This window comes from Salminus brasiliensis, chromosome 20, assembly GCF_030463535.1.
Source record: "Salminus brasiliensis chromosome 20, fSalBra1.hap2, whole genome shotgun sequence".
Lineage (NCBI taxonomy): Eukaryota > Metazoa > Chordata > Actinopteri > Characiformes > Bryconidae > Salminus > Salminus brasiliensis.
The window spans coordinates 31,250,109-31,538,466 of NC_132897.1; the positions used below are offsets into that span (position 1 = coordinate 31,250,109).

Here is a 288,358-nt window from a genome sequence, read left to right on the forward strand (position 1 = left end):
TCACGCTGTTTAAAAACCGTGGCCCCCGAGCGCCATCCAAGTAACTTAGGGTGAGTTTCCAGAAAGCCATCAGTCTTGGTAAACAACGAGCCGACTGGTGAAGGACGTGAGAAGAGCTTCGCAAACCGAAACGTAATGGATGTCTTTGTTGAAATCAGTCGGACACATACATATGTACATACATACATACACATGACAAACCAACGAAAGCCTATATTTGTAAGGGTTCAGTTCACATCGCCGGTCACCAGCAGGAGCCTGGAGTCTGTAGGAAGAAAGCAGGTGGGAGCAGCTCTGAAAACTCCATTTCCCAGAAGCCCCAGTGCTAATTACTGCTGATCACTGCTGATCAGACACACCTGCTGGGCTCTGCATAAAATCTCTCCCAAACAGTGGCTCAGTGCTGCACCTTTGTAGAGGAGCAGACGGTAAACAGGTAAAACAGAAAGGAAAAGAAAGGAACAGAAAAAAAAAAAGTCAACTGGGGTCAGAATTTCCGAATCTGACTCAGAAATACTTTATTGATCCCAGGTGGGCAATTGCAGTTAGGAGGAAAGCGCAAGAGCTCAGCTCCCTGCCTTCAAGTTAAGCATTTTAGTTGCAGCTTTGTTCTCAGATCCAAGACTGAGGTTGTTGTTTATTGTCTCTCTTTGTTTAAGTGTCTCCTTTATTTTCCGTTTCTGCCTGTACCACCTGGTTCAACTTACCTGCCAACTGCCAGGTTTAGCAGGTCTGTTAGAGCAGGGAAATCCGCAAATCGTTCAGGATGCCCGACCTCTTCACCCACCCCTGTCTTAAAGGCACAGCAAAAACACAATGTTGGTAAATGGGCATGCGCTTTAACCCACACAAATAAAACAAATAATCCACATGGGAAAGAAATGACCCAAGATAAAGGGAGTCCCACTTTCACTCTCATGCATGCAAGTAAATATGGCCTAATTACTAAAATAATATTCAAATAAAGTGCTGACTTGGGCACAATGGATCTGTGCAAACGCAGCCAGAAAAAGCATTTCCTTGAGTTGGGTAATGTACTCTGGGGGAAAAAAATCATTTGAAAATATGTCTATATAGCTTCAGGGGGATAAAGGGGGTGGAACCTTAAGTGCACTTCCCCTCGACCTCCCTTTGGCATATCAGTGACTGCACTGTAGACTCTTTAACAGTTCAGCTCCTTTAAGGGACACGACAGGCTGTTTTCCCATTTTTTGCTGCCTGAGGTAAGACTAACTCTGAGCTTGGGTTGGCTATATGCACTGGGGACAAAGTGTGCTGTGTGTGTGTGGTCTTTGTTTTTTTTTCCTGGGCAGGGTTCGCAGGGCAGAAGGCAACATGACTATAAAATAGCAATTACTTTATTCTTTTTTTTAATGACCCTTGATATAAACCTACGTAAATCCACGGTGTTTGTTGAAGCAGCCAATGACAACAGGCTCCTGCTGAAATAATAAGCTTATGGAGGTTTATGTCAGCTGCCATGAAAGGCTTCTGCAGGTGTCATGCAGCCTATGGAACCCTGCCCTTCGATGTGATGTTTGATATGTACTTGCAGTACAGGTAGACGGTCTCTGCCCTCTGTGTGGGCCGCTTCATAGCTGATGAGGCTTTAGTAAATGCTTGTCTGTAAAATAATATGTAGAACTAGAATAAAGACAAATGAACATAAATGCAGTGGTAAAAAAATTAACCAATGGGGTTGAACGACTTATAACCAAAAAAAGAAGCTGCCTTCAGTGCCTTTCAGTGAGCAATCATAAGCTGAACACGCTTTGAGGAGGCTGCTTTACTGACATTTCTGTCAGCCAAAGGACCTCTGCATTGGCCGGTTTTGTCCCAGTAATTGGGGGGGCAGATTTATCCCAAACAGACTTCAGAAAGTAGGCAATTTGTAGCTGTAAATTACTGTCCCAGCGATGAGAGACTCTTTTTAGTGTTTAATGTTTTTGGGACATCTTATCTCCCTCTGAATCAAGCAAGTACAAAAAAAACAACCAAAAAACTGTATAAATTTAATCTTTTTTTTTTTTTTTTTTTTTTTTTTTTTTTACAAATAAGCACTTTTTGCCCAGATGGGCAGCTCTGTCATTTGCTTAGACATTTGCACTGTAGTGTATATTCATATATGTTGCTCCCACAACAACTTAGTTTTGTACAAGGGTTTGGGTCCCCATTATTTAACAAACACCACCCAGATAGCAAACTACTCCGATTCACTCATCTGGGATTTCTTATAGCAGCAACTGCGGCAGCGGAAGACCAACGCACCCCCCACCCAACATTATCTTGATGTAGAAGCCATTCTCTTTTTAGATTAAGCCTTTTCATAGATGATTGGATATTTGCGTATCAATGCAAATTGTTGCTTCTCTACATCTTCTGAAGCACACCCCAAGCATTTTACTTTGTGATGCGGTCACTGACACCATGAAAAACCCAACAAGCAGAACTGCAGAGTGGAATGGTGCAACACCCTCTTGACTCAGCTAAACTTTCAGTGGGGGGTGTTCTTTCCGAAAGTGTTCTTGACCTCCCACAATTCCCATGAACTGCCATTTTAGAGGCTATTCTATTTATTTATTTATTTATTTATCTATTGTTTAACAAATACTGCCCAGATAGTCACCCAGCCAACAGGCTCACATGGGTGAAACGTTGACTAGATGGGCTGCAGGTGGGCATGGGCTCTTAGTTTGTAAAGTGGGTTTTTGTTTTTAACTGGGTCCCAGTTGGGCTTCCCAAATGATCCACATCATCACAGCCCAGCCTAATCGTCCCATCTAGGCCCCCTGTGAAGTACAACCCAGATAGGGCCCATATTTAATCCCTCAAAGTCAAGACAGCTGTTCTGACGCAGGTAGAGGGGACCTCAGCGGGCAATCTTCCAGCAGGTCTGGCTGAATGACCATTTACTCTGAGAAGGTAAAGAGACAGAGTTAGTTCTGAGAGGATTTTATAGAGAATGTTGAGCAGTATCAGAGTGTTGGCAGGTCTGACCAGAACAGCCTAATTAAAAGGAGAGCCAGAAGGTAACAGACACGGGAGCATCCTGAAACGCTAGCATCCATCTGCTCCACCGTACACATACCTGAATGATCATGGGCAAGCAGCGAGATGACAGCTCCAGCATCTTAGTGTACTACAATTCCCTGTGTCCATGAACCCCTGGACCTGCAACCTTTATCTAAGGGGAAATATTAATTACCAAAAGCTAAACTAAACAGATGAGTGTTCAGCCTAGATTTATAGATTGCGACTGTGAACATTATCTGGAAGGTTATTCCAGAGTTTGGGGGCTTTATAAGAAAAGGCACTTCCCCCTGCTGAGGTTTTCTGAATTTTGGGATTGAGTAAGAAGTCAGCACCCTGAGATCCAAGTAATCTTGATGGTTCATAATATAAATTAAGATCCCGCAGACCATGTAGGGCTTTATATGTCAATAGAAGAATTTTGTATTCAATACAGAATTTAACTGGTAGCCAGTGCAGTGCTGATAGAACTGGACTGATATGGTCAAATTTTCTAGTTTTAGTAAGGACCCTGGCTGCAGCATTTTGAAGTTTGAAGTTTATTGAGGTTCCTGCTGGAACAACCTGACAAAAGTGCATTACAGTAATCTAGCCTTGAGGTAATAAAAGCGTTTCTTAGTTTGGCAATGTTCCTAAGCTGCATAAAGGCTGTCCTACTAATATTGGCTATATGTTGCTCAAATGATCAATCTGAATCAATTATTTTTCAATTTTTAGCTGCTAGACCAGCAATAATGGAGGCATCAGCCAAGTCTAACATTAAGTCTAAGTTTATTTCTAGTGTTTTTTGGACCTAAAAGGAAAACCTCGGTTTTGTCACTGTTAAGAAAAAGGAAGTTCTTTTACATCCAGAGTTTTATGTCCTTTACAGTCCTCCATTTTCTTTCATCTAAATTTATCGTCAGGTTTGGCTGATATATAGAGCTGTGTGTCATCTGCATAACAGTGGAAATTAACGTCATGTCTGCTTATAACTGAGCCCAGTGGTAACAACATTGAAGCTGGTGGGCAACCATATTTCTGGCCAACATGGAACCCATGGATAAAACTTTCTGGTTCCTAGTTGGGCTACCCATGCAGGCCCCACATGGACAGGTTAGCTGGGTCATGTTTTATAAGTTAGTACAAGGTTTTAAAGAACCAGAGATTTTCTTCTTGGAAAATCTTGGAAATTTGATTGAGCTGACCAATCTGAATTACAACAGGAAACCTGCATCATGCATCATTAGTTTCTAATCAGTCTAATCAGTAGTTTGCACAGTCTGCAGCTACTGTACTGAGGCATAACGCATAATGCCTGTACAATGGCCGCATAATGATACACGTTTGCCAAACAAGAGGCATTTCTTAGACACATGCTAATTAGCAGCCACAATTGAGTTAAGGAACAGAGAACACTGATGGCGTGACAAGGGGAAAGGGAGGAGAGCCTGTTTGACAGCTTGTTAAAAAAATAAATGAACTTTATCACATTTCCTCACACTGCTGTTTCTTTTCTCCAACATGTAAAGAGATTAGGTTTCACTACTGCAACCACGTCTTCAAAGAAGAGGCCAGACAGTTTTTTGACATTATTATATAACTAAATGGTAAATAAATAAACTGGCCAGTCATGAAATGCTTAAACAGACAGAACTGTTCACAGGGGTTGTTGAATGGAGCCGGATATCTGAAGAGTGTTATGCTTCTACAAGCTCCCACATAGAAAATTATTACATAAGATGTTTATGAACATCTTACGAGCATCATCATATGAGCCTGAAATCCTTTCAAAGGCAAAATGGTCTCCAAAGAAAGCTTGTTTTTCAGATTTGCTTCTATTTGACCATCTTCAACAGCACATATACAACCCTGTAGGTTTCTCTAACAATAAACCATCTCAAGCCAAACTAAATGACCTTTTATTAAAAATGAGTGGAATTCATCTTTGAAGGTCATGCTACTTTTGGACTCTGCTTACTTTCAGTTTCAGAACAGCTCACCATCAACACGCCGCCCCCCTTGCAACATTACACCGTTATATAATGCACACCATTGCCACTCAGTGGCCGAATGAACGTCCTCTTGAACTACACACTGCACAGCCAGGTCTTTCTGCTGTTCGTCTAAAGACCTACGTCTGCAGGACAAACATATACAATCTCCACTCATTTGCATTCATTTCTGAATATCCAGGGTACTGAAAGCAAAGGTCCACATGCTTTTGCCACTTCCACACATGGAATTTTGGATAATTTTCCTCAATAAATAAATAAATGTCCAATATTTTTGTCCCATTTGTTTGATTTGGTTTAATCTATCTTTATAACTTCTGGAAATCTGAGGTCAAATTTATGCAGAAAAATTCTGAAAGGTTCACAGACTCTCAAGCATCACTGTAGTTGTACATCTGGGCCTAAAGCCCAAGTCATCGGTATGACTGTATTCTGCTGTCAATGATTGATTTGATTTATTCATCTCACTCTCCTTTTTTCAGAATTTCCAAGATGTTCACCACGACCGAGCCCAATTATGATGATTACTCTGTGCCTTTTCTGGAGACCATAAAAAAGAATGAGCACCTAACCCACATCAGGAACCTGTACATAGTCATGTACTTCTTCATCTGTGTCATTAGCCCAGTCCTTAACACTTACGTGATCATCGCGAGTTACCGTGCATACCGCAGGTCTTTAAGCAACGCAGAAGGCACTGTCTGGCTGCAGCACACCGGTGCATGGGTCCTGTCGCTAGCCGTGACCCATCTAGTCTTCTCCGGCTTCCTGGTGCTGCAGCTCCTCTACGCCTGGTGGCACTTCAACTGGCACTACAGCGCAATTCTATGTAAGCTTTCATCCTACGTTTTCTACTTCAGCATGTTCTCTACAGCTGCCTTGCTCAGCCTGTGGAGTGTCAACAGCTGTGTCCTTAACAGCAAGTGCTTCAATGCCCTTCAATGCCCTAAACTGGGCATGTCCATGGTTACCGCTATGGTTCTGAGCTCCTGGACATTTGGGGCAGTCTTCGGCAGCCCCTCTCTGCTCTCCCGGGAGCTTCGATACACAGAGCTAGGGATGGAGTGCATTGATGACTACGATTTGGACACCCAGAAAACGACAGAATACGGTTCGAGCAAACTAAATGCTGTCGTTCTCTGTAGGTTCCTGCTGGGGATTTTGGTTCCCATGCTTGTGATGCTCACCAGTGCATGTATTGCACGGCGGCAGGGAGGCAATGAGAAGGTGATCTGTAAGAGGATCGCATGCATAACAAAGGTAGCTTATTTCATCTGCTGGACACCGCTTCTTTTGATGGGGCTCGTTCAGGTCAAAGCAGGATATTTTGACTCTTTCAAATATGGGCTACCGTCGGCCACCGTGCTGGCCGCAGCTCACTGTTTCATCAACCCAGTTGTCTATCTGTTGGTGGGACGCAAAATTAACATGGAGTGGATGCTGCAGGTCCCAGGTCAAAAAAGGCCCCAGAGAGATGACACAGAACTGTGAACACAAAAGGATGCGGTAATATTGAGAGCAACTCCACTGGACCAATGGATCTCTGCCAATCACAGTAACCACAGCTGGGACGAAGCTCTGGATCTCTGCCCAAGGGAAATGGGGAAATCACGGATGGTCGTACTATCTGAGGAAGTTTGTAGAGGTTTCTAGGGATTACATTCCTTACTCAAAATCACAAGTTCAAGAACCAAAGACTATCAGAACTGAACATAAACAAAACTAAGTAAGCTAAAACATTCATTTATTTCTATACACAGTCGGAGAGGTGCCTTTCTAATAGTTGGCTAGTACAGATTCTCTTTAAATGACCGAAGAATGTCCTGCTGGTGGGCCAAAAGTGTTATTACATATATAATTCTATTACCGAAGAATAGCCCCACCAGTCCCTGTGGTTACTGAGTAATACACATTGGTGTGTAATAAGCCATTCTTCGTTAAGGTGTTATTCACAACTGTCATTAACTAAATAATAATAATAATATTACCAAAAAGTTACCAAAAAACATACTAGCCAAACTATTTGGAAACAAACATTTATTAAACTATTATTATATCATTTCTCTAACATTGCTGTGCAATTATACATAAAATGGTCTTAAAATGACAATAAAATGTGTTTACTGCAATTTGACAATATACTGTTTAAAAATGTATAGTTACTGTGACGGGCCTAGCTGGACTTACCAATAGAAATGATGGGAACATTTGCATAATCATAAACAAGGACTACCCTGCTTTTCCCTGAAGACTGACCTGCAAAAAAATACCACTGCAATGAACCCGACTGTATATTTCCCACTATATTGGTGCTGTTTTTAAACATGTTTGGTCACACAGGCAGGTCAACTGATCAACATCAACAGCCCACTCAGTTGATTAACTGACAGTATTTTCCAAAGGTAATTGTTTTCTGTTTGCACTGTCATTTGAAGCGTGGAAATCTCTGAAATGAATATACTGCTTGTGCTGTTTATTCAAGGATTGCAGAAACATATAACACTGTATATATATATATATATATATATATATATATATATATATATATATATATATATATATATATATATATATATATATATCTGTCAATTCTTATAACAAAATAATGAGCAAATCAATAAATGAATTACATAAAATGATCAAATTAATACTATCAAATTAATAATATAATGATCAAATTAATAATGAATTCTTTTTCCCTCCATGTTTTCCTGAACAACTGTAATGTTTATGCAACTTATTTAGTTTATTTGTTTCTTGGGAGGTTTTTTTTTTGTCATTTTTGAACTGTCATTTTAAGAACTGACTCTCTGAAATTAATATACTTGAATTTTTATAAAATTCAGTGTTGAGTATTTCAGAATGACTCTGAATGAGCCAATGACATTTCAAAAAACAGATACAGAATTAGGAGGGTTGCTAAGGTATGCTATATATAGTGTATTCATGCTTCTGCAGGCGCAGTACAACATGCAATGTATCAACACGTATTCTCAGCTGGCTGCACATGGTTTTTATGCCTTACACTGTGAACCTTATATTAATGTACCGCTTCAATTTATCTCAAATTAAAGGACAAGGATATACAACACATATCCCTAAAGCTCTTATTAGTATCTCCTCAGTTACCCCCAAGGTATTACAGGCTGTAAAACCCATTGCTACGCTTCACAGTTGTGTATTAATGAAGGTTAAAAAGCTACTTACATTTGCCTGGCTGTCTCTGAATGATTCAGAGTCAGCAATCAGAGTCCTTGGGTTCAACATCTGCATCAACAATGTAAAGTTATGTAAAGACTGTATGTAAAAAGAAGCTTTTGCAGGTATGAATAAAGTATATTTCTATAACCATGCATATTCTTTCACCAGATTTGCTAAACAACAAATGCCTCAGAGATGGTCCACAAAAATCCATTTTTTTCTTTTTTTGCAAAGCGTAAGAAGTCATTTCAAGCTCTAGGAACCACTTTCTACAGCAAAACCTTGGAGTATGATGGAATACTATCTAAAAAAATGCAGTAAAGAACTGCCGTTATCCTGCTGTCGTAATGTAATTTTGTGATTACACAACTACAGTATTCCCTCCATACCATCTGAAAACACTAGCTTCCCTTTTATATTGTGTGAATGCTTCATGAACAAACAAACAGACTAATAGAAATGATCCAAAATTATGTTCATAAAAAAATGAAAACACCATAAGCAGCACAGAACACCAAGCAGAATTCTGCTTTATCCTCTAAACCTGTGTGATTTGAGCCTTGGTTAGTTGGAACACGGACTGTGCTGTAGTGTTTTAGCTTGCTAGCTATTCACCTTTCTGTCCTTTCAACAGCAGTAGCTCGATCTGAGTGGTGTGAGGTTTAGAAGTCAGGGCACAAGGCAGGTGTATCCACGGGTTCCTCTGTGATCCACACAATATCTAGAAGGAAAAAAACATTAAACCGTAATTTCAGTATTAAACTATGTTTTTGTTAACATACACCTGCTAAGTTTTGTTCACTGAAGGGTTCTCAACTCCCACGTGTCTTCACTTTGGGCAACGACACTAATGAGTGCAGTTCTAATGGTGGCTGATTTGGGACACCGCCTCGCTAAACTAAAGCATCAGACAGGAAAAGGTCTGCACGGCCTTGGCCTGCTTGTTTGGTGTGCTTGTTTGGTGTGGCCTGCTTGCTTGGCCTGCTTGTTTGGTGTGCACCCGAGTGCTTTGGCTTTGGCCAGTGCTCACACTTACTGTAACGAACCGCACTCAGGGCGTTTTAACACTTGTCCCAGGCTCGAAAAACTAGCTATCATACTTGATCAGGCGGTACCAGATCTGAGGGGAAAAAAAAAGCAAAAATATGCTGGTGTGAAAACACCCAAATAGATCAATCGCACCAGAGTTTGTTTTCATTTTAACTAAAAACAACAAGCAGAACCCCCCTTAATTAATGTACACAACAGTTCCGAAAATGGGTTCCTTCTATTATAAATTAGAGGTGATGTGTTATAAATAACATATATATATGCAGATAATGACTGCCTGTGCTCCAGCAGTGCTCTTCACTTGGTTGCGTTTGAACATATCAACACACACGAACATATCAAAGCCTAGATAGCCAGCTACGAGTCCAACTTGCTTGTCTGTTACTCCTAACACCAGTCGCTCAACTTCGCGCTCTCAGACACGAGTTTTTAGCGGCAACATGTGTGTCTGTAGTTGTGTCTGATAATCGGTGGAGCTGTAGTTGAGCTAGCTAAGCAAAGGCAGTCTCTCGATCTTTGGCCTCACCTCTTTTTATCGGATTTCCAGACTTTACTCCAATCTAAAGAATCAGAGTATGCTGTTTACATGACCACTGATGTCCAATGACGATCGATTGATTGATTGGATTATTAACTACATGAAAATGCACTCCAGAACCAGACTTTACTATTTGCTTGACTAGGTCCTGGGTGAAAATGTTGAAGTAAGTAAAAGAAGTAAAAGCATGGCCTGTACTTACCGCTTCTGACAACTCTTCATGAGAACTCTTATTTGTGCAGGTGTCACTGCACAGTAGAAAAGTGCACCACCACTCCACAGTCTTCATTGTCATCATTGTGTCAGTGAGCACCAGCAGCGGGTGTGCTTTCTTTTTTTTTTTTTTTTTGCAGCTGTGGTTTCGGGGGGCCCACTGAAGGAAGGGGGACTGAGTTTCAAGCAGCTTCTTTTAGTGAACAACTGCCAAATGAATCAATTGTTTAGCCAAAATAAATTGGAAATCAATTGTTTAGCCAAAAGAAACAAACTTAATATTACAACATTAAACTAAACCATATGTAGCGGACAGAGAGCAAAACTAACAAGGTTTTTGTATTCCAGCGACGATATCTAAGATACAGTGGGGAGAACAAGTATTTGATACACTGCTGATTTTTCAGGTTTTCCCACTTGCAAAGCATGTAGAAGACTGTAATTTTCATCATAGGTACTCTTCAACTGTGAGTGATGGAATCTAAAACAAAAATCCAGAAAAATACATTGTATGATTTTTAAATAATTAATTTCCATTTTATTGTGGGAAATAAGTATTTGATCATCTATCAACCAGTAAGAATTTTGGCTCTCACAGACATGTTACTTCTTCTTTAAGAAGCCCTCCTGTTCTCCACTCATTACCTGTATTAACTGCACCTGTTTGAACTCGTTACCTGTATAAAAGACACCTGTCCACACACTCAATCAGTCAGACTCCAGCATCTCCACAATGCCCAAGACCAGAGAGCTTTGTAAGGACATCAGGGATAAAATTGTAGACCTGCACAAGGCTGGGATGGGCTACAGGACAATAGGCAAGCAGCTTGGTGAGAAGGCAACAACTGTTGGTGCAATTATTAGAAAATGGAAGAAATGCAAAATAACGGATAATCTCCCTCGGTCTGGGGCGCCATGCAAGATCTCACCTCGTGGAGCATCAATGATCTTGAGGAAGGTGAGGAATGAGCCCAGAATTACACGGCAGGACCTGGTCAATGACCTGAATAGAGCTGGGACCACAGTCTCAAAGAAAACAATCAGTTACACTCTACGCCGTCAAGGATTAAAATCCTGCAGTGCACTCAAGGTGCCCTTCCTCAAGCCAACGCATGTCAAAGCCCGTCTGAAGTTTGCAAATGACCATCTGAATGATCCAGAGGAGGAATGGGAGAAGGTCATGTGGTCTGATGAGACAAAAATAGAACTTTTTGGTTTAAACTCCACTCGTCATGTTTGGAGGAAGAAGAATGATGAGTACAACCCCAAGAACACCATCCCAACCGTGAAGCATGGCGGTGGAAACATCATTCTTTGGGGATGCTTTTCTGCAAAGGGGACAGGACGACTGCACCGCATTGTGGGAAGGATGGATGGGGCCATGTATCGTGAGATTTTGGCCAACAACCTCCTTCCCTCAGTAAGAGCACTGAAGATGGGTCGTGGCTGGGTCTTCCAGCATGATAACGACCCAAAACACACAGCCAGGGCAACTAAAGAGTGCCTCCGTAGGAAACATCTTAAGGTCCTGGAGTGGCCTAGCCAGTCTCCAGACCTGAATCCAATAGAAAATCTTTGGAGGGAGCTTAAAGTCCATGTGGCCCAGCGACAGCCACGAAACCTGAAGGCTCTGGAGGAGATCTGTATGGAGGAGTGGGCCAAAATCCCTGCTGCAGTGTGTGCAAACCTTGTCAAGAACTACAGGAAACGTCTCATCTCTGTAATTGCAAACAAAGGTTTCTGTACCAAATATTAAGTTTCTTTTTCTGGTGTATCAAATACTTATTTCCCACAATAAAATGGAAATTAATTATTTAAAAATCATACAATGTATTTTTCTGGATTTTTGTTTTAGATTCCATCACTCACAGTTGAAGAGTACCTATGATAAAAATTACAGTCTTCTACATGCTTTGCAAGTGGGAAAACCTGAAAAATCAGCAGTGTATCAAATACTTGTTCTCCCCACTGTAAGATAAGGAAGACAAAGAAAACGCTGTCTAATCTACAGCACAGTATATGATTCATATAGTGTAGCACTGACAAGCTGATGGAAAAAGGTGTTGGGACTTTTTCAGTGTGTTTCAAATTGAATATGACACCCGGAGAGGTATAGTGCAGATGTATGTAATGTTGGCCAGGCTAAAATTGTCAAAGACGGACAAAGAAAGGTAAACCCACTGTAGGAAACTGAGGATCTGAGTAGTGGTGTTCTGAAATAACCTTGACTACATGTCTATGACAAGCCTTTGCAATGCTCCACCACCCCGTCACCTCACTTTTAACTCGTCCGTCTCTCTCTTTTCTGGCTCCACTCATCAGAGAGCGGGGCTGGCTCCCTATTTCTAGGGAGCAGAAGCCTCCCGACCTCCAGCCCAATGTCTCCTCCAAAGTCATCATATGCAAAATTACACAAGTCTTTTGCTTAGTATCAGATGGACTGGTGGCATCTGCTACAAACACTAAACCTAGCAGCTAATGTTGCAGGCCACCTCCTGCATCTTCATACACACTCAGTTAGAAAGGTGAAGGCCAACTTTATATGAATTTTAGGAATCATGTTAAGATAACAGGGATGTCCACTGCTGCTTGTTGGTCACTAAGGCCAGAAAAGGAAAGTAAAACTGGAGGCATGCTGTTAACGGAAAAAACAAAAACACTGGACGTGCTATTTTGTGGGCGTGAGAGGTTCTGTGGTCAGACATGCGCTGTGTTATACAAAAGCGGGCGTCTGACTCCCTTTATAAATGCTTTGGGTAGAACAGCTGTTAAGGGCCTCTGGTTACTGGCATACCAAAGACGTTAATTCCAGGTTAAGGTGAGTGCATGGTATGTTTTGCTGCATTTTTTTTATTTTTTATTTTTAGGAATTTAGTAGGAATATGCGATTTGTTCTTAGTATTGGTTTTATTTATTTGTGTTAAGGAATTTGGCAGAAATGTTTTTTTTTTTTATTTTATTTCTGCAGACCATAAAAAGTATTTCTTGGCCACTGAAATCATCAATTTCGTCAACATGCTTAATGTTTCTTATTTGTAAGACTATTGTTAGAATACTACAAGATCATTTCATTAAGTCTAGACAATGTTTACTTGTTTAAATAAACAGACTTCCTTAAAACATTTTAACATTTTTTAATAGGTGCAACTTTATAGTATACTTACAACAGTCTAGCAGAGCTAAACCTAACCTCATATGTAATGTGACCATAAAGATAAAGAGCATTCTGGTCTTCACAGGAAACGCAGATCAACTTGGCCATTTCACAATGGAGTCGGATTTCAGTTTTGATTATGATGCATCAGACTACAGCAATTACACAGCAGACAACCAAAGCTTCCTTGAGGAGGTACACGCAACCACAACGCACCCCATATGTTCTGGAGAGGTGCCGTGCATGCTGCTGCTGGCCGCTAATGTGCTCATCTTCGTGCTGGGTGTCGCGGGAAATGGCGTGGTCATTTGGATCGCTGGCTTTAAGATGAAAAAGTCGGTCAACATGACCTGGTACCTGAGCCTGGCCCTGTCCGACTTGATCTTCTGTGCCATATTACCGTTCAACACCGTTTACATGGCCACCTCCGACTGGACCTTCGGACTCTTCATGTGCAAGTTCACGTCCTTCGTCATGTTGCTCAACATGCTCAGCAGCATCTTCCTACTTGTGGTCATCAGTGTGGACCGCTGTGTGTCGGTCATGTTTCCTGTGTGGTCCCAAAACCAGCGCACCATCAGCAAGGCCTCTGTGACAGTCATCCTGGTGTGGATCGTTGCCGCCGCCCTGAGCGTTCCGTCTGTCATCTTTCGCGACGTCCAGAAGCACTTCGGCATGAACCGGTGCCTCAACAACTACACCACGAGCGAGTACAGCCACAGAACCATAGCCATGACTCGGTTTGTGCTGGGCTTCGTCATCCCATTCCTGATCATCATCCTCTGCTACTCCATCATCATCTTCAAGCTGAGAAGCAACCAGATGGCCAAGTCCACCAAGCCGTTCAAGGTCATGACGGCGCTCATCGTGACCTTCTTTCTGTGCTGGTTGCCGTACCACACCTTCGTGCTGGTCGAGTTGAACCAAAGCCTTCCTAATGAAGTCATCCAGCTCGGACTGCGAATCGGCACCCTCACCGCCTCGGCCAACAGCTTCCTCAACCCCATTCTCTATGTCTTCATGGGCAACGACTTCAGGAGTAAATTCAAGAGCTCCATCTTGTCAAAGATCGAGAACGCGATGGGAGAGGAAGGACGCACGCTGAGCCGCTATCTGTCCCGCTCCAGCTCCGTGGACGCCAGAGCTTCCACTCACATCTGACACTTCAGCTTGATGCTACTGTATGCTACTCGTTTATGATCTGTTGACTTTTTTTGTACATACTGTCGCTGCTCTGCCATCAATAAATCCTCCTATGTTGTAGCTATGTCGTCAGTGGCCAACGCTCCAGACTGTAGATTTATATAAGCAAAGCCTCTACACATGCGGGAGTGTGTTTAAGGAGGGGAGCACGATCTGATAAAGTGGTGTGAGTGTGTCAAAGTGTGGTTTGTGACTTGCTGTTTAATTCGGGGGAACTAAATTCAGGGAGTAACTGACTGTCAGCTTTTTTTTCTAACCATAGCAAATGTTTCCCCCGATCACAAGCAAAACAAGAAAACCACAGACTCTGCAGTACTGTACTGAAGCAACCGCTGGCTGATGAGTCCCTTTTCATTCGAATGGAGGCTAGAGATTTGGGTAATTTGGTGCAGAGACCTTGCAGCAGCAATGCTATAGATTGCCTTAGTTCTATGAGGGAGATAGACAAGCAGACTATATACTTTATGTTGATGAAGCACCTACAAACTCAACCAACTGACAGATATACATCAGATATACACAGACTTCTGCACCATTTGAGAAACAAAATGGGACCCCTGCTCATTTAATGTTTCCTCTGAAACCAAGGCTTTTGTTGGAGTAACTGTCTCTACTATCCAGGGTAGAAGATTTTCTAATAGATTTTGAAGGAGCACTGCTGTGAGGATTTGATTACATTCAGCAACAAGAGCGTTGCTTGAGGTGAGGATGTTGGATAATCATAATCCCACCTCACTAATCTCTGAAGTATTGGATGGAACACCATGGGGCTTGTCCACAAGGGACACCCCGATAGTCTATTTTCACGCCTCTCGCCTGCGTCGTTTAAACAGCAACGATGCTTGCAAATATATCTATGCCGATGGGCGTGGTGGTCTTTGAAATGAAGTGTGTTCAGGTCAATTTCTGGCGTATTGCTGTCTTGGCAATGGAAAACACACTGACTGAACTGACTGAAAACAGCCTAGGCAGACGTCAACAGTCAGGCGTTTGTTGCTATCTTGGCAGTGAATTGTCAACACAGGCTTGTGCCCAACTATAGTTAGCTGTTACAGGCTGCAAACTAGCTCTTTAACTGGGCTGAGCTGTTTTCCCGTTCAACAAATGACTTTCAGCTCGATACTTTGTTTACCTTTGAGTACAGCTTCTTAGGGTTAGGTTGTAAGGGTTCAGTCCACACCGCTGGTCACCAGCAGGGGGCTGAGGCGGTGTAGTAGGAAAGCAGCTGGGAGAAGCTCTGAAAACTCCATTTCCCAGAAGCCCCAGCACTGATAACAACTTTTGAGACTCACCTGCTGGGCTCTACATAAAAGCTTTCCTAAACAGTGGCTCAGTGCTGCACCTTTGTAGAGGGGCAGACGGTAAACAAGTAGAAAGAGAAAAAGAAAGGAAGAAAGAAAGAGAAAACAAATATTTTGTCACTTTTTTCTTTATGCTTTTTATTTTTCCCCCTTTGCGTTTATCTTTTTTGTTTTTCGAGTCAGTTTTTACCATTGTGGGCGCGTGGGAAGATAAGAGAACTGTGGCCAATATGGAGAGGTGACTCAAGGATGGTGCTTGTCTTCACCTGGTGCCACCGCCACAGAGCCCACTGTGTTCTTAGTCAGGGGGAGAGGCTGAGTCACATGTGTGAGACCCATTCAGCGATTGCAAGTCTCTGGTATGCGTCTAAAAAAACATCCATGATCCATGACACTGAATACAGTGTAGCATTCATTGTGCATCAGTTCAGTTCAGTGACCTGCAGCAGAATGTGGCAGAATGTTCAACCAGACAAAGGATCGAAATAATGACACTTGCTGCTCTGTTGACAACAGTGTCTTTTCTATTGCCCACAGGGGTTACAATGACTGTAAAAGACAGGCTGAGGGGAGTTAACAGCTGTCATTCTTTTATTAGCATAGCTAATGGTATATAGCTCGCTGCTTCACTGATGTCTTTTCACAATGAGTGTGATGAGCTTTCTGTCAATTTGATTAAACTTATGACAGAAAAAGCAACCTACCTGAAATAAGTCACCGGGTGGTATGTCTGATAGCACTGTAGAGCTGCAGAAGGCCCACTGAAAAGGTCTGCCCTGTTTCCTGTAAGTTCAGAAGAGTGTAAATAACAATAAGCATCTGATTACCATCACCGAAAGTGTGAAAAACAAACTTCTATTACCAGAGAATAGCCCCACCAGTTTCTACAGAAGTTCCTGTAGTTACGCCTAAATACGCCTAAAAAGTAAAAGTAAAAAGAAGTTAACCCTTTCACAACTGTTTAAAACACTCCTGAGGAAATTTGAGTTTATGAAGCTCTAAAAGAGTTAAATTACATAACTTAAATGCATATAATTTTGACCAAGGGCGTTGGTGGGATTTTGACATAAAAGCAGTCCACAAGGCCCCCTCTAGAAGCATTTATACTAGACTTCTGACGGGGGTTTTTATGTCACCTAGAGCCTTCATTAATAGATATGGTTGCCATCACACTCATAAAGGACGTTTTTTTTTATGACTTGTGGCCCTGCCTCTCCACCTACCTCCACCTGTTACCGTGACCTATTGCGGCTTATTTTTACCCCTGTCAATACAATCAACCTACAGAAAATGACATCTGGCAGTGGTGGCTCAGCGGTTAGAGCGTCGGGCTATCGATAACAGGCCGCTGTTGGGCGCTTGAGCAAGGCCCTTTACCCTCTCTGCTCCCCGGGTGCTGGAGTTGGCTGCCCACCGCTCTGGGTGTGTGTACTCACTGCCACTAGTGTGTGTGTGTTCGCTACCACAGTGACAAATACCTTTACCTTTTGTTCCTGTGTCTGATAAATACTTCATTTTTTAGGTGAATAAGGGCACATCAAACTATAAAGAAATCTTGCAACATTGGCCTAGGCCTCTAAAAGCTAAGGTAAAATGATTTTCTTGCCAGAGGGCAGAAAAAGGTCAGCACTCTCCTCATCATCAAGGAAGTGACTGTTGTTTTCAACTGGTCATTTATGTTAATAACTGAATGTCCAGAATATTGTTTGCCTCATAGCCTTGCATAACCTTACATTTCTAAACGATGACTACTCCTGTCCAACAGTGGGACTGCCTCAGTGACCGGGACACGCCAAGAACTAAGCTCAAGAACGACTTAATTCCCATTTACATTTCGTTTTTTTAACACAGCCTGCCGAACAGCCCCTAGTTAATTTTTGTACTTAACACATTTGTGCAATTGAGCTAAATGGTTGACAATAACAGACTTTGCACCTGCGAACCTTAATGTGAGGTAAATGTGAGTTTTAAGAGAATTGTTCATTTACAAAATCAATTTTTTAGACCAATTTAAAAAGTGCAGCTAGTTTGGGAGGGCTTCAGGCTTATCTGTGCAGCAGTGTTCTTTGTGAGAGTAGTGTCTTTCTCCTTGCTATCCTGCCATGCACACTGCTCTTGTTAAGGCTTTGCCTGATGGTGAACTCATGCGGAACACTGACAGCACAATGGGGCTCCTCGTAAGATTCCCATACTACTATTTTCCAGCCTGCTAAACTCACACCTTATTGCCATCCTCTTGGCTTCAGTTGCCCTCACTCACAATTAAGTTCACATACTTGTTTAGATATTTAATGTTGTCATTTTAATGATATAAGTAATAAAAGTAAAAAAAAACAACTAAGTTTGAAGTACAGACTTGTGTTTACTACCTCTTATGACTGTGTAGTTTGGCCAAGGGTGCCAAATCCTCTGTATAAGACTCAATATGTCATTGTGTGAGCAACATAAATGAATAAATATACAGTACAATGCAAATGTCTAAGCAAATGACAATGCTGACTATCTGGGCATTAAATAATCTAATAATCAATTCATCAATTGTTATCAATTGTTAATAGTTCTTATCTAAGCTTGTGATGTTTATCTGTCTAAAATCTGCTACTGAGAATAGGCTGAAGAATTGGCCACCTAACTAACTTTTCTGAATGTCTGACCTCTCGACCTATTGCAACAGCCCAGGAGATCGCTCAGGAGAGCGACAACAAGCCTCAACAAAGACTCTGAAAGCTTTAACCCAAAACCTTTTTATAAAAAAACGTTTGTGACCAGTCATGGCCGATTACTGAGAAACAGCTCTCTGCCTCCATCTGGTGGTGGGAGATGGTGTTTTGCCTGTGTCAGACCATGGCTGACCCTTTACTAGTTACTGTGCATAGATTTCTTTGACGTATTTATCAGGTTTCTCCATCTGCATGTACAGCTTTCATTTTGAGAAGTGTAATTTTAGACAAGTTCTCTGATCTCACCAAGTGTGTAATATCTCACCTCCTCCTTTCATCTTCTCTCTTACGGTCCTCCATGCAGGCGTCCAGTGTAGAGTTTTTGATGGATTTCAGACTCTTCCTGGAGTGGAGATGACAGCGAAGCTCATCAAGAACACAGTTCACAGAAATTGATATTTAACATACTGATCAAATACAAAACAAAAGAATGACACTTTACATGTAGTGAATAAAATTACAGCTTACCCTTTTGAATGAATATATTAAATATTCGAATTCCTAATTGCAAAAATGTGAAATATGCAGCTGTGATATAAATTAGATTCAGCAGAAATGATTTATTGGTTAATGTTTATTCAGGTCTGTTTTTAGTTCATTCTTGTCATCGATAGCCTTGTGCTCTAACCACTGAGCCACCACCGCCCCTTAAGGTGCTACAAGGGGCTTTTTGCTCCTATTTTTCTACTGTCTCAAAAATTGTAGGGTCAGCATGGGCTACTTGTGGCTCATTGACAAAAATCTGCTTTTAGACCTGGCTTGCTTTAAATCCTGTCTAAACAATAATTACTGATGTAGGATCTGCTTTCCTGCAGCTAGGTCTTCTGTTCACAGCTGAAACTAAGACTTGGTCCAGTGTTAAGCTGAGCTACACAATGTTGCCACGTGAGCCACCTATCACGCAAGCTGCTGTTGACTCTCACCTTCAACTTCTCTCAAAACTCGACTTCTGAAGCTGCTGTGGATTTGTGTGTTTCAGAGCTCCGCTGCTAAGAGTTTGCGTCTGTGTTTCTGTGTCTTTTTCTGGTCATTATTAGGGCAGTATGAACGTGCAGTGCTGTGTAAATTATTTCTCAGTTGTAGACCAGCTGTACGTTATGATATAGGTTAAGATGACTGACTCTTAAATCAATAGACAAGGATTTACAACACAGACCTGAAGCTGTTGTTATTATTAGTATTAGTACCTCCTCCATAGTCTTCTTCAGTTACTTCCATGGTATTACAGGCTGTAATATTAACCCATTGCTAAGCTTCACAGTAGTGTATTTATGAAGGGTAAAAAGCTACTTACATTAGCCTGGCTGTCTCTGAATGATTTTTCTGATCCACCACTAGAGGCCAGCGATCAGAGTCCTTAGGTTGCATGTTCTGTGACGCACACAGTCCATCCATTGTCTGTATCAATAGTGTAAAGTCAAGTAAAGACAGATTTTGCTTTTGCATGTCTGAATAAAGTTGTTCTAAAGAATAAAGAATGTTCTTTCACCTCAGAGATGATCCACCAGAGGTAGTCCAGTGAAGCCACTATTCCTCCCCTGTTCCTGCTCCTCCATCACACGTTTCCTCACAGCGCTCATCTGTTTCTTCATCTGTCTGGCTTTCTGCCACTTTCTCCCCACGTCATTGGAGCTCAAAAAAACTTCACAACAATAAGAAAAAGATCAGTACTAGATCAGCTCTGGTTGTTATGTGCATGTTAGATCAGGTCAACTGGCTGCATTTTAGAGTTATATGTGGTAAACAGTCTCTAAAATAAAAAAGCCAAAGAGGCAGGACTGATGCAGCTGAATTTCACCCCTGCAGTGGCTCAGCAAGACTGAAGTTCCAGCAGAACAGTTAAGTTAAGGGCTGTTCCCTTTTAAAGTTTTTGGCATGGATGATCGAGCCACAATATGAACATGCATCATCTAGAAGGATATTTAAATCGTTCAGTTTCAGCATTGTTCCAAAAGTGTTTTGTCGCCATCTTGCGGCTGCTGTGTTAAATGCTGCTTACTGATTTCTGGTACCATGGTCTGTTTTCATGCATGTGCAAACTGAGAAGAGCATACATGCACTGAAAAATCTGATTACTAAGCTAAAATCTAGCTTTCTTTATTGGATTTCTTAATCAGATCTAAAACTGCAGAAGGCCGACCATGATTCGACTATTACATGTATGTAAACACACTCTGTGTGACTACTATTTCGTAGACTTTTAGGTTGGTGAATCTGGCCTATATTTACAGTGATGTCTGGTCACTTCTGGGTTAAAATGTCTGTTACTGTGAGTAGTTAAGTAAAAGAAGTAAAAGCATGGCCATTGATTATTTTTTTTCTCTAACGAGTCTTCATGAAGGTCATATTTGTGCAGGTGTCGCTGCACAGTAGAACAGTGCACCAGTGGGTTTTGATTTGCAAACATCTTGGCAAACATACAAGCAGTTCTCTCGGAAAGGTTTCTTGGTCTTTTAAGTGTGTTACAGAATAAAAGCTAACATTTGGCTTCACAGTGAGTTCATGATCTTTGTTGATGGCTTATTGCATCAGCATTCTAGCCCAGGTAGCGCGTGCTTGCATGTTTTGTGGCTGTGGTTTCGAGGAAGGGGGGGGGGGTGGGGCACTGTAAGAGGGGGGCTGTATTTTTATTTTTTTTTGACTGCTGAGTTTCAAAGCAGCTTTGTTTAGTGAATAACTGCCAAAACGACCCTAACTCTGCAGATGTTCTCCATGTCGCACAAACAGTCCAGTCGAACAGCAGCATTGTTTTGCTTCCCCAAATAGAACTGCAAGCCAAAGCAAAGCCCCAGCAAAACCTATGCCCCTCTTTTCCTGTCCATGTGGTCAGAGTCTTCAGCAATGGTTTTTCACACATTTGCTCATGCACTGCACAGTTGCAGCCTTTGTGGTAAGCTTTACCTTTAGCCTATTCCATTAAAGGCCTTAATAACTTTCCATAGTATAACATTAACTTAACCAAATTTCACAAAACTAAACCGAACTTCACACAATGAGACTAAATCGAAAAAAAAGTCTAAACTGAACTTTACAGACTAAACCAAACTCTGCAAAAAGAAACTAAACTGAACTTTACAAAACAGACTAAACCAAACTCTGCAAAAAGAAACTAAACTGAACTTTACAAAACAGACTAAACCAAACTACGCAAAAAGAAACTAAACCGAACTTCACAAAACAGACTAAACTAAACTCCACAAAAAAGAAACTAAACTGAACTTTACAAAACAGACTAAACCAAACTACGCAAAAAGAAACTAAACCGAACTTCACAAAACAGACTAAATCAAACTACGCAAAAAGAAACTAAACCGAACTTCACAAAACAGACTAAACTAAACTCCGCAAAAAAGAAACTAAACCGAACTTTACAAAACAGACTAAACCAATCTCCGCAAAAAGAAACTAAACGGAACTTTACAAAACAGACTAAATCAAACTCTGCAAAAAGAAACTAAACTGAACTTCACAAAACAGATTACACAAAATTTCACAAAACAGACTAAACCAATTTTTTTATAAATAAACTAAATTAAACAACATAAAAAGTAACTAAACCTTACTTCAAAAATATACAAACCAGAGATTCACAAAAACAATCTGAGCATCACAAAAATAGACTAAACCAAGCTTTTTCAAACGAGACTAAACTGATCGTCACAAAATGAGAAACAAAACTACATTACAACAACAGACTAAACCAAATGTAGCAGAAAGAAACCAGACCAAAGTTTTTGAGTAGCAGTGATGAAATGTAAGATAAGGAAGACAAAGAAACTTCTGTGTCATCTGCTGTATGACATTCATAATGCATCATAGTGACAAGCTACACTGACAAGCTCCTAGATCTAAAACGGGTGTTGTGACTTTTTCAGTGTGTTTCAAATTGAATAGGACACTTGGAGAGATGTAGTGGTGATGCATATAGTGTTAGCCAGGCATACATTGTCAAAGACAGGCAAACTGTTAAAAACAGAAAAGGAAAAGGACAGGATTAACAAGAAGAGAGGAAACACTAGCTGAGAGCATGCCGATTTAGATCTGAGTAGTGTTGTTTTGAAATAACAAAATTTTGGGAAGGAGGAACATGCCTGAAGCTCCTCCTCCCAATCTGATGTCCAACATATTCCATCTCTACCTGTCCATGTCCCACAAGTCTATGCAACCCTCCACCAACCCATCCCCTTGATTTTAACTCAGTTAAACTCAGTTAACCTCATCTCTCATTCCCGGCTCCACTCATCAGAGAGTGGGAACTGTCTCCCTACTTCTAGCAGAAGCCGCCTGAACTCCAGCCTTTGGTGAACTTTAGTGACTGGTAAGTCCCTTGATTACACTAGTCGTTTGCTTGGAAGACTGGGTCTGTCTTAATATCAGATGTGCTGGTGGTGTCTGCTATAATCAGTAAAACCAGCAGCTAATGTTCCAGGCCACTTCATGACCCTTCCTAAACACTCCGTTAGAAAAGTGAAGGCTACCTTAATAGTTCTCAGGAACACCCACCCCCTCAGTACGCAACACTGTCATGTTGGTCACCAAGACAAGAAAAGGGAAGTGAAACCGAGGGATGCTGTTAACTGGAAAAACAAAACACTGTGGAAGTGCTTTTTTGTGGGCGTGACAGGTTCTGTAAGTAGATATAGGTGACGCCTGACTCCCTTTATAAATGCTTGGGGCAGAACAGCTGTTAAAGGCCTCTGGTTTCTGGCATGCCACAGACTGGTTAAGGTGAGGACTATATATTGCTTTATATGTATACATATACATATATTGCGTTTATATTGAATTAAATAAAAAAAAAGCCATACACATTTTAAAAGACATTCATAGGATTGCTTAGTCAGCATTTTAAACAGTTTTTAGTTTTGTTACTGTTCGTTGTATGAAATGGATAATACTCTTTCTAAACATAGTTGTACTGGAAACTGAACTGAATACTAGAACTTTACTATCCAACATTCCTCATTTGGGCACATTAACAATGTTAATGTGACTTAATAATTAATTAATAACTTCATTAATAACTAATTAATATTAATTGATGAATTCAGGGAAATTTAAGAAAAGATAAAATATTGTCATATCAAATTGTGTACTTTTTTCTACTTTTTTCTACTTCTTTACTTGTGTTAAGGATTTTTTTTATTCTTTTTCTGGTGAAAGTCAGTTTCTGTCAGTGAATTTATTAACATTTTTATTTCTGCAGAATTCCTTTAGACTATAAAAAATCTAAAAAGCCAAAGAAATCAAAATCTCAAATTTAGTCAAAATGAAGGTCCAGATTACCAGATTGTTATGATTATCATTAGAATGTCTAGGCAATGTTTACATGTTTTAAATAAATGTGTCTTGAAAAAAAGTGTCTTCTTTAATTGGTAGATAATCAACGCAATTAATAACAATTTTATAAGGTAACATTCCCTAAAACAAGTGAAACCTCAATTAGAAAGTGCCACTGAAAGAACAGGTCTGTGTTGTGGCCAGCCTATTGCTGAGAGATCTGGTTTGACCTTTAGTGGACAAAAGTTTACTTTAGTGGGCATCGGTTTATACAGTCTAGCAGAGCTAAACCTAACCTCATATGTAATGTGACCATAAAGATAAAGAGCATTCTTGTCTTCACAGGAAATTTCACAATGGAGTCGGATTTCAGTTTTGATTATGATGCATCAGACTACAGCAATTACACAGCAGACAACAACAGTTACCTCGAGGAGGTACACGCAACCAGAGTGCACCCCATATGTTCTGGAGAGGTGCCGTGCATGCTGCTGCTGGCTGCTAATGTGCTCATCTTCGTGCTGGGTGTCGCAGGAAATGGCGTGGTCATTTGGATTGCTGGCTTTAAGATGAAAAAGTCGGTCAACACGACCTGGTACCTGAGCCTGGCCCTGTCTGACTTCATCTTCTGTGCCAGTTTACCGTTCAACACCGTTTACATGGCCACCTCCGACTGGACCTTCGGACTCTTCATGTGCAAGTTCACGTCCTTCGTCATGTTCCTCAACATGCTCAGCAGCATCTTCCTCCTTGTGGTCATCAGTGTGGACCGCTGTGTGTCGGTCATGTTTCCTGTGTGGTCTCAAAACCAGCGCACCATCAGCAAGGCCTCTGTGACGGTCATCCTGGCGTGGATCGTTGCCGCCGCCCTAAGCATTCCGTCTGTCATCTTTCGCGACGTCCAGCAGCACCTCGGCATGAACCGGTGCCTCAACAACTACACCACGAGCGAATACAGCCACAGAACCATAGCCATGACTCGGTTTGTGCTGGGCTTCGTCATCCCATTCCTGATCATCATCCTCTGCTACTCCATCATCATCTTCAAGCTGAGAAGCAACCAGATGGCCAAGTCCACCAAGCCGTTCAAGGTCATGACAGCGCTCATCGTGACCTTCTTTCTGTGCTGGTTGCCGTACCACACCTTCGTGCTGGTCGAGTTGAACCAAAGCCTTCCTAATGAAGTCATCCAGCTCGGACTGCGAATCGGCACCCTCACCGCCTCGGCCAACAGCTTCCTCAACCCCATTCTCTATGTCTTCATGGGCAACGACTTCAGGAGGAAATTCAAGAGCTCCATCTTGTCAAAGATCGAGAACGCGATGGGAGAGGAAGGACGCACGCTGAGCCGCTATCTGTCCCGCTCCAGCTCCGTGGACGCCAGAGCTTCCACTCACATCTGACACTTCAGCTTGATGCTACTGTATGATAGAACAACATCCGACAGTCAAAATAAAATTCCTCAGATGTACTGAGATGTTCAGCAACTGCTTTGGACATGGAGAATCATGTCCATGGATTTTTGACCACATGGAGTGGTCATGGTGACACACTCACCACATCTATTGAGAACTTGAGGGACTGTGTTGGGACATGTGCAGAGAAAAAAAACCCCACTACTGTAGAAGGTGTGTGTGTGTGTGTGTGATGTTCAGTGAGACTCTCATCAAGGCCATATGGTCTTACGAAAGGCTGACAGACTCTCCATGTTGCTTGATTGCGATTGCTTTTGTATATATCAGTGACCAACAACCTTTGTGCAATTATTCTGGACTGTGCTGTAGATGTGATTATAAAATTCACTGAAATGATCAATCTATGTTAGATTTGCTTTCTGCACGTTTGAACTGATTCCTAGAGCTAAGGGTGTGTTGATACTGGTCAGCTTTGGTTCTATTAAAGCGAGTCCTGGTGTAATTGTTCTGTTAGTGTGGTTTGTTGACGCTGCTCTGGTGCCGTGTCATGAACAAGACTGAAGGTTGTGTTATTGGTGTTCTTGCAGCTAGAGTTGAGCATGGGTGAGTCTCAGGGCAGACCTGCCCACATTTCCGTCTGACACTTTTTTAGCGGGCCCGTGTCCCAAACCACACACTACTCCACATGGACACAGGCACGGTAACGTCGAATTTTAAAGCTTTTACGTACGTCATTTCAAGAACAACTTTGCATCATGGTTTAATACTGAGTTCAAGACGACGTCATTTAATAAGCCCGGTTTAAGGATCCAGAGGTTAGATTGTGGGTTATTATGTGGATCATGTGGGACTGTCATCTGCATCATACATCACCTCAATTTTAATTTGATTGCAAACATGCCAGTGTGAACTGGAGCAACAAGTATAAACACACCCTAAGACCTCAGTTATGTTCTTCAGATCTGGATTTGAGTTGGTTTGAAGAATGCAGATGATGTCCAGCCTGGACTGAAAATGGATGCATTGAATTTCGATCAAGAATGTGTCCTCTAAGTAGTCCTGACATGCTAACTTTTTTGGGGACATATACACAGATGAAATGCTAATATAGTAGCATAATAATACAAATGCACACTTTTAAAGAGCTACTGTAAATAAATGAACCCACTGTTTTTAAACAAACTCAACATTCTGGCTCATTCATGTTCACAAACACAATGGGCAATATCAAGGTCAGCAGAGTGTGTTCGGAACCGCCATCAGTAAAATCCTCCTATGTTGTAACTATGTCGTCAGTGGCCAACGCTCCAGTGCAGTGTACTGTAGATATACATCAGCAACCCTCTACACGTGTAGGCGCATGGGTGTGTGTTTTTAAGAGGGAGATTAGAGCTGATGGCGCAGATAAACTTTGCATGAGTACCATTCCTCGCCTGCGACCCTGCTGGCAACCCGTCAGGGCCTGTTGCCGAACAGGGTGGCAGAGGAGCTACAGCGTAGAGGGGTGTGAGTGTGTCAAAGTGTGGTTTGTGACTTGCTCTTTAATTCGGAGAACTAAATTCAGGGAGGAACTGAATGTTGGGGTTTTTTTCTAACCATAGCAAATGTTTGCACTCATCACAAGCAAGAAAACCACAGACGCTGCAGTGCTGTACTGAAGCGACCACTGGCAGGTGAGTCAATTTTCATTCCAATGGAAGCTGGAGACTTGTGTAGTTTGGTGCAGAGACAACAGAAATCTTGCAGGACATACAGAGCACAGTCTCACCACATTTTGTGAGATGCACCATCACTCCTAACTGGATGATAGCAGGTCTCTGCAATTGATTTTGAGCTGCTTTCATTGTAGCTGGGTGCTAAAACCTGCAGCAGCAATGCTATGAACTGCACACCAGCCTCATGAGCTCTATGAGGTTATTCCACAGTAAAGTGGCCTTGTTTCTTAAATGACACGTGCAGATAACCAGTGGAACGCCACAACCACCACCACAAACAACAGGAATATGCTTACTTAGCCATCATGAGAAACCAACTTTATGTTGACTAGCCTCAGAAAGGCTTCATTACTGACAAGTCCAGAACTCCTCACAGCAGAAAAGAGAAGGCAATGACCAGCACCTGCAAACTCTAACAACTGACCAAAATACAGACTCCTGCACAGTTTGAGAAAATGCACTTAAGTGAAAGTCTTGGCAGCGTGTCCAAAAATCATTTTCAGTTAAAAGAGGAAGTATGGAGCCAAAAATATACACTATATGGACAAAAGTATTGGGACAGCTTCTCATTCATTTGCTTCGTTTGAAGCCAATGGTATTAGAGACAAGCTACTGTACATGGAAGAGGGCTTTCTACTACATTTTGGACGAGCATTGCTGTGAGGACTTTGCATTTTAAGGTATTTAAAGGAACACCACCAGCTCAATGCTGAGGGGCTTTATACCCCTCTAGCCCATGTTCATCTGCTCCAGTGAGTGCTACTATTCTACTGGCAGTGCTTCTCAACAGGGAATAGACAAGCTGTGTGCATTTGCATGTCTGTGTTAGCAATGGGTGCAACTTAAAGTAGCTGAATGCATGTGTTAGAAGAGATGTCTACAAACATTTGGACATGAAATGTGAAATGCTTGTGTGAAAGTCAGAATAAACCAGCACATCCTGAAGGACAGCTGCGCACAGTATTATTTATGTTCAGCACTTTTTCAATGCAGCAATTTGGCCTAACAGTTTACCTCAGTTTAACTGTCCACACTTTCAGCACTTTTAAATAGTTTTGCTAAGCTAGCCACTGTTTGGCCCTGCATTTTCCACACTTGCCACAGACTTGCGAGCCGCTTTATTTGTACTGTATATCATGAACTGCATTTACTTTCACGAAATATCTACCAAAATGGCAATTCGCATAGATTTAATATAACCTGGGGTTATTTTTAATGAGTCACTTAATCTTTTGCTTGGTCCTCGATGATTGCCACATGCAGGTTTGGGCAGTGAAAGAGTACATGTAATGGTGTTTCGTAATCAGGAAATGGAAAAAAAACCCTGTGTAACTATGTGTAACTATGTGTTACAGTAAAAAAAGTATATGTGGATATATTTGTACATACATTTATTTATATATATGAGAGCGTTTTATATATATATATATATATATATATATATATATATATATATATATATATATATATATTGCTTTTTATATTTTTGTTTACTTTTGTTTTTATCTAATATATATATAGATTATATATAGATATATTAGATTAAAGCAAGAGTATGCAAAATAAATATAAAAATAATATTATATATATATATATATAATAAATTGTGCAAGAGGCAAAGGAAATGCAGTTTACTATCCAGTGTAAATTTTAAATTAGGCCTTCTAGCTACAAATATTCTCTCAGCTTTAAAAGACTCAACTCCAATTTAGAGAAACATTCAAAGTGTAAGAAGATCACCATTAAATCCATGTAGACAATCTAGCACTAGTGAGATAAAAACAATCTGTGCAATTAGCTGACTGCTGGACGCAGTGTTGAGTGTGCAGGTACATTTCCACAAAGACAAATAATTATAACTGTAGTTCTATTGCACACTGATATAAATTTGTCCTTAAGATAAATTGAAAGGTGTAGTTTTCCTAAGTGAAGGGGGGACAAATAATTATAATAAATGTTGTGTTCTGCATAAACATCCCTGCAACATCGAATATATTCATTCTAAAACTACCAGAGTGGTCTGGTAGGTTTTCATGGGAGTTTTTCTGGCCATTTGGTCTCGTCTTTTACGTACTTGCTTTACATATGCAGCCTCTGTAAGAGGCTCCAGCACTGTTAGCTGGTTACCACAGAGATACTATATTAATACTCAGTCTTCCTCTGCTCAAACAAAAAAAGAATTAGGAACTTAAGACAGTTGGCAAGCCAAAAAGAGAGTGGCAGAGTCCTCTCTAACACCAGGATAAACAACACCGGACAGGCTTGTGAAAGGAGGCGAGAGCTCTTTGAGCTGAAAGCATTAAAAGTGATGCTGAGTTGGCTTTTTTTCCTGCTGAGCAGGTAGAAAAAAATAAGAAAAAACAGCTAGACACTATTCTCTAACAATTTCAAGTGCTATCCCCGCCATCCTGTTGTAAACACAACCTACACAACCACCTAAGAGGACACCTGGCTAACAGTGGATCCTCTATATAGCTACTGGACTCCCACTGTTTTCTACTGTTTTCTGTGTTGGTTGGACATAATTGCTCTCTACATTGTGACAGTATTTCGTCATAAATAAGCAAAACAACCAGCTCAAAAATAATATGCTGATAAGAATATGAACCGAATATAATGATCTTACATCCTCTGAAAATATTTCCTTCACTACGTTTTGACGGAGCTCACTTTGAATACTCCACTCTGAACTGCTCCACTGACTGAATGAATGTAAACCTGCTACCATCAGATTAATCTGCTCTGCATCTGCTCTCCACATGCTCTCACCAGAGAGGGCGCTAAATCCCCCAAAATTATGGACTGCTGCTTTAAGCATAGCATACCTGAAGTACAAGTGTTTTGCAACCCTATTCGCATCAAAGTATCAAATGTCCAGCTGCTGAAGAAGTTTTATAGGATTGTAGTACACTGACATGCCAAAAGTCATGGGACAGCAGTATGTAAATTGAAGTAAAACGTAAAATGACATGGCGATCCCTCTGGAGAGGGCTTGGGCAAGGCATAATATAATAGTGGGTGTCAGATGGATGGCACATTGCATAAGTCTGTACCGGGAATACATCAAGGAAGGCATTACCACTCACAGTGGACAACGTCTGGCAGAAATCAGATTCACATTCAATGCAGGAGGCCCAACACGCATATCCCCCCGGGTCGGTGCAGTGCTCTTTAGCTTCTATCGGACATGGTAGCTGGCATCTCTTGTCCCGTGACATATGGCATGTCAATGGCATTATCGAGTTTGAAGGCTTAATGTCAGCAAACTCTCAACTAATTCATCGTCCATTTTAGAGCTACATTCTTGTTGCTAACCAAGCCTAACCAAGTTAACCAAGTCTGCATGCTCATAACTTGGTAACATCTAATATTTGTTGGAAGTCAGCACAGCTACACTCTGTATGTTCCTGTTTGCTTGACAGAATCCAGAGGCATCATGTCCACAGAGGAATATCCTGACTATGACAGCAACCCCACAGTGCAGACTGTGGCTCCACCACTTTGCAGAGATGCAGCTTGCATATTCTTGGCAATGGTCAATGTGATGATCTTCATCCTGGGTTGTGCTGGAAACGCCCTGGTGATCTGGATCGCTGGGTTAAAGCTGAAGAAGTCGGTCAACACCACCTGGTACCTGAGTCTGGCCGTGTCCGACTTCCTCTTCTGCTTCTTCCTTCCCTTCAATGTTGTCTACAGTGTCAGAGGTGACTGGATCTTTGGGCTCTTCATGTGCAAGTTCATTTCCTTCATCTTGTTCCTCAACATGTTCAGCAGCATCTTCCTCCTCGTCATCATCAGCGTGGACCGCTGTGTTGTCGTCATGATTCCTGTGTGGGCGCAGAACCAACGCACCATAAGGAAGGCCTCTGTGATCGTCACGCTGGTGTGGGTCATCTCAGCAGTGCTCAGCACGCCGTCAGTCATCTTCCGAAATGTCCAGCCTCATTATGAGCAGCCGACGCAGATCTGTTACAACAATTATAACATGCATGAAGAGAATATTGCCGTAGTGGCATGCCGATTCATGCTTGGATTTCTGATCCCTTTCCTGGTCATTATCATCTGTTACATCATCATTATACGAAAGCTAAAGATCAATCAGATGGCGAAGTCCAAAAAGCCTTTCAAGATCATGACAGCGTTGATTGTCACTTTCTTCTTCTGCTGGCTGCCTTTTCACATTATTGCTTTGATGGAACTGAACTATACAACATATAAGAGCATCCTTCCTGTCGGACAAGTGTTTGGTGTCACTCTTGCCAGCGCCAACAGCTGTCTGAACCCGTTTCTTTATGCATTCATGGGGAAGGACTTTAAGAGGAAATGTTCTGCGCTACTGTCGAAGATGGAGAATGCCATCAAGGAGGAGGGCCAGAGCACAATCCCAGGGACGGCAATAACCACTTCTGAGGAAGGCAAACATTCGACTACTGTTTGAAATAAATGGGATAATGCCCTTTCATAAAGATCCAGGCTTTTCATTTTGCTTTAATTTTAGATGCTAAAAAACAAACAAAGGGATTATTTGCAAAAGGACTGTATCTGCAGATTTCCTCCTTAAGTAACATGTAAAGATAACCAGTGGAACACCACAAATACCACAGACAACCGGTGACTATGCCTACTGAGCCATCGTGAGATAAACACATATGTTGACAAGGTATAAGATTTGTTTGCGCACAGCATTCAGCATGCATTCCAGTACAAGAAGAAGAGAGAGGCAGAACAGAATAGCGTTTCGAGATCACTGGTTAAGCTGAAAGTCGGACAAGTCCAGAACACATCAGAAAAAAGAGGAACACAATGACCACCATCCACAAACTTATTCAACAGACACAAATATACAGACTTCTGGTCAGCCTGGGGTTTTGTTAACAGGGGTGGGAAATTATAGAGAAAATGTCCTTAAGTGAAAGTATGGAAAAAGTGAAAGTATGGAGGCAAATATAAACTTACACTAATAGCGCAGCGATATGTGCAGAACATCATGCGGCCACGTGTGCCTCCAATGGCAGAGCTTCCAAATAGCATTTTTCAGCAGGATAATGCTCGCCCACACACAGCGAGGGTTTCTTGGGAATGTCTCCGCCCAGGGGAGTCTCAGTCAAAACTTCATTGGTCTGTCTGGTTGCCAGATTTATCGCCAATCGAGCGTATATGGACTCATGTTGGAAACTAAGCCTGAATTCTCATAACCGCACGACATCTGACATTTGCTTTAATATCTGCTTCCTTGGCCTGCCTGGTTGCCAGATTTATCGCCAACTGAGCACTTATGGGACCAGCTGGGATTCAAGCAACCTGCAAGTGTACAGGATCTACAGGCCCATCTGTGGGCAAATGTGCTCTATAAAGCCATATATACTTCCCAGTATACTCCCTTTCCAGCCTTATCTCATATTGCATCAAATGCTAGCTCTTTTAAATGTACAGTTTTCCCCAATAAACATCACCTTTTGCTCTAATATTGTAATCACTTACATAAAGCATTGCATTCATTCAATACCATCAACTACTTCCTGATGCATTATTGTTTTTGTCAATAAGTGTACACTGAGGTACTGAAAAGGTTCCACAGTTTGGAAAACGATTCAGCTTAACTTTGCATGCTTTCAAATCTTTGTAAACGTTTAATAAGTTAGCAACAGGTTGAGACGGCAAATTGTCTTGCATTTGTTTTTCAATAGAGACTGAATTAAAGAAATATCTGTAAAAATGGTTTATAATGTCTTGTGTTTGTAACTGTTGGGTAACTAGTGTATTATCTGTTCTGGAGCTCATGCTCTGTTCATGTTGGGAACTAAGCCTGAATTCTCCTAACCACATGACATCTAATATTTGCTTTAAGTCATCACAGCAAAACGTTTTCTGTTCCTGTTTTGTTTTACAGAACCAACAGCATTATGACTTCAAGTCCAGAGACAGAAACGGAATATCCTGAATATGATTATGAGAGCCCAGTACCAACTGTGGCTCCACCAGCTTGCAGAGATGCAGCTTGCATATTCTTGGCAATGGTCAATGTGATGATCTTCATCCTGGGTTGTGCTGGAAACGCCCTGGTGATCTGGATCGCTGGGTTAAAGCTGAAGAAGTCGGTCAACACCACCTGGTACCTGAGTCTGGCCGTGTCCGACTTCCTCTTCTGCTTCTTCCTTCCCTTCAATGTTGTCTACAGGGTCAGAGACGACTGGGTCTTTGGGCTCTTCATGTGCAAGTTCATTTCCTTCATCTTGTTCCTCAACATGTTCAGCAGCATCTTCCTCCTCGTCATCATCAGCGTGGACCGCTGTATGGCCGTCGTGTTTCCCGTGTGGGCACAGAACCAACGCACCATAAGGAAGGCCTCTGTGATTGTAACGCTGGTGTGGGTCATCTCAGCGGTGCTCAGCACGCCGTCACTCGTTTTCCGAGATGTCCGGCCTAATCATAAGAAGCCAACGCAGATCTGTTACAACAATTATAACATGCATGATCAGAGGCAAACTGCCATAGTATCATACCGATTCATGCTTGGATTTCTGATCCCATTCCTGATCATTGTTCTCTGCTATGTGATCATCATAAAAAAGCTAAAGATCAACCAGTCCGCAAGGTCCAAAAAGCCCTTTAAGATCATGACGGCGCTGATCATCACTTTCTTCATCTGCTGGCTGCCTTTTCACATTTTTGCTTTGATGGAACTGAACTATACAACATATAAGAGCATCCTTCCTGTCGGACAAGTGTTTGGTGCCACTCTTGCCAGCGCCAACAGCTGTCTGAACCCGTTTCTTTATGCATTCATGGGGAAGGACTTCAAGAGGAAATGTTCTGCGCTTCTGTCGAAGATGGAGAATGCCATCGAGGAGGAGGGCCGGAGCACAATCCGAGGGACATCCATCACCACCTCTGGGGATAGAAAATTTTCAACTGCTGTTTGAAGTTCTTGGGGACTATAACAAGGGGAAACAGCACTATAACAGTGTTCAAAAAGCACCGCCGTACAGTTTTTATGTAGCGTGGATTCTTGCAAATAACCAAACCAACCTTTAGTCCAAAAAAATAAGTATTTCTGCTACACAAGTTGTTAAACCCTTCCGCAGTCAAAACAATGCTTTATTTTGACTGGTACCAACACATGCTTGGGCAAGTTATGCATGAACATGTACACACATATAGTCCCTAGTTACCTTGTCTCTTTCATTAGTATTTTTAAATAAATTCAATTTTGTTTTTACAGTGGCGGCAGTACAGTTGGTCACACATAGAGCCCAGAAATTGCATGATATTCTAAGAGAAAGTATAAACTTTTAAACTTTGCATTCTGCCTTCCAGCATGCCCCAAAGGAGGGGGGGGGGTATTCACTCACCATGTGGGCCCTTTAGATTGGCTGTTTAGATCATTGCTTGTGTAAGAGATGACTGTCTGATCAATGATAAAAGGTCAGGCTCTCTGAATAAGAACTGAGAGAGATAATAATACAGGGAGAGAGGTCGGACAGGGCTTGTTCGGAACACCAAAGCTTGCTCTCTCTCTCTCACTCTCTCATTCGCTACACTCACTCACTCTTACATATTGCCCAGGTAAAATTATGCAAAGGTGTTAATCATACAGTATTTGCTTTTTTAAACTGTGTGATAGCCTCATTACTGTATTCATAGGGGGTAACCCAATTTGAATTTAGTTAGAAATACGTACCGTCCTACAGACTTGAACACTGAACACTCATAGGGGGATGAGTCTGGCTAAAGTGCTGTAGAACAAAGCCCACTGTAAAATGTTATCATGAGGCTGGTTGAAAACAGCCCACGCTGTGCTCTGTTTCCCGTAAGGGCATTTTGTTCAGATCAGTGTAAATCATGATAAGCATCCGATTACCATCTCCCGCTCTCTCACTGTACACTCACTTCCCTTTCAAAACTGTCTCAAGCACTTCTTAAGAATAAAGCTCTAAAAAGAGTTAAAATCACACAATTTAAATGACTTCATAGAAGATGTAACAATTTAATTACTTAATTATGCTAAGGATTTACTTTATTTCAAATAGGAAACTGGGTAAAGCTTGCAGTGTTTATAAGGCTACATGGCACCTACATAAGCTTTTATTGACAACGGACATGATTCTATACAGACCTTTTTATAGAAGTTTGTTTTTTTTAAACTTGCTGAGGTAATATGACAACACAAACGACACAAAGGTGGCTTTTATGATAATTAATGCTTCATAAACGTTTATGTAGGTTTATATGACTTGTTATAAAAGGCTTATGTATTGTATTAGGTATGGCAATGTTGCTTTACACATGCTGCCAACCAGAAATTGTATGCAAGTGGGGTGCATTTCAGACCAAAATTAAATATTACCTGGTTGTAAACGTTGATAATATATATAAGTTAAGTCTACAAATACAATTTGAATAAGGTTTATGCAATGATCATAATATGTGTAAATATGTGTTATAATCTATCAATTCACCTTTACTTTCATACAGCTTGACTTTGACTTTCTGCGTTTTTTAAATGTATTATTATTATTTTATCACTGTTATGATTAATTAGATTTTTGTTATTATTATTACTATATATAGTGAAAATGTAGATAAATTAATGTAACAATGTCTGATGAATGTGAATTTTGTTCATTTGCACACTGTCAGTACATGCTTCACTGCCTATGTATGTTTGTACAGTGCAGAAACATAAGCTTGTTTTTGTTTGTTTTTGTTTTAAAAATTGTCTTCTGAAAAATTGAGAAACTATTCAATAAAGGTTTGTCTTGTATTAGTCATTCTACTTTTATCAATACTAAATAGACCATTAATTCTCTGCTTATATCATTACAAATCCTATATGGCCATGTTTCTTTGAGCAGTAGCATTTTGAATGTTGTTGGAAAACATGCGGGTTTCATATCGTTCATATAGTGTAAAACCTCTCACGCATCACTTGTTACTGTTGTTATTTAAAGCCTCTCTGCACTTTGCACACTCACCCCTAAGCTAAAATGTGTTGGTATTGATGTTCTAACAAAACCTGATTGAGAAAGTAACACTTCAAATTCAATTTGTCCTTAGTTGTTTTTGAGATGTTACATAAAATACATGATAAATAAAATACATAAAAGAGATTAACCCCTTAATGCAGAATGGCTTTGTTACTCAGTAACTACAGGGACAACTGCTGAGGCTATTCTTTGGTAATAGAAGTTTTTAATAGTGCTGCAGATATATGGTGCCCTGTAAATAGCTAACTGAGTAAAAGACAACCTGATTTTTTTTTTTCATGGTCAATACTACAATACAGTCCCTTTGGCAATTGTGTACCCCCACTAGGCCTGTAGACATTGCAAGAACTGTAAAAAACTAAACCTATAATCAGTCTTTATGTATTTAGCTTGCTTGTGGAAGGTAATGGTTTTAAAAGCAGGAAAAATGGGCAAGCATATCAGGCAGGTCTTGTGGGGTGTTCCCGGTATGTAGTGGTCAGTACCTACCAAAAACGTTCCAGGTAAGAACAACCAGTGAACTGGCGACAGGACCATGGACACCTAAGGCTCACGCTACATTCCATGAAGGCCCCACCTCATAGCTTACAGGACTTAAAGGATCTGCTGCTAACGTCTTGGTACCACACACCACAGGATACCTTCAGAGCTCAGATCTGTTGTGGCAGGCAAAAGGGGGACATATTAGGCTGGTGGCTATGGCTGATGGCTGGTGTATGTTTTCATTTGATTGAGCTGGTCTATCAGCAAAATCAGCTTGACTAAGCTGGCTGACCAGTTTGGTCAAGGTGGTCATGCTGATGGACCGGTGTGGTGAACAACTGCTACTCTGACTGAACTTGCTAATACCACTCGACCATCGCATTGGCGAAGTGTGCTGGTTTTCTCATTTTTTTTAGGAGGCTGCCTGTCTAATGATCAATTCAGTGTGCCGTAGCATTAGCTTACATGTAGCAGCATTTTCAGATTTTGACCTGGATTTGGGGATGCATTTAGAAGATCCAGTGGCAGGTCTGACAACCTGAGACATGTCAAGGAGAGCCCCAGCACATTGCTTGTCTTACTAATAGTGCCTCCAATGCCCACCACTGGATGCCTTGTTGTTTCTGATGGCATCCGTGCTGTCTGGTGGTCCGCAATTGCATCTCTGCCCACTCCAAGAGCCTGGTGTCACAGAGGACATCTTCCTGCTGCCATGTTTATTGATAATGCATCCCAGCCGTCTAGAAGAAAGGGCAATCCAGAGGACATCAGATCTTCTCATACCACAGCCATACTGATGATTCTCAGTTCAGCTTTCTCAAGCAAAGTTTCATCCTGGCATGTCTGTTCTGACATCATGGCTGGTGTCCTACCACTTGAAGCTGTAATTAGCCCAAGCTGTAATTAGACCAAGCTGATATTAAATTTTGTAATTCTTCCTCACGCAACCATGCAGGTTTCTACTGTATAACATCTGGAGAAGTCAAGCCTTTCTCCCCATGGAGGCCTTGTAGGTGCTTGTTTACTCTCTCGTCATCCCAAGGATCTCTGGGTTACTCCTCCTGTGTGAGCAATCAGATCTTCACGACTGATCTGAAACTGGCTTTACAGTGAATAACAGCTGGGGATGCTTCCAAGGTAAAACGCTCTCCGATTTTATTGGGCCAGAAAAAGATCAGGGAAGTGACTGTTGTGTCCAATCGGTCATCCTAATGAATTGATGTCCTAAATATCGTTTGCCTCATAGCCTTAAATGGTCTTACGTTTACAAAGGATGACTCATTCTGTCCAACAGTGAGACTGCATTAGTGACCAAACACTTTCAGAGACAGTCTTTGACTCATAGAAACGAGAACTATGAACCTAACTTTCACAATGTTTCCAAAGGTCAAGAACGACATGGTTTTTAAGCAATACATCTTCGTTTGTGTACACTGAACTTTAAATGTACAATTTCAACATTTTTTGGATCTGGTCACCGATATTTATTTATTTATTTTTTCAAGTGACCTTTAAACCCATCTGGGTCCATCCCTGAATTCCCATTCACCACTCTGATACTGAGATAATAGTAATAATAGTAATAGTAATAGTAATAAATCGTTTTCTTTATGCAACAGATTTGCTTAAATTGGCCTACCAAACAAACAAACAAATTTCTTACAATTTATTTACAAAAAAATGCTAATTTTCAAAATTATATATTTTTGGTACTTTTGTGCTGACATTTGGAAAACGTAATGTAGTCAATTTTTGTTTTGAAAACAATTTCATGAATATATTCTATATCTTGTATATATATTACAAGATTAGGGACTACTAAGCCAATGTGGAGAACATTTTTATCAGGCAGTGGAGTCATGGCAGACAGAAAGTACATTTTCATACAACATATAATACATGAATAACAAAAACAAATGTTTAAAACAACGCACTGCTGGGTCAAAGTAACTATATTTCAGGGTAACTCCTATGACCAAGCAGGTTCTGATAGTCCTATTACTCAGTGATAACACTGGTTTGTTTTTGTTTTTTACTCAAAATCTACTAAAAAAAAAAGGTTACGTAGTGGCTGAGGTGAGACTTCATTATCTTAATTTAATTAGAAGAGCTAAGTAAATTCATTTAGAATTCCTTAAATATTACTTTAATATATTTCATGTACTAAATCATTTTTATACAATTTTATATGTATATATTTTGAAACAAAATCAAATAAATATTTTTCCACAACTGCAGATATGTTTCTGTTTGATTTTGCCACACCAAAAGACAAGAATGTATGTTTGGAACTGTTTATTAACAGGGACATCCTGAGCTCAATTCGGGCAAGTATAAAAACATATGTTTCTCCATTTTTGGGGAAAAAAAACTGAAAGCTCTGTCATCATGTCCATGTTAACATGCTGTACAGTGAAACGACAAACAACCATCTCACAGCTTATAGCACTGCCCCCACCATCCTGCAGTTTTTCTTCATTGTTTTAATAGAAATACATTCATTCATTCATTCCATACAAAATACATTCAGACTGACCCCCCACTTATTGTTTCAGTTCTGCATCTAAAATCACTAAACTGCTCAGGTTTGGAGCATTTGTCAAAAAATAGAAGCAAAACTTATCTTTCTCTCTCACTTACAAATACAGTATTAAACTAGATAAAAAAATATATGTGTGCACATATATATATATATATATATGAAGATGTTTAATTCCAAAAAGCATTATGGCATTACAAACTAATTGCAATTAAAGCCAATTAAACACAATACAAATAGATTTTTCTCAACAACTGTTAAATTAATCTTTGGGCAGCTTTCACATTTTTGTACACTCCTAAAATCCACTCACAAAGCCTTATTTTACTGTAAAACAAAAAAATCACATACTGATATTTGATTATGTATTAAATGCATTGTGGAACCAAATGCTTCATATATATCCATATTTTTTGTCACTGTTTAAACAAAAAAACCTTGCATCTCCAAAATGGTAATTTTACAGGAGATGGTAAAACAGTCAACATTTAATGCTGTTCACCAGATCGAAACTATTCTAGATGTTTTTCAAATTTGGTGCAAAACATAAAATTGACAAAAATGGAGATACAAGGTTTTATACCGACAGCAACACACTGAACATATTTCACATAATTACTGGCTTGACGCTTAGCAGAACTTCCTAATGTTGACAAGAAAAACTGCTTTTTAATTGGCTTAGTGGCGTACCTTGTAGCCAGGGGTGGGATTCTCTGGTCCTGCCAGGTCCAGAGATCTTTCTGCTTAAACACACCTGGTTTAACACTGTAAAAATCAAGTCATGTCAACTTGACGTAATTACACAGTATTTATCCTGTTAGCTCAACTTAGCTTAATCAGAAGTTCTCCAAACTCATATTTTAGTACTGTCTCTGCGTTAGGCCTCAGTTTTCACTGATACGCTGACAGAACAGTGAATGTGCAGCAGCTAAAATGACTTTAACTTCAAATGACGTTTGGTCTGATTTCGTGGCCTCATCCTCAATTTATTCATGGCTAAATCCCTCCTGCAGGTTGGAGCTCCCACTATCACATGATGTCCCCAGACTGGAGAACTCCTGATGATTAAAAAATGTTGTGTCTTCAAAAAATGCATTTACATTCTTTCTTGAACACAGAAACCTACATGTTTTTTCCAAGCTCTTGAGTGGCGCAACTGTCTAACTGCCCAATCATCAGGAAATCCTGGACATGCCTCAGCCCTCATTTGATGAGGGAGGGGAATCCTAACCTGCAGACAGAAATGAGTAAATCCAAAAGTTAGAAATCAAACTAAATAGTTAAGAAATAAGCTTTAGCTGCAGCCCATTCAGTTCGACTTAAACTATGTTGCTGACACACACAAAAAAGAGGTAAACTAAACTATGTTGAATTAAAAATGCCTTTAAATTTAAAGTACTTTCATTCTGTTTTTACAGTGATTTATTTTGCTGTTTATTTTGCTATTTAACTGTGCAGCAAACCCCTGACATCAGTTCCCCACCCTGTAGGCTTTAGGATTTCCAACAAACCTCAAACTCGTGCCGTCAAACCAGTTCAACATTCCCTTTCTTTTCAGGTGCTCTTGAATTATTGCGAGGGAGAAAAAGGGGCCAAGCTAATGCTAACTTAAGCATTGGTGACAAAATTATATATGAGGAACAATGTGTGCATACAAGAGACGAGAACTAAAGAAAACTAATCACCTCTGGTAACAACAGCATATAAACAACTGGTGAAAGTCAACTGGTGAGAACAGTTTCTCTTATCTTTGACTGGTAAATCAAATAAAAAACAAGTACTGTTAAATATTCAAGTTTTAAGTATACATGGTATTACAAAACCAAACAAGACACACGTACATAAGGTGAACAAGTGTAAGCTGTCTCTCGCTCACACACCCACACAGTGTGGCCTTCTTGATGAGCATTGAGTCTGAATTATGGAGGGGGGAAAATGAAATTCACTGAGGATGAAGATAGACAAGACACCCACACATTAAGAAGTCTGCACAAAAGCCTGAAGCAAATGGTGGCATTTGAGACCCAACCAGATCAGACCCAACCGGTACATTTACAGTGTGACATCGAGACCCCATGGGAAAGACAGACAGGGAGCCCAACAGAAGCCCATTTTTGTACCCAATTTGGAAGGGCAATTACCCAAACCCTGTTCATGTGAAATTCCCTTATCACTAGCAATGCTCCAACACTAAGAGGGCGGAGCCTAGCACATGCCCCCTCTTTTCGAACTGGCGGTGATGCAGCAGCGCTACGTAGCCAGTGAAGTCGGAGGAAAGCGCGGCTTCTCAGCTCCGATACAACAGCCAACAGACGCCTGTTCTGACCAGCATCACGTTAGAAGTGATGTGGGGGGAAAGCGCCATCAACCCATCCCTGACCGAACAAGGCCAGTTGTGCTCACTCTGGCTACGGCTGCTGATGGCAAGCTCCTAGGGCGTTCTTTGAGATAACTCAATTTAGTTTAGTCAACTAAACTTTGTGGGATGTTCTAGAGCTGCTGTAGTTAAGGCATAGCCAAGTACTCGTACTAGGACGTCTCACACACTCAGTGCCTCCCAACGGCATAACAGTAGTGGCAAACGGGCCACTGATGCCAGAGGGGATGGGCGACTATGACAACTGGTACAGAGGAATCGACAGGCCACTGTGGAGCAGATAACTTCTATAATGAACACCTTCCATGACCTAATACAGTCCGTGCCACAACGTCTTGTTAGCTAGTGTCATCCAATCCAAGGGTGGTTATTTCCACTATTAGGTAGGGGGTCATAATTTCTGCGTATGACTGTGTACAGGTTTCTGAATGGACTCAAACATGGTCAAGTCTCGGCTTTCTCAAGCACAACTAAAGATCGGGCGAAACGCCCGAAAGGCTTTGCGCTTGGCCTCGGACAGGAAAGTTCAGGCGAGGGTCACAATTCCGTCAACAATGCTTACAAACTACATTACTTACAGTTTCATGGTCAAATTAAAGATGACAATATGGTACACGCACAACACGCTCCCATTCCATGAAGTCAGAACGTTACCAAGGGATAACAGTGATGAGGGAAAACTCTGTCTGTCAGTCTGTCAGGAGGGGAAAGCAACTTGGATACAGCATATAGAAGATCATATAGAATATAATATAGACGTCAGTAACATTGGGAAATTCTGTCCACCGTTGTTCTTCAAAAAAACCTAAAACAATAATTGGCTTATGCTGGCCTACGTTAGTTCACAGTGTCTTGTCCACATTTCCAGGTGCGTGGGCAGTCTTTTGCAATCTGTGGGGGAAAACGAGGCCTTCGTGCTGATCTTTGGGCTTGAGTTTCCACTGTCAATGAGTCACTCAGTCGGACTGGAAGGAGATAAAGGTTTGAGTCCAGATTCTGCAAAGGTTTCGCAATGTCCTTGAAGCTCGAGAACAGCACATCCTCATATCTCCAAAAAAATGTGCCAGTAAATCGATATTCATTTGAGAAAACAAGGAGAAGGAGAAAGTGAAAACACAACAAGTTCTATGGCATCAGCAGCATTGGTATTATAATAAAGCTTCTTATATTTTCTTCTATAGAATATAAACTCTCATTTATCAATACTTCTCTTTCTTTGCTTTCACGGTATAAAAAGTCTCTGCACTGTAACACAAGAAAGTCAGTTTCGACGGCTTTCTACAGAACAGACTGGGCAGAAACAGCTGTTGAGACGTAGTCGAGCTCCAATTCAGGTCTGCCCGTGCGCGATTGCATGAATTTAGTCAAATGGTGCGACCGCTTTTGAGATTAGATCAGTCTTTGCGGCAAGTCTAGGTTCAAGATTACATGCATCTGAGTGCAAAAGGAAAGACAGATGGTTTGCATTACGAGTTGTGCTGATCTTGTTCTGGACTATTCCACGAACGGGCTGCGGAGCTAAGTGATGTCGACGCTGTCATGTTTGGTAAACCCTAAAACAAATCCTGATTGGTATCCCGTAATTTGTTTTTTAACCTTAGGAATAAAGCTGGACCCATTTTTCCTGGGTTGCTCCTGCAATGTCAATTATTATCAGTGACATTTAAAAGTTTAATCTGGTATGAATCTGCTGTGTGTGCAGTTTTAACTTGGACGACCAAGCCTGCCAAAACAAAAAATGTATTAAACAATAAAAGTAAATAAATACATTGATAAAAGCTGAAACAAAGAAAAAACACAAATAAATAAAAAAATGAATTAATAGAAAAACCATAAACAAATGGTTTTATGATTAAATAATGAAATTAAAAATGGAATATAAAATCATTGTTTATTTTTTTCTTTTTTGATGTTTTATATTCTTTATTCTTTTCATTTCTGCATTTATATATTCCTCAATTTATTTATTCTTATATTTATTATCCTAAAGTCAATTAATATTTTATTCTGTATATTAGAAAAATATTTGTTTGATTCATATATTTATTCACTCTTCTCTTCATAAATTAATTAATTTATTGCTCTTTTTTCTTCTTTAATTTGGTAATACAGGGGCAATATGCACATTCCAATGGGCCTAATGTCTTAAGTGACCTTTTAATTCCACTGTGTGAAGACAAGGGATTCATTTTACATATGAAAACGGCAGAAACTCAGGTATTGTCCACTTCACAGAAATGATACACATATCGTGTATCATTTCTGTGAAGTGGACAATACCTGAGTTTCTGCCGTTTTCATATGTAAAATGAACGATCTAGATCTCTAAAATGATTGATCTAGACACCAGTACACATGATTTACTAGTAGTATGACTAAGTTATTACATTAGACCGTGATATATGATGAATTGCGATGCACAATCTGTGCTATTTAGGCTGTCGTAGCTCATACTTCACACATATTCCAACACAAATAAGCAGGCAAGACAGCTGTAGTGCTTTCTGAGGTCAGGACTTCTCACACAAGTCAGCCAGTACCACTAAATATGTGTGATGTGTGCAAATTAGCAATCAGTGTAAAAACATCTGATATTTTGCAGCAGATCATTAACACAGCTTCTTTAAATAACTGTGTTAATGTGTTAAAGTGATGTCAATTATTCGTGCATGAAGAATATAAACAAGTAATCCTGCTTAGAATATTACAGAAATGCGTTGTCTGTAACTTTATGGTAAGCTTTTACTGAATCAGGTCGTCTTTTAATCGCCTAACTATTCACAGTGACAGATATTTTCATCTGCCACATTGTCTCCACTGGCTTTGCAGCACCTAAACATCCCATATCATGCCCCATAATTCAACAAACATCACTTGTGAAGACACAAGTGGTTCAAATGGCTCTTAATTGCATTTTGCAGGGACCAAAAGTGTTAGTGTTCATTTCTGTGGAATGGCAAAAAGCTTATATTAGCTAGGCCGTTAACATAAATAAATGAATACAAACATTAAAAATGTACATATGGAAAAAATATAAAACACGAATATAGGTATTAATAAAAAAAACGGATTGGGGAATATATAAATGCATAAATGAAAGGATAAAATGTACAAATCAAACTATTATATGTATTTATTTTTTCTACCCTGGATTAAATTATTTGCTGATGGTTTTATGTCCCATATTAATTAATTAATTAGTGTATACTCCTGAGAGTAATGACTCGACACTTTCAATCCAATAGGAATCTGTGTAGATGTGTTTAGGCTTTCAGTGTGAGAGTAAAAACTAAGGTTTCATATTAATCCTGTATGAATCTGCAGTCTGTGTAGTTAGAAAATATACTTTCGAATTTGGGGAAAGTGGGGGACGTACTACATCCCATATCGTACCAGTCAAATCCCAACATATCACACCACAGAACCTCCACTGGAACATGGAATCCAGCTCAGATAGCGCTTGTGTGTTTAAAAGGGGCTGTTTTTCTGCCCAGCATACAGTGAAAAAGATGGGTGCATGTCCTCATCTTGCTCTTATGGTTAACACCCAAATGCTTACACACACACTCACTCACACAGTAAGTCAACACATTAAGAGTGCTTCAACTTCTAACAACAGGTTGACCACAGACTCATCCAACTCGCACACGATTGTCTTCCTTTAATCAGCACATGATGTTTGTGTTGCGAGCCGTCCAATGTTGTGTCTCTGTGTATGGAAAAGAACTGACTAGTGAAAAAAAACAGCTGGAAAGGAGAAAGCAAAGGAAGTTTAAAAAGGAGAAGTGCTGGTTTTGTTTTTTCCTTTAAGATTGTGTAGGTTCTCTTTTTCTTGGCCAAAAGAAAAAAAGAAGCGAACTGAGTCTGAGGGTGTTTTATCAAGTCATCAGAGCGAGAGCGAGAACAAACAAGCAAAAGTAAAACGACAGAGACGTGCAAAGTCAGAAATGAGCGAAAGATGGTATCATCTAGGCCCTGTACTCTGAGGCGCTGGTAAATCTGAACACGCTGCCTTTGTAAAATCTGATTCTAAAAGTCGGATAGCCAGATAACACGGTGTCCAACAGGAACACAGCTACTGCGCATCTCTGTTGGACAGTCCTCACCTTGAGCTTAATATAGCTGGCTTCTGGAGAAATAAACACTCTTCTTTGTGGGTCTGAAAGGAGAAAGCTAGAGCGAGAGGGAGGAGCTAAACAGGACAAAAGCAAGAGATGGTATCATCTGGGCCTGTACTCTTCCGGAACCCCAGACAGGTTCCTGCGTTTCAGCGTGACGTCCACGGTCCGTATGAGGCCGTCAATGGTGGCCCGCATTTCGGGGGTGTACGGGTCATACTCCAGCTTCCGGAGGCCCGAGCGCTTGAAGTTGCCATCCTTCTGGCCCACAACACACAGCAGCCGGTCCTCAGACACCTCCAGGCCCAGGAACAGCACCATGCTCTTCAGCTGTGAGAATAGGTCCTGCTTCAGGTTCTCGAAGTGCACCACGTGCACCTTCTTACCGTACTTCAGCCAGTCCAGCGTGTGAGAGGCCCACCAAGGCGCGTAGTTCTTCACAAACTCTGGCCACTCTGGAGGGAGAGAGAGAAAGAGAAGTGTTATTAAGAGAAGTGTTATTAAGAGAGGTGTTATTAAGTGAAGTGTTAAGTGTTATAGTGTTAAGTGTTTTAAATCCTTTAAACTCTTTAAACCTTAAAAGCTTTTGCTTGCAAAAACTGAACAGCTCACATTGGATATTAAATTATTCATAATATAATAATTCACACTGAATAATTATTAGTAGATACTGAATAATTCATCATAATTATTAAATAATTAATAGTAGATACTAAATAAGTCATAATAATTATGGAATAATTATTAGTAGATACTGAATAATTCATCATAATTATTAAATAATTAATAGTAGATACTAAATAAGTCATAATAATTATGGAATAATTATTAGTAGATACTGAATAATTCACAGAAGATACTGAACAATTCATATGACGACTGTATATTTCATAGCAGATACTGAAACTTTTATAGTAGATACTGAATAATTCATCACAATTATTGAATACTTAATAGTAGATACGGAATGTATATTTCATAGCAGGCACTGAAACGTTTATAGTAGAATCTGAATAATAGTAGATACGGGATAAGTCCTAGCATATTTAGATATAATATATAAACTGGCTAATTCAAAGCGTATACTGAATAATTCACAGTAGGCTATGAATAATTCTTCATTAGTTGCCACGTTTCTGTATAGAACCATTCCTGTTAATGAAAGAGGTTTTAGAACATGCTTGTCCGAAACTTTGTGTTTTTGAGCTATACACCCACTAAAACCCTTCCCTCAGGTTTTCATTTCCATTCATGCAAAAGCCCACCTTCAAACACTCGATCAGTTCTTTGGATTGCTCTCCTACTTGGCTGGAATAAAAATCAGAGTTGGTGACCTTTGGTCTAACGCACTCTAAAAATGTCTCACTAGCATCCTGAGTGGCAGCCATTTCTGCTGTGCAACTTCCTTCTTGCTAAAAACCCAGAGAACTCTTTACCAGTTATTAAGCATGGTGGCTATAGCATTATGCAGAGAGCTGACTGAAAGTGAGTCTCTTGACAGAATGGGAGCTTGATGGACAATCTAAACACTCTCATAGGTTCATCCATGTATTGCTTTCATCCATTTATTGCTTCCATTTATTTTTCCTTGGATACAAACACTCCAAGTACAGCACTTTCTGGAGTGATGGCATTTTGCCATGCAGAAACACATGCAAACTGGGAGTCCTTGTAACGGAAGGTTTTTAGCCATGCAGGTGATATGTCGTGGCAGTCATGTGACATGTGACAAAATTAACCAATCACACAACCCCATGGCCATCGCCGGGAGCAGATAGCTTCCACACCTGCAGTGGACTGTGCCTCTGAAGCCCTCCGGAGTCCTGAAGCGGACCAGAGCTTGGTTCTCTAGACTCAAAAAACAGCTTTCACAATTGACCAGGCGTACCAAACTCTCAGAGCAAGTGGACCCGGGTGCGGGAAAAAGCTCTACTCCAAAAGCACCCTCAGTTGTTAGTGTTACACATATGTTTCTAGCAGTTTTTCCAAAGCCTAAAAAAAAAAGAGCTTGTACGTAATGTCACTGAGCACAAAGGCCTTCCAGAGATCTGTGCACAGGTCCATGTGCTTACAAGTGGCTGCTTGGACACAGTGCTGTGACTTCTTTTTCTCGGGCTATGACATCTTTCACACATCAAGCTGCAATGCTTGCTGTGGCATGTCAGTCCTTCCTATTCTCATCACAGAAGCATGCTTGTTTTTCTCTATTAGCAAAGCAGCAAGCAGCTCAACAAGCTCTTGTTGACAACAGAGAACACAACGGCCAGATTCACGCACCGCACAGATCCATAAACTGAGCCCACTGGCCTAGCAACTCTGGGAGGAGAACCCTGCAACATTCTTAGAAGAAGAAATTTCAAATTCTAAGAAGGAGGAAGAGAGAAACAGGGAAGCTTTTTAAGCAGCATTAAAGAAGGCAAACTGACTGATTTCAGAACAGCTGGATCTTTTAACTCAAAGTTGAAACCGAACGAGCAGGTTGCTTAAACTAGTACTCTTACAAAGATAGCCATTTTATGCAACTCAGGAGTGGGAACTACCAACAGCACCCTGGTTTCATTATTAGAAATACAGATATTAGGTAATGGTGGAAGTTATTCTCCCATACTCTATTTCAATAGAAGAATCAAGTAGAGGAATCAAAAAACTTTTTTATTTCTACATTTACATTTACCCCCTTAAAAAGCCTATTACAAACTTCCATTAGCAGAGAATAGCTCCACCAGCCCCTGTCCTCACTGAGCAATACGCCTCAGTGGACGCTCTTATCCAGAGCGATGTACAAACATGCGCCAGTGTTTACACAGAAGATATCCTTAGCTAGTTTGTATAGAGTCAAAATGGAGACCATAACACTCAGCACTACAGTACACTTTGCCTCTTGGAAGTACTCTTGGAAGAGGTGGGTTTTCAGTCTGCGTTTGAAGATGGCAAGTGACTCTGCCGTTCGGACACCCAGGGAAAGTTTGTTCCACCACTTCTGTGCCAGAAATAAAGTCTGGATGCTTGTCTTCCATGGAACTTAAAGGATTACATGCAATGCTCCAGAGGCTGAGAGGTTGAAAACACATGCCTCCCCCTCCGCTGATGCTAACTCACAGTACTAAAGAATGGGTTGGGTAATCGTCTAAATTCTAAAATCTAGAACTGAGGAAGGAAATTGTTTTGTTCCAAATACAGGGGTAGCAAGGCAGCCAGCTTCAGTCTGCTGAAGAAAACAAAGCTTGCTTATATAAAAAGGCTTGTCAAAAATATAAATCTAGTGACTTCTTAAATACTTTTGTATACTAATGTGTTAATACTAATACTAATGTGTTAAACTGTAAATACTTGAACACATTAAAATCCTCTCAGAGAGTTGCTAAGTCATGTGTGGGTTTGTATCATGGCCTTTGGAAACAAGACGTTTCACAAAAGCTCAGCATGTATGGTTTTCATTAGGAATGGGTGCTGTTTCAATTCTGTACTTTTTCTGTGGTGTTCAGCAACTATCCTGTTCGCTGTTGGTAAGCTCTGACATGCAACCGCAGTTCCTTTTCGCTAAAGCAGTTCATCCAGCCTTGGCATGTCTTGTAATTCCACCTGAACCTAACAATTATGCTTTTTTCTATTTGGATTTATCTACCTGCAATAAGGTCATTTTGGGCAGCCCTGTTTACTGTGAAGTCTGAAACCAAGAGACCTGAAACCAGAGACCTGCTGGTAGGATTGCTTGAAAGGCAAATAACAACACCACCTAACCCCAGAGTTAGCAGGTTCTGAAGAGGTGATGCACAGTTCATCAGAAGAAAATCTTTCCTTCACCTTGACCAAAAATCTAAATCGCACAATCGATTTTTAAGATACCTAAGGCGTTTCTCCATACTGCTGGAGCTTTAAAACACAGGTAGCAGCTTCTTGAATGGCTCTCTCCCAACATATATAGTGCAAAAAAGTCAGTTTTGTTGTACATGAGGTGTGTAGGCTACGTGTCGTGTGTCTCTAAGTCCAGTCAGAGCATAGTCTTTTAGTATTTTTAACCATTTATATATCATGTGTGTTTAAGGTTCACTTTAATACATTAAGTCTAATATGACCAAGCGTTTTCCTCGTGCTTCCAAGCCCCCCACAGCACAGGGTCATCATTTTCACAGTCTGCTAAGCCATAAGTAATTAAAGTCTGCTCTGATGTACCAGGGCAGCATAGGGAAATGTGCAAAATGTATAACCCAGCAGTTATCATCAGCATATCTAAATGATGTGGCTATTTATATCTATAAAAATGGATAAAAATACAGACAAAACTAGCATTCTGTATCCATGTCTATTTATATAGATATATACTGCGTCATACAACATCAAAAACCACATACCCAAGTCTGTTTGATATACATAACCCAGTGTGGTTTGAGGGAAGATGATTCAGGCCTGCTATTTACGTAATGCTAAGTTGGGCATACGTAAGTCTCCATTCCTCACCCACATTAGCCTCACAGCTCCAGTGCAAACATAAAGAAGCTACAGTTTAGAGACTGAGCTCGCCTTTGGAGGGGGAAACTGTGGATATTGTTTTATCAAAATATCACTTCACATAACCTCACGTGATTTTGCAACCACTGTTTCTGTTTTTCTTTTTTTCACATGAGAACCAGGAAAGACTGAAAAAACAAACTGCGGTCAACTTCTCATTTTCTTCTTTTTTTTTTTTTTGACTGAAATGAAGACTGAAACCAATTGGCTTTCTGGATTCAGTCTCTAAAAAGCAGTTATTCACTGATCTCAGATGCTTTAAACTCTTACCTTTCCCCTGCCAGTGTGCCTGGGAGGCAAAGCCAATATGGCCGCCGTATTTGCGGTTAAATTCAGCCATGAGGGCCTTGTAGGGGTTGCGAATCATGAGGATGCTGGAGTCGAAGGCTTCGATCTCCTTCCTGCCACTCTCGTGAGTCTTTATGCAGATGGACCGTCCACTGCGCCAGTGGTCGCGCTCCCCTTTAAAACCTTCACAAACACACAGAAAAACAGCCAAATCTACCAGGTTAGGATTAGGCTTAAGTGTTTTAAAAGCGGCTGCGCAATGATATGCTTATTTCACAAGCAGAACACATGGTTGTTCCACACTGTGCTCTATGGTCTTTTCACCACTATACAAAGCCGCACCCCTAATAGCAGGGCTCATTCATTTACAAAATCAACACCCACAATAATAATATGTTCATCATATTAACATCAAATTAAAGTGTTTTACGCTCTTTCAAAGAGCCACAATAATCTGGAAAAAAGTTTTTAAGTATTAATAACAATCTTATTTCCTTACTAAATTATTATATATGTAGTATACCTTTATTTTTGCATCATACTTGGTAGGGAATCTAGTTAACCTAGTCAAACACTAGTCTGAGCCTTTTGGCTCAATATGTTGGGTTATTTTCACATATTGTCACAGTGAACCCAGCCAATGGGACGACTGTCAAGGTTACATTACTTTGGAAAAGGCTATTTCTTAGAGGTTGGAACTAACATGTCAGAATATGTGTGTGCGTTGGGCCGAGGGTCCTCACACATTAAGTTATTCTTATGACTTGGCATGTTAGGTTATTCCTACCCCAGTATATATAGAACACAAATACTGTGAAATGCTGTGCACGCCTACCCTTGTTGTATAGGGATCCATCAAAGTAGTAGCTCCCAGTGTAGTATCCAGTGGCCAGCTCTATGAGGTGCCGAGCCCAAGTGTTTCCGGCACCGGGGAAACTAGCTAGAGCAGTCAGCTGCTTAGAACGGGTGGGCAGGAAGCGTCGATCCATACACCGGTTGTCTAGGGACAGAGAGAGAGATGCTAATTAAGGCTTGCAAGATGTAATTGTTCAGAGGAGGACAATAGCATGGGCAATAGGCATGAGAGCATTTGTAAGGTCAAGTACTGATGAAAGCTGATTAATTCTACCACAACCTTGATGACACCAAGCCTTTTTTGAATATTTAATATGTTCTGCTATATGTTAAACATTCTGTGGACGGATGTGTGGAACAACACAGTGACCAGCAGTCAAACATGGTGAAGGCTTGCTGCTTCAGGGCCTGGATTGTGTCCCATAATTGACAAAACTAGAATCCTGGTTTTCCTGATTTAAGTTTAAGCGTTATTGGGTTATGCAGCATTACAATGATCTGAAGCCCAAGAGACATTAAAAAAATTACGGATTAATTAAGGTCCTGACCTGAAACCGCTTAAAATGGCAGTTGAAATATTGGTGTTTTTTTTGGTCACCAAATATTATAGACTGGAGGTTTCTTGGATAAGAATTCGCTAAGAACCAAGATCAGATGGGCGAGGCTACTGGCAAAGAATGGTATGCAGCCTTATTCCCCTTTGTGGTTAGCTGTCGTGCCTTCCCTGAAACATCAGTGAGCCCCCCCGTTTATTGTGTCTTCTATTACGTTAAATAGAGAACACTTCCATTCTTAGAATACAGGAAAACGGCATGACGTCTACATTCTTCTAAAAAGCAATTACTATGAATAAACAGATTTCTCCTGAAGAACAGATTCAGTATATGTCTCATCCATGACAGCAATACCACAGAGTCAACAATGTGCCTTGTTGTATGGGTTACACTGTTAATTCAGGAATTTAAAGACATTTTCTATTTAATTCAAGTTTTCACTTAAAAATAAAATAATAAAAATAAAAAAGTTTGTTGTTGTGAGTGTGAGGAACCTTTAAAAGCCAAAATACTTTAAACCTAATGATGCTGAGGTATTTCTGACCTTGATCTTCATGTACTTTGTGTACATGATGTACCAGACACGCCATCCTTAATATGGACGAGGAATGTTATAACATCCAGCACATGGCAAATCTATGCAGTTAGCTGCTAAATGCTAAGTGCACTGTACGTTCTGTGTTCTGTGGCTCGAAAACGCAGCGCTATTCGCTTTCTTTTTCCTTCACACATGCTGGTTTGCCTGTACACTGCCAACCAAGTACTGCTGACTGCATATGCATTATGTAGCAAAAAACAAAACAAATGAGGAAACTGTGGAATTGATGACACAGGCTGCGGCAAGACCAGACAAGGGAACACTAAGACTAGGCTATGTTCAGACTGCAGGCCCAAATCTGATTTGTGGCACATCCAGATTAAATCCACTGATTGATTTGTGATAGTCTGGACAGTCTAAAACCACATGAGAAAACCACATTTGTACAGATGCAACTCAGACTGGAAGCTCAGATTTCAAAGAGTGTCTTTTGCGTCACCCGCAAATTATGTCAAATCCAGAGCGACCTCCATCTATCCTGCTTCCACGACACAGACAGACTTCTGATTTCTGAGGGAATTGCAGTTTAGATCAGATTTTATCCATCCATTTAAGCTCAGCATTTAAGCCATCCATGGCAGTGAAAACACAGATGCACACACTCACTTGTGAGTATAGGCAGTGAGCACACACACCCGGAGCAGTGGGCAGCCACCTCTGGGCACCCAGAGAACAATTGCTGTGCTGATCGTGCAGCTCGAACTGTTGACCTTCTGGTCCCGAACCCACTTTTCTTCTCTAACCATTAGATCACAGCTTTAGCACTAATGGGCTAAAGTTACAGACTTGCACAGATAAGGACAGGGTAAACAATAAGACATCTTCCAGTACTGGAGCACTGCTGGATCAAATGTGAGGCTCTCCGAAGATCAGACTAGATTAAGGTAGTCTCTTAAAACTAAGCATCACAGCATGAAAGGAAGCTCATGACGAAAGCCACCAATACTTTGAAGGAGCTGAAGGTGCACCAGAGTCCTAAGAGTCCTGCCCAAGGACTCTTTTTGGTGTAGTTTGGTGTCCATGTCCGGATTGTTCCTGTATGGAAGAGTGACTATTAAAAAAAATCAAAGCATGTCTGGATGGAGTTTGCCAGAAGGTTTTGTAGTAACAATAAGACAAAAAACAAGCCCAGTTCCAAAAGTGAAGCATGGTGGTTGCGGCGTCATTTTGAGGGGATGCTTTTCCACAACGAAGACAAACTGAGGGATGAACACTTGATGGCAAATCAGTCTCCTAAAAAATAAAGCTCAGGAGAATCTTCACATTTTAGCAGGACAGTCTAATCTAACTCAGTCTAATGAAGGATCTGTGACAGTACTTGAAAATTTACTAACCTGAACATTTTGGATCTACGTGAAGAGCAGGGGACAATCACTCCGAAGCAAATAATACCTGATGCTTGCAAATCGATTTTTTGACATAGTCTCAATCACCTCAGGGCTTTAAAAGCAGCCTAGGGAAAAAATGTTGCTGTGGAGAAACACATGTTGCATATGTGGTAAGGTTAAAAGGGGGTCAGTGTATCTGGGGTATTAAGAGGGAAGTTTGAAAAAGGTGGGGGGCATCATGTGTTGGGTGTTACGTTGCTGGATAGGGAAGTGAAAAAGAAGCAGACCTCAAAAATCCTGGTTATTTAGGCTTAACTACACAAAAACATGTGCAGGAATGGATTATGGTGTTGTGAGGCCCCCGCTTGAAAATAATTTGCACATGAATATCTAAATAATTATATAAATATATCAAAATAAAAACAAGGACACCAACAGTGCTTTTGCTATGAAATCACTCATTAGTTTTCATGGCATTTATGTTTATGTTTGGCACAGGTTTCCTGTGGTTACCTGGTATCCCAGGTGGTTGCTATATTGTTCCAAATAGTTGTTATGCTATCCCAGGTGCGATTTGCTGTTCAAAGTGGTTGTTGGCATGTTGCTATGCTGCTGCTGTGGCATCCTAGGTGATTACCATGGGGTTGCTACATTGCAATAGCATTGACAAAGCTGGGCTAAAATGTGGACATGTTCTCAGTTTAAACCAGCCGGTTGCTATGCTGTTTCAAGTGGTTGTTATGACATTGCTAAGTGGTTGCTATGGTATCCTATTCAGGAGCATGAATAAAGTTGGGCACAGTGTAGACATGCTCTCCAAAACCAAAAAGTTTTGATGATGGCTAGGATGTTGCTAGGTTGTGCCTATACTATTTAAGGTGGATGTTGTGGCATTTCAGGTGGTAGATAGGATGTTACTTGTGTTCTAGCATCATGAAGACATTAGTTTACTGATAAGTGCCGTGCAACTCTGGGCGACCCAGATGAATGGAGTAGTGGACGGTAGGTGGATAGCCACGGCGTCAGCAAAGAGGTTGCGGAGTCATGGTTTGGGCTGGAATCAAGAGGAGAAAGCTGGTAGGCCCACCATCTCATCTCATGCTGCAAATGGGGATAAATGGAGAGAGACTCATGGTGTGGCCACCATCCTCCCCTGATCTCAACCCTATTGAGAACCTTTGGAGTAACAGTTGATGACTTGATGAAAATTATACTGACTGTCATTTGCATCGACCATTTAGGAAAATCTTTTATAAAAAGATAAAAAATAAATATAATTTGGAACGAGGTTATTTTAATGTTTGTACTACACTTAATATACTGAATCACTATACCCACAGATGCGTAGCAGTGTTTTGGTAACCATGCTGTGAACGCCTGTTAGCTAAGACGCAAGAGCAGAAACAGAGCCCTTAGGGTGTTTTCACACTTAGCCTGTTTTGGGTTTCTAGGGCATTTTGGCATACGAGAAAGTCAACTGTATTGAAATTGCTATCGCTTTCCACCCAAAGGTGGTCTCCGTACAGTCCGTATGTGCTTGGTTTTGTGGTCTGACTGACTGAGGCACTGTCACAACAGACTGCATAACAACATAACAAATTACGCTCAACAAACATTTACGACATTTATGATACTTGCTTATCCATTACAACTTCTTACAATACGCTCAGACCAATAGCTTGGCTGTTTTGGACTGAATGGAAATGGTTGACATCATTAAATTTAATTCAATTCAATGTATTAATTGTAAACGTGACTCTGGCAAGATTTGACAAGCCTATTTACAACCGTGTTATTTTACCTCTGAATTAAAACCACAATGTCTTTCCCTTTAATGGAGGGCCATAAGCCAAAAAAGTAAAAAAAAAAAACAGAAAAGGAAAAGATAAGCTCAGCTTTTATTGGCTGGTTTTCAGCATCATTGGCGATCCACAGCAGCATAGACAGGCCAAGCATGGTCTAGTGTAGCTAGCTTTAGCAGCACAGCATGCAGTTAGCAAGCTGAAGAGATGGGCATAATTGGCTTCTTGTTCACTCACTGTCCACGGCTTCCCCGCGACCCATCTTTACCGGGTTGGCTAGCTTTAGCTTTTAGCCTTTATAGATCTGTTTTACTTATGGGGGTTTCACTATAGCGTTTGAGGCTCATGGTTCCTCACACAATGTCCTAAACTCTAATTATGTAAATATGCCAAGATCTTCTTTTCTAGGGCACCTGATATATATAGTATATATTAGTAGTAGTGTGTGGCTATCGCTGCATGAATGCATTAAGCTGCATTAAGCTGGGCTAAATGCACACATGCTTTTCATGCTAAATCAAGATAGCACTAAGTAGGTTTGTGCGTCTCCTTCTGCTCTAAATTAAACACTTATACCACTGACACACAGAAAGAAACTCTCAGTGCTATGTATTAAAACTGTGGTTTTGTCGTGATGTACAGTGATATGTATAGCTGGCCCTTTATTTACAATTCACAAATATCACAGTAAATCAGAGTAAACATGTTACTCATGCTAATATGCTGCAATGCTATAAACGCTGCACAGGCATGAATACTGTGAGGCTTGAATCTGACCCAATGAGTCCGGGAAGGGGTTTTAAAAGTTTATAAACCAGTGGTTCCACTGTCCATTAAATCATTTACAAGTGCAAACAACTGCCAACATGGCCGGGTCAGGCCGCTCTAGCAAGTTCAGCACAAGAGCAGAACCACACAATGCCTAAAGCAGTCTCCAACAATCCTAAAATGTCATCACGGGATCAACAGGTAGCTTTTTTCACATGGCTGTATATTCGGATCTCTTTTAAAAAGATGCAATCCCTCTGACAACTCATTGGTTTCAGAATTGTCCGATACAGAACAGGCAGAACAGACTAGTGCCTTAATATGTGTACATTAGTCAGCAAACTGAGTGCAAATGGCTTGCAGCTAGACCTCAGAAAGCTGACACTAACGGGACAGCTTGCCAATATGTCCTACTCATAACTATATTATGTGTATAAACACTGTGAACATGGTGGAGGTGTAGAGGCTCTTATACTTTTATACTCCTTTTATGTATGAAAATTAAGACGATGTAACCGTGACTGTGAACATACTTCCATGCATCCTTTATTGTAGCATGGATGCTGAGCAATACATCCACTAGAGAGCAGTCACAACAGAAGGAAAACATGCACGACCGCAGACAAAATGAACGCTGAGTACAGAATGATGGCTCCGTCCATGCCCAAATTTAACAACGAGCATTAACAAGCCTTATCTGTCCACATGACAGTGGAGCGTATTTCACTGCAATAAACAGAGCATCGGTGGCTAAATTCTGCAATCCCAGTGGCTCCAGAGCTGAACCTTTCCAGGGCCTCTCATTTTTTCTACATTTTTACGTTTACCAGATTTACATGGACAGGTTTATGAGTGAAGGAGGTAAGAGAACTCTTGCTGAATAAGAATGCTTGCTGATTGCCTTGCTCTAACATACCTACTAAGGCTGCCAATTAACAATTGAGTTGATTTAGGTGTGCTTGAACAGGAACAGCCCAAAACTGTGCAGGAATCCAGCCCTCCAAGACCGGAGTTGTCCACCACTGACTTAAAAGTACAGATGATAATTTGGAAAGAGGAACTTCAGACATTTAGTTCAAGCATCTGCCTGTGGTGTTGCATGGTCTCACAAAGAGGTCAGAGCACTGGACATCTGCATGTCATGAAACATTATCTGCTCTATGAAAACTTTGAGGTAATGAGGCAAAATCACTAACTGCTATGCCATGTCTGGTGGTTGCTAGTAGGGTGTTGCTAGGTTGTTGCTTTGGTATCCCACATAGCTGCAAGGGTGTTGCTTGTGTAGTAGAATGACAAAAAGCTGCAGAAATGTAGAAATTCTGCCATTTATAACTATGGAAAAATGAAACTGCTGGAAATGGAAATGTGTGGAATCTGGGAGGAACATCATGCAAATGGGAGAATATTCAATTAAGTGACCTTAGTTTATCCCACTGAAAGACTAAAATGGCAGCACTAACACATAACCAATTACCTTGCACTTGCGTCTGGTAGACCACAAAGTACTCGTCATTTCCACAGCTCTCAAAGTCCTCTCCAGCACAGCGGTGAAGGCACAGCTCCTCTTCCTCTGGCTCGTGCAGGGTGAAAAGAGTGGTGGGGAAGCCGCAGTGGCACTTATCGCCAGCCAACACTGCCAAAGAGAACTCCTGCAGAACAAAGACCAAGTGTATAGCGGTGAGGAACCCATGGGTGGGCGTTAAGACTGTAACCACCCATAGAACTATGATGTGGTCCCATAAATTGAAATTTACTGTATTGTTGGGGCAAAACCATACAAATCGATTGGCCTTGCTCCCAAGACAAATTACCTGTAGCACAAACCTGTGACACACTCGAGAAAACTAACAGTAATCCACCCGAAACGCACTTTAAAAAGAGCCACACTAGAACCACACTCCTATAATCCGGGTCCTCATATCATGGCCATCATTACAGTCCAAACGGTGGTGAAGATTGTGATATACACTAAATGTTTGAATGTTTGGAGTTTGGGTTGTTTTTATGTAAAGTTATATGAAGTTAAATATATATATATATATATATATATATATATATAGGTAACTAGTGCAAGTTATTAATATGGGGGTTCTTGAGTGGCTGTGCGTGCATGTTGTCAATGTGCTGTGCTGTCAACATTGACGTAAGAACACATACAATTAATCAGCAAAGGCGTTAACCTTTTAATTAATCATCTTACTAAGTTTGACCCCAACTTCCTCCTGTAGGTCACTCTCTTTACAGAGCCTAGTGATGTATTAGAGGTTTTATTTAGCATCTGCTACTGCTACTGTAGTGAGCTACTGTTGAGCTCAGAGGGGAAAAGATATATTAGTATATTTCAGCATAAATAATGTCTTCTTCCCTTAGCTACCAAGAAGTCCTGAAAATATTTGGCCATATTAAGATAAGATAAGATAAGATAAGATTCACAGTGTGACAGCAGAAAGGGATAGCAGGACACTCAGTTACAAAAATTTAGATAAATAATTTACACTATGTACACAATATAAATAAGAATTAAAAAACAATAAACAAATATTATTTACAGCATAAGACTCTTAATTGCACATGGGGGGGGGGGGGGGGGGGGGATATTGCACATAGTATTCCCTGAACATGAACATGTGTGTGTAGTTAAGTGTGTGTGTATGTGGTCCTCTGGGAGCAGTGTTGGTTGTGTAGTCTGACGGCAGCAGGAAGAAAGGACCTGCGATACCGCTCCTTCGCACACTTGGGGTGAAGCAGCCTGTCGCTAAAGGAGCTGCCCAGTGCTGCCAGAGTCTCATGCATGGGATGGGAGCTGTTCTCCAGCATGGATGCCAGCTTGGTTGTCATCCTCCTGTCTCCCACCACCTGCACTGGGTCTAAGAAGCACCCCAGGACAGAGCCGGCCCTCATTGTGGGGCTTTATACATAGCTGCCATAGCTCAAGGGCCTCTAGCTAACTAATATGGCTAGAGTGGGTAGTAAACGGCAGAAAATAAAAGAAACTGTTCAAACTTTAGAATAGTTTTACAGTACTAATCTACTAGTACCATTGTCCACACTTACGATTAAAAGCTGCTTGCAGAACTGCTAGACAGACATATCAAACCCTTTGACCTTCAGGAAGATTGTACAGACTGTGGGGTGGTGGGGCACTAGTCTACTGTGTCTAAAGTCATCAGAAAAGAATACCTTTCCCGCAAACCATGCCACAGAATTCAGGGTCAATAGTTTTACAGTTTAACTTTACAGACACAAGCACACACACCTTCTCTGTGCACATGTCCACGCACTTGTCCACAGACATATTCTGAATGACAGAGCCGACAGGAAGAGCTAGAGTGACGTTGTCCGGCCTCCTGAAACAGCCTTTAAAGATTGCGCTTCCATCTGAAAGGCAAAAACAAGCAAAACACAACAAACACTGGTGAAATCTGGAAAAACAGCAGAAAACTAGTACTTACCAAACTTTTTTGCACCCCTGGTCAAAGGACATGCAACAGGACGAGATTTTCACGATGATAACCATTTAAGAAAATATAATGGTTAGTAGGATTTCACAGTGTACGATACTTCTAATATTATGTTAAACTTCTAATATGTTGTTGTTGTTCTTCTTCTTCTTCTTCCTATTATTATAATACACTGACCCTTAATGAAATGACAATAGGGTTATTCTGGGGGGTTAATCAAAATATTTAGTATTGTTAATTTAGTTTATTAATAGAAGTACACGTAAAAATGTCTATATAATAATAAATAATAAATAATTATTTTCATTATAGATTATTCTGCTGATTTTTTTTTCTTCTTCATTAACTGATTGTTTGTTATCAGTTTTGGTTTTAGCCTTTAGCTTAGGTTGTTCCTTAATTTAGGTCTAGTTCCTTCTTATGCTCACATTAACTTTGGCAATTATTGTCTTGACGTGTTGTCAACAAACCCTGGCCATGTCTGAAAGGGCCCTTGTCAGTCTCTTTCCTAGCAGAAGACTGTTTGAGGGTCCATTGTGGTCCATTGTGGATTTTGAGGTGTTTAGGATCATTATCCTGCTGTAGCTTTTTTACAGGTGGCTAGTGATTGCTTCCAGACTTTGCTGGTATTAAATTCAATCTGGTATTCCCTCTACCAGGGAAATGTTCCCAGTGCCACTGGCTGCAGCACAACCCCAAAGCATAATCGATCCATCTTCATGCTTCTTTTAGTGAAATTCTGCACCCTGTTTCCTCCAAACATGCTTTTGCTTACAGTTGTCAAAGAGTTGAATTTAACTTCAGCAAACCACAGAACTTGTTTACCAACTGCAGCAGGCTTGTTTAGGGGTAGAATAGCGCACCACACTCCAGAATCTGCTTAATCTTCCTGGTGGTATTTTAAACAGGGGTCTTGATGTACCTTTCTAGAAACAACATGAATTTACATTAACTGCTGTTAATTGATGAAAAGCCTGTGGCGGCTGATTGTTGGGACAAGGTTTGAAATGTGCATCACCTGGTTAAAACATTCCTACTCGCTTAGAGAAATTCTGACCTGACTAATAAGCTAGGTGGAGCTCACAGTGACTTGTATGTGAATGTAAAAGGCTACACAGTAAGCTCAAGAACATCAGATCATGTAGATGATGTAGAAAGTTCAGAGGAAGCAGTTACTGCCAGTCCTGCTGATGCACGCACAGTCTATCACATGAACTGGGTTTTAACTGGGTCATTAGGCACACAGTGAGTCATGTGAGACAGCTCTTTCACACGGAAGAAACAGGAAGGGGCCTTGAAGACGAAAAGATGCAGGCCTTTTGCTTTCTGTGCTGCGCTCGACTTATTGTTTAGGACAAGCACAGGTACACGCTGTGCTTTTGTTGGTCTCGGGTGCAGTTAATGATGCTGCAACGACACTGGAAGGCAAACAGAGCAAATGAGAGACAAATCTAGAAGGAGCCAGGATATTCACAGCCACTATAACTCAATGGTCCTCTAATGAGTTTGTTCAGACCTGTTAGAGCTGGACAAACAGTGTACACAAGCACCAAACAGGGTCCACTAATCAGCTGAATCAGGACACACAACCATGCATATTGCAGGTACAATCCAGCATGCTGCTTAAAGGAGCTGTCTACTAATTCTGCTGGTCATTTTGACTGAGGGAGTTCCTCAGCTGAATTTAAGTTAGGTAACCCTAACTACACTGGAAGAAGCTGCCTGTTACTACTGCGGTAGTACTACCACCACCATGCTTAACAGATGGTAGGGCAAGCCAGGCATTTTTAATGGATCAGATATCATCTATTCAGGTTTTGATCCACTTCCGATCCTTCGCTTTGCTGTAGCAGAGTGCCATCTGGCATCCTTTAGGCTACGTTAATAGACAGCTGATCATCAGTGTTCATCAGTGATATTATTTTAGTTGATAGGTGTGGTGACACTAGCAGTTATCAGCAATTGGCTTCTAATGCTAACTCTCCATTCTACCTTAAATAGCGCTGCACAGTGGTGTGTACATTTCAACAGCAGAATGTCACTCATGCATTATTTAAGGTGCAATGAAAAGTTCGGTAAAGAGGAGAACATTAGCTTAGAGTTAGCTCAAAGCTTTGCTGTAAACGTGACGCAGCAACAGCAGACGGCTGTTGGTCTATTTTCTGCCGTTTTTGTATGCGCTGCCAAAACCACCCAGTTTGGTTCCCGCAGGTAATAATGGCATGAACATTCATATTCATGACGAGCAGAAAATGATGCCTACATAATTCTCTGTATGTGTTTGTGTATGTACTTACATCGGCGGGCTGATTCCTGGCTCAGCTCCAGTCTGTAGATGGATAGGCGGTTGGCTCCTCCACACAGGTTACTCTTTTCCCCCTTGCACTCCATGTTGCACTCGCTGTCTGACACGTTGGCCGCCTGGATCTTGTGGCCACAGTAGCACTCTGCTCCAAACTCCAGGCCAGCATACATATAGCCCCTTAAAAGAGTGAGCACAAGATCTGAGGATGTTGTGCTTTTATATACTGTAAAAAACACACAGAAATAACTGTGGTTAAACCTGTTAATCAGAGAAGGGCGCCCAGGAGGGCTGGGATTTTCCATTTACCTTTTATTGGACATGGGTGAACCACCATTGCATGTGCCATCACCATGCTGCTGAGTTCTCCTTACAGAGATACTACCACTATTACCACCACTACTGCCATATTTTTAGCATTATCATTTTTATTTTTACTTATACACGCTCCCTTGCCATGAGAGCAAACTCAGCAGTAGTATGTCTAGCTGCAGTCAAAAAAAGAGAAAAACGTAGCTTAGCATGTTTACACAGGAAACATGTTTTTACGAGAGCCGGAGCGGTTTTGCTCGATGTGTGAAAGCCTGTGCTCTGTCGTTAAGATGTGCTAATAGATAAGAGAGAAACTGTGGGTAGTCTTCCTTCTTCATTACTCCATCCCCTCCATCCAGCTCCAGAGCCAGGTCCTACCACCAACAAGCTTAACAGTGGGTAGAGTTCTTCGTAGAGTTTCTGGGGCCCTGACTGCCTCACCTTTACACCTCCAAACGTGGGAAGCCTGATGCTCAGTTTAGAGCATGTGCTAACAGATAATAGACATACAGCACATAGTTTTCACAGTCTGTCACATGAGACTTTGACATGGCTTAGACTCTTAAGCTCCTCGTTTGGGCAATGTAGTAGACTACAAAATGACACACAGTCTCAATGAGGTTTAAACAAATACTTCTCTATCTGATTTGTTTCCCAGAATTGAACCAACATTTTGCATGAACTATATTTGTTATCCCCACACAGAAACGTCCATATAAGGCGAGAGTTTCAGTCCAAAAAGGCAACCTATTTTTAGAATTAGGGTTTAGATTGGATTTAGGTGTAGATTAAGGTGCAGGTTAGGGTTAGGTTAAAATTAGGTGTAGGTTAATGCAAGGGTTCAGTCCACACTGCCGGTCAGTAAGAAAGCAGCTGGGAGCAGCTTTGAAAACTCCATTTCCCAGAAGCCCCAGTGCTGATCACTGCTGATCAGACACACCTGCTGGGTTCTACGTAAAAGCTCGCCCAAACGGTGGCTCAGTGCTGCACCTTTGTAGAGGGGTAGATGGTACACAGGTAGAAAGAGAAAACTCGTGCAAACCATGTGTAGATCACTTTTTTTTAAGATTAGGATTAGGATCAGATTATGTGTAGATTAAAGTGTAGGTTAATGTTAGGTTCAGATTATTTGTAGATGAATGTGTAGGTTAAGATTAGGATCACATTATGTGTAGATTAAGCTGTAGGTTAATGTTAGGTTCAGATTATTTGTAGATGAATGTGTAGGTTAAGGTTAGGTTCATATTATGTGTAGATTAAAGTGTAGGTTAATGTTAGGTTCAGATTATTTGTAGATGAATGTGTAGGTTAAGATTAGGATCAGATTATGTGTAGATTAAAGTGTAGGTTAATGTTAGGTTCAGATTATTTGTAGATAAATGTGTAGGTTAAGATTAGGATCAGATTATGTGTAGATTAAAGTGTAGGTTAATGTTAGGTTCAGATTATTTGTAGATAAATGTGTAGGTTAAGATTAGGATCAGATTATGTGTAGATTAAAGTGTAGGTTAATGTTAGGTTCAGATTATTTGTAGATGAATGTGTAGGTTAAGATTAGGATCACATTATGTGTAGATTAAGCTGTAGGTTAATGTTAGGTTCAGATTATTTGTAGATGAATGTGTAGGTTAAGGTTAGGTTCATATTATGTGAAGATTAAAGTGTAGGTTAATGTTAGGTTCAGATTATTTGTAGATGAATGTGTAGGTTAAGATTAGGATCAGATTATGTGTAGATTAAAGTGTAGGTTAATGTTAGGTTCAGATTATTTGTAGATAAATGTGTAGGTTAAGATTAGGATCAGATTATGTGTAGATTAAAGTGTAGGTTAATGTTAGGTTCAGATTATTTGTAGATGAATGTGTAGGTTAAGATTAGGATCAGATTATGTGTAGGTTAATGTTAGGTTCAGATTATTTGTAGATAAATGTGTAGGTTAAGATTAGGATCAGATTATGTGTAGATTAAAGTGTAGGTTAATGTTAAGTTCATATTATGTGTAGGTTAAGGTGTAGGTTAAGGTTAGGATCAGATTATGTGTAGGTTAATGTTAGGTTCAGATTATTTGTAGATAAATGTGTAGGTTAAGATTAGGATCAGATTATGTGTAGATTAAAGTGTAGGTTAATGTTAAGTTCATATTATGTGTAGGTTAAGGTGTAGGTTAAGGTTAGGATCAGATGCAACATGCTGAAGTTCAGCTCTGCTCAGTTTTACATGGAAGAGCGGTGCTGCAGAGAGGCGAGGTCCTCGCGTGGATAAAGAAATTAAATGGAAGCGTAGCTACTGTGGACCGGTCAATGCAGAAATAATGAACAACTGATCAACCGTCTAGTTGACTGGGTATTTTCACCCAACTTGAGGACCACAGGAATATATAATCACGGCTGTATGTATATGTAAGTTGGCCCCAGGATTGCCCAGAGGGACCTAGCAGATGCCCAGGGGGTTGGGCCCTGCCGCTGCCTTTCACGTACAACAGGGTCTGCTAGGTCCAGGTGTATCAAGACCTGGGCCGAGAACAGCGTCTACGCCAAAGACTTTAACTTGCACTAAAGACTCAAATCTTGCAAACATTGTTCTCTCATAAATTGGATTTGACGATTAAAATTCCTTACACTCCAGAGCAGCTAATTCAATATAGCATTCTCTTATTAATTTCAAACTTTGTCTACTCAATCTGGTCTCGTCTCGTCTCTTTGTTGCTGTTGGTTAGGTGGTGGATTCACCACCCAGGTAATATTTACTACCCTCTTGACCCAGCTGAACTTTCATTCAGGTTCTTGGCAGCATGCAATGTCTTACAATCTCATTTGAGCATCCACAGTTCCTATGAACTGCTACTAACATTTCACACTGTAGAAACCACAACCTTTCTTATATCCTTCCTTAGCTATGTGGCAACTGGTCTGATCTGTAGATCTTTAGACCCTTGCTTAGATGGAGCTCAGAACTGATATAAGTGCTTTATACGTTCTCTGATGTTTGCGTGACCATGATATCAACAACTCGCTGCCAGCCCTTCTTGAGCTTTGGAAGGACTTGTCCCTTGCATGACCTGAACCAATCGGTTCGCGTGAAGTTAGATAAGATGCTAACACTGTAGCCCCCATTTGGAACCACTTTCATACGTTATCTTCTTGAAAACCTTATGTAACTGTATGCTTGATGCATGAGAGTGAGGCGTTTGGCGAGAAGATCCAGCATGTGTAATGCTGTTTGTGAGCCAATCAAGAGGGTGAATTAGTTTGGTACATTTTTCTCAGCATGCCAAGCAGGCCAAAACAATGGTTCGATTTGAACCCTGGAACTCTCTCAGCGAGTTACAGTCAATTAATACATCTAAGCACTTCCTGTTCCTCACCGCAGGCCACCACGACCACTTTGCTGAAGCGGAAACTTACAAAACCGCTCTGTAACATGCCGCCATGCCACCTTTTGCAAGGTCCGACATCCACCAATTACTGTGGCAGAATAGCATATCCCTGCACATGGGCTTGGAACCTTTCCAAAAAAACCTTCAACCCCCCAGCTTTCAAAATGAGGTGTTCCTGTCTGTAACTGATCCGCAATTAAACTGTTGCGCAGCCACCCACTGAAATGCTTGATGTTATTCAATGAAATTAGTGTTTTTTCTGCCGTCAGTGTCTGCTAATGAGAAGATGCTACCATCATGTACTATTACGGTCATAAAATTCTCTGACCTGTCTGGCCAGAGAGGACGGGCTGTGCTCTCAGTGTAATTGGACTGGGATTACAGGGAAGCAGGCACGCATCGCCAGACAAGAGTGGCAGGAATATGACACGACTGGGATTAGGTTCTGAATTACTACTGGCAGCGGTAAAAGAAGTACTGAACCCATCGGATGCAAGATCTTAGCCTTGTTTTGCTGTGAGAAAAATATAGAACTATTGGTGAAAATATATACACCAATAAACCAAAATAGCCTTTTATGCTGTGGGTCCTCCCTGTGTTCTGGTCCACCAACACGACTCACTCCACAAGACCTCTGAATGAGGTATCTAGCACCCAGATGTTAAAGTAAATCCTTCAAGTCCTGCATTTCGGCAGGTGGAGTAGACCCTTTTTATCACTTTAGGGTCCAGTCCCAACACTACATGTTCAATGTTGGCGCTTTTGAAGGTGGACGGGGGTTAGCATGGGTAGTCTGACTGGTCTACAGCTAACGGAATTGTTTTTGTGTTTTCCTGATGCTAGCACACTCCTAACACCCTCATCACAATGTGTGATACCTAAGCAAGGTCTCAGCAACAACCTGTGACACCACAACGCCCACATTGTAACCACTTTGAATAGCACAGCGACCACCCAGCAAACATCAAAGATGGCACAGCAGCAAGTCATTAGTACCACATGTAGCATCTAAAAAAAAACAAAAACAGGTAGCAGCGTCCTGGACAAAGCACAGAAACCACCTGAGATACCACAGCAACTGCACTGAAACTGCTTGGAACTGTAACTTCAATTATTATTAAGGAATTCTTTCATTTAATTCTGAAGAACTTTGAGCTGCTATCTTTTAAAAGTGGTCTATAATAAATAAATGCATATTTTATGATTATTATTATTATTATTATTATTGTTACCCAGGCAAAACATGGCAAACCTGGAAGGAGTCATCTTGGATCCTTTTTCATTTTTTTATCTTTTAACAAAAGCTGAGCTGAACTCACGGGACAGCACAGGCAGAAGGAAGAGTGGGAAAGAGGATGGAAGTGAGAGCGCGAGTGAGCATGGGAGGGAGAGAAAGAATGAGAGAGAGAGAACCTACATTCAACCTAGTCAGCTTACTTTGCATGTGATCTATATTTCAAGTATTTTAGAACATTCTGGACCATAAGCCCACTTAAGTTGCTTATTGGACAGTTATGGCAAAGGGAAGTTAACCGTGGGCCAGAAACAAGGTGGACCAATTAGGTAGGAGTGGACACAGTGTTTAAAGACTCTCCACTCTCACCAGCAGTGCAACACTCACTACTAACACACTTGCCACCACCATGTCAGTCAGTGTCACTGCATTGCTGAGAATGACCCACCACCCAAATACTACAGTCTGTTCTGTGGTGGTCCTGGCCATAGTGGGGTCCTGAGAACAGGGTGAAAGGAGGCTAACAAAGTATGCAGAGAAACAGATGGACCACAATCTGGATCTCCACAGTGCTCCTGTATGGTAAAGCTGGTCGAATGGATGGAGTTAAGTCCAAACCAGGGGTGGTTCATAATATGGAAAAAAACAAAAAACAAAAAAAGAAACGTTAAAGCAGAAAAATGATCCTATTGGTCAACAAGAACGAGAGAGAGAACATACATGGAACCTAGTCAACTTACTTTGCATGTGATCTATATTTCAAGTATTTTAATACCTACATAGTAGAACATTCTGGACCTTAAGCCCACTTAGGTTGCTTATTGGTCAGTTATGGCAAAGGGAAGATAACTGTGGGCCAGAACTGGCCTACAGGTGGCAATCACATATAAGGCTTTATAGCATTTAAACTCACAGGCAACATAGCTGGTGAACATTTGCTATCTGGAAAATATTTCTGTCTGGTCAGGATTCAATAGCCAAGCATTAAATGTAAAAAGCATTCAATCTCCTGAAAATCTACTGATCGTACTATTGTGTTGAGTAAATCAAGCATATCGTCACTGTCACACACAAACCTTGCTTCTCAGAAATGGCAGCAAAAAAGGCTTTGGTCCATTCATCACGGAACGCTGAAACAATGTACAGATTAAATATTTGTTTAATATTCAAATAAATATTGTGTCAAAAAGTAACCAAAAACAAGAAAAATGGAGAAGCAAGGGTTTTTGGGCAAAGATGACGATATGAGGTTTTTGTGGTGGTTGCATTCATAACCGTGTGACACTGCATATGTCCGTGTGGCGCAAGTTGTGGTTTGCAAGTTGCCAAACCTCTCAGCGCAGTTGTCCTGGCAACGGAAGACTGTCATTTTCTTGTAGTCAAAGAAGGACACTCCCCGAAGCGCCCTCTTGTGCGTGTCGTCAACGTAGCAGCCAATGTACTTTGCTGCAGGGAGAGAATGGCGGGGGGGGGGGGGGGGGAGGTCAGAGAGACAGAGAAGGGGAAGTGTGAAATATGACATAATATATCTGGTGTAGACGTTAAGCAAAACCTTACAAAGACAGAAATTAGTGACACAATGTCCTTTCAAAACACAGGATCAAGTTCTTCCTGCTGTTAGTCATGTTGCTGAATATAGCACAGCAGCAACATCTGCTAATTGTGTTTTCCATAAATGTAATTGTTTGATTACTGAGGTGTGTGTATAAGTCATAGCTTTGACTCCTGTGTTTTTTGAACCTCCCTTTTGGTGGCGGTAATAAAGCAGCATTTTCAAAGGCAACTCACAGTAAGTATGTACAGCTTAAACATGGTGGAGGTAGTTTCACACATCGTTGCCAGACAAAAAATAAGGGACGTCTATACCCCCCCCCAAATTCATATTGTATGCACAGATGCTAAAATGATGGGTCATTCTCAGCACTGCAGTGACACTGACTGACATGGTGGTGGCGTGTTAGTAGGATCGGACATGGATCGGACACAGCAGTGCTGCTGGGGTGTTTAAACACCTCGAATGTCAATATAGCAGTATCCTTTGGGCACTGATGAAAGACAAGACCAATACAAAGTGTGCACCAACAGATCAGAGCTTCTGACTCTCACTTTACATCTACAAGGTGGACTCTCACCAGCAGTGCAACACTCACTACTAACACACTTGCCACCACCATGTCAGTCAGTGTATTGCTGAGAATGACCCACCACCCAAATACTACAGTCTGCTCTGTGGTGGTCCTGGCCATAGTGGGGTCCTGACCTTGAAAGAACAGGGTGAAAGAAGGCTAACAAAGTATGCAGAGAAACAGATTGACCACAGTCTAGAATTAATCATCTCCACAGTGCTCCTGTATGGTAAAGCTGATAGAATGGGTGGAGTTAAATCCAAACCAGGGGTGGTTCATAATATGAAAAAAACAACAACTTTAAAACAGAAAAATGGTCCCATTGGTCAACTAAATTCCATGATTACTTATGGACATGGCTTGAGGCTGTAAAAGCAGTCAGTCCTTGCCTCAAATCATTTGGGTCATGGTGCACTCTAGTGGCTTACTGGTGCAACTGCACCTCAAATCCATAGTCTTTGGAAGGAAAACCAGAGCTTTAAGTACAGTCAATCATTATCAAAGCCGGGTTGTGCAATGAGTAGCACCCATTATCTTGTTGCACCTTGTAGCACCTATCAAGGGGTGGGATATAAATCGGGCAAGCTTAAGAATCCAAGCCACTCGGATAGCTAGACCACTGGCTCAGAGCACATTCAAAACAGCAGGTGTTCCCTATGGTCCCACAAGTACTCCAAGGAAGGTCAATCGGTGTACCGGAAACAGTCATGGGCACAAGGCTCAGTGAGGCCCAACCTCACAACTTAAAGGACTTCAAGGGTCTTAAAGTTTCTGCTGCTAACATCTTTGTGCCAGATACCACAAGACACCTTCAGAGGTCTTGTGAAATCCCCAGAAGACCCACACAAGTGGTATTAAGTGGCTGACTTTATACAGTAATGTTTAGCTCTTCATATTATAATAAGAAGCGATTTGATAGGCTGTCAACACACAATACAGCAAAACACCTACAGCAAAAACTACCAAACCATGCCAAGACCTACCCAACCATCAGCAAGACAATGGTCAGTAGAAACATCTCAAAAATCTCTAAAGTAAGAGGCTATAGGTTCAAACCACTGGAACCAGTCTATTAAAAACCCTCTTCAGAATAGCCTTCTCATGGTTGCCATTATCAGCCTCTTCTGAGCCTTTTAGAGCACCAGCAGTCCACTAGTTATATAATGATGCACCATTATCCCTTACATCAATCTCATTCACTGAAACAATACAGACATACACATGCTTTTATATATGGCATCCATCTGTGCCATGTCATATCAGGTCTCTCCATTAGTCTTTAATGCCTTTTCTAATAGCTGGCTAAAAGGAGAGCTGGGTTCTATTATACCAATGCTAACCCACAGCATTAAGATAATTGCAATCGTCTAAAAGGCTGAGAAGTGGTCCAGTATCCGGTGCTGTACGGTAATCGTATTGTCAAGTAATCTGCTTTATATACAGGCGAAGCGCAGATTGCTGCTCTTGCGTATTGGTGTCTACTGCGAAAGAACAATAGGGCAAGAGGGAGATATAGAGGCATACCGTGGTGTAGGTGGTGCCCCTGTTGCCAGAAGACTTAGCTATGGCCAAAGACACAAGTTCATGAGACGTGGCGGTGTCCCAGCGGCCAGAAGCACACAAGAGGGCTTGGGTCCAATGTCAGTTCAGTACTAAAGGGGTGTTGTTACTCTCCAAGTGGCTAAAAAGGAATTGATCACAAGAAGTCTTGGGTTAATTATTATGGTTCCAGTTAATTATTATGAGGGCTCTTGTGGTGTAGCTGCTATCTTGGTAGTATGAGGACTCGGGTTTGATCCTGGTTCTAACCTAGTGATCAGAGGACTTGACAAATATGAGGTCTTGGGTTTAATCCCAGCTCATTAAAAAGTGGGTTGTTGTGGTGTAATCATGCTCGGCCAAAAGAGGTCATGGTTTTAATGCCAGTTCATAGTAACAGGGTTGCTGGTGCTATCTTACTGACCAGGGGACATGGTCACAACCGGTCTTGGGTTTGATCCCAGTTCATTTTTAATAGGGGTCATGTGGTGTAGCTACTATTTTAGAAATAAGTGTCTACAAGAGGTTGTGGGTTTGATCTTTGTTCTATCCTTGTGGCCAGTGGACTTGGCCATAAGAGGTGATAGGTTTGATCCCAGTCCATCAATATGAGGGGTGTTTTGGTGTATCTGCAATCTCAGTGGTGAGTGGAATTGGCCACAGGAGGTCAGGATGGGTCTGATCCCGGTGCCGTCCTAGTAGCCAGAAGACTCAGCCACAAAAGGTCATTGGTTTGATCCCAGGTGTTGTGATACATGGTGAACAATGTCCTGTTGGATAGAGGATGTGACTATAGCCCTAGACACAAGATGTTAAGTACTAGTGTCTCAAAAAATTGGGTGATGACCCAATGGCCGGTGGACCTGGAGGCGAGAGGTTTGATTCTGGGTGCTGTTGAACCCTTAAACAAGGCACTAATCCTTAAATGGACCACATGCAGCTTTGGCTCCAGTTCACAAAGATGCTGTGCTGTTGGTAGTGTTCCAATGGCCAGATGACTGCAGTCCTGTTTAGCTGTTATTGATCTCAGCTATGCACTTCAGTCCATGCTCATAGATAACAGTGTGTCATACAGTGCCAGAAAACACATAAGCAAATCTATTGATGTTTACTTGCTAAATTGATGGTGTTGGACATGATGCTAATGCGTGGTTATAAGTTTCCATTACTTCTGCGCTACATTAGCCACGTAGCTCCACTGCAAGACTACGGAAGCAAATTTCAGACACCAAACATGTCTTTGTTGATCGATTACATTTGAAGTAAGGGGCAATCGAAGTCTAGGGCTGGGTGATATGGTAAAAATACTATATTATGATATGTAAAGACTTCGCAATATGCGATATTTATCACGATACATGTAATCACAGACTAAATACATCAGTAGCAACAGATTATCTCGTACTGAATAGAGTGATTTTCATTCAACATCTGCTTTTAAATTAAACCAGTCTAAATACACTGCAGCTAATCGGTTTATTAAGCAGAACAGTATGCTTAGAAAAGCATATTGTTATCACAGTAACAAAATGCATCACAATACAATAAAATATCGTCATATTGCCCAGCTCTATTTAAGTCATTTCATTTGAGGCTCTGTCTGGTCTAAGCTTCATCGACTGGACACCTACTCCAAGAAATGGAAATCTTGCACAACAGCAGCACATTTCTACACCATTCATCTTGCACTCCGTACGGACATTCCGACACGCATAATGCATTAGAATGACAGCGTCCAACTATACATTATGAATACGTTTTCTAGCACAATATTAATTTTACATTGTGAATAGGCCCCCAAATGGACCATCTCCGCCGACCTCGGCTCGGTTTCGTGGTCAGATAGATGGAATATGACAACTTGTCTTGGGCATGATTCATACAGATCTCTTTACAGCACTGTGGAGCACAGAAATGCTCCAGTGACCCACTTTAACCACGTTAAGAGTTGGATCCTATATGTATCTTGGCAGAGAGAAGTAGAGCTGTGGATTACGCTCAAAGCCTCAGGGTAACTGAACATTTCTTACTATTAATAGATAATGGAAGTGTGAATTAAAACGGCCGGCTTACATGTTATTCCGTGGAGAATCCCGGGGAATGTTAATGGAGAATGATGTCATTCACACATTACCGTGAAAAGATCGGAATGCAGAATCTGGGTAGAGCATGACCTAGACGTTGAAATCTATCCTGGGAGAAAGTGACAGTGGGCAACAGACCTCCAGAGCGTGAAAAAAAAAAAGTGCTTCACTGTTTACTTTTTAGCCCTTTTAGCTAGTTTGTATTATCAAGGATCCAAAAGACACCTTTAAGCTTAGATGCTACTAAATACAAAAGTCAGTACGGAGACCCCAATACTCAACACATTGCGCTTTGCCTAAATGCTCTTGGAAGAGGAGGGTCTTCAGTCTGCGTTTGAAGTCAGTCTGAAGACAGCAAGCGACTGTCGGACAACGGGGGAAGTTCGTTCCACCACTTTGGTGCCAGGACAGAAAAAAGCCTGGACGCTGGTCTTCCGTCGATCTTAAGGGATGGCGGGTCAAGCCAAGTCATACTTGAAGCTGGAAGGGCTCTTGCTACTAATCAGCTTTTGACCACTGCCATCAAGTACGGTGGGGCTGGTCCATTCTTGGCTTTGTAGGCCAGTGTCATGGTTACAAGGGGTCCATGGCTGAACGTAGAAAACGTTGAAAACAGCCCGTACTGCTGCATTCTGGATCAATTGCTGGGGTCTGATGGTGCGCATAAGAAGACCAGCCAGAAGGGAGTTGCAGTGGTTATATTCTGAAATGAGTCAAGAACATGAGTCAAGAACGATAACTAGCCATCCATGACTACACCAAGGTTTTGTGCTTCTGCAGATCGAGTCACCAGTGAGTTCTCGAAGGCAAAAAAAAATCATAGAAAAGATACTGTGGGGATATCTGACCAGCCTCTCCAAAGCAAAACTGGTAGACAAAATACATTAGAAAACACTAAAGAGGTCAAGGCTTGGTTACAGCACAGAAGCATTCACATCTGTCAGTTTGTGTTAAGTAAATGTAATCCCACAATAGTGAACCTACATGTCTGACTCCTAATGTAGCTAAGAGACAATGAAAAATGACCTGTTAGCATTATGAGTTACAAAATAAGTGCAGTCATACTGCAGTAACGGAGTAAGATTATTGTCCATCACTTTCAAATACTCTCTGTTTGAGCCTACTCTATCTTTCCAGCTCATTTAAGACCACTTGAGTGCTGTATTTACAAGAACGCTACACTGGCCCTCTGATGGATCTGAGATTTCTGTGGGCGCAGGCCAATTTCAGACATTCTTTGGTGTTATGCACTTGTGTAATTCCCCTTACAATTCCAAGTATAAGGATTTTTACAGGAAACATTACAAGAGCCTGGTTGATAAAACTTAACACACCATGCATTATGCAATATGTTTGCCAATATGTTTGGTAATAAAGTCCTGAGGTGGTGATCAGCACGTCATTTCTCTTTTTACCCTTGTGGTATTTTTGCATGTGCTCTTTAATAGCCAAAATCAGCCAAAATCTGTTAATATTAATAAGGAAGCACATATTAACACAATTACAATTAAATCCCAAACATAAGCAACACATTCAAGAGGGGTGGGGTTTAAAAACAAAGCCTAGTTATTATTTATATGTGTGACCTAACATGTTTTATAGCATTATAGAAAACCTAACTCAAACAAAGCATTGGCTTTATGCCAGGGAAAGTTACCACTGGTTTAGGTGTTCCAATTTTTGCTGGACGGTGTTCTGTTATTAATCATGGGGAGAAACCCCCAAACTGAGGGCCAAGACTTCAAAGAAAAAGCTCCCAAAGAGCATACTGAAGAACCATTGAGAGGAACCGAGAATCCAAAGGACAAACTTCCAAAGAGCATACAGAAGAACCACTGAGAGGAACCAAGACTCCAAAAGAGACGCCTCCAAAGAGCATACGGAAGAACCACTGAGAGGAACCGAGACTCCAAAGGACAAACTTCCAAAGAGCATAGGGAAAAACCACTGAGAGGAACCGAGACTCCAAAGGAGAAGCTTCCAAAGAGCTCAAGGAAGAACCACTGAGAGGAACCGAGACTCCAAAGGAGAAGCTTCCAAAGAGCTCAAGGAAGAACCACTGAGAGGAACCGAGACTCCAAAGGAGAAGCTTCCAAAGAGCTCAAGGAAGAACCACTGAGAGGAACCGAGACTCCAAAGGAGAAGCTTCCAAAGAGCATATGGAAGAACCACTGAGAGGAACCACAACTCACTCTTTAAGGGAATAGGGATAGCCCAATGAGAGGACCCAAGACTATACTGGAGAAACTCTCAAAGAACATGAGGAAGAACCACTGAGAGGAACCACAACTCACTCTTTAAGGGAATAGGGATAGCCCAATGAGAGGACCCAAGACTATACTGGAGAAACTCTCAAAGAACATGAGGAAGAACCACTGAGAGGAACCTAGACTCAAATAGAGACTCTCTAAATCTTATCGGAGTTAAGGCAGGAAATGGAAGCTTAAACAGACTCACTGGGATGTAAAAGAAGAGATAGACCAGAGACAAATGATAAGGTCTAGCGGATTAACCGATTGTAAAAGACACATACAGGATGATAGACATCCTCAACATGAACACCGGAGCCTAGCTTCTACATATCCGTTCATGCAGCTGGTTTCTGGATTATACCCACGTTCCATTTACATATGTCTGACAGACAGAACTTCAATTTGCATTCTAATGCAAATCTAAGAATTTCCCTTTTAGGAATCTCCTGGGATGCTGCATGGCGCCGCAGAAATCCTGCTCTATGCTGCTATGCATTTCATAAGGGAAACAAGCTCCAGATTGTAAAGTTGCCTTTACAAGATTTCACTCAGTCCTATTTGGGACACGTTTACACTTGGCTTAGCTGCATCTCCAACGCGCCTCAGACCACCCTCCTAAAGTGTCTGAGCGACTGTTTAGCAATCTGTCTCCTAAGTGTCTTGCTTACATTTACACCTGGCCTTTTACATGGTAAGACAGCTATTCAATCAGCTGAAGACGCATGAAGGGGCTAAGTGTAAACAGGCTCTACAGTAGGATTACACGTTCCAGAAACAGGTTAGGAGTTCATGCAGGGGTCAGCGCTCATTGCCTCTAACACATTATGGTAGATGAGGTGAGAGGGGGGTGTTCACTTCACTGCAAGTCATACTGCTGCCGTGTTATGCACAATCGAATTTACTGTCCTTCACTAATTACTTACCACCCTAAGTTGAATTTAAAAGAAAGCATGACTGGCTCTACAAAAGGGTGCCATCAGCACTGTTACCACAAAGTGATGAACTTATGGCAGACCTTAAGAACAACACAACACACTGTACTGTAGTTGTATTGTTTGTATTGTGGTGTTGTGCTCCCAACGTGCATCAATGAGCCTTGGGCACCCCTGACCCTGTCGCTAGCTCACCAGCTGTACTTCTTTGGAGCGCTTATGGTAGACCAAAATATCGGTAGTGATGGTAAGCCGCAATAGTGATGTTTCCACCGTGGTAACGATGCTGCTGGCGATGATAACTACACCAACAGAGAGGAAGCAAAGGTGACCGAGTCCAGCTATCGCTGCGGTACTGATACTGCGTGAAAGCAGGCGAAAGCAAGCAGAACATATTCTAAAAGCTAACCTGACTACAACCTTTCAGCTATCTAACATTGGACAAAAAGAATTCCCCTGTCCCTGCAAAGCTGCTTTGAGGTATGTTCATGTTTGGAAGTGACCCCATGCCTCTCATTAGCCTACCTCATATGAAAGTTACTCACACAGTCACTTTAACGCTGTAATGAGAACAAAACTTGCTACCCTGATAAAGAGTTTCCCAGAACTGGTACCAGCTGTTAGCATCGAGGCGAGCCTTTCTCTCCGAGGATTACCATTCCCACTGAGGTGCATGGCTTCCTCTTCATCATCAGATGCTAATTGTGGAAGAGGCATTGCATATGGCTGGGGAGAGTGAGGGGCATGTGGTTTTATCCGAGACTGGAGCTTTATGCTCCAGAAGCACCTGCTCACGGTGCTTCAACATTGCAGCGGATTAGCTTAATGAGAAGAGACGGATACACTCCTCGTATTGGACTTTTCCAGCTTTCCTAGCATCTCCCTGTGGTTCAAAGAACAGTTGGACCGCTGGATGGTGATAGCCAGACTGGCTTAACATCTGCAACAACTGGCTACCATCGAGCTAGACCTTTTCTAAAGTAACATACTGTACTGGCTTATTATTACAATTAAAATTTGGGGGGCTAAAGAGGGGTTGTGATTCATATATAGTTCCCAGCAACAGAACATCTTCATGTTCAGTTGGCACCCCCTGAACAAGCTAATCTAATTTCATCCATCATAATGTCATTGTTTGTTTTTCCCCCCTGCTAGAGAAATACTGAAAATGGACTTCTTGCACATTCAGTGCCTTCCAATGACATAACAGTGGCGTTATGGATTCCAGAGTGGAGCGACAACAAAGGCGAGGGGTACAGAGCAATCGACACACCACTGTGGACAAGCTAATCTTAATGATGACCACCTTCCGTCACCTAATGCAGTCCACAGCACGGAGTCTTGCTAGTGCAACCTGAGTCAAGGGTGGGTATTCACACTATTAGATAGGTGGTTATAGGTAGGTGGACAACAATAAACCAGCAGAAGGCTCATGGCAAAAGCCAGCCTGTCTGGACAGGATGTTCTGGCGGCACATGGGGGTCCTACACTATATTCTAGGTTCTAATGTTATGGCTAACTGCTGTATACAAAAGCACAACACTGAAATACAATGAAATACTTAAGAACACAGAACAAGTAGGTGTTGTCCTACATGTGTGAAGCAACAGTGAATACAGTAGCTGATACTTGGGTTTTACTGCCGCTCTAATCACAGGGGCAGTCAATCAGTCCAGCTCCTGCAACAATGAACTAAAACCAGCCTTCAAGAGCTGCTACAGCGGAGCTAGCATTTTCCCAGTTCACTCTGATTGTTGGAAGACATGTCCAAAGCCCCAGCCCCAAAGCCCATGCCCTTCACCTCGTTAACTTGTCTGGTCATCTTTACTGTCCAGCATGCCAGCACACACCATTCCACCAATTAGGCCTGGTTTAACGAGGACGGCTTCGGTGCCTCGAACGCAGCTCTTTCCATTAAGCTTGCCGAATCCGAGCCATGTACATCTTTTTCCTCCAGGAGAGTGGAGCCGAGAGACGTGAGCAGCAATTATCACGTCTGTAATGAGTCATTAGTGTGCGAAGGCAGTCGAGGAGAGGCATGTGCCCTTGCTAGTCAAGCCATTATTGCGGTCAAATATTAACCTTTTCTTCTTTTCAAATAGACCTGACCTCAAATTACTTCACCGAGTTGTTTTAAAAGAATGTCTGCCCTAGCCAAGACAAGTCAGCTCAACTTTAACGCTTCAATGGAGATATGTATAATGTTAATGGCTAAAACAGCTCATAAGGAAGCTTATAGCTAATAGTCACCAATTAGCATTATGCAAGCTAAATGTGTAAAGGGCTAATTCAGCGCAACCTCACCTCCAAACTGCTGAACACCTTTATTTATATTTGAAGTTGCTCTTTTAAGTTTTAACTTTATTTTCAACTCAGTTATTTTTCCTCAAAATAAAACACACTGATTTTCTTTTTGTGGTGGGCTTGTGAAAAAAATGACATGCTCTGCTTTTATGGGTCGATGATTCACGGCAGCACAGCGGTTCACAGGAGCCACATAGCATATAGCGTTATAGCATAGCCTAGCCTGGCCTAGCACTGGATAGTTTTGCCATCCTCTCAGTGTCCTGCTGGTGTTCCCTCTTTTGACCTTTAAGCTTTTTAAGCCTCCCTTTCGTATTCTACCGAAGCAGCCACTGCGGTTAGCCTTGTTATTTAGGCCTATTTTAAAAAAGTAAATTTATGGACCTAAATAAAGTTTGGGTTTGGCCGGTTTTATGTTTTTTTTTTTTTTTAATGTGTTAACTTCCATGTATCAAACTCATTATTTAACTATACCAAGATCCATAGGGACCCTTTTTGAAATTGTACTGTTAGCCATTAAAAAACGTGCTGTTTGTGATTCTGGGTAAAATACAGCCCAATTACGACCCTTGCGGGTCGGTCATGACAATGGCAACACAGTTTCAGCAGCATTTAAACTCTTCAGGCTTTTAGGCAAACCACCCTTTAAAAGGTTTATACAACATTTCTATTTTAGCCCAAAACTGGCTCAACATTAGCCAGCTGTGACCTGGATGGAGTTGTTGCCATCACTTCACAGCAGCATGTGGGCTGGATGGAAGTGTGTTTTAGAACTAGGCCATTCGCTATGTGGGTCTACTTATACTCGTACATTGCTGATTGGCAACATAATAGGTAAAGGGAAAACTGCACCACTGCCAGGGACCACTCGTGTTCCTCTGACTCTGTTTTCTGACTTACTGCTAATTTAGTTTTTTTAAAAGGCCGGGCAGAGGACAATCCCGCTTACACAAGAACGTCCTGTTCCTGAAGGCACTGCAAATATCTGCTTCATTAGAGCACAGTATGCTGATTTCATCTGAATGCCACCCGTTATACCAGCAATCTAAGAGACTTAACAGCAGTACGCCTACTCAATATGGCTAAATTTGTCTGTGTAATGAATTCTTTTATTTGATTTATTTCATTATTTATTTATTCACTGGAGCTTTTCGTTTGACGCAATATTGGCATTATTAATGGCGATCATTTGGCTGACCTTTGGACAAAGTCAATACGCACCTACAGCAGCCAGCCAATTCAATTACAACAAACTATCTAGAGTTTCTGGCAAATTAGCCTATGTGTTCTGTACATGACAACACAAACGTTAACGACAGCAATCACTCTCCAGACTGGACTGTTAGCAAGCAGATGAGCAGGGTAGTGTGCAGGTATCTGAAAGAACTGGTGTCGACTTCACATTACCACAAACACTATAGACTTTATTTACCTTTTGGTCCACTGATGAACCCACAGCTTTGAGTGTGATTGCCTCACATACGCCTCAATTATACAGATGTTTGGAGTTATTACAGAAACTGGCAATATCTTATCATGAAAGATCATAAACAAGGTACTTGGCTGATGATATGGTACCAAAGTGTTAAAAGATGCTCTTTGGAATCAAAAACATCTGACAAAAGATACCAGTGAATACCCTGCGGTCCATGCTAGATTATTATAGTCATGCTTTTTTATGTTGTTTATTATTTTCTGTCATTTCTGAAGATTTTTAATGTGTATTAATATAATTGTTTAAATAAACATATATAAAAACAATATTTATACACGCCTATTTATTTTACCTTGCCTAATAATAAAAGTTATACTACAAGGTAATGAAAAAATCTCATAATTCAGAATTAAATTTCTGCCGTGGGTCCAATAATTGTGGGTTGGCTTCAGATTCGCTGCGACCCTGGCCAAGAGATGTGGCCCATGGCCCGTTGGTGGGCCGAAAATGTTATACTTAAAATATAAAATATAAAAATATAAAATACTTCTGTTACCAGAGAATAGTCCCTGTAGTTACTGAGTAATACACTTTAGTGTGTAAGAAGCCTTTAGGTGTTAAGGGGTTAAAATGCTAAACCAGGCAACCCTGAACAGGTGGCTGCTGGCTGTGTTTGAACGAACATGTTTGTATTTATGCTTAATATAGGTTTCTTAGGGACCCCCTGACAATGCAGATATTTGGCTGAGTCCGGCTGGGGCTCCTTGAGGACTGGTCTGAAAATCGCTAACGCCGACCACCAGTGCAGACAGAAATAAAAAACTGGACAGGAATATCCCTAGTAGCACCAAAGCGTTCCTCTTACCTCTCCCATCCTCTGTCTCTTTGGCGCTTCTCCCTTTGGCTCCTCGGCTCCTGCTGCCGGCGCCTGCCCACGCCGGACCGTCCTGCCCGTTCCCCTTCGCCCAGGGCGGCCCGAACCTGCGGGCGGCCCTACGAGTGTCCTTAAACACCCTGCCAATGAGCCCCAGGCTACGGCTTTCCGAGGACAAGGCCCCAATCTCGGCCGAGGCAAGCGGCTCGCGACCCGCCTGGCCACCGTCGCCGGAGAATCCGGAATGAAGGAAGACAAGGCTGCCGGCAGTGAGGTAGAGGAGGATGAAGGAGAAGAAGCGGACGGGCTTCCGGCGGAAGTAGCGCTGGATCTTCAGCAGGGCCCTGGCCATGACGGAGCCTCCAGCCGCAGACTTGGGCCTCGAGCAAACATGAAAGGGGGAGGAGAGAACGTTCTGGGAAAACGTTCCAGCAAGAGTCCTGAAAATTGTCCAGCTGACAGGTTTCTTCTTTAGCGCCACAGACTGATGCCACTGTGGGAGGGCAGAGAGGGCATTCAGCTCAGGCTGTTTGTCTGCGGTTTGAAGTCGACTGCCACACAGGAATCGTCAAGCTGACAGGAAAAGGAGAGTCTGCAAGGGTCTCCGAAAGTGCCCTGTTAAAGGGTTTACTCAAGGTAACGAGACCTACAGAGCCTCTCCTACCTCCACTGTGTCCAGTTACTCCCTCTCCGTCCAAAGCGGTCCTGTGGCGGAGGCCATGTTGCGTAAGAAGATCCCCTTCGCTGGCCGAAAGGTGATATCACTGTGGTGACGCTTTCCCTCTTGTTATCAGACTCACTCTCTCTCTCCAGGCCTTGTTTCCCACCAAGCCACCTGTCAGTCAAACCAGCGCTGATTCACTCCTGAGTCATCTCTTGCTTGCAGACTGAACTGGGGGAAAAGGAGAGAAAAAAAAAGACAGTAAGTCTTTCAGGCTTTCATCATTTGATCACAAAGTCTAGGATCACAATACCAAAGGTAGTCCTTTTAGACTTCTCTTCGTGTGGATATCTTGATCTTGATTTCCTATCTAGATTTCCCTTGGGTTTTAAACTTTTCTGTTAGCGAAGGTCTAGAGATGAACATGTTCTAGAATTTACCAACACCCAATTTTAGTTCACTAGTAAACTAGAGTCTTCACTAAGCAGTACATTTTGCATAACAGGCTGCATCAGTAACACCATATACACACAGCACTGTTTCACTGTTTCTCTTGAGTTTTAGCAAGATTGAGGGATCTGGCTACACTCTGAGAGAAGATGGCGGTGGAAAAGTTCACTCCTCGCTCAAAGCCTGCAGTGTGTGTGTGGTGGTCGTAAACATTCAGAGAGTGTGTGTTTAAGCAGAGGCAGACTTCTAGGGGCAACAGAGTTTGTTTGTGTATGCCCTCAGCGTCTGAGGACGTGCGTTCCAGTGCTCTGAATGTGTGCATGTGTGGATTTTGTGGCAGTGGGGAAAGGCCAGCCAGACCTGCAGCATAACCACTGGGTCTCGAGTGAAGAAGAGAACGCGGAATGGCACCCACTAATTGGCCACCATCCTTGTGCTTCCACTCACTGGCCACTCTACTAGGACATTTTATTAGAACGTCATCCTTGTACTTCCACTCTTGACTCAACACTTAACTAGAAACCTATCTTGTGATTCCACTCACTGGCCACTTTATTAGAAACACCTATTTTATAATTCTGCCTACGCTCCACTTGATTAGAAAGACCTACTTCATCAGCAACAATTACATAGCAGATTTACTCACTGGTCAGTTTATTAAAACCAGCTAAAAAAACAGCTAAAACGCCCATTAGAACACGACTAGGGGTGCCAAAGTTGGCCCATGAAGACAACTGATTTGGCCCATCAGAAAGTTAACCTAGCCTGACCCCCTCACCCCATGAGACATTAATCACAGTATAACAATGTATAACAATCTTTTTTTTTTTTACCTGTGAAACCGACCTACCTTCAGAATTTTATTTGGCCTTCAGCTCACCACAACCACTGTGCCCCCCATTACAAAAGGTTTGGTCACCCCTGCTCTAACTGTACCAGCAATGTGGAACTACAATAAAGGAGCTCCCAAAAGAAAAAAGGCGCTCAGACCTTGACCACATTCTCTGCTAGTCAGTAGCCGTCTGAGCAAGGTCTGATTGGGACTGTCTTAAAGATTGTGATCCAGCTCTGGAACAAAAGCTGGATAATGGAGCCAGAGAAACGGGTAGGAGCAATTTTCGACAGAAGGCAGATGGCTCTGAATAGCAAATTTTTTAGATTGCACACCTATCACGACATTCGACATTCTCCTTCTTGTGCTTCAGACGCAAAGGAAAATGGCATAATCGAGCACACAGAAGCAAGCATTGCCACATTGGCAAAGATCCCACAAAGCCACTGCTCCTCACTGTGCTGATCGAATAATGCTCCATATGTGCTTGTCTACGGTCAGTGCGATGTATGTGTAGTAATTAGTCTCATTACTACATTACAGGTGACGAAGCAGTCTGGAGCTTCACCTACAAGGCTGTCGAGTCCAGATGCTGGCACAGGTGTTTCTAACTAAACACTGTTAGCTTCTGGCTAATGCTTTGCCCGTGGTAAAGGATGCTGAGAATGTACGAGATATGACAGTACGAGTGTGTGTCCGTAGGCATCCTTCTGTCTTCACAGTCCCCAAATTACAAGATCTTCCCGGAATTATGCTGACCAACCGTCAGAGTACCGTATTGAATAAAAGATATCTAAACATGTTGTTTTTTTGGAATAATATCATATCACATCATCATATAAGTCAAGACAAACCAACAAGATTGTATTACGAAGTTCAAGACGAGTCTTTTTCAATAAAGCAGATGGTGAGTCTACCGTGATAATGATTACCACAAGATATACTGGGACAGTAGGTGGGGAGGGAGAGAGAGGACGGGTCCTGCAGGGAGGGTCAGTGAGTCTGTCAGTTTGCGGACAAATTATGATCCGGGAATGTGGACGTTTGCCCACAAGGGAGTGGGTGGTGGGAGAAAGCAGCCCAGACAAAAGAGAAAATGAAAGAGACATTCCAGAACAAAGGAAGTGAAGCGAAAGCCAGAGTAAGAATGCAAAAAAAAAAAAAAAAAATTCACGGCCTGATCCTCCGCTGGACCGGACAGGCCAAGTCACCTCCGATTTGGCCTCTGTTTCCGCTCTCGCGCCAAACAAGCCTGCAAACATTCAGCCGTTCCAGGAATGCCTCTGCAGAATTAAGGGTGGCTGTGCGGGCGGTCGCCGTGAGTTACTTGTCCTCGGGCAATCCTGTAAATATGCTCTTCACTGCCACTGGGCATGGGGCCATGCTGCCGCAGCACAGCATAATGGGATCTCGCAGCAAGCAGCTGTAAATAAAACGCAGTGCAGGGACCCATCGGGACCACCCGCACTGCCCATGGCATTCTCTGCCCGTTGGATACATTCTTCATAGATGACCACCGTGTTCTGCACTGGATCTCGAGAGATACTGACATCTGTAACAATGAACAAGAGCACATGCTGTATATTGAAAGGGGAATAGAGGGCATCTTAAGTCTGAACTGTGTCAAAGTCAAAGTCAACTTTATAATCATGCCCTTCCCTCCTTCTTCAGAACTGTTAAGTGAGGGACAAAATCTAGTTCCTCCAGGACATTGTGCTACATTAATCATGAAGCAGTAGAAGACAATCAGACATTAATTAAATAAAAATAAATAGCAACAGAGTCGTATGTACATCGTATGTACAATACAGCTATGAAAAACATTGTACAACAGACTATACAACAATAAGGCAGAGATTGGACGGAATACAGTGGGGGGAAAATACATTGTGCGTACAATGTAAAGTAGTGCTTAAAACTGTGTGAACCCTTCAAAATTGTCTATATTTCTGCATAAATTGGACGTAAAACTTCATCACATTTTCACACAAGTCCCGAAAGTAGAGGAGAACCAGGAAAATGATCCAATATTACATATCAGTGAGTGGCAAAAGTATGTGGACCTTTGCTTTCAGTATCTAGTGTAACTAGCTGCAACTAATTTTTCCAGTAACTGTTGATTAGTGCTGCACATCGGCTTGTAGGAATATTAGCCAATTCCTCCGTATAAAACTGCTTCAACTCTGTTATGTCGGTGGGTTTCCTCCCATGAGCTGCTTTCTTCAGGTCCTTTCACAACTATCTTCTAATGGAGTAAGGTCAGGACTTTGACTTGGCCATTCCAAAGCATTACCTTTTTTCTTCTTTAACTATTCTTTGGTAGAACGACTTGTGTGCTTAGGGTCATTGCTGCATAGCCCACTCTCTCTTGGGATTCAGCCCACAGACATATGTTTTTACATTTTCCTTTATAATTCGCTGGTATAATTCAGAATTTGTTGTTCCATTAATGATTGCAAGCCATCCTGGTCCAGCAAAACAGGCCCAATACCGCTACCACCATCATCGTGCTGTAGATATAAGAAGATTTTTTAGCTGAAATGCAGTGTTTTCTTTTCCGGCCTGTCCATGTGAACTTAAGCAAACTGCAGACGGGCAGCAATGTTCTTTTTTGGAGAGCAGCAGCTTTCTCCTTGTAACCCTTTCGTGCGCACCATTGTTGTTTAGTGTTCTCTGTTCTCTGGTGGACTCTTGAACATTGACATTAGCTAATGTAAGAAAGACCTTTAGGTGCTTAGATGTTACCTTTGAGACCTCACAGACTATTACACTCCTTGCTCTTAGCATGATAATTCTTAGCTGACCACTCTTAGGGTTGGTAATGATGGCCTTCAATTTCCAAAATCTGTCTAACTGTGGCTTGGTTCCCATGAAGGTTCCTATACTCTTGCCTCTCACAGATCTGTAAAATGTTCTCGACTTCCTACTTTGAGAAGGGAATGGACCTCAGTAGTCAGTCTGGGCTTCTGTTTTGGTTGTACAGTGACTGCATGAGTGATCACATTATACATTATACTCCAGTCAGACTCGCCTCCCTGACCAATCAGCTCCCAGTTCCTTTAAATCACTGTAGCGGTACACATTCTGGACTGACGTCTGTGTGTTGCGTTAACCTCTTCTGGGAACTGGGAATAATGTCTGTCTTGAGGACACCAGATGCCTCTCTGATCACTGTTCAAACAAAGACTTGGAAGTGGATCGGGATTAAAATAGCAGATACCCAATCCATTAAAATAAGTAAAACATGCCTGGATCAGATCGGGACATCCATAGCCTGGAGCCTACCCAGGATCACTGGACGCAAGGCAGGAACACCCCCTGGAGAGGGCACCAGTCCACTCAGTCCACTGAGATTGCTTTCATAACTTAAGCAAAGTTGAAATCTTTTTTTAACTATGTTCATCTATTTGGAGTTAATAAAGCACTTTTTTTATTGTGTACAGTATAAAGACAAAAGTATTGGGACACTTGCTCATGCATTGTTTCTTCCAAAGTCAATGAGATTACTGGTGGAGTGACATTCTCTACTGTTCAGGGAAGAAGGCTTTCTACTACATTTTGCAGGAGCATTGCTGTGAGGATCTGATTGCATTTACAGGCAAAAGTGTTAGTGAGGTCAGGAAGATGGATGACCTCATCCATCGTTCCAGAGAACACAGTTTCTACCCCTCTAGCCCACACCAAGCATTAGGCTTGGTGCCAATAGGTTCATGTTTATCTGCTCCAGAGAGTCCTATTCTATTGGCAGTACTTCTCTACAGAGACTAAACAAGTTGTGTGTGTGGGTGTGTATTTGTACATCTGTGTCAGCAACTGGTACGGCTTAAAAGTAGCTGAATGCATTCGTTGGAAGGGGTGTCCACAAACATTATTTTTTTCATGAATAATTTTGAAGCTATTTTCGAGAAGATTATGATTATGAAATCAAATCAAATAAGAGCTACTTAAGTTGAGCCACAATGACTCAAAGCACTGCCAAATTCACTGATTTGTAATGTATGGTCACTTCCAGAAAGATTAAAAAATTAAGCAACATATTCCCACCATTACTGGACCATATCTTTTTTCTTGACTCAATTGTTTTTGGTTTGTTTTTGCAGCGTAACTTCTCCCGTCCACAGATCGCCTTATTAAAAATGTTTTCAGATGTATTGGCTCAGGAAGAAATGGAAAAGAACAATGAACACTCAGTTCTAGGACAAGCATCCCACTGGTCCTCATTCACAGCAGCTCACCAAGCACGAACAGAAACGCCTTCCAAGTGTGGCGAATCCGTACGGGTTGGTCTGCAGTTTTTAGCGTTTCATGGTTTCACTTCTAATTTCTAAAACAACAAGCCATGCACTGTGCATAGAAAATAACCCGACCAGTGTTGCTTCTTAACCTTTATTCTGTCAAGCCTGTCAGATAAACCTAAGCCTTGCTTCACCAAACTGCAAGAAAGAACCAAAAAAAAGGAAAAATCACAAGGCAAATATTTACACAGCTAATGAATAAAACATTGTGCTCATTCAGACTGTGAGAAATCCCTGACAACAAATCAGAGAACGCCTCCCATGCTACATTTTCAGCTGATCCGTTCCACATGTTCCTGTGGTTTGGCTCAGAACCAACTCGTGTCCAATTTTCCTTATGCTGATAGCATGTTGCTGCAGCAGAGGTTTCACCCAAAGGCACCCTCGGAAGACATGTGGGGTCAATTAATGAGGCCGCCCATTGGCCTGGTGTTGTGGTTTAGCCCCTTGGCAATCACAGGACATCTTTGTCACAGCCGGTGAACGATACACTCAGCCTGCGACTGGATTCAACTCATGATACTGGGTTTACAAAATGGTATTTTGAACTTGTTGAAGAAATAGTGTTGTTTTGTAACTTTACAACCTGTATTTAAATGTGTTTTGTTATCTGAATTGTAATTGAGAAAAAAATGTGGAAATAAAAAACTGAAAACATTAAGCAAGAGGCACCGTTAACCAAACAACACAATGAAGACCTAAGGAAAACTCCAAACAAGTCAGGGATAAAGTTGTAGAAAAGCACAAGTCAAGGTTGGGTTATAAAAAAAATATCCAAATCTCTGATGATCCCCAGAGCACCATCAAATCCATTACCACAACAAGCCTACCAAGAAAGGGCCGGCCATCAAAACTCTCAGACTGGGCAAGGAGAGCATTAATCAGAGAGGCAGCACCAAAGGTAACCCTGGATGAGTTGCAGAGTTCCCAAGCAGACACTGGAGTCTCTGTCCATACCAACGCAATAAGCCGTACACTCTATAGAGCTGAGCTTTATTCACAGCCTCGTTTAGAGTTTGCCAAAAGGTATGTGGGAGACTCCCAAAATGTATGGAGGAAGGTGCTCTGCTCGGGTGAGACCAAAACCAACACATCACCCCAAGAACACCCCCACAGTGAAACAAGGTGGTGGCAGCATCGTGTAAATGTATCGGAATGGCCTAGTCAAAGCCCAGACCTTAATCTAATTAATAATCTGTGGTCAGACTTAAAGATTGCTGTTCACCAGCAGAAACGTCACAATGTAAACATATAACAACAATGTAAACACGACAAGCCATGCCAAAACAGAGGTTTGTTAAGTGATTCCCAATAAATCACAGATATCCTTGTGGTCCCTAACCTAAGTGCCAACAGCCCCAGAGAGGAAAGGAGAAATGTACATGACTGGATCTCACACTCCTGCTAATTAAAAGAGCTGGAAAAGCCCCATCCCTGCAAGCGCAACCTTTTCCTAACACTGGTACACATTTGTTTACTGGTGGCACTGGTAGGAGAAGAGGCTGAATCTCTCAGCGGACTACTTCCTGCATAAAAAAGGAACAGGCTAATGGTTTTTACTCTCAGTGTGGGATACAATTTGTCAAACAGGGAGCTATTTCGGAGTCAGTCAGCGCTGGCTAATCAACATGAGCATGGAGACAGCATTGTTGAAATGATTAGGCATGGTGAGGGAATTGAGTGGAGGCAGCTGTAGAATCAGTAGCACTGCAGAGGTAAAGTGCTGCATTGCTACACTGCATTACACTGCATGGGTTGTGGGAAAGCATTTGCCCTCTCAGGGCTCTATAGTGTGAGCAAAACCCTATTTGATATTTAGTTCTTTATTAAAAAGTTCTGGCTACCTTTTACCATTTACGGTGAAACAAAAAAAAGGTGGAATCGGGTAGGAAGGATCCCACAGGTGAGACTGTACTTTTAAAAGAGGGAAAAAAAATAACGGCATATACATTTTTGATCTTTCAAACAATATAATGACATTGCCGTCGTTTATTAAACAAAAAATAAAAGACAAAATATGCCCTATGCCCTAACAGCTGGCATTTCCCCCTTTTGGCTGGAATAACCATAATTAGACCTTGCTCGACTGGCAAAGTATTCCCTACTCGTCAATGCAGAATTCTTTCAGTCATGTGATGTCGGGGGGGGGCTCATGCACGCACAGCCTGTTTCAAATCAACCCACGACATCTCAATAGTTTTAAGATCCAAACTTGTTCATTTCAGAAGTCTCTATTTCTATAATTTAGTGGAATGTTTTGGGTCATTGTCATGTTGCATGGTCTACCCCTGCTTCAGCTTTAGTTGTTCCTAAAGTAAGAATGGGCTCACATTTTCCTCAAGTACCCTCTGATACAATAAAATTATAGTGGATATATTTGGGTTATTATGACAATAGACCATGACATCATGGCTTAGGAATAATAATCACTTCAGGGAAAAGGTGAAAAAGTAATTTTGGCACCTACGGAATCGTATGGCTTTCACATTATATTAAAGTCTGACCTCGGCAATGTTTAGATTCAGATCTGCTGCCCGAGGGACTATCTGATCCCATGTCTATGTGTGCATGTGTTTGGGTATGTGTGGGGTCAGCATATGATAAAAGCTCTACATATGTTTGCATCCCACATTTCATTCACTACAGTACTTTCTAAAACCCTGTTCTACCTACTGTACTCTCAGCCTACATATCCCATCTGTCATACAGTGCAATTTCTCTGCAGCACACGCCATCTATTCTTGCCCTTAACAAGGTCTGCAGACACACACACACACACATACTGCAGTACATGCCTTTCATGCCAGCCTTTTCACTTTGAGGGTGAGGTGGGGGGGGATGTTTTGATCATAGCTCGTGCCAGTTACAGGCCCTGTGCCAAACTTCAATTAATTACCCGGGTGCTCGCTCAAATGCCTGGACAACAGGCGAGCGGTCTCTCGCCAGCAATCCGCGGAGACTTTCACTCTGCTGTTTGATCCCACAGAGTAGGCTCGCACGCCACTTACAGCCATTTTCTCCATGTGGCGCGAGCGAGCGGGCGAACAGACCGTTCATTCATGCAGATGCTCTGAGGCCGCCGGCAGGTCTGGGATGGGCTTCCTTCTCTGCAAACACTAGCTTCAGTCACTGGGTGCTAAAAAGTCTTGGCCGTCCAGAAATGGTGCTCACATTCTCCAGTTGCTTGATATGAATCCTTTGACTGATTGCCCTTCACATGTGGTCAGCGTCTGACCATAGGTCATAGCTTCTTTAGCAATGACACTGACAAGTCTAAAAAACCCCAGTGACAGGGCTGTGCCTGATACACTTGCACCAGCACTGCTGTGCTGAGAAGTGGCACACAAAACTTTGGACACCCTTGTCCACAATTTCTGTAAGTATTGTGACCTTCAGGCAGCCGGATTGATATCAGAGGATACCCAGCATTGAGAGATCAGATCGGAAGGCAAAATATCCCTAAAATAAACATTTCATACCCTAGACCTCAGTCTTCTGGCTTTTATAACATAGGACCATAAACAAACAAGGTAAAGCTGATCTCAGATCAGCACTCTTACGTGATGTTTTATTCATATGGTTTCTAGAGCCCACATGCATCAGAGCTCTCAAAGCCATGAGAATGCTAACCTATGGTCAGTGCAATGGCTTTCATGCCATGATTTATAAATGTTAGAAAAGGTGCAAGATCAGCATTCCCACCTTGCTTTACCCATGCATTCCACACTGGTGATTTACCTTCTTGTTTCTGATGAAAACCAATATATGAGAAGATCGGTTTATGAAGGCCAGTTATACCATAGCTTAATAAAAAATAGAAAAATAATTGGGGCTGCCCCCTGAAAGTCAATAGGTTGATTAATAGGTCAGGGTTTTTGTAAAACAGACAAAATCTGTACATTCTAACACAGAATTCTAAATAATAGGAATGAATCAATATATGTTTATATATGCATTCTAGTGGGGCTGAATATCTGGTTATGAGAAAATCTGACAACATACACTGGCAGTACAGGCAAGCTAAAGCTGAGAAGCTGAAGTCTAGAGACATTTTTAAAGGAGAATTCTAACCAACCTAAATGGGTGTCATCATTATACATGGCGATCAACTCAAAACGGGTAAGCTGCTATAGGCGGCCATTCTTCAATCATCTAGGCAGTCCTATTTACAGCTAATTTACAATATAGGTTCTGTATATCTCTGCTGGGTCCGTAAGAACACAGGGAAGCATGACCACACATCTGCCTTGTAATCCGATTCGACTGACAACATTCTGAGTCTGTTCCATCCCTAAAAATATAATTATGTCTGAACTAAAAATCGAGCACTAGCGCGCTACATTTTCCTCTTATTCTGACTTAATCAGACCGAGCAAAACAGCACAGCGGTGCCGAAATTAGCAATGAAATGGCTGCAGGCCGGAAGCCAGATGCTTATCTGCCAAAGCATCGATGATGTTGTGATGACTGGCGTTACTGAACTGTGAGGAGGCTGCAGCGAGAAAGCCACAGTGGTTTCTAAATGACACATCACAGACTCTCCCTTTCTGCCCTCTCTCTCCGCCGCACACACCAGGCTGTCCGCAAATGACCAAACAGCCGAGCTGAGATTTCTCAGACCCGGACTAAAATACCCCGATGGTGTAAAAGGTGAAGGGGAGGACTGCACAGGAAGGGAACAGGTCCAACCACAGAGGTGCAGAGAAGAAAAGGGAGAAGTGCAAATGAGGAAGGGAAGGAGAAAGGGGAGGGGGCAGCATAGATGAAGCAATATCAGAAAAGAACAAATTTGCAAGGCCAATAGGTTTTCACAATTAGGTCAATTACATCAACACAGAAAACAGGAAAATACATGGCCAGATTAAAGAAAAGAACCAGGATTTGGGGGTAGGTGTGAGTGGGAGGACTGGGGTAGATGCGGCTGGGAGAATTAGCCATGGGTGGAAGGATTGGGGCAGAGGTGGGTGGGTTGATTATTGAAGGAGTGGGTTGGTTGAGTAGGATGGGCTGGGGTAGTTGTGGAAGGTGGGATTAGAGTAGGTGTGGGAGAGTGGATTGGGGTAGGTGTGGGTGGAAGCATTGGGGTAGGTATTGTTGGGAGGACTGGTGTAGGTGTAGCTAGAAGGATTTGGGATAGACGCGGGTAGGAGGATTAGGTGTGGGGTAGGTGTGGGTAGGTTGGGGTAGGACCTTTGACACACAGTTCAGCAACTGTAGGAGACCTGTAGGAGTGCTAGCTGACCATTTGAAGGGCTTCAAATGAGCAGATGCAGTTCATCAGCCAAGACATGCTTGATACCTAAGTGTGAAAATGGACAGCCCTCCATTTTCACAGGCTCAAAAGTAATTGGACAACCAACATGATTGTAAATATAAGGACTATATTTAATACTCTGATGCAAATCCAAAGTCTGGAACCGATGGACATCACTAAATGCTTACTTGATATGCTTTGTCAGGCCTTTACTGCAGCCGCCTTCAGTTACTGCTGGTTTGTGGGGTTTTCTACTCTGTCTTCAGTAAGTAAAAAGGCTATTCAAATGGGTAAAGGTCAGGTTAGTGACTCTGACATTTAAGAATATTCTGTTTCTTTGTATTAAGAAGCTCTTGGGTTGGTTTCGCATTATGGAGTCGCATTATTCATGATGAAGCCATATCACAAAAGAACAGATTTGCTAGGCCAATGGGGTTTCACAGTTAATTACATCACCATAGAAAACAGCAGAATACAAAAGATCAAAGAAAAGAGCCAGAATTTGGGTATTCATCTATACCCTGATGAATGATCAGTTTTCACTCATCAGTCATACATGCCTATGCCCATAACAGTGCCTCCATCATGTTTGACAGATGGTTCGTGCAATACAACTGATGTAATTCAGAGAAGGGATTAATTACTTACAGAACCTCTTTTACATCATGTGGTATCATTCAAGGTGACCAAAGAAAACATTTTTGTGGCCTTAACGTATTCAAGATTAGAGCTACGGAAGCCGACACATCATTTTAACATTATTTTGACTGGATATAAACCATCTCTAATGAAATTATTTTCACCTCATTTCTTTGCGTAGGGAATGGCATAAATATAATTGGAGTGGGGTATAAATACCTCACTGAACTGTTGACTGTTCTGCTGTTTACATATGTAGTTCTTGTTTACATTTGTAGACCTTTATTTACAGTTTTATGAAATAATAAAAACTTAAAATGTTTAATTCATCCTTATTAATCTAATAATTTAGATTAATCAACTAATCGACAAAATAACTGTAAAGTCAATCGACAGAAAAATTGTTGTTAGTGGCAGATGCATTAGCTTGCTTACCAGTTATGAAGTTTATGCTCTGCTAGCAAAGGCTAATTATAAAATATTCTATAGGCCTATCAACACTGCTTTACTTCTTAACACTGTTATACCACTGTTTAACGTAGCTTTTTAATACATTAGTAAATAAAGTAAATACATATGTAAATAAACTAAATTCAATACATTAGTAAATACATAAGTAAATAAAAGTAGAATTTTATGAGATTGGTGACAGTCTAAGTTAAGTGGTTGTTGCAATGTTAGCCTGGCATTCCCCACTGTACATTAAGAAGCACTCATCAGATATTCAAACACGTCTTGGCTGCCTGACTGCGGAGTAAGCAATATTTTTTTTTCCTAAACTACTCTTTAAGAGACAGCACCACAAATGAACAAACAAACAAACAACACAACAATGCAAATGTACCCCTCTCAGTATCCCTTACTGGTTCACACCGCAGGGGCTTGGCCGAAGGCTGCAGAGCTTAAAAAGCTAAGCGGTGGGATCGGCCAGGAGCGCCCCATTGTAATCTGTATAATACTCCACAGTCCATTAGCCTCAGAGCCCATGCCTTTATTCACCCTAGATGGGGAGAGCGAGAGAGTGAGAGAGCGAGAGACAGAGTGAGAAAGAGAGAGAGGTAAGTAAAAAGGCTGAAAATATCGTAATCCGCTCATCCATATGCCGCACCGTGGCCACATTCTGGAGTGCGCTATCGCAGCGTTAAGTGAGCAGGGCTCCACAATAGGGCGCAGGATTTAGCGGCTAGCATGGCATGTTAACTCCAAAAATGCTCTCAGATCAGAGCAAGAGAGCAACCTTAGTGACTCAAGGGATGAGAGTCAAGCACAAAGGAGGGAAGGTGGCGCATGCAGGCCTCAAGACAGGCAGGCAATTAAAAGCAAGGCAGAGGTGAACCGGCTGTTCAGAAAGTGCTGAACCGTACAGTTCTACTGCTTTTTCAAAGAACAAAGTGCGACAAAGCAACAGAACCGAGAGGATCCTGTTGCACAGTGTGAATAAGACGCATCATCTGTATAACTGTACTTGATGTTTAATGTATAATTCATGCAGTGCCTGAAAACTTCAAAGGGCCTTTTCAAATAATTCAAGAGAAAGAAACGCCTCCACGTTACTTCCCAGCTCTTTGAGAGCCCATTATCTGAAAAAAGAGGCTGATTTAACTGGTACTCCATTTGGCCTAATTATCGTCAGTGGCCGGCAAACAGGGCCAGTCTGTCAGTGAGAGGGCAGAGGATGTCCTCTACTCAGTGAAGGGGACAAAGGCCCTCTTTGAGACACTGGAATAAAACAAGAGCTTCCCCGGTGGAACTGCTCCATACTGTAACTTTTCCTGAGGAGAGCTTCAGTCCCACCACTTTACTGGCGAAAACCAGAGAGCAGGCTCAATTTCTTGATATTGTCTCTTTTAAAGAACAATAAGGTGTTTTAGAATTGAATAAAGGCTCCACAGATCATTAAAATGCATTAATGGTTAGCTGGTCTTTAAAAAGTTTTAAATAGCACCACAACTGCAAGGAAAAGTAAGTGAATCCTTTGGAATTACCTGAATTTCTGCATTGATAACTAGTAAAATGTGCAGGCTAGAAAAAGTGAGTGAACCCTCTGGAAGTACCTGGATTCCTGCATTGAATACGAGTAAAATGTGCAGGCTAGAAAAAGTAAGTGAACCCTCTGGAAGTACCTGGATTGCTGCATTGAATACTAGTAAAATGTGCAGGCTAGAAAAAATAAGTGAATCCTCTGGACGTATGTGGAGTTCTGCATTGAATACTAATAAAATGGGCAGGCATTAAAATGTAAGTGAACCCCTTGGAAGTATCTGGATTCCTGCATTAATTACTAGTAAAATGTGCAGGCTGGAAAAAGTAAGTGAACCCTTTGGACATACCTGGATTACTGCATTGAATACTAGTCAAATCTGCAGGCTAGAAAAAGCAAGTGAACCCTCTGGAAGTACCTGGAATCCTGCATTGATTACTAGTAAAATCTGCAGGCTAGAAAAAGTAAGTGAACCCTCTGCAAGTACCTGGAATCCTGCATTGATTACTAATAAAATGTGCAGGCTAGAAAAAGTAAGTGAACCCTCTGGAAGTCGCTCAAAGCTGCACAATGACTGGTGCTCTCCAAGGAAACTCACGTGGGTGTATATTCTAGCATGAACTACATACAGAACGCCACATTCTAATCGAGAAAATGAAAGCGAGGGCACTGGTGAAAACAATAGCCAGGATTGGACATGTTGTTTCACCACTCTCATTAAATCACATTACAATGCATTGCATCACTCAGCATATATACGCAAATAAGGCCTGGTCCATTTAGATAATTGCGGACGACCCTGCATGTGGCTGCTAGACGGACGTTCAGACGTCCCATGCCCTAGTTACCACACCTGCTACCTTGTGTAAATGATTTTATAAAGATTACATGTGGCTGGAATACAGGCAATGTGGATGCACAGGGATAAGCTAGAGGGATCAAATTAAGAGCATTTACTGGAATGAACACACACACACTCACAGAGAGAGAGAGAGAGAGAGAGAGAGAGAGAGAGAGAGAGAGAGAGAGTGTAATGCCGTCTAAGCGTCTGCCATTCAACTGTGCCCTACTGTGGCTGCATACCACTGTACTGCACTATCCACCGTAAGTGAGGGCCGCTGTTATACACTGTGCCTAAACAGGCTGAATCACTCAGACACTCTTTACAGTATTATATTCACTCTAAAAAATAAAGGTGCTACAAAAGGTTCTTTGAGTGATGACATAAAAGAACCACTTTTGTTTGCATAAAGAACGAATTTTTTTTTTTAATGATAAAGAACCTTTACATCAAAAACGGGGTTTGGGTCTTTAAAGGTTCTGCACACCTCAAATTTCTGAAAAACATGGTTCTTTATGGAACCAACAGTGGTTCTTCTATGACATTACTCTGGGGTGAAACTGGGGTTCTCTGGAAATTCTACCATGAACTAATAATGAATAATGTGAATATAAAGGCCGGAGCACACCGACCAAATATTCAGAGAAACTCCAACGGTTTAATATTGGCAGCTGGTTCTAAAAACCTTTAGAAGAATGAAACTGAAGATCTAGATTCTAATGTCCTTAAAGAGAGCTGAAATTCATGGATCACTCATGAAGTACAAAAATTCATAGACGTCTATATGGCAAGGTGATCTAGAATGAAACCTGAGTTATAAAACAGGAAGGGGGGTGGGGGGGGTGCGCAGTTGTATTTTCCTGTGTAAGTGCTTGAGTTTCACTGCATCTCACTTTCCGTTTTCGTCTCGCCCCACTCCGTGCCTCTTCCTTGTCTGGTCTAGCAACAGCGGTAGGGTTGGACTGCCCCCTCTGGACCCCTGAAATGACAGCTTATCTGATCTAAGCCCACAAAGAACAAGCCCTGGAGCAGACAGCGCCATGCCCAGCCTTCAGCAAATTAAAAAGTCTGACAGACTCCACAGCACAATCAGGAGACCAGGGAAAACTGGCGAAGGGTGGGAGGGGAGCAGATAAAAGGAGAGAGACAGAAAGAGGAGAGTCAGACAGACAGACAGACAGATAGATAGACAGGGTGGGTACGGATGCTCTGGCGTTATCTAACAGCTGTCACTCACACTTGGAACGGAGCGGCGTTAGGTTCCAGACTAAACGTTAAGCTTGGGCCGGAGAGACGCCTTCTGTCAGTCATCAATTCCTGCTGCACCTTCACACGGTTTAAAAGCCCCAGGCCAAGAACGTTCCCCGACGGCTTTGACTATACAATGAAGCAGAGCCAGCAAGGAGAGAGAGGACGAAAGAGAGCGAGGGCACTGGAGGAGTAAAAACACAAACCCTAGCCATGTTTGGAAATGTGGAGTCTAACGGTACTTTAGTGTTGTTTATGATGTACTAGATAAAGACCATGGTCTGAATGCTGATACAGCTGCTGGGTGTTCATCCGACTTCACCTCACTTTAACCGTCCAGGAAAAACAGCTGCTCATGTCTGAAAGGACCACATTCAACTCGGCTTATTCACTGTGCTTTGGACCATGGAGCAGGTTTGAGTAGTGCAGCACCAACACCAATACTGGATCAATAACTGGGCCGACAGCGGCACTCCATTACTTACATTAATGGCAACTGAGAACATGACTGTGGGACATTGAGAGTACTGTCAATTAACCCACCCCTTCGTAGCTCTCCCTAGCACTAGCAATGAAAGGAGAGGCAGCCACCGCCTCTTTTCGACCTGCCACCGAAGCAGCAGGAGGACAGCACCGGGTCCCCAGCTCCGCCACACCACCTAACACACGCCTGTGCCGGCCCACCCGGAGCACGGCCAATTGTCTATGTGAGTCTCTCTCAGACTCACCATTGGCAAATTGGAATGGCTCTGGATTTGAACTTGCGACCCCCGGCCTATAGTGGAAGCACATTAAATAGCTGAGCCACTCATTGTGAGATTACGAGCAGCAAAAATACTTCTACGAATGACCTAATAATAATAATAATAATAATAATAATAATAATTTTAATGTTTTTCATGCTTTTTTCCATCATGCCTTCTCACTTGTCTCTACACTGTGAATATTTATGTTTACAGTATTTAGCTAAAGCTGTTATCCAGAGCGACTTGATATAGCCTACATGATATAGAAGGAGTCCTTAAGCAAGAATCTAACCCTCGCCGACTGGGGGGAAGCACTGCTCTGCGAATGGCCACTGTGAGTATCCGTGAGTCTCTGCGCAGAGAGGACACAAAGAGGACAGCAACACTATCCCGTAAGATATGCTTAAACCAATGCTATGCTACGGTATCCTATACTGTGTGGCTCCTGTGAACCAGAGGTCATCTAATTATTCACAATCCCACCATAATCACCAAGGGAAGGCGATTCATTCTGAGGCCTCATAACAGGGTGATAAATAGGCTTGTTAAACTGCATCTGAGGATTTTCACCCCATCCAAAGTCACATACTTTCTATTTCTACATCAAATAACAACTTCAAAACTCAAGAAATGCAGTGTATGAATGTCCTCTCTTGCCGAGAGGACTCTATCTTGCTGGCGGCTTTGGCTCATGAAAGATTAATGCCGCAATCAAGCAGAGAAAGTCCGACCAAAGGTCATCGCCTTTGATCAGAATAGTTTTAAATCTGGAATATTCCGAAGGCCTCCCCGAGGGACGCCTCAGTGTTCAGCGTGCATAAGCAACACTGCTCTTGAAACAAGCTCTTCTTTTGAACAGCTTTCTTACAATGCAGGCTCAGAACCTCAAAAATGACTCCAAAATGACCTCATCAAGATGTGAATTTCTCAACAAAGCCAATTACAGTGTACCACCCATTCTGCGGGGTAATAACTCCAACAGTGACACTTTCTGAATGGGATAGAGGGTGGCTGATTGATTGTACGACAGCACAACAACAGTGCTTCGCACACACAGGCTACACTTTGGCGGTGAGCCCAGATATAAGGACGTCCGCCCAGGTATATCCTGACCCAGTAAAAAAAAGGTATAAGAAAACGTATATACAGTAACATGCATCTTTTTAAACCAATAACTAAAAGAAGCACCAGGGTAGTGTTTGGTCACTCCAGAAGACTTAAGCTCTCACATAACCTTCGCCAAGGTCTCCAATCTTAATTAGCTTGTTAAGTCTATGGCTTTTTCACAGCTATTGCCAGAAAAAGTCAGGTGACGAACATTTTTATAGATTTTATAACTTTCTAAATACAGACACCTCACTCAAACCTTACTCCCACGGTCAACAGCCATGGGAACTGCTGCCTTGCAAAATGTCCAACATTGCCAACAGAACTGCAAGGGGGACTTTCAATACCCCTCTTGTTTGACTGCAAGCCTAGTTGGCTGTATGGAATGGTAAAGGACTCAAGCCTTGCCTCAGAGCCTTAAGTTTAGACCACATATTTACTAGTTTTCAGATATGAAGGGTCCAGGACCTCTTAAACAAAGCTTGTGTCTAATGTTGTGGTAGCGATGCTGGACGAGGCCTGCAGCCAGCACGGTAGCAAGGCTAATGCTGCAATGACGCTGATAACATTGTGGTAGTGATGCAACCGCTGGGGTAGCGATGCTGGACGTAAAATTGGGAAAAATAATTTTCTCTTGAGTTATGACAGGCCTCGTTCCTTTATATTAAGCCTAACACCTCAAATGCCACAGAGAAATGAGGACACAGTCCGGCTTCTACTGAGACAGAAAGTGTCTCTGCACGTTACATATTATATTCAGACTGAAAGCAAATACATTCAATATTTTATTGTGAGTGCAAAGGGAGCTCAGTCGCTTCTCCTTTCGCGGTTCTCACTCCTGTGAAAATGATGCATGATTTGGAGTCCGCCGAGGGATTTACACACGCTTGCACTCGCAGACTCGCACACAGGTGCTCTGAAGCTCGCTCCGTTCCGTCTGCATGAACAATCACTTGTGTCCTTTCATAGCCAGTAAAGCTTAAATTGATTGTCTCTTTCACTTTAAGTGAACTTTCAGCATCTCCTTCTCATGCTTTCGCTTTCTTTCCCTCTCTGAGGTTCTGTTTCTCTCCACTTTTTTTCATCTTGGCTTCCAAAAAAGCTGTCTCCACTTCAAGACTTTAAAAAGTCTTGAGTCTCGTTAATCTTCACGGTTTACAGGGGGTTCTGTGGATAGTAGGGGTTCACCCATCATTTATCTTTATGGCCGACTTCTTTACAGGCAAATTGGATGTTCGTATATTTTTGGGTCATTAATCATTTTTAATATACTTCTCTCTCCCTGAATCGCCATTTTGCAGCCTAAACCAACATACACTATGTGGACAAAAGTATTGAGACATCTGCTCAAACACTGTTTCTTCAAATATCAAGGGTATTAAAAGAGTTTATTCTGCTTTTGTTGGAGTAACTACAAGGCGTTGGATGATCACCACCCCACCTCCATCTCAACTCCTCCCAAACATACTAATCGGAGCACCATCATTCCAGAGAACAGAGTTCCAATGCTCCACAGCTCAGAACCGAGAAGAGCAGGAAAGTAGAAAAGAGATAAGAGAAGAGAAGAGCAGTGAACCATGAAGAAGAGCAGAGAACAGTAGAGAAGAGAACAGTAGAAAAGTAGAACAGAGAAGAGCAGAAGAGTAGAGAAGAGAACAGTGGAGAAGAGTAAAATAGCACAAGAAAGTCGAAAAGAGATAAGTAGAAGAATAGAGAAGAGAACAGAACAGTGGAGAACAGTGGAGAAGAGTAGAGAAGAGTCAATGAGAGAATAGTGGTGAACGGTGGAGAAGAGCAGAGAAAAGTAGAGAAGAGTAGAGAAAAGAAAAGTAAAACAGAGAAGAGCAAGAAAGTAGAGACGAGATAAGTAGAAGAATAGAGAAGCGAACAGAACCATGGAGAACAGTGGAGAAGAGTAGAAAACAGAAGAGTAGAGAAGAGTCAAGGAGAGAATAGTGGTGAACGGTGGAGAAGAGCAGAGAACAGTAGAGAAGAGTAGAGAAAAGAAAAGTAAAACAGAGAAGAGCAAGAAAGTAGAAAAGAGATAAGTAGAGAACAGAAGAGTAGAAAACAGAAGAGTAGAGAACAGAGAAGAGTAGAGAAGAGAACAGTAGGGGAGAAGAGAACACTGGAGAAGAGTGGAAAACAGTAAAGAACAGTAGAAGAGTGGAGGACAGTAGAAGAGAAGAGAGGAGAAAAGAAAAAACAGATACAACACAGGTTGACAGCTTTCTGGTACAGCCCAGTGTCCTGACTTGCTGATTGGCCACTGAGGCAGAGTGCCCGCCCACTCACATCAAAAAGGATGACCCGTGCCGGACAGCGACTACCTGTTCACTTCTCTGTCTTCATCAGAGCCACAGAGGAAGAAGACACACTGCAGACAGGTCATGTGTGTGTGTGTGTGTGTGTGTTTGCTCTGCCAGTCCTGCTGAGCAGTGGGGGACACTGGAGATATCAGAGCTGTCAAAACACCTGATCTCAGCCTCAGCTGCTTATATAAGAGACAGAGAGAGACAGAGAGAGAGACACAGAAAGACTGTGAGAGAGAGAGAAGGAGACGAGGGGGCTGAGCAGAGAAAACTAACAGGAGGCTACGAGATTTTTATGGCTGTTTATATAGGCTGTGTGTTTGTGTGTACTTGAAAGGGGGGGGGGCAGTCAGGGAGGTCGAAGTGTATGTGTATGTGCGTGTGTGTGTGCGTGTGAGACTGATGCCCAAGTCACTGTGTGCTCGCAGGCACTGCCAAAGCCTCCATTCGGAAACCTTTCTAAGCATGAATAAAATATGAGCTGCACAGACACACAACACCGCCACCCCCGCCTGTCTGAGAGAGCGAGAGAGAGAGAGAGAGGCAGAGGGAGAGAGAGAGAGAGAGAGAGAGAGAGAGAGTCAAAGTCAGCCAGGAATAAAGGGAAAGGAACGGATGGAAGGAAGGAAGGGAGTTGAGGGAACTAGGGGGCTAAAGGATTTGGGGAAGAAAGAGGAAAACACCCGAAGGCAGAGAGAAAAGGAATGTGAGAACGTGGGAGAAGCAAGAGTAGTGTCTAAAGGGAACAGTTCGTAACTAAAGGAATAGTTCATAAAAAATTCCAATGAGCAAGATTGATCACAGAACCTAAAAGTAGTGAGTCGGCCAAGACATGTTTGGTATCGGACATGTGCTTCTCTAGTTTCGAACAAGAGATGCTAGGCTAACGATGCTAACAAACACTGCTTCAAGAGTGTATCAAAGCTACCTAAAGAAGTTGAGAGCATCTCTGGGTGTGTATTTACACAGATGAGCTTGGTGATGGTCTAAGTGCCTTACGGTGAAGTAACAATAAACAATAAAAACATACATATTTATATATGGACAAAAGTATGGGGACACCTGCTCATTCATTGTTTCTTGAAAATCCTGCTTTTGCTGGAGGAAATTGTCCAGGAAAGGCTTTCTTCAACATTTTGAAGGAGCCCTGCTAGGATAGAACTACATTCAGCATTAGTGAGGTCAAGATGTTGGATGATCACCACCAAATGGAGAACCCTCACAAAATCATTCCAGAGAACACAGTTCTACTGCTCCACAGCTCAATGCTGGGGGGCTTTCCCATCCCTCTATCCCACTCCTGGCAATAGACTCATCTACAACCTCCTTTCTGGTGGTGACCGAGAGCTCTGAGGATCTCACCATGGTAATGACACTCCAAACTAAACACCTGAGGTTTAAATAATACAGACTCCTCCAAAATCCTCTCTAAGGATCTTCTAATGATCTGCAGCTGATGAGCTGCACCCGATTCCAATGTTAGGCATGTGCAGTAGTAAATAATGCAGGGTTGTTCCTCACAAGAAAACAGTATTTTTATTAATTACATTTATAAATTCTTCACATGACTGTACAAAAGTAGTATATAGTAGTGAGAGCAAGTGGCTGATCGACTGCACCTGGGGTCAATAAATGAATGAATTTACCATCAAGCATTCCTTTAAGTGGGTCACCCTGTGACGTGTTTTCACGGCCCGCCACCTCAAACCATCTCAAAAGTATGTGGATGCGCACTGAATAGGCAGACGAGAACCTCTCAAAGTAAACTGACTGTTAGTTCAATACATAACTACGTAATTGATCATGTCATTACGTAACTGCTCTTCAATTGTACTAGCAGAAACAATCTGAGACCTCTAGGGGTTTAAAAATAAAGACAACCCTTCATTCACAACCTCTCTGCTATCGTTCACATGGCTCTAAGTCAAACCCAGCACGTCTGTCTGCTGTGAAGAGTGTGTTCCGCTGAATGCGAGATTGTGCTGATGAAGTGGCCGCTAGTTGTTTTTTTTTTTCTTCAATCTCAGTCAGTCAAAGGCACAAAGTGAAGTAGGGAGCATGCGAGTGCAGAGTGGGGAAATGCCATGTAACATAGCTGAGTCAACAGATGTCTAGAAAAGAACAAATCAAAGCACCCCTAAGGCCAATCTGAGCCCTGATTTGCTACACTTGCATGACTTCAGCCAAACATATGCCGGAACATCTACAACAGCAAGCTTTGTAGGAGCATTATCTTTAACACATGGATGGAAATCCTTTGCAGTCAATGAGTGCCTGAGGTCTGAAACCCAGGGATGTCACCAAATGCAGAGTTTCTGTCTTCCTTCCCTTGAGATGCTTTGCCAGGCCTTTACTGCAGGCAGCGGCATCTAGTTGCTGCTGGTTTGTGGGTCTTTCTGCTTCTCAGTGAGTGAAGAGCTGGTGACAAGGCAAGCAGGTAAATGACACGGGCATCTCTCCAATGTTTTGTAAATTAAGAATCTCTTGGTTTGATTTGGTAGTGTGTTTTAGGTTGTTTAGGTCATTACTTTATAGTACAGATAGATAGTCTTGGGTACTGAAGTCAGTACCTTTAAGGGTACTGACCAAACCATGGGTGTACTACAGAATATCAATTCACGTCAAATCTATCAGTGCCAAATTTCAGTTCCAGTTCCAAAATAATAGCAGTGTGTGATATATCAGCGTGACTTCCGTTTAATCTCAAATTACCAAAAAAAGGGTTCAGTTTGCTCGCAGCACAGTTTTACATCAGTCATTCCATACATGTTAAACCGTCAATGAGACCATTACAAGTGTTGGTCTGCTCTGAATCAGCAGAAAGAAGTGGGTTAGCATTAGCTTAGCTAGCAGGATAAGTCTGCTCACTACAGAACAAATTCTTACTTATAAACGTTCAATCAAAGACTCGAGCAACAGCTGAATTCAACGTTTTTTCTCCATGGTTTTGGATCTCTACCCCACACGCTAAGCTAGCCTTTGCTTAACTAGCTCAGCCGCAGCTCCACTGAGTTTGAGACGGCCCATACAGCTGCTGTTGACTTACTGCTGAGCTACCGTCACAAGTGTTGCCGCTAGAAATTTGTGTCTGAGAGAGCAAAGTCTGGTGTTGGGAGTAACAGAAAGGCTGTTCATCTGTCATGACACAACAGGCACCATCTGGCCATAAACCTGCTAATGAGTCGACTGCTCAGTTCCTTTTGAGCCTGTGAAAGTGGAAGTTCTCTAAAGAAATGACTGTAATTCTTAAATGCTTGATATTCTCAAGTTTAAACTGAAAGTATGCCCTTCAATAACATCCTGACTGTCCAAAGAGGTGATGTACAGAGGCAAGAGTTAGTTATACCTCAACACCTGACAGTTGGTTTATTTTAAGGTCAAATTTATTGTCATCCGACTTTACATACTGAGCCACTGGTAGCAGTTTGCATGTCGATTTGGTTGTTGGGAAAGGTTCTTGGGAAAAGTTTCTTTCGACATGCAAACTGCTACCAGTGGCTCAGTATGTAAAGTCGGATGACAATAAATTTGACCTTAAAATAAACCAACAGGAACTGAGCAGTCGACTCATTAGCAGGTTTATGGCCAGATGGTGCCTGTTGTGTCATGACAGATGAACAGCCTTTCTGTTACTCCCAACACCAGACTTTGCTCTCTCAGACACAAATTTCTAGCGGCAACACTTGTGACGGTAGCTCAGCAGTAAGTCAACAGCAGCTGTATGGGCCGTCTCATACTCAGTGGAGCTGCGGCTGAGCTAGTTAAGCAAAGGCTAGCTTAGCGTGTGGGGTAGAGATCCAAAACCATGGAGAAAAAACGTTGAATTCAGCTGTTGCTCGAGTCTTTGATTGAACGTTTATAAGTAAGAATTTGTTCTGTAGTGAGCAGACTTATCCTGCTAGCTAAGCTAATGCTAACCCACTTCTTTCTGCTGATTCAGAGCAGACCAACACTTGTAATGGTCTCATTGACGGTTTAACATGTATGGAATGACTGATGTAAAACTGTGCTGCGAGCAAACTGAACCCTTTTTTTGGTAATTTGAGATTAAACGGAAGTCACGCTGATATATCACACACTGCTATTATTTTGGAACTGGAACTGAAATTTGGCACTGATAGATTTGACGTGAATTGATATTCTGTAGTACACCCATGGTTTGGTCAGTACCCTTAAAGGTACTGACTTCAGTACCCAAGACTATCTATCTGTACTATAAAGTAATGACCTAAACAACCTAAAACACACTACCAAATCAAACCAAGAGATTCTTAATTTACAAAACATTGGAGAGATGCCCGTGTCATTTACCTGCTTGCCTTGTCACCAGCTCTTCACTCACTGAGAAGCAGAAAGACCCACAAACCAGCAGCAACTAGATGCCGCTGCCTGCAGTAAAGGCCTGGCAAAGCATCTCAAGGGAAGGAAGACAGAAACTCTGCATTTGGTGACGTCCCTGGGTTTCAGACCTCAGGCACTCATTGACTGCAAAGGATTTCCATCCATGTGTTAAAGATAATGGTGGTAAAACATGCAGACCACTATTTGCGGGCCAGATCACTTCAAATACGTACCACTACATGTATTGGTGTGAACACTATTAGAGCCATTCTATGCTTTCTAAAGTATAGCGTCTGTTTGGCCTTACTGGTATTTGCATTAGCCCAGAATTTACATATCAGTGCACTCCTAATTTTAATATACAGTTGAACAGCCTATGTTCTACTGATATGACCTATATGTTGAGGGGTGTTAAGAAAAGGCATTTCCAGTGGATCCTAGCAAAAACTGTTCTAAGCACAGTCTGAGGAGGTCACATTTTCCAGTTTAAGGGAGTTTAGAAACCATCAGAAGTTTCTAAACTATCACCAAAATGGCTTTCAAACATGTTGCTCACCCAATGCCAATCCCACAACCCCGAAGACTAGGCTAAATGAGACCTCTTGGCCTGAGAGTGTTCCACCAATCAACAAAGCAATCTTGAGGAGACCAGGAGAACTACTACATCGATGGAAGACAAACTCCCTACCTAGACAGTATTCACTAGAAGACTGTGTAAACAAGATCAGGAAAAGTGCTCCAGTGACTTTGTACTAATACGCTAACCGACCCGGAGGACAGATCTGGTCAGAACACATTGAGATTTCAAGGCTTTCCGGAATACTGTGAACGTAAAGATCAGGCTGGTGCTATTCCTGAAATGCTTGCACTACATTTCCGTCTGGTCTTGTGGTGGAGCACTGGCATCAGCCAACAACCATGTTGCAAGAGAAGCAACCGGCCAGAGAGGATTCTCATTGCCCGGTTTCTGTCAGAATAAGGAGTTGATTACACGTTAGGATGGCTGACCGTGTGGGAGAAGGCCAAGTAGCGACCACATGACGAGGCTTTTCTAAAAAAAAAAAGCTTCCAGCGATTAGCAGATAATAACAGCATGGTTCAACCTTGTTTGTGTCTTTCTACAACTTCCCCAATGTCTCATTGTGAAACTCATTCATCGACATAAGCCGGAAATTGAGGAATGAACACGCACACACACACACTCACTCACACGGACTAAAATGTAGGGTAATTCCTAAGACTGCTTAGAGGAGATTATCCCATTTGAGGCCTACCTCTTCAGCTAGTGGCGAAACAAAACGGCAGTGAAACAAGCCGTTCAGTCCAAGAAGCAGGGGTGCCGTAGGACACTAAAGACTCCTTTGGGACCAGTGTCAATTGCCAGCTAATGGACAGATTTTTCAGTGGCTACAATAAAACTCTACATTACGATTTTATTAGCCATTAAGCAGTAGTTACTACAAGCCAAACTTTCACCCCTGAAAAATTTATGAGCCCGACTAGGCTTTTCCATACTTACTCTAGCGAGCTCATTGACTGTACTCTACAGTGGACCCTAGTAATGGATAGGGCCTCCTTTAGCTCTTGCTCCTTTAGCTAGGGCCTCCTTTGGCTTTCTTTGAGATTCTGGTCCATGTTGAATGCCTGCAACATATAAATCCTGCAGATTTGTCTGGATTTCAAACTTTCTTGCTGGGAATATCCCATTGTACACTGTTAAAAGTATACGTTCTTGGGGAACATTTAGGGGTTCTTTTATTTGAAACTGTTGCTGAACCTCTTAAGGTGCTTTAAGGATTCTTTTTCTACTAAAAGCACCATAAGAGGTTCCTCCACAGTTTTAAATAGGAGAATCTCCAAAAGTTCCTCAAATGAACTTACACTTTTAACAGTTTACCCCATCCCAAATGAAACTAAGGAACTCTACTGGATTCAGATCCAGTGACTGTTTGCTTCTGTTGTTCTGTTGCAGTACAGTATATTTACAATTACTGCAAAACAAACAAACAAAATACTTAGAATTAGCTGAGGGATGTTTTAATCTAGTAAGAAGTATCAGTGTTTGCACTGCAGTGTTTGTGTTGCCAAATAACCTACAGATAATCTACTTAAAATGCAGTTATTAGTCATCAAAAATTACCCACTTGTAAATACAAGTTTTTGGTGGCGCTCATGTGAGAGCAGCATAAATGACAAAGACATCCCTATTTACCATTTGTGTTTGACACAGCTGGAATCTGGCCTCCGCCTTCCCATCCATGCAGTGAACAAGTGAGCGCATGTGCCCGGCACAATGGCCAGGGAGCAAAGAAGATTGAGAGCCTTGCTCAAGGGTCCAACAGTGGCAGCTTATCAAGTCTGGGTATCGAAACCACAACCCTCTCAGCAATAGCCCGGTGCTCTAAGCGCTGGGCCACCACATAAGTGCAGCACAACACAGACAAAGGAGGAGCTGTTTTTGTGATGAAATCTGGGACAGGGAAAGACTTTTCTGAAAGCATCCACCACTTTTTATTGTTTCTGGTCTTTGAAGGCAACTGCACTATTTTCCCAGCGTGGTGGATGAAGCAGAATATTCAGAGTTGGCACAAGCTGCCCAATCATGCTTGCTTACACATGTTAAAACACAAGGAGTCTAAAGCGCCCCTTTCAAACGCGCTGTGTATCACGGCTGGATGTGCCCACATCTTTTAGCATCGTCCAAGGCTTCCATTGCTAATGCTTTTGTTTGTTTGTGTTGTGACTTTTAGCCTGTGGCACTTGAATACAATTAGAGATTTATAATGGGTGCATTACCAAACACGCTACACACGCCTAAAAGCTTCTTTCAGGACTGGGGGGGTGGGGTAAGAGAGAGAGAGAGACAGAGCTGCGCCAGTCGTGTTGATCGTTGCTGTGTCAGAGTATTAATTACTTCAATATGGGACTTAATTTGGGGGAATTAAGCGTAATACAGTGAAAAATCGTGGGATTTGGGGAGCTGTATGCTTAATATTAATGGGGCTTTGCGGCGCAGGCTTAGCGCAGCATTACCAGAAGATCAAAAGAGAAGCTGGGAATATCGCATCCAATCCTTCTCCTGTCCCTTTCATTCCTTTCTGTTTGATTCTGTTCCACTACGCCGTATCCCACCTCACACTCTTCTGTCCCGGTACGTCGTCGGATTGTTCTCCGGCGCACGCTTTTACGCTCTGTTCACCTTGATTCTGTTCTTTTGTGTTCCTTCGCTCGTTTTGATGCTCCTTCCCGAGACGGCGTGTCTCGCGCTGCCACCGTCGTGACTGAAGAGTGGGTCTATGATGCTGATTGGAAAGGGATAGGTTGAGCCACTATAGGCTCATACAAGGATAAACAGTCCTAGATAGAAATACAGACAATTTCCTTATTTGTACTATTTTTTTATAAGATGTCAAAACTGAGCTGGCTGCTTGCCTGCTAGTTAGCCTTCTGGCAGTGAGGAGTTCATGCTTTGCGGGAATAAGGTCCAGGGTTCAGTCCCTTGGCATACTGTTAGACGCAGTAAGGTTAGACATTTGTGGGTTCCATACTCAGCTTCCCCGAACTGACGCTGTTTCGATCCTTCTCAGGAAGTTCTCAGAAGAACTTAAAAGATTTGAGAGTCTGCAGACTGAGCCTCACCAACCCCGAGTTCAAAATCCAAAATGGCCTCACCGTACATCAACAGTGATGACAGCAGTAGAGCTATACAGTCTATCAGCACTTATATCTATTTGTATCTCATTAAATCAGTCCTATACAGACAGAACTTTCCAACTAGTAATTGGGGACAAGTTTTCATGATGTTTGGCAGTAGTATCGCTAAGCTAATTATAAGCATTACCTTCTGCTTTAGATTTGTCTGTGCACTAATACCCCTCATACTTCTTCAAGCAGCTTCATTAGGAGCCATGTGGGAGGCTTTTTTTAACAGGCTTGAAGGCGACCATGACTTGCGGAGACTTCACCATTTATATTTATCTTAGATTCACATTAGCAAGATTTCAAACAACATCCATTCAGTCCAAACTGAACTGGTTCTGCCCGAATCAAAGCTCAGTATGTCAGAGTTTTGGCACTGCAGGCCTTGCGGGTTAACATGCTCACAGAACGCCTGCACTGCCAGAGCACAGACAAGTTGGGGAGTGAACTGGAGAAGGCCTGCTATTCTGAGCAGCTAATTAGCGTTCCCTGCCAGCATGTAGCCTAATCTGACCTGACCAGGCTTATCTCCCGCTGCCTTTTCAGACTCCATTATTTCCCCCTCTTTCACAACGACCGATACCCGGACTCTTTCACTTTCTCAATGGCCTCTGCCCCGGTCTGTCTCTCTGTCTTTCTGTCTCTGTATTGCGCAGTATCTCTGTTGCACATGGAGTCCTTCGCCGTCTGTCCATCTCTGCCTCTCTTGCTTATGCCGTATTTTGTCTTAATACAATACCATGGTATCATAAACTGTGGTCTATCTGCACATGCCTAAAAGGTGCCTGACCTTTCACACAGTAAGAGTAACTCCCAGTGTTGGTCCATCTGTCCATGTTTTATTGAACTCAATTTAGGACCATGTGACTTCATTTACCTTCTATGCAACGCTTGCTTTTCTCAGAGTGATGCAGACCACCCCCCACCCCTCGGCCTCTTATTAAAGAAAAAGCACACACTTCACCCGCCATTCATAATATAACACACGTTGTGTATTTATGATTCACTGTCGCACACGTGCCGAGCTGCAGTTCTTTGCCACCAGCAGTCCTGGATAGAAATAATGTCTCCATTATCAAACGCGCCCTCAGCACACTGACCTCGGCTGATGACGGTAATGATGATTTATCGCAGCCGTCCACCATTAAGGATCTATCTCTGCCTCAGGTCCCGGCTCTAGGTTGTAATGGTGACAGATCCATCATATGTGCAATGGAAATCCATCTCAGGATCAGGATCCATGACATGTGTGGTATGTGCCCAAAAAAAAAACACGATCACAGCTCTGTTATGGGGAGTAACTCTCTGAGCTCAAGTTCACTCTTACTCTCCACACTTTGACACGTCACTGTTTAAAGACACCGTGGCTATTCATTAGGTGTGCAACAGACAATTCATCACTACTAGGGACAGATACCATGACATGAATAGTATGTGGCCAAAAAAAAAAACATGATTGCAGCTCCATTACCTCCCTTTAAGATTCTGGGTTCGAACCCACCACTCACCCGTTAAGTTTCTTTACTTGCTGGAGATGCTGTGGTTGATCACCTTCTATAGCTTACCAAGCATTCACAACGGCTCTTGCTGTGCCACTCTCTTTGACCTTTTCATGGGCCGCCGCTAAAGACGAGCCCCCATCCATCACCCACGCGTCCACAAATCCCCGTCCTCCATTACGGCTCTAAGTGGGACGGTTTCCTGGCCGCCCCTTCAGAGCCCTTCAAACCACTGGCATCAATCACGAGAGCCGCCGGCCCTTCATCCGTGAGATAGCGTATCAGTCATGGCCGGAGAGATAGCAGACCCGCTGACGGAGCTGTGAGACATAAGCGGCTGGATCCCAGCATGCGAGGAACCCTGCTGGCTTTGACTTTGCTATATACACGCAAGCCTTTACACCCATGGAAAAACACATGAACACGCACACACAGACAGACACAAGGCCTCAAGGCTTTAAAAACTGAAAAGGAAAAGCACAAGTGCAAGCACAGCTGGGTAGTTTGACCATCTGCTTGAATTTTGGGCGACAGTTCCACAACAAAGCCCAATTAGATCCAGTTCTCTCACATAACTAAAACCATGAAGCAAATCAACACTGGTTATCTCACAACAGTGACATATATCAAGGTCTGGGACATACATTAGACAGTAAAAGTGTCTACAATAGGACTTTGACTTTCTCAGCAATCTATTGCACTGCCACTATGGCCCGGGGGTCATATTGCACTGCCACTAGAGCACAGTTGGTTGTATATGTGTGTGTGTGTATATATATATATATATATATATATATATATATATATATATATATATATATATATATATACACACATATATATATATACATGTAAATATGTGTAGACAAACACATTAAACCTCCCACAACCTTTTCCCACAGATAGAGAAATCTAAAACCCCTCACCGAACATATATTTCCCCCTTCACATTGTCCACTTCTGTCCTAGAACTTTTTTTTTACCTGTCCAGCCACCTGTCTGGCGAGGCGTTCAGTACCTTCAGAGGAAAACCTCACTGCTGCCCGTAATCCGATCCTAAGCCACGAAAGCTGGCTGAGATGTATACGGCTTCTCCATGGCAAACTGACTGGTTCCTCCGCTCATCTCGCGCCCGGTCACAATATCTCTCTCTGCTTGACAGACAGGGGGAAACGAGTTCCTGCAAGTGAACAGTCCTCCCCTCAAATATCTCACGGGCAACACGCCTCTTGATGCTCTCGCACTTTACCTCCAAACTGATTTGTCCTTAGCTTTCACTACTGCTGTACTGCTATCTGCAGCGATAAGTGTGTGTGTTCATATATATATATATATAACACATATAATATATATGTGTTATATATATATGTTATATATATATAACTAGCATGAAAAAAAGAAAACAGAGACTCTCTACACTTTTGACAGGCAGTGTAATATCATTAAAATGCCCATCCCTAGTTCCAAGCCTTCTACAAATAAGCACTGACATCACTCACCTTAAAAGTCAACTTCCCCGACAACAGCTCTATCATTTCTAGGTAGACCCGCAGCAAAGTGCACTGCCTTATGGTTCATCTCTGAGCTCACAGCATTTCTGGTGATCTAAAGCTCCTGTTGCCATCACAGAGAGTTCTGGGTTTCGCACGCTTTGGCCTCAGCATCTTAAACTTAAACACAAAAAACACAAGCAAAGACTTAAGCTTAATCGGCCAAAGAGACGTTCAGGGATGTTATGGGTTACTCAGCGGTTAATACAAGGATGAGCAGCATAAGAAGGACAAGAAAGATTGCTCACAATCTACAATTAGAAATAGCCATTGCTACCCAAACCACCATTAATCTTGCATCTTGAGAGATAAATGAATAGGACAAGCATTTAAGAGAAAATAAATAAAGCTTTGAAATTTTAATTAGGGTGTGAGACCTTGGTCAAAGCTATCTGAGAGCACAAATTTGTTGGGGTGCCACACCTTTGCATGGTGCTCCTTTTTTTTAAAAAACAAAATAATACTCTAATAGTGGCTGAAAAGTTGAAACAAATGTTTCATCCTTACCTTTATTACATTTTAACCAAGAGTGCCCAAACATCTGTATGTCATTGTAGAAGGTCAAAAACAACATTGGGAGTAATACAGTATCTCTGGAGTTCATTTCGGTCATTTAAATGGGTGTATCTGAATATTCCAAAAGATTCATAGCCTCGTCTTGATCCTCGGTGCAGTCTCCCTCGCTTTCTCGCTCTCTTTCTCAATATGTCTCTCATGACCCATCTCCTCCTCTGCTGACGACCATCATCCCTGACAATCCCTTAGAGATATAACACACCTTTCTCAATCTCCCTCTCTTTCTCTCACTCTGTCTCTTAGACACCAAAAAAAAAACCCACAATGCAATCTCTTGGCGAACCATCAGCTGACGTTCCATGATCTACACCCATTTGCCTGCAGGCCAAGGCCTCTATCTGGAGCCTGGCTATCAGGGAGTGCAGTTCCAGCCGTGCTGAACTCAGACTAAGCCCTGGGACACAAACACACACGCACCCGCGCAAGCACACACACACACACAGCTTCATCCCTTGAAAGAACGCACAAATCCGGGCAGACCCGGGGGTTGAATTTAGGACACCGCAACAAGGCAGTTAAATGGCAGCTATAAATTCCAATTATGTGGCAGTCATTAAAGTGATGTAGCCTGCTCGGCCATGATGCAGAATGTTTTGACTAGGCAAGACTTTGAGGCTAGACAGAAGAACGGCATGAGCTTAAACCTAGTATAGTTAGCCGTCAACAAACAGAGATTTCCAAACATGAAAAAATCTGTCCCAGTGTTCAGCCCTGCATTCACTCCGCTTCAGTTGAACTCTCGTTTTACTGGTTGCCATGTTAAACCATTAAAAAATGGACAGAGTTTTTCAACTGGAGTTGAGTATGAGTGTACTGAGGAAAAGGGCAGTGACCGTAACCATTAATTACAACACTACTGGAAGCCGATTTCTGTTACTAATTACGCTACCGCATTAATGTTTGTGACATGCTTTAGATAAAATAGCTTCAGATGCCTGTGCTTAATCTACAATAGCTAAAATGTTCAAATACACTGTTATATATATGTAATCTATATTTAATAGTATTCATGAAAAGTGGAATTTTTAAAAATTGGAAGTCGGAATTGGCCAAGAATTTCCCAATCGGTAATCAGTGGCAACAACAAAATGCCCACTGATAGCTGAACCTGTAGTATAAATCAACTTGGGAATATTTTAGATATCTAAAGAAAATGTTTTAAAATAAGGTCCATAGAGCATCCAGTGGCACTTGGACATGCAGGTTTTTTCAAACATTGTTAGGGTAGGTCAGGTGATGCAAATTGCAAAGCTTTATTCATTTCCCGACTCCGTTAACCCTGTCCTAACAATCAGCAGCCATGGGCTTCTCTAAGCAGCTGCTGAACAAAATATTTTACGTCCACAAAGCAGCAGAATGCTATAAGAAGATCATTCAGGTCATTTCCTCAGTTTGTAGGATTGCTCAAAAGACAAAAGGGCATTTCTAGGGGATTTAGCAGCCTCTAGCGTGGTCCTAAGAGCCTGAAGCATTTAAGAAACTCCCATGGACTGATGAGGTCAAAAAATCTTTTGGCCACTGTGAGTAAAGGTACGTTTGAAGAAGAAAGAGTGCAGAATTTCATAAAAAGAACATCCCCCACCACTGTTAAGCACTGGGGTTGCATTGATATGCTTTGGGTTTGTGCTGCAGCCAGTGGCACAGGGAACATTTCACAGAGGGGAAAAATGAGGTAGAATATTTAGATTATCAATGCTAACACCCATTATCAAGACTAAATCTAGGGTATGATTACAGTAATTTGTGGGCCCAGTTACATTTTGGATAATGCCGTCAGAATCAATGCAAGCGATCTCAGATTCTGACGCCTTTGTTAATGTATCAGCTTTTTCAAAATGAATATTAAAATGTCATATTATTATGGCAAAATCACTAAATTCTTTTAGAAATTCGGAGTAGGGCCCTGGAGGCCTTTAAATATTAATTAGTGTGAATGCATTCGTATTTCTGACAGGACTGGGTATATTCATGTAGAGAGTCTCAAAAGAAGTGAAGGTGTCACAATGCACTGTGGCCAAATCTTTTGCTTCAGGCTATTTTCCTTTTTTTGCTATTTAAAAACTGTAAATTATGAAAATATTAAAATAATCTTGTTTTAAAAAACAAATAAATGTTCAATAAATGCATCTTTTCATATCCATTTCAGTCATTTGACTATTCACAATAACACAAATGTTGACCAGAGGTGCCCAGACCTTTGCTTGCCACTGTAACACTGTAAAGTTTCTATAGAGTCAATACCACAGGCTCCCAGTTCAGTGTCTGCAAGTTGGAAGTCGATCTGCATATCATGTATTCTAATATGCTATAACCAGCTCCAACACATGCACTCATCAACACACTCCCGCCCCAGGCAACAATTACGCAACAACCGTCCAAAGCGGAGAGGAAACTAAAAAGAGCCCCAGTCCCAGATTCCACTGATTGAACGCCACATGACGTGGCGACCCTTGTTTATCGCCCGGCTTGTCTAGCAGAGGACACATAGCATTCGATCTAGCGCCCAATGAGGACAGCCTCTGGGACAATTCGGATTGATCTGCACTGCCACAGACCGTCAAGCTCCACTTCAGAACTCGTCCTGACCTTGGGACGGCATGGCTTTAACCCTTCCGCTTTCGAACGCAGAGCTGCATCTGTGGAGAGAGAGGCCTGATAAGATATTCAGTGCCCTGTTCTGCAGCCCTAAATAGTGCAGTACGGTGGATAGCGAGCAATGAGCTCAGCCATGCATAACCGAGATATGAACCTCACTAGATATGCATCCACAAACAACACACCCACTCACACACACACACTCGCACACATTAATACAACCCACAAACGCTCCAGCAGAATTTCTTCCTTTTAGAAAAGTAGGGAATTATGTTAATGCATGCGGAGAGTCATGATCAGGTAACTTCACCAGACGTCCCTACGAACATACTATTCTAAGTATTGCAATTATTCTGCTGCATATTGCACATGAGATAGCCGGGGCTTTGTCTGTACCTTTGTCTGCAAAAGAAGCAAAACCCAGGGGCTCTGATTGGTTCAGTGGACATTCTGACCCGAGGATTGCTGGGTCATAGTGTGCCTTGCCATCAGCAGCCAGAGCCAGAGAGAGCACAACTGGCCTTGTGTTTGGGCTTATTGCTTATTCCTCCCTCCCCACATCAGTTCAGTGTGATGCAGGACGGCATGGGCACCTGTTAGCCAATGCATCAGAGCTGGGTATCCGGCACTTTCCTTCGAGGGTTGGCTAGTTCCAAAAAGGCGAAGGCTCATCATGCATGTTGTCGTTGTGTGTGATAGGGGGTGAATACTAATTGGGTAACTAGCTATCTGAAATTGGGTAAACACAAAAAAAAAATAAAAACCCAGCCTATCAGCTACAACCTCTCCAGCTAGCTAACCACACACTACTCTGAGAGGACACCAAGAGGACACTGAAAACACACTGTCACTATCCAGGTAAGATTCAAGAACAATTACCAAAAAAATTACAGTGTTCTTGTCAGAGCGCTAAGATAAAAGCTAGGCTAGACTAGGTTGTGCTATGCAGCTGTGACCCGGCGCAGTGACAAGCCAATAACAACAGAGCAGTTGCAGCCGTACACAAGCACTGGTCAGGGGGCTATGAAGTGCCCCAGCATCAGGATGTTGAGCAAATGCATTTTCTAGAGTAATGGAGTTGGAGTGGAGTAGCCAACCTACTCTTTCAACACCAGTTCTTTAGACCTGACTGAATTCAATAAAATCCATATAGCCTCTTGTCAGAATCATGCGACAGTTTGTTCTTTAGTCTTGCACCACAACTACAGCGTAGCAGCGTAACTCATCTGCTAGCATTGTATAATCTGCATGCATAAATTTGGCCCTGCAGTGGAAAAGAGGCCACAGCGTATCAGTGCTGCAATGGCTAATATTCAGTAATAATGAACAAAGCAGCCCCGACACACACTTCTTTCAGTTAGGTCTGCACTACATCATTTGATGCCCCAAAAAAAGTCCTTCAGCACACACCCTTTCCCAGAATCCCACGCTCCTCCTCACACTGAGCACCCGACCGATCAGAAACCATCAGCTCAGCCTGACGAACTCCAAACCCAGCCCTGCCAAGGCTTGACCGACACCGCGCAGGCCTGCTGCGCACAGATGATGGAAAAACACCAATTAACATTCTGCAGGGCCATTTCCCCGAAGCCCCACGGCCTCGAGATCATCCTAACAGTTGCAGAGAGCCGTCAGATGAGCTTTTGCGCTTCGGCGCCTCTGGGGCACTCGGGCCATCTTAAAGGAGGCATTCAGGAGGCAACAATGCTTGTTAAACGTTTACTGCCGAGTCAGTCTTTAGCTACAGTTTCAGTTACACAACAATAGAGATAGAAAAAGCATGCAGTATGTGCTCAGACTATACGGTTACGTATTGTAAGTCGTCCTTAATTATTTCTCAGACTTGTGCCACGTTGTCCTTCCACATCACCAAGCATTGGGAGACCAACACCTTGTCGCTGGTTTTTGACTTGCTAGTTTCTCTCCATGGACTGCTGTCTGTAGCTACCCACCACAGCTGACCAGGAGCCCCCCATTCTTCAACCCAGTTGATGTTTTTAACATATTCCCCTAGAGAGTGGAGAAGCTACACCCCTGCACTGAAACGCTTTTCTTCGAGTGTGCTGGCTGGACTAGTATCAGGTGTGGTGTTTTTGGCAACTGTGAGCAATGGCACTAAGCATGGGTGAGATCTACTTGTGTCCAATACATGTAGAGCTACAGTGCTGTCCTGCACACGGCCTTGGCTCTGGTGTTGGACAGATGTACTCGTCCAGTAGTTCATTATGTCCCCGTGTCCTAGCACTTCATTATGTAAACAGTGCTCTGGCATACATTTACAACATGAGAGAGGGAGCGCGAGAGCGTGAGGGAGTGAGAGTGAGTCTGTGAGTGAGAGAGAGTCTGCACGCATCAGCGCTCTGATTAAAAAACTGTGAGGTGAAGCATTAACAGAGTCTAATTACATTTCAGACAGCATTTTAACACAGACACACACAGTGAACACACACACAGCAAGAGGGAGAGATGCAGAGAGAGCTGCAAAGACAGATCAGCTGCAGACAGACTAAAGCACATGGGAGCGCATGGCGAAAAAAAGAGAGAAAGAAGGAAGACACATTCAGGAGGCTCGTGACCGCTTGACATTTCCCGAATCACCTCGGCAGAAAGCTGCGGAAATAAAGCTGAGAGTTCAGTAGAGTGTGTGAGCAGGAGCTCGCTGTAGACCCCGGAGGGGCCCTGGAAGCTTGAAACTCCAACAACTAGTGCTTTTACCTCTGGATTTCTACGCTTAGTGCTCGGTTGCTACTCTGGAAAGAATACACAGCTGGTGGAGTGAGGAATCTGGTATGGACCCACATACAGGTCCTTAAGCCTCGAGGCCAGTTTCACACAAAAACACACACACACACTGCATCTGTGTGGGGTGAGCTACAACTGCAGCTCTCGCACATGATGGTCATTTACACGCACAACGCTTAATTGTATGAAACACTGCAAGTCTGCACATCTACACTATTTGGACAAAAGTATTGTGACACCTGCTCATTCATTGTTTCTTCTGAAATGAAGGCAACTAACAAAGAGTTAATCCTGCTTGTGTTGGAGTAAGGAAGGAAGGCTTTCTCCTAGATTCAAAGGATTCAAAGAGCGGCATTAGTAAGGTCCTAATCAGAAAGTACTGAATGGAGCATCATCCATTATTCCAGAGAACACCAGTGCCTAAATGTTTTTAATGCTGAATATCGGGCAATTCAAATCTAATCTAATCTAAATCTAATTAACATGTTAACAACTCAATTTGGCCAGGCAAGAACCGCTTTCACTTGCCTGTGTAAAAAGCACATCAACACACTGCAGAATCGATTGAGTATATATATCGATATCAGACGATTTTCGACCCAAATATGCGATCGGTAATCCCGAGAGCTGGTCAGATCAATCTGACTTAAACTGACTGTGTACAACTAATGTACATCATGGAGAAAGTAGAATACAGGCTTTTAACACAGCTAACCTGATACACACTAAAAGTCCATCACTATCAGAACACACTGTTCTGTAGCAGAACGCACCCATTCATTCCTATGAGGAAAAATGTGCCGTCCGTAAAACTGTGTGTCCAATTAAAAAGCTGTACACAAGCCAATTTTACATAATCAGACTGAAAAATCTGGAGAAACGGTGTCGATATCTTGGAAACGCAGGAATGAGATACACAGCAAAATATCCGGAAGAAATATAATAAGAATATAAATGGGATGCATTTGCTTATAAGAAACCATATACATGCTGTTTAAAAAATAAAATAAAACCATACAAATGTGTAGACCACAGAGAGACCAGCAAGTCAACATACCTAAAAAAAACATGTAGGCCTTAAAACCACCATGAATTACTCAGCAACTCCAGCTTACCTGGCTACAACCAATGGAATGGAGTTACGAGAGTGGGGAATGACGTCTAAACCTGTTGGGTGGAAAATTCAGCTAAAGTCAAGAGATGGCGCAACGAGAAAGTTGGCACGGGCCGAGCAAATATCTTAGAAATGACGTCCGAACCAAACCAGGAATGTGAATAGTCAATAATCAGGATCAGATAAACAGTTCAAGCTCTAAAAACAATCGCATTACAGCATTCGACAGTGCACGAGAACCATCAAAACCAAGAACACATGCAGTGGTCCTGTGGCTGACTGCTTCAAAGCTGTTGTCGACCTTCGTGGGGAGCGTGAATGTGAAATCTGAGAACACTGGTTCCCTTTAAATGAACCTGACAGCTGGTTTCATTTCAGACAAAAGCGAAGTACACTACACTCCACAGTATAAGAAAAGCACTGCCAATGAAATGAAATGGGCAGGTCTGGAGCAGCCCAAGGCCACCATGCCCAATGCCCAGCGTAGGCTACAGGGGTATAAAGCCCACCGTTGTTGGGTTGTGAAGCAGAGAACGCCAATTTTCTAGAGTGACAATGCTCCATCCAATGCCTCTGTGTTGAGCTGGAGTGGCAGACCTAAACCTTCAGTATCTGGTCTCACTAATGCTCTTGTGGATCAACACAAACCACAAATCCTCACAGCAATGTTTTAACATCTAGTGAAGAGAACAGATCTGTTCTGGCAGAACTTACGATTGTGAAAGGAACACCGGATAAGCAGTTGTCAGCACACTTTTGGCCATATAGTGTAGGGCTAATAGTTTTTAGGTATCGGATGAGCAAGAAACGCAAAAGTTCAAACCAGCCTGCACATGTGGAAAGCAGCGGCATTCAGACTGAGGAGCATATTGCGGAATCCGCCTGTGAGGAGTTCAGCAAAGCAGCAAAGCATGGACAGACTAGAGACCAGCACTTACTGAGCTTCATTCTGGAGGAGAAAAAAATACAACATTTTGTTGTAGTCCTTCCATTTCCCCAAGCTAAACCTCATCAAAATCAATTCCTTAACTTCTTATGCGACTGCAAGGAAGGAAATTGTTATAAGCTTTTGCTTTAGCTTTCTTTTTTTGTGTTATTCTAAAACTGTAAAGACAATAAAAAGTAATATTACTTAGAGTATTGAAGGAATGTGCAATCTTTAACTTTACGCTTTTCAGCCTACAGCAGGTTGGCCTCACTTACTCGCACAAAACCAGAAGGAGCAGTTCAGCACGGACAGGAACAATACATGAAACAGCAGAGTTCATTTACATGCATCAGTCCTAACAGCACAGCAACAGCATGTTTAACCCTCTAAAACCCTAAAGTCCTGCAGGGGGGGGGGGCACACTTCAGTTCCTCACCCTCAGAAGAGGCTGGAAAATCAGCTTAATGTGTAATAAGCCTTTTAAGGGTACCTGTAAAGGATAAAGAGGGGTTGGAGAACTTCATGAGTAGACATACATTAAGTGTGTGTGGAGGGACAATAACAACAACGAGATCAGAGGTGAGGTTTAGTTGAGAGATTGGGTCAAGATTTGGTCCAGAGTGTATATATATATATAGTATATATATACAGTATTCAAATTAGTCAACCAAAGACATGGTGAACTTTACCAATTGGCATTTGTTAAAGAACAACAGCCTGCTCAGTATCGATGCTTTGTATGGCTCTTGGCAATGTTAGGGATCCACTTATCAGGATTTTTTTATGGCCAATAAACAAACTGGCCAACAAACACATTTTTTTCAACCCGAAAGCTCCCACCATGTGGGCCGAATGCACGCCTGAAACATACTCAAACATAAATATTACATGTTAATAGAGCAAACTGGGAACCGAAATTCTTAAATGAAACACCAGTTGCCCGTGTAAAGAACACGAAGTCCAGTAAGATGAAAAGGTTGGAGGCAAGTGCAACAGAGCTGCCAAAAGCAAAGCCAATGCATTATCCGGTTGCTTGTGTGGAGCAGAAATTAGCCAACTCCAAACTCGGCCCCCCGAATAAAGATCTGGACCAGAAGCATCTCATGTCTCCTTTTCGTCCAATTCTTATCCTTGGGGAAATATATGTACGTACGTTAAAAAGGCATATACACCAACAAGCATAACAAGCATAACATTAAAACCACTGACAACTGAATAAGTGAATAACAGTCATTATCTCGTTACAGTGGCACCTGTCGAGGCGTGGGATATATTAGCACATATAAGGTCTGAGCCTCTCTGACAAGGGCTGAACTGGGACGGCTAGACGACTTGGTCGGAGCATCACACCTCACAACTTCCAGGACTTTCAAGAATGTGCTACCTCGGCTCAGGCACCGCAGGACCCCTTCAGAGGTCAGAGAGGCTTGTGGATCGTCGCAGTGTTAGGCAGGTGGTTTCAATGTTATGGCTGAGTGCTGTACAGTTTCTGCAGCGCTGATTCTGCCACTACATAAATCCTAGCTAGCATCTACACCTCTATATGACTTCGCTCCACCAGATCTCCCACACCATCTTTTCTGGGCCTGCTTCCAAAACCGCACTTCCACTACCACACAGCACACCTACAGCTAGAGCTATGGTTGTGGTATAGCATGGTGATATGTGGCATGGGGCGCGTTCAGTGAGCTGGCTGAGTTGGCTGAGGTGTCTCAGACCTGAGGGGTTGACAGCTAGACTCTCTGCAGTGCTGCTGGGCCCTGAAGTCTTCCAGACCTGCACTGGAGACAACCAGCGTTAATAAGAAGCAGGCAGCACTAAGTGGACCTGTGTAGCTATGTGTGAAGAACCCAGAGCTGAAGTGCCTTCAAACGGACGAAGTGTGCTGCTTCTTCAGTCGGATTATCCTCTCACATTCCCAGCCTGTTCTTCGGTAAGAGTGCTATTACACGCGAGAGAAGACGGAAACAAGCCAAATTAGCGAGAACGGCTGGCTAGCTAGCAGCGGTGCTGGCAGCGGCGCGTTTAAACCTCTTTACCGTTACAGCCGTTAACGTTCGCGTGCCCGATTAAAGACGGTGGCCGTTTTTGAATGTATAGATAGCTTAGCTTCATGAATATGAATTGTGTTAGCTAGTTTTCCTCCTCCACTCCTTCCTCACGACTTACATGACATCCCTGACAGTCACACGAACCTCCACACACTCCCAAAAAAAAAAAAAAAAAAAAAAGAAAGAAAAAAAAACACCGAGCTGAACTTGTTTTTGAAGCTAGCTAACGCAGCGGCGCCGACTCGCTTTTACCTGAGGGAACGGTAACGGCTCCCGGATCCACACTTTCGGGAGACTGAAGACCGGCGTGTCTCCCCAAGAAGAAGCACACGCTGCCGTCCCCGTTGCCTTCTCTCGGCTCTCCTCGGCAGTGCCGCAGAGTGTGCGCACCGCTCCACACGGCGGTACACCCACACCCCCCCACCCCCTCCTCCCCAGAGCAGAGCGGGGTCCTCGGTTGGCTCACCGAAGCAGGTCGCCTTCTTCTCCGCGCTGTGTTTATGATGGAGGGCAGCCGTGTGTGTGTGTTTCCCTCACCGCGGTCACACACACTGTCTGACATGCCCGCGGCTCGCAGCCGCTTTCCCTCGCCTCACTCTAGACCCCCCCTCCCCATCCATCCCCACACACACACGCGCGCGCGCGCGCTCTCATTCTCGCTCTCTCCCTCAGTTTCTCTCGCACGCGCGCACACACGCGCACACACACGCACAGAGCGCTGCCTACAGTTCTTAAAGAGACACGGCACGACTGTGTGTCCCCCCCCCCCCCCCCTGCTCGAGCAGCAGTCCCCAGATACCTACAGGCGGGTTCCTCAAAGCAGACTGTGGGACATCAGATTGTGATGGACATGATTATTCACTTCAGCTTTGTTTACTGCCAAAAGATTGATTCTTTGATTCTCAACCCAACTGTGAAACATGGTGGTGGCAGCATCACAGGTTTGGTCGACAGGACAGCTTGCCATCCTTTGATGGTATCGCAAGGTGGGTCTTGCAACAACCCTGAAAACCCTTCAGTCAGTTTGTGTCAGTTGTGAAAGAAGGAAGGGGCCCAAATAAACCCAAAGTCAGTATTGCTTCTCGTATTTTTGGTAAAAATTAAAAAACAAATGACATTATTTTCTCTGAGCTCTGCTGCGTCTCCTTCCTCTGTGCTTCTGGAAGGTTCTCCGAAACCCTCTGGCACAAGGAGGAGCACAGTGGAGCTTCCTCAATGCCTGGCTTGTCCCTGTAATTCTCTGATTTGCAGAAGAAGGTCACTGTGATTTTGCTGTTTTCATATTGAATCATGATTCTCAAGCCTGTCCTTAATTATGGCAATGGTCCTTATGAGAGGGGGGTATTTAGCTGTTTCTATCAGGGATCGTCGCTGGTAATGGATGGCAATGAATATATTATTTTCTATGTCTCTAATTGTACATGTTTTTTCCTTGTGTTCAAATTAGGGATCACAGGAGTTCCCCTTTAAGAGCTACTACAGGTCTTGCAGTTTTTTGTCTGAGGTGAACATTGCTGCACATTAAAAAAAAATCTATTCTGAGGAACGGACGTTTCCTCTTTTGCAATAGCACAGCGCACTCTGCAAAAGGGTCGCTGACACATCTTTCTTTAGCATGCAACTTCATGCTGATGAACCTCCCCGAGCTAAATGCCTGGCACAGGCCAGAGCCTTTGGGAAGTGCTGATGCTTTATTAGGCAGAAGCGAGAGAGAGAGAGAGAGAGAGAGAGAGAGAGAGAGAGAGAATTCTGCTGATAAGCATAGATGTACAACCCGTTCTGAGTGACATCACTGGGGTCACAGAGGCCCCCAAGTGCTGTCAATTCCAACCAATCTCCCACACTCCCACTTTGTCAGCTGAGCCAAAACTCTCCTCTGTCCAGACTGCTGCTGCGGGGCATAATCGGGAGATTTGCACAGAGACCTTGAACCGCCTCCCAACCACTGTAGTCCTCACTTCACTGACAAACTGATAAACTCAGTGGTGTTACAACACATGCTGAACTGCGTAATGAGGCAGGGAGGACAAAACAGGTCTACGAACAACTTGGTGTAGGGCTGAATATAACTACTGCCCTCACCAGCTTTCTCCTTGCAGATGTTATGGCTCAAGGCTAAAGCCTCTCAACCTTGGACATGACTCTCAGTGGAGCCCCAGACCCTTAAAAATGACTGCTATCCAAGCTATGTCCTTAGATGGCCCCCCAGTCATGAAATGAATTAGCCCTGGACTTCAATATTTATGTGTGGCCATAAATATATAAGCCAACACGACCAAGCTGACCAAGCTAGTCAGTTAATCAGCATCACCAAGCTGCATGACTACCCCTTGGTAGCAATCATAGCAGGTGGGCCAGTGGCTAAATCTAGTTGTTAAGCCAGTGGTAGCTGGCCCACCGGTATGACCAGCAAGCTCGACCAAATCAGTCAACAAGCTAATAGACCTTCAAACTCGTCAAAAAACGAAGCTACGCTAAGTACCCAGCCCATCCAGCTGTCTTAATTAACCTGATAATCATTTTGATCAGGTTAATTAAAATATTTTAAATATTTGATCGAATTTTGATGAATCTCATTTGAGTATATTTTTTAGTGCATCTGTGTTTTAATGCACGGGCTGCTGTAAGGATGTTAAACTCCGGGGGGAAAAAAAACAATAGGCTGTAACGTGTTTATATCCAAAAGCCGGAGGTCAGTCAGACATGTCATACAGATAAGAAGTGGAGGTCAAAGATCAGCCCATTCCACGCTGTAACTACAGTGATGGTTTGCTGCTATCTGAAGCATCATGTACGACTTTTGTGAAAACGGACAAGGCTGCACCAGGAGGGAGCTCCGTGATAAATGCAAAGGCTGGCATTAGCTGTGTGTTTAGTGTTTGGGAGATTTACAGCTGCTTTGTGTTTTTTGACATTAAGCTTTTATGAGGAGTTGACCCTTGGAAAAGTGAATCCACACCAAAATCACTACTCTGTAGGGAAAAAACATGGTAAACATGGTTAAAGTGGCAAGTGTTATTATCTCTCGCTCCTCTTTTTCTCTCTCACTCACTAACGGGCACCCAATTTTCCTCCCTCTGCACTCACTTGTTCACAAGTACACAAGATTTTCTGAGGTAAATAAGCTAGCGCCAACCGTGCTTTCACACTAGCAGGTGGTCCTAAGAGGGGGGTATGTGATTTTTAGCTGTGAATTAGCAGCAAGCTACAAGCAAGGTGACGACAAAGCGACAAATCTTGAACAAAACTATGAATTATGAAACAAAGAATCCTCAATCTAACCTCAATCTAACCGCCATTTTGTTTCTATTCTCAACAGTGTGGTGTCGCACATGGCTCTTCGTACACCCCCCCCAAAAAAAATCATAAAAATAGCAACACGAGCAGCCTCAAACACACCTGCAATAGGCAAATTTGGGACGACGCAAGCGACTTATCATCTGCCAGTGTGAACGTTGGATAAGTGATTAGCTGCATCGCTACCTTCATATTCTATGAACATCATGATATTAAAGATGCTAGCTAACTAGCTACCATTAATACGTCCTCCTTCCTGGCTCTATATACCATTAAAATGATTGGAAGTGATGCTTATATTGTGTGAGTGGACTAATGTTGTGATTTTGTTTTTTTAGCAGCTAGCTGCTAACTTGTCAGCAGGCTTCTCAGACACAGCTCACACAGTCAAATCTCTGCCTGTAAGTAGGAATACTTTTTCGCACCCTCTTGAACTCGTACATGTCAGCATTAACTCTGGGACTGACTTGTTCTGAAGCTTTACTAGGCAATTTGGAAAGCCATTCTGACTGATTAGCTTAGCTGCTACTGCTGAGGTAAAGCCCTCAGGTCTTAAAAAAAAGGTGTAAGCTCTTGCTGTAGGCTACTCCTACTGCTTGGAAATGGCAATTTTACACAAGTTCTGAAATTATCATTATGGTTTAAGTGTTCATTCCATTTAGAACATGTTTGCCTTCTTCCTTCGTCTTGTGTTATCAGATCTGTAAATTCATCATCCACTTCTCCAAAATAAACTTCCCCTTGTCCCTGACAAGCCTTAATGTCGATTTAATCAGAAGAAAGTGTGAAATGGCAAATTCTATTTCTAAATGTTAGCTGTTAGATGAGCAGTGCTTTTGCTTATCAGTCCACAATGACTAGACTGCCAGGGGAACACAACAGAGGAAAAGTACCTTAGTCTTAATGGGTGAACTATGAAATCTACATACACAAGTCAACATGACCCATTCAATAGCAGGTCATTCAAAAGCAGAGATTCAAAAAACATAAACATAAGAATAATTTACCATCCCGTCACACAGCATCCTGTCGCATACCACCCCGTCACATTTTACTTTGAACATGACTCGCATATCCGGAAAAAAAAAGATCATTTTAATACACATTTTTTGCCTAAAGTGGACAAAGTGTTCCTTTTTGAAGGAAAAACATACTTCAAAAAGAAGCATTTCTGGAAATGGCAAAGTAGAAATGGCTAACATTTCATAGAATGACTCAAGAATGACCAAGAATAGAAATTCTGGAATACTAAATGATTATTAAATTACACAGATAAAACAGGTAGAAGCATAGATCCCAGGAATTAATATTTTTTTTAAGCTGAAAGTGTGGCTAGATCTAAACACATGTCATCTGTGAAGCAGATGTGGAGGTAGTATCATGACTTGGGCATGACCACCATTGATAATGATTGAGTCATCTTGGTTGATGGTAACGCACTAATAGAGAAAGTTATAGTATGTTAAGGTATGTGTTACTTCTTCTCTTCTGTTTTGAAATGTGCTCTGCCTCAATTTTTTAAATTCCTCACACCGTTTTCCCAATTCAGTAGGGATTCACTTCTGCCAGCATAGGCCATCAACACCAATCTGGGAGGCTTCAGAGGCTCCACTGATTATAAACACAGGCCTCATAGCCTTGAGGCCATAATATGAGAGCATAAGAGCGAGGGGGGGGGGGTGTCGGCAAAGAAAGAAAGGGCATCATGCTTTGTTTTTTTTATATTCCCTTAAACATCAATCTCTAGGGGAATTCAGGCCTGGCCTAGGCCATATTCAGACAGAATACTAATGCTTTACTGGTTCACTTACTCATAGACCACATGATGGATTCTTCAGAAGCTGCCACTATAAAAAACAGGTGTAGGTTTGTTTGAAATTATTTTTAACACACAACCTCACTGTTCACCCAGAGACAGCAAGGCCAGTTCTGTCACGTTCATTTGTAGTCCTTACACAAACACCATTTATGGCCATTCTACCTTAATGAGAATGATCAGATTAGATTTGTGTTTTTTTTCATACTGCGAATGCGCATCCGTCAGTGTTACCGTGGCAGCCGCAGCAGCAGCAGTTAGTGCCAATAATAGCTGTAAAAGCAATAACGCATCTGACCTTTTTCACCTCCGTCTCACTCTAATGAGATGAGCTGAAATCTGTTCAGAGAGAATTATCTTCATAGCAACAGCTGGTGCTGATAGTTAACACTGTTCATTTTATTAGGGTCTCATTCTAAGCCTAACCTTACCTGCATCCCACAACCTAAATCTAATACTCACTCTAATCCTAACCTTACCCGTAACCCAAAACCTTAACCTAATACTCACCCAAACCTGCCCTCAACCCAAAACGTAAATTTAATGCTCACTCTAACCCTAACCTTACTCTCAACCTTAAACCTAATACTCACCCTAACCCTAACCTTACTCTCAACCCTAAACCTAATACTCACCCTAACCCTAACCTTACTCTCAACCCTAAACCTAATACTTACTCTAACCCTAACATTACTCTCAACCTTAAACCTACTACTCACTCCAATCCTACCCTTGCCCTCAACCCAAGACTTAAACCTAATACTCACTCTAATCCTAACCTTACCCTTAAACCAAAAACCTAAACCTAATACTCACTCTAATCCTAACCTTACCCGTAACCCAAAACCTTAACCTAATACTCACCCAAGCCTGCCCTCAACCCAAAATGTAAATTTAATGCTCACTCTAAGCCTAACCTTACTCTCAATCCTAAACCTAATACTCACCCTAACCCTAACCTTACTCTCAACCCTAAACCTAATACTTACTCTTACCCTAACCTTACCCTCAACCTTAAACCTACTACTCACTCCAATCCTACCCTTGCCCTCAACCCAAGACTTAAACCTAATACTCACTCTAATCCTAACCCTACCCTTAAACCAAAAACCTAAACCTAATACTCACTCTAATCCTAACCTTACCCGTAACCCAAAACCTTAACCTAATACTCACCCAAACCTGCCCTCAACCCAAAACGTAAATTTAATGCTCACTCTAACCCTAACCTTACTCTCAACCTTAAACCTACTACTCACTCCAATCCTACCCTTACCCTCAACCCAAGACTTAAACCTAATACTCACTCTAATCCTAACCTTACCCTTAAACCAAAAACCTAAACCTAATACTCACTCTAACCCTAACCTTACCCTTAAAACAAAAACCTAAACCTAATACTCACTGTAACCCTAACCTTACCCTCAACCCAAAACTTAAACCTCATAGTCACTTTAATCCTAACCTTACATTTAAACCAACACCTAAACCTAATACTCACTCTAACTGTAATCTTAACCTAAATCTAAAGACTAAACTTTACTCTACAGCTAACATTTATAATCATTTTACTGCTATCTTTAACCTAAACCCAAAACCAAACTCTACCCCTAAACCCAGTCCTAACCCTACTGTTTCATTACTGCATAGTTAATCAATAATTTGATCTATCCGAAGAACAACCATGAATTCACCAGTGCTGAAATGTAGCTGTCCTGGATACAGCAGGTGTTTTTGGATTAACAATATTTATACCTGCTTTTTCTCCAAAACCACCCAATTCTGCAAATCCCTTCACCAGACCCCGTTCTGAGAAGTTCTCAACTGCTTTGTAACCCTAGTCTTCAAAACCACCATTGTCACAACGCTCAGTATGTCTGGGGTTCATGGCATGTTTGGGAGCTTGAACCTGCTCATAATGCCCTCATCATGTTCACGCTCAAAGACGAGAGCGCAGACTGTCGGCTTCAGGTACCGTAGCCCTCTGCCTCAGACGACAATGGTGTCTTTGTAACAGCACCCACCGTGTTTGCGCTGAGCTTACTGCACAGATAACCCACCTTGGCCGTTGAAAAAAGGTTGGTCATTCTGGACACTGTGCCCGACGCCAGCACACCGTCTAAGAAACTCTAGCCTAAAGCTGAGAGGAGCTGACTCACAAATCACACACTGCACCCAAACCAATGGTATTAGTTACGGTAGGGCAATTCCAACACCACACCGTCCTGCAAAATTCCACGTAAATTACGTTTGGCAATAAACCCTACTCCAAAAATCTATCTCAAGACCAGTTTGGGCTGGTAGCTGTTTTTTGGTAGTCTAGGCTGGTCTTTGGTGGTCAAAACTGGTCGTGCAGGGGAAACCTTACTCTATGTTGGTAAGCAAACCGGTTAACCACCACAGTGGTCCCACAGGGTTCTATTATAGGGCCTAAGAAACTGATGCTTATATACCATACTATGTTGGTAAGCAAGCTGGTCAAGCTGGTGGACCAGGTTAACTCCTGACCAGCGTAGCATATGTTTTCATTTGAGTGTGATGGTATATCTGGTCATACAACCCTGGTCAAGCAATACTGGTCAATCAGTGTAGTCAGGATGGTCATGCTAATAAACCATTTTAGTCATGCTGGTCGACCAGCTTGGTCATGTTGGTTGACTAGCATTGTCATGCTGGTTGTGGTGGTCAACTATCTTGGGCATAGTGGTGGTCCATGCTGGTAGACCAGTTTATCACCAGCTCAATCAAGCATAGGCCCCATATGGGTTGTACACTGCACATGGAGCAGAGATAAGACCCGTGTGAGATTAGGGTAGTATGTGAGATTTGGGAAGCCCAGCTGATTCCCAATAACAAAGTATGTACAAACCCACTCAGAGCCCATGCCTACCTGGAACCCACCTTGCCCTATGTTCCACCCATGTGAGTCCCACATGAGCATGTTGGCTGGGAACCGTTCAAGCACATTAAGAAATGTTAAAGGGTTGAAGGTGACAGGGTGGTGTAATATCGAATATTATTATTATTATTAGAATCTGGCTTTTTTATTAGAATCTGGCTCATAATGGGTATATAAAATTGGCTAAACAATATAAACACTGACCTTAACTATTAAAAAAATGCCAAGGAATTGGTCAATAATGTAATGTCTGCAGTTACAGCTACAAAATAGCTCTCCCCAAACACACTAGCATACGTAGCTAACAGCTGTACATCTCCTAGGCATTACAAACAAGGGGGGTCTCAGAGACACAGTGCACTATTCATTAAGACCACCCAGTGAAACAGGGGGTCAGTGGATCAGAACCTTATTACCCTGCCGTTACTTGGGAGAATAAATTGACTGGCTGAGTTATTGCATGCTAGCGCTCTGAGGGTTGACCAGGACATGTGAAGTTAGCTAATACTGGTCTGGGTTGGATAACGTCTAACGCACTAGCATCTTGGTGTCTGCAGTCAGTTGTCTACGCAGTATTAGGCAGGTGGTGCTAAAGTTATGTCTGATTATCCAGAAAACATGTCATATATTCAAAATGTATTTATTGCCATATATCAGAGTCAACTGTAGGTTTTAAAAAGTTTAGCTTTATGATCATTTATTAGTTATGGTACTTTAGGCCAAATTCATCAAGCACCAGATTTACTGTGACTTAGCTGTGACATGCAAACAGCTTCCCAGGAACATGCTTGTTCATTCATTACTCAATATCTGGCACTTGCACTCGTGTCATTAGCGACTCATAACACTGCCACGAAAAATACCACATTAAAGTATCGTACATTACGTACATAACGTCTCCAGGCAAGGACTTGCACTGGTGAATCCAGACTTGAACTTTGTTTTTTTGTATGTGTGAAAAAGCAAAGATCGGATTAGATTAATATGATATTCCCTGTTAGGGTACTTGGATTTGGGGGTAAAAAAAGGACTGGGACATCCCTACCCAAAATTCTGACATGAAAATGCAAAGATCGAATTGGATTCTATTAGCATTGGACAACACTCACATTTTTACATACTGGATTCGAACATCCCAACATAAACCTTGACGGGCAGTTTACTAAAATGAGTCAAGTCACTGTATAAAAACTCAAAGATCGGATTGCTAAAAGAAGTTAATGTATGGAACTGCAAAGATTGTATTGGATCTGATTAGTAGTAACTAGTAATAGTTGCCCCACAACTGATTCTAAAGCACTCACATCAGGTCGTAGGTGTTTCTAGGAATTTTTAATGATTCTTACAGGAAGTTTGCATTGCTAAAATACGTCAAGTTGATGTAGAAAAATGTAAACAGACTCCTTACTCAAAAATCTGATTGCCAGTGTACGAACTGAGCTGCCCTTTGTCCATGAGTGAATGCCCATCATGTCTTAGCATGAGCCACACGTCCAGTAAAACATGACAAAAAATTGCAAGTGCACTGACATACAGTATCATGTCTGCTTGTGAGGATTTCAGAGTCTTGTAATGGAACAAAGAAGGTTTATGCTCTTTGCTGGGGATTTGACCTCTTGACCTGCCAGTCTAATGCTCCGTTACGTTCATCCAGATCAAACAGATTTACATTTGTGTACTGCGGAGATTAAAATGAGTAGATTTAAAGCACTTAGTCCACTAAAGAACAATAATCTGCTTCTTCATTGCAGTCTGACTTGCATTTGTGATTGAGTGACATGTAGAAACAGCTTGGGCGTGTTTATGTGTACCTAAAGGTATTCTGCGAAAGATCAGACTTACACAATTGTCCAACAATACTTCTGATGTACTTAATCAGATGAGACAAATTCGCATCCAATTTTTGCTTATTTTCGTTCAGCCCAGGAGTCGTAACGCTCTGAAGGTGTCCTGTGCTATCTGGCACCAAGATGTTAGCTGCAGATCCTTCAAGTCATTTAAATTGGGAGGTGGGGCCTCCATGAATCTCATCAACAAACCTTAGAGACCCATGACCCTGTGGGCTGGTTCACTCGTTGTCCTTCCTTGAAACTCTTTTGGTCGGTACTGATCTGTCTGATGTTTTGGAGATGCTCTGACCCAGATCTAACATATCAACTTCAAGAACTGACTATTCCCTTGTTGTCCAATTTGTATGTATCCCACACTAAGACAGGTTCCGCTGTAATAGTATAATCCCTGTTATTCACTTTACCTGTCTGTTTCCTGGTTCTGAGGATTTGATTGCATTCAGCGATCTATTCTAGCAGTATCTCTCTACAGGGACTAGACAAGCTGTGTGTATGTGTGCATTTGCACATCTGTGTCAGCAATGAGTGCGACTTGAAGTAGCTGAATGCCTTCATTAGAAGGGGTTTCCACAAACATTTGGACATATAGCGTATATATGCAAACGATTTGAGTGACATTGATTTCTGGTGTTTTTTAGCAACATTGGCATCATAAAAGCAAAAAATGGATGCCCATCCTGTCTTGGTTGATTAGCTACATCTGGGCAGAGAGTACATATGTGTGTGTGTGTGTGTGTGTGTGTGTGTGTGCGTGCACCACAGTCATGCTCTGCAAACATGAAGATTGTGTTGATACAAGCTGTTGAAGGCCATCAGCAATCATGTAGGGGGTGATGGCAATTCCCCCAGTGACATTCCTTTCCAGCAGAATCACTCTCACACACACACACACACACACACACACACACACACTGTTTTCCTACATCTTCATATCCTCCTGTCATGTTTCCATCTCTGCGTAGTGTATGCACTGCACACATGGATGTGTCCAGTTTGCCAAAACGACAGATGTCCTGAGCAGTCCTACACCAGCCGTCCACAGGCACGTCCTCGTCCTCATGATGAAGGGCTTGGTAATGTGGAGTTGTGAAGAGCAGGTCTCAGTGGCGTTTCTTTGAAAGGAGGTAAGAAAAGGATTGAATTTGTGTTTATTGGCTTATATTGCTTTTCTGCCAGGGGTGCCATTGAATGCATTTATTGGGTATTTTAAGTTGATATTTGTAAGTGTAGTAAGTGTGGCTTTTATTTATTTGTTTATTTATTTATTAATGTATAATTATCTATGTTTGTTACTTTTCTAACCAAATTGGAAGGCCAATTACCCAATCCCCATTCATGTGAACCCCCCTTATCACTAGCAATGCCCCTCCGACACACGTGAAGCCAGCCATCTTCTCTTTTCAAACTGCCGCTGATGTAGCATCGCTAGGTAGCCAGCGCACTCGGAGAAAAGCACGCCTCTCCATCTCCAATACGACAGCTAACAGACACCTGTGCTGACCAACATCACAGTAGGAGTGATGTGCCATTAACCTACCGCTGAGAGAGCAAGGCCTATTGTGCTCTTTCTGACTCCGGCTGCTGATGGCAAGCGGCATGACCAGGGATTCGAACCAGCGATTCTTGGCTCGTAGTGGAAACGCCTTTGTCCACTGGATCACTCGGAACCTGTAAGTGTGTGATTTTATTTGGAATGAAAAAGGTTTAGATGTAGTCGTACAGGTCTATTTACCACCCTGTTATTTATATATTGAACGAAACATGGTGGGATTATGAAAAGCAATGATGAGCTCTGCTTTTATGGTGTGGTTTGGTCTGGAGTAGCTTAGCCTAGCTTTCGAACTGCCGCTAACACAACATTGCCAAAGCTCAATGTGCTTCCGTTACAGCAGCCAACAGACACTAGTACTGGATAGCATCACCCAGAGAGAATGAGGGTACTTATGGTTGTCTGTGGCATCACTGGGGATTGAGCCTGCTGTTTTCTGATGACAGGGCAGTGCTTAGATGGCTCCGCCATTCAGGACGTTAACAATCCTATGTCAAATTTTACTTAAACCATCAGAAAAGCTATGAAACAGTCACCACCACATTGAAGCAATTCTTGCAGCCACCAAAAGAATCACAGAATTTCCTAAGAACACTTTATGAGCAGTTGATGATAAGAATAATTAAGCAGGGTAAGAAATCAACATTTTGAAAGCCTGGCTTGTCACAGACTCTTATATAAAACCCTCCATCCTGCAGTGCACAGTGGAATCTGAGCTCACGTCCTCTGTGCAAAGAGCAGAGAGAGAAAGGACGAGTGAGAGAGAGGCCTGTGGACTTTATGGAAATAGCAACCCACATCTATCAGAGCGCGATCGGGCCGTCAGAATGAATAATTCATAGCTGCTCTTGCTGAAAACTCAGCAGAAAAAAATAGGCAGTGAATTATTGAAGGCACATGCAGAATTAATTAGCAGCGCCATTAAAAAATAATGAGATTATCTTAAGTGCCGGAGCCAATAATCTGCCGGTGCGGCTCGGCAGCAATCAACAAAAATATCCAGCGTGTGATTTTTTTTTTATAGTGCGGCCGATCAGGGTGGCCGGGCATGCAGCGTTTATGCAGAACGGCTCCACCTCCTGCATATAGAGAAGCTATCTACATGAAACCATAGAAACAGAAACATGTGTGTCTAAGAAATCAGGGTTTGAGCCCCGCAGCCATGGTTAACTGTAACTGTAAGGGGCCTAAATGTTACATAACTGAGAGGAATGAGGGATATGAACTTCTTCCTTATTGTCTTAGTTGTAACACTGAGGTTACAAAAACTAACCCCGCAGTGTGGAAGCTGTACCAGGGAGGGATTATGGCCTTTTGACATCCCAGATAGTAAACGATTCTGGGCCAAATGCAAATAGATAAGATGGGTCTGTGGCCCAAAACACACCTAGTTGTAACAGCCACATTCGTCCAGCCCAACTGTAGCCAGCTTTGGACAATGTCCTCAACATCATTCCATGATGATATGTGGGCCAGAAAAATGTGTACAAGTAGCCCAGAACTGAGCCGTCACTTATTTATCAGGTCTAAGCTCAGCCTAGAGCCTAGCCTACCCTAGCCTTGCATGGTTTTTGGACCTGTAAAAAGAAATGCTCATTATTAGACAGTTTTGCTGCCTTCATGGCACAAAATGCAGTTAGCTTTTAGCTCTGTATGTTTATAGTAAGCCAAGTCTGGTACATAACAGATTTTGTTTTGCTGGATTTTCTTTATGGCTATTTCCGTAAAATTGCGTTAGCATTGCTACTGCAGCGTTAGTACTGCTACCACGATGAAATCCTATTGACTAGGCTTGCCTGGATTTTTCTTCTTGTCCTCATACACTTGTATAGTACAATGAAATGTCTTGCTTTGCATATACCAACTTAGTAAGCCATGCTCAGAGTGCAGGGCCAGCCATGAAACCCAACCGCTCCAACCTGGGTATTAAACCCACAACCCCGTGATCGATAACCCATTGCTCTAACTATTGAACCACCACAACCTCTAATTTCCTCAAGTATTTAAGCCATCACAAGTGTAATCTGAAGCCCCCGATGCCCATGACAGTGTGAGGTCCCAGAGCATTGAGCTGAATGGCCCAGTCAGTAATCCAGCCATTATTACAGCCACCTGGAAGGTGCTCAAAATAACAGCTCCTCACTTCAGGATGAAGCTTGAGAAATATCTGTCTGTTGCGGTGAAAATCCTCATGACGACTTTGCAGCAGGAATACGAGAAGACAGACTAAAAGCATATTAAAATGTGATGTTAATGTTACGTTTAAAAAATGCTGTTATTTAGCCCATGTTAAGTTGAGCCCCGCGCTCTCTCCTACCTGCCGTTAGCTAGTCCTCTGGCTGTTAAACGAGTGCAATTAACGAGTGAATGTCATTGATTCGTGCCGGGGACTCAGTCAGCTGTCATTTCAGATTCATCAAGCCCATCTGCATTTTCCATCTCCCCTCTGGTGATTGGAGTCCTCTGAATGTTTATATCTGGCTGCTTCCGAAAGGGCTTTATGAATGCAGTTTAGGGGTCTGAGCATTTTATCTGACTGCCTCTCTTGGGCTGTGAAGGAAAGTCACACCATTAGACCATGGTTTCTCTACTACTCTAAAGGTTTGATATGCTGTGTCACACATTCATGCTTCAGCTAGTCTGTTTCAATGACTTTCTAAGGCCAGTTTGGTAATAGGAATTTAAGCGATATAGTACAGCGGCATGAAGAACTTTGGGCACCCCTGGTCAAAACAGCAACAACAACTCCAAAAAGCATAAAGTTAAAGCTTAGACATTTCTTTAATAATTGGACACTCTAGGAGGTGTGAGCTCTCAGATAACTGCAAACCACAAGTCCACCTTAATTAGCTTATTAGGGCTAATTAACAATCAGCAACCATGGGTTCCTCAAGCTTAGCAGCTGCCTAGCACATCTGAACATTAAAATAATTGATGGCCGAAAATCAGAGAAGGCTACAAAGGCTCTGGAGTGGTAGTGCACTGTTCTACTGTGCAACGACAACTGCACATATTTGACCTTCCTGGAAGAGTCACCAGGTTTTAGTGTGAGGACAGAGTTTAGGAGTGTAGGACTGAGGATTGGTCATATTTTGAGATCAGAGAGGCAAGGATCAAAAGTGTCAGGGGGTGAAATTTGTAAACATCATGTCAGGACATATCCAGAAAGTCTGGAGGCAGCAAAGCTGTTGTTGATGAAGTAGACATTGTTCATTTCCATGAATTCCTTCTACAAGATCAAGTCAGAAAAAGAGGCATCTGGGTATCGTTAGTGGTGACACGAAGACATCTGGTAGACTCCTAGATTGGTAGGCAGAAGTCTGAATTGGCATCGTTGTGAACTGCAGCTGTGGTTTGTGCAGTTTTCTGGGGTTGGATGGGAACATCTCCACCCCTTGCCAGTGTGTGTCCAGAGTGTGACATAGTGCTGTTTCCGAGGCCTGCTGGAGTAGCTGAAGAACAAAGCAAATTATAGCCGGGCAGGGGAGGTAGATGAACTACTTTAAAGACCACCAAAATGGATAGAGACACATTAGGCCGGCATCATTCAGTAATAGAGTAATAGAGTCAAGTAACAAATGGAGTGATGGATAAAAGGCGACTGAGGAAGTAGGAGATGAAGTACCATCAATCAGACATGATTGGAACAGCGTAATTGAGGTGGTCCAAGACAAAGACGTTGGCGTTTGGTACAATAGGGACAGCAGGAGAAATGAGAAAATGCAAGCTCCACCCCAATGAGTTAAGGTGATGAGGAAGAGATGAAGAAGAAAAGGAAGGTGTTGGAATGCCTTGGGATGAATCCTGATCCAACTTGATCCAGGTTGTCCAGATGGAGATGCAAGGAGGCCAAGATTTGGAAGCGAAATGAAGCTTTGGAGCCATGGAGGCCTAGACATGGACACATGGAACTGAGGAAGCTGAGAAACATTGCCAGCTAACCTGGGGACCAGGTATGGGTCGGACAAGAAAGACCAGTAGATTCAGATTCAGTGAGACCTTTCAGCTTTTAGCTGGGATGAAACGTTTGTCAGAACTGACAGCTGTTGTGGAAATTTGGTCTCAGGGAGAAGAAAATTCAAAGCATGCATGGTAAGAACTCTGATGTAGGTACCAGATTTCTATCTGTTACACATGTTGGCAGACTCTCACAGACATCCCAGGTGTCACATGACTTGCCCATCGACAGAGTGGACTGATATGGCGCTTGGAAAACAGCAAACGACATCTGAAAGACGAATCGGCAAGTAATTGCTTTCTTGAAATCTTCTGCCGATGTCTTCACGTGCCTTCATCAAGAGATTGGCTGTAATTGGAGGCTGTTCTGTGTACAGTTTCCTTTCAGCTCTGCTCTGGGACTGTCAGCAGTTCACAGTAGATGCAAATTCAAGCAGATATCCCTTGAGCTTTCTCTGTTCAAGCTTTCTGTTTAAATTAGGCTTCAGAAATGCATTTCTTCACCATAATAAGTATGAAAAATTGCACAACCAAACCAAAACGTCCGAGACCTAAGTGTCCAGTTTTTTCTTTTTTTTAGAAGTAATACCTTTTTCAGTTGGCCTATTTTAAATACAACAGTCTGGCCCAGCAGATAAAGTCTGCCTTTTTAAATTAGGTTTGTTCATCTTATCTATCATGATTTATTTGCTTTGTTTTTTTGTTTTTTTATCATTTTCAGAATTCATTAAACACATTTGTTAAGAATGAGTTATTGAGCAATTTAAGTTGAGGCTGGATGTGTAGATAGTAAGTATGTGCCTAGTAAGGTTGGGGCAAAAACTGGCTAAATGTGCTTTTACAAGCCTATTTACAACCCTGTTATTTTGCCTTACTATGTAACATGCTGATTGCTGCTCTGCTCTAATTGGCTGGTTTATGTCCCCTTGGTGGCTCACAGCATAGCTTTGTGTTTAGCACTGTAACAAGAACGTTGTATTTACTTTTCGTAACTTTTTTATCTACCGGATAGGTTTGCTGTCCTCTTGATGAAGAGATTGCAACCGATCAACTAGCGTGATCTTTTAGCCTAGCACAAAAACCCATTGGCTTCCAAGGGTTTGGTCCCCTCATACAGCACTTTCAAGCTGGATAGAAGAGGTTGCAAGAGGCTGTCAGCTAGAGAATTAGCAAGGATACACATTTGCTTATTTGGCTTTTGCGCTCACCTTCCGCGGCGGACACTGGCACGGGCAAAGCCGCAGTCGCAAGGTCTAGTTTGTGATAACTGCTTTGCTTGGCAACAGTCTGCCAACGCTAACCTGGCAAAAGCGAACTACTTGCCATGATGTTGCTCTCTCTAATGTTTTATCATTTGTATTTGATTGATAGCTAATGATAGTGAATACAGTCGGTGGGGGGTGGACCAGCTCTGCTTTTTAACGAGTAGCATGCTAGCTACATCGGCTGGCTAAAGAGTAGCATGCTAGCTACATCAGCTAATAATGTATTGGGTCCTAAATGGTCCTTCTGTGAGATGACGTCAGAGGGGATAAGATGTGTCCAGGGGACAGGATGTGTCAAGACATCAGTTACCAACTGGACGAGGCTACTATCCGGTGCCCTAAAACAGTGGTAGTCATGTTGCATGAGGCTGGTAGCCGCAGTATTGACCTTTGGGCGAAGCCATTTACTGAAGCACTATCACAGCAGTTGCGACGTTGGACAAGTCTGGTAGCCGGTGTGTTTTGGATGCCGTGTTTGTGGTTTGTGGTCCACAGGCACAGTGCTGTTACCTTGGCAAGGCATGTGCATTAATGTGGCAGGGATTTGGGATTTTGGAATTAGCCAATTTCACAGCTTCAGTTGTATAATGAAAGCTGTGAAAGTAGATATTTGATTAAGGTGCGATTAACAGTTCAAAATGCATGATTTTTGTACAACCTACTGATCGCAGCTAAAATCCCTAACCCAACCAATTATTTTACTCTCTAATTCTGCTTAGTTGTGGCCCTTGTTCATTCTAATTCACCACATTTTTTATCACCGCTAATTTTCAATTTTCACATTGACTTGAATCCACCTCTTATCATTTCAGACAGCTGCGACGCCGCTGAGGCCTCAGACGCAGAAGCACTTGACTGAGTGCTGGTAATGACTTACAAGTCCTTTCCGCTCAGCCTGTGCAACCTGACCTGGGGGTTCTTATATGTGCTTAAGAGGAGACGAAACTTGAGAGCTGCTTAGTGAGTGATCGAATCTCCGGTGGCGAGCGCACAGCGTGGCTCCATGTTCGCAATCCGTTTCAGACTAGGAGGCACTGATCCAGGATGAGATTCCTCTCCTGTTTATGGTGAGCTGAGCCCTGAAAAACGCTGATCCTGGATCAGCCGATCTTCTACCTTGAGGTACTTAATTGCGTGATCACATTACTGGCTGGCTCGTTGCGGTGTAGATGAGTGTATTCAGACCCCGTATCCTGCCGATTCACTTTCAGGTACTTACAAGTATGAATCGGATACCCTGTTATTAAAAAAAAAAGAGAAAAGATTAGCATGGCCTAGACTGGCATCTAGGATTGCTAGAGTAGCTGGGTTTTTAATGTGGCCTCATACCCTGTCAGATTCCACAATCAAAGGCTTAACAAGCCATTGAAAAAGGTTCAGAAGGCAGCGTGGTGGTGGTAGTGGGTTTGCTGCTCATCTCCAGGGGCCTAGGGTGGTGGGTTTGCTTCTCGCTCTGATTACTGTCTGCAAACCATGTGTATCATGTATACCCTAACCCACTCTGTGAAGGAGATTCTGCCTACCTTTGACCCATTTTTGGCTTCTTTTTATATGCTTCCAAAGATACGTAAGGATCATTATAATCCCCCGGTCGACCAATTATCCGAACCGCTATCTAACCCTTGGTTTTTTAGAGTTGCCTTCATCCTTACTGAAAAAACACAGGGATTAAAAAAATGTGTCACGATGGATGTTGAGGCACTGTACGCTAATATTGACCATAGGTGGCTTGTACCCATATGCAATTTGTTGTGTCCTGACAAAGGCCTGAGTAGATCGCAACACATTGGCACATTCTTATACTTTGCCGTGTGTTAAAAAAGGCTTTTTATCCATTGGTGTGTTTATCCAGTTATTCCGTTGTCTTCCAAACTTCCAAACATACATGGTAGGTAAATTAGCCATGCAAAAGTGCACGTAGGTGAGTGGATAAGTGCTCTGTCTAGGAGGTATTCCTGCTTTGCACTCAATTCCAGAAAATTATGATCCTGAATCTGCTGTTTTAAGGTAAATAATGTAGCATTATGTGAATATGCTAAGTGTTTGACCTCATGTTAAAGCTTATTATTGCTATAGACTACTATGTAACTATGTATCTTAACCTTTAGAATATCCCTTGGCATGAGAAACATCACAGCTCTGGTGAGCTTACCTATCTCCTCACATGCTCATCCCTGTCAGAACTCTTGGAAATAGTGAAATAGTGCAATGAACTATTCTTCCTGAATCTTTGAACACATGGTTATTTCTGTATGGTAGCCTGGAGGCAAAAGGTTGGCTCATTTGATCCAGTGGCTCCAAATACCCCCTTCTCCCTTACATTTTCTTGTCAGCTAAGTCTGAGGCTAAAGCTCTCAAAACTACACCGAGCCGTTTATTAGGCATACCATACATTTATTAGTTGTCCTGCCTAAAAATTCCAGGACGTGCTAGCTAGCATTTTACACATATTTTAACCTACTTTCATTAAAAAAAAGTTTAGCATGACTCTATTGAGTCTATGTTATTCTAGATTCTAGACATTTGTGTAAGAAGTGTAGTACAGCCTATCCTTTCAGGACTGTTAAAAAGAGAAGACGGGGTGGTGGCGGGGCACCAAGGCAAACTTGGAAGCTTGAAAGAAACAAAACAATCTGATTAAATCTTACATTCTGATTATTTATATGATGATACATACATGTACAATTACTACAACCCATCTATATTGTTGCAGTAAGCCTAAATGATGTAGCCAAGAGCCGCTCTGTGGCCAGAAACCAGGCGCTAATGAAGGGCTGGAACATGGCCGACACAAACGCTACATAAACAGAGGTACTCCAACAAGGTGGATCTAGAGGTTTAAGGCTTTATCCTGACACATAACTAAAATCTTATTTGCTGCATTATTAACTGCAAAAAAACACACAAGTTTGGACACACCAAGAGATTTGAGCATTTAGAGAACTTTAACCAAGGTCTCAGATGCTAATTAACCTTGTAGCAGAATGATTTGCTCACAGCCATAGTTAAAAAGGCTGGATGGAATTGAAGATGCAGTTATTGGCACCTCTGAGCAGCTATTTCTTCAGTTTGTTGATGTAATTAACAGTGGAGTTCTACTTAGTTTAGCGATTGAAAGACAGAGCAAGGATGAGCCAACCTGCTAAATGTGCCTGAAAACAGTTGAAAACACCCCTAAGACCATTCTCTTAACTCACTCAAACTGGAACACAGACTGTGCTGTGGTGTTTAGCCTGCTGGCTCTAAGACTAGAAAGCCAGCTACAAGTTCAAACACAATAGTCAACACATTAAAACCTTAATTTTAGCCTTCTGGCCTGAGACATTCTCGTCTGATTGTTTATAAGTGGGCTTATTTGTCAGTCAGAGTTGAATTTGTTCTGTAGTGAGCAGACTGCTATCCTACTAGCTAAGTTAATGCTAACCAGCTTCCCTCTCCTGATTTAAAGCAGTTTAACATTTGTAATGGTTCAGATTGATAGTTTATCTTTTATTGAATTAGAGATTTAAAACTGTCTGTGAGCAAACTGTTTTCTCAAACATTGTATTTGGTTGTTTTTTGGTTTTAAAATAAGGCAGGATGAGATTGTACGGAAGCAGCGTAAACGTAATCCCCCCACAACCCAACCCTATTTCCAACTGTTAAGGTTGGGTGGTGGATTGATCATGCGTTGGGCTTGTGTGAACATCACACCCTCTGTGAAAAAGCTTAAAATGAAAAGTGGATGGCTTCTACAGCAGAATAACGACCCTAAACACACCTAAAAAAAATTAAAAGACATTGGACAACCTCAAGAGACTTAAGCTGAAGGTTTTGCTATGGCCTTTGCAGTCCCCTGATGTAAGCATCAATGAAAATCTGTGGATAGGCCTCAAAAGAGCAGTGCAGCAAGACGGCCCAAGAATCTCACACTCTGTCGAAAAGATTTAGGAAGCACATCTGATTTGCCCTGCAGTGCGAACAAAGCCTAATAAACAGGCTGATGAGTGTAGACATCTCATGAGAAATAGATTGCATCATGAACAGCTACATTTTTAATACCCAGCATGTCTGCCACTTGCAGGCCTTGTAGTACCTCCTGTACTCAGAGAGACTGCTGATCTGGGTCCAGATGTCCCTCTTATGGTGATCTTAGTCGGAGATCAGTATGCTATGTCACAGGACAGCAATCTGCCTGAAGTGAAAGGGGACAGTGTGCACTTCCTTCTGCCTGGGAGAAGGAAGATGAAGGGCCTTACATGGGCATCATATACTCTCTCAAGATGCAAGATCCATCCCTAACCACCTCCAAATTTGGTTTGAGTGATCTGATCGCATCTTGGGGGGGTGTTTACATCTGGCTATTTATGTGGACAAGTGAAATCCGATCATATGAACGGATCCGATCGCCAAAAACGCTGCCTATTTGTTAAAGCTCAATCCAGTAGACTGTAATCTGTAGTCAGTTTCTGTCCACAGAACCATACTTGGTTACTTGGATGTTTGTGTGTGGTGGACCAGCACTCAAGCTAGAAGTGACACTGACGTGTGTGACGTCCAAAAAATTCTTGACTGTAGCAAGAATTTTAATGTAGAATTTAATGATAAGAACACCTTTCCAACTGTTGGATTGCTTATGCTTTAGGTATGTGCTGCAGCCAGTGGCAGATTGGATTCAGTGCAATACCATCTAATTCTGGATGCCTTCCACAGCAGGATAATGACCCTAAACACACCACAAAATACACAGCAGACTACCTCAAGAGGAGCAAGCTGTCATGGCCCTCACAGTGTGGATGTGAATAGACTGCAGAAGTCAATCAGGATATAGCTTTCACATTATGAAATAGCTGTTGTTCTCCAGCTGTCTCTTCACTTCAGATCTTGAGGCCTTATTATGTGCAGCCAAGAGTTCTCAGTTAGCGACTGTAGCCCATCTGCTGAGGCTCGGATTGTGTTAGTCATACGGTAGTCCTTCATCCGCGGTCAGTTTCTGCCCACAGAACCCATCTTGGCTGGATATTTGTGGGAGGTAAACCCACTCCCACTCTCAACCTAGAAGTGGCACTTACGTGTATAAAAGTCCCAGGAACAGCACTCTGCCTCACACACACTATATTGCCATATGTCAGTACCTGGTTAACAGTAGTCTTGTGGTCAGAGCCTATTACCAAATGAGGTAGAGCGCAGTCATGCACGTGTACAGTGAACCTATGAGGCTGGCCTGTACGGGTCTACTTATTCCCATTATGTATTATTTCAGAGACAGGCAAACAACCCCGCTCAGTAAAAGCTCTTTAATTTGCAGTGCAGTGCCCTCATTACTTTAGGCAATGCTCTATTTTAAGAGAGCAAAGTCTGGTCAGATCCATACACACACAGAGAGACACACACAAACCAACCGGGCCTAATTAAATTCACAGGCGCATACAGTAAGTCACATCACTACAGAAGTTTGTGCTCACAAGCTGGCATCTGAATAAGAACAGCTCATTAACATTTTAATGGTACTCTAATACAGTCAGACGGAGCTGTTTGCTCAGTGAACGTCTCGTCCGGGGATTAGAGCTGATTTGAGATATGCCTCTGATTGCTAAGCCGCACAATGGCGAGGCTCATCCAAAGGCTTAGCCAGTTTTTTGTTTTTCTTTTTCTTTTAAAGTTTGTTTAAATGCCTAGAACAAAAGAACCTAAAAGACTGAGAGGTCTGTTCTGATTTAAACGACAAAGGATGCAGAGTTTCATACAGATTCTTCTAAATTTGTTCAAAAGATTTCGCATTAATTAGATGTGCCTTTGAAAGTTCTCATGTCTCATCGAATAGTATGTAACACTAATTGCATACTCCACTAGGTTTGGTTTCCCCCGGTTCTTTACTGACTGCATCACTAGGGTGGGGTACTCTTCACTCCCTAATACCAGAACCGGTACCTGGAATTTGGCACCGGTACCCAATTACCTTTTGTGCTGTTTGTGGTCTTTGCTATTCCTGCTGTGTTCTGTCTGATACTCACTGTACTGGGCTGAGTGATAGACTCTCAGTGTGTATCAGGTTAGTGTTCTGATGCTGTACTGGGCTGAGTAATGGACCCTTAGTGTGTTGGATAACTTTGGTACCCAACCCTAATCATCACTAAGGGGTACAAGTAGTATCTTAGGTCCCCCGAGCCCTGAGGGGCACTGGCGCACATCTATCCACATATTTGTCTTTTCAACGAAAATGAGTTCAGAATGAAGGAAGGCTTGTCCCAAGTCACTCTTGGTGAGCCTCAAAGAGTGGTAGAACACCTTGCTTGGGAGGTCTGTGGTATGCGGATAAGGTAGTTGTCTACCAGGAAAGGCAGACCACCACACTGCTGGCATAAACCTTACCTCCGCAGGCACTTCACCCAATTTCCAAGCCTCCCTTATGGCCTTACTAGCCATGGCAAACCGAACTAGCAAGGAAGCCAGGTCTCCTGCTGGCCGGCTAGCCAAGTACTCCAGGGCCGGCTCTTCAAGCCACTCCAGTGCCAGACCCTCGAGTAGCACCAGTGCTGGTTTCACATGTTGGTACTTGGCTAGCCTAAGTTAAGTGATTAAAAGGGAGGAGATGGGGTGGTGGTGTCATGGGGAAAAGAAGGTAAAGCTAGGAATTTATAGAATTTTTATATAGGGTTGCTTTCATTGGTTCTAAGAGTTGCCATAGGTCTATATAGAGCCACTGCCTTCAGTAAAGAACATTTACTGAATTGAAGAACCCTAAGAGGGGCTTGTTTTTGGCCTAATCTGAACATTTTCATCTCATTATTATTATAATTTTTTTCAATCTTTTGACCTTTTTGCAGTGCCACCTACAGGCACATTTCCTCAGGCTTTCAAAGCAATTCAAGTTCTTATAAATCAACTGATGCATTTCATGTCAGCTCGAGCAGCACTGCTGCTGTCAAGCCCATTGGTCATTGTTGTGTTTTCCTTTGTGATTCCTGCCTCCGTCCCTCATGCATTTAATCATCCACATCGACGGGTTACCGCCGGCTTAAAGCCAGACTGCATCCATGCGGCGAAGCAACGTCAAAGCCTACGGCTTTATGGGACGGGTTTATTTGTTTGTTTGTTTGTTTGCCGCGTTTATCTCTTCTCTGCCTCTGAGTAACTCCAGGCACTCTGGCTTCTTTAGACGTTTTTACAGCCTCTTATGATGTTTACAGTTTTTTTTATTGTTCCTATTCAAATAACAGCAAAAGCATTCAGATGTCCCAGATCGCTATATGGACAAAAGTATTGGGACACCAAAAAGTTCAACACATTCTTAATCCATAAGCATTCATACGGAGTTGCGCCCCCTTTGTGGCTCTAACAGCAGGTTTGGATGTCTGCAGAACACAACGTGGAGCACTCAGTGTAACTTTACGTGGGCTGAGTTTCCACTTTTCATTTTTACACTCAAGGTGATGGTGGAATATCTAGGATGGAAGAAACCACCACTTTGAACCACCCATTCTTTCCCTAATGACTTCCTTTAGACTGGGATTTTTGCAACTGCTGGTAAACCCGTAACACTGTTCGCTTCCAAACACCTGCAGATTCAGCTACCTCCTTCACACTACACCCAAGTGCAGTCACTCCTTTTTGCCGTATCTGCTTTGCGATCCATTTTCCACACATCCAATGAGACACTCGCTGCACCGTACCACCTCTTTTCAATCTGTGAATCCCGTCACACATCCCGCGGGTCTTTATAGCCTGATTATCTTTTTGCAGTGCCATCTGTAAGAGCCTGAAGTTATTACCACCTTAAACACGCAAGGTCACTCCGGGAGCTTTTTATATATATATATATATATATAAGAGTTTTAAAAATAAACAAGGCTAATATGAGTCTGACTGTGCTCCTCTCTAGTTGAGAGCAGACCTGAATTGGGATTCTGTAAGCAGTGCTCGTGGAGCAGCTGCATCAGATGGAGGAGACGAGAACAAATTGGCTGCTGCGTGAAAGAGAGCGAACAAGGCTAATCTGTCAGAGCTGAGAAGAGAGCCTGTCCACAATGCGTCACAGACAGAATGCTGTGGATATTGCTTTGGCACCGAGGAACCTCTCACTGTAGTGGGAGAAAACAGGAGGAATGAGAAGATTTGGTGGCGGACAGAAGGGCCGGGTGGGTGGCCGCGTGCTTTCAGCAGTGGTTTTTGGTACAGAGCGTTGAGTGTTGAGTGCTATTTTTGGACACTTGCAGGAAAAAACTATGTCTGGACTTTGTAGGAGAAGCAAGGAAAAGCTGGGTCTGAACTTCTGGACCAGGAACAACAAAACGCTTTTGTGGACACCCCTTCTAACCAATGCCTTCAGCCACTTTAAGGTGCACCCTTTGCTGACACAATGCACACACACACATACAGCCACTGCAAGGCGGACTAGAGGGGTATAACCCCCCCAGCATTGAACTGTGGAGCAGTGGAGCTGTGTTCTCTGGAATGATTGTGTGATAGAAAACCTTTGGGACGAGTTAGGAAGTTGGAGATGAGGTGGGGTGGCGATCATCCAACATCCTGACCTTGCTGAATGCAGTTAAATCCTCACAACAGATCTCCAGAGTCTAGTAGAGAGACCTCTCTGGCTTTCCGTATGATGTCACCAAAACAAGGCTGAACAGATATACAGTGTTCAGCTTCCTTAAAAGTCATCAGGTGTTTTGCGATGATATTTGATTGCAAAAGGCCCTCAAAAGTAAGGTATATAATGTGATAGTGAAGGAAGCCACTCTAAATGAGAGCTACAGAGTACAACTGGTCTGAATGGGGAAGGTGGTTGAAAAAAAGAGGTCTTCAGGAGTTTGCCAGACGATTTTTTAATTTGCTGTCGGTACATTGGACAACGACAATATGTACCTCTCAACTATGACATTGTGTCGGTTCTCCACAAGACCTTTTAAGGTATCCTGTGGTATCTCGCATCAAGACGTTATCAGCAAGTCCTGTAAATTGTGAGGTGGGGCCTCAATGGATTGCACCAGCAAGGCTTGGGCACCCATGGCTATGTTGCTGGAAGTTCTTCCCTGGAGCACTTTTGGTAGGTACTGAGCATTGCATACTTTGATCACCCCAACAAGACCTGCCTGATGTTTTGGAGATGTTCTGACCCAGTCTGTTGTCTAGCCATCACACTTTGGTTCATAGCACCCTTTGATAGTTGCCACATAGCATAGAGTACATCACGCTATTCAGGGTTCGATGTAGTACAGCAGAATTTCTACAGTTGTACTGGAGAACATGGAAACAGGCCCGAAAAGCCAGGGATATTCGCTCGTATTGGTCTGGATGCTGAGGTCATACCGCTGTGTGCAGAAGCTGAGCTGCTTTCATTAACTCTTATCACTGTTTCCACACTTGGGGTTCCTTATCTCTCTCTCTCAATAATCTCTGAAGATACAGCAAGGTCATAAGCTTCAGCAACAAAGAGTAAACACCCTCTACCACAAGGCGTTCAAGCTTCGTAAATCTCAGCCCTCGCACTCGCTCGTTCTAGCCTACTCGTAAACCTGTCTCTCGCAGGTACGAGTGAGCGCAGGACTCCACGCTGAGCGGTGTTTACCCCCCCAGCAGTCCGCGGCGCTATTCAGAGGGACTGTATTACCCCGAGCGCGGCGTGAAAAGAACCCAGCGGTTCCGAGAGGGTTATGTTACTCGCCGCCAATACAGCTGTAAAAGAGAAGCTCCTCTCTCTCTTTGTGTCTCTGCACAGACGCAGCAGTGTGTCCTTTAGTGCGCTCTGCAGGGCTCTTGATTAGCATTGGCTTTTTCATGGTTTCTTCCAAGGTTTAGGTCTTCTTTTGTTGTTGTTCCCCTTGCATACTGCAGCTGCCACTTCCTCACACTTGGTCCGGCAGTGCCCACTTTTATGCTGATCAGCCAGAACGTTAAAACCACTGTTTTTGGAAATGCTTCGAAATCGTGTGCAATTATCTGAACGCTTAGAGCGTGGTCAACTCAGGTGGGACGTCATTCCCAGCTCCGACATCTGACATCCGAAGGAAATGGCTATGGCTTATTTACAGTGAGAAAGAGCAGCCATGGGGTCTTCTAAGTTACTGCTGAACACTCTGAGCACTGAACATTAAAATAATTGATGCCGAAGTCTGGAAGACCAAGAAAACTTTCCAAGAAAGCTATTTGAAAGGCCACGTCTCTGGAGTGGTGGTGCAGAATCCTCTCAGAACAGATGATGAAGCTAAAACATCTTTTTGACCGTAACGAGGAAATGAATGTTTGGAGAAAAAGGAGTGCAGAATTTCACCCAGACGTACCGGCCATGTAGGATGTGTGTGTCTGTGTGTGTAGACAGAGAAGACTTTAAATTCCAGCTGATCTCCACTTTCAGAGGCAGTGAACCTAGCTGGGCCTGAAATCGTACACCAACACGTACACGCACACAGGGGTGAGTATCATGGGCGAGGGTCAATGTTGAGATGATTTGCGGAGGGGCGTAATATAGTCTTTGTGTTCTACCGGAGTTTCCCAAAGGTCATCCAGGGGTCAGCAGACGTGGGCCGAGTCACAGCATAACTTCATAAAGGCCCCACCCCCCCTTCAGAGTTTGGCTCTGACCTTTGACCTCTAACTCAGTGTTATCAGAGGCCAGGGAGATTGATTACTCGAACCTCCCACACAGCCAAAAAAACAAACATGGCTTCACGCTGTGTTAGCGGATATTGGAGTAGGCAGTCCGCTCTCGCATTCTATTGATCTTTAATGATTGCCCTGCCGGACAGGGTTGTTCAGAGTGTCGGTTAATGGGTCTCAAATGGTTCTTTGAGGGATGTCATACATTGGGGCCAAAATGTATTTAGTCAGCCACTGACTGTGCAAGTTCTCCTACTTAGAAAGATGAGAGAGGTCTGTAATTTTCATCATAGGTACACTTCAACTATGAGAGACAAAATAGGTATCTTTTGTACAGATACGAGGTCAAACAGGTGCCATTAATACAGGTAACAAGTGGAGGACAGAAGAGCTTCTTAAGAAGAGGTTACAGGTCTGTGAGAGCCAGAAATCTTGCTTGTTTGTGGTTGACCAAATACTCATTTTTTTTACCATAATTTAAAAATTAATTCTTTAAAAATTATACAATGTGATTTCCTGGATTTGTTTTTCTCATTCGGTCTCTCATAGTTGAAGTGTACCTATGATGAAAATTACAGACCTCTCTTATCTTCATAAGTAGGAGAACTTGCGCATTCAGTGGCTGACTAAAAACTCTTTTGGCCCACTGTATATATAAAAGTTTGTGGACACCTGCTTCTCCAGAGTTGCTTTTGAAATCAAGGGTAATAATATGGAATCTGTTTTTCCATTGCTGCAGTAACAACCTCTATACATCTACAAATGTTACACTAAACTACACTACAGTTTGGAACATTGCTATGAGGATTTGATGGTGTTTGATCATGAGAGCATTTGTGAGGTCAGGTACTCATAATGGATGTTAGGTCTGTAGTGATTAACCTCTTGACTCTGCTCTGTCATTTTGCATGGCCTACCACTTTGTGGCAGATTTGCTGTCATTCCCAATCGCTTCCACTTTATTATAAAACCACTGACTGTTGACTGTGGAATATGTAGTAGTGGGGAAATTTCACTCCTGGAGTTATGCACAGGTGGCGTCCTATCACGGTACCACACTGGAATTCCTGGAACTGGAGCTCCTGAGAGCGACCCATTCTTTCACAAATGTTTGTAGAAGCAGTCTGCAGGCCTAGGTGCTGGGTTTTATACACACCTGTGGCCATAGAATTGATTGGAACACCTGAATTCAATAATCTAGATGGCTGAGTAAATACTTCTGGCATTATAGTGTATCTCTAATGTAGTTTTGACTAGTTGTAATGTGCATTTAGGTTATGTGCAGTTTTAGATTTGATAATTTTAGATAATATATAACCTATAATTTAAGTGTTGATAATAAGTCATAATAATATAGATATCTAAAAGTAAAGTTTTTACTAGTAAGAAGTGCATTGTAGATGTGAAGTTACCATTTTTACTTGTAGAAAAAATAATTGTAGATATCTGTAACTGGAGCTTTCATTGGTAAAAATGTAATTATAGATATGGTAACATGACAAGTCATCCTGGCAATATGACTTGTCAATGACTTTGTTTATCTGGAAATCTGTTGTTATTACTAGTCATCATTTAATAGTTTATCTACTAGTAAAAACTTTAATTTCAGCGATAAACTACATATTTTATACTAGTAAAAATATTAAACCTACAGATTTATAAATTCCAATTGCCAGGACAACATCCTTAATGTAATTTTGACTAGTTAATTCATTAAAATAAATTCTGACAATACAAATGCTAATTCAAGATATGTAATATAGTTCTGACTAGTTGTAATTGTAATTATGTGCAGTTTTAAATTGTATAATTTTAAGTCTATAATTTGAGTTTTAACTAGTAATAATAATATTGATATCTAAAAGTTTTTTTACTAATAAGAATTAAATAGATAAAGTAAAGTATCTGTAACTTGAATTTTTACTAGTAAAAATGTCATTATAGATATGGTAACATATGACTAGTCAAAATTACATTAAGGATATGTCATCCTGGTAATATTACTAGTCAGAATGGCTTTATAGATGTAATAATATTACTAGTAAACATTGAAATGAGAGTCTCTACTAGTAAAAACTGTATTACATATTTTCTACCTGTAAAAACTCAGTTAAGACTTAAGGCTAAATTGGCTTGCTATAACCTGGTGCCTATTGTCTAGTAATGTGCATCACCATTATTTTTCTCAAATGGCTGTCCCTGCACTGAACGTAATCTGAAGCAGTCAAACTCATTCCTTGTATACAAATGGTTTGATTGAATTGGAAAGAGAGCAGTTTATGAAATGCTAACATTTGGATTCTGGGATCTTTGTTTCTGGACATACCCCCAAACTCCACAATGGTCCAGGAAATTTCTGTACAGGTGGCAACCTTACAGTAACTATTACTAATAAACTATTACTTTAATACACACATACAGCCACCTTGGATCACCCTGCTGGAAAAGGGCCACAGATCAATCAATCTGCCAGTCTCTATATTCAGGTGATATTGCCTGGATTGAATGCACCGCTAAACAGGCATCAATGTTTGATGAGGTGGAAAATCGTTCAGCAAGGGATATGAAACCATATCTCCATGGAGAATGTCTCCACAACCCTTGGTGTCCTTCAGCCCTGCCATTGGACTCTGTCCTCAGCTTGCCTCATGTATTTTTATTGGCAGTTTAGATCAGGGCTCTTGGATCTGCCTTGTAAAAGCTCAAGCCTGTGGTCTGCAATTTTTGATTAAATTAGAGAAAGGGTTTTGGATTCTGCTTCTTCTAAAAGATCCAGCAATGGCAATAATCCAGCAGGCACTTCCAGAGTTTGGTCTGAAATGTGCTGACAAGCTTCATGATCCTGTGTTCTGTAGGCCTTTGGAAGAAAACAGCTCTAAAGCCTGTACTTATTTACCATTTTACTTTAGGTTGCGCTGTAAGTTATTTTCAGCTTGATACCTCTGGTAGATGTGGCACGAAGCCAGAAGGCTATGCTTTGGTTTCACCGGACAACAAAACATGGTTCCAGTCCAAGACTCAATCTTTAGCTGTTCTGGGGCTGAGTCTAAAGTAAAAAGACACTTTCAACTGTGAAACATTTTCAGTAGGTTTTTTGGTGCCAAAGTGGAACCTGAACACACTTCTCCAAATGGAGATTCCAATGATCAATCAAATCTGATCAAAAATCATTATTTTTTTCTACATCTTGATCCTTCATCGGCAGAAATGCATGCACATCATTTTCATCATTTATTCAGTTTAAACATTTTTAAGGCAATATTTTTAGCTAGAATGTAAAGTTTGAGTTTAGCATTTGTGCTACAAGGCTATTATTGCTATTAAATATGTCAACAGTCACTCATAATCAATTTGAGGGTATTTTACAAAGAAGATCTCTCACTTAAGCTCACTTAAGATATATTGAGATAATCTTCATTTTCAAGGTTGCAGTTGATGTGGTTTAGGGCTTTGTGTGACTTAATACTAGAAGTCAATAGTCATCCAAACCTGCATATTCATGCCTTTGTACTTCACTTACACCTCCTGGTGGACAGACTTGTTGATGTAGTCTAGGGCATATTACAACTTACTGTGCAGTGTAAACTTGAACAAAACATTACTGTGTAGTTGAACACCAGGGGGAGCCATTCTGGACAAGAGATGTGCCAAACACACCTTTGAATTCATACAAGGTACCTATGAATGCCACAGATGATGTCTGTAATAACTGACTTCTTATAAACAATAATCATCAACTCTTACATCTATATGACATCATATCTATATAACATTAGAATAAACTTAAATAAACATAAAGTCAGTGTTCAGTGAGTGTGTCTACCTGTAATTAACTCTATATAACATTAGAATAAACTTAAATAAACATAAAGTCAGTGTTCAGTGAGTGTGTCTACCTGTAAATAACTCTATATAACATTAAAATAAACCCGAATAAACATAAAGTCAGTGGTCAGTGAGAGTGTCTACCTGTAATTAACTCTATATAACATTAGAATAAACCCAAATAAACATAAAGTCAGTGGTCTGTGAGTGTCTAACTGTAATTAACCATATATAACATTAGAATAAACACAAATAAACATAGTCAGTGAGTGTCTACATGTAATTAAATCTATATAACATTAGAATAAAACCAAATAAACATAGTCAGTGATCAGTAAGATAGTGTCTAACTGTAATTATCTATGTATAACATTATATTAAACCCAAATAAACATAGTCTGTGGTCAGTGAGAGTATCTAACTGTAATGAACTCTATATAACATTAGAATAAACCCAAATAAACATAAAGTCAGTGTTCAGTGAGTGTGTCTACCTGTAATTAACTCTATATAACATTAGAATAAACCCAAATAAACATAAAGTCAGTGGTCTGTGAGAGTGTCTAACTGTAATTAACTCTATATAACATTAGAATAAACCCAAATAAACATAACATCAGTGGTCAGTGAGTGTGTCTACCCATAAAACTACAAGAGTAAACCCAAATAAACATAAAGAGCCTTTACTGAGCTGCACATTTTGTATAATAATGCTGCAATAAATGTACTGTGCTGACACCTAGTGGCTGATGTAGTTACATTACCACTCAGTGAATAGGATTGATACTTGTGCTCAGGCCTTTTTTATCAACTGCCTTTCAGATTGTGTCACTGGAAGTAAGGAGGGGGTGATTTTACCATTTTTTTGAGGGTGGTGTCTGCATGTCCTCTTCTGGTTTAAATAGAGGGGGTTAGACAGGGTTAAGGAGAAATGTGGCATTTTAAAAGGAACTGTTCCAGGATCCTTTTCACTTGAAAAGTGCAACAAAATATAGCACCTAAAAATAATACAAGCCAAAAAGAGCAGTATTTTGCGCATCCTAACATCATGGAAACACATCTACAGACAGACGTTGAACAGTACTGTGTGCAGCCCTCTTGGATTTTAAGGTGAGGTCGGAAATAAGAAATCTGAGTTGTGGGGGGCATTCCTGTTGAAATTTCCTACTTGGGAACTCTGACTTAAATTCTGACATTTAAGTTCAAATAGAGTGCAGCGTAAGACTAAGACTAATAAGCTCTGACTTTAAAAATGGCCTCGATATTTGATGACTGAAGCTATATTAACTGAATCTGAGTCTTTTCTCCACGTATCCTGAGCTTCCTAACTAGAATTTGACACATCCTGTAAATTCATAAAATCTATTCTGTCTACACTTCAGCCACCACTCACAACTAGATAATAAATAAACAATAAAACAATCTAAACCACCCAACATGGCATGTCCAGATTATTAAGACGTCCAAGCAAAATCCTCAACAAACTCCTAATTTTTCAATCCTCCTCAGGTGGCACTAGCAGTACAGAGGAAGTAACGTGGACATTAAATGAAGGACACAAACAGCGATAGCTGTGGTTTAAATAAATGTTTTTTACTTTATGCCACATGTGCAAATATGCATAATACAAATAATATTTACGCACAAAATGGTCCCCACCCTCAGAAACATCCATGAACAACAGAGCTAGCATAAGGAATTAGGTGATACTGCTATACTGTAGTCATTTCTAAATGTCTGTGTTCATATCATCAGGATTCTGTAAGATCATATGGGACCCATGTGAGATTAAGCTGGGCTGTAACAACTGGGCCCATCTGGGAAGCCCAACTGGGTGCCAGTAAAAATACAGGTACATACTCACTCAGAGCTCATGCCCACCTGGAACGCACCTAGCCTACCTTCAACCCATGTGAGCCCCACATGAGCACATTGGTTGGGTCTTCTGGAGTCTACGAATGCGCCGTCATGTCAAATTTGATGTTTTTCGATTTATCTATTCATATCTATGAGATAATGCATTGCAAAAAATGTGGTTCAGCATTTCCTGAATCTGTGGAGCCCACCCTGTCCATAGCATCATATTCCAGATCGTACAAGACATCCAGAGTTATGAGCCTACGAAGACAGGTCGAGATACTCGTCTCTGCCTCTTGCCATGTCTAACTGGTGGATTTGTGTGTCTGTCTTCTGCTGCTCATCTGTAATTGGAATAGAGGATCTGGACTGGTGTCATTTTCCACCCCCTTTAGTCAGACTGAATGGCAAAGCATTTGGCCAGTATGGCAGCGTTTAATAGGAAAATCGATTATCTGCTAAAAAGGCAGTAGGACTTACCAGCGATCCATCCCAGTTACTAAGGAACTATACTGGCCCAAGGACAGTGATGTGAGCTGAGGCTCAAATCACATCAGTTTAGAGGCTAAATCCTCCTATCTAACAGCGAGTAAATGTTCTTAAGAGTGTTTTCCACTGTTTTCAGGCACATTTAGTAGATCATTTCGTAGTTCATCCAGGTTTGCTCACTAAACTTGCAATGACGGGCTCGTTTTTTCCCCAACTGTTTTCAGAGGTTGACTTCATCAAACAGTGAACCCCCACACATTTCCATGCCTGGATTCCAGTTGTTTCTTTGAATTGCAGCAATTCATCTGGTTGTCTTCTCTGCTGTAAAAGGAGAGATCAGAATGCCTGCTAAACCTGTTTGTACAGGCAGTCACACAACAGCTCTTTCGTGCTCAACGCTAATGCTGCCATTCCTTTTTGTCACTCAATGGCCGTTGCCACAGTGACTTTCGCCACCTGTGATGTCCTGTGCATACTCGTTATTGTTGGATTCGTGAGTCAGTCTATGGTTTTCTGTGAATCGGACACTCAGAAACTCGTCTTCAGCCTCTTACAGTTTTTATACTACCATATTCATACATTCCACTGATTTCACGTAGCTAAGACTCAAGCACCCAAACAACTCATCCACTCAGGTAAAGGTATGTTTTCAGGAAATCTGAACATTCTGATATAAAACATATAGGTATTAAATGACATGCAATTGCCTTTAAAGGCGAATTTAATGTACATGCCCACACTCAGGCCTTAAAAGGGTTGAAAGGGTTAAGCATTTTAGGATCATCAGTTTCAGGGGCTGGTTCATGGCAGTATGTCACTGACCAGTGAAAATGAGTTCTCTAGACTGAGTTCCTCCTGGCATGAACTGGTCTGTTGGTATTCATCAAAAGGGATTCTTTGGTATATTCCACCTCCTGGATTTGCTCCAGCTGGCTGAGTTCCTCACTCTCATTGTAGCCTGTGGAAATGCTCCCAGTTCCATATCCGGAGGATGTCCCTCTCCAGTGCAGATCTTTTCTGAGCCATTCCCTGACTTTTGAATCTGGCCTTATCGTTAAACTGCTTCCTGCTTCAGACAGTGTGTCTCCATCAACTGAAAATGAAAAATAAAATACATGAATAATATCAAACTTCACATTTCCATGAAAGTATTTTTAATTGTACGAAGCAACTGTGTCTCGTGCTCAGTGGAAAACTAAAGCTGGGACTTACGGCTGGGAGGAATTAGGTTAAAGCTTCCTGCTCCCTGATTTGGGGTTTTAGCATCGTTAGCATCAAAATATACCCAGCAAGCTCTCAGCATCCTTTGGATGAGCTCCTCCTCTCTTTTATTCCATTCCTCCTCAGTCAGCGATTTAGGCCCCCAGAACAGCTCTCTCATTGTCAGTCCCTTCCTCACTTCTGAACCAAAGTGCTGTCCTTTGTTTCGAACCACCATCTCCTCCAGCTTCTTTAGCAAGTGTTTGACCTGAGAGCCATCACTATAATTTTCCAGCACATGATATCTGCTCTCACACATGTCCAAGAGCCATCTGAGGGCTTTCCCCTCACACTCGATGTACTCTTCGATGGGTTTGTCTTTTAACCAGCTTCCGTGGCTGAACAACACCAGAGTGTGTCTCCATGCTCTCTCACCAAAACGCGTCATGAGCTTCTCCAGAGCCTGTTGATCTTCGCTTGTAAAAGGTCCTCTTGCTGAAACCACCACCAGGAATGCATGTGGGCCGGGTGGGCAGAGGGACACACTCTTCAACGTCTCATTTGTGTTTTCCAAAGATGTCATTGACCATCCCGGTGTGTCCACAACCGAGATTTGATACTCAGTGACTCTCCTCTGCTGCATGCTGCACTTTTTTGTTGTTGACTGCATTTGAAAATCCTGGAAATGACAGAATTATAAAGTTAGACCTTAGATGTGTGTGGGGGGGGTGAACCCATGTTCTCTACAGTAACTATTAAATTCAGCTGCTTTTAAAAGATTAAAAGACATCCACTTTCCCTAAACCGCACTGGCTTGAACATGGAGAGAGTCAAACTCTACAGCAGAACCAGTCAGAATCTCTTTTTTGGGGAGGGGAGGGATTGCAGAAAATAGAACACAGAAGCAGAGCCAATCAAAATCTTTATTTCAGGGACGGAGGGACAACAGAGAGTCAAACTCAGAGAATCTGATTGGCTCTGCTTCTGCGCTGGATTTTCTGATCTTCAAGATTGGACATTGCACAGCCAGTGATTGGACACAGCTGAACAAGTCTTGTGGAGACTTTCACAATTTGTAGACAGAAATACTGTTCATCCAAACAGCAGGACAACTGATGCTCTCAGGCCATAAATGATTATAGCATTGCTAGAATGTCAGCTTATGATAGCTGGACAACGGAGTGTGCGGTCACCCACTCTGGAGCCACAAATTTATCCTTAAATTGTATGAATTACCTCAGATAACGGTGCTTGAAATAGATATTTACACAAAATAGTGTTCCCTGAGCTGCTTTTCCCAGACCTTTCTTTTCCCAAAAGGACCATTCTCAGCTTGGACACATTGTAGGTTTCACCTGACATTAAAAACAGAGATAATTAAAAGTCATTATTTGATTCGAAATATTTCAAGCAGATTTTCAGTTCTTTCTGCATAGGTCGTCTTCAGACACGAATTCGCCAGTATTTACCTTTGAACAGCTCTCGTATAATTTTTCTTTGCCTCCTTACTTTAATCCTGCTTGACTTGGCTGTGTTCAGAATGTCTGTCAGCTTTTCGTCCAGCTCAGCGTCATTTATCTCATAATGGCCTCCGTTCTCTGCCACCATCTCGTCGATCTTCCCCATAAGCTCTGTGGACTGATTAGGATCGCTCAGGTTCTTGCATGTGAGAACATGATATCTGTTTCCACATTTATTCAACAGCCACTCGAGATGGGGCTCCTGGGTTTCGATGCGCTCCTCAATGGTTGTATCACCGAGCCAGTCTCCTCTCGTGAACAGCACAATTGTATGGGCCCAGACCTTCTCCCCCAAAAGGTTCATATGCTCTTCCACAGCTTGCTTATAGGAACTGTTAAATGCTGTAGCAATGGGAACAGTCAGCAGAACTGCATGTGGACCTGGAGAACAAAGATTCACACTGCGCTTGATCTCTAATTTGTCGGTCTCTGAGGTTTTGCTGACAGGACTGGACCAGTACCACCCAGGAGTGTCCACCACCGTTATTGTTCTCTCGTTTCTTACACTGTATTTGACCTGAGATCGCACTGTTGTTCTTTCTTCATCTACATCAAATGCGTTTCTGCCCAGAATAACGTTGGCAGCAGAGCTTCTTGCAGCCCAGGATGCTCCAACAACTATGAGACGAATGCCGACTGGACTGTTTTCACCTTGGGAGAAACAGAACAAGATATAAATTGAATAGGCCTGCCAGTTTATTAATGCATGCCAGTTATAATAAAGGATCTAAGCAGATCCTTCCTATTGTGTGGTTCTGTGGAAACCCAGCAATTCACTGAAACAGGCCTAGGTTTCCCAGACCACCATTAGGCTGCATAGAATGCCATTTCAACAATGGGGAGTTCGGGACCCCCACCTCATTACCTTTGAGATAAGCTCTTTATTGTGAAAAAGGTCATATAACGGTGATATAACATGACCTCTATTATATTTTAAGTGGCATTTCATGTGACCATGCCTGGTAAAGGACTCAAGCCTTGTCATCAGAGCTTTAAGATGTGTACCACATAGTTACTAGTGTTTAGATTTGAATGGCCCAGGACGTGACAGTGATGAAAATACCGAAGTAGCGTTGCTCGCCCAGGCAGACAGTCAGCATGGCACTGTAGTAGGGATGCTAACCCTGTGGTAGCGATGCTGGACAAGGACTTTGACACACATATTAATGCCATGGTATGTTTTTGCACTACTTACCTTTACAATCATATTTCAAGCAACTAACCTCAGCTTACCTAAGTTCATATACTTGTTAACTTTGTGGCAAAATTCAATTCAAATTAAATTCAAATGTATTAATATAGCGCTTTTCACAGCGAATCTTGACTCTGTCCTCGGCAGCATATAAAGATATAGTATAGCGAAATAGTAGCGGACCCAAGATTGATCCTTGAGGAACGCCATAACTTACTTTTAGGTAGTAAAAATATTCATTAAGTAAACAAATTGGTGGCGATCTGTCAGATACTATCTAAACCAAGTGAGGGCCGATCCTTTAATTCCTACAGTATTTTCAAGTCTGTCAAGCAGGATTGTATGATCTATGGATGGAAAATGTAGCCTTCAGATCGAAATTGTGTCTTCAAGGCTGGTCCGCTTGACGACCCACCAAAAAACATTTCTTTTATTTAGACTGCAATCATTACTTACCCTGCATCCTTGACTTGAGTTCATCTCTTCGCCTTTGTATGGCTCGCAACCTCTGTTGGGCTTTTTCTTGAGCTCTTCTCCTCGTCTCATTCAGCTCAGCATGCACCACTGCATCAACTTCAAAACAATGACCATTTTCCTTCGACACAGTTTTAGCTATTGTAGACAGCAGTGTTTGAACTTGAGACCTATCGCCTCTGTTTTTGATGTCAAGAACATGGTATCTGTTCATGCATTTCCTCAGGAGCCAAGAAAGGTCTGGCCAGTTTTTCACATGATTTTCAAACGTACTGACATCGAATGGACTCGTGGCACTAAACACCACTATCATGCGGTTCCATACTTGCTGGCCGAAAACACTGACCTGCTCCTCCAAGGCAGTTCTGTAGATCTCCGGAAAAACCAAGTCAACAGGAAGAACCAAAAGGAAGACATGAGGTCCAGGTGGGCAACACGAAGGGCTCTGAACAATCTGCAGTTTATCGAACATGGGAGTGTTTTCCACAGAGTAATGCCACCACCATCCAGGAGTGTCGACCAGTGTCATTTTCCACCCAAAGGCCTCCCCCTCTGCTTTCTGGCAGCAGGCAGTTCTTCGGTCAGTAGGGAACACGTCTCTGCCCAAGATGGTGTTCCCCACAGAGCTCTTCCCACTGGCTTCTCTTCCTCCCAGCTCTCTACCTCCAATCAAAACTGCTCTCAGTTCCTGGAGCTGAGCCATTTCTCCTGGAAGAAAAATAAACTAAAGGTTTCACAGCACTCACTGAAGATTCCAGCGATGAAACATTGGATTTGTCCTCTTTTAGATGGCAGGATTAACATTTTACACGTTATTAAGAAAGTACCAGTGTAATTAGAGAACCATTACAAACACTGTAGATACGCAGGCTGTGTCTTACCTGCGCTGCCGATGCTTTCTTCTTAAAGCGAAAGTGAAACTAAATCCGCCCGCTTCCAACGCTTCCAACTAATGTAATAACTAATGTCTACATGGTGTGCATGGTCGATGTTGTGTGTGTCTGTGTGTGTATGTGTCTGTGTGTGTGTGTGTGTGTGTGTGTGTGTGTGTGTGTATTCGTCCCGTGCCGTCGCGGTACCGCGGAGAATTACGCAGAGCTAATGGGTTGGGCAAAGACTCTCATTCCTTTACCCCTCCCTCATCACACACACACACACACACACACACACACACACACATCTGCTCATCTCTTAGCTATTAGCTTAATCCAGCCCAATGACCGATCATCCATCTAGCGTCTAGCTAGGGGGTTTAACTTGTGATTAACCCTCCTGTTATGTTACGGGTCAAACTGACCCTTTTAAAGTTTGAAGGTCTAGGATAAATAGTTAAAAGTATTTCTTCACTGTGAAACTTCTTCTGCTTGCCTTAATTAGTGTAATGGTGTCACATACACACCCATACACATACCAACACATAGACACACATACACACACACTGACTTACTTACCTGACACACAGATGTAGTCTGTAATATGTCTCACAGTTGGAAAGAAGGAAATTCTCTGACATTTGTGACACTCTTTTAATTTGACTGCTGGGTCAAATGGACCCGTGGTATAAACATGCAGGGGGTGTGAGATGAACCATTATGTGAGATTAACCATTTTCATATCATATGTTGATTACACTAATTAAGGCAAGCAGAAGAAGTTTCATACTGAAGAAATACTTTTAACTATTTTTCCTAGATCTTCAAACTTTACAACAGGTCAGTTTGTAATAATAGGAGGATTATAAAACACAGATTTCTTACATTTATTAGTTCTCCCGCCCCAGAAATTCAAGAATGTGCTAGCTAGCGTTTTAACTTTTGTGATTAATCGTAATTATTATACATAAAACGGTGTATGGTGAGTGTGTATTATACATAAACTGGTGTTCAGTGAGAGTGTTTACTTGTAAAACGTGTATATGAAATTGGAATAAATCCAAATAAACGTAAAGTCAGTGGTTAGTGAAAGTGTCTACCTGCATTTAACTCTATATAACATTAGAATAAACCCAAATAAACATAGCATGTGGTGAGTGAGAGTGTCTACCTGTAAAACTCTATATAACATTAGAATAAACTCAAATAAACATAAAGTCAGTGGTCAGTGAGAGTGTCTACCTGTAGTTAACTCTATATAACATTAGAATAAACCCAAATAAACATAAAGTCAGTGGTTAGTGAAAGTGTCTACGTGCATTTAACTCTATATAGCATTAGAATAAACCGAAATAAACATAGCATGTGGTCAGTGAGAGTGTCTACCTGTAAAACTCTATGTAACATTAGACTAAACCTAGATAAACATAAAGTCAGTGGTCAGTGAGAGCGTCTACATGTAATGAACTCTATATAACATTAGAATAAACCCAAATAAACATTAAGACAGTGTTCAATGAGTGTGTCTACCTGTAAAACTCTATATAACATTAGACTAAACCTAGATAAACATAAAGTCAGTGGTCAGTGAGAGCGTCTACATGTAATGAACTCTATATAACATTAGAATAAACCCAAATAAACATAAAGCCAGTGGTCAGTGAGAGTGTCTACCTGTAAAACTTTATATAACATTAGAATAAACCCAAATAAACATAAAGTCAGTGGTCAGTGAGAATGTCTACCTGTAAAACTCTATGTAACATTAGACTAAACCTAGATAAACATAAAGTCAGTGGTCAGTGAGAGCGTCTACATGTAATGAACTCTATATAACATTAGAATAAACCCAAATAAACATTAAGACAGTGTTCAATGAGTGTGTCTACCTGTAAAACTCTATATAACATTAGAATAAACCCAAATAAACATAAAGTCAGTGGTCAGTGAGAGTGTCTACCTGTAAAACTCTATGTAACATTAGACTAAACCTAGATAAACATAAAGTCAGTGGTCAGTGAGAGCGTCTACATGTAATGAACTCTATGTAACATTAGAATAAACCCAAATAAACATAAAGTCAGTGGTCAGTGAGAGTGTCTTCCTGTAAAACTCTATATAACATTAGAATAAACCCAAATAAACATAAAGTCAGTGGTCAGTGAGAGTGTCTACCTGTAAAACTCTATATAACATTAGAATAAACCCAAATAAACATAAAGTCAGTGGTCAGTGAGAATGTCTACCTGTAAAACTCTATGTAACATTAGACTAAACCTAGATAAACATAAAGTCAGTGGTCAGTGAGAGCGTCTACATGTAATGAACTCTATGTAACATTAGAATAAACCCAAATAAACATAAAGTCAGTGGTCAGTGAGAGTGTCTACCTGTAAAACTCTATGTAACATTAGAATAAACCCAAATAAACATAAAGTCAGTGGTCAGTGAGAATGTCTACCTGTAAAACTCTATGTAACATTAGACTAAACCTAGATAAACATAAAGTCAGTGGTCAGTGAGAGCATCTACATGTAAAACTCTATATAACATTAGAATAAACCCAAATAAACATAAAGTCAGTGGTCAGTGAGAATGTCTACCTGTAAAACTCTATGTAACATTAGACTAAACCTAGATAAACATAAAGTCAGTGGTCAGTGAGAGCGTCTACATGTAATGAACTCTATGTAACATTAGAATAAACCCAAATAAACATAAAGTCAGTGGTCAGTGAGAGTGTCTACGTGTAAAACTCTATAAAACATTAGAATAAACCCAAATAAACATAAAGTCAGTGGTCAAGTAAGAGTGTCTACCTGTAAAACTCTATATAACATTAGAATAAACCCAAATAAACATAAAGTCAGTGGTCAGTGAGAGTGTCTACCTGTAAAACTTTATATAACATTAGAATAAACCCAAATAAACATAAAGTCAGTGGTCAGTGAGAATGTCTACCTGTAAAACTCTATATAACATTAGAATAAACCCAAATAAACATAAAGTCAGTGGTCAGTGAGAGTGTCTACGTGTAAAACTCTATAAAACATTAGAATAAACCCAAATAAACATAAAGTCAGTGGTCAAGTGAGAGTGTCTACCTGTAAAACTCTATATAACATTAGAATAAACCCAAATAAACATAAAGTCAGTGGTCAGTGAGAGTGTCTACCTGTAAAACTTTATATAACATTAGAATAAACCCAAATAAACATAAAGTCAGTGGTCAGTGAGAGTGTCTACCTGTAAAACTCTATGTAACATTAGACTAAACCTAGATAAACATAAAGTCAGTGGTCAGTGAGAGCGTCTACATGTAATGAACTCTATATAACATTAGAATAAACCCAAATAAACATAAAGCCAGTGGTCAGTGAGAGTGTCTACCTGTAAAACTCTATATAACATTAGAATAAACCCAAATAAACATAAAGTCAGTGGTCAGTGAGAATGTCTACCTGTAAAACTCTATGTAACATTAGACTAAACCTAGATGAACATAAAGTCAGTGGTCAGTGAAAGTGTCTACCTGTAAAACTCTATATAACATTAGAATAAACCCAAATAAACATAAAGTCAGTGGTCAGTGAAAGTGTCTACCTGTAAAACTCTATATAACATTAGAATAAACCCAAATAAACATAAAGTCAGTGGTCAGGGAGAGTGTCTACATGTAAAACTCAAACTCCAAAGTTCCAAAATATCTCCTACAGAGATTTAAAGTTGATGGTAGTCGTTCCCTTCCATTGTTTTATTATTGGTCTGCTCACATCCAAAAAATGTTGTATTGGGTTCAATCTTCAGGGAGAAATTGGTGTAGGTTGGAGATCTCCTCCAGCTCCAACTAACTTCTGTGCTCTCGTTGCAGATTGCCTCTTTACAACTCAAACGCTCTGATTTTACAGATAATCCATTGGTGCTCTCCACTCCCTGCATTTGGTTTCAGTTTAAGGGTCATTTTAAGGTTATATCAAGTTTATGCCTGTATTACACAACCATTTATTTCCTTCTGGTTTGAATGATAAGGGTTTCAGAATGTTTTCGCCATATTTATGAAGAGAATTTAAGGAGGTCCCTTTAATTCTGCTTATATCATTTCTGATATCTGCTCAGGTTATCAATGACAATGTCATCACCATTGTCATTGGTAGGTTGTCAATGGAAGAAATTAGGGGTAAAGATTTCAGACGAGCTTAATGTACATGTGGTGTATTATAGTTTATAATACTGTAAGAAGTGTAAGAAGTGTGCTGGCCCCAGTGAGTTGTTATAAGAGAAAGCCACAAGGTGGTGCTATAGTGTCATTCTGTCTTGGTAACTGTGAGGAGGAGCTGGCTGGGAGAAGCAACAGAGTTAACACAGTTAACTCTATGTAACAAAAGAAGCATCCTGAGTCCCTCACTGACTCACATAATCATTATGTTATACCACATTCCATTTCATTGATGACTCTCTGTAGTTCTGCTAGCGGTCCAGCAAAACTACTGGCTTGCTTGATGTTCTTGTAATTCCTCACAACCCCCTTTTTTCTCTTGGCACGTGACAATACCACCTTCAAACACAGTCCAGTGTGTATATTACAACATTACGAGACTGTACTCTACAATGATCAATGATCTCAAACTGAGTGTCTCCTTACTGATTTACTCTGGAGAAGAGTGTCTGACAAATTCCTTAAATGTAAATGAGGAACAACTGTGTCAGCCAGTCAGAGCGTGACGTTGTGATGAAATGGGCGGGTAATATGGTGAATATGGGCGGGTAATATGGTGAATATGGGCGGGGTTTATGCAATATTTAACCACGAACAAGCCCGACTGACTGCAGATGCTGCTGTCCACAGAGCTCGCTCGTGGAGAGCACAACGTTACGGTGGGAGCCGTAGGAAGGCTGGTACAGGTGTGAGTCCTGCTTTTACTACTTTAAATACAGTGAGGTACAGTTTGCGTTACAATACCGAGCTCTCTTAGAGAAACTTCATTATTCACACGGGTGAAGTCCATCAGCAGCCTCTAAAACAGCCTCGCGGTTGTCATGGTTTTTTTTTTTTTCACTTTTTTGTTTTTTAATAGTAATTGTTCTTTTCGCGAGAAAGTGAGCGCTCTGTAGCTGACCAGAGGCTGTAGGCTGGAGGGGTCGGTGTAGTCTGTGTAGCTCGGGTAGTGCAGCGGAGGACTGCTGAGCCTTTGACGTCAGTTTTCATTGCGGTCTGTGTGAGTGCAACTGTTAAAATACCAGCAGAGATGTTGCGGAGAGTGCCCTCATAATCCTTCATCATTTATAAATCAAGGATATGTTGTCCTGGTAACGTGGTCATTCCTGAATGAGCGTTGTGATATGATATATAATATTAACTACTCATTTTAGAAGCCTGGGTGATCTAGATAACATGAACTGTCTTATGAATTATCATAATTAAATATTAGTCTTATTAGGTTGATGGTGAGTAGTTGGTTAATCAGGTGATTGGTGAGTTAGGTTGGTTAATCAGGTAGTCTGTGTGTTAGGTTGGTGGTGAGTAGTTGGTTAATCAGGTGGTTGGTGAGTTAGGTTGGTTAATCAGGTAGTCTGTGTGTTAGGTTGGTGGTGAGTAGTTGGTTAATCAGGTGGTTGGTGAGTTAGGTTGGTTAATCAGGTAGTCTGTGTGTTAGGTTGATGGTGAGTAGTTGGTTAATCAGGTGGTTGGTGAGTTAGGTTGGTTAATCAGGTAGTCTGTGTGTTAGGTTGGTGGTGAGTAGTTGGTTAATCAGGTGGTTGGTGAGTAGTTGGTTAATCAGGTTGGTGGTGAATATAATAATACTATTATATTATATAGAGAGAGATATTATTATTATTATTATTATTGTTATTGTTATTAGTAGTAGTAGTAGCAACGGTATAATTAATATGATGATTATTAATGAATTAATTAACCAACAAACAATTGATAATAATAATAATCATCATAATTAAAAAAACTAGGAATAATATGAGTCAAGCAGGGGAGTACATAGACAAGCACAACAAGCAATCTAGAAACACTCCTGCAATCTAGAAACGCCAGGGGCTAAAGCCGCATGCGTAGGTTGTGGCACCATGTTTAGCGCTGCTATAAGACATGAACAGGTATCGGTTCCAGCTCCAGACACACCCATATATAACGGTAGGAGGTGTGTTCTCCATCAGACACACATTCCTAAGTATAGAGGTGGACAGGTTCTACAGGTGGTGTTAAACCACTCAGAGGCTGAGTGGAGGAATGTGGCTTTTACAGAGATTTAAAGGACCCTGCACAGAATCGTTAGTTCTCTGTAGTGATTAATCAAGTTGGTGGTGAGTAGTTGGTTAATCAGGTAGTTGGTTAATCAGGTAGTTGGTTAATCAGGTTGGTGGTGAGTTAGGTTGGTTAATCAGGTGTTTGGTGAGTTAGGTTGGTGGTGAGTAGTTGGTTAATCAGGTTGGTGGTGAGTAGTTGGTTAATCAGGTGGTTGGTGAGTTAGGATGTGGTGAGTAGTTGGTTAATCAGGTGGTTGGTGAGTTAGGATGTGGTGAGTAGTTGGTTAATCAGGTTGGTGGTGAGTAGTTGGTTAATCAGGGAGTCTGTGAGTTAGGTTGGTGGTCAGTCGTTGGTTAATCAGGTTGGTAGTGAGTAGTTGGTTAATCAGGTTGGTGGTGAGTTAAGTTGGTGGTCAGTAGTTGGTTAATCAGGTAGTTGGTGAGTTAGGTTGGTTAATCAGGTGGTTGGTGAGTTAGGATGGTGGTGTGTAGTTAGTTAATCAGGTAGTTGGTGAGTTAGGTTGATGGTGAGTAGTTGGTTAATCAGGTAGTTGGTGAGTTAGGTTGGTGGTGAGTTAGATACGTCACGAGAGAGATATGTCACTAGGCTCTGTGAAGAGAGAGATATGTCACTAGGCTCTGTGAAGAGAGAGATACGTCACTAGGCTCTGTGAAGAGAGAGATACGTCACTAGGCTCTGTGAAGAGAGAGATACGTCACTAGTCAAATATAATGTCACATTAGTCTGAACATAAAAAACATCAAAAATGAAACTCACAATAAAAGGTCAGCAACTGTTAAAATACCAGCAGAGATGTTGCAGAGAGTGCCCTCATAATCCTTCATGATTTATTAAATCAAGGATATGTTGTCTTGGTAACGTGGCCATTCCTGAATGAGCATTGTGATATAATATGATACATAATATAAATTAATAATAATATTAATAATAATAATAACTAGGAATAATATGAGTCAAGCAGGGGAGTACATAGACAAGCACAACAAGCAATCTAGAAACACTCCTGCAATCTAGAAACGCCAGGGGCTAAAGCCGCATGCATAGGTTGTGGCACCATGTTTAGCGCTGCTATAAGACATGAACAGGTATCGGTTCCAGCTCCAGACACACCCATATATAACGGTAGGAGGTGTGTTCTCCATCAGACACACATTCCTAAATATAGAGGTGGACAGGTTCTACAGGTGGTGTTAAACCACTCAGAGGCTGAGTGGAGGAATGTGGCTTTTACAGAGATTTAAAGGACCCTGCACAGAATCGTTAGTTCTCTGTAGTGATTAATCAAGTTGGTGGTGAGTAGTTGGTTAATCAGGTAGTTGGTTAATCAGGTTGGTGGTGAGTTAGGTTGGTTAATCAGGTGTTTGGTGAGTTAGGTTGGTGGTGAGTAGTTGGTTAATCAGGTTGGTGGTGAGTAGTTGGTTAATCAGGTGGTTGGTGAGTTAGGATGTGGTGAGTAGTTGGTTAATCAGGTTGGTGGTGAGTAGTTGGTTAATCAGGGAGTCTGTGAGTTAGGTTGGTGGTCAGTCGTTGGTTAATCAGGTTGGTAGTGAGTAGTTGGTTAATCAGGTTGGTGGTGTCGTCTCGGTTCGTCTTCTTCTGGAGATGGACTTGTTATTCAAAAAGGAGAGTCTGTAGCCACCGTCTTTAGTTGTAACAATAATATATTTTATTGCAATCGAAAGAACAGTGTGGAGAGAGTCTGCCAATTCTGGGTGCCCTTCGGTCTCTCTCCCCGACTTAGGAATACCTTGAGTTTTTATACCCTATTTCACGTCATATTCTGTTGGAATGTTGCCATATATGGAATGTTTGCATTTCATCCATAAGGACCAGTCATTTGGCTCCACCATTACATACGTGGTCCATGGCCACATCTGGACAGCGTTTAACTCACTGACACGTCTGCCCAACGGGATGTCCAAATCTAAACAGCATCTTATGTTTGTTCAATTTATGTATATTTGGTCAAGAAACGGGGCCCCCTTTCTTTTCTACATCTGCAAAGCCAATGAATATACTACAGTGGTGAGTTAAGTTGGTGGTCAGTAGTTGGTTAATCAGGTAGTTGGTGAGTTAGGTTGGTTAATCAGGTGGTTGGTGAGTTAGGATGGTGGTGTGTAGTTAGTTAATCAGGTAGTTGGTGAGTTAGGTTGATGGTGAGTAGTTGGTTAATCAGGTAGTTGGTGAGTTAGGTTGGTGGTGAGTTAGGTTGGTTAATCAGGTAGTTGGTGAGTTAGGTTGATGGTGAGTAGTTGGTTAATCAGGTAGTTGGTGAGTTAGGTTGGTGGTGAGTTAGATACGTCACGAGAGAGATACGTCACTAGGCTCTGTGAAGAGAGAGATACGTCACTAGGCTCTGTGAAGAGAGAGATACGTCACTAGGCTCTGTGAAGAGAGAGATACGTCACTAGTCAAATATAATGTCACATTAGTCTGAACATAAAAAACATCAACAATGAAACTCACAATAAAAGGTCAGCAACTGTTAAAATACCAGCAGAGATGTTGCAGAGAGTGCCCTCATAATCCTTCATGATTTATTAAATCAAGGATATGTTGTCTTGGTAACGTGGCCATTCCTGAATGAGCATTGTGATATAATATGATACATAATATAAATTAATAATAATATTAATAATAATAATAACTAGGAATAATATGAGTCAAGCAGGGGAGTACATAGACAAGCACAACAAGCAATCTAGAAACACTCCTGCAATCTAGAAACGCCAGGGGCAAAAGCCGCATGCATAGGTTGTGGCACCATGTTTAGCGCTGCTATAAGACATGAACAGGTATCGGTTCCAGCTCCAGACACACCCATATATAACAGTAGGAGGTGTGTTCTCCATCAGACACACATTCCTAAGTATAACTGCAAGAACCAGTTCTGCAGGTGGCGTTAAACAGAGGCTGAGTGGAGGAATGTGGCTTTTACAGAGATTTAAAGGACCCTGCACAGAATCGTTAGTTCTCTGTAGTGATTAATCAAGTTGGTGGTGAGTAGTTGGTTAATCAGGTAGTTGGTGTGTTAGGTTGGTGGTGGGTTAGGTTGGTTAATCAGGTAGTTGGTGAGTTAGGTTGGTGGTGAGTAGTTGGTTAATCAGGTTGGTGGTGAGTAGTTGGTTAATCAGGTAGTTGGTGAGTTAGGTTGGTGGTGGGTTAGGTTGGTTAATCAGGTAGTTGGTGAGTTAGGTTGGTGTTGAGTAGTTGGGTAATCAGGTTGGTGGTGAGTAGTTGGTTAATCAGTTGGTTGGTGAGTTAGGATGGTGGTGAGTAGTTGGTTAATCAGGTGGTTGGTGAGTTAGGATGGTGGTGAGTAGTTGGTTAATCAGGTGGTTGGTGAGTTAGGATGGTGGTGAGTAGTTGGTTAATCAGGGAGTCTGTGAGTTAGGTTGGTGGTCAGTAGTTGGTTAATCAGGTTGGTAGTCAGTAGTTGGATAATCAGGTAGTTGTTGAGTTAGGTTGGTGGTCATTAGTTGCTTAATCAGGTGGTTGGTGAGTTAGGATGGTGGTGTGTAGTTAGTTAATCAAGTAGTTGGTGAGTTAGGTTGATGGTGAGTAGTTTGTTAATCAGGTAGTTGGTGAGTTAGGTTAGTGGTGAGTAGTTGGTTACTCAGGGAGTCTGTGAGTTAGGTTGGTGGTGAGTAGTTGGTTAAACAGGTGGTTGGTGAGTTAGGTTGGTAGTGAGTAGTTGGATAATCAGGTAGTCATGAGTTAGGTTGGTGGTAAATAGTTGGTTATTCAGGTAGGTGGTGAGTTAGGTTGGTTAATCAGGTAGTTTTTAAGTTAGGTTGGTGGTCAATAGTTGGTTAATCAGGTTGGTGGTGAGTAAGGTTGGTTAATCAGGTAGTTGGTGAGTTAGGTTAATGGTGAGTAGTTGGTTAATCAGGTGGTTGGTGAGTTAGGTTGGTGGTGAGTTAGGTTGGTGGTGAGTAGTTGGTTAATCAGGTAGTTGGTGAGTTAGGTTAGTTAATCAGGTAGTTGGTGAGTTAGGTTGGTGGTGAGTAGTTAGTTAATCAGGTGGTTGGTGAGTTAAGTTGGTGGTGAGTAGTTGGTTAATCCAATAGTTGGTGAGTTAGGTTGGTGGTGAATAGTTTGTTAATCCGGTGGTTGGTGAGTTAGGTTGGTTAATCAGGTTGGTGGTGAGTAGTGGGTTTATCAGATAGTTGGTCAATTAGGTTGGTTAATCAGGTAATTGGTGAGTTAGGTTGGTGATGAGTATTTGGTTAATCAGGTAGTTGGTGAGTTAAGTTGGTGGTGAGTAGTTTGGTAATCCGGTAGTTGGTGAGTTAGGTTGGTGGTGAGTAGTTGGTTAATCCAGTAGTTGGTGAGCTAGGTTAATATTGAGTAGTTGATTATTCAGGTAGCTATTTGGCAGCTCTTATAACTAGTACATAGTTCACTTATAGCGTAGTTCACTGTATAATTGCAGTTAAAAGTAAAATTTGGGTGTAAACTAGACGTATACGCTACATTTACTCTGCATGCTGCTACATGAACTGTGAAGTCTACTTATATAAACTAAAAGGTGGGGCAGTTTAGTCCCATTAAGTATTAAAGTAGTGCACATACAGGTATACTAATAGTACATTGATATTAGTATGGTTTCATACATAAAGTATATTTGAGAATGTACTTGAACGTTACTCACATTAATTATTGTTAATTAATGTCATTATTTATGCAGTTTTTCATAACTAAATGAGTGCTTTGTCTTTTAGGCACCACTTCACAATGAGGCAGATGGTCCTTATGAGTGCACTTCTTCTTGGTAAGCTTGGAAGAATGAATCTTACACTTTATACCTCATATTTTACTGTAAAGTCTGTCCAGTAATAACTTTGTCAATGGTTTGTCTTCCTCCAGCCTCCATTCCAGTATCTGCCTCAGTTGTAGAAGTTGCACAGGTGAATCTTAATGATTCTGCGACCCTTCATTGTGCACCTGTACAGCAATGCACCGGTAAGGTTGAGTGGACCAGAGTAGCCAGTAAAGAAGTTGTGGCACAGTATAGTCAGAGCATCTGCACAAGCGAGAGAGGATACGAGCTGTCTAGTGAGAAGATCCTCGCTGGAGACCTCTCTCTCACCGTAACGTCAGCCGACTTCAGCAAGAAGGGCTGGTACACTTGTGCCTGCAATGGAAGAGACGTGTGTATTGCCAGTCTCCGCATTAAATGCAAGTTACTTTTACTGTTTTTCGAGTGGAATTTATAATATTGAGCTGGCGTACCATGGTAGTCGAGTTCAAGTTCCTTATTCCATATTCCATTTATATTCCTCATATAAATCTTCTACTGACTTAAATTGAATTCTTGCATCTTGTTTATGTATATAATTACATACCTGTAGATTTACATATACTGTTCATGTCTATTTCCCTTCAGAAATGTAGCTCTCACTCTTGCATTTATAGAAACGCTTGCATTTATTGGACATTTCTCTTCAGCTCATAGCGTGCCAGTCTGGATCAAGCCCAGTGAGCCTCTTAACCTGGAGCTGCCCATAAGAGAACCAGTGGAGGTGATTTTTAACAGCACAGGTGCTGCTGGTTCATCAAGCAAGCAGATCTGCACTGTGGATGGCCGGTCACTTCTGTGCAGTCCTGAATACAAACACAGAGTGTCGCTGGTTTGTGCTGTTCAGGTGAAGGAAATGACGCCACCCGATGATGGGATTTACATCATCAAAGACACCAAGAATAAAGAGAGCATCAGTATTCTCAGTGTCACCGTCCAAGGTAGGTTATTTAGAACATAACACAGCCGTGACATGTCCTGTGATCTCTCTTAGGAAGTTGGTCTGTTGTTCTCAGTCCTGGTGCTGGACTACCGCTGTTTTCTGTGCTCTAACATTCTAATCCTCATCGGGTGTGTTAGGAGCTGCTGAAACTCACAATAATATTTGTAATAAACCAAAGATTTGAGCAAGTTTGTTTGTGCACTTCACAGTGTATCCAGTAGGCAGCAGCGATGTATTCATATTGTGTACCACAATATGTGATGGGGCAAAAGGACTGAAATCAGCCATCACAACACATTAAACACATTGCCTGATGCTAAGCTTAGCATAACGCGTAAAGCATTATGGCTAGCCTACTGTGTCAGACAGGCTCGAACAACTTGAATATGCAAGTATTTTGGGAGGTGGACCCACTCTCAGCGATCCTCATAGATGAGGTAGCAGGTGGCCACCAACTGTGGATGATTGTATGTTTTTGCATTGAGTGTTTTTTGGTTTTGGTTTTCAGGTGAGCCCCCATTGCCAGTTGGACATGACTGCAGGGAGTGCACAGGCAAGTTGGTGGCGCTAGTGATGTTACTTGTGGTGGTGATCGGAGCAAGCATAATCATTTACCGTCAGTGGAGAGAAATAAACAAGCTACGGGGGAACCCATTAGCTTAGACTGCATACATATCATTTAGGTTTAAATGATAGCAAATCATGAATTTCTGCTGACTAGATATGTTTATTACATTTATATTTAATATCAAGAAGTGAAAATGCAACAACCAGGACTTTTTTATGCAGCTGCTAAAGCTAAAAGCGCCAAGATGCGTAATAATTTACTGTTGTGTAGCACTTTATAACGGAAACAGTGTTCCGTGCACAATTTGCATTAAGGGGTCTGCTTTGCTTTTAATGCCTTTGCTTTTAATGCTAATGCCAGCTGCTACAAGTATTTCATTTTCTACTGGTCTTTTTACACTGTTGTCAAAGCTGACCTTTTGTGACGTGTTTATATAATATTTATGATCAAGTGTTCTTTTATCGGTTTTGTGTCTTAATGCCTTACTTGAAGCTATTCAGTTTTAATAAATTAATATATATATTTTTTTTTTCTGAAAGGTACCATATTTATGACTGTGTGTGTTTGCTTTAATAACAAATGTCTAAAGATTAAAGCTGTAGTTTTTTTTGTAGTTATTTGTTATTATTTAGTGTTTTTATCTTTAGTCTAATCTCATAACAACGTCATGTACAGTTAGACATTTCAAACAAGACTGTTTTTGTATTTTAATAATTAAAGGATTTTTAAAATAAAAGAATGTTAAAAATGAAAAAATAAAAAACACCAAAAACTAGGAAATACCCATTGTACCACTTGTTGTGAAGTATTTACAAGGGGGGGAAACTCGGGATTCTAGATAAAACGCAAGTTAACAAGACATGTTCCATATGTTATTAAATACAGTTTTTAATTTTTAAAATCTTTTTACACTCCAGTGCTCAGCTGACTAATATGAATTGATTTCAATTTATATTTGGCAGTTTGTGTTTATGACTCAGTGTCATTGTGTCCTGAAATCCTATGGATCTCCATGCTAAGTGGGCGGGTCTTCCGGCAATCACCCAAACGGAGTGAAGTTGTAATTACTAGCTAGTTAACCATCTGGTTTATACAACAGTGCTGATATTGGGCAGTTCGTACAATGCAGTAGCAGGGCCGGGTCATGGAGAGCCTGACCACTTCCTTTTACCCTCGTTGTGACATAAAAGCACTGCAAAACACCAGAGGAAGCTGGCAAGCGAGTCTTCAATGAATGGGGTGAATGGAGCTAAATGGCTAAAAACTTAACTAATAACTTAAACAAAGTGTTTTCATTGTTCTACAGCTAACTGGTTTTAGGCATCCAGTATTAAAATTATCATATGATCAAATTCTTATGAATTATGATTTTGCTCAAATATTAACCTATTTGCTCTTGCTTGGGAGTGCCCTCTAGTGTCTGACAATGCTGGAACGCAAGTGGCTTAGAAGTGGTCTATAATTCTCCTCTCCACATTCCTCTGATAGAAGTACATAAAACAGCCTTTATGTGAGAATTGGTATTTTGCGCTCCTGAGCTTCCCCCTACAGTTGGGAAGTGAACTGCAGTAAAGCTGACAGACAAGCTGTACACATGCATTTCTGGACAAGCTGAAAGATACCAAAGGTACATCTGAAGGTAAAGAAGGATTGTAACACAAATATGACTTGGGTTACACAGCAGTGATACACAGTTCTGGAGAGAGGTTCTCCTGCAGCTCCACCAAAGCTTCATAGTGCAGTAGCAGCATTCTGGGTCTGGAGTGGGAATGACAGAGCCGCCATTCTCCCTGTTCCAGTTGGTGGAGCATCAGGATGATTAGGAATTTGCTGTTTTTGGATAAAATTGCTACATAATGTTGCCTTGAAATAACAACCAGTTACAACCAGTCCCCTTACAGTTCCCCACAGCTGGGATAAGTAAAAGGGGTAACCCTGCCCTCAAGCACCCCATACAATACCAATCCCTGGGCAAGTTTTTTTAATTTATTTATTTTTTTACGCATGAAGCCTTTTGCTTAATTATTGTAATGAATATGTAAATGAAAAATGACTAATTTAATGTGTGTATATGATGTATGTCAATAATACATACATCCAGGTTATGAACATCGAGAGTGTGGACTCTTATAAATACCTGGGTGTTCATCTAAACAACAAACTGGACTGCTCAGTCAACACTGCTGCACTCTTCAAGAAAGGCCAGAGCAGACTCTACCTGCTGAGGAGACTAAGGTCCTTTGGGGTGCAGGGAGCACTCCTGAGGACTTTCTTCGACAGTGTGGCATCTGCCATCTTTTATTGAGTGGTCTGCTGGGGCAGTAGCATCTCGACGGCAGATAAGAAGAGACTGGACAAACTCATAAAAAGGGCCGGCTCTGTCCTGGGGCGCTTCTTAGACCCAATGCAGGTGGTGGGAGACAGGAGGATGACAACCAAGCTGGCATCCATGCTGGAGAACAGCTCCCACCCCATGCATGAGACTCTGGCAGCACTGGGCAGCTCCTTTAGCGACAGGCTGCTTCACCCCAAGTGTGCGAAGGAGCGGTATTGCAGGTCCTTCCTTCCTGCTGCTGTCAGACTCCACAACCAGCACTGCTCCCAGCGGACCACATACACACACACTTAAACTACACACACATGCTTAGGGAACAGAGATCCCTCAATGCAAAAATACTATGTGCAATACCCCCCCCCCCCCCCCACACACACACACACATGTGCAATTAAGAGTCATTTGCTGTAAATAATATTGTTATTGTCTTTTTAATTCTTATTTATATTATGTATATAGTGTAAATTATTTATCTACATTTTTGTAACTGAGTGTCTTACTATCCCTTTCTGCTGTGACACTGAGAATTTCCCCACTGTGGGACTAATAAAGGACTATCTTATCTTATCTTATAGCATTCTGGTCTGTTTGACCTTGTAGCAATAGAGGCTTCAACTGGTAAAAAAAAATAAAAAAATAAAATTGGATCAAAACTGATGGCAGTAGTTGTTTTGTGTGTGAGTTGTGAATCCTCATAAGTCAACCAAGATCTTTATGGGATGGCATTCAAGATGACTTATAAATACATAATTCATGATTATTAAAATATTTAAATAATTAACTTTTTTAAATGATCATTTGCACGGTTGCCTTCAATTTTCCCTTCATATGGGTGTATTTTATCATATGAATTTGATTTTCTATTTCCAAGTTCAATTCCCCTTCTTATTGTTCCACCTTAAATCAGTTAAGTGCAGCTGAGCAGTTGAGCGTCGGACGCCGTCTGAGTACGAACGAACCTGCGCTACTTTTAAGGTGGACCGGAGCATTGGACTAGGAAGCCAGGATAAGAAGCCGACTGAAGGCTCGGTCTGGCTTTGGGTGTCAGAGCCGACGGCATGGGCGACACAGCTCCAGACACAGGCCAGCAGGAGCCTTATCTTTACCGCAGAAGGACGAAATGCTCCCCGGAGGAAGAGGCTAGACTGGAAAGGCAGCACTTCTGGAAGATCATCGATGCGTTTAGATACTACAGGTAGACCCGAGCAGACCCGGCTGACTGACCACCGCTACCGAACCCCTGCGCTGGCGGGTTAGCTACCGTTAACGTTAGCAGGCTAGACATACACAGCCAAAGCAGCCCGGTATACAGACTAGTCAGGACCTAGTTTAGTTAAAACATCGGCTTATTTTAAAACATTTAGCTAGCACTAGCTACCTGTTTTAAAAATTTTACGGGCTTTTATTTTTATACCAAACTGGCTTTTAGCTTAGCGACAAGCGTTAACTAGCTCAAGCTAGCCAAGTTAGCTAGCAAGCACTTGCTAGCTAGCTAATAGCTTTTCTCAGCAATTAAAAAAAAAAAACATGACGTTTGTCATTGTAGATTGTGTTAAGATAGAAAACACAGTAGTTACTGCTGTTTTACCCTCTATTTTAGGGTTTGGACGTGTGGTTTTGGGGTGTATTTTTGTTTTTGTAGTAAGTGCTAGCCTAGCTAGCTAGCTAACGTTAAACGTCTATTAGGTGACAGACAGTTTTAAGGTGGTCAGTTTTAACTAGCTAGGTGCATAAAGGTCATTTTCCCATGTTTTTCTGCTGCAGTTTTGTAGTGTTTGAGTGTACTGGTCACTGTTCGTTACAGTGCAGTGTGCTCAGTTCAAGGGGGCATCAATTTGGGCCGATGCCAATATCTGAGATTTCTCATATTTGTTGGATATCTTTTTTTTTTTTGTGCATAAACACTATGAAATGTGATCATTACAGAGAGCGATCCCGTGTAGAATCGCAGAACATGGATCATAGCATAATCTAAAGATAATCCCACTCTGGAGTTCAGTAGCTGAACACCTCCACCACCTTGGACTGTTGACTCATTCGGTCACCAAGTCTCAATTCTGACCAGACTTCATCCGTGTGCCTCAGAAATTGAGATTCATCAGACCAGGCTATGTTTTTCTAGTCTTCAACCGTCCAGTGTTGGTGAGCCTGTGCTCACTGCAGCCTCCTCTTTCTGTTCTTGGCTGACAGTAGTGGAACCTGATGTAGTCTTCTGCTGTTGTCGCCCACCTGCCTGAAGGTTGGATGTGTTGTGGGTTCTGAGATGCTTTCCTGCTCACCACAGCTGTACAGAGTGGTAATCTGAGTTACTGTAGGCTTGTTGTCAGCTCAGGTCAGTCTGTCAGTCAGCTCTGGCAATCACTAACCATGCCACTATGCCATGCTCAGAATCCGAGATCACGTTTTCCACATTACATTGATAGAATGACTGTAGCTTTCAGAGCAGATATGTTGCTCCACCCTGCTGCTGTAATTCTGCCCACTCACTTGCCGCTCCTTACTCTCTGAACAGGACCCACGTAAAGGAACGTGTGAACCGGGCCGAGCGGCAGTTCCGCAGCCTTCCTCAAAAGCACCAGCAGCTCCTGTCCGGCTTCCTTCCCAACCTGGCCAAGATCCGCCGCTGTGTAGACCAGAACTACGAAGTGCTGCAGGCCATAGTGCACAACTGCCTCCACATGTTTGAGAACATTGAGTACGGAGAGGAAGTAGGTGAAACTACAGTGTGATGTTGGGTATAAACCACAAAGGCATGGGGAGTTTCCTTACTGCAATCCTCCGAAATCAAGTAGAAAGCTTTCTTCCTTGGACGGTAGAGACGGTTACTCCAACAAAAGCAGGATAAGCTATTTTTTGAATCCCCTTGATTTCAGAAAAAAACAATGAGTGAGCAGGTGTCTCAATACCTTTATCCAAAATAGAGTATCTGTTGTTTTCACATATGCTTCTGACTGTCCCAAAACCAACTATGTAAGGCAAGTGGGCTGTTAATGTACATTTAAACATAGTTGGACAAATACGCTGTTGGCATTTTAAGGGTTTACACGTCTGAACGTGTCTTGAAAATTTCAGCCCCTCATTTATTAATCAGGCTAAGCTTAGCTCGACGAAGACTATAATCAGACCATGTTTTAATGAAGTAGCAACAAGGCCTATGCATAAGATGGTGTAGTTGGTCACTTCAGTAGATTCTCTCTCTCTCTTGTGAAAAATCAACTGAATTGAAATGTCCCAATATTTGCCTTCTTTCTGCTGCTCCAAGGATGGTGCTAGGAAAGTTGGACCGTCTTCAACGTTCGACATGGACAAGCTGAAATCTACCATTAAGCAGTTTGTACGTGACTGGAGTGAGGCAGGCAAAGCTGAGCGGGACTCCTGCTACAGTCCTCTCATAGAGGAGATAAAGAGACAGTTCCCACCTGACCTGTGGTAAGTAGGACTTTTTTCTCTTTTTAACTCTTTGAATATTAGATGTTTATTATGTATTTATGTATATATATGTAATTATGATTGATCGCTGACCCCAGATGCAAAAAGATGTCAAAAGGCCAAGACACTTGAATGTTTGATATCTGAAACTTGATTCTTTAGCAAGAGATGCTAGGCTAATGTTGCTAACAAACACTTAGACTGTCACCGTTCTCATTTTTGTAAATATAAACCTAAACTCTGTAGGGTTACATTCAATAGACATTCATTTACATTCATCTTACAGTTCAGTTACATGTAATAGACATTTGATTGAATCTTAGTGGAGCATCTACGAAGCATCTTCAGCAGACACATTCAAGTGTTGCCGAAAACATTGTTATTATTAATATTAAATAATCTCCTCTACAGCGACGTCTCTGAGGTCAACGTCCTGGTACCTGGGGCCGGTCTTGGCAGGCTGGCGTGGGAAATCGCCCGTCTGGGTTACTCCTGCCAGGGAAATGAGTGGAGCTTCTTCATGCTTTTCTCCTCCAACTTCGTTCTTAACAGGTACTGGGCTTCACATAGTGGTGTTTTAGCCCTTTAGAAGAACATGGCCTAAAGTAGCCACATGATAGTGTTCTTTAACCTCCCTATATCTTTAAACCCAGTCTCTTGGGCCCACCAGGCATCCTGTATACATGCACTATCCTAGCTCCCAGTACGCCTGTACCAGGTAATCTGTGTACTTACTGGCATATGTCAGGTATGCTGAAAGCTGGGACAGTGCTCTAACATACGAAGTATTGAAATAAGCGACATGTCTGATGTTTATCTCTGGAGATTGAAGTTGAATCTGTTAAGAACCGTCTGCTATATTGTTAGGTGTGAAAAGGAGAATGCGCTGACCTTGTATCCCTGGATTCACCAGTTCAGCAATAACAAACTGTCTGCTGATCAGACGAGGCCTGTCTCCTTCCCAGACGTCAACCCCCAGAGTCTGCCACCAGACTCCAACTTCTCCATGACAGCTGGAGACTTTCTGGAAGTGTACACTGATCCAGGTGAGTCGAGATGTTTTATTTACGCTGGTGTTGCTGCTCCGAAACTGCTGCTCTATCCAACTAATCTAGGCTGAGTTTTTAGTCTTAGGGTGTGTTTGTACTTGTAGTTGGGTTTCCTTGGTGATGGTGCCCCCTGCTGGACAAAGCAGATCACACTGCAACAGCAATAGATTTCCACATGCTCATCTTGAATGCTGCCATTGATTTTTGTGATTTACTAACTATGTAAGCTTTGCATAATATCATTAACTGAAAAATAAATATTCATCTAGATTTTAGTCTAAAACTAGTCTTGACAGGTGTCCATTTCTAATTTCATGCATTTAAATTTTTATATTTTATATATTCAATGGTTTATTAAAGCTATAGTTCTCTTTTTTTTGTTTTTGAGGGAGACCTGGTGAAGATACATTATATGGAAAAAAAATATTTGGACACTCACTCATTTGTTCTGAAATCAAACATATTAAAAGAGTTGGTCCTGCTTTTGTTGGAGTAACTGTCTCTGCTGTCCAGGGACGAAGGCTTTCTACTAGATTTTGCAGCTTAACCCTCTGAAGTCTAGACATGTTCTGACGTGTCAAATATTTATATAGTTTTAAGCGAAACTGACCAATGGAACCTTCTTTTCTGCCTCTCGCCATTTATATATTATTTTATTTAGACATCCCACTGCTTTAGTAAAGCTAAGACTAACTGGTAAACTGTTTCAAGCACCAAACGATTTGTTCACATGAGTAAAGTTATGTTTTCACAGGAAATAGGAAAGAATTTCAAAATTTTGGTTACATACTGCGCTACGACACACCATGTGAGCATGTTCTCTCTGCTGATTGATCAGACCTGCCTGGTGTGGGAGCACTGGCAAAGTAAATACAAGAATAAGTTCCTAGAACTAGTGCAGATTTCTGTGCAGTTTAACATGGAGCAGTATACCAGGCTTAAGGTCAGATCTTGTTCTCGCCACAAATGAACCAATCCAGAGTTCGTTTGGGACTGAGCCGAGAACACCACTTCTTAAGGGTCTCTGTGTGGCTGCTTTGGTCTAAATCTGAGTGCCCAAACGAAGGGTGAAAACAAACCAATTTTACTGGATTAAAAAGGTGTGTTTTTAGCAACCTTAAGCCTATTATGTCCTGTTCTAAACTACATGACTTGGCTGAACGACTGCATCTGAAGCAAGTAAAGCATCATGTAATTTACGTTTATTGCTGAACTGTTCCTTTACACTCTTCCATAGATACCTGGGATTGCGTTGCCACCTGCTTCTTTATCGACACCGCCCATAACGTCATCGACTACATAGAGACCATCTGGAATATTCTCAAACCTGGTGGAGTTTGGATTAATTTGGGTGAGTCAAATTTCTGCTTTGTCCTTGTTGGCTTTGGGTTGGTTGGTTGGGTTTTCTTCCCCACAGTGCCAGTAAGACAGTAGTGCTTAATTAATTTGCTGCAGAATGTAGTGTTTAATACATATTTCTATCCCTGCATTGTATTTAAGGTCCCCTTCTCTACCATTTTGAAAACATGGCCAATGAATTATCAATCGAGCTGAGCTATGAAGACATCAAAGACGTTATTTTGAAATATGGATTTCAGCTGGAGGTAAGGCCACCCTGACTGTTACAAATACATGCTTCTTGATCTTTAAACCAGTAGCTTGATGGAAAAATCAAACTAGCTTAATTTGTATGAACAGGAAATCTGACACGGTCTGTCTTATTAGCAGATGAATTGAAAACTGCGTTGATTACAGTGTTTTCTGTCATTTAGGTGGAGAGAGAGTCAGTGCTCACCACGTACACAGAGAACGACCGCTCCATGCTCAAGTACTTGTATGACTGTGTCTTTTTTGTGGTGCGTAAACCCATGGACCACCTTTCCAACGGTGCCCTGTCCCCTAAAGACAGCCAGCTGGACGACTCTGTACAGAAAGAAGAATCGGCAACAACGTGACCTCAGAAGAACCGAAGCCTGCGGTGCAGTACAGTGCCTCTGACACATTCACATCAAAGGCATGGAGTCATTTTTATACCTAGAATATTGAATTCGTTGAGCTTTAAGACATACTTTATTTTTAAGTCCCGGTTCTGAGCACTAACACACGGCTCTTTTCTGTTTTCACACCTAATTCGGTTTAAAAGGCACGTAGCCAACAAACACTTCACTTTGAATCCTGAGCTCAGGCCAATTTCTTGAGCTGCGTTGTGCATCCAAATAGGCACGTATCCAAAACTGAGCACTAACAGAGGATTACATCTAGACTGGTAATAATCGCCACTGACTAGCAGTCACACTACTCCTGGAAGAGAACCCATGCACTGGAAAAAGAGGCCTCAGGCCCACATTTATTAAATCGCACATCGACCCAGCAAATAACAAAGCTGTAGGGATGTAACGGTATAGTGTGTATCATCTTATCAATTTGATTTGCAGTATTTTAACATTGATCATACGGGTTTAAAGGAGTGGTTTGATTAAAATCAGATCAGCCTGATTTGATCTCCTTACACCAAAGGCAGCTGATCAACCAAGACGTCTTGATCTCTGGCGTGTGTTTTAGTTTGGAACGGAAGATTCTTGGCTACCTTTGCTAGCTGCCACTGGTCTTGGACTGTCATCAATGTCCAATGTCTGCGTCTTAATTTCTTTTGTTTAATTTATTGAAAATCAACATAATTAAAACTGCATGGCCATATTATTTAAACATTTACGCTTAAATTGTAACTCAGCTAGATTGCTCTGGCATTCACCTCTGTGGAGGTTTTGTGTGTGAGTGAGGGAGTGTGTGTGTGAGTGAGGGAGGTGACCCATACCTTGTTCTAAAACATATTGATTCATAATTGTCTGCATAAAAGAAATGAAGATGTGGATGTGTGAGGGATGTTTTGGGGCTTTTTACTTACTGAGATGAGCCTGGAGGCTGTTTAAGTCCTGTGTTTGTTAGCAGTGTTAGCCTAGCGTCTTCCGTTGTAAAGTAAAGAAGCCAATTTCAGATACCAAATTGACCTGTTCTTTTTACTCAAGGCTCAAATTTGGTCCGAATTGACCATAGAACAAAATAATCAACACAGTACGTGCATTTATTCAGTGATGGGGCACAACTCTGAACATGGCTCAGATGGTTGTGTGGTGTTTCTTGGCCCTAATGCAGCTCTTCTCTGCGTCTGCACACTTGATTCACATGAGATGAACGCAAAGCAGAGCAAACAAGGTTTATGGTACATCAAGAGATGGGATTCCTAGTATTCAAACTGGCAAGTCATTAAAGACTAGAGCAGCATTGAGGTAGGTGGCAAGTAGGCATGGTTAAAGCAAATCTGGTAGTTATTAGTCAGTTCTGATTTTGTCTCAGTTAACCATACTCAAGCCTGTCGATCCCTAAATAATTTACCCAGCTAAACTGACAGATCCTGCTTAGTGCAGTACTTCGCCACATTGTAAACTGCTCTAATGGCTTGTCATATAGACTTGGGAGGACTTGAGTGACCCCCTATGGGCATTGACTTTCTGTGGACTGGAGTACATGCATTGTTTATTATGAAAAGCTTTACATAAGTATTATTGACATACCATGTACAAGTTTACATGGTATGTCAATTGTGACCTCTCCCTCCTCAGTCGGCCTACACTCGGCCATCTAGGTAGTCCATGCCAAGATTTGGGTAGCATGTGATTGAATACCTATCAAGCCTTTTGTCGTACTGTTATAATTTTGGGGTGAATTTCAGCTGTTTTAAATTATTTAAGCTCGCCCACCAAACATTGTGCATCTCCAAATTTGAACACTGCTCTCCTTAGGAGGTCCAAAAAGACCACAGCTGATAGGAACGTTCTAGATGCTTCTAACAGTTGAACAAAGGACCAGATGCCAAGGCTGTAGTGGTTCATCACACCAACCAAATGTTGATGCATTAACGGGCACCTGTTGGTCTGTGTGCTCCTGCCTTTTGGGGTTATCACCGATATATGCTATGTTGATAGGTCGCTGTCTCAAGCTACTCCATGTTAGCAGTCATAAATTGATCAGATATGATTTTTAATACAAATCCAACTTACCGGTGACTTTGCCACTCATGTCCTCTGTGAATGATCGCAGTTATCTCAGCACTAATGAAGTTGTTTTAAACTTACTGTGTAATAGTGTGCACCATTGACTGGTCTATTAATACATATTTTACAATAAAGGGGAGAAATTCTTTCTTTTGTGTGAAACGTCTAATGTAATCTGCCTTTATTTTTTAATAAAAAGAAATTACAGTACAAAAACAAAAGCGCTGATTAATTTTTTACTTGTGTAATTTTACATGGTGAATACATCTTTCCCTATATAAGAATTGATTTTGTAGAACACCAAATTCTTTGCCATTGTACTAAATATGTCTTTCAGATCGCCTCTTTTTTGTGTGTGTGTGTCACATACACTATTTGTCACATACACTTTTAGATCTTAATAAAAATGGCCGGTCGTTTGGCCGGGGACCAGAAGTAGGCATTTTTTATTTTTTTTTTGAAGTGATGACTGTTGACTTTTGCAGATTTGCTTCAAATTGCCAACATTCGAGGATGTTCAAGAAAGAACTGCCCTTTTAACATCCTTCCACACCCTTCATTTAGTTGTTATTATTGAATCACTGCTCTTGTGTTTTGGATCATTGTCTTGCTGCAGAACCCAGCTACACTTATGAGCAGATAAGAGAGAATTACTCCAGGACTCCATATATAATGACTCTTGTAGTCTATAGTAGGTAGTCCTATGGATGGTATAGAATAGGTCAAACTTGTAAGTTTGAATAATGAGACGTAGCTTACTATCTCATGAGTTAAAGAAATGACTTAGAAACTAATGTTAAGTTACTACCTCTTAATTATAACTTACTAACTTAATTATGACTTACTGCCTCAATTATGACTAACTAAATTATGACTTACTATATAATTACTCAATTAGGACCTACTACCTAAAACTTACTAACTTAATTATGACTTACTATATCATAATTATGACTTCCTTACATGTTAAACTTTTTTGTAAATAATATGCTACTTGTTAATGTGGCAGGTCAGCTTTTTGGTACTGAAACAATTGTGTAGAGTCGACTCTTGGAGTCGACTCCTTAAAATCCTGCACACACACCTCCTCGCCGATCGTAGTGTTGTTGTGACTCAGTCATCCCGCCACACGAAGGCGCTGCAGTGCGGTTCTCCAGCGACCACAGCGGCGTGGTAGATGCCCAAGAAGAGAAGTATGTGCGCCGGTGTTTGTCCGTTTTTACCGGAGGGTACGAGTGGAGCTGGGCGAGAGACCCGTCTCGCACGCATGACGAAGCGGAGAGCCGAGGGCGCCTCGCCTTTCTGCTCCGTGCCGGAGAAGAAGCGCTGTCGCTCGGTTTGCAGCAGCGCAGAGTCGCCACTTGCCTCCACGCCTCCGGTGCTCCAGTGCGCATCGTTACAGGAGCCGTCGTCGCGCTGTAGGAAGAGACCGAGCCGCCCTGACCCGCTAGAGAGCCTTCCTGAGCCGAAGAAAGCGCCGGCTGACCGTGCCCTCCGGACCGCCGCCGCGGACTCTTCTGGAAAGGTCGGCGGTGAGAGCGGAGCGGAGCTGCAGACCCAGCGGCCGAGAGAGGAGGAGGAGAAGCGGCTCGACAAGGCGAGTGTGAGTGTGGCGCAGTGTTTACCCTACGATAGACCTGGCCTTACGACTGAACGATGAAATAGTTAGATGCCAGTTCGTTCACTGGGGGTCTACACGACCGACTTTGAGACCCTCTTGGTTTTATCACCTGTAAATGGATTTGTGTGAGGGCCATGGTTTATATGGGAGAGAGAGGAGCTATTCACTGACTGAACGCCAGATGTCGCCAGAGGCTACCCTTTCGTTACCCTATGCTCAATTTAAGATTGTTCATATTAATAATAATAACAATAATAGCATCAGAGAGGTAATTGGCTAGAAGTGGACATTGCTGTGTTGTATATTTAGACACTGATCTGTCCCCCTGTTAAACATTGCAGGCGATGCACAGCGACGACGAAGTTGACTGCAGCGAAGACCGTCTTTGCACCTTTAACTCATTCCAGTTCTGGAGGGCTCCTCTGCCCGAGGTAGACCTTTCCCTGTTGGACCCGCAACTCGGCGGAGACACTGCTACCAAAGACTCTGCAGAAGCCATGGAGACATGAGGCAGCCCTGCAGACTCGCGTCACCAGTGTGCGAGCCTGTAGATTATGTGCAGAGTCCGAAGTGTGTTCAGATGAGGAGTCACACACTGATCTGTGCACAGATGGACTGAATGCCTGTAGGGAATGTTTGCTCCTTATGGATGTTGATGGGAAATTAACCAAGACCCCCCCCCCCTTTTAAATGAGGACCAACACAAGGACACTGTTTTGTTTGAGACTTTTTGCAAAGGCGTGACAATGAATATTGCCTTCTTTTATAGGGGGGGAATCCACCAAATTTGTACAATTTCTGTGTGGGTCAGTTGAGTTTTAGAACCAGTAGTGTTTATAATAAGTTGGTCAGAGGGGGTTTGGTGTAAAATAGGTTACAAGTGCCTACATGTACTACAGTTGACATTTTTATGCTTTGTGATTTAATATGCCCTATAGACAAAAGTATTGGGGTACCTGCTCATTCCTTGTGCCTTTTGAAATAAAGGGTGAGGTCAGGATGTTGGATGGTCATCACCCCACGCTACCCCACCCCTAACTCTCTAACTCATTCCAAAAGTATTAGATTCCAGAGAAGCCAGTTCCACTGCTCCACAGCTCATTGGTGGGCTGGGCTTTATACCCCTCCAGCCCACGCCTGGCATTAGGCAGCATGGTGCCAATCGGTTCATGTGGCTTATCTGCTCCATAGAGTCCTTGTCTGTTGGCAGTACTTCTCTGCAGGGACTAGACAAGCTGTGTGTGCGCGCGCGCATGTTCAGCTGTCTCAGCAGTGGGTGCACCTTAAAGTAGCCTAATACATTTATTATAAGGGGTGTCCACAAACATTTGGACACAGTGTATTTAACTATCCGCAACGACTAGTGAACCTTCTGAAGTTTTGGGAAGCTTTGGGACCCTTTTCGCCTTTCAGAGCCCTGTGTGTACACTGTATGTCCAAATGTTTGTGGACACCCCTTCTAATGAATTCAGGTGCACCCATTACTGACACAGATAAGCAAATGTAGGAATGTTCTGTGTGTAAGAGCTTTTTGAAACTGGTACAGTTTTGGGGTTTGCGGGGGGAGCGTTGCTTTAGCTGCTAGTATTTTAGCTGAACTGCAGGCTGTTTCAAGTGCATCTCGGCATGTTTGGTAAACTAGTGTAGCTATTAAAGCTTCGGATGATCTTTTCAAGGTATAAAACAGCTGTGCCACAGAGGCTGCCTAATTTCTCATAGTAACACAGCTGATCTAGGCCTAATCTTAATGGCTGGGATTATGTGGACCGTGATCTGTGACCTTTCGCACTGGGGAGGGGGATCGATTTTTCTGTTTATTTGCTGCTGTTGTATTGCAGACTTCTGTGTTTTAGTGCAGTTGTTTCACAGCAATAAAATGTGACTCTTTTTTTTCTTTAGGTAGTGCTCTGCTGGTGTGGTTGACAAATACACCTTGCTGCTCTTTCTATTATTATTATTATTATTATTATTAATATCATTATTATTAGCCACAAATTGTCACACTGGACAGTTCTAACAGTGGCCACTCAGTAGCAATCATACCCTACACTGTTAAAACTTACACTTTTAGGAGTTCTTTAATTGTAAACTGGTGGAATCTCGCTTTTTAGAATAAAAAGATTCCTTGAATGTTCCTCAAAGCACCATAAGAGGTTTCTCACTAGTTTAAAACAAACAAAAAAAACATTGTTGCTGGGGAGGCTTTATACCCCTCTAGCCCATGTCTGCCATTAGGCATGGTGCCAACATGTTTGTCTCCCTATCTGCTCTAACTAGTCCTAATCTATTGGCAATATGTCTCTACAGGGACTAGCCAAGCAATGAGTGCACCTTTAATGTAGCTAAATGCATGAATTAAAAGGTGTCCACAAACTTTTGGTGACCACTTGTACATCAGACAGTAGTACCTACATGCTCACCGCCATTTGAGATACCCTATCAACACCCTGGCAACTACCAGAGATGCATGGTACATACCACAGCAACCATCTGGGCCTTTCAGTATTATGGCAACCATTGTAAAAAAAAAAAAACCTTAGCAAGCATGCCCATCTTGGCTTTAAAAAAACCACGGCAACGGCCAGGCAACACCTTAGCAACCACCTGGCTAATGTCTGAAACATTATAGCAACCACATGGGATACATTAGTGACCACACAGTAACATCCTAGCGATTAGCTATGTAATGTAGCACAGCACTGTCCTAGCGAATACCTTAGCAACCAACCGGGACATTTTAAACCACCAATTCACAAACGTAAACACTTCTCTTGGCGTGAACAAAACTTTGGTCAACCAGTCATTGCTGTATCAACCTGATTAAGTGGAGTTTACGAACGTCTTTAGCTTCAAGGAGCACAAGGAAATCAACCTTTGACCCGATGGACTGAAAGTCTCGATCTCAAAGGACCTTTGATCCAAGGAAAAGGTAAAGACATGAACACGGCAGCGAGAGCTTTGTTTTTAGTGGGCCACGGCCAAAGATAAACCACCCTTGGACATTGTGCTACCTGCTATGCTAGCTGCTGAGCTGCTGCTGCGCCTGAAATGGTAAGACAGATTTGCTATTTTACTTTTACACCGATTATTCAGAGCATTACTGGCTGTAGTGCACATGATGAAGAGCAGTACAGGTGAGGGAGATGAAATGGGTGCAGTGGAAGTGCTTCTGTAGGCCTTGTGTTCCTTCATTTACCATACAGGCCTGTGAATAGGGGCTAGCGTTAAATTTAAGCGTCAGCAATCTAACCCTGAAATAACGCAAATGCATCCAGCTGTCCAACGCGGTGGGAAAGCCACCGAAATGGCACCTAGTTTTAGTCATTTCCAATTCCCACCCAGTAGCTAGGACCACCCTATCATCCGATGCTAGCATGTGCTTCAACAGGCTTTGAGGAGAACACTAACTGCCAATTCTGCTACGTCAGCTAACTAGCATCACATTGACTGAAGGCGGAAGAGGGAGGGCCGTCCTACCCACCCAATGAGAGAAAGGCTAGTTATGTTCCCAGGGTCTCCCAGGAATGGATGGCTGTGGCATCACAGGGGGTTGGAACTTTTGATGATTAGCGCCAGCGCAGGTGGACAATACGTAACCATATAGGGGGCAGGTTTGTGGGCACCGATCAGCCATAACATTAGTACCACTGATGATCTTAATCTACAGCGCCATCTGTGAAGGGGTGGGACCTACATATCAGCCAGCAAGCGAGATGATGGTGTTGGAGTATGACAAATGAGGAAAGTCCCACAGTAATTACAGCCGGCCTAATGCTGAGCAGGTCCTCCATTCGAGGCATGGACTCCACAAGACCTCTGAAGGCATCCTGTGGTATCTGGCACCAAGACGTTAGCAGCAGATCCTGTAGCAGTCCTGTAAGTTGTGAGGTGGGGTCTCCAAAGATCACATCAATGAGCCTTATGTACCTTATGACCCTGTCCCTGGTAGTCCTTCCTTGGAGCACTTTTGGTAGGCTGACTGCTGCTTACTGGGAACAAGCCAAAAAGACCTGCCTGGTGTTTTGGAGATGTTCAGCCCCAGTCAGTCGTCTAGACATCACAGTCTGGTTCTTGTCCTGCTTTTAACACCCACATCACCTGCGTAAATAATAAAGAAATAAACCCATCCTTTCACAGGAGTCTCAGTAGATAAAGCTAATCAGTGTTTTTCACTTCACCCTATCGGTGGTCTTAATGTTATGGCTGATCCGTGTAGGTAATTTCCTTCTGACGACGGCCGAACAGCCCGTAAATGTGGCGTAAACACGGCAAGCGACCCAACAGTGTTTACAGTCACGCATTATCGCCCACCTCCGTGCGTAACGCGTCTTTCCCAGCGCGTGTCCTTCGCCCCTACTCAATTACCGTGCACGGACTGAGCGCGTTCAGTTAGTCATTCGCGACCGAGGCAGTCGACCCCGTGAACCCGTCTTAACACCCTGCTAGGAGCCATGGGGGGAGCCACTTGCATGCAGACACCACGTATCTCCAAAGTAAGGCAGACCTCTAGGCTGTGCGTGTGGGATCACAACACCGGTGCGCGAGCGAGCTGCTGAGGAGTCGTGGCGAGGCTCGGAAAGTGCACACACACACACACACACACACACACACCCACACACAAACACACACACACACACACACACACACGCGCGCGCGCGGTACCGGTCAAGATGGAGGTGAGAGCACGTCTGATTTTCTTTTAGCATATTGTTTTATTTCCATGAGGTTTTACGTGTTTTCTTCAGAAATATGTACAGAAATATGTGTAAATGTGTCTCAAAAGATGTCCTTGTCGTTGTTGACGTTCGATACAATCAACCGCAGCTCAGTTTTAGTCAGGAACTGATGCCTAATGAAGTTCCAGGCTCACTTACTCAGTGCTCAGCGTTGACCGATGAGAGCTAAGGCACCGTCCTTAAATGGCACGCCATTTTTATAGACGCAGGTGGTGGAGCTCACAGCCTGATTACATTGAGAAGTTACTTATGGCTGAATACTGAGTGCACTGTCGTAATTGTAGGCCATTCAGTAATGACACAAAAGTAACATTTGTACACGTGTTTGGAAATGTTGTAAATAGTTTGGTAAATGGTTTAGTTGGTCTACCAGACCAAGCTAGTAAACACATATATCACAATCATACTGGTTGACTAGCACACCCAGCAATATGAAAGCTTGACCGAACTGGCCATTCAGCTTTATCAACCTAGTCAACCGGTATGAGCAGCTTGGACGAGGCGCTTGGACCAGTAGTCCATCAAACTAGTCCAAGAGTTAGGCCGATTTACTAGCTAGTTTTCAACCACCTTAACCATTAAAGACCAGCTTAGGCCATCTAAAACCAGCTGCCAGGTCTTAAGCCGGATTTTTCATCAGGGGGGCAGGAACAACTTTTAAAACGAGTTCAGAAATTCTTAATAATTTTAGCCTCTGAAAATGTATACAACTAATGAGCTCCCAGCTAACAAGACTATGTAGGCCCTGTATGAGTAGCCCAACTGGCAACCAGAAAGTTTTGACTTTGGGTTTCACGTTGGCCCCACATATAGATGCCCACCAGGGTCAGTGACGTGACCGGGAGAGGTTAAACATGGGCTTTATCTGGGTTGTACACGGCATACAGGACCTAGATGGGACCCAGGTGAGACTAGTGTGGGCTGTAACGATGGAACCCATTTGGAAAGCCTTGCTTTTTTTTTTTTTGACCCACTTTTGGAAGCTGTTAAATAAAGAAACCTGAACCGAAAGTTCCAGTGAAAACTAGACTTTCGGCTCTGGTTATGTGTGTATGTTTTTGGAGAGGATATTTTTTCTTCTCCTTTCCTCTGTTCCTCTCGTCCTCTAAGAAACAGTGGATCTGAGGAGGAGGAGGAGGAGGAGGAGGGTGGAGGCGGAACCTCATAATGCCAGGAAAGGGATGTGCTTCACATCCTTTTCAAGTCAAGTCAAGAGGCTTTCATGGTCATTTCAATTGAGTACGAGTACACAGTGAAGCGAAATGACGTTCATCCAGGAACAATGCAGTACAGACGTCTGACAGCTTGGAGGTAGTAGCTGTTTGAGATGCAGTAAATATGATAAATACAGCAGACATTAGACACAGTAAACAGACAGGACAGTGCAAGGCCGGCACAGCGCTCAGGACTGAATGTACTGCATCAATGCGTTGAGAAGCCTGATAGCTTGGGGGTAGAAGCTGTTCCAGAGTCAGGCAGTGATGGCTCGGATGCTGGGGTGGGTGGGGTTGCAGCGCGTGGTGTAAATGTCTGTGATGGAGGGGAGAGAGACCCCGGTGATTCTCAGCTGTCCTCACTATTTGCAGTAGGGTCAGCTTGCGGTCAGAGACGTGAACCCTCAGTGATGTAAGCTAACAGACGTAGCAACGGAATATTCCTAGACCCCATGTAGGGTTTAATAAGGAATAGTTTTAATAAAACATTCAAAATCTTGAGGAAATTATATTTCACTTATGTTTTTAAAATAACAGACAAAACTAATAAGTGAAATAAGTGATTATTTATAAAACTATCAGTACAACTAAGACAATAAGGCAGTATTTTGACAAAGCAAGAAAAGGGCCAATATTTTTTGTGTGTTTTCCTGAAGCCACCAATTAAATATATCATTATTTCAACGACATAACTCTCTGGTCGTTATTTTTACTGACCAAACAGTCATAATTTTGAGTACGGTGCAGGGGTCTTTCTAGACTTCTAGTTGTCCTGGGAAACATGCTGAATTCAGAGAAACAGCTGACTTGTCAAAATAGTGACGTTCAGGGCCCGTCCGGCAGGCTTTGAAAGGAAAGGATCATCTGACATCTAAATATGACTCAAACATGTACTCAGATGGGTTCTTAGATACTTCCTGGTGTTTTTTGTTGGTGTTTTTTGCTGGTGTTTCCAAATGGATACCTAAGTAAAACGATAATGAACTATTTGTGTTCCATAATTACCCATATTTTACATTTAATATGTTTTTACTACAGTACAGGACATCAATGATGTGCAGCAGTAATGGTGCAAATGAACTGAAATCAGCTGTGAACATATTATGTGTTTTCTGCCTGATGCTAACAGGCTTAGCATAGGGTGTAAGACCTGTAGCCCAAGGGTTTCCTAGATAATAATCATTTCATTTACATATTTGAGATGATTATACATTTTTAAAGAATATCTCATAAAAAAGAACCTCATTTTTATTTGTCCATAATAGTTAACCATTTGTTAGTTTGCGAAATTGCTCATTTTAGGCCAACTCAACCCAGTTATTTACCAGTTTAAGCAACTTTTGTAAAGACTTTAGTTTGGAGACCAGAGACTGTAATGATTACACCATGCTCCTCACAACTGTTTTACAGTGTTTAGAGAAAGCAATACGTGATGGGCTTTCTCTGCACGGGTGCACACACATGGATGCTAATCTTTATACAGGAGCACGAACGAATTTCTGGCTTTGTACATTTGTCACACAGTGTCCAAAGGCACATAAACATGTCTATTACAGATTACTCAACAACTCTGGCTTGAGGTGAGTGTGTAATGGTTTAAGCATGCAGATAGCACAGTGCTAGATGGCGAGGTATATGATTCTATTATTTGTTGATCTGAAGCCATATTTGCAAAGTGCAGACATGTACATGTTTTCAAAGGCATCTTTAAAAACATTTATAGGCTTTTTATGTTCCATAACTACATATTTTACATGTAAAATGCTTTTTTTTTACTACAGTTCAGGACATCAGCAGTTTGAGGACATGTTACAGTGATGGCGCGAATGAACTGAAATCAGCTGTGAACATATTATGTATTTTCTGCCTGATGCTAACAGGCTTGGCATAGTGTAATAATAAGCCCTTTAACCAAAGAGATTTCTAGATAATAATCATGATCTGTTTACATGTTTACCATTTGTTAGTTTGTGCATTTGCTAATATTCTTAAAACATTATGTCCGGACCTGATTCTCCGGACACAAATTCCCGACTGTAGGGGGAGCCCAGGAGCAAGAGATGCTAATCTTCTTCTTTCTGATTCCAGCCTGGAAAGTCGTGGATCCAGACCACCTTTTACAAAAGGGAGTGTGTGAAGTTTTTGCCGGCATCGCGGGATCATCACAGGTGAGTTTGAACGCTTATTGCCAGAATGAGGTCCTTATTTCAGAACGTCTGATAGTGTTTTTAAATAATACGATTTTTAATAATTGAGATTTTTCCCCATGTTTTTCAGGTGTTCTCCCGTTTGCCACGTCTGCCAGAACTTAGTCAGGTATGAAGTTCTGTCTTAAATTGTGTTTAGTGACAAGGGTTGTGTTTAGTGTTCAGAGGTGTTCGAGAGTTCAGGATGTTGGATGAGCAGATGTGTACAGATGTACAGATGCATCTACTACTCTCTCTCTCTCTTTCTCTCAGATGTTGCTGTGGGAGGCTAATAGGGGAGCATGCAGAGCTGGACTCGGCCTCCCCGGTGCTGCCTTCCTCATCCGGTGAGGAGCTGTGGTCCGTGGCTCGGCACACCAGAGTCAGCCCAACCGACGCTTTCGGCTCCATTGACTTCCAGGACAGCACCAAGCGGTCCTGTCGTGCCAAGGTGTGTGTCCTGAGAATAGGGATGAGTGACGTGTTTATGTGTATATGGTCTCTTTCTATTATGTGGAAGGCTTTGGGAAGTCTACTGGAGCCTTCCAGTGTCCGAATACAGGCTACACTCAGCTAGCCTTAGCTAGCACTGCATTTGATGTTACTGTTGTTTTACCCGCAGTATGTACGCCTGTCCTGTGACGCAAAGCCGGAGCAGCTGCTGTGTTTGATGCTGAGAGAGTGGAACATGGTTCAGCCCAAGCTGGTCATATCAGTGCATGGAGGGACAGAAAACTTCCCCCTACCCCCAAGAGTTGGCCAGGCCTTCAGCAAGGGCCTCATCAGAGCTGCGGAGACTACAGGCGCCTGGATCTTCACGGATGGCTTCAATACAGGTGTGTGCATTATCATGTCAAGTGATTATGTATCTTTGGTGCGCTGCTGTTCGTTATCAGTTACAAATTTAGCTGGGTAGCAGTGTGGAGGAAGTTTAGTAGTCTTCACAGAGCCCTGACCTCAACCCCACGGAATACCTTTGGGATGAATTGGAATGCTGATCGCGAGCCAGGCCTTCTCGTCAGACATCAGTATATGGTATCACAAATGTTCTTTTGACTGAACGGATACAAATTCCCATAGACACACTCCCAACATCTTGTGGAAAGCATTCCCAGATGATTAGAGGCTGTTATAGCTATAAATGGGAGGGGGAGGGGGGCAACTCCACAGTTTTGGTGTGGGATGTCAGGTGTCCAAATACTTTTCACAGTAAATGCAGCACAATTTTGAAGCAATGAAATCTAGCCAGGTTAAAATACAGCCCCCGCACGGTGGGGTTAGTTTAACACCCTGTTACAGTAACTTAGTTTCAACATTTTAAGCATGATGAACAATTAGCAACCACAGACTGCTCTAGAAGACTATGAGACAATAGCAAAGCTAGCAGAGCTGTTTACTCGTAATGTAATTTTTAAATGCCACTGCTGTAATATCCCAGGTGGTTACTAGGGTATTACTAATGTCCTATGGGAGGAAAAACAAATCATGCTGAAAATGTTTGATTGCTTTGTTAAGACCATACAGCTACTCAAAAGCTGTAAACAAGCACCCCATTCCACTGCAGTGGTTTGAGGGTGATATCCTGAAAACTATGCCACGAGTTAACTAAAAACCTTAGGCAGAAACACTGCATGGTTAGTACTGAACTGGTATGAATAGTGTATAAGCTGTCAGTTTTGGTTATTTGCATGTCTCCCTTTATAAAGGAGTCTCTATGTACGTTGGAGATGGTGTTAAAGTCTATGGTACCCACGAGCGGAGGAAGAGGAATATCATTGGAATCACACCATGGGGCTTCATCGAGAACCACAGTGACCTCATAGGACGAGATGTGAGTTTTTTTTTTTGTTTAATTATCAATATTGTTTTATTACCCTTTTTTCTCCCAATTTGCTGACTGCCAATTAACCCACCCGTCCATAACTCCCCCTTCCACGACACTAGTAGGGTGAGGACTTGACACATGTCTCTCTTGATACATGCAGAGGAGGAACTGCTATCGCTGGCCAGCCGATCTACTGTCAAAAGTATATGGACACCTGACAGTAGCACCACCATACCGGTTACAGATGCCTGTGCCGGCCAGCATCGTTTTTAAATGTTATGAGAGGGGAGAGCGCCATGTACACACCCAGAGCGAGCACTGCCAATTGTGCTCTGGCTTACTGATGGCAAAGAGAGATTCAAACATGCAACCCTCTGACCATAGGGGCAGTGAATTAGACTAGGGTCTAATCCTAACCCTAACCACTTTCACAGTCTTCATACAGTAGCCTACATTTATAAAGTACCCTGCAAAAGTATTCAAAGTCCTACCTAAATGGTATTACAGCTACACTGATTGTTTTTTTGTACTTTGGGATCTCCCAAGTTTCAGTTAAGCAGACAGCAAGTTGTCTTGCAGCATCTCTTTTTACTTTACGCCATCTATCTGTCCTTCAATTTGAACAAGATGCCCAGTTTCCACTGAGGAACAACATCCTCACAACACGATGCTACCACCACCATGCTTCATTTTTTTAGATGGTGTTTGTAGAGAAATGGACAGTGTTATTTTTGTGTCATACTACTTTTTATTTTTTTCCTCATCTGACCACAAAGCATTGTTCCACATTTTAGGGGGTCACTCTGATGCTTTCTGACAAACTCCACATGTGCAATTGGCCGCTCTTGATCTCACCACACCCTGTGTTGTTTTTCTAGGTCCTGCGGCACTACCAGACACTGGGCAACCCCCTGAGTAAGCGCTCCAGCCTCAATGGCCTGCACTCCCACTTCCTCTTAGTGGACGACGGGACTCTGGGTAAATCAGGAGGCCAGCTTGACCTGAGAAGGAAACTGGAGAGGCACATCCACAGGCAGAGGATCCACCCCAGTGAGTGTGGGCTGTGGGTGTGTTTGTATACAGTATGTTCCTGTGTATGTATATTTGGGGACATTTATGGAATTACATGGGGTTGCTTGTGCACCATGAACGTTTGTTTATTTTTGAACGAGTTTAATAATAATATACAAAATAGGTCAAATCTAAAAAAAAAATGTAAATAATAACACAGTTAAGTTGTAAACATAGTCGTTTAGAATGGTTTGGTCAGTCAGAATTGTTCACAGTGGTGGTGAATGGATGTCTGAGGAGTTTAATGGCTCTAAAAGCTCCCTCATAGATAGTTATCCTATCAACACCACTGTAAAGAAATCAGTCAGGTTCCTCTGCAATGAACACGTTTCCCTCCAAACCCCACTCTAAATAACTCATCTCGACCACTGAATTATCAAAGCCATGCTGCTATGCCATCAGCAGTCAGAGTCTGAGAGGGCACAGTTGGCCGTGCTTTCTCCAGGTGGGTAGATGACGCTCTTTAAAGCGATGTTGGCCCGGCACAGGTTTCTGTTAGCTGGTGTGGGGGGAGCTGGGGGCCCAGCGCTTTCCTTCAAACATGTTGGCTGCCTGGCAATGAGAGGCAGTGGCTTTCCTTCCTAGTGTCAGGAGCATTGCTAGTTCTAGGGGGAGCTATGAATGTGTGGGTTAATTGGCAATACCAGTTTGGGAGAAATCTAAGGGGAAAATCAGACAAAAAAAATCTAGGTTTTCATTCTTTATCACAACAAGTTAAGATATGTTCCTGTTAGAAGATTTAACCATGTCAGTATCACTGCACAAAATTATTTAAAAATAAAGAACAACCATCACTAGTGTGTACGTGTACGTGTCTTTCCTCAGGACTGGCCCAGAGAGTTCCTGTAGTGTGTGTAGTGGTAGAGGGGGGTCCTCACGTACTTGCCACAGTGCTGGAGTACGTAAGCAGGTCTCCGCCCGTCCCTGTGATTGTGTTTGAGGGCACCGGCCGGGCTGCAGACCTTCTGGCTCTAATACACAAGCAGACTGCTGTGGACAGGTGGGGGATCTCCAGCTCCTTTGGTTGCATCTGTTAAAGGAATGGTTTGGTGAAAAGATTCAAACATGTTTGGCGTCCAGATTTTGCATCTTTAGTTTAGCCCAGGAGCTACAAGGCTAACAAGACTGACTGGAAGTCAACAGTCACTCATATGTTTAATGTAAATACAGGCCCAAACACTTCTCATAACCTGCTGGAACCACATCCAGGTGTTTATTAAGGTGGTGAAGGCTATTCAGAGTGGTTTAGGACGCAGGATGATTTCCTGTGAAATAACGAAAGCATCACCTATTAGATGAATAAATGCTTCAGGCAGGCATTTTGTGCCACGTAAACATAGGGTAAGTGTTTCTGGTAAAGTGGCCATATGTGTAGTGTAAATATGAGATACAAGATGTTTACCATTTGTTTTCACATTTTAGAAATGAGTAATAATGTCCTTGAGCTTAGAGCTCTATTTTTAACCTATGGCCTATTGTACATAATCAATCCTCCTGTTTCTTTATTTTCTATAGGAAGCTGGATGTGAATATTAAGGAGGATTTCCTGCTACGGATTCAGGCCATGTTTGGTGTGGCGAGGCCCGAGGCCGCTGGGCTCTTCGGTCTGCTCGCAGACTGCATGGAGCACCGGGGGGCGGTGAGTCTCATTCTCATTACTCAAACTCCTTTCAGGAAAATGAGTACAATAAACATTGATTTACAATACAGGTACATTTTTTCAGTATTTTAGGTTTTACCATTTTAAAATTGCAAAAAAAGAAGCACCTAAAGCAAAGGTTTGGACCTTTTTGGACCATCATGCATGGTCAGTACTTAGCACTTAGAGTCTTTTAGTTCTTGTTTGGGGGGTTTTCAGCCATTCTTCCTTGGAAAAGGTCATATCTTTCATCAAGGTCATATTTAGAACCAGTAGAACAGTGCACCACCACTCCAGAATCTGCTTAATAGTCCAGATGGTCTTTTGCGGTCAAGCAGGACTTTTCAAGGTTATCCCTGTGGTCCTTTTGGAGTCTTGCAGGAGTGCAGACCTCGAATGGGAGCTGACTGCCTTGAACTGGCAGAGACTAACCTTGAAAAGCTAAATGGAGATTGTATTAAAGAAACTAGGAAGACATCAAAGTTCCTGCACTGATGCACTCAAGAAACTGTGAGCGTCTGTTCTTTAGAGCAGATGCAGGTCATCTTCTAATGCACCAACCGATTGAAGCCAGGAGCCAGAGGCCTTGTGTACACATAGACATACTCTTTCTTCTCTAACCTTTATTGTAGAAGGTGAGTTTGAACCTCACCTTAGCAACCTGATCTCTTTCTGTCACAGCTTTGTTTTCCCGCTGCCCCTTTCTTTCCTTTTCTTTCTTTCCTTGCCCTGCATTGTTTGCCAGTAAACAGCATTTAGACGGTGTGTGTGGATGTGTGTCAGGTATTTCACTGGATGTGCCTGTGTCATGAACTCCCTGCATGTACAGTTGGATCCATAAGTATTTGGACAGTGACAGCTTTTTTTTGTTGCCTTCAGTTTTGCCTAATTTCTTTGCCTCAAGAAGCTCCTGGGTTGCTGGGTTATCTGTCCTGTGAAGAGTTCTTTTCTTTTAGTTCTTTTAGTTTTGTGGCATTCGGCTGAACCTGAGCAGAAGGTAGAGCGCTCTACACCTCAGAATATATCCTGCTACTTCTAACAGGAGTCACATCCTCAATAAATCCCAGTGTCTCAGTTGCATTGGCAGCCAAACTTGCTTGTGTCATAACAGTGCCTCCACCATGTTTGGCAGATGATTTGATATGCATCAGTCTCTCCATACTCTTCACTTCTCATTGTTCTGGTACAAGCTAGTCTTGGTTTCATCTGTCCAAGGAATGTTGAAGGATCTTGAAGTAGGCAGTTCTTGAGTGATACCAGTGGTTTGCACCTTGAGGTAAATCCTCTGAATTTACATTCAGAAGATATCTCTTGATAATGGTACACCTTATTGGAGAACGTTCTCAGCTATGTTACGCAGAGCTGCCCAGGCAGTTGGAACAAAATCCTGGGGTGGAATTTCCCCTCTCTAAGGACAGATTGCCCTTCGAAGGCCACAATAAGGGAACCCATTAAAATGTGCTGTTCTGTGACAGAGAACACCCTGCTTATCTCTACATGTAGGGAACGCACATCTCCTGACCTCATCACTTCCCATCAGCTCCACTGTATCTCCTCCTTTATCTCTGTCTTTCTGTCCACGCTGTTTCTTTGTTTGTTGGTAAATAGCAGCTGTCCCCGGTGTCACAGATATGGATCTGTGTCAGCTGTGAACTCAGTGCTCTGAATGTCCGCACTGTAGAGCTTGTTCATCTCCGGTTCTGATTACATATAAATACATTACAGATCAAGATGCTGTTTATCTGCACTGATTACACTAGAGTCGCTAGAGCAAATAACCCAAGAACATATAGACCGTTTTACCTGTCCACTCTACAAGTGAGTGTTTATAGTATGCACCACTCTACCTTTGTATTCACCCCCTGCACAATATGGAAAATCTGCATACACTATACACAACGTATATACACTACACACAGTAGGCGGCCTATAGGATCTTGACTCTGCACCCCACTGTCGCCCCCATGGTCTGATGATGCAAGTGCGTAAAGACTTTGCAGGGTTGGTTTAGCAGCACACTGACCCAATATATACGAAGAAAAATTAAATGACTCCCGTTTTAACTCATCAGTGGCTTTCATTTCAGATTACTGTTTTCGACTCAGAATTGGAGGATCATCTAGAAGCAGATGTGGCCATTTTGAAAGCTTCATTAAAAGGTACAGCAGGGAAGAGACGAGAGTGTGATCCAGCACATTTAGTTTTGTATATTGCTATATTATTAAACATGGACACACACTGTCATTGATATGGAGAATATGCACGTCTCTCGTTGTTTCTCAAGTAAGAACTTGTTGAAACTACCTCCGCCATGTTTGAGGCTGTACTTGAGCCTGGCTAGCTCCTAATATGAGTTAGTCAACAATGGAGCTTCAAACTGCTCTATGCGGTGCAATTTTAACCCTCACATAGTGGTCTCATATGTTGTTGCTGGGACCCAGTTGGGCTTCCCAAATGGGCTCCGTCGTTACAGCCCTTTCTTTAATCTCACATGGGTCCCATCTAGGGGAACCATTCCAGTTGGGCTACCCACTGACCACAGGCCCCACATGAACATGTTAGCTTAGTTCTTAACATGAATAGCCCCATTGAAATGATCCAAGATTACTTAAATATGAATATGTGTAATTTAATATGTTGCTTTACGGTCTGTGCTGTTTTCAGGAACACCAGCAGAGCAGCTGAGTGTTACATTGGCCTGGGACCGGGCTGATATCGCTCAGGAGCACATATTGGTATATGGACAACACTGGAAGGTGTGCTATGAATATGATATTACAGCCGTATTACAGACAAATATCCATCTGTTCTGCCTACAGCAGTTTAGCTCTACCCATTTACGGTTAAGTTATAAGGATTGCTTCAGCCAAGAACAGACAATTGTTTGAACAATTGAAGTACTATGTTTAAAAGTAATGAAAATTCATTACATTAAGAGGGAGAATGTGTCAAAAGGTTGGTTATTGCTACATATTTTCCTGAATCCTACATTTTCTTACATTTTTTGTTTTATGTACCAAAAACAGTCATAATTATTTTGTAAATGGCCATTTTCAACCTGTCTTTATCCCTTACAATTAATCAGACTATCTAATGTTGCTTTAAGACAGATGCACTATATGTCCAAATGCTTTGTCTAGTCCCTTGTCAGCAGTGCCAATAGAATTGGACTCTCTGGAGCAGATAAACATACACCTATTCCCACCACGCCTAATGCCAGGAGTGGGCTAGAGGGGTATGAAGCGTGAATGGGTGGAGTTTAAATGCTGTAGGCTTAATAGCTGGAAACATGTAAATGTACTGGTTATTGGGACATCACAATGTTGGTCTAATGGAGTGCTGTGACTTTGTGTTGAAGGTAGGAGCCCTGGAACAGGCCATGCTTAATGCTCTGCTGTTGGATCGCGTCAGCTTCGTGAAGCTGCTCATCGACAACGGCATGTCCCTGAAACACTTCCTGACCGTGTCTCGACTGGAGGAGCTCTACAACACAGTAACACACTTTCAGAGCCGTCATTCACTTAACAAATGAATGTATTCAACCCTTTTCAACCATCAGATTGGTCTAGATTACAAACGGCACATGGAAATTGTGTGCTGTGTCCTATTATTTTAGTTTTGAGACTGACCCTCAAAACTAACCCCCAAAATATTCTGATCAGTGCATTAGTATTGGAACCCTGAGCTTTGAAAGCTCCCTGTTTACACAGATGAAAGATGTTACCCCACCAATGACCTGTGAATGACTGTCAGACTTTAAATCTGAAGAAAAGCGGTGAAAGTCAAGGCCAAAGAGCAGTTAAGGTAATAGACATGCACAACATAAGAAAAGCCCACAACACTGCTGGATCAGTTTTGAAGAACTGGAAGCTGCATCAGACCACCCAGGACCTGCCTACACAAGACCGCTCCTCAAAATTCAGCATCACAGCAGGAATCAGACTTGTGAGGGAAGCCACATAGAGGCAATCACTTGATGCAACAAATGCAACAGAGTTCAGTGGCTCCAAGTCTAGATGCTCCAGTCAATGATATCAAGAGCTCTGCAGACCACTGGCCTGTATTGGAGGGTGGCTGGAAAGAAGCCATTACTGAAGAAAAAATACACACCAGGTTTTTAAGAAAGCATCAGATGAACCCTGGTCAAATGTGGGATCATGTTTTGTAGTCAACAATGGAGCTTTAAACTGCTCTGTGTAGTGCAATTCTAACCCTGCCCCCTCAGCCAACATGCTCACATGGGTGGAATGTGGTCTTGTATGTTGTTACTGGGACCCAGTTAGGATTCCCGAATGGGCTTCACAAAAAGGAGAACAAAGGCCACGTCAAAGTCCAGATCTCAACCCAATCAAAAGTCTATGGTACTATTTGAAAATTGCAGCGAACAATTGTTATTCCACCAACCTAAACAACCTGGAGCAGATCTACCGGAGAAGTGAAGGACAGTGACTTCCTAACGGTGAGCAAGGCTGGTAGAAAGCCCTAAAAGCTGGACCTAAAGCTAAAGCTGGCATTGCAAATGGTGGTTCTACCAGGTACTAGTCTGAAAGGGGTTGAATACGTTTGCAGGATCTTTGCCTTTCATATCCTGATTAATATGATTTTTGGAACATGTAAAGCTCTATTGCTAAAATGTCCCCTTCCACAGCAGCAAAGCTCTTCAGATCATTTTTTGCATCATCTCGTTGAGGATGCCAAAAAGGTACAGTAATATTAGCGCATTTCGGAAACTAGATCTCATATTATTCTTAAATAACTTCAATATTTTCGTATAATACATATTGGGTAAAGTATTATTCATAGACTGCACTTTATTAATGTATGTATGTTGGTTCTCCAGTGTCGTCTTCCTGCGGGATATAAAATCTCTCTGATCGACATTGGCATAGTGATTGAACACTTGATTGGAGGAGCGTACCGAAGCACATACAGACGCAAGAGCTTCAGAGTGGTGTACAACCGGATTCATACTGCATTGAAGGTCTGTATGTCTTTATTTGCTGTATCATTGACATTGTCCTTCACTGGAACAAAGGGCATTATACCTCCTCAACGAAACTATACTGTTGGCACTATGCAGCTCAGTAGGCATCATTTTTACTTGTGTCAGTCAAATCGAGATCTGTCCATCAGACTGCCAGATAGTGAAATGATGGTAGTGACTGTTGCAGCAGAGCATAGCATAGGATTTGTGTGGTCTAATACTTTGTGGCCGAGCTGCTGTTGCTCTTAGATACTTCCATTTTATATTCATAGCACTTACAGTTGACTGGGGAAGCTCTAGCAGAGCAAAAGTCTCATTAACCAGCGAAGGCGGCCGTCTTTGACAGCACCATGTTTAAAGCTTTACAGCAAACTGGATTATCATATGGTTTGCTTTCTGTCATTCAGCGGATCAAGAGGCTATTTGCAGAATGAGGGCGGGTTTCACAGTGCTGTTTTGATTCCACTTACAAGATCACTTTACCTTCATTTAAGGAGCTAATTGCAAACCTGCAGTACATACAAGCTTCAGATAGGGCTGTTACACTGTGACGGAAACTGGGCCCTCAGTGACTACAAAAATCCAGTTGCTGCTAGACTAAATGCAGCTATTGAACTGTGCTGGTTGACCGTGGGGGCTGCAAAGACAAAGCCATTAGGTTTTAGACATCAGACTAACCAGCCATAGCTTAGCTTTAGCTATAACATGCATCTACAGCATTAGGGACTGTCTAAAAATGACCTGAACACAAAATTTATTGTATCCAGACCAAGCAACCCACACTTTACATAGCTTAGAACACTGTAAATTGTCTGTCTGATCCTACCCAAACCAACGACTGTATAGCTGGCTAGTGCAGTTCAGGGTTTGACTGTTCTTCTGTTGTTTTACTGTTGATCCTTGTAACGCTGCTTTACTGAGCTCTCATGGTGTTTTGTTAGGAAGGCCGCCGGGAAAGATCGGGCTCCTTGACCACACCTAGCACGTCCGACGCTGTCCCGGCAGAGGCCACTCCGCCTCGCTCCCACTTCTTCCGAACTGCAGAGCCTTACAGACTCAAGGTCCAGCTTTAAACCTTTCTAATTCCTCTGTCATTTACAGTCTTTACACTTTACACATTTGCCCTTTACTCCAAATGGTAAATTTGATGTTAGTTATGACAAATTTTAACAATACATATAATACCTAAATTATGTTATAATTAAAAGTAATAGGAATAGAATATCTTTACTTCACTTAACTAATAAATCAAAATTTTCATTGAACTGATTCATTAATATTAATGTATTTATTAACACAAGCCTGAGTGTGAAGAATTAAAGGATCAAGTTTATTCTCCAGGAAAGACCGTCTGTGCCTCATGACCTGGAGCTGGAGACGACGGCGGATCTGGGCGACTCCTCCCTGTTCGTGTACAGCGTTAACGACCTGTTTGTGTGGGCAGTGCTAAAGCGGCGGCAGCAGATGGCCCTTTTCCTGTGGCATCACGGCGAGCAGGCCATGGCCAGGGCTGTAGTGGCCTGCAGGCTGTACCGTGCCATGGCCACCGAAGCCAAAGAGAGTGACATGGGTGACAGCACTGCTGAGGAGCTGAAGAAATATTCCTTGTCAGTCTGCTATTGCTTTTTCTGCTGGACGACTGGGTCACAAATAGCTGTAAAATCAGTACAATCAGATATATGATCATGTAATCAATTGGAATGTCTGCTTTCATACTCGCAAATATTCTCCAGATAACTTGTTGTCTCAAATCTATTCCTTTAACTGTGCTCAAGTCATGTCTACCGGAGCTTTGCTTGTTCATTAGCCACACTGTTAACTGTTCTTTAGCGTTGTGTGTTCCTAAAGTTTTAAAATACCGGCTCTGTCACCGCAGTCCTAACAAAGGCAGGTCTTGATATTAGCCTGACCAGCTATAGGCCTATACTTTATCTTCTTTCCCTAAGTGTGATGTATGACTTTTTTTAAACAAGTCAAATTGACCTTCTTTTTCAAAACAGTGTGTTTCGTTCTTCTTAGAGAGTTTGGTCAGCTGGCTGTGGATCTCCTGGACAAAGCCTTCAAGGAGAACGAGTGCATGGCCATGAAACTGCTGACCTCAGAGATGACAGACTGGAGTAATTTCACATGTCTGCAGATGGCAGTGGCCTCAGGCCTCAGGCCCTTCTTGGCCCACTCCTGCACCCAGATGCTCCTTAACGACTTGTGGATGGGCCGCCTCAACATGAGGAAGAACTCCTGGTTGAAGGTAGGAAAAGCTCAACGGTGAGGTCTAGGAACCCAGACCCACTATCCCTCACCCAAATTTACTTTACAGACCTATCATCCACAAACCTAATCTCCTAATAGTCATACCTACCCCACTGACATAATTATTCAATTCAATTCAATTTTTCAATTTAATTCAGATGTTTTTATATAGGGATTTTTACAACAAATGCTGTCACAAAGCAGCTTTCTGTGTTCAAGCCTCTTTCGAGTAAGCCAGTGGTGACCGTGGCCAGGAAAAACACATCCTCCTCTGGTCGACACCAGATAGAAGAACAAATGACAGAACAACAAGAACAGGCCATAAGATGAAACACATGCTCCGTGGTAATGTGAAAGTCTATGCAGGTTAAACAGTCAACTGCTCAGCTACCGTGGTGAATATGAGGCTCCAGAGCAGGGCAGCATCGTAGTCGGCAGCAGGGTAGTGGAGAGCTTGGTTGGGCAGCACCAGGACAGAACAGTGGGAACCAGGCATCTCAAAATGTGAGAAAGAGATAGAAAATAGAAAGGAAGGAACAACAAAAGGATTTGGAGGATTGTGGCAAATTTTGGGAGAGCATGAACCAGGCAGTGGCACCCAGCCTAAATCACTTCTGAAATCAAGAGAATTAAAAAAGAGGAGAGTTTTTCCTGCTTTTGTTGGAGTAACTGTCTCTACTGTCAAAAATTCTCTTTGTTAGGTTTGTAAGGCTGAAGTTCTTTTTCATCACCAGCAGCTGCAATTCTTATGAATTCATCACTTTAATCAAATGTTGTTCTAATAAATGACTGCCGTCGTTCTCTCACAGACTGCTGAAATTATTGCGTGTATCCTGCTGCCCGTGGCCATCCAGCTGCTGGAGTTTAAGAGCCAGGCCGAGATGTCACACGTGCCTCAGACGCAGGAGGCCCTGCAGTTTGGGCGGGATGCGGAGAGCCCAGGAGCTCAAGAAACTGAAGAAGCAGCACAAGCAGTGAGGACACAGCTCACCCTTCTTTATTTACAGTCAGCTGTTTCCAGAACTTTGTAGTTCTACGTTTGTCTACCTCAGAATGCCATTGCTTTTTTTTATCCGGGCCGTTTGTGTCTTTGTGTCATTGCATTATAGACTTTCTGTTACACTGCACACCAGATGTTTGTTTTATAAAAAAAATAATCATAGATATATGAATAAGGCAAACAAACTACAGACATAGTAAGTCAAGATAACTGGGATACGAAGGCTGAGCTTAAGATGAAAATTTTGGAATTGTGAGTAAACAATGACTGGAGGATCTGAGAGTGTCAGAGTCCATAATTGAGGACCAAGATCATGAAGGCCTTTAAAATATGGTTAAAATACACATTTTTGCTGGGCTCAGATTGGCTCAGCTGTCTACCACTATGGCCCGGGGGTCACAAGTTCCTAGCCATGCCGCTTTGCCATCAGCGCCCAGTCAGAAAGAGCACAATTGGCTGTGGTTTCTCCAGGTGGGTAGATTATCGATCGACTGCCTGGCGATGCAGCATCGGTAGCAGTTCGAAAAGAAGGCTTTGCTGGCTGTGCATGTATCATGTGACATGTGTTAGGTCCATACTTTCCTAGTGTCGGGAGCATTGCTGGATGGACCTACGAAGGGATGGGTAAATTGGCAGTGCCAAATTGGAGAAAAGGGGGAAATTTCAACAAATTATATATATAAAATCTATATTTTGGGCAGTACATGGGTGGGTACATGGGGCAGTAAATGGTGCAGAGGTTTGGATATACTTTGGTCTAGAAATGGTTTTCTAGATGACAGGTTATGAAGGCATAAACTTGTGGAGAAAAAAGGGGGCTAATATGGGCTTCAAAGATGATTACAGGGTCACAAATAGATGGAGTACTGGTTAAAACTTCCATTTTTGCACTATGACCCCCTATTAACTAATAAATTAAGGCCAGCTAGTAAGATTTTCATTGTCTGAAGAAACTGGCATACAACCGCTGCTTCACGCGTCACACAAACAGGCACCTAGTAGAGAGATTATTGCTGTAAATCTGCAGCATAGCAGTAACCATTAGGGCTATAGTGTCTGATAATATGATGAAGTGGAAGCATGTAAATTAGAAAAAGAAGAGGGGCCAAGAACAGATCCCTGGGGGACTCCCGAAATAAGTGAATAGTGGTAGTGATGTGTGTTTTCCCCTGCTGTTTAATGAATTATATGTGGTGACTTTGTTTCTTTCTGAAGGATCAGAGTGATGCAGAGAAAGGCAGGAGCAGTGGAAAACGGAAGTCCACACTCAGTGCATGGTGGCTACCATTGGCCAGAAAGGTCTACGACTTCTACCATGCACCTGTAGTCAAATTCTGGTTCCACACTGTGAGTCTCCGAACTGCTTTACAAGCATGACCGTATTAAGATACAGTCACAAACCTGTTTATGATACAGTGAGTACTAGAGATGGCCAAATACGTTTTCTAGAAGGAGTCATCACTCAATAAAATGTCATTCATTATGAATAACTACACAAAATAATGTGATTTTTTGATTTCACAAATTGTGAATATTTAATTATTTTAATAGTGTCTAGCATTATGCTAGACCTTCTCTGAGTGTGCTATTACACACTCAGAGAAGCATGTGCATCACTGTTTGTATGTTTGTCCCCCTCTGTAATGGTATGGATGTTTTTCGCCTGGTGTGTGTGCAGATGTCCTACCTGGTCTTTCTCATGCTCTACGCCTACACAGTCTTGGTGAAGATGGAGAAGAAGCCCAGTGCTCCAGAGTGGCTCGTCATTTCATACATCTTATCTACAGCTGTGGAGAAGGCTAGAGAGGTGAGCCCCCATTTAGCCCCCATTTAAGCACTGATTTACCAAACCTGGTGTTGATATGATGAGCTTTGGAGATATTTAATGAGCACAGTGATAAAAAAACACAACTTTCTGTATAAATGTTAATACTAACATTGTCATGTTCTCCACTTACACACAAGCTATTAAGACAAGTAAATCTATACAGCATGAGTTATGATTATATATGTATTTAGACTAGAATTATAATTAAAACTGAACTAAAGCTATGAGTAAAAACTATACCACATAAGTACAAAGTTAAACTTGACTATTAAAACTGGAGACACATAAGTAAAAAGGTAAACACAGGTAACTCAGTAAACCCATTGCGTTGTGTGGTATTGTGGTATTGTGCAAAGAGTAGGCCGTAAAGTGCTGTGTTGTGCAACGAGCATAGCCATAAAGTGCATTCTGCGTTATTGCAGCAGTAGCATGGCAGCAGTGATAAATGTAATAAATGTGCATTCTTAGCCGATTAAAGTTCAATAATGAAGTGTGAGTGTGTGTGCGCTGGCCAGAGTTCAACCAGTCAGAGTGAAGGGAAGGGACAGTGTGCTAAGGGAGTCGTGGAAGCCTGATTGCTCGTGGATAGAAACTGTTGGTGAGTCTGGTTGTCCTGGACTTCACACTCCTGTAGCGTGTGCCTGGTATGTTGGGGGTGTGTACTGTTCCAGATGTCTGCTGTGGTAAATGTCCTGTAGCGAGGGATAGGCTGGTCCTATGATGGACTGTGCAGGTTTGATCACATGCTGGAGAACCTTCCTGTCCTGCGCAGTGCAGTTTCCATACCAGACTGTGATGGTGGTAGTGAGGACACTCTCGGCATGTCAAATTTCCTCAGCCTCAGTACAGTTGTTGCTGGGACTTCTTTGTGATTTGGCATGTGTTGTAAGACCAGGTGAGATCCTCACTGATGTAAACACAGAAAAACTGTGAAGGTCTTTACTCTATCTCTGTCTCACCTATGTAGAGCAGTCTGAGCAGCCCCCCCCTCCTCATTCATGTGTCAACAATCACCTCCTATATGAGGGAGAGAATGTGTTTTTAATTCTATATTAAACACAGGTGGCCAACTGTTGCGCAGTACTGTATATGTATACACACACACATAGTCACACATAGTCACATAGTCATAAATAAATAAATATTTTAGTCATATCAATGTGGACTGTGCCAAAGTTTGCAAAGGCTCAGATTTGTTTGGTCACATGTTCTGTGTACCATGAGGGACATCTTGTGGTCATGTGCTGCTACTACATCATGGTGTTCTCTTATTCTGCATGTTAAACCATGTTTATGTATTTTAGATAAATGTGTGTGTGTGTGTGTAATTTGTTAGTGACCTAACTAGTTAAAGAATAAACCCCACCTCCCACCCCTACTACACACTCAGTTTATCTTCATCCCATAGCTGTCAAAGGTCTTCAGCTGCACGTTATGTCCTTCTCCTGAAAGGGCTTTCATACGCTTTATCCTGAGAAGGGTTCTGCCTCCCTCTCACCTGTTCTCTCTCTGAAGTCTATCTGTGCAGCGCTGTTGCAAATCATTGACAAAGGGCACAAGGACATTTGAACAAACCAGTCTGGGTGACTATGGTTATATTTTGTAAGTAATTTTTATAATGAAGTAGTATTAAATTGCTGGTGACAAAATAACCCGAGTTGGGTAAATTTGGCAAGTTGTGTCGGGTTAATGGTTTGACCCTGTGCACTGGGTTATGACTATTTACTGCTGCGTAAAACAACTAGCCACAAGCTCCCCATAGCTTTCCCCAAAGATCTCTCCCCCTTGCTTTCTCACTGTCTCTTCTACTCTCTCAGGTGCTGGTGTCTGAGCCCAGGAAGTTTAGGAAAAAGATAAAAGTGTGGTTCAGCGAGTATTGGAACATGCATGACTTTGTCGCCATCGTCCTCTTCTTCACCGGTTTTGCCCTGCGCTGGCAGTCGGGTCTTGTGCACACAGCCGGACGCATCATCTACTGCCTGGACATCATCTTCTGGTTTGTCCGTGTTCTGGACCTGCTGGCCATTAACCAGAAGGCTGGACCCTACCTGACCATGATTACCAAAATGGTATGTTTTTAATTATTATACCTGACAGGCGAATGACATTAATTTTCTGGTTCTAACTGCACTCATTAGTGGGGTGGATATATTAGGTAGCAAGTTAACAGTCAGTTCTTGAAGGTGGTGCGTTGCTAGCAGAAACAATCACAAGATCTTTGACAAGAAACAAATTGTGATGGCTAGACAACTGGATCAGAACATCTCCAAAGGCAGGTCTTTTCAGGTATGCAGTGGTAAGTACCTACCAAAAGTGCTCCAAAGAAGGACTACTGGTGACCCACCGACAGATTATTGGGCGCCCAAGGCTCATTGATGTGATTTGTGGAAGCCCTACCTTACAACTTACAGGGCTTAAGGGATCTGCTGCTAACGACTTGGTGCCAGATACCACAGGATGCCTTCAGGGGTCGTGTGAGGTCCATGCCATGATGGTTAAGATCTGTTTTGGCAGCATTTTACATTTACATTTACATTTAAGGCATTTAGCAGATGCTCTTATCCAGAGCGACTTACAAAAGTGCTTTGCTATTTACTTAAGAATAACCTCAGCTAGTTTGAATAGACTAATAATTCAAAGATACCTCTAAGTTTAGACACTACTAAACACAAGTCAGTAAGGTGACCACTCACTACTTCGCCCAAGTATTCTCGGAAGAGGTGGGTCTTCAGTCTGCGTTTGAAAACAGCGAGCGACTCTGCTGTTCGGACACCCAGGGAAGTTCGTTCCACCACTTTGGTGCCAGGACAGAAAAAAGCCTGGACGCTTGTCTTCCGTGGATTTTAAGGAATGGCGGGTCGAGCCGAGCCGTACTTGAAGCTCGAAGGGCTCTTGGTGCAGATCGGCTTTTGACCATTGCCATCAAGTACAGAGGGGCTGGTCCGTTCTTGGCTTTGTAGGCCAGCGTCAGGGTTTTGAATCTGATGCAGGCAGCTACAGGAAGCCAGTGAAGAGAACGCAGCAGTGGAGTAACATGGCTAAATTTAGACCATGAGGGGGAATTTAAAGCATGAGGAGGACCAACACAATGTGATGTCATGGCGAATTGGTGTAAATATACAGTCATGTAAAAAAATGATAACACACTTGGATATCAATCAGAAGCATGGCACAAACCTAATACTGCCCATTTTCCACCAAACACCATCCCAACAGTGAAGCGTGGTGGTGGCAGCATCATGTTTTCAGGTGATTTTCAACAATGGAGACCTGGCATCATGGTAAAACTGAAGGATAAATGAATGGTGCAAGGATGAATGAATTCAGGGAGATACTTAAAGGAGAGGTCTGCTAAAAAACAACTTAAAAGCCTGGAATAACACAAGCCAACCTGATCAACCTGGAACAAATCTGCAGGAAGAATGGGTGGCAATCCCTCCAAAACAGTGAGCAAAACTGCTAGAAAACTCAACAGACTTCAAACTGATATTGCAGCCAAACATGGTTCTACCAAGGACTAGTCTAAAGAAACTGAACTGATCCCTGTTTTAAAACTGTGTGTGCTTGTGTGTGTGTTACAGATGAGCAACATGTTCTACATAGTGGTCATAATGGGCATTGTGCTGGTGAGTTTTGGCACCCCCAGGGGCTCTGTCCTAAAGCCTTACGAGGACCCTTCTTGGGACCTGCTGAAGGAAGTGCTCTTCCAGCCCTACTTTATGATGTTCGGAGAAGTCTATGCTGGAGAGATCAACCGTGCGTAACAGAAACAAAGGCACTAATGGGAATAATTTATTTAATTTATGTGTATATTGGTTTGTTCGTTTGACTTGAACCCACTACAAGCGTTGTACTTTGCCCCCCCACCACCATCACCAACTGAAGTGTGTTTTCTTATGTTTTGAACAGCCTGCGAAGAGGACCCGGACTGCCCTCCTGGTTCTTTCCTCAATCCGCTTCTGCAGGCTGTCTACCTCTTCATGCAGTACATTATCATGGTCAACCTCCTCATCGCCTTCTACAAGTAAGAATGTTGCTTTGTGGTGACGATGGCGTTGGAGGTGATTGTTAGGGTATTGCTGGGTGGTTCATGTGTTTTTTTTTTTTATGGTACCTGAAGTTGTTCCAAGTTGTTGCTAATTGCTATTTGGTGGTTTGCTATAGTATTGAAAGTGGTTGCTAGGGTGCCTTCAGAGGTTGCTAAGATGTTGCTATGTGGTTGCGCAGTCAGTTATAATGCGGTTATTTAAATACTTAAAAAATAATTGTGCACTGTTCACCTCACAGCAACGTCTACATCCACATGAAGACTATGTCCAACCAGCTGTGGAAGTACAACCGCTACCGTTACATCATGACCTATCAAAAGAAGCCATGGCTGCCTCCGCCTTTGATCATTTTCAGTCACATGACCTTGTGTGTCAGCACGGCGTGGCACAGGCATAAAGGGGCGTGTTTCCAGCAGAGCGACTCTGGCCTTAGTAAGTGTTTTTATTGGTCTTGGTGCATTAAAATAACAGAACAGTAACAGAAAGTCCCCTGGGTATCTTTAAATGATATGTTTGGTAATCTCCTGCTCCAAGAGTTGTTCCTGGCCCCTGAAGATCTGAAGAAGCTGCATGAGTTTGAGGAGAAGTGTGTGGTTGGCTATTTCCGCGACAAGCACGAGCATGAAAACACCAGCCAGCTCAACCGCATCCGCTCTGCTGCCGACAAGTACGTACCCTCCTCAATACCGTCCTTAAAGGAATGGTTTGGTGAGAAACACCAATTTACTGCTTACACCAGAGGTAGTTGATCATCCAAATTTCAACAAATACTGAAAGTCCGTAAAACCTGTATCTTGCATGTTTACCCAGGGCAGAGGAGATGGTGGGCAATTTGGCAGAGGTGGCGGAGAAGGTCCAGTTTATACAGGAGAGCCTCCAGATGCTGGACGGTCACCTGGGTCAACTTCAGGACCTGTCTGCACAAGCCGTGGACACCCTCAACCTCCTTTCGGCGACCGACAACAGACAGCATGAGGCTGTCCTGCTCGGCCACAGCCAGCCCATCGCCAGCCCATACCAGCAGCTGTCGCACAGCTGGAGTCTCCGGGTTGGTGGCAACGTGACCCCTAGCCATGCCCCCCTGTCTCCAAAGCCCTATCGTAGCACTCCGCCCTCCCTGCTGTGTGGGCTGGGGCCGGTCAAGAAGCGGCCGTCTTTGGAATTGCCAACAGGGGCCAGCGTAGGGCTGTGGGACAGCAGGCCCAGGTGGGTGTTGGGGAATGGTGGAGGCTCAGGTAGAGCCTCACCTGCAGGTTACCGCCACTCACATGGCTCACTCCCTCACCTCTGCGGAGTGCCGCGAAGGGACAGGGTGTCCTGCGACTCATCAGGGCCATCCTGTCCCAGCTCACCTACAGTGCTCTGGGCTCATGAGTCCTACCGCCTACCTAGCCAGGATGAGTCGATGGAGGAGGAGGAGGAAGAGGAGGAAGAGGAGGATAATGACGACGAGGAGCAGAGCATCTCCCGCGCTTCCAGCCACGTCATGCTCTTGTCTGACCCTCAGAGCAACAGGGGCCGGCAGCTGGGGATTGTGAATCCTGCGTTCTCTGGTGACAGTGAATTAGCCAGGCCCAGGCGAAGTCGTTTTGGCAGGAGGTGGCCATTTCCTGCTGCAGAGAGAGAGCTGGAGCATAGCCGCTCGCTTTCTGCGAGCGTTGAGACCATGGCCATGCCCACAGCAGGGGTCAACACCTCAAAGGAAGACTCGCCACCACCTGCAGGGCAGAAAGAGAAAGGTGACTGTGACTGAACAACGTGCCTGACCCACCACCCCTGCTCACTTTACTAGCTTAGTCACTTCACATTTCACCTCCGAACTTCAATCATATCTTAACTAATCAACTATATTTAGGATAAGGGAAGATTATCTAGATTATCTTTGGGTCATTTATAGAATATCTATTGCCTCTGTACAAATGCAAACCACTGGTAACACTCAAGAACATGCTAACCTAACCAAGAAGAAGTTAAAGAGTATAGACACTGGAAAGAAAAGGTTTAAGATCAGAAGCAATACCACATCACCTTTCAAACATGGTGGAGGCAGTGTTATGACACGTTATGGCACGTTATGACATGGCGTGTATTGCTGCCAGTGGACCTGGGTCACTGGTGTTTAATGATGATGTTCTGCTGATAAAAGTAGCAGAATTAATTCTGAAGAGTACAGATTCAGTCAAATGCTGAAGAAATAACTGTTAGGATAGCACCTGTACAGATGGATAATGACCCAAAACACCCTTTCAAATCCTCTGAGGTGCTGTGTAGAGGCAAAATGACCAACATTGTGTCACTGTCCAAATTGCCATGGACTTGACTGTACATTCAACTTGCCCCTAAACTTGTTTGTGTATTTGTCCTCATGTTTGCAGAGTGGTCCAGAGCCTCAGGAAGAAAACATTCATTTAGGAGGAAGTGTGTTAAAATCAAGGAAGGTGAAGCAAAGAATGTGAGGAAATGCATGCTGTTTATTACACATTGTACCTGCATTGTTGTTCACCTTATTGAAAAAAGATCTCTTGGGTTCTTTACCATCTAATCCATTTATCTCACAGCTCAGAAAGTTTGTGCACATGCAAGACTCCACCCGGAAGAGCAGCCGGAAAGGGAAGGGCCTGGCTGGACGCAGGTTTCAGTCGTCCGTCAGTCTGACGCAGCTAAGTATGCCTGCCCCTAATTGATCCACTTCTGTCTTAACTGAAGTTATTTTCAGTTATGCGGCCACTGAATGTCTTTCTTTTTCTTCCCAGATTTTGATCAGGTGGATTTCTTATCAAAATCTGTCACACTGAGTCAGGTGAGCGCTTCTAAATCTGAATAAAGTTGGATGGACAAAATTCACTTATTAAATTTCCAAAGTTCAAAGCCTGCTGCCTAACAGCCTGCTGGCCCAACAGTTAATTAAAAATCCTACTATGAGTAGCAGGCATCTTTTTCCACTGCAGGGCCAAATGGTTACTAAGGCCACGCCATACCATTCCGTATGTTAGACCGGTTACAGTTTCTTTTTCCTTATTGCTGTGTTGCTAAATCAGGACCAGTAAGTCAGAATTTATGCGTGTGACTACTGCATATGTGTGTGACTACTGCATTTAGTTAGCACTATGCATGACGGACAGCTATGGTAGCAATGTTGGAAGAACAGCCGGCTTGCTAATGCCGTGGTACTGTTGCTGGAAGAGTCCGGTTGCCAGGTCATTCTAACACAGCAGTAACGATGCTGGACGAGCCAAATAAACGGGACGTGCCAATGCTGCGGTAGCGATGTTGGACGAGGCCATAGCGGACTCAAGTGATATGCTAAAGTGGACTTGTCGCCACACTAATGATCAGTACACTCGAAAAGGCTAACTTGTACTTATATTTGCAGCACAAAGGTGATGCAAATATGGACCCATCAGCAGATCCCTACTTTGTTAAGCCTTCCAACTGAATGGTTCTGTGGCCCCAAGTACGGTTAGCTAACCATGCTGAAAAAAACCTAGGAAAGCCACTGGAGCTGTTGCCCTCCGTGCATCAGAACTGTTTGGCCCTGCAGGGTGGAAAATAGGTCTGTATGTACTTGTGAGTAGATATTGTACGTATAAAAGGGGGTCAGTCATGTTAGTAGGCATTTGACTGTGATTCACTCTCCACCAGAATCCCCGAAGCCCTACCCAGTCAGTTTGGAGCAGCTGGGCCCGGTCTGTCAGCGGCAGGTCCTCGTAAGTTCATTTGTGTAGTAACTTTTCCTTCCTTTTTTAAGATTTAAGATTTGAATACTAATTAAGCAAACCCATAAAATATTTACCATCACTTTTTTCACTTGTTAATCTATAGAGCGCAGAGTTGGGTAACGGGAGACGGTAAGAGCCCATGCATTCTCAACTTTCTGAATATATTTAATATTCCCTTATTTAAAGTTACAAAATCATCTGGTGTTATCTGTCCTAATGAGTATTTTTCTGCTTGATGTAATGCTGTTATTAGTGAGAGGCGCTATGTTTAAATCCACTGAAGATTTGGACCCCCACTACTCAGGTGAGAGTAATTTGGCTACTACTAATTTCAATCTGATTGGCAGTTAAAAGTCTTCTACTGTGGGCTTATTTATTTAAACTGAGGGTGACCCTTATTTACAACGTAACCCAGCCAGTACATAAAATATAGATTAGAAAATTAACAAGAGCAATTAAAATATTTATGTAGTGCCGTTTTAAAAAACAAAAGAAAATGTACAGTAAACACATGGTATCCGAGGTACCAGCTATTTACTGTAGCTCAACAGGGACAGTATTGTAGTACTGTAATTCCTATTTCTGTATCATTGTAGTTACGGTATTTAAGTTATTTAAGAAATACAGTAGATTACTGCATACTGCACTATAGTAACTAACTGTGGATGTTTTTGTTTTTCCAGCTGTGGAGAGAAACAACCTAATGAGATTAGCGCACACAATACCATTCACACCGGTCTCCCTACTAGGTGAGTTAAGACATGCTGGAAATGTTTAACTGTTGACAAATTATGGAAGCAAGAAAAAACGTGCACCTTAAGATCTGGGTATACTACAGGATCTTTAAATTCGTAGTTCATTAATAAGGCACAGGAATAAGGCGCTGTTACGATGTGACTAAAACAAGAAAATGCCCAAGAACTGCCTGTGCCTTTCGTGCTTTTGGCGGGATGCGAAATGATGGGACTCCTTTAAGATAAGGTCACTGACCAGTATCCACTAATAGATTACGCTAGTCAGATAGAAAATATCAAATATTTGATATGCTCCAACTATCGGTGTAGAATCGCGTAGTCTAACCCCAGCTTTTAAAAAATTACCAGAAAGCTGCTAGGTGGTTGGGGTTACTAGGTGGCTACTAGGTGGCAGTTCCTGTGCTCTTCCAAAGAAGTGCAAGTGGTTGCTGTGGTGTTGCTCATCAGTTGCTGTAGTATCTTATTTAGTTACTCCAAGTGTCCCAGATGGTTGGAAAATGAGTGAATGCTGCTGTGCCATGATGCCACATGCCATGTTTGATCGTTGCCTGGCTGTTGCTAGGCGGCCAAGTTATTTAAGGTGGTTGCTACTCGCTCACAACTCTTTTCCGTATCTCCTTGTGTCTAAATCCATTTGGCTCAGGAGGAGAGGAGGTGTGTATCTACACTCTGGAGGAGTCAGAGTCCGAGTCAACGCTGTCCAGCACCTCCTCCTGGTCTCAGAGAGGGCGCACAGCCGTGCTGCAGCCACTCGCCCACCAAGAGGCACTGGACGGGGGTCTGCGCAGGGCCCTCAGGGTGGTGTGTACCTGGGCTGAGGGAGACGTGCTCAAACCTGGCTGTGTGTACGTAATGAAGGCCTTCCGGGCGGAGGTGGTCCGCACGTGGCAGAGGGAGTTCCCCAGCAGCACCTCTCTTCACCTCTGCTTAAGGGTACAATAATAACAATATTACCATTGTGTCTTATGAAATCTCATGTTTTATACGTAACCTCTATAGAATTGAAATGCAATAATTCTGCTACCATTAGCATTATCACTTAATTCTATTCAGAACTCTTCTTTATATTCTATTGTCAGAGTAATGATAAAGTATTGTTCTGTACTTGATTGTATTGAAGATTCAGTTCTTCTCTGTTCTGTAATCATTTATTCTGTTCTATTGGATTCTATACTGATCTATTGTGTTCAGTCCTGCTCTATTCTATTCTATCCCACCCTGCTTTATTCTGTCCTGCTCCTTTTTTATTCTGTTCTAGTCTGCGCTATTTTATTATACTTTATTCTTTGTTCTGTTCTATTCAACTATATTACTATATTGTACACTGCTCTATTTTGTTCTACTCTGTTCTATTCTATGCTACTCTATTCTTCTTTATTCTGCTCTGCTATATTCTACTCTATCCTGTTCTGTTCTGTTTTGGTGTCCTAGTCTGTTATGTTCTCTCTGACTCTGTTTTTACTCTATACTATTCTATTCTGTATTGTTCTATTCTATTTGTGCTATATTGTGCTTGAACTCTGGTTCATTCTGTTCTGTTCTCTTATTTTCTATTATACTTGACTATATTACATATTCTATTGTGCTCTGTTTTTAAATATATTTAGTTCTATTTAATTTAATTAAATTTTATTATATTCTTTTCTATTTTCTATATTCTATTCTCCACTGTATCATTTTGTAAATTTTGTAATTCTCTTCTGCTCTTCTATTTTATTCATTTCTGTTAGTCTGTTTTCTAATATAATGTTCTTCTATTCGTTTTGTTTTCTTTTCAGTTCTATTCAGTTCTATTGTGCTGTTATGCTTATCTATTCTGTTTGTATACAAAAATTAATCCTTCTTTGTTCTGTTCTCTTATGCTCTATTCTATTGAATTCTGCTGTTAAATTCTATACTGCTCAGTTTCATTCTGTTCTGTTCTAATTAAGTGTATTCTTTTCTATTCTTTTCTATTTTCCACCCTATTCTACTCTATTCTATTCTATTCTACTCTATTCTGTTATCCTCTATTATATACTATTATGCTATATTCTATTCAACCCTTTTCTGTTTTGTCTTCTTAGTCTGATAGTTTAATTTAATTTTATTTTATTCTATTTCTTTCTGTTGTATTCTCTTCTCCACTGTTCTATTCTATCATTTTTGTATCTTCTATTGTATTTGTTTCTGTCCTGCTATGTTTTCTATTATGGTGTAATGTTCTGTTCTGCTGCTCTGGAAAACAGGCAAAATGTAAACCTCATTCATTTTGTACTGGAGTACATTCAGCATTACAGCCCCAAATACAGCAATGGTATATCTGTACTTCTGAGATTACTAGCATCCTCTACTGGGTCTGACAGGGAACTGAATAAAACAGGATCGGTTCGGTCTATAATGCTTTTGCTACGCGAAATAAGCTGCTCCACCACTGAGTTAAATGCGTGCAATCCACCTGGATGTATCATTAACCTGTATGTTTACAAACATTCAGATTTGGATTGTAATGCACTGCATTCCTGAATTCTGCTGAATCCTGTAGGAAATCCAGCAACAGAGAGCTGCCCAGAAGCTCATGCAGGTTTTCAACGAGGTCAAACCCAGCAGTGTTCTCCACTCTCCGAGGTTAGTGAGACCATCATGAAACTCTCCAGCGTACAGATCTGTGTTCTATGCCAGGTGTCAGTATACGTGTGAGTGTGTGTGTGTTCCTTCATCAGATTTTTGGACGTGTCCCTGCTGTGGTGGCAGACGGAAGGCCAGTGGCTGACCATCGAGAGGAACATGAGTGGGGACTTTATGAAGTACAACAATAACACTGGCGAAGAAATCCTGCCCTCTTGTGGCCTGGAAGAGACAGTGCTGGCTTTCTCCCACTGGACGTACGAGTACACGCAGAAAGAGCTGCTGGTCCTCGACCTGCAAGGTCTTCACACTGCCTCTATTCCCAACCTGCTGTTATAACAGCATTATCAATCAATATATACTATTTATCATTAAATCGTTATCATTATCATTAAAATTATCATTATCATTAAATCAATTGATTAAATGGGAGTAACAGTGCTAGCACTGATTCAATGTATGTTTTTAGGTGTGGGAGCGGAACTGACCGACCCCTCTGTGATCAGGGCAGATGATAAAAGGTAAGAGAAGAGACTGATATGCTGGGAATGTATTCTTATATCTCCATTTAACATTCAAGCCAGCCTACGGGCTTTACAAGGCTGTGATGCTTATATGTAGAGAACTGCTCTATTTATGGGACACACTGTAACTTGCGGTCAGTCCTGGTCCTTGTGACTTAAGTGACTTAAGTTTCTTCTGCTCCCAGCACAACTGCTCTAGCCTTACTGTAACTAATTAACAAGCCATTCCTAAGATTTCAGAGCTGGGTAAGCTGGTACTGGTACTCCAGGGTTGACTCCAGAACCACTGTTATGACTTACTCTAGGCCGATTTGTTGAGTTATCTGACTCACTTAATGCCCTCTGGTTCTCAGCTCGTCTGAAGATTTGGTGTTTGGGCCAGCTAATCTAGGGGATGATGCGATCCAGAGCTTTGTGCTCAAACACACCTGCAACTCATGCTGCGAAAGACTGGGCCTTTCAAGTGAGTTTTCTACTTTCTACCTTCACACTTATTGCCAAGATTAACGGTTTTAAGCATCTGTAGATGCCTTAGATGTTAAAAGCAGGAAAGTGGGTAAGCGTAAGAATCTGAAGCATAAAGATTTGACAAGGGCAAAAATGTAATGGGTAGACGACTGGGTCAGAGCATCTCCAAAACTTCAGGCATGTCCTGCAATGGTCAATACCAACCAAAAGTGCTCAAAGAAAGGACAACCGGTGAACCAGCAACAGGGACATGGGTGCTCGAGGCTCACTGATGCGATCCATGGACCCCTCCTTACAACCTAAAGAACTTGAAGGATCTGTTGCAAACATCATGGTGTCAAATACCACAGGACTTCTTTAGGGGTCTTGTGGAGTCCATGCCTTGTCAGGTCAGAGCTGTTTTGACAGCATGTATGATGAATACCTACACAATATTAGGCAGGTGTTTTTAATGCTATGGCTGATAACAGACTGATACCGTCTGTTGACCTGAACACTAAGCACCATGTTTGAACTTTAGATCTTTTCAGGTAAAGACAATTAAAAACTCCAAACTTCAAGCCGACCAGCAGCTGCAAAAAATAAAAGAATCTAATTGCGCCAGAAGGAACGAAAACAAGCAAGGTAGAAAAAAGGCTTTAATGAGTCGGAAATGATTGCATCACCGTGATAACAAAGGCCTGGGAGGCGGAGGCGTGGCTTCTTATGTGGCATGTCGAGAGTTGTCTTTGATTACATATTTAATAGCTCTTTGTGCGTTGGAGAGCGTTGACTTTGATTAGATATTAATTGCTCTCTCATGCAAGAGAGGAGACGCCTTTTTGGTGGGGGGGGGGGGTGTATCAGGAGGGAGGGCATCTCCTGAGAAGTGCGGACAAGAAAAAACAAACAAACAAACGCAAAACACCAGCGCTGCACTTGTTTGATGGTTCAAAGGTGTTTCTTCACCCCCCCCCCCCCAGCCTCTTCTTTGCATCCTTTCCAAGAAGCACATCAGATCCAACTATGTATTAATGATAAATCTACACACGTAATTTAGGATCTCAAGAAACGTGCCTGCGTCTGATAATTTATTCATGTCTGCCTCTATGTGTGTGTATGTGTGTTTGTGTGTTACACTTATCAGATCTGAGAGAAGAAGCAGGGGCTACTGATCTTCAAAAGTCTGACTCGGAAGACTCAGAAGAAGAGCTCACCACCAGCGTTTGACCTCTGACCTGGTTCTTTTTCTTTGCTGGTGTGTTCTGGCTGGGTTTGGCCCCTTCCTGACAGTATCGTCTACTGGAGAACCTGAAGAGGTCAATCATGCCAGTGGAGCAACAGTCCATTATGGGATTGTTCTGTTAAGATTTCAAGCTCCCACTGTCCTAAATGTGTACTGGAGCTGCAACGGGAGCTAATGTTTGTGTATGTTGGAGATCATAAAATGTTGACATCATCAAATCACACAAGTATAGAACTAAAGAATAGAGTTGGTGTTGTGCAAAACCTATGTATCTCCATATTTGCTGTTTTTCACTTGTTGACATAATGTCAGTCTGGCAGTTGTGCCTTACCTTGTGGCTAAATTTCATGATGATTGGGCCGACTGAGAAATGCTCCAGATCTTTTTGAATAAACTCTTTTTACATCCACTGAATTCCACCTAAATGCCTATTGACTGACTGACTGAGTGAGTGAGTGAGTGAGTGAGTGAGTGACTGACTGACTGACTGACTGACTGACTGACTGAGTGACTGACTGACTGACTGAATGAGTGACTGACTGACTGACTGACTGAGTGAGTGAGTGAGTGACTGACTGACTGAGTGAATGAGTGAGTGAGTGACTGACTGACTGACTGAATGAGTGAGTAAGTGACTGACTGAGTGAATGACTGACTGAGTGAGTGTCTGACTGAGTGAGTGAGTGAATGACTGACTGACTGACTGAGTGAGTGAATGACTGACTGACTGAGTGAGTGAGTGAATGACTGAGTGACTGAATGAGTGAGTGAGTGACTGACTGACAGTGAATGAGTGAGTGAGTGACTGACTGACTGAATGAGTGAGTAAGTGACTGACTGACTGACTGACTGAGTGAGTGAGTGAGTGAATGACTGAGTGACTGACTGAGTGAGTGAGTGACTGACTGACTGAGTGAGTGAATGACTGACTGAGTGAGTGTCTGAGTGAGTGAGTGACTGAATTGACTGACAGAGTAAGTGAGTGAGTGGCTGGCTGAGTGAGTGACTGAGTGAGTGAATTGACTGACAGAGTAAGTGAGTGAGTGGCTGGCTGAGTGACTGACTGAGTGAGTGACTGAGTGAGTGAATTGACTGACAGAGTGAGTAAGTGAGTGGTTGGCTGGCTGAGTGAGTGAGTGAGTAGCTGGCTGGCTGAGTGAATGAGTTAGGTGAGTGAGTGGCTGGCTGAGTGAGTGAGTGAGTGAGTGAGTGACTGGCTGAGTGAGTGGGTGAGGTTAGTGAGTGGCTGGCTGGCTGAGTGAGTGAGTGAGTAAGTGAGGTGAGTGAGTGACTGGCTGAGTGAGTGAGTAAGTGGGTGAGGTGAGTGAGTGGCTGGCTGAGTGAGTGGGTGAGGTGAGGTGAGTGAGTGGCTGGCTGGCTGAGTGAGTGAGTAAGTGAGGTGAGTGAGTGGCTGACTGGCTGAGTGAGTGAGTTAGTGAGTGAGTGGTTGGCTGGCTGAGTAAGTAAGTGACTGGCTGAGTGAGTGAGTGAGTGGTTGGCTGGCTGAGTGAGGTGAGTGAGTGCGTGAGTGAGTTAGTGAGTGAGTGGTTGGCTGGCTGAGTAAGTAAGTGACTGGCTGAGTGAGTGAGTGAGTGGCTGGCTGGCTAAGTGAGGTGAGTGAGTGGCTGACTGGCTGAGTGAGTTAGTGAGTGAGTGGTTGGCTGGCTGAGTAAGTAAGTGACTGGCTGAGTGAGTGAGTGAGTGGTTGGCTGGCTGAGTGAGTGAGTGCGTGAGTGAGTTAGTGAGTGAGTGGTTGGCTGGCTGAGTAAGTAAGTGACTGGCTGAGTGAGTGAGTGAGTGGCTGGCTGGCTAAGTGAGGTGAGTGAGTGGCTGACTGGCTGAGTGAGTTAGTGAGTGAGGTGAGTGAGTGCGTGAGTGAGTTAGTGAGTGAGTGGTTGGCTGGCTGAGTAAGTAAGTGACTGGCTGAGTGAGTGAGTGAGTGGCTGGCTGGCTAAGTGAGGTGAGTGAGTGGCTGACTGGCTGAGTGAGTTAGTGAGTGAGTGGTTGGCTGGCTGAGTAAGTAAGTGACTGGCTGAGTGAGTGAGTGAGTGAGTGAGTGAGTGAGTGAGTGAGTGAGCGAGCGACAGACAGACTGACTGACTGACTGACTGCTGAAGTGCACATGTTCAAGGACTACCTCTTGTTTTCCTAGAAGTCCTGGTACTGACAGTCTGAGGACTCCATTGTGCCACAAAGCTAACAAGTAGGTGTGCTGCCAGGTGTTTACACTGTATTTGAACTAGACCAGGTAAGAAAAAGTATTTGAACTAGACCAGGTAAGAAAAAGTATTTGGACTAGACCAGGTAAGAAAAAGTATTTGGACTAGACCAGGTAAAAAAAAAAAGTATTTGGACTAGACCAGAAAATACATTGGGTGAGAGCACTGAACGAGACCCAGTACAAATACTCTTTGGTGGTAAAACAGGGCGTTTCAATGGTAGATTTATAAAGGTTGAGATATTATGGTCTGTTTTCACTGTAAAGTGAGTGAGTGGCTCACTTTACTCAACTCCTCTCTTTACCTTCTGAGAGCGTCCGCACTGCTGCTGCAGCCGGCTGGAGCTTTACTGTCCGTTAATGCCGCCTTGAGGCCACCAGATGGCGCTGTGAACACTGGTGAAAACGATACAGCAGAATGTGGGGGAAATAAACAAGGGCAGGTTGAGCACAAGGAAAACTCGGAAAGCTTGGAATTAGACAGTAAGAGGTAAGAGAGACAGAAAGAGGCTTTTGGTGGGATGAGCTCCGCGTCATACTGCACTCAGCCAGCAGAGGCGCTAGACTAGACTCTAGTGTGGTTGCTTCACTTTCAGCAGACGATGCAGTGTCCGTGTCCGTGAAAGAGCAGCAGTGAAGTCAGGTGAGCTCCTAGCAGAACTCCTCTGCTCTTCTGGTCATATTAATGAAGCGCTGGTGGCTTTAGAGAGGAAGTAGATAAACGTGTGGTTGGTCCTCCTGCTGAAGAGTCTTTCACACGCTGCTGTCACTGAGAGGGGATGAGCTTCAGCTGCGAGACCGGAGCTCCACACTGAGCTGAAAGCTAGTGTTTAAAGCCCAGTTTGGAGCTGCTGGGTGGGGTTCCTCATGAATAAACTCCTGTGTTTAGACCAAGCTAACCACCTTATCACCCTCACGACCTCCTCACTCTTCAGAAAAACGTTAAAAAAGTGACATTGCTATTTCACAAACATTTGTTTACGATTGGACACCTGGTGGTGGGAGCTGGTAGTGCAGGCGGACACCTGGTGGTGGGAGCTGGTAGTGCAGTTGGAGTTCCGCTACAGGTGAATGATCTTTCAGGGTTTCTTCTGAGGTTGAAGCTGTGTTTACTGTGCGTGTTGCTCCCACCTGCTTCATTAGACACATTTCATGTGCTGTTAAAAGTGCTGGCTGTGTTTGGACCGAGGGTCATATTACTTTAGGAAGCTCACAGGGTCCTAAAGGCTCTTTTAGGAGTGTGAGCAACTGCTGAGACTGACTGTGTGTAACTGGAGAGCATCAATAGATATTTATATTATATATATATATATATATATATATATATATATATATATAGAGAGAGAGAGAGAGAGAGAGAGAGAGGGAGATTTGGGATACTTGGACAGAAGCAATAGATACTTCAGTTTCTGGCTGTTCTGTACTGGCCACGTACAGTATTAACATCGGGAGCTGCAGCACAGGGCCCAGGCCACCAGGGGGCGACGTAGAGCTAAATATGACTGAACCAACAGGGAAGCTGTCAAAACAGACCAGATAAAAACTCAGATATGTCTTTGTTAAATTCTAATGATGTTTTAATGTAATAAATAGCTACTGTCAAACATCCATATGATATATAGACCTTACAAAAGGTATATTTCCCCAAACTAAGGGTCGTAGTATCCGTATCAGATGTGTCTCTGTAGACTACAAGTGATTTGTATGAGATCTGTACGTCGTATGGATGTGTCCATAAAATGAATGAGGTTGTTAAAGATAGTCATTGATTTTTATATCCTCTCTGTTGTTTTGTAGACGTCGCGCCTTCATATCTAACACCAACCAGGCTCTTTACGTCTGTAAAAGATCTACGTTTTTAAACAATGTCCGCACTTTTAGACGGTCCCTTGCCGACTTGGGCGCCTGCTGCTGCGATTCTGGCTATTTCGGTTAAATGTGCTCGGCTGATTAGAAAGACCAGGAGTTGAGACCAAATGCAGTGATCTCAGATTGCTCTCTGTTCCTCCAGCGTTTAGAAAAGGTCATTTTAGACTCTTGAGGACGTTGTTAGTGAGAAAGAGGAGGAGCTGTAGCTTCTGAGGTTGAAGCTGTGTTTACTGTGCGTGTTGCTCCCACCTGCTTCATTAGACACATTTCCTCACTAGAAGTGCTGTTAAAAGTGCTGGCTGTGTTTGGACCGAGGGTCATATTACTTTAGGAAGCTCACAGGGTCCTAAAGGCTCTTTTTTGGAGTGTGAGCAACTGCTGTTCCCCTGAGACTGACTGTGTGTAACTGGAGAGCATCAATAGATATTTGGGATACTTGGACAGAAGCGGTAGATCCTTCAGTTCTTGGTTGTTGGTGATGCTGCACCAACACCAGGGGGCGACGTAGAGCTAAACGCGACTGAGACCACAGTGAAGTGCTGTAAAAGGACCACCAGGGGGCGACGTAGAGCTAAACGCGGCTGAGACCACAGTGAAGTGCTGTAAAAGGACCACCAGGGGGCGACGTAGAGCTAAACGCGGCTGAGACCACAGTGAAGTGCTGTAGGGTGTGAGAGTGTTTTAAAAATGAGTGACAGGTTGTTTCCATAAAATTGTCTTTATTTCTTCCCCACAAAGAAATGTCTACAAAAGCGATAAAATATAGACTTTAACAAAACAAACAAAAAAATCACTTAAGTCCTTCGCCTGCTATGTACAACTCGGAGGAGACGATTCAGGAGCTCGATTGACTGGAGCTTTCACACACCTTATCCCACAAAGCTGCAGTAAAAACCCCAACACACACACACACACACTCTCTCTCTGTCTTTCTCTCTCTCTCTCGCAGAAAGTGCTACACACTCCTTTTTCAAATAGTTTTTATTATGAGCTTAATGCATGGTCATGCACACACACACACACACACACACACCGCTCTTGGCAAATTCCCTGTTCTCCCAGTTCCCTCCCACTTCCATCCTGACCCTGACCCCAACTCCACCCTGCTACATGCTCTGGTCCTTGCAGCATCATGTGGCCTTGAGGATGCATCAGCACCTCAGGCGCTCACTGCCCCCCCACCACCACCCCACCCTCTAAAAAAAAAAGGGAAAAAAGAAATTAAACCCACGCTCACTTCCCAGTCCTCAAGTCCTCATTCAACACCATTCAGCTTCATCTCAACCAAGCTATGGCACTTGAATAACACAGAAGAAAGTCTTTAATGCAGATTCTGTTACAGTTGCCAACATGTATTGGAAACAGTGTTTTCAGTACAACTGCTACACAACGCTGACCTAACCATGACATAAGCCTGTCACAACGAATGTTACCATGGCGTGTTTATGGCCTGGTTATGTCAGTGTTATAAGCAGGGTTCTGAAAGTGGTGCAGTGGGTAAAGGTAGCTCTGCATAACTGGACCAGGCCTGGTTTCCTCAGTCCATGCTGCAGCTCAGTGGCTTGCTTTAAGAGCAAAGGGTGATCCTTACAATTGTTAGAAATTGGGGGCGATGCCACATTGGCGAGCTTTCCATCCAGAGACTAGACAGACAGTAGGGGTGCAGTGATGATGAGTTGAGGCCTGATTCTGAAACTTCATCACTTATAGAAACGTTAGAAATTGGGGCTAAATCCAGCTGGATCAGCGTTGGAGAAATATCACATTTATTTGTAGAGGGCTTCAGTGAAAGTTCAGTGACAGGAGGCCAGTTGCATTCCAATAAACGCAGGAGCAAATATTACTTTAAAATACTGGTCAAACTTTATATTTTATAAAAAACATTTTAGTTGCCAGGAATATTAGGGAGAAAATCAGTAATATATAAACTCGATATAACAGTGTGTCCCTAAAGGAAACAGCAGCTTTTTATTATTATTATTTTTTAATAATTTGATATCATTGTGCATTTGTAATAGAAGTGACAAGTCAGATTTTAAAACTTGCTATTTATTATGTTCATTAAAAAGTTACAATTTAATGTCATCATGCATCCCTGATGGAAACATAATAAACAAAAATAAATAAAGCTAAAATTTGTTACTATTTAATGTTTTCGTGCACCCTGGATGGAAACAATTTCTTGACAAAAACAATTATCAATGAAAAAAAAGAAGCTCCAAACCATTCAGGGTTATTGCACATCCTGGACGGAAACGACAAATGCTTAATAAAAATTGCTAAATTTTTACAATTTAGAATGTGCCAATATTAGCCCTCAGACAAATGAAATGTTGTGTTGTGCGCTGTGAGCGTTGGACCCGTTCCGGACGGGTAGTTTGGATGAGTGGAAGCATTCACATCACCCAACAAACGTAATGCAGGCATGCCTTTAAACCATGCACATTCACCATCAGGACCTCTGTATCAGAGCACTGCTGTCTGCCCAGAGTGTGTATTATTAAAATGCATGTGTAAGTGCAGCAGTAGCTAATATGTAGTCTGCCAGGTCGGGTCTGCTCGAGTCCTAAAAGGGGAAAGACTTCTGTAGACAGTCGTTCAGAGTGAGTTCGGTGTGAAATGGTTCACTGGAGCGAACCTAGCAACTTATTTCTTATAGCAACAGTGGTGCTATAAGAAATACACAGTGGTGGTGAACGGAACCAGGGGTCACCATGACTACAGCACAAATCTAGGCAGTTTATTTACCATCCAAGACCACTGGGGTACAGTGGGGTCCAAAAGCTTTACAAATGTTGCATCCAAGTAAACAGTATCCATAACTAACCTTCTGTAAGGGGCAGTAAATATTTAGTGATCAGCTGATTATCTTCATCTCGAAGGTGATGATGGTGTTAAGGCTGATGGTTAGACGACAGGGGAGTAGACCTACTGATTGATTGATTGTTTGATGGATATATAAATGACCCATTGGCAGGTGGTGGTATGGTAATGGCTGATCGGTGTATACGCCTGGTTTCCTCTCACCACCACTGTGAGCGATTCTAATGGGGGATTTCAGGTTGTAAAACCTCTGGTGTTCCCCTTTCCTACATTAATGCAAGTGCTTGTGTCTTTGTTATTTATTGGTTGGCGTATATGTGTGTGTGTGTGTGTGTGTGTGTGTGTGTGTGTGTGTGTGTGTTCACGGATGTATGACAGTAGAATGAGCAGGGTAAGCTGTGTTCAGTCATACTGAACGCGTACCCGGTAACATTCACAATAAAAGTACCCACCCTCCCTCCCACCCTCGCGTAGTATCACATGATCAAAAACACAAAAATTCATTTTTTTTTACCATCGTCGTGAAACAGCATGCAAGGATAACTGAACAACAATAGGCTAGTAGTAATATAATAATAATAATAATAATAATAATTCCAGTAATAACCCAATACAAAATAAAATCTTACAATGCAAACATGACAGTAGGTTATGCATTAGGTTATTGCTAAAGTACCTAAACAGTGTTGACCCCCTTCCCGGCCTCGGTTCACAGTCTAAAACCACCAAAACAAAACAAAACACAAATCCTTCATCTTCAGTGTAACTTATTTTTTTTCTCTTCCCGCTCATAAAATTCAGAAACGGGATAGGGGAGCTTATTCGGCGCAATCGCACACTCTATAAATAATCTAACTTACATAGAGATCCATTTCATTGGAGGAGACGCAATAATAGTAATAATACTTACAGTACTCTATCTTATCTGTTTACCGCTCTTTCTCCCTAGCTAGTGCTTCTGAGGCAGATTCATTATATACAGGGGCCTTTCGCAAGCAAAGTAGTGGCTAATAATTTAGATTGAGCAAATTCAGACTATTTAACCCTCTTTTATGTTTTTGTTTTTGTACACACGTATGCAAAAACACTCACACACACACTCCCAGTTTTTCTCTGTCAAACACACGTGCCAAAGCCTTGTCTGGGTAGATCTGGTATCAGGTAGTATTACAGAACCCCCCCAACCCCACCCCCTTCAAAAATGTCCACGTTTCACCCCTCCACCTTTTAAAATAGGAGTCTCTTTCTATATTTAAAGTAAGAAAGGTTGAAGTCCCTGAGACAGATGCGTTCAGGCCACATCTGAAAGTGATTGTCTTGAACTGAAAAAAAAAAAATGAAAAAGAGAGCTTGCAAAATAGGACCTAAGGAGGGACATTGAGGGAATGCGTCCAGATTTGCACTAGCGCGCATTGACAAGTAAGTTCATAAGTGCTCTCGTATTTGCTTGCTCCGAAATTTCGTCTCTGATTGCACGAAGCGCTGTCCGCTGAGAATCTGACCGCGTGCAGCTCGGGTTATTGAAGGCGGATGCCGCTTTTTTAACCCCCCACCCCAGAAAAACCCAGGGAAGGATACTATGGCTTTGCGTCCTGGACAGGTCGTACCGTGGTAAACATAGTATGTGTTTAGCAACTCAGGATTCCATCAGCTATAAACTCATGGTGCGATAATGTACTCCTACAGGTTGAGGGTCGCAACTGGGGAAATCAGATGGCGATGCGCTCCGCTGGGACACCGGGCTAGACTCCAGACCTTCCTTTTCAAAGCTATGACTGGCATCAGGTAAAAGTCATTAGCCTCTCAGAGCAGCTTTATTGCCATTCGCAAATCAGGGCTATGATGCTGCATCACTGATTTACAGTCTGCCTTACTAAGGTAGGGAAGATCTGCAGTTAAAATGGGCACTGTGGCCTTAAAAGAACCAGCCTAGCCACTGATGTATCAACCCCAAAGCGGTGGTTACGAGCTTTTTGAGTCATGGCCTTAAAATCAACACATCTGACAAAACAACCTTCGCCTGAGAGAAAGAAGGAGAGGGTTGGGATCTGCGCTGAGCTATGCTAGCACACAATAGTGGACAGTGTAGTGGATAGTGGTAGTGCAGTGGTTATGCAGTAAACTTTGCGAGGAGAAAGAAAGCAGATTTGAAAGGATTTAAATAAATAATACAAAGCGAAATGATTGTCTGTCAGCTTGCGTTTAGAGTTGCGACAAATATATTGCCAAGAATGTGATTCGGACGGTAGGAAACCTCTACGTCGCCTGAAGTTGTGCTGCGTCCAGCTTGATTGTAAGTTCAGCTTCTGTAGAGTTTGAGAGTTGCTTGGGAATTGGAAGGCTGATATTGGAAAACAGCAGAGAATTCCTAAACTACCTTAAAGTTGCTATATGGCTACATGACACCTACGTAACCCTACATGAACATTTCTGAGGCTACTTTCAACAAGCATTGGTCATTGGAGTATTAGGTGACGACATCAGAATTTCACAACTGTTACCTTATAAGCCTTAACCGGCTTATGTAAGTGTTATGTAGCCATATGGATGCTAACGTAACTGACATACGACTGATATTTATTTACTTATTGAAGTAATTATGTGTTACCAGTAGTTCTGAAGCCCTACCTAACTTCCTAGCTGAGGGTTTTGGCAGGCCACCTCTGGAAATGGGCAAAGAGAACGAGGTTAAAGTAGTTGCTAGTTTTTGCAGCCTTTCTGCGGACCCCCCCCAATCCCCCCCCCCCCGCTGCCGCCTCTGCTACTCTGATTGTTCAACAGCAGTCCAGTGCTCACGAACGGCATTATTATTGCTGCGTTGAGCATCAGGACGGTGATTAGCCGTATTTCTTTTTGCAAAATATATATTTCTTTCTATCTTCTCATGGGAAAAAAGGACAAAAAAAAAAAGATCCGTTATCAGTTCTCATGTTTTCTCTTAGAAAATCCTTTACATTTCCATAGTTTCTAAGGGTATCATTTGTTGTACCGTCTGTACATATCTACATAGCCCAGACAAGGCTTTTTTTTTTTCTTATTTTTTAAACATACCAAAATGCAAAGAGCGCAACCCCCCCTCCCTTTTATACCTTAAAACATTTTTGTCTAAGCTTCACAAATTATGTACAGGTGAAACTACAAAACAGAACAGGAAAGAAATAGAAATGTACACAGACGAAATGCCAGCCCTCTCCGGGCCACCGATTATAAATTATGACTAAAATATAAACAAGAACAAGATTTAATACTGGAATACGCTCCAACTATGGAATTGCTATTTTATCGTCTTGGAAATCCAACCCTCTTCCCGTTTTCATTATCACAATATCGTATAAAACGAACAAAAACGAACTTACCCCATTAAAAGACAGCTTAAATTGCTCTAAAGTCTGTACATTTCTGGTCAGTCCTGGAGCGCACCCTCTCTAACGGGCACGTATATACATTCTTTTGACTGAATCGGTGAAATCGGAGTGGAATTAATTATTTTTTTTGACGTGCAGGACATTCCTGTAGTAGTGTTAGTAGTAGAAGTAGTAGTCGTTATTCTCTTGCTGGACTGTGACTGCACGGCCATCGGCATCAGCTGTCCAGGAAACCAAACTCTCCCTCTCCTCTGTCGCAGGAGTTGGCCGTTGTTCCTGTCCTTTCTGGGAGTGTGTGCGAGTGAGTGTGTATAGGGCAGTGGGGAGGATCACTTGGGCATGACGCTGGCAGCATCGGGGTTGAAGAGTTCCTTATAAAGCGGAGGGAAGAGCACGTTGACCGTCTCGGGGTGTAACTGCTGGAAGGCCTGCAGCTCCTCCGTGTGCAGAGTACACAGCGCCGCCAATGTGGGGATCCGACCAATCAGCTGCAGAAGAGCAAAGAGGTAAATATGAACAATAATAATAAGTAACACTGTACTATCATTACCAAAATACAACAAACAGACTAGCAGGCTTTTTCTAAAATGTAGCATCGTTTTAAATAGGAACAGGATTGGTAGCTTAGCATGAATGTAGCATTGTTCGTAGTATTATTTGTATTTTGAGTTGTTAACCTCATAATTTGGGGGAATCAAGTGGCTTTCGGCAGAAATGTATAAAAGACAGTTTATTAGGTTGGTGATTTTCCAAAATCCAATTTCTCTCATAGTAAAATCCGGTGTCATCTTGGAGTTACTAATAGGGGCATGACGATGTCTACGGAAGATAAACAAGAGGCTTATTCTGGATTAGCGACCAGTGACCATCTTCGGAGCTCTGAGAACTTCCCAGCTCCCCAGAAACGCTAACCCTGAGTAGATACGGTAAGTATAACTTACATTGGTTATAATAATAACTTATAATAAATATGTGTGCAGGCTAGACACACAGTCACTGAGTGACTGAGGGGGAGGCCAATACTCAGCCACTCCGAGGAGGTGAGACCAATGATGTTCTTTTTGGTCTTACTTGGAACTGCTTAAAAGTGGTTTTGTCATACAGTAGTGTGAGAAGGAACATAATGTATTATTATTATTTATACATTTTTTTAGGTGCTCCTTTTCAAGCTGGTGACAGACTGGGTCCCCATCTCCACTCTCAGATAGCAGATGTCTGTGCTGGCCAGTGTTGCTTGAAGAGAGAGGAAGAAAGAGCGCCATCTACCCACAAGGAGAGAGCACTGCATATTGTGCTCTCTTGTAAAATGTAAAATGGTATGGCTTGGGATTTGAACTTGCGATCCCCTGGTCATGGTGGTTGTGTATTTGGCAGTGTATTAGCCTGCTGCGCCACTTGGGGCCCCTTGTATTATGTGAATTTGGAACTTCCCTTTGGACAATAGCAAAAAAAAAAAAGCAGCATGGCTTGGGGTTTGAACTTGCGATCTCTTGGTCATAGTGGCAGTGCATTATTCCGCTGCGCCACTTGGGGATCCTAGTGTTGAGTGACTAAGAAAGGTCCCTTTGGACATCAGAATGACAACAGCAACAGAAAATGTGACATGGCTCAGGTCTTTTGCCTGACATTTTAGTTAGTTGTCCCCGACCACCTTGGTGGCACATTAGCTTGCTGTGCCACTTTGACCCTGGCTCAGGTCTTTTTGCCTGACATTTTAGTTAGTTGTCCCCGACCACCTTGGCAACACATTAGCCTGTGGCGCTCGTTTACCAGGCGCTCGTTTACCAGGCGCTCGTTTACCAGGCGCTCGTTTACCAGGCGCTCGTTTACCAGGCGCTCGTTTACCAGGCGCTCGTTTACCAGGCGCTCGTTTACCAGGCGCTCGTTTACCAGGCGCTCGTTTACCAGCTCCACTGCCCCTGGTGCCCACTGGGGCTCCATTGCCCCTGGTGCTGCTGGTGCCCACCAGTCCACTGGGGCTCCATTGCCCCTGATGCCCCTGATGCCTACCAGTCCACTGGGGCTCCTGGTGGTGGGGATCCATTGCCCCTGACTGGTGAGGATCCATGGCAGGTCTTTTTTGACAGCAGCAACAGAAAAGGTAGTTGGCCTGGGATTTGAACTTGCAATCCCTTGGCCATGCCAGTCAGTCAGTCAGTGCCTGTGTCTTAGCCCGCTGCACCAGGCGGAGCCCCCAGTGTTGTGCAAGCATTGAAGGTACCTTTGTACATCGCATTGACAACAGAAACAGCAACAGAAAAGGCAGCCGGCACGGGATTCGAACTCGCAATCCCGTGGCCGTACAGGCCAGCGCCTTAGCCCGCTGCACCATGCGGGGCCCCTAGTGTTGCTCAAGCATTGAAGGTACCTTTGTACACCGCATTGACAACAGAAACAGCAACAGAAAAGGCAGCCGGCACGGGATTCGAACTCGCAATCCCGTGGCCGTACAGGCCAGCGCCTTAGCCCGCTGCACCATGCGGGGCCCCTACTGTTGCTCAAGCATTGAAGGTACCTTTGTCCATCGCATTGACAACAGAAACAGCAACAGAAAAGACAGCCTGCCCGGGATTCGAACTCGCAATCCCTCGGCCGTACAGGCCAGCGCCTTAGCCCGCTGCACCATGCGGGGCCCCTAGTGTTGCTCAAGCATTGAAGGTACCTTTGTCCATCGCATTGACAACAGAAACAGCAACAGAAAATACAGCCTGCCCGGGATTCGAACTCCCAATCCCTCGGCCGTACAGGCCAGCGCCTTAGCCCGCTGCACCATGCGGGGCCCCTAGTGTTGCTCAAGCATTGAAGGTACCTTTGTCCATCGCATTGACAACAGAAACAGCAACAGAAAATACAGCCTGCCCGGGATTCGAACTCCCAATCCCTCGGCCGTACAGGCCAGCGCCTTAAGCCGCTGCACCACGCAGAGCCCTCGGTGTTGGATGCCCATGGAAAGTCTCTTTAAACATCACAATGACCACAGCAACAGAAAATGTCGCAGAGCTCGGGATATGAACTTGCGACCTCCTAGCAGTATTGGCAGCGCCTTAGCCCGTTGCGCCACGCGAAGCCCCGGATATACGACCATGAAAAAGTCCCTTTGTACATCAGAATGACAACAGAAACAGAAACAGAAAATGGGGCATGGCTTGGGATTCGAACTTGCGATCCCCCAACCATAGTGGCAGTGCATTAGCCTGCTGCACCACTCGGAGCTCCAAGCAACCACAGCCAATCCTTTTGGATAACAGGACCTACCTTAGCCAACGCATCCTCATCCAAGTGGTTCTTCTGCATAATGTGCTGGAGGGCAAAGTAGATCTTCTCCTGTAGCTTCTGTACTTTTCTAGGTTCCATTAGCCAAGGACGATCTAGGAAAATACAAAAACCATAAGCAAATGTGAAGCTGATCTCAAATGAGCAGCTTCTGTAAAGCATGGACAGCTAACCTGTGGAGATGAGAACAGCAGCGGAGAAAAGGGCGATCTCCTCCTCTGTCAGCTGCAGAGAGCACAAGCTCTTTGCAAAGTCAAACACTGCACTGACGAGATCGTCACAGCCTGCAGGAGAGGGGAAAAGACGTGAGTTTTTTTAAAAGCATGACATAGCTGAAGAAATGCTAAAGCTGCTAACAGCCAAAAGAAAGTGAAGCTGTGGTACCGAGTGCTTTGAACATCTGCATGCCTCCGTATTTCCCCTCGAAGAGAACCGTGTTGTTGAGGGGGTTGAATGCCCGGCACATTCTGACCAGCACTACCTCCAGGCAACCTGATAGAGGGAGTACAGATATTATTCAGAGTGTGTAGCAATGTGACGTAACCCATAAACACACAAGCATGTTACTTAAGTTGCCATATGCCAAGACAGCTCCATGTTTGATGGATCAAACAGTGGCTGATGTCATTTTACAGTCTGTGTACCTTATAAGCCCCCTCATACCTTTCCTGAAAACATGCGTTTTTGTTTTTGGCTTTTTTTAATCTTGAATTTGTTCCCATAACTTGAGAATCACTGGTAATGCTTTTATTATTGTAGTATTAAGCGTTTTCAGGTAATCAATAAATCCAATTCCAAACTAACTCTGCCTCTTTACCTTCTCCTAGTAAACGTCACCCAGCTCATCCGGCCCGACCTGTTAGAAGACTGACCGCTGAGGTCCCCTCTACCTGCGTCAGACCAGCTGCCACCCACCAGTCTGATCACCAGGATCCCCACCACCCATGCAAGACCAGCGGCACACCCTCCCACAACTGCCACCTGCCTAATGACCTTGTTAAAACCTAAATGGACTCTTATCTATCTGTCACTATTAATATTATACTACACCGTGATTATAATAGACATTAAGATTATGAGCAGTCTTTATGGTCCTGTGACTTTTATCAATAATTTAGAAATAGACTTAGAAATATTTTCTTATGTTGTTGATTTCTTGTCTTGTTACTGATTACTGATTCTGTAAAGAAGCTTTGTGACAACACCGGTTGTAAAATGTGCTATACAAATAAATAAAAAATATTGGGTGCACAGAACGATTCCCTGTTTCTAAAAACAGTCTGAAATTCAAACCTGATTTAAGCAGTAGTATCTGGTCATTCTGACAAAGTTCCATGAAGCCAGTGATACGCTTGGCAAACTCCACCACGTACTGAATGGCGTGGGTTATCTGGATCGCACACTGCTGCCACAGCACTTCCCGTGACTGAAAAACACACAGCCACACACAAACACAGTTAAACTTTTTTAGCTGTATGCTCTTGTATTACAGCAGACATAATCAAATGCTTTCCCCATGAGACCCACTTTCTGTTTTTCGAGAACTGCGGTCCACCTTTGCCCCCTTCAGCTGAACCTATTTTCATATTTATGTTAAATTTGGTCGTTCAGATTAAATAGATTACATTGGAAAAACAGATCACAGAAATATAAAATGCCTGTCCACTTTCCTTTTTAAACAGTTTAAATATTTATATAATTATACATTAAACATAAGGTCACATTAAGAAAACCAAATAAATAAAATAAATAAAAAGAATGATGTAAAGATTCAGAAGTTAGTAAGAAGCTTAGGACTTAAACTAAATAATTTCCAGTTACTCTCTGAATTGTGTTTAATATTGTCATAATTAATCAAATCTCATAAATACAGATTTATAAGCTATGGTCTAAAATGACATTCTAATTAATGGTTGTTACATTAAGCATGATTTTGCTTTACACTGTAATGTTATGTTGGAGATTTTTAGTTCTGACCTTCAGTTAAATGTACATTTGTCTAGTGTAAATGCTTTATTTTTTTCCCCAAACATGTTTCATTCTGAAAAGAAACGCCTCTAGGTTCACTTTGATCTGCTCCAGAGAGTCATATTGTATTGGCAGTACTTCTCTACAACTTAAAGTAGTATTCATAAGTAGGGTCCAGGTAGGTGGACCCTTCCAGAAGATCGTTGCTGTCATGCAAAAATGTTTCGTTTCCATTTTCCCTGTTTCACTTTATTGTTTACGTTGTTTTAAAATTCCAGAATGAATGGACCAATAGAAATGCTCCAGGTTTCTTCCTTCTCCCGTAACCATTTTGGAAATGCTGGGTTTTTGCATGACAGCAACGCTATATGTGTATGAACATTTTGGGCGGCTCTGTGGTCAGAAACGTACCAATTTCTGACAAATAATTAGTGGGCTACATGTGCTGTATGTTATTCTAGGCCTGTAGCATCAGACAGAAAGTGTTTATGGATTTTTTCATTTAATAATACGCTGCTGCTGATGCTGCTACACACTCAACATATTACGAACTGCAGTGAAATTTAACATAAACATTACAGTTTTGGGAAGGACTACTCAGGAACTTTCTTTTTATTGCTAGCTGTATATGAGTGTTCGAACAGACTATTCCTTTAAGAGCTAGTGCGCGGGTCTGTAATTGAGTGATACCCGGCAAAAAAGCCTTTCCCTACCCTGCTCGCAGAAAAGCGCAGTGAAAAATAAAGAGTTTGTGAAGTTTTCCATTTATGATTCATCTGAGCAGCGAATAGCAAAAACTATAGTATCAGCAAATTGCTTTTGTGCACTCGGCAATTCTCCTCAAACGCCAGAAATCTTCATACACACAGTTTCAAAGCACTGCTCAGTAATTACCTATAATCCATTTGACACAGGGAAATGAGGAGGGCTTCTCATGTGTCTGATCCTCCACCCCTCATTCAGCTTAGAGTGCTTTATTAAATCCACCAGTCTCTCTCTGTTTGCCTTCGTACTCTAACTCTCCTGCTCTCGCTCTCTCCATCTCTCTCGTTTTCTCTCTGAGTGTATCAGACCTGATCCCGGTTGTGGGATAAGATCAATTGTTTACGTCTGCGCTTTGAGAAAATGAGCTCTTAAACATGCAGCTAATCTCTAGATTCTGTCTATTTTTCTCTCTCTCACACACACACACACACATATTGTGGGGATCTTCCATTAACATAATCATCACTGTACTGTAATTAACATCACACCTACACCTAACCTCAGTCACCAAAAACCATTCAGCACAGTCTAAGTTGCATTCTTTGATGACACATATGCTCACAGCTTGTTTAGTCCCTGTAGAGAAGTACTGCCAATAAAATTAACTCTCTGGAGTAGACATGAAAACATGAACCTAATGGCACCATGCCATGAAGCCCCTAATCCTCTTTGCCCATATAGTGGGCATATATGTCTTGTGATATCAATCACAGCAGGAAGATAAAGGGGACAGGACTGAAAACTCACCTTGCTTTGGTACATCTTGACCTCCTCGTACGAGTGCGTCTGCCAGGCGAGCTGCTGAAGCTCCTCGGCTGTGTACTGGCACGTCTCCAGGTGGGACTTTATGATGTTTTGTGCAATGCGGTCTGGCGAAAGGAGAGAACAGGGTACATTTTTCATTAAGAAAAAGAAAAGGGAGCACTTGTGTGGTGAAGAAGATTAATAATGAAGGTTAAATCTGCACCAGTTTCCTTTACAAATGTAAAGTCTCCCTCTACTGGCCTCAGTAAGCAGCTCTAGCAAAAGACATGAGCTCTATTGTGCAAGGGCTAAGCACCGCCCCTCACCTGAGGCCTAGCTCCAAGCACACAGGTGCTGTTGATTAGGGGACTGATTACAACTCCTCAAAAGCACCTCTGTTTGGAGCGCTCGTAGCCAGTTACCCTGATGCTACCTGACGTTGTGCTGATGAGATTTCTTGGTTTTCTTTGTTCTTCTGTTTCAGCCACTGGAGTATGGAATTGCCTATGATCTACCTACCTACCTTCCTGCGTTTTGCCCCTTGTTTTTTCTCTGGGGAACAGAAGCAATGGGGAGTGTTGAGGTGAGTGCCTTTGCTATCTGGCCCACTTTTCAGAAATGTTCTAGTCTGAGAAGGATAAAGTAGCTTTTGTGGTGCTACTTCTGTGGAGGCCTGCCTTGGACTGGGTGGTTCAGATTTTCTCATAGTGAGGCCACTCACCAGCCAGTTCTGGGACATCCTTAAGTCTGTTTTTACTCCAATTTTTTTGGAGGGTGACTACCACTCTCAGGCCAGGTCCTGTGTCACTACGGAGATGGTTGGGGACACTGGGAATGGGGAGTCCACCATGCTGCCTGGAGGAGGCCTGCAAGCCAGCTAGGGAGTCCACAGCCACAGTGCCGGCTCCCAGGTCTTCTGCCTCCGCTCCAGTGCCGGCTCCCGGGTCTTCTGCCTCCGCTCCAGTGCCGGCTCCCGGGTCTTCTGCCTCCGCTCCAGTGCCGGCTCCCGGGTCTTCTGCCTCCGCTCCAGTGCCGGCTCCCGGGTCTTCTGCCTCCGCTCCAGTGCCGGCTCCCGGGTCTTCTGCCTCCGCTCCAGTGCCGGCTCCCGGGTCTTCTGCCTCCGCTCCAGTGCCGGCTCCCGGGTCTTCTGCCTCCGCTCCCGGGTCTTCTGCCTCCGCTCCCGGGTCTTCTGCCTCCGCTCCCGGGTCTTCTGCCTCCGCTCCCGGGTCTTCTGCCTCCGCTCCCGGGTCTTCTGCCTCTGCTCCAAGGCCAGCAATGGTGGTTGTCCCAGCCACTGACTCTGTTCCAGAAGCTCCAGACTGTTTCTCACCAAGCTGGTGTATTGGATCTTCTTGGGGAGCGCCAGCATGCTCCGCTCCCGTGCCGGCTCCCAGATCTTCTGACTCCGCTCCCGTGCCGGCTCCCAGGTCTTCTGCTTCACTCCAGTGGTCAATTTTGAATTTGTTCACATATAATCTGAGAATCACTGGTAATGCTTTTATTACTGTAGTATTAAGCGTTTTCAGGTAATCAACCACCCAACCACCAGGCTTCCCCACCACCCGTGCAAGAGCAGCAGCACAGCATTCCACCACTGCCGCCTGCCTAATGTCCTTATTAAAACCTAAATGGACTCTTAACTGTCTGTCACTATTATTACCACCATTAACTATCAATACTCTGACCATCACTGCTATGATTATTTTAAGTTATACTACACTGTGATTACCAGTGCCGGCCCCCAGGTCTTCTGCCTCTGCTCTAAGGCCAGCGATGGTGGTTGTCCCCGCCACTGACTGTTTCAGAAGGTCTTCTGCCTGTGTTCCAAGGCCAGCGATGGTGGTTGTTCCAGAAGCTCCAGACTGTTTCTCACCAAGCTGGTGTATTGCATCTTCTTGGGGAGCCCCAGCATGCTCCGCTCCCGTGCCGGCTCCCAGATCTTCTGACTCTGCTCCCGTGCCGGCTCCCAGGTCTTCTGCTCCACTCCAGTGGTCAATTTTGAATTTGTTCACATATAATTTGAGAATCACTGGTAAGTTTGGTAAGTTTTGTTATACTACACTGTGATTATAATAGACATTAAGATTGAGCAGTCTTGATGGTTCTATGACTTTTCAATAATTCAGAAATAGTCTTATAAAATATCTTTTGTTGTCGTCTTGTTACTGATTACTGACTTTCTAAAGCTGCTTTGACAACACAAAGCAGTGATATTTCTTGGTTGTCTTTGTTTGTTTTAGTCACTGGAGTATGGAATTGCCTATGATCTACCTACCTACTTGCCTGCGTTTTGCCCCTTGTTTTTTCCTCTGGGGAACTGAAGAAATGGGGAGTGTTGAGGTGAGTGCCTTTGCTATCTGGCCCACTTTTCAGAAGTGTTTTTACTACAGAGGAGGCTTCTTAAGATATTTTTTGGAGGGTGACTACCACTCTCAGGCCAGGTCCTGTCACTAGGGAGATGGTTGAGAACAATGGGAATCCACCATGCTGCCAAGTGTCCTGGAGGAGGCCTGCAAGCCAGCTGGTCTCTGCCACTGACTGTTTCAGAAGCTCCAGACTGTTTCTCACCAGGCTGGTGTATTGGATCTTCTTGGGGAGCCCCAGCCTCCTGTTGAACTCTTGCCAGGCTAGGTTAGGCCTCAGGGTCCTGGGCCACCAGAGTTTTTTCTGTCTGGTGGACGCACCCTTGGGGAGGGGGTACTGTATCGTCTCCCTCTGTTGGCCTCAGTGGGGAGCTCATGCACAAGACCATGAGCTTAATGTGAAAGCTCAAACTCACAGGGCTAACCCTCAACTCCAAGCACACAGGTGCTATTCATTAGGGGAGTGATTACAACTCCAGCACCTCTGTTTGGAGTGGAGTCACAGTGATACCAGAAATTGTGCTTTTGTGATGCTGCTTGGTTTTTCTTTGACACTGCTTGTTTACCAACACCAGAGTATGGAGTTGTCTGATGTACGTGCCTGCCTGGGTGTTGACCCCTGCATGTCCTGACCAGGTGTTTTGCTGTAGCCCTAATAAAGTCCCTATGCACCTGCCTCCACCAGTACATTACAATAAACAAAAAAGCCATGGTGTGAAGGCTGATTTTTCATATTTGTTTTTCCTTCAACAGCTTTCTAATAGTGACCAAAGTGTGATGTTTGATTGTTACCAAGACAACCAGCTAATACTGAGCTTTCAACTGCAATTGATATAGAACATCTATTTGTGTAGATTGCTACAGCTGCTATGTGAGATTAGTGTCTCCAAATTGCATCAAAAGTTGACAATCAGGGACTAAGTTTAGGAAACTGTACACAGGCATTGGTTATAGGGATCAGTCTTGGCGGTCTCAATACAACAGAGTTCAATATTCAATGGCCCATAAATGAATAATGTAGTAATAACCATGACCTTAATCACATTCAAGTGGCAACACACTGCGTGTACAACATTTACTTAAAATCCCAAACCTTTATAGAACTCAGGTCAGCTGCTTGACATGAGGTTCTGAGGACCATGACTACAGTTGGAGAGAAACTACAGACCGTCCACAGTGTTGGTAGGGTTTTTTAGGAAACGTGACTAAACCCTTTGACTTAAATCAAATTATTAGATTATTAGTTTGGTTATTAGTAGCAACATTCTTTCATAAGGATGACCCATGTAGTGCAGAGCTAGAGAGGCAGACTTTAGACAGTGACTCGCGCTATGGTTCATGGACTACATACCCAACTCCCCCATGGAGACCCCGGGCGCCAACTGGCTGTCCTGGTACGAGCTGTAAGGGAAGAGGTTGGGCACGGGCGTCAGGTCGTAGATGGGCTCCTGCTTGATCTGTTTCACGCCGGCCATGTCCAGGCCAGACTGGTCCGGGCTGGGCTGGGTGGAGTCCATTCCGTAGTAGCCAGCCGGGGGGCCGTTGGTTTGACCCTTGGGCATGTCTATAAGGTGGCCGTTGGCATACGCGCCGCCGATGTCATGCCCGAGGCTACCCAAGCCAGACGAGAGGCCGGTGGAGTAGACACGAGCCAGGGCCTCGGCCTCGCCCGTCTGCTGCTGCTGCCTTTGCTCCTGCAGGCGCTGCTGGTGCTTCTGCACCTCGGCGTACAGCGAGTCCCGCTGCTTTTTAGACATGCGGCCGAACTTTACCGCTGTTGGGCGTAAGGAGAAGAGGAAACCACAATGAGGGTAAGATTAGCTATAGGCATCTGACATGGTTGAAAAGGTCAATGTTGCTTGTCTTTACAATAATAATCACTGTTTAATACAAACACAATAAAACCCCAATATGTTTAAGTGAGGACTTGCAGTCTGGCATCACTGGCAGTTGAGTGGAGCCTAAGGCTACACTTCATAAAAACAGGTCCTTATAATTGGCTAGTCATAATATAATCATTGCTAATGATTGTTGATCATCTAATTTAATTTGAGATGTGTTTATATGTGTAAATATCTAATATTGCTTGCATACATTTATGCACACACAGCCTTATACAGAATGGAAAGTGTTAATGTTATTTATATATATAAATATAAATAATTAATTACATGATAATTAAATATGGAGTTGTTAACATTGATCATTGATATGAACAGTAATAACATTAACAATAGGTAGCTATTATTTTTATTATTATCGTTAGCATTTATAACTGCATCAGTTCTCACCATCGCGGGACATTCCCAGTGCGAGGCATTTCTGCAGTCTGCAGTGCTGACACCGGTTGCGGTTGGTTCTGTCGATCAGACAGTTGCGCTGGCGAGGGCAGGAGTACGAAGCATTGTTCTGTTGACTTCTCCTGAAGAAACCCTGCAGCACACAGGACACATCGGCACAGGATATTAAATCCCTAAGACAGTCAAGATTGCTATGAACTGGTGTTGGTCCCAAACTGGATTGATCAAGAAACACCCAAGGCTTCAACAGTGAAGTAATGTAGTTTTGCACAGGTGTTTGTAATGAAAATTGACAGGGTTGTAAGACAACAACAATAAAATTGGTAACTTATTGGACAGAATTACTAAATAAATAAATATTGATATTTACACAAAATGACTTCAAATACATTACAAAGTCAAAAGTTGAAAAAAATAAAGTTGATTTTTCAAAATCAATGCAGAATCACAAATAAAATAACATTACAGTAAGTGTTTTTAACATCTAGAGAAAACAAGTAATGATTTGACATTTGACATTATTATTGACATTATTTTACATTAAAATGAGTATTGAGTCATTATTTTGACACTATACTTTGTAATATATATTGTAGTAATAGTAAGTACTATTATTCATAATAAATACTATTATTCATAAGCTCTAAAACAAATAAAGCACCCACAGAAAAGTGCCAGCAAAGAAGAGGTATTATAGCACTGTCCAGTGTAGGAGAGAGCATGTATTTGTGGGATAGGATGGTATGGTATAGGATGTGCTAAAGAAGCTAACTCACATGAGATACGCTCAGTCATCAATTTACTTTTACAAACAGTGACTGATTAATTTACTGGACAGTTAGAGAGAGTATATAGTATATTTGAGTATATGTCTGGCCCACAGTGTATTGGCTCTGAAGGAATTTGGTCCCAGGTCAAAATGTGGTGACCCCTGGTCTACTAGCATGTCCTGTCCTGTCAAAAATATGATTTTGACCAACCATAATCACATTTACCATATGACACATGACACATAATGACATAACCGAGGTTATCCTGAAAAGCTGTGTGGTAAACCAAAAACTCTATAGACATGGTGTTTCTCTTAGAGAAAGCCAGTCACGTTTATTCTCACCTTACACCCCTCGCATGTGATGACCCCGTAATGGATCCCTGAGGACTTGTCTCCGCAGATTTTGCATGGTATAACTTCGATTTGGGCTGCGGAGGAAAACAACAGAGAGAGAGTATAAGTGAATGAGTTGCACACCTGCTGGATGTTAGATAAAGGCTACATATGACGTAATGAAGGCTGCGAAGCCAGCCACCTCGATTCACACAGGGACCCCCCTCAGGGCTTTTTCTAATATGTGTTGAGACGTTTTGACATGGGGGACGTTTTGACAGAAAACTGAGCACACTGTTCTTGACCCCCCCCCCCCCCCCCTGTAATACTGTTTCACTTCTATAATACAGTTATAATGATCTGTAGTACTTTCCTGCATATAACATTAACTCCTGTAGAATCCCTTATTTCTGCTCTAAAATCCAGTTCAAGACCAGTGTTTGCTGGTAGCTGGATTCAGATGGTCTAAGCAGGTTGTTGGTGATCAAGTAGAATAAGGCGCTGATCATCTTGGTGAAAACACCCTATATACTGTTGGACAATACTGTACAAAGTTCCACTGCTAATGCAGTAAACATGATCTCGAAATGTGAACGACATGTGCAAACTGTTAATGAGTTAATGTGGTAAAGGCAATCACTAACCAAGAGCAAAAACCCTTTTCTGAGATACCGGGCTAACCACAAGAAACTATTTCCTCAGCTGTCGAATGTGTTTATTAAGCCCATGTGCATCGAACCAACAGACTTGTTTAGTTATAGTTCTGCAATATGCCGTATTGTTGCATGTACATGTTTAGGGTCGCACTGGTGCTACGCGGCTAGTGTAAGTAAGGAAAGACGAAAGCCATTATTTTTCAAAGTCTGAAACAGTCATTGCTGGGAGAAACTGAGCACAGCTGTGAGAACACGAGTGGTGCAGACCTCAACACGGTTAAATAAAAACCCAGTCCTACCTCACAGGTGTAAAGTTAGTGACTATAGCTCATTGGCCATGCTCCTACTCTTCATCAATAGTCAGTTTCTGACCACAGAAGCATGGATACTTTTGCAGTCGAGCAACACCACTGTGCCTGAAACAATTATACCAGCAGCTCACACACTAATAATGCTAGGCTGAGAATGGTCCAGCACCATAATGTATTGGACCTATATGTTAAGCAGAGATCATAAAGTGGTCAGGGAATGTATAGGGGTTTCTAGGAGTACCTAAGTAAATGTCCAGGGGTTATAAAAGGCAAAGGTCAGCCTTTTATGAATTTAAGTTGTAGTTATTCTCTTACAAAAGTTACAATATACACCAATCCACACTTGCATTGCTTATCTCAGAATGTTCAATGGGCTGCGTTTTGCTGCAAAACTCAAATTAAAATGAGAGACGAAGATCCGCAGAGTGAGAGAGAGAGAGAGAGAGAGAGAGAGAGAGAGAGAGAGAGAGAGACAGACCCGTCTGCATGCTGAGACTGCACACTCACTATAAAGAGATTAGCCACCAAATCTAATCCTAAATTATTTCTACACACGTCTTTCCCCCTGCTCTACACTGGCTTATCTGATGCAGCAATTCTCAATTAATCTTTCCACGCTTGAGCCCACATTCCACTGTGCCAGCGTCGTAAGCGCAAAGGAATGAAGGAAGGGAAGCACTGTGGTTCTTTGGTTCTCCGCTGGGTTAGCTACAACTGAACTAGAAGTAACCTTCTCCAAGCCATTCCAATCACTCTGACGCCCATTCAGTTAGAAAGACCCCTCACTACTATTTCAGTAGAATCTTTGTCCGTAAATGACATTGTTCCAAAGCAGCGTTCTGGACATTAGCTAGCCGAGAATGAGAATGACCGCTCAGACCCATTAAGAGCATGAGGAAGAACCACAGAGATGAACCATATGAGAGCATAAGGGAAGAACCGTTGATGGGAACCAAGACTCTCCAAGAGCATGCTGAAGACCAACTGAGAGAAACCACAAAACCCAAAAGGAAGAACTCCCTAAAAGTATGAAGAACCACTGAGAGGAACCAAGACTCAAGTAAAAGATCCCAATGAGATGCTAAAACTGTTACCTGCTGCATTTTTATAAATGTCACATTCCAGGACATTCCACTAATATTGGCCGAATACCAGTATTGCTCGCATAATACCAGTACTACTCAACATGCCTGTCTACTCGCCCAATACCAGTACTACTCATTATCCCTGCCTACTCGCCCAATACCAGTACTACTCAAAATCCCTGCCTACTCGCCCAATACCAGTACTACTCAAAATCCCTGCCTACTCGCCGAATATCAGTACTACTCAACATGCCTGTCTACTCGCCCAATACCAGTACTACTCATTATCCCTGCCTACTCGCCCAATACCAGTACTACTCATTATCCCTGCCTACTCGCCCAGTACCAGTACTACTCAACATGCCTGTCTACTCGCCCAATACCAGTACTACTCAACATCCCTGCCTACTCGCCCAATACCAGTATTACTCAAAATCCCTGCCTACTCGCCCAATACCAGTACTACTCATTATCCCTGTCTACTCGCCCAATACCAGTACTACTCATTATCCCTGCCTACACGCCCAGTACCAGTACTACTCAACATGCCTGTCTACTCGCCCAATACCAGTATTACTCAAAATCCCTGCCTACTCGCCCAATACCAGTACTACTCATTATCCCTGCCTACACGCCCAATACCAGTACTACTCAATATGCCTGTCTACACGCCCAATACCAGTACTACTCAATATGCCTGTCTACTCGCCCAATACCAGTACTACTCATTATCCCTGCCTACACGCCCAATACCAGTACTACTCAAAAACCCCTGCCTACTCGCCCAATACCAGTACTACTCAATATCCCTGTCTACTCTCCCAATACCAGTACTACTCATTATCCCTGCCTACTCGCCCAATACCAGTACTACTCAAAATCCCTGCCTACTCGCCCAATACCAGTACTACTCAATATCCCTGCCTACTCGCCCAATACCAGTACTACTCAATATGCCTGTCTACTCACCCAATACCAGTACTACTCAAAATCCCTGTCTACTCGCCCAATACCAGTACTACTCAATATGCCTGTCTACTCGCCCAATACCAGTACTACTCAATATGCCTGCCTACTCGCCCAATACAGTACTACTCAATATCCCTGCCTACTTGCCCAATACCAGTACTACTCAATATGCCTGTCTACTCACCCAATACCAGTACTACTCAAAATCCCTGCCTACTCGCCCAATACAGTACTACTCAATATCCCTGCCTACTCGCCCAATACCAGTACTACTCAATATGCCTGTCTACTCACCCAATACCAGTACTACTCAAAATCCCTGTCTACTCGCCCAATACCAGTACTACTCAAAATCCGTGCCTACTTGCCCAATACCAGTACTACTCAATATGCCTGTCTACTCACCCAATACCAGTACTACTCAAAATCCCTGTCTACTCGCCCAATACCAGTACTACTCAAAATCCGTGCCTACTTGCCCAATACCAGTACTACTCAATATCCCTGTTACCAGTACTACTCAAAATCCCTGCCTACTTGCCCAATACATTACTACTCAATATCCCTGCCTACTCGCCCAATACCAGTACTACTCAATATGCCTGTCTACTCGCCCAATACCAGTACTACTCAATATGCCTGTCTACTCGCCCAATACCAGTACTACTCAAAATCCCTGCCTACTCGCCCAATACCAGTACTACTCAAAATCCCTGCCTACTCGCCCAATACCAGTACTACTCAATATCCCTGTCTACTCGCCCAATACCAGTACTACTCAAAATCCCTGCCTACTTGCCCAATACCAGTACTACTCAATATCCCTGTCTACTCGCCCAATACCAGTACTACTCAATATCCCTCCCTACTCGCCAAATACCAGTACTAAATATGCCGGTCTACTCTCCTCAACTCAGCAGTTTTTCTGCGTCAAGTTACAACAAACAAAAGTTGTGAATCATCCGAAAAACACCTGAAAAAGTAAAAAAACAAGTCTGCTTGCTTACCCACGACATCCGATTTCATTTTCTGTGAACAGCACTGCACACACACACCTGAGACAAGTGCGCTCAAAGGATCCTCACAGGAATGTGAGCAAGCCTGCGTTCATGCCCATGTCTAAGTATATGTGTGTATGTCTGTGTGAGTGTGTGTGTGTGTGTGTGTTCATATTCCACGGGATAGAGGCTTGTGTGTGTGCGCAGATGTGTGTAAGCGCATGCTGATAATCTGTGTGAGAGAATATATGCTCAGGACGGCTGGCCAGTCTGGCTTAGCCTGAGTGGAGACAGTGTGTGTGTGTGTGAGGTGGCTGCATATGTGTACGCACACATTACACATTTTTAAAGGTCCTATTTCATTTTTACACACTCATTTGACATGTTTTCTACTGTTTAAGACGGAAATTTGTAAATCGCCTCAGAAAGCAGTCTTGGGGCCGGGCTCGACTGCTGGAGGCTGATTTATGTAAATGTGCTGTGTTTTTTGTGACATCACAAAAACGTCAAATTCAGCTTGGGCTTGTTTGCACTTTAATTTCCACGCATTTCCTGTTTAAAGCCAGAAAAGCGCTCAGGATACCATGATATCGGCCCTTGAAAATCACACCCATGTGCATGATTCCTGCTTAGCTTAGGCAAAGTGTGTGCAAGTGTGTGTATTAAGTGTGTGTGGGTGTTCACACTGAGTAATCTAATGGGATTAACTCACTCGCAGCCACACAGCCATGTCCAGCGTAGCTTGCTTAAGCAGTGGTCGGGACTGTGTGCTGCGTCTCTCTCTCTCTCTGTCTATATAGTGCTTAAACTTCCCCCCAGCATGTGTGTGAGTGTAGTGGGGGTGGGAATTTGCCCTGTGTGATCCTCGGGCCCAGGCGACACAAGGTCATTCCCATAGCGATGTCACCTTCAGTTCACCGCTCCTGGGTAACTGGACATCTGTCCGCCATTGTGGTGTACATCCAGAGTCTGATGCTGAGTCTGATGCTTTGGATTTGCTAGATTCAAAGGTTTATATTGATTCCACATGGGTTCAATATTCATGTTGCAGCTGCACAAATTTTCAGCAGTATTAATAAGTAATAAGTAGCATTAATTCTGGTAATATTATATGTTTAATTCAGGTAAAAATTATACATATTTGAATCAAGCAAATTCAGGACATTTTTTTTCATTAACTGGCAACCTAGACTAGTCAAACCGTGACAACATGAGACTGAGCTATACTATAAGCTACTAGTTGTAACACTGGTAACTCATCACAACCAGACAAGCTTTCCAACCTAAAAAATATGGGTGTTAAACCACGTAAACTTTATATAAACGTTATTTTCAACATGTCTGAAGAGTCATAAACATAATTTGTACGTTAATTCTAATGACGTCATTTTTAAACATCTACAATCAACTCAAATGATTTTTTCATAAAAAATAAAATGTTTCTCACAAACTGAATGAATGCGACCAGGTCGGGTGAACACGTTTCCCCTCTGAGAAACGTATCGCCTGATATGCACTTGAAAGCACAGTACTTCCGCCATGTGTGAAGGCTACTTTAGCCTGGTTAGCTCTGTGACTTGTTTACATGCTTCATAATTTGTACACAGGTCAGTCATCAAAAACATTTCTCACAATAAAAAAAAAGTACTATGAGTGAATCTTGAAAAAAGTTTAATTGCTGTGAAAATTTGCAGATGATGTTGCTATAGGAACATGTGAAAATGTGTTCAGTTTGCCAGCAGAATGGAAACCGACTGGGTAAGTATTGTTTTACTGGTTTAAATGGGGAACCTGCTCTTTCTGTGAGCTACCATGTTTTTTATTGCCATATGAAGGTCGTGCAAAGCTGCTGTTCTTGTTGGATGTGCTGTGTTTTTTTTCTCAGGTGAGCACAAGAGCTTCTTCAGAGAGCAGTCTGGATTGATAAGCACTTAAGAATGTTTTTTCTAATGCCATTTTGACCCCCGAAAGTAGTACAACAGCTGATGCTTGTTGGAATAAGCTTTTAATTATTATTTTTTAATTTGTAGGTTTATGTCAGTTGTCATGTAGCTTTATGTAGACAAATGCTGCCTTGCTGTGAAGCATTACTGGTTGTTCGGTCAGATTAACTGTAAATGTGTGGTAAGGATGTGTCAGCTTGAATAGAACAGAATGATTTTCCACAGATTTTGCTATTCCATTAGTATTCTATAATTGGAAATACCAGGAACATGTTGGACAACAAGTTGTAGGGAGTTTGCGTCTTTGTATCTTGACCTGTCACACCGTTTTAGTGCAGCCATGCTGTTACAAACGGGACTGTAATGAGACCTCTAATGAACCAGACTAGAGGCGGGAGGGAGCTTGTTTTCTTCCTTCTAATTCATCGTGGTACATTCTCTGACCAGGCTCTCTTCCATTTCTGTCCCTCTCTAAGCTTGTCTCAAGTTAAGTTGGCTTTTTACTTTTTGCGTTGGTTTTTGAACTAAAATACTCAAAAATCGTTAGCATGGTGCTAACTGCGTGTCTAAATAATCAAATGCTTCTTCTGGTCAACGTACGTGTTCAACGTTTGGGGTTTTAGCCATGTTACGGTGCCCCTGGAGTAGAGAGGGTTAAGGGCCTTGCTCAAGGGCTCAACAGCTTAGATGCGGGTATCAAACCACGACCCTGTAATCAATAACCCAGCACTCTATGTATTTATGCCCCAGACAGGGAGTGAACCCTCAACTATGGTGTTATTAGCACCATGCGCTAACATGTTTACAACTTTGACCTGGATGGTGTTTTGTGGAGTACTCCACACTCTTAAAAAAAATGGGCAACAAATGGATCTTCAGGAGAAGCTACAAATGGATCTTCAAATAAGGCTACAAATGGATTTTCAGATGAAGAAACAATTAGATCTTCAAGCAAAGCTACAAATGGATCTTCGAATAAGGCTACAAATGGATCTTCAAGCAAAGCTACAAATGGATCTTCGAATAAGGCTACAAATGGATCTTCAGGCGAAGCTACAAATGGATCTTCGAATAAGACTACAAATGGATCTTCAGGCGAAGCTACAAATGGATCTTCGAATAAGGCTACAAATGGATCTTTAGGCGAAGCTACACATGGATCTTCAGGAGAAGCTACAAATGGATCTTCAGGCAAAGCTACACATGGATCTTTAGGCAAAGCTACAAATGGATCTTCAGGCGAAGCTACAAATGGATCTTCAGGCAAAGCTACACATGGATCTTCAAGCTGACCTGTAAATGTTCTTTATCAACTTTAAGGTTCTTTACACTCACATATCTATAACTAAAACATCTCTTAATGAAGCCAAAAGTGTTTCTTCATGGGCATTGCTGTATGCATACACTTGCAGCACTAGCTTCTCTACATCGTGCTTCGTCCTTGCTTTCTGAAGTTAGAAGACACACTCAGTATCGCACTGGAGAGTGGCCTTGCAGGCCTGGGTTTAAAAATGGAACACTGTTTTCTGTGTGTGTGTGTGTGTGTGTGTGTGTGTTGCAGAGAGAACTGCAAGTTCTGTACAACTGGCCTCCATCAAGGAACACTGGACCGGTTCCACTTCTGACCCAGTTTGACCAGTGCCAACATCAAACTGGGTCAAATGAGCAGAATGGACCGTAGGTGAACACACACACACACAAACACATACAGACACTCAGAGATGTTGTGTAAAACCATGTCAAGCAAAAACAGTCCACAGGCGCTTGTCTATTTTTATCCCGCTAAAAGCGGGGCGCTCGTCGGCCTGGCCATAGCAGTATTGATGGACATGTCAGAGTCCACTGATGCTGTAATCGGTCAATTGATCAGCGGCTAGTGACGGGGTTCTGTTCGCGGGATGGTTATGGAAATGGACTGCTTTGCGCTATGTTTAGAGGGAGCTAGCTGAGTTGCAGAAGTGGTGGGTTTGCCGCTGCCTTGAGGCGTGGCGGCTTTTCAGAGGCGGCTTTTAAATGAGTCTGATGTGTTTTATATGTGCTGTGGGGTAGCAGGATGCCAAAGACTGAGGAAGCCTCAGTAGGAATGTGTGTGTGTGTGTGTGTGTGTGTGAGGGAGCGAGCAAGCGCGTGTCCGCGTGCGTTAGAATGGCCGGAGGGCCTACATGCGTAGACCTGTCATAAGAAATAAGGAGACGTCCGTGTCTGTGTCGCTGTTGCCAGGACGACCAGCGCCTCCCTGGGTTTGTGGGTGGGAGGCCTGTATAGTCTGCCTGTCACAGCAATCATCCACACCACCGTCACGTTGCGGCAGGATGTGATGTCATCACAGCCCATCCCCCAGGAAAAAAGTAACGTCTCTGCTCTGGTCATGCCCGCTTTCCCTTGTATTTGCCGTAAAAACTCGTACGAAAAAAAAGCCCACCCGCATGAATCCTGGTACCACTTAGAGTGAGTACATACACTGTGTCCAAAAGTTTGTAGATGCCTGCTTGTCCAGTGGTTCAAGGATATCAGTAGGTTATCATAGCTTGACGCTGTGTTGAAACATTGCTGTGAGGATTTGATTGCAATCAGGCACACAAGAGCATTTAATTTGTCAGGTACTGATGATGAATGCCTAGTTCTGGAACTTCGGATCATCCCAAAGGTACTGCATGGAGCCCCGTTACTCCGTTACAGCCCAATTCTGAAGTACCTTAAACCCCTCTAGCTGCCACTTGGGGACGTTAGGCTTATGTGTGGCTACTCCGGGACAAGAATTTCCTGGCATTAATGTCAACATTATACATACAGGGTCAAACATATTCATACGGCATAACTAACAAAATAGCCCCAGGGCATGTAGCTACCACCACCATGCTTAACAGGTGGTACAGCGATCTTAGGGTTGAATAAAACGTCCCAAGGCTTTTTCCTTGTTCATGCGGTCAACCTCTGACCACAACTGTGATGTTCACTTTAATGGGACAGAAACTTGTGAATCTGATTGTTATGGGGATACGACATTCTGCTTGAATTTTTTTACCCACGAAAACATTCACATTGCATTACGTAGTTCCCTGCTCTCTCCTACCTGAACTGCTAATAACAATTGGTAATTGGTGTGTAAACGCCGGTAAGGTTAGCATAGAGAAATGCCTCTCCCCAGGCTGGCAAGCGTTCTGAGCGCTGTTAGTCATGAGGGCCGGGGTTATCCGCGGGTTATGTAAGATTGGGGAATGCAGCGCTGGCGATTCCATGCCTAATACGAGCTCAGCCCAGCAGGCTTAGCCGAGGATGGACGACAGCATAATACCTCTCCGCAGCAGCTAGCCTAGCCACTAGCATGCCAAAGTGCCCACACCAGCTAACTCTACCGCTAGCATCATAATGGCAAAGTCCACTGATATTTCAGGGAGTTAGCTTAAAAACAGAGAGTGTGTGTGTATGTGTGTCCTTGTCTTAAGTGTGTGTGAGATGGGGCGGAGGCACGTGGACTGTAGTAATTGATTTCTAATGATATGAGGCTCTTTCTGGTCTCAGGAGAAGGATTTTCTCTCCAAAGATTTCTTTAATTAGATTCATTAAGTGGCTACGAGCACCTCCGCAACTTAAGAACACACACACACACACACACACACACACACACACGTATGGGTGTTTTTGCTATCACAGTCCCCACATAGTTATATGGGGACAGTGTTGGCTCAGTGGTTGGAGTGCTGGGTTATTGATCATAAGTTTATGGGTAATTTGCATTGTCAGTGTTAGTAATGGATTAAGATAAACACTGAACACTGATCAGCCATAATATTAACACCACTGACAATCAGACAGCTGAAAAACACTGATTATCTTCATCTGCAGTGTTATCTGTTAAAGGGTAGGGTCTACATATTAGGCAGCGAGTGAACAGTCAGCTCTGGAAGCAGAAAAAATATGGGCAAGTATAAGAAGCTGAGCCACACTGACAAGGCTTGTGGGGAGTTGCAGTGGTCCAAGAACCGACGGCAAGGTAATACGTTTTTGTGGGTTAGTGTTGGTGCCAGATACTACAGGACGTAGCCTTCAGAGGTCTTATGAAGCCCATGCCTCGAATGGTCAGATCTGTCGTGGTGGCACAAGGGGATATTAGGCAGAGTATTAGGCAGGTGGTGCTAATGTTAAGGCTGATCTCTGTATAATAAGTGGCTTTGAAGCTTAAAGTCATACTACAGACATGCTGTGTTAAAAACTGGGGGCATATTAAACTCGCTCGGGAATCTTTACGGGTTTGACTCCGATGTTCCACTATCTGGCCGTCTGCCCGGCGAAATTCCAAAGCTGTGTATGAATATTCTAATCAGGCGCTCTACTGGCGGTAATGCGCTGTGTAGGCGAGAGATTATTTCCACCGTGTGCGCACACACACACACACACACAAATGCACGTACGCACACACACAAACAAACATGTCGAATTTATGTTTCTCATTGAGGAGCATCCCGTCACACATAAAGCCAAATTGAAGATGGCAGCTATGGCCAGGCTGTGAGTTGTAAGTGCGTTCCTCAACGTTCCTGCTAACATAGAACAGTTTGGGAGTATCACTCCTCTAACACTCTTAGCACTTAATAAAATACACACCATTTTAAAGGGCCCTTATTCGACATTTGTCTTGCTGTTTGTTTACTCTCTAAAGCTCCAATTATGATGTTTAAGTGTGTTTATGTACCTAAAACTATCCTAATTTATTTCAATTCATGAAAGAGTTTTTTCAACCTCTCCTTAACCTTTAGAAATAAAGTCACAGTTTTTAAAACAACAATTTTGTACTGAAATGACCTCTGCTCTGATTGGCTGGCTCACTCAAAAAAGCAGCCCAGGCTGAAATGCTGTCATAAATCCTTACAGCTATCAGTGCGGATGGGTGGGTCTAATCTGTTGTAGGCTGAATAGGCAGACGCAGAGAATGGAAATATGTAGGATTTTGTGACATCACAAAAACAACCTTGCAGCCATTGCAGCTACTTCAAAAATGTGGTGACGTTCTGGACTAGGGGACATCCTAGCTAGTGGTTGGGAATGTCTCATATGTCTTTGCAGACAACGTTTAAATAAGTAACAGGGTTGTTTTTAGCTAAAAATGAGCAAATACACGAGGCTAGCATCAATGCTAATGGTATAAGGGCATTAAGGACATTATGCAGCAGTCTCTGACCCAGCTTGTGAAGTGTTTGACCTGCTGAATGGGGTGTGTTAGATCTGGGTTGGAGTTAACGCCTGCAGGAAGGTCGTTAGATGTCTGAACTACTGTTCTAATAGTGTACTTCAGTTTATTTATAAAACCTATAGTTTACTTTCAGCCCATCATTTGGATGACAGGGTTGACGGGAACTAGATTTTTGATCCTGAACTATTCTTTAAATCTCTTGAGGAGATGAATCAGGTCTGCTGGAGTTGGAAAGGCTGTGGTGAATTTAAGTGACGGGATCCTAGGTGAATTCTCAGGATTGCAGTAGCAGCTTAAACCCACTAGGCGGCACTGCATCGAGTAATCTAGCAGAGCGACAGGGCCTCTTGGGGTGCTGGTTGTATAAGTAGGACCGGGGGTGCTGGGGGGGGTCCAGGCTGGACTGGCATGTGGTGTTCATCCATTTTTTACACTCATGACTTCGGGGAAAGGACCAAAAGACATATGCTTTAGGGGGTTCAGATATTATGTAGGCTCCCCAGGCATCACCGGCAATACTCTGATAATTCTGTTGACCATGGTGGGTTCTTTAAGAGGGACAGCTGGTTGTGTTAACATTCACATAGATCTACAGCACTTAGAAAATTGCATTGTACATTGCCCAAGTCCACAAATGTGATGATTATTTGCATTATTGGAAGAAATCATTTAATACCTCATAATTTTTATCCATTTTAGGTTATGAAAGATGTCCAAGGGAACTGTGTGTGTGCTTATATGTATACATATATGCTCTCCTATAAGAGAGACTGCCTAGCTTGCCTGTCGAGTGCATTGTGGGTAATCACTGATGAGGCCCGAGGCTCTCTCGGCATCAGCTGTGGTTCACTTCAGCATTAATGACCTGTACTACGACTGGATACTTCACAAAGCCAACAGAAGGGTTCCTATTAGTTGGCGTCCAGTATATAGAGTATATATGCAAATCTATGGATACAACACCATTCACCAAGCTGTTAATATGCTGAATTGTGGTGTTTGCAATTAGGTTACAGAAGGTGGGTAACTAGACACAAATTCCTATAAATAAATATCCACAGTACATCATTTATTACAGCACATTATTTATCTGTGAATTCTGCCAAAATATGTGAAATACTGAGTACAGCATCCATACTGTTATAATATTTCAAATATCCAAACCTATTTTTATTAAAAACTGTTGTTAAACAGTTAAAAAGTGGTGGAAAATGAGAGAGGGGGGGCTAGATTCTGATGAGTGAACCAAACTACCTCCTTCTGACCTTGGTAACCTCATGATCCCCTGACCCCGCACAACATGGGAACTTTCAGCAAAGCCAGTGTGTGTGTGTGTATACATTTGTCAGGAATTAACGAGGCAGAGTGTGATTTCCATGACAGGCAACTAACTAAAGACGTCTTGGTCCCTCGTTCTGGGTCACGGGGTCATGACCATGACAGCAACTACAGCTTTCAGACAGGGCATCAGCAAGGCCCTACTTTAATCAACTGGGACTTGTTCTGTCCAGAGTTTTGCTGTTCTGCTGTCTTATTAAAAAAGTCATATTAACACATAATCTGTTCATTACATTGGTGTGCTTATATGCAATAACCATAAACTATAACTGATATTTATTCATATTCTGATTTATAATATAATTGTTTAAATGCTATATATCACATATTGTTAAATATATGTTGCATATGTAGGTCTGTTTATGGCTGAAATATTAGAAAAAAAATGGAAAAAATGTTTGCTTACACATTTATTTCAATTTGAGACAAATATATGTTTGATATAATGGAATTCCATATATTTTAATACATGTGTATATTTGAAATCTCTATAAATTGCAACATATCAGATTTCCATATGGGTTGTTCCTGTGACTTTAAGACTGATATATGTAAGTAAGCATCTGCTCTGGTTGGCTGAAACTGCTGCTAAACTGCTGTACGCTGGATAGGTGCGTACTTGACCATATATTGCAATAAACCACAAGATTAATAAGCAGCTTATCAAACTATAAATATGAATTTGGACTCTATAACAACATTAAACCTGAGGATTTGTTTACCCTCGAATTCGGATGCTTACTACTGTATGGCTCCACACTGTGTGCACGCCTGTGTGTGTGTGTGTGTGTGTTGTTGTTTAAACTGGCTAAGTAGGTTAGTAAGTTACTCGCCCCAGGGTGGTACAACAGTGTCATATCTGGCTGTTGTGGGCCAATGTCCCCTCCCACCCTCGTACACACACACACACACACACAAATCAAAATGACCTTCATATCTTTCATAAATACAAATATTACATAATGGGCCATAATAGGTCAGGAGAAAGCCCACATAACTCACATAACAGGAGCAAATTTGTATCAGGTAATGATAATGCTCTGCACAGTACTGCTAGCCTGGCCTGCTGGGAGTTCTGAGAGATTACAGAAGAATCTGGCTGAATCCGGAATATTACAAAACTCAGCATCTGATTATAATCAGATCTGGCTAATTAAAATGGAGTAAAATTAAGCAAAAAAGCGCAAAAATATTCTTTTGTTCCCAACCAAACCAGCCAGGACACAACTGATCCATTGTCTTGGTTGTCCCCATGCCAACAACAGAAACAACAGTGACTGGTGGAGTGAAATATAATGTAGTCAATTTAAAACCTTGCACAATTAAGCAAAAAGATATTCTAAAAACTAGCTGGGACACGGCCAGTCTATCGTCTTGGTTGTCACCAAGCCAAGGCTGGAGACCACAGTGATTGGTGGAGTGAGTTCATGTTGCAAATATAAAAAATGTTCACGCAGTTTGTTAGCAACCATGCCAAAACTGAACCCTTGCCTGGTGGATTGACCAGCATGTGTTTACCCATGTGTATCTAGTATGTATTACACTCATATATGTTTATGTTACATGCATAGGTCAGCACATTGGCCCTGTCAGTAAAAAATTGGCCCTGTCAGTGAGGTCATGAGGTCAATCCCTGGTGATGCCACAGCCATCCGTAACTGGGGCCTAACTGGCCTCGCTCTCTCTGGGAGGGGAGGATAGTGAGTACGTCAATGCTAGCCAGCGTGGGAATCTGTTGGAAAAGATGTGGTTTTGTATGACTCGATGGAAGCTAGCGAGAGAGGGTATCCTAGCTAGTGGTTGGGAATTGGATTCATTTGAAAAAATCTTAAGAGTATTATAAACTTTGTTCACTTACACTGTGTGTGTGCTACACTCATGTGTGTGCATAGTATGGTAACAGCTTTGCCTCAGGCTTTAATCAGATTGAGGGGAACGAGCTGCTTGACTAAAGTGGCCCCCAGGGTCCATTCCACACAAAAAACCATCACCTGACTCTCTCTCTCTTTCTCTAAACACACACACACACCACTCTTTACATTCTTATCTGTTGGAGGCTTTCTCTCACACCCTCTCTGTCCCTCTCGCTCCCTTTCTCACATGCCTGCTATCTCTCCTAACATTATCTACCTAACGCTTTCTCTAACATCTCTCTCTCTCTCTCTCTTTCTCGCCACCATCCAGCCACTGCTTATCTGTCCCTTTCTCTCCTATCGCTCACACCCTTCTTCTAAATCTCTCTCTAAGGATCTCCCTTTCACACACAGACACACACACCCTCTCAACTCTGCTTTCACAGCCATCCAGGATATCCATGTAAACGAATTAATCAAAGGCTTTATGTCTTTCCTTTAACCTCATTAACAGCTGTCAGAGGAATCTATTCTAGTAGATTTGCTTCTATACATTCATGCTTCCATATATTTAGATTTTCCCATGTAGATGGCATCCATGGGGGTGGTTAAGCCAGGTTAAGCAAACAAATACTAGGTTAACGTTGACCATTCCAGCATTCTGAATATTAAATTACAGCGCCCATCCTGTCCATCCCATCGTCCTATCAAGTGCGAAGAGAGGGTCTGCTATGTGAGCGAGGCGGTGATATGGGCTAATCAGCTTTCAGCACATACGTGTGTAATTTCACACAGCCTCCTATTGTACACTGCTGGAGGCGCGGCGTTTGCTATACAAGGCAGCAGATGAATGTAAAGGAGCGGAGAGTAATGACTTTGTATGTGTGTATATGTGTTAGGGATGTCCCGAGCCGATCCAGTAACTTAGGATCAGGGACCGATCCAGGCCTTTTTAAGAGACCTGGGTATTAGCTTTTAAGGTTCCAGTGACCCAGTTCCATTAACAGCCATACACACACCTGTCGTAACACTCCCTCCACCATGCTTGACAGATGATTTGGTGTGCTTAGACTTAAGAGCCCATCTTTTCTTTAACCATACTCTTCACTTCCCATCATTCTAGTGCATGTTCATTTTGGTTTATCTGCCCAAAGTTCCAGATGTTTGTTCCAGACCTGAGGAGACCTTTAATTTTGTAAAGGTTTTCTAGCAAAGTCTCATCTGGCCTTTCTGTTCTCGAGTGTTAACGGTGGCTTTCGTCTCTGTATTTGCTCTCATGAAGCAAAAGCTCTACAATCACTCTATTTTAGTTCCCTGTCAGGGATGATTGGTTTTTGCTTACTCTGATAGGTTTGCTTTGTTGCTTTTTTTCTCAGTCTAATGAACAGCCCCCAAATGTACATTCACCACTTTGAATCAACCCCAGACCTGACCAAATCTCCTCATCTGTCCAATCCGTCATGGAAAAATGAGGGAACAGGCCAAACCTGGCCGTGAAACTGCACTTCAACAGTCAACAGTCCGATTACTTTTGAGTCTGTGACAATAGAAAGGCTGAAAAGCTAAAATGTTCTACCCTCGGCCAGTGTTCTGTCAGTGTCCAAATACTTATGGACCTCTCTTTTCCCCCTATCTTTCTCTCAGTGCTGTTGTGAGCAGTGTGTGTGAGGTGTAAAGTGAGGTGTTGTATCTGCAGGTCTGCAAGTGGAGCTTGGAGAGATCAGCTCCAGCTCTCTAATGTCACACCACTGTTTTTCTAAACAGCATTTGCAGTGGATGATGCGTAAAATCAACACATAACTCACACACAAATACACATACACAATGATGCTGTCAAATTCAACAGGCCCTAAAACAGAACTCTGAGGTACTCCACTCCAATATGCTAAACCAAGGGCCTATCAAATATATTACAATAGTTTCTGCATTAGGGTTAAGTTTATGTCCTGTCAGGATGTCATGAGTTTCAATTCCAGCTATGCTGCAACCAAAACAAGCTGCTCATTATTGGTGCTTTGTCCATTATACGCTCATTAATGCGGGTGGTATATAATAGTTACAGACTAAATCCACTAGCTACAGCAGATGATGATACCAATACATGAACTTTTGTAAAATTAAGAAATTGGAACTAAACATGCATTAGATTAACTGAGAAATAAGTAACACATGCAGGGCAGCTTTACTAATACCAACTATATCACCAAGAATGCATGTCACATCGACCAGAAAACAGTACATAATAATCCAACAGACCGGAATACAACACAGTAGCTCCTGATACAACCGCGCAATTAGAGTGAGTCTATTTCTATGGGTTTCTGTCCCACTGTATGGGATTGGGTCTCCTTCTATGACTTTGCGTAATCTTCCCTAAATTACGTAAGTACAAGCTCTTACTCAGCTAAAGGCCAAAAGAAACAAATGGGGGGAAAACACAGAAACAACCACAATTAACAACCTAATAAGTACTAATCCTGCACTGAGCTGGAGGCAAAAAACCAGCAGACAGGAGCACTGGAATTATGAGCTGAGCAAGCGGTCAAATACACTCACAGAAAAGTGATTTTGATTTTTTAAAGGCATTTAATCACTGTGATCAACCATAACCTGACTTTCTAATCAGTCTAAAACACAGCTGATGCAGTAGAGCTCTCAGTAAATTAAAAATACAGGCAGATTAAATGTGCGTCCAGAAAACAATGGTCTTGTTTGTTCTTTTGGAGCAGTGAGTGGTTTAGAGGATATGTGAAAATTTTGATCCTCAAAAACACACTTTACGCACTTTTGGTAAAACAACAAAATAAAAAGTTAGATCTAATAACTTAATCATAGGTTGTGTCATTAATGATAGTTAATATTTCTATCATTGTTAAATGCTAAGTGGTTAATAATGCAGTTTCTTAGTGAAATTTACATTTTTGTCATAAAAGATTAAACTAGTAAGATGAAATACTAACATATACATCTATAGATTTGCTTTTATTAATTTAACTTGAGATTTTAAGGTTTTTACCATATAATGATATAAAATATATAAATCAACTCAATTTTAAGTACAATTACAAGTTTTAGTGATTGTAGTGACAATGACAACTGCAGGTCTAGCAAACAAGTCCATAAAGAAAAATGATGAACAGTGAGTCACTGCTAAGGAGCTAATGAACTTAACGGTACATGTACAGGCACTTCACTCCGGTTCCGCAGAGCATTACAACTCTGTTACTGAACACAGAACTTTTTTAAAGAGATATTTTTAAGCACCCTTCACAGAAAGGTTGTGTGATTAACTAAAAAAAATACATTAGCATTAAATGCAAACTCCTCTGTCACCAGTTCAGTTGTACTTATCAATGTTAGAAATGTATAGAAACAAATGGTTATTATGGTATCAATGTGCAATTTGAACAGAATGTAAACAAACGCTGTGATTTCCTGACATTAAATACATTTAAACTAGCATGTCTGCTTAGTGTCCATCTCATGGAATCACTGCTTTATCCGTAGGTAACATCACTGGGAACTCATTAATAGACATTAAAAGTCACTGGGCACTGTGTAATACCAGATTACGGGTTGTCCGTCATATCCCTGTGTGAGAGCCATGAGGCTATGTAGCTACATCCTAGTATAACAGATGCTAGTTTCTGAGCTGGGAACACTAAAGCAGTGCAAACATGTCAAGGCAATCATGTTGCTTCCCACAAACCATGTGAATAAGTGAACATTTCAGATTAGTCCTAAATATCTTTCATGACTCTGCAGTTTTACAAGAAAGCATGTATACATATATATATATGCGCTAGATGCTTTATGCTATATGTATGCTGGATTCTGTTAAATCAGTATGAGCTATGAACACCAGGTACTTGTTCCCAATAAATGAAATCGATCAGGTCCATTGCACTGTAACACCGTAAACACTGGGCGCATGGTAGCTAAAGTCCCGTATACTTTCATTGCAGGACATTGGGCACACTAAAGCTATTTTTTTTCAGTGAGAGCAAATGGGCCCTCTGGAGAGTTTTGAAGCCATTGGCGCTGGGGATTGAAGCTCATTGTGTTGCGCTGTCTATCTGAGTTGCGAGTTTCGGAGGCCGAGCCGGGTCTGAATGCGGCGGCCGAGGCCCCGGGGTCAATGCGATGCGGCTCAGCGTTGGAAATTAGAGCCAGACAGGGCTGCGAGGCCTGGGAGAGCGGCTGCTCCCTTTCGGCCCAACAGGTGGCCACTTTGGACAATAAGAAAAAAGCCTGAAGAAGGAAGGTTTACAACATCTCTTGTTCCTTCTGTTTTCCTCTCTCTCTCTCTCTCTCTCTCTTATACACATACACACACACACACAGTGTGTGACTGTATTTCTGTATTCCTTGAATGTATGTGTTTTTCCCTTAATTATATTTCATAGTAATAGAGGACATCATTATTACATATCGATATTTACATTACAATACATACTGGGCATATTACTACATACAGTTTCTTATATCTAAAATGCATTGGGTTTATTATTATTACACATAGAGACTTTAATATACATAATACATACTGGACATATAATTACTTCATAAAGATGATTCACGTGTGTATAATCCACATACTATAGCACCACATAAATACGTAAGACACCACATCCTGACAGTGTCTTGTGTATGTGTGTGTGTATAGGCATTACAGCACAGTGAAATGGAGAAGGGCTTTGGAAAGCAATCACTTCTAGAGTTACTAGATTAGCTGCCACGGTCCAGGAGCTGGAACGCTTGATGAGGTGTAGGTACACTTTTAATCAATCTGGCAACCAGATAAATGTTTTGACTGATACACACACACTTACACGTGTACACACACACTCTCAGACGGTGCTCACAGGTATAAATCTTTACGGCTTCATGGCAGAAAGCGTCTAGAACAGTTTGACTTCCTTCGGTTCACCCAAACACCCAACAATGCAAGTCCTGCTTGACCAGCAGATGTAAATCGAACTAAATAAATATAGATAGATAGATAATCATAAATTAATATTAGTCTGAACAAGCATTAATCAGCAACAAATACTGAATGACTAGTTAATAGTATGAGCTACTGAGTGGCGAATCCACAGCTCACTCAATTCACAAATTTGTCCACGACAGATAATGCTGGGAAAACGTCTCTCAAAAGCCAACTTTTTTTTGTTGGTTGAGGAAACCACTCTATTCTAGCCTTAATGAATATAACATTTAATATAAAATAAAAATATAAAATAAATTATTTAATCAATATTTTAAAAATATTTTACTCTTTTTGTTCTGTGTTTCGTGTTTAATTTAATTATTTTGTATAATTGTATTTTATAATCATTTATATTCTAATTTAATATAATAGCTGAACTGGTTAAAGTAGGAATTGGACGCTTTCTGACGGCGTTTTCCTCCTGTTTAACTTCCCACTCGTATTCGGACAAAACCCCGCCCCGTGCATTTTCATTGGCTAGAGGCAACCCGGCTCCTCCCTCGCCTGTAGTTCGGACTGCGCTTGAGTGGGAACTCTTACCCAATCATAAGGCACCGGGGCGTGGCCGGTTGGGATACGGGTGGGGAATAAACTTTCGGTAACAATCAGAGAAATGACCGTGGAAAAGTGAACTGTAGCCCTAAAGATCCTCCATGAGCAAATTCAGAGCAGAGAAATACAAAATAAAAATCTTAACAACACCAGGTGATATTAAATATGAACAGGACTTTAATGATTAGGAGTTTAATTAGCACATATTTTTTGGAGTTTTTTTGGAGTTTCTTGGCCCAGACTGTAAAAACCTGCTGATCTGGTCACATGATTACACGACCGGATCCTTACGGGGTAAAGAGCCTCAGTGTGAACGGAGTGTTTTACACGGTTTAACAAACCGGATTTACCTCAGTTTATTAAAGACAGATCGTCTTCAACAACAACAACGAGTTTTATTAACTTATTTAAATACGCCTGTGAAACTGCACGGTTCTCTAACTTTTTACCTTCACAATTATTTTCATTCAGAAATCCTGAATTGTCCCTGCTATCTCCAGTTAGGCCAGGCTGGCTCATCGTTTATAAATGAATTTTTACTCCAGGGATCAGCCTGAAACTGAACATAATAATTATGAAACTCAACAAATCCCATTTTAATCATAAATTAAGTATGTACGGCTAAATCGAGTCATTTCAGCTAACACAGTTAGCTAGCCTGTTAAATTGATCACGTGAATCCGTGACTCGGGTCAAAATAAGCCTCAACAACACAATATAACAAAACATGAGTCCGTGATATTAAACCAGCTATTTTCCAGCCCAGATATTGATCTATGAGATTTATTTAGTCTGAAACTAAACAAGTTAGCTACATTTCAGTCACAGACATTAGTGCATTAAGCTAAGCAGTGTACTCTGAGCTAGCATACATGGCTAGCCTGTGGTGCTAAACAGGGTGCGTTTCATTATTAAATCTTTTTCTGAGGCCAAATAAAGTCATTTGTAGCTACAAAAAAGTCTGTGAGGCAAAACAATGCAAATTGTATTTATTTTAAGCTAGAAAATGAGTGTGAGGCAAAACAAGGTACGTTTTAGAGACGAAATGAGTGTGTGGAGCTACACAAACGACTATTCAACAGGCTTTACATTTTTCACACATCGATTTTTTGATACGTTTATGTTTATTATTAACAGATATTTTAATAAATAAGTTTCATCATTATATTTGTTTTCTCGTGTATAATCGGGTTTAGCTGCGTCACACAAACGTGAGGCAAAACATGGCAGATTTTAGCCACAGCTATCTTTCACATATTGATGTTTATATCTCTTTATTTTTATATAATTACTGAAGTTTTTAATTTAATAGGACCGTGGTGTCGTTTATTATTTAGTGTTTATTAAAACCACACACCGAATTTTCACTGTCGTTTCCAAACAAGCCAGACTGTATGGAGAATTACGTTTAGCCATGAACGAGTGTGAGCACACACACACACACACACACACACACACACACACACACACACACACACACACACACTCTTCAGTACAGCAGTCTCACGCGCTCGTCCAAATAAAAGTAGCTGCCCGTGTCGGTGGTCGTCGCCCGCGCGCTGCACTTCGGCGCAGTGGGCGCGAAGCGGCGCCTGACTGACGGAAATGGGTCAGTGGAGCGGACGGACGGAGCAGCGCGCGCCTCGTCCAGACCCCACATTAAAGCCCGATGCCCAAAGTTTTCTGTTCACGCGGGGTCTTATTCTCGCACGCGCTCGCGCGCGCGCGCACAGTGCCCCCGCTACACTCCACGCAACGCACGGCGCTCAAACGCAGTAAACGCACGTGCACGCGCGCAGTTCGCAGGTAGGATTTCGCCACCGCGAGGAGGTCAAACTCCACCGCTGGTTCATAGTTGCATAAGGTGAGACTTAACACGAGCACACTGGGGGTACCACACACACACACATATATAGATATAGATATACAGGCACACACCGGGACGCGCGCTGCTTTTGCGCCAGAGTTGTGCTCCAAATATAAAGACGCGCGAGCGCTGCGGTTTTTATGGTGTTTCCCATCCCATCCCACCCTAACCCAGCCACAGACCCCCAACCCACCCCGGCTGCGAGCCCACTGCCCGGTCAGAGTGGCTCTTCTTTCATTATTTAAATCAGCCTGTCAGAAACAGTCGTGCTCCTACCTCGCATGGTGGTGTCGGCGGCGACTCGCTCCCAGTCATGAAGAGACGAAACGAACCCAAACAAGGGGTTTAAAAAAAAACAACAACAACAACGACAACGACAATAACAACAACAAAAACAACAGCCGCAGCCGCAGCAACAACGACAAGATCCCTGGCAACCGGAATCAGCGACAACAACCGAGAAAAAAAAAGTACTTCTGTTTCGGCTCGGTTCGGTCCGGTCCTCTCTCGTCACGGCCCAGGCGGCTGGTTCGCGCGCGTGAGCATCCCGTAAACGCAGCACGAGCGTGCGGACTCTCACGCGACCTGAACGGGCGCAGCGAACCCACGGAGGTTTTCACCGCTCGCGTGGGGCAGCTCGAGGGGGGCGGCATGCACGAGAGCCCCCCCAGGAGCTCCGATTGGACGGGCGAGCTCGACTCCGCCCACTTCCCCGAGCCCGAGGTGGGGCATCTTCTTCTGGATTGGACAGAGAGTCTAGGCTCCGCCCACTGATCGGTGGGAGGCTCATGTATAGGGAGTGCTGGAGGAGCGACTGTGGTTTGGGTTCAGAGCTGGATTATTATAATAGTTTATAAACATTTGTAGTGTGTTATATTTATATATTTATTATACACTATATATGACTAATGACTCGCTCCACACGGCTTTTATACTGCGCTGAGAATGTATGAGTTTAGTTACTTAACAGTTATTATTTGAAGCATTAATACCATTATTATCATCATTATTAATATTATTATTATTATTATTAGTGGTAGTAGTATGACATCTCATCAATTGAAATGATAGCCCAGCTCACTCTGCTTGTCTACCTGAAATACCCATCACTTTAGATGCTCATTAAGAAAAATGAGACGCTCAAGCAAATAGTGGACAGGCATTTTGAAATACATGCTTATTACATTGTATAACATGCTTATTACAATAGCTACAATAGTGTTATTACTAGACTCTAACAACTACATCAGCTCTCACAGTATTACTAGCCCTGGACTGAGATTAACACGTTTAATTCCTCAGATTATAACTAACCATTTTTACTATTGTTGTTATTATTGTTGTTATTTTAAATATTATTATTAGTAGTAATGTTTAAAATCCATAAATAAAATGATTGGCTGGTACATTTTGCAAGGCCACTATAATGTATAAGCGTCATTTTTCAGGCTCGTTAAGAAAAATGAGAACCTATACTAGCTTTTTAATTACATGCTTATTACAGTGTATAACATGCTTATTACAATAGTTACAAGCATTATTACTAGACTCTAACAACTACTCCAGCTCTTACAACATTACTGGCTTTTTATATTGGACTGAGAGTTATATGTTTAGTTCCTCAGATTATAACTTGTAATTATTAGCAGTATTACGATTATTATTAGCAGTAATGTTTAAAGCCCATTCACACAATGATTGTCCAGTACATTTGCATGTATAATCATAATGTATAACCATCACTTTACATACTCAAAGAAAACATACTTATTGCATATAATAACATGCTACAATAACACTATATAAACACTCAATATTACAGGCCTTTGATATGGCACTGAAATGTAGATGTTTAGTTTCTCAGACTATAACGGTTATATATTATTTTATTATTATTATTAATATTTCTTATTTCTCAGTATCAGGATGTTTAATAAGCCTTTTGTTAAAAAGCTTGTTAATTAAAATGACGGTCCAGCACTTTCCTCTGGTCCACTTGAATTAAAATGAGTTCATTGTAGATCCTTCACTTACACACTGTAACGCCCTGCTGTAAACGATGGTTCACGACAATATCCAGATCCCTGAAACGGAGAGAGGCTCTCAGGGATGTGTGTGAAGTGCAGCACAGGCCGAGGAAGCACAGGCTGTGCAGTCAAGCCGTGCAAGACATCCTCAACCCTATGACCCACTAACCCTTTTGGGGCAGACTGGAGTGCACTTGCCGCTGGATCCCAGATAAGGCTGCTTCCGTTCTTCCTTAGGAGACGACTCCTGCTTCAGAAAAGCTCTGACAAGTTAGAGTCAGATTGAGCCGACAGTTACAGATCACACCATGACAACTGTGGATAAGCTACTGCATTTATACGCACATTACCACAATAGGAAAGCAGTGAGTGAGTGCGTATTTCCCTCCCAAACAGGAACCCCGAAATATATCCACAAATAAGAGCAACGCTTGCTGCAGCTTAGTGGCTAACAAGGTCTTCTATGTATAACAACAACAGAGGGCCTAAAATTGAGCCCTGGGGTACCCCTCTCATGATACATGAAGTGCCAAAGGCAGCTCCATATTGAGTGTGTGGAACATTTATTGAAGCAGCTGCACACATTCTCAGCCAATCCAACCTTTTTTTCAGCAGCAGGGAGTGGTCAGCAGAAGGTCCTTAGAAAGGTCAAGAAAAGGGGCAACACAGTCGTATGTGTAATTTACAGAGGAACGTACATCGCTCTACGGCTGGCTGTAAAGCTACACAGATAAAGACTTTAGAGAAGCCGGCTCCAGTTTGTAATCGGCCATCCGTCATCGCTAACCTGCCTTGTCTCATTAACTAGCTTGTGGTAAAGGAGAGAATGGGAGAGAGTGTGTATGACTTTGCCCGTCTCCCATGTGTGTGTGTGTATGGAGGGGGAGGTTGAGAGACAGAGCTATGGACCCATCCCGGGGTAGGCAGAGACGGATCGCCGCGAGCGCATCTCCAGTGACCTACATTTCTGTCTTTTCTTTTTTTTTTTTTTTTTTTCATTTCCTATTTTCCCTCCAAGAGCAGCCTCATAATTGTGATGTAATGACCAAATGACAATAAGCCAGACCGGTCAAATGGACGTTGTGGAGGCTTTATGCTGGAGAGACTAGACGGTCTCACACTGGAGGGGAACAAAAAAAAAAAAAAAAAGCTTTTTGTAAGCCCCTTTACAAAGGCCTAGGGTTTGGCATTAACAGAAAAATCTGTGTCACCTCACCTGTGAAGTTGAATAGGGATTGTTTGCTGGCTACAGCGTGCATATTTTTTTTAATGGTGAATTTGAAGTGGTATTTTTCTGTTGTTGTTTTTTTCTATACGCTTTTATTGAAAGGCCTCAGGCTAAACGCAATCAATTTGGGGGGGAGGGGTGGGGGATTTACAAATATTGACAACCCCATACGCACAGGGGTTATGGAAATGTTGTATTTGTACAGAGTTACATATGCAAAGCGGAATTACAGTGAGAATGAAAGATTCAATGAAAGATTTCTGAGGCCATATGGTGCCTAACAGCCACCGAAGCAGAAGGGAATCTGCCATGGCCCATGGCCTTACTGTACTCTCAGCGCTGGAGCTCCTCGTCTCGTCTCTAATTTGTTTGCGTTACTTAAAGGGGAATTCCACAGCTTTTTCCAAAACCGGGTGGTTGAGATGTAAACAGTCATTCAGGGTGTGTTTGGTTACAGTGGAGGTGACCAGACCCAGGCTTGCCCACGACTACATCATTGCCTTAATGTACCCTATATGTAGTGCTTTACTTTGTTTTATTTGTAATTTTGGGTGAAGAATAGAACGTCTCCTCCGCTAACGGACGGACTGTAATCATAATCAAACAGCTAACAAAGGTTCGTCTCTCTACAGCGCTTCTCTCTCGCCCAGTGCAGTGTAGCTAGTGTCACGTAGCAATGCAGTTCAAGCTCTCTACTCGGATAAACTGAAGGAAATTAAGGGACATATTCACCAGTAACGTTAGCAAGCGGAGGTAACAGACCACTAGCATGTGCCTGTTTAACTAAAAGACTGGGTGCCCTTCTCTCTGTGTCTATTTCAACCACATATCGTCTAACCTGCCGCAGCGCTGTGTGTTTATAAACTGTTATGGAGGTTGTAAAGACGCCCTTCTGTCTGTGTGACGATAAGACTTCTTGTTTCAGAAGTCCGAGCTTCTGAAACAACGGAAAAAGTACTTTTAGCAAAGATGGATCATGGATAAAACTACAGAAAACAAATCCTGCTCAGAATTAGCGTGTTGTGACTTACGGGAGAGACTGTGTTCGGCGTAGAATTCATCCGCCGCTAAATTTTGACCACGATGCCACGATATTTGAGACAGCGGGGCCCGTCGTGGGGGGAGGGCAATGTTGTTACCCACCCTATTGCCCCATACACCAGCACTGTGAACAAGTCTAACTTCCTCTACAACATAGAATTTCAAACCAAACTTTTTAACTATTTAATTATTATATTATAATTATATATATTTTTTAAAGTGTGGAATTTCTCTCTTTTAATAAATAATAAGTACCTAACCCCTGTTGCAAAACAAAAGTTGATAAATGTATTTACAGATCTTCGCGTACACTCTCAAACGTGCCACAAAGGGTTCTTTGAGTAAAGCCATAGAGTAACCCGATATGTGTGTGAAGAACATTTTAAAGGTTTAAAGAAATCGACGTAAAGGTTCGTTTCCAAAAACGGTTCTTTAGGGGAAGCACCAGCGGTTCTTCTCTGGCATCACTTTATTCAGTCTACTGCAGTTTAGCCCCGCCCATTCACCCTGCCAATTAAGGTGTGTGTGTCAGCCAGGAAGCGCAACGGTTCAGCCACAGCAGAGGTAATTTACATACCCACATCAGTCTTAAAGGTGCAGTAACGACAGCAGCCTGTTTAATTGTGTGTGTGTGGGGTCGGGTGGGGAAGACAGGTTAGACGTTTTTTTGCGGAGAGACTCTTCTAATACATCAGCCCACAGAGACACTGCCCACGCACCTAAGGGACAACAATACAAGCATAATGGACTCCATACATAACTGCTGTGTTCATGAAGACCATACGTTCTCACGTTCATTCAAGGAATGTAGTACTATAGCCTAAAAATAGCGACAGCAGAGCTATTAAAGCGAGCCCTGTTTTTAAGGTTAAACTACATTCGCGTCACTCCTTTGCCCTTGAATCAACCATCAGGAAGTTAACTTCAATATAATTAGATAAGTTTCTATTGAAAATAAAAATTAGGGCACGTTTCCTCCAAGGGACCACCCCTTAACTCTCAAATGACACAAGCCTTTTTTTATTTCGCTCTGGAAACAAGCAGGTGTTTTTTTATTTCTTCTTTCATGTCTCGCACGTTACGACTACGATTCTGCCCGTAAACAAGGACCTCAGCCTGTTTCAGGGTTTATTTTTATTGACCGTATATCAATCAGTGTCAAACATCTGGACTGGCCTGTGTGGCACCACAATACAACCAATGGATTAGAGCTACATGATAAATCACAATATATCATCCTCAGACATAATGAGTAGACAAGGATCACTGTAGGATACGAGAGAGAGAGAGAGCGAGAGAGAGAGAGAGAGAGAGAGAGCGCGAGAGAGTGAGAAATAAAGAGAGAAATACACTTGAGAAATTTAGAGAGAGATACCGACCACAAGTGACAGAGGCAATTTTCCATGGAAAAATTACTCCATCATAATTTCAATCCCAAAAAGGATTGGAAAGGAAGCCCTGAAGGACCCTGCAGTGTCACCTTGAAAAATGGTAGAAGAAAAAAAAAATCAAACAAATTACACATTCGTACACGTACACACACACACACACACACACACACACACACACACACACACACACACACACACAGCAATTAAATCATGTGTCTTCCTTCATGGACATACACCTGAGAAATGCTGGGTTAAAAATAACCCAAGCTGGGGCAATTAGGTAAACTAGCACTGGAGGTAGTATGAATGAAGCAGCTTGACCCTCTATTCTGGGTTGTGTCTTTTCCAATGGTGGGTTGGAACAACTTCAATGTAGAATTGATCAACAAACCAGCTTAATCTCCATTTTCTATCTGATATTCTCTTTTTTTTTTTTTTTTGTGTTCCTGTACAGACAACACCAAAAGTCTAGTTGGTCCATCATGAACTTCATTTAGCCCAAAAAGAGACGATGAAAACTGGGCCGTGTGTAGTCAGTCTGATTTGGTCTAAATTTAGCCCGAAGTGGACGTATTTGTAAATGAGTACCTGAATACAATGTATTAACACTGTATAAAAGTGGTAGCGCAAATGAACTGAAATCAGCCGTAAAAATATCATCTGCATGTAGTCAGTCTGATTTTTGGTCTAAATTTAGCCCCAAGTGGATGTATAGCCATATAGCCATGAAAATAACTGATGAAAACATGTGAAATGAGTGCCTTTGGTGACTGCTCTTGCAGCAGTGAAGGCCACCCAATGCAGCACGGGCACAGGTCGTGTTAATTGGGGGGGTGGGGGGTAGTGGGACGCCATTGAAGTCGATGAAGTAACCCCGAAAAACAACGTCTTCTCAACTTTCACTCTGCAGCTAAATTGAGATGTAGAGGGACGTCTTTTTTTCACCTGAAACAGATGGCTAATCACGTTTCATTTTCCTGATGTTAAGACGCTGTGCAAATGCATCTTTTCACATCTTTTCAACAAGTTTTTGATGGGTGGAGAAAGATTAAAGAAGTTAAGAAAGAAAGCACAGTACACATAAAGCACTAAGCTTAGAGGCTAGCTAACAGGCTAGCTGACATGCTAGCTATGCAACTTGGCTGGTCAGCTAGCCAACTGCAACTCATCGACATATTTTACGGTAAAGGCTACCTTAAAGTTAACGCTATAAGCTATTAGCAAATGTCAGTGAGCTAATGCTAATTCTGACACAAAAGCTAAACAAATCAACCTGAATAAATCAGGTTATAGTTACTTTTATTTTCCATGAAATAAAAACATATCTTAAAAGTTTATAGTTAAAAAGTCTTCTAATAATCATAAACTCCCACACACCTGGTGTCAGGTTTCAGTTGGGAAACTTCATATTTGAAGGCAAGAACTTCAACTCCTTTATAAGTCTAAAATCTCAAGAGCAAGATTTTTGCCCATACGTCAACATCTCATTAAGGATTACCCCAAACAGCATTTTATCAGCTTCCAATGCTCCTTAGTGTTTCTACATAAGTACCTGAATACAATGTATTAATACTGTACAACAGTGGTGGCGCAAATGAACTGAAATCAGCCGTAAAAATATCCTCTGTTTAAGGTGTGTTTCTCAGATATCACTGTACTCACATTTCTTAGATGTTTCATCAAGTCATTCTCGTCTCCATGGTATACCAGCATCTCAGGGTGTTTTCACACTAGCTATTTTTTTTGCAGGCCTGGGTTCACTTGCTCTGAGAGTTTGGTATATTTGGTCAAGTGTGACCGGTGTTTTTGAGCCCAGGAGCGAACCCAGAGAACCCATTTCTGGTCCTCCTGAAATCGGTGGTCTGGACATATGCTGTACATGTGATTGAGGAATGAACAGTGAATGCAGGGGGTGTGCTCTCAATAACCCTTCGGTGTGTAATGTGCCTGGGATTGAGGAGCAACTTTGCTATTCAACTGTTATGGTTTTATATTTAATAATTTTATATATATCAGTATATTTTTACCAACTATATGCAAGTTTCTCACCTTTAGCTTTGAGTACTCCCATTTTATTCCCATTAATTGGCTGTTAAATCCCGTTAATTCTCATGGTAAATTTCCCAACTTTGAAAATTCCCAGAATATTGCAACCCTAGTCGCTACGTGATGCGGTTTTTGGAGGTGATGGACACCTGGAATGAATTTACAATGCAAGCTAAACCAGCTAGAACATTTATTTATTTTGGCAACATTTCCCACATATCAACAACGCAAGACTTTTGCTGATTAAGTGTACAATTTCAGCGGCTTCAAATAAGACGAATCCCCTGAACAATAAAATCAACGTAATTATTCGAGCCAGCCCTAATCTTAAGACAAGCCTTTTGCAAACAAAATAATCAGTTTCAAATTACTGGACATCTAGAGCTCAGGCTGTGATTCTGAATGGGACGTATGGCTCCGGGGGGACCCAGAAATGAGATGTTGGGGGTTGAGTTTGTCCAATCCAAGAGAGTCTTTACCTTCCAAGCAAATGAGCTATTCAGTGGAGACCCCACTCCTGCTCTACAGTCCCAGGCCGCACCTTTCCAAACCATACTGCATTTAGGAATCCCAAGTGTGGAATCATTTCATCAAGGAATAATTGCAGCTGCTTGTCCCACCAGCTCCAGCTCTGCGCAGCCGAAGGGATAACGTGATTATTAATATTATGGGAAATTAATAAAGTTATAGACTCCATCTCATCTGTATCAAAACAGAGTAATAAGCATTCTTCTCCTCAAAGCTTTTTAATAAGGGCAATCACTCCAAAATTTAACTGCCTCCTCTTCATCAAATTATTACTACAGACAGCCAATCAGTTGATTATAATTGGATTTCTTCATAATCCATGTTTTTTCACATCTTTTTTTCCCCTCCTTTTTCTTTCTTTCTTTCTTTCTTTTTTTTTTTTTAAATGAGGCCATGAAGATATTACTGTTGCACTACGGGTAGAGTGTAGTAAGGGTGTCTTTTTTTCAAACACATTAAAATATGCTTGTGTGGCCTGAGGCAAGTTCTCAAAATAAATGTAGCTCTGATTTAGTTAGCAAAGCTTAATAAATGTTGATGAATCCGTGGAAAAATCTAACCCCGGCTCTCCCAAGGCTTTCATGTTCCGAGGCTGTCCTGAAAGCGCTGTCCGAACAGGCCCGGCGTGATCGGCGATGGAGAGATTGGTCAGTGTTAGGAAGAAAAAAAAAAAAAGAAAAAAAAAACTGCAGCGCTTCGTCACCATTGAATATGTTCTGTAATAGCTTCCCGAAGCTCAGTGTTTCTCGGGCTTGGTCCAGGAATGCTACGGCTCTGCACATTATTTTAGTGCATTGTCCCTGTTCTAATACACCTGCTTCCACCAATTAACTAATTAACAAGGTTTCCTTAAGCTGAATTGGGTGTTACATTTGCTCCAGCTAGTAAATGACTAGTCATAGGTACCCTCTCGATCATGGAGACCAGCTATGTGATCATGGGCTAATTAACACTTAAACATCCAAGCAAAAACCAGCATAAAGTGTCTTAATAAGGTGTTGGGTTGCAATAGGAGATGACGGAGGAGGGTAATGGAATTTTTCCCTGTGATTTTTCAGTGATTTTAGTCCCATCAGCATCTGCCACGTCTGCCATTGTAAGACTGTACACTCCGAGTGGTCCATTGGACTAAAGCACTGCCACTATGATCCGAGGATCGCAAACAGACGCCTGTTTTCCGGCCAGCATCAAAATGGAAGCAATGAAGGGAGAGGGAGCACTACTTAACCACCTCTATTTGGCTTGTGCTCTCTCTGGCTCCGCCTGCCGATGGTGAGTGCTCTGTGATTTATACAGAGATGTATTATCTCATATGAATCTGTCATAATCATCACAGATACCTCGGTCAGCACGGTTCAAACACTCTCTTTGCTCAGCATTTAGACGCGGAGAATCTCATTCAGTCAGAACCAGCACTGTGCCAGCACACTTTGCCCTACATAACCCCAAGTTCAAACAGCGAGAGACATTTCTCAGGACATCTCGGCCTCGAGCTGGAACTCTGCCATTAACTCGACATTTCTTATTCATCCCGCGACAAATTCGCGCTCAATAATTTACACCTACATATTTGATCAGTGTAGTCGTTTTCACGGCTCGTTTTCATAAAGCAAGCCTGGGACGAGGAACCTAATGGGTGGACCTACTGATGGGGTACCTACTGAAGTTCGAGCCGGCTCTTGTGAAACGTTCCAAATGTAGAAGGCAGCAAGACGGGCTAAAGGACGTGTTGATCAATCAAGGTACTTCTTCCAAACAAAATGGGCCTTGCTCAGATCTTGGCGAGGCCGAGCTGAAACAGTAAACTGTGGGCTGACAGGAGTGAGAGAGGGAACAGCAGTAACCTGTGGGTCTGTAGGCCTGAAACAAGCAAGCTGAGGTAATGGAACAAGCGTCTGCACCAGCTGAATTATTCACCCTGTCCTTAAAAGAACCACTGACACACACACACAGAGGCTTACAAGATGTGTGGAACAGGACTAAATGTAATGCCTTCTCTCTCTCTCTCTCTCGGACACTCTCTCCTTTATCTCATTGTTTTCTATGTCATTCTCCCTTTTAATCAACCCAGTCATATCATTTTCCTCTCTCCATCTCTTGGTTTCACTTTCTTAAGACTATACCTGTCTTCTCGACCGCTCAGTGCCACAGGTACTCCAAGGAAACAACTATAATAATTCATTCCACAGGAGGGTCTGGCAACCAGACAACATCTTTATATTTCATTTTTCACAAACATGCAACACCGTACAGTCCAAACCCACAATCGTACCCCCACCTTCCCACCACACACACACACACACACACCGCCTTCCATTCCCTCGTGAATACCAGATTAAGTTAATGAATTGATGGGCATCCAGCCCATGCAAGCTGAGAGTGAGTGTACCAAGACAAATAAGGCAGCACTACAATGCAAGACCAGAGCCAGACACAAAAGACACACCATAGCTCGCCCATTGTTCATCTGGGAGAGCGTAGACGGCCCTACAGACCGATTGTCTTACAAGCCAAAGAGGAAACAAAGGGGAAATTGTTGCCAGCACTGGGGGAGAAGTTACAGCAGCGTGTATGGGGATGCAGGGATTACTGGAAATGATAAACAGTCTGTTATGCTTCCATTGAAGAAGCGCAATGGTTATGGGAGCCTGGATTTCCAGACGACTGGCTGCGCATTCCAGTCAGGAGGTAGTCACCCACGGAGGAAGTGTTCTTGACTGGCATTAGGAAGGTGTCTTGTCAGCTGGCTTTGGGAAAATCTGAAGTTGGCATCGTATGTACTCATGCTGGCCAAGCCAAGACTTTTGGAAATTTTGGAAATCAAGCTGGACAGCCTTGTTGCACGAGTGGAGCGGTTTACGCAGATCAACCTTAAATCCAGCTGCTTAGCACAGTGTTGGTCCCACTAGAGCCACCTCAACAACTCTGACCCGCTGATGCATGGACTCCACAAGGCCTCTGAAGGTGTCCTGTGGTATCTGGCATTAAGATATCGGCAGCAGACCCGGTTCAAGTTCCTTGTTCGGGGAATGTTCACAAATCCTTTCTCGCAGAAGCCTTCTAGTTCTGTGAGATTCTTGGGCTGTCTTGATGCGCTGTTCTTTTGAGGCCCATCCACATATTCTTGATGATGTTTAGATAGGGGACTGTAAGGGTCAGGGCAAAACCATCAGCTTGCCCCTCTTAAGGAAGTCCATTGCCCACTAGCCCAAAGCTTGATTGGCCCCCTCCCATAGCTTTGCTCATTATAGCCAAAATGTTTTTAATTAGTGCACAGGTCTTGGTTCCAGAATGAGATGGCCTTTGGAACTTCCGATGCTGAATTTGTGGTGAGGATGCAGGAGAGCATTTCTTCTGATCATATCTGTGCAGGAGTCGCTGCACAGTAGAACAGTGCACCAACCCTTCAGAGTCTGCTAAATCTTCCTGAAGGTTTTTTTTGGCAGTCAAACAAGGGTTTTAATCTCCCTTTCATAGCAATCCAATGAGCAGTTCTCTCACAAAGTTCTCTCAACTTGACCTTGACTGTTCCTGCAAGTCTTCTCCTGCTTTGTGGGCAGCAGTTATTTTTATGTTCAGAGCACTTGGCAGCTGCTTAGAGGAGGCCATGGCTGCTGAATGCTGGGACAAGCTTTACAATTTGCATCACCCGACCTTTCGACTGTGAACAAGGCATATTCCTAACAAGCCAATAAAGTATTTACGTCTTCTGGAGATCAGTTCATCATCGAGTAGCTGAACTATTCACAATAACACACGTTTTACCAGGGGTGCCCAAACATTTGCGTGCCACTGTAGTCACCTGTGTTCGTGGGGTGAATTCCGCTAGAAAGTAAGATCTTATCCTACTACTACTCACCTAACACACATATCCATATTAAACACTTCCTCGATCACCAAATTATGGATGCCTTGAAAGAGTCTCTTAATAATTTACATGTATCCATCCTCTCCAAAGCATTAGCAGCAGGAGATCAGTCAGAAAAGCGAGATCCCATAGGCTGATTAAAGAGGCGAGTATAATGGCAGCTACAGGTACAAACCATTACTCTATATTCACCAGATCACAAGCTTCCAGTTTCCCCACCTAAAACAGGGTTACAGAATCGAACCTTAGTTGGGCTTTAAGTAGTGACTGCATATCAGTTCTTTAAATTTGGACTCACCGGTCCTATCCGCAAAGCGTCCACCAATCAGACCCACCACTCAAATACTACCTCTGTGGTGGTCCTGTGGGGTCCTAAGCATTGGAGAAGAGGGTAAAAGGAGGCTGTATAAAGAAGTATGCAGAAAAACAAATGGACTACAGTCCATCAAACAGGTAAAATACCAGTGAAAAAGAGGACACTGGGGACACGCGGGTGTCCACCGTAGTTAGGACGTCATGGGGGAAGTAGGCCCAAGTTGAAGGATTGTGGCAGTACAATTAAATGCTTGTTTAACATTTTGAGTATCTCCAACACTTTGAAAGCTGGGAAAAATGTTAAAGCGGTAACTCTTACTCAGTTTTAAAATTTTGCTCGCATGGGTATCCCAAGTACTGATTATGCTTAGAGGCTGGTCTTATGTTGGAAGTAAAAAATGGTTTGGGTACAGCTACCAACTAGTGGGACAGCAGTGACTTATCATTTTATTTATTGCATTATAGAATTAAAAAAAATTATATACTGTTTTATTATTTTTAAATGCTTTTTAATGGATTCATTTATCATGTCTGTGTATTTCAGTAAACTTGCCTTGCCGTGATTTTAACAGTCCAAATATAACATGCACACTGGGGGGGGGGGGGGGGGGGGGGGGTTCAGCTTTGGTTTTGTTCTTTATAATTAAACTGATTGAACATATTAAGCATTGTACTCAACTGCACATGGGTGCAATCCCAGCATCCAGTGCCAAGCCTTTCACTAATAATATAATAATATCTTTCCTAAGAATAGGCAATAAGGGGGAATTCGGGAAGGGGAACGAGTGCCAAATAATAATTGGTCACCTTCTTTCAGCGATCACGTAATTGCAGAGATGTGATGAGATTGGATTTACTGCCTTCTCCCTTAACATGCAGTGTGTACAACCAGCCATACTGGTAGCAGAGCCAGATGACCCTGAAGTAGAGCCCATGATGACTGTTCGTACAGGGTTTTAGGTAAAAATCTAGATACACTCTCAAAGCCTATTGTAGAACAGCTGCACTTGACCTCAGCCCTTTACGCTTAGTCCTCTGACCTCTGCTGTCTGCCCTGGAGCAGATACCAGATGATGGAGATGGGGGGGGTTTAGTGTCCTCCAGGACCCCAGGGTCATGCCCTATCCTCTTACTCCCCACACCCGCCAACACGGTATTAAGCGTCTTACTGCAGAGATGACGATTTTACTGTAAGACTGCAAGGGCTGGGACAGAAGGAAGAGACAGAGAATCGTGGGGAGGGGTGGTGCAAGAGGCAATGAGACATCCTGGTCAACTCCTGAACTGAGACCATACTGTATATGTGTACGAGTGTGTTTGTAGGGAGGGGGGAATGATGATGTTGGGGGTTATGAAACCTCCTGCCCCCCCCCCCCCCCCTTTCAACTCCCCTAGCCCTTGTTGGATTTAATCCTAAGTCTAGGAGAGGGATTAGTGGTGCTCCCCGCCATACAAACATCACAAAAAGCAACAATTCTTACCCCACACATACAAGATAATGCTCATAAGCAGTTTAGCATAAGATGGCTGTAAGAACACTGTAATCTGTTCAGTGGTAATGACCTTTTATATGCAATTAGAAGGCGCTCACAAATACACACATGGATACAGAAATGGAAAAAAGGCATGGCCAAGGAGAAACAGGGAAATCTACTTCAGAGAGTGCCTGTACCCAAGACCAGTGGATAAGGGGTTGTTCAAGGGTTCCTCAGGTAAAGGCAACTTGCTGGACACTCTAACAACTGTCTGAGCGCTTAAATGGTTCTTTGCCTGGTTGAACGACTCTGTATCGCAGGAAAGTAAAATAACCCTTTTCATTGGAGTGTTTGAATCCTAATGTTCTGGCCTGGGGATCACAAGTACAAAATCCCAAGCTAATGCAGACTGCGAGAGAGCACAACGGGTTGGAGGGTGGATGGCGCTTCCTCCCCTCAATAATGGGGACAAAATGATGCTGGTCAACTGCCTGGCCTGAAAACAGACACCAGTTCTGCCACTCATTAGCTTTTCTTCTTTGGAGACGGGTTGGCTTGTTTTGAAGTTTAAGAAACAGCCACAGGATTCCATGTAGATGTAGATTCCTCCATGAGAACGCACGGTAAGTTTTCATCAAGAACAGGCACTCAGTCACTCCATCTCTATGTGCTTCCGATCTCCCGAGAAGATCAGTCATGGTTGACGTATGGAACCCAAGCTTATTAGACAAAAGTGTATTCAGCAGCTTGTGCTTTCAACTTGTATATTATCGAGGTACTACGCACTCATTGGCCAGTTCCCAGGCCTTTCCTACTTCAGCCGCCTAGGACCGCCACATCCCAACCAGAGGTTCAGAGACGAGTCAACCTCAAGTACATGAGTTAGGGATTATCTCAAAACGCCACCAAGACTCCCCAAGACTGAACAGCTTTTCAAGATGAAGGATCTAAGAAACACTCTTCTCACAGCCTGAGACTTTTGTTTTTTTTGGCCAGTTAAACGGAGTAGAACCAGAGCTTTATGTGCTCATTGGTCTGTGAGATACAGAATAGAAACTAAATGTATAATCATATAATGCTCCACTGGTAATGGAGAAACCTCAACTGTTGTAGGCCTCACTCTTCATGAATGCTGTACAGTTTGGCAGAAATTGGGTTTTCCAGTCTTCCAGTTGTATGTGACCAAAGGAGGCTTTGATTCCAGCACATCCCGCAACATCATAATGGTAGACGCCTGTCTGGTTATAACACTCATGAAGGTAGTTGGCACAACTGACAATAAACTATAGGCAAAAATGTCTCTCTATAGCACTATTGCTCAATAGCACTCTATTGGTCCATGCATTATGAGATTTGTACACAATGTAAAGAACCGCCATAATTCACATTGTCAAAAAGTGAAAGAGTAAAAAATGGTTTGAAGACATGCATGTTCTGCATCTATTTGGATTTCAGAAAAAAAATAGAAATAAAAGTTTATATTATATGGAATTACTTAATATCATAAAAGTCTTATTGATCATCTACTGTCAGATGCTGCAATGTTAGAACTCAATTATTCTAGCTTGTTTCCATAGCTTGATTTTCCTATTCGTGACTAACACACACACACACACAAACGCTCACCCCCTCCCCCGTTGCCTGTTCTGCCCAAATTTGACTGCCCCACACACACACTCTCGATCTCTCATGCATGCACATACACACACACACACTCGCACTCAGTCTCTCTCACTCACTCGCACATGCATTCTCCCTCTCTCTGACTCTTGCTCGCTCTCGCTCTCGCTCTCTCGCTCTATGAATGGGGTAAGTGGTGTAGTAACTGCAGGATGTAGGTCAGCAGGGCAGCTTGGCTGGCCCGTGTCTAGACTCAGTCTTCAGGGCATGAAGTCATAGACTCGTGCGCATTGACCAGCACGATCAAAACTCTCCGGTGCTTCCTAACACACACACACACACACACACACACAGAAGCTCACTACATGGCATCAATTAGGCTTCAATCAGCGCTCATAATTACTCAAAACATCTGCCCTGTCTGTGCCATCGGACACGCCAAAATGCCACTAAAATGCCACACGGTGGTATTTACAATTGAGCACGAGCACCAGAGGTTATAATCACGACGACGGAACAATTCACCTGTGAAAACCTCTAAAAGATGTTATTTGCTCTGCCTTTAGGCAGCTCTTACCGGGAGGCTTCTGGTAAGGCATGTTTACAGTATGTGGAAACACCAGCTATGAACACTGTGGATATTTCCTGAAGGACAAACCTATAGAAATGGAATAACATTCTCTGGTTTGAAGTCCCACCCCAACAGGTCTGAACCAGTAATTAAAATGATTATATTTTCTATTTTCTTTTTCAATTAAAAAATTTTAAATGTTTATAACACATTTTTTTTAAATACAATTTTTTTTTTACTTTTACCAAAGTATCAGACTAATTACAATAGGCCTTGTTAGGGCTATGACTTCTTCACAATTGTCCTTAGATTTGTGCAGCGACACCTGCAGAAAGTGTCATCTTTCCTGCATCCTCACCACAAAATTCAGAATCAGAAAAGAAACATCCAAAACAGCCAGACACATTTTGGAAACAATTCCAGTGGACTGAAGAACTTTTCACCACAATGAGCAAAGAACGTTTTGGAGAAAAGACGCTGCATAATTTCATGCTAAGAACACCTAAGCATGGAGTGGATCAGCCATGCCTTGGGGTTGTGTTGCATCCAGTGGCACAAAGGAAATGGATTAAATAAATACCAGCAAACTTCAGGATGCAAAAGTCACAAAAATGTTTTACATATGTAAAAAAAACAAAAAAACAAAAAACAACAAGCAAGATAACAACACTCAACACACCTCAACATTCACAATCACAGGGCAAAAGCTTACAGTCTGGCCATGGCCCCTGATTGAACATCTTTAAAAATCTGTGTATAGACACACTGTACAACTGTACGGTATGTACGATATGCAGGGGTACTCAAATGTTTGCTTTGGGCTCTTTTTCATTGCTTTAAATGTGAAAAAAAAGGAAAATAAAAAAGTAATCTGGCTTAAAACATTAAAGAACCTTTTGCATGATACTGTAGTACTGTACTATCCCAGTATGCCCAAAGCCAATTACAATGTATCTATGATAAAGCTGAATCACAGAAATGACACTGTCCAACCAAATCCGCCTAGCGATGGTCAGTGGTAAGATGTGTGTGTGTGTGTGTGTGTGTTTTTTTTCCTCTGTAAAGCGGACATGTGGTTTTAACAAATAAGAAAAAAAAAAGTGATAGTGGTTGTTCCAGAGCGTGAAGTATAATGGATTTTGTCTTGGTCCTCACTCTCACACACTCTCTCGCTCTCTCGTCTCCCGGGTTAGGAAGCTGAAAGCCGCAGTCTTTCATACTGTACAATATTTTATTCATAGCTACGAGACTCTCACTAATGGATCAGCCCTATGTGACCTTTCACCCTGTTACTACAGTGGAGCCCCGAGCGCTGCAGACTCTAACTCTTTATCGATGCTGAGCTCCGTTTTATCCCGTCATGATGCTTTTTATTGATGAAGGTGGGCCGTTTCCACTATGACCTGAGGATCGACGGGTTCGAATCCCCGGTCATGCCGCTTGCCATCAGCAGCCGGATAAAAATAAATAAAAATTTATAGATAAAATAGATAAAAAAATAGATAAAAATTCTTTAAAACTGTTTCATAGACTCCTCCAGCGATGCTGACCGCATTCAAACAACTGTACTATTTTCCTGACCACCCACTCCAAACTGAAATGACCCCCCCCCCACCCCCACCCCTCGACAAGAGCCTCTGCCCCCTCCTTAACCACGGGGACGCCCTCGTTGTTGCCGGCCGCATCATAACATGTTTGGCACGGTGCCAGGCGGATGACTCAATCGCGAATGTTACGGGAAGAACAGCTGGAGAGGAAAAAATGCCACGTCCCCGCGCCCTGTCAGCGCACATTAGGGCATTACTCCTGCGTTTGTGAGTGTGTGTGTGTACGTATGCTGATATGCCATCTGTGCATCGTGGTACGAACAGCAATGATGTGATTACATGCCTTTTACAGAATACATATTCATCTTCCGCATGTCTGTGTTTGTGGGTGTGCTTGTACAGTACGCTCACATGAAATCCATGCCGTGCTGGGATTAATGCAAGGCTACGTGTCTGTGTGTGTTTGTGACCTGGAGTGCCTTTTAGTGTGTTTTCTTGCTCCCATACCCCTGAAATGTACTTTTCCCCCACAAGCAGCTTGTCAGGAGATGTGGGTCTCCAGCCCCTAAATGACCATCACAGAAATATAATGAGTATCAGGAAAACCAGCTTGAGAGCATGTGGAAGAGCATAGTGCAGAACCACTGAGAGGAACCAAAACTCAAAAAGCATGGGAAAGAATTACTGAGAGGAACTACACCTCAAAAAGTAGATCTCATGCAAGAATAAGGAAGGACCACTGAGAGGAACCAAGACTTAGAAGGAGAAACTGAAGACAGATATCACTTCACTCAAACGGAGGAACATGCTAAAAGCATGTAGATGAAGAACCACTGAAAGTAATGAAGTCTTAAATGGATAGAGCTCTATAGGAGCATGATGGAGACCCACTCACAGGCATCAACACTAAACAGAGCATGGAGAGGAATCACTGAGAGGAACCAAGACTCAAAAGAAGAAATTCTCTAAGAGCATGAGGAAGAACCACTGAGAAGAACCCTAACTCAAAATGCAGAATTTACTAAAAGCATGAGAAAGAACAACAGAGAGGAACCAAGACTCAAAAAGAAGATCTTAGGAAGAACCACTGAGAGGAACCAAGACTCAAAAAGAAGATCTAAGGAAGAACCACTGAGAGGAACCAAGACTCAAAAAGAAGATCTTAGGAAGAACCACTGAGAGGAACCAAGACTCAAATGTAAAAATTGTCCTAGAGCACGAGGGATAACCATTTAAGGAAACCAAGACTCAAAAGGAGAAATTCTCCAAGAGTATGATGAAGACCCACAGAGAAGAACCATAACTCAAAATGCAGAACTCACTAAAATCATGAGAAAGAACAATGGAGAGGAACCAAGACTCAAAAGGAGAAGTTCTCCTAAAGCATAATGTAGAACATCTGAGAGGAACCAAGACTTAAAAGAAAGAGCTCCTCAAGATTAGTTAAGTCATCATTTCCAAAATGTAACTGACATAGTATAATGTTCTCTGTCAATTACATTAAACCATCACTGGTCATTTTCACAGCACTGGCATATAGAAATACAGACCACACACCAAATCAATTAAAGAGTACCCAGCGTACTGACTATTAATATGACTATTCTTAATTATTTTATTAGAATGAAGGACATTACAAAACTGATGCCGTGTACTTGCCACCGCATGTTTACACTCCTACAGCGAGAGATCAGTTTTTTGCGCTCAGATATAAATCCTTTAAATCATCACTCTAGCAGACGAGCTAAAAGCCCGTAACCTTGCTCTACCTCTCTCCACCCCCACAGTCCCGCTAGGCTCCGCCCTCTTTGGGGAAGCCCCGGGCACTACTGTCACTTCCTATCACGCCTCGGCTCCGGCCGCGTACGGTTGCTAGGGAAGCTGGCCGTTAGCGGCCAAATGTGTGTGTGTGTGTGTGGCAGGTTTAATTATAGATTACAATGAGCCTCCACTCTCTCTCCCTCTCGTTCAGTCTGCGAGCTCAGTCATGTGGAATGAACACAGCACAGCGGTAATGCAGTTGTGTAAAAATTCCAGGAGAGGAATCCGACCGCTCCGCGGTGAGCACCCGGCACTGAGTGAGGGCCGGTCCAGCTTCAGGACATCCTACCGTATGAACCGCCACGATTACCTCAACATAAAGGTGGAGAAAAATGAGTTGGTGTTGGTGATCGCATTCAAACTGGAACAGTTTCAGCAATTAGAAGAAGATTTAATAAAGTATACCTACTTTTTTAAAATGATAAAAGTCCTGAAAGAAACTGAACATCACAGGAATAAAACTGCAAACAGGATCAATTGTAGGTGAGAGTGGCAAATTGCAGACTGAAAACACTGCAAAAGGGGTAAATCACAGACTGGGTTAATGAGGATAAAAGGCAACCAGGCTAAATCACAAAGAGGGCAAACAAAACCAGATAAACTAGAGAACATACAGCCTGGAAAAATCACAGACTAGGTAAACCGCAAATTGGAAAAATCACAGAATAGGTAAACTGCAAATTGGAAAAATCACAGAATAGGTAAACCGCAAATTGGAAAAAAAATCACAGAATAGGTAAACCGCAAATTGGAAAAAAAAAAAATCACAGAATAGGTAAACCGCAAATTGGAGAAATCACAGACTAGGTAAACCGCAAATTGGGAAAATTACAGACAGGGTAATTTGCAATCTAGAAATGTTACAGACTGGTATACAGGGTGATATACAGGGTAAACTGTGAACTGGAATAATTACCGACTGGGTAAATTGCCACACTGATAAAATACAGTTTGGGTAAACTGCAACAAGTACAAAATGAAAGACTGTAAATCACAGATGTGCAAATTGCTATCTAGATAAATGGCAGGACGGGTAGACTGTAAACTGGAATAATTACAGAATGGGCAGATTAACTAGACACCTAGACAAATGACAGACTAGTTAAACTGCCAAATGGAAAAAGGACAGCCAGAGCATACTGCCAACTAAACAAATGACAGACTAGGTCATCTGCAAAATGGGAAACAAATATTTAGGGTAAATTGTAAACTGGAATAATTCAAGACTGGGCAAACTAGACAAACGTCAGACTGGAAAACAATGGAAATAGACTGGAAATATATATATATATATATATATATATATATATATATATATATATATATATATATATATATATATATAGTGTAAAATGTAACCTGAAATTAAAGACTGGTCAAATATTAAACTGCAATAACTGCCAAATGGAAAATGACAGACTAGGCACATAATCAACTAGACAAATGATAGACTAGGTAAACTGCAAACTGGAAAAAAATATATTGGGTAAACTGTAAACAGGAATTCATACAGACTGAGCTAATTAGAAACTAGACAAATGACAGACTAGGTAAACTGCAAATTATCATTGAGACAAATATACAGACTATAGACAGAAGGGGTCAACTGAAGACTAGGTAAATGACAGGTAAGTAGTAAGTAGCAAACAGGATAAATGGCAGGCCGAGCAAACACAAATGGTTGGAAGGGAAGTGCGTTTTATACTTTTCCTTGGTGATGAGAGATAAGAGAGACGTTTTCGGAATATCACTTTGTAGCATATAGATGAATCATCTATCAGCATCGGCCCATACTTTACTGCTGTCAATCAAATGTGACTGCTTGTGTGCTGAAACACAGTGCTGTCGAAACTGGAGCTTGGCCCGTGTCCGTACTTGTCATGCGTGATATTTTTTATTGTTAGGACTTCAAGGAAAAGATGAGAAACAAGGCAGATATCTTCATAAAAAAAAGGAATATCAGATTTGGGAACCTGTCTAAATGTGGTCTGGTGTTATTACACAGTCTACACAGACCTCTCTCACTCCTCCCCTGCGTACACACGCACACACACACATATACACATACCTCTTCTCTCCCAGTCAGCCCTATCATTAAACATTCAGCTCTGGCACAGACCATACATATTTCATCGGACATTTTGCAACACAACGGATAAATAAAATATAGATTAAAAAGTGCCGAAACCCTGCATCAGCATATCTCTCCTCTCGCTCTGCTCTGCTCATATCTCACTTCTTCCTTCTTCTCAATGGACGAGCGGGTTTTCTGTGTTACTTGGACAATGTTGTTAGAGATTTCGTTCCTGTTCCTAATGAGTCAATGTGACCTTGTGTTACTCGGTTCATCACTCAAACTCAAACCTCCGTTCACTTTGGAGAAGCACTTAGATGACTGGAGTGCTCATTACCACATGCAGGAGCAAACGCCATGGAAAAGCCACGTAATCGCAAGACTGTTCTACAGTCAGGGTTTTACACCCTGAGAACGGTTACAAGCCACATTCAAGACTTTTACACACAGAGGATTCTTAGAATTTACAGCCAGAATTTCTTTACAAATTGTACATTTAGGATTTTCACACACAGAACTGTTACAAGCTACAGTCAGGATTTCTACAAATTCAGGACTATAACAATCAACAGTCAGGATTTCTACAAATTCAGGACTATAACAAGCTACAGTCAGGATTTCTACAAATTCAGGACTATAACAATCAACAGTCAGGATTTCTACAAATTCAGGACTATAACAATCAACAGTCAGGATTTCTACAAATTCAGGACAACAAGCTACAGTCAGACATTCTACAAATTCAGGATT

At 42.5% G+C, this 288,358-nt stretch overlaps 11 protein-coding genes and 1 long non-coding RNA gene across 19 annotated transcripts; 9 read left to right on the plus strand and 3 right to left on the minus strand.

Moving 5' to 3' along the window:
- Window positions 1-1,181: 1,181 nt before the first annotated feature.
- On the plus strand, window positions 1,182-7,520 carry LOC140541639 (chemerin-like receptor 1). The gene is made up of 2 exons (XM_072664346.1): window positions 1,182-1,223; window positions 5,507-7,520. The coding sequence occupies exon 2, from the start codon at window positions 5,517-5,519 to the stop codon at window positions 6,513-6,515; it is 999 nt and encodes a 332-aa protein (XP_072520447.1). The 5' UTR covers window positions 1,182-1,223; window positions 5,507-5,516; the 3' UTR covers window positions 6,516-7,520.
- Window positions 7,521-13,291: 5,771 nt separating this feature from the next.
- Window positions 13,292-14,363, plus strand: LOC140541878 (chemerin-like receptor 1). Its single transcript, XM_072664677.1, has one exon. The coding sequence runs from the start codon at window positions 13,295-13,297 to the stop codon at window positions 14,339-14,341; it is 1,047 nt and encodes a 348-aa protein (XP_072520778.1). The 5' UTR covers window positions 13,292-13,294; the 3' UTR covers window positions 14,342-14,363.
- Window positions 14,364-23,046: 8,683 nt separating this feature from the next.
- LOC140541729 (chemerin-like receptor 1) lies at window positions 23,047-25,601 on the plus strand. Its single transcript, XM_072664489.1, has 2 exons — window positions 23,047-23,132; window positions 24,030-25,601. The coding sequence occupies exon 2, from the start codon at window positions 24,041-24,043 to the stop codon at window positions 25,085-25,087; it is 1,047 nt and encodes a 348-aa protein (XP_072520590.1). The 5' UTR covers window positions 23,047-23,132; window positions 24,030-24,040; the 3' UTR covers window positions 25,088-25,601.
- Window positions 25,602-26,505: 904 nt separating this feature from the next.
- Window positions 26,506-35,336, plus strand: LOC140541919 (chemerin-like receptor 1). Its single transcript, XM_072664717.1, has 2 exons — window positions 26,506-26,772; window positions 32,705-35,336. Exons 1-2 carry the CDS (start codon window positions 26,675-26,677, stop codon window positions 33,735-33,737), a joined length of 1,131 nt encoding a protein of 376 aa, XP_072520818.1. The 5' UTR covers window positions 26,506-26,674; the 3' UTR covers window positions 33,738-35,336.
- Window positions 27,382-32,604, plus strand: LOC140541921 (chemerin-like receptor 1). Its single transcript, XM_072664718.1, has 2 exons — window positions 27,382-27,494; window positions 30,237-32,604. The coding sequence occupies exon 2, from the start codon at window positions 30,251-30,253 to the stop codon at window positions 31,250-31,252; it is 1,002 nt and encodes a 333-aa protein (XP_072520819.1). The 5' UTR covers window positions 27,382-27,494; window positions 30,237-30,250; the 3' UTR covers window positions 31,253-32,604.
- Window positions 35,337-43,471: 8,135 nt separating the features above from the next.
- On the minus strand, window positions 43,472-122,295 carry wscd2 (WSC domain containing 2). Of its 4 annotated transcripts, none has more exons than XM_072664860.1 (9): window positions 122,179-122,295; window positions 80,243-81,143; window positions 68,037-68,151; window positions 61,779-61,963; window positions 59,277-59,398; window positions 57,495-57,669; window positions 50,951-51,115; window positions 50,098-50,298; window positions 43,472-45,773 (listed from the first exon to the last, which is right to left on the minus strand). In XM_072664860.1, the coding sequence occupies exons 2-9, from the start codon at window positions 80,601-80,603 to the stop codon at window positions 45,421-45,423; spliced, it is 1,677 nt and encodes a 558-aa protein (XP_072520961.1). In that variant the 5' UTR covers window positions 80,604-81,143; window positions 122,179-122,295; the 3' UTR covers window positions 43,472-45,420. The 4 variants fall into 4 exon arrangements, with proteins under 4 accessions (XP_072520961.1, XP_072520963.1, XP_072520960.1 ...); XM_072664862.1 differs by lacking the exon at window positions 122,179-122,295 and adding an exon at window positions 121,965-122,134 and having other exon boundaries at window positions 80,243-81,138; XM_072664859.1 differs by lacking the exon at window positions 122,179-122,295 and adding an exon at window positions 121,965-122,134.
- Window positions 122,296-154,320: 32,025 nt separating this feature from the next.
- On the minus strand, window positions 154,321-160,550 carry LOC140541828 (uncharacterized). Of its 2 annotated transcripts, none has more exons than XM_072664621.1 (6): window positions 160,362-160,550; window positions 159,463-160,185; window positions 157,764-158,465; window positions 157,531-157,649; window positions 156,307-156,973; window positions 154,321-156,187 (listed from the first exon to the last, which is right to left on the minus strand). In XM_072664621.1, exons 2-6 carry the CDS (start codon window positions 160,181-160,183, stop codon window positions 155,934-155,936), a joined length of 2,463 nt encoding a protein of 820 aa, XP_072520722.1. In that variant the 5' UTR covers window positions 160,184-160,185; window positions 160,362-160,550; the 3' UTR covers window positions 154,321-155,933. The 2 variants fall into 2 exon arrangements, with proteins under 2 accessions (XP_072520722.1, XP_072520721.1); XM_072664620.1 differs by having other exon boundaries at window positions 159,463-160,188.
- A 15,686-nt stretch (window positions 160,551-176,236) lies between these two features.
- carnmt1 (carnosine N-methyltransferase 1) lies at window positions 176,237-184,030 on the plus strand. Its single transcript, XM_072665121.1, has 8 exons — window positions 176,237-176,474; window positions 177,792-177,987; window positions 178,542-178,708; window positions 179,120-179,260; window positions 179,576-179,754; window positions 180,995-181,108; window positions 181,258-181,361; window positions 181,530-184,030. The coding sequence occupies exons 1-8, from the start codon at window positions 176,338-176,340 to the stop codon at window positions 181,710-181,712; spliced, it is 1,221 nt and encodes a 406-aa protein (XP_072521222.1). The 5' UTR covers window positions 176,237-176,337; the 3' UTR covers window positions 181,713-184,030.
- A 959-nt stretch (window positions 184,031-184,989) lies between these two features.
- Window positions 184,990-187,307, plus strand: LOC140542030 (uncharacterized). 2 transcript variants are annotated; one of them, XM_072664851.1, is made up of 2 exons: window positions 184,990-185,412; window positions 185,772-187,307. In XM_072664851.1, the coding sequence occupies exons 1-2, from the start codon at window positions 185,005-185,007 to the stop codon at window positions 185,937-185,939; spliced, it is 576 nt and encodes a 191-aa protein (XP_072520952.1). In that variant the 5' UTR covers window positions 184,990-185,004; the 3' UTR covers window positions 185,940-187,307. The 2 variants fall into 2 exon arrangements, with proteins under 2 accessions (XP_072520952.1, XP_072520953.1); XM_072664852.1 differs by having other exon boundaries at window positions 184,990-185,406.
- A 3,713-nt stretch (window positions 187,308-191,020) lies between these two features.
- trpm6 (transient receptor potential cation channel, subfamily M, member 6) lies at window positions 191,021-221,843 on the plus strand. Its single transcript, XM_072664659.1, has 39 exons — window positions 191,021-191,071; window positions 193,469-193,548; window positions 193,658-193,696; window positions 193,840-194,017; window positions 194,189-194,402; window positions 195,273-195,397; window positions 196,270-196,441; window positions 197,288-197,462; window positions 197,978-198,101; window positions 200,188-200,260; window positions 200,766-200,857; window positions 201,460-201,594; window positions 202,750-202,803; window positions 202,942-203,082; window positions 204,027-204,146; window positions 204,427-204,692; window positions 205,105-205,333; window positions 206,145-206,309; window positions 207,551-207,682; window positions 208,014-208,142; window positions 209,981-210,232; window positions 211,745-211,919; window positions 212,073-212,187; window positions 212,451-212,644; window positions 212,747-212,879; window positions 213,023-213,951; window positions 214,588-214,664; window positions 214,771-214,876; window positions 214,966-215,012; window positions 215,855-215,919; window positions 216,035-216,060; window positions 216,185-216,235; window positions 216,615-216,680; window positions 217,330-217,619; window positions 219,211-219,293; window positions 219,389-219,594; window positions 219,763-219,814; window positions 220,171-220,280; window positions 221,412-221,843. Exons 1-39 carry the CDS (start codon window positions 191,021-191,023, stop codon window positions 221,492-221,494), a joined length of 5,754 nt encoding a protein of 1,917 aa, XP_072520760.1. The 3' UTR covers window positions 221,495-221,843.
- An 8,287-nt stretch (window positions 221,844-230,130) lies between these two features.
- On the plus strand, window positions 230,131-236,303 carry LOC140542302 (uncharacterized). 3 transcript variants are annotated; one of them, XR_011977996.1, is made up of 5 exons: window positions 230,131-230,205; window positions 232,046-232,291; window positions 232,558-232,825; window positions 232,940-233,101; window positions 235,886-236,303. It is a non-coding gene; the product is annotated as an uncharacterized lncRNA (long non-coding RNA). The 3 variants fall into 3 exon arrangements; XR_011977997.1 differs by having other exon boundaries at window positions 232,558-232,711; XR_011977995.1 differs by having other exon boundaries at window positions 232,558-233,101.
- rorb (RAR-related orphan receptor B) lies at window positions 231,177-266,565 on the minus strand. Its single transcript, XM_072665222.1, has 10 exons — window positions 266,333-266,565; window positions 244,313-244,398; window positions 243,190-243,331; window positions 242,250-242,672; window positions 238,539-238,660; window positions 236,352-236,484; window positions 235,443-235,550; window positions 235,232-235,342; window positions 235,041-235,153; window positions 231,177-232,273 (listed from the first exon to the last, which is right to left on the minus strand). The coding sequence occupies exons 1-10, from the start codon at window positions 266,337-266,339 to the stop codon at window positions 232,115-232,117; spliced, it is 1,404 nt and encodes a 467-aa protein (XP_072521323.1). The 5' UTR covers window positions 266,340-266,565; the 3' UTR covers window positions 231,177-232,114.
- Between the last annotated feature and the right edge of the window lie 21,793 nt (window positions 266,566-288,358).

Coding starts and splice junctions, on each gene's coding strand:
- LOC140542030 (XM_072664851.1), top strand. CDS start 185,005: ATGTGCGCCGGTGTTTGTCCGTTTTTACCGGAGGGTACGAGTGGAGCT. Junction 185,413..185,771: donor AGCGGCTCGACAAGGCGAGT/GTGAGTGTGGCG, acceptor TAAACATTGCAG/GCGATGCACAGCGACGACGA.
- LOC140541919 (XM_072664717.1), top strand. CDS start 26,675: ATGTTGGGGTTTTTTTCTAACCATAGCAAATGTTTGCACTCATCACAA. Junction 26,773..32,704: donor ACTGAAGCGACCACTGGCAG/GTGAGTCAATTT, acceptor TTTGTTTTACAG/AACCAACAGCATTATGACTT.
- LOC140541639 (XM_072664346.1), top strand. CDS start 5,517: ATGTTCACCACGACCGAGCCCAATTATGATGATTACTCTGTGCCTTTT.
- carnmt1 (XM_072665121.1), top strand. CDS start 176,338: ATGGGCGACACAGCTCCAGACACAGGCCAGCAGGAGCCTTATCTTTAC. Junction 178,709..179,119: donor CAGTTCCCACCTGACCTGTG/GTAAGTAGGACT, acceptor TCTCCTCTACAG/CGACGTCTCTGAGGTCAACG. Junction 181,362..181,529: donor AATATGGATTTCAGCTGGAG/GTAAGGCCACCC, acceptor TCTGTCATTTAG/GTGGAGAGAGAGTCAGTGCT.
- trpm6 (XM_072664659.1), top strand. CDS start 191,021: ATGGGCTTTATCTGGGTTGTACACGGCATACAGGACCTAGATGGGACC. Junction 194,018..194,188: donor AGCGGTCCTGTCGTGCCAAG/GTGTGTGTCCTG, acceptor TTTTACCCGCAG/TATGTACGCCTGTCCTGTGA. Junction 194,403..195,272: donor CACGGATGGCTTCAATACAG/GTGTGTGCATTA, acceptor CCCTTTATAAAG/GAGTCTCTATGTACGTTGGA.
- LOC140541729 (XM_072664489.1), top strand. CDS start 24,041: ATGGAGTCGGATTTCAGTTTTGATTATGATGCATCAGACTACAGCAAT.
- rorb (XM_072665222.1), bottom strand. Junction 238,661..242,249: donor GGTCTCCATGGGGGAGTTGG/GTATGTAGTCCA, acceptor TCCTTTCGCCAG/ACCGCATTGCACAAAACATC. Junction 235,154..235,231: donor TGCTGTTCTCATCTCCACAG/GTTAGCTGTCCA, acceptor GTATTTTCCTAG/ATCGTCCTTGGCTAATGGAA.
- LOC140541878 (XM_072664677.1), top strand. CDS start 13,295: ATGGAGTCGGATTTCAGTTTTGATTATGATGCATCAGACTACAGCAAT.
- LOC140541921 (XM_072664718.1), top strand. CDS start 30,251: ATGTCCACAGAGGAATATCCTGACTATGACAGCAACCCCACAGTGCAG.
- LOC140541828 (XM_072664621.1), bottom strand. CDS start 160,183: ATGGCTCAGCTCCAGGAACTGAGAGCAGTTTTGATTGGAGGTAGAGAG. Junction 158,466..159,462: donor ACTCAAGTCAAGGATGCAGG/GTAAGTAATGAT, acceptor GTTTCTCCCAAG/GTGAAAACAGTCCAGTCGGC. Junction 157,650..157,763: donor TATACGAGAGCTGTTCAAAG/GTAAATACTGGC, acceptor TTTTAATGTCAG/GTGAAACCTACAATGTGTCC.
- wscd2 (XM_072664860.1), bottom strand. CDS start 80,603: ATGGCCAGGGCCCTGCTGAAGATCCAGCGCTACTTCCGCCGGAAGCCC. Junction 68,152..80,242: donor AGAGACAGAGGATGGGAGAG/GTAAGAGGAACG, acceptor CTCTCCCTGCAG/CAAAGTACATTGGCTGCTAC. Junction 59,399..61,778: donor CCAGGAATCAGCCCGCCGAT/GTAAGTACATAC, acceptor TTTGCCTTTCAG/ATGGAAGCGCAATCTTTAAA.